The sequence below is a fragment of the Sciurus carolinensis genome, chromosome 15, assembly GCF_902686445.1.
Source record: "Sciurus carolinensis chromosome 15, mSciCar1.2, whole genome shotgun sequence".
NCBI classification, from domain to species: domain Eukaryota; kingdom Metazoa; phylum Chordata; class Mammalia; order Rodentia; family Sciuridae; genus Sciurus; species Sciurus carolinensis.
Genome location: NC_062227.1, coordinates 36,035,053 through 36,275,651, shown reverse-complemented (window position 1 = coordinate 36,275,651; position 240,599 = coordinate 36,035,053). Strand labels below are relative to the sequence as shown.

Here is a 240,599-nt window from a genome sequence, read left to right as displayed (position 1 = left end):
TAGAATCTTCCCCGGCACCAGGAGGAAGCAGGGGCAGGTTGCCAACAGCCTGTCACGTGCGAGGGGCAAACTGCGGCATCCGCGGTCCTCTCCTTGGTATCCGTGTGGGATTGTGATTTCAAGAAGCCTGTACTAGACTTTCCGCCACGGTTTTTAAGGGGAAAACGTAGAGGACTGATTTTGGGAGTGTAATACATTAAGAACTCCGTCGCACTTCTTCAGGGTTTTTCTGCGACTTCACGCAAAAGCGTCGCTAAAATTAACATCACGGTTGACATTGTGAAAAGTAGAACAGTGTATAATTTTATACAAAACGTGCTTATTTTCATATCGTTTTAGTGCTGAACTACCTAAAATCTAAAATGAAAAATTTGTTTCTTCCACCCTGCTGCTTTGTACATGTCTTATCACCCCTAAACTTATTTAAATTGTCTCCTGAGAAACTGTCAGCGTCTTTTGACATACATCCCCAAATTCTAAGATCTTAAGTCCCATCAATTGAATAGTGTTCCTTGAATGAACCAGTACTATGATTCAATATGAAAAAATGTGCCCCTTCATAATGTAGTCAGAGAAGATGCCTTGGTTTCAGACCCTTGTCATAATAGCACATGTTTGTAGGATTTAACGCTATCCTGAAGGAGATTTTGCAAGTAGGCAGGTGTTATGCTGTGAATGCGGTCCCCCAAAATTCGTATGTGAAATCTTAATGATATTAGGATCTGGGGGCCTTTGGGAGACTATTAAATCTTGAATTCCTTATAAGAGAGAACCTACCCACCCACCACAAAAATGTTAAGTATGTGAAGTGACTTAATTAACATGACAATCATCCCATAGCGTGTACATAACTCAGAATATCACATTGCCACCCACAAATGTATAATTATTACTTGTCAGTTAAAAATGAATTAAGCAAATAAAGTTTTTTAAAGAGACCTGTGAGAGATCCTTTGCCCCTTCCACCATGTGAGTAAATTTGCAATGAAAAGACCATAATTTTAGCAAACCCTCCCTCGCCCAATACCAAATTCCCTTTATCTTGTCCTTCCCAGCCTCTACAACTATAAGAATTATAAGAATTTTTTTTTTTTTAAGTATCAGGGATTGAACCCAGGGGTGCTTCACCACTGAGCCACATCCTCAACCCTTTTTGAGACAAGGTCTCATTAGTTGTTCAGGACCTTGCTAAATTACTGAAGCTGGTTTTGAAATTGCAATCCTCTTGCCTCAGTCACCTGAGCTCTTGGGATTATAGATGTGCAGCCGAGGCACCTGGCAAGAAATAAATTTGTTTAGAAGCTACTGGGTTTATAGTATTTTTGTTCCAGCAACCCAAACCACTAAGACAATAGGCAACCTGACATTTACAGCTTGTGTTAGCTTTTCACCTCTGTGACCAACTACCTGAATAAGAACAACTTAGAGGAGGAAATTTTTATTTTGACTCACAGTTTCAGAGGATTCAGTTCATGGTTAGCTGGCTTCAAGGAAGGAACAGCACGGTGAAAGGGCATAGCAAAGGAAAGCTGCCCAACTCTTCGCAGTTCTGAAGCAGAGAAAGAGATATACACGGTGGGAAAAGGATGAACCCTTCCAGAACACACCCCCAATGATCTACTACTTCCAAGTCCCACCTCCCAGTAGTCCACTGAGTTATCATTAAATGTATTAATTCACCTGTGAGACCAGAGTCCTCATGATATAATCATTGCCTGAAGATCCCACTTCTAAACTTGTAGGATTGAGGACCATGCCGCCAACACATGAGCTTTGGGGGGACGTAGCAGATCTAAACCTTAACAGCCTTGTTTGCTCTCTTGCTATAAACCCCTACTCACATGATCTAGAGAAGTCATGGAGAATTCTCTGCCTTTGTCATCTGTCTCCCACATCTCAACCAATCCAAATCAAAACTCATCTCATGACCCAAATCAGTCACAATATCCCCCATTTCATTATAATTTACCTGATCATGTACCTCCTGGCAAACACCTCAAAGGGGAGTTTTGAAGAGGAAAACTAAGTTTACTGAGAACCCCCGGTGTGTTGGTATTTTTTTTTTTAACAATTACTTCATTTTACTGAGTTAAAAACTGCAATTAAAAAGTTAAGAGTGGTCAGGCACGATGGTGCATGCCCATAATCCCAGCAGCTCGGGAAACTGAGGCAGGAGGATTGAGAGTTCAAAGCCAGACTCAGCAAAAAGTGGAGGCGCTAAGCAATTCAGTGAGACCCCATCTCTAAATAAAATAAAACACAAAATAGGACTGGGGATGTGGCTCAGTGGTCAAGTGCCCCTGAGTTCAATCCATGATAACAAAAAAACAAATAAAAACGTTAACAGTGAAGCTGTGCTTGGTGGCCTACTCTTGTAACCCCAGCAACTAGAGAGGCTGAGGTAGGAAGATTGCAATTTCTTCAAATTCTACAGGTGGCACTCACTTGTAATCCCAGCAGTTTGGGAGGCAGGAGGATCACAAATTCAAATCTAGCCTCAGCAACTTAGTGAGGCCCTAAGCAACTTAGCAAGACCTGTCTCTAAATTAAATATAAAAAAGGGCTGGGGATGTGGCTCAGTGGTTAAGTGCCTCTGGGTTCAATCCCTGGTACCAAAAAAAAAAAAAAAAAAAAAAAAAAGCACAAGTTCAAAGACACCCTCAGTAACCTAGCCAGGGCCCTAAGCAACTTAGCAAGATAGTGAGATCCTGTCTCAAAAGAAAAAGTAAAAAGGACTGAGGATGTGGTTCCATGGTTAAGTGCCCCTGGGTTCAATCCCTGGTACCAAAACAAATAAAAACTTAAAAGAGTAATTTACCCAAGAAGCTTGAATTCAAACCAGTCTGTATGATGCCAGAGTACATCTCTTTCTGCTACTACACAAATGTCTGATTCATCACATAACATGCACAGTCTCTGGCAAAATGCCTTGAACATAAGCAGTATATAATAAATATTTGTGCTAAGTGGATGGACTGAATGGAGCCATGCCACATTGTCAGTGAAGCAAAACCCTGTATTGGATTTAAATCTTCGATCTACCCTTCACTAGCTGAGTAAATGGTTTAGCCTCAATTCTTCTCTCTTCAGATAGGACTGTATGGTTCAATAAATACTTGTGGAAGGCTCAGTTTACTTTGAGAACTCCACTTTCCTAAACTTCCATTAGACCCACTCCCAAATCACATACCTTGTTTAGCTACACAATTAGCTTCACTCAAGTTACAAAGAGGTAATATTATATACTTTCTCTTAAAGGTGACCTTGCAAATTTTCTTATACTGGTTCATGTTGCTTTTATAATATGTCTCATGGATGGGAACTTTAATTTTCTTATTCTAAAAAATATACTCCTCTCTCTCCAGCACTGGTAACCACTGTCCTGAATTTGAAATTCAGTGATAATTATGTTTATACTGACTTCCTATTAAACTTAATAAAACAGAATACTTAGGGGCAAAGTAATGCATTTTGTTTCTCCACGTAAGGAAAAAAAAAAAATGATTGGATGCAGTGGCACAAGCCTGCAATCCCAGAAACTGGGGAGGCTGTACAAGAAGATTACAAGTTCAAGGCCAACCTTAGCTAACTTAGTGAGAACCTGGTTCAAAATTTTACAAAGTAAAAAAGGCTGAGGATGTACTACAGTGGTAAAAATGCCCCTGGGTTCAATGCCTAGTACAAAACCAAAAAACAAAAAACAAAAAAACAAACAAAAAAAAAGAATGAAAGGAAGGAAGGAAATAGAAAGCAAAATCTGCATGAGGTTAAAGTGGTCATAACCTCAGCTTCAAAGTAATTTATAAACAGATGCCTTTAAGTTTCCTGCTCTTTAACTTAGTCCACTGTGTGCCTTTACGTCAGAGCATTTAAATGCCTTCTGAAATAAAACACATTCCTACATTCAGATTCACTCAGTCATTCCATTCCTCTTTAAAAAAGTAACTTAAACTCTTAAAAAAGTTTTGACCCCATAAATGTCATCCACATTTTATACCTCTGTGGAAAGTTTAATAAAGTCTGAGGCATTTTTAAAAAATTGTGGTACTGCGGATTGAACCCCGAAAGCACTCTACCACTGAATTACGTCCCCAACTATTTTATTTTTTATGTGAAGATGGGGTATTGCTAAATTGCCAAGGCTAGCCTCAAACTTGCAATCCTCTTGCCTCAGCCTCCCAAACAGTTGAGTTTACAGGTGTGCACCAGCACCACTATACCCAGCAGGAGAATTACTTTTAAATACTAGACAATCAAAAGCATCTCAGAACCTGGCTCAGTGGCACACACCTATAATCCAAGCAACTTCAGAGACTGAGACAGGAGGATGACAAGTTCTAAATCAGCCTCAGCACTTAATGAGGCCCTAAGCAATTTAGCAAAACCCTTTTTCAAAATAAAAAAATCAAAAGGGCTGGGAATGGGCTCAGTTAGGCACCTCTGGGTTCAATTCCTGGTACCAAAAAAAAAAGTGCCTCTGAATCACGTGTGCTGGTACATGCCTGTAAACCCAGTGACTCAAGAGGCTAAAGCACCAGGGTTGCAAGTTCCAGACCACCCTAAGCAACTTATTGAGACCCTAAGTGATTTTGCAAGAGGTTGTTTCAAAGTAAAAAAAATTTAAAAGACTGGGGATGTAGTTCAGTGGTAGAGTATCCCTGGGTTCAATTCCCCAATACTAAAAAGCAGTAAAAATTAATGCACCTAAAAAATTAATATAACTGAAAAAGCCAATCATATGAAATACATTTCCAGTACGAAAAACTAATCAGCCAGTAATATTTACACTTATAAAGATAAATTTATAGAAACAAAATTTTAAAAAGAGTAAGTGTAAAAAAAAAAAGGTAAATTTATTGACATGAGAAAATGATCATGATAAATCATTAAGGAAAAAAGGAGTTTATAAAATATTGTGTAAAGTATTATTCCATTTTTAACTTAATAGACACTTTTAAAACCAATAATATGACAGATCTCTGTTTAGAAAAATAATTAAAAGGTTAGACACCAAAAATTAGTACAGGACATCTATTTGGAGATGATCTAAGTGATAATTTTCTTGTCTCTGTATTTTTTAATTTGGCTATAGTGAATGGGAAATAGTTGCAAAATCAAGAATTAACACAAACTTTTCATTACCTATGTATTTTTGCTAACAATTGAAATTTATGAGTACATTTAAGTACTCTCCATATGCTCCACATAGCACCTAAAAAACTTTAACTGGATTTCATGAGGCTGGGCAAATGTGGTAACCTGCTAAAGCTATCCCAAACAAAAACTCATTGTAAATATTGCCTTAACCTAAAAAGATAAGCTGTTTTGTAACAATGAGATTAACCATTTCCTTTTATATAAAGTGTTGAGAAAGCAATGCATTTGTTTTTCCATTACTATAGCAGAATTCTTGAGGCAGGCAATTTAATAAAGAAGGTTTATGGTGGCTCATAGTTCTAGAGATGCAAAGTCAAGGGACCAATCTGGTAATGGTCACAGAGTCCTGAAGTGCGATAGGGCAGCATGTGGCAAGAGACATGGCTTCCTCACTAAGTTTCATCATTTATTGCTTATAATTTAAAATGAGAAATGTGTAACCCTGCCTTTCACTTGAACACTTAGAGGCAATGGTGTGGTTATCAACTGGCTTAATTTCAATGTTGCCGTGTCTCCGTGAATAGGAAGACCTCCAGAGAGGGAGAAAGATGGGGGAAAGAGCCAATCCATGGTGTTATCAGAACACATACAACATTTACATTCACCATCTTATATGGGCAAAGATTTTGGGGCCCCAAACCCATTATCAAAATAGAAACATCAGCTGGGCAGTGACCCATGTCTATAATCCCAGCTACTCAAGAGGCTAAAGCAGGAGAACTTCCAGATGGAGGCCAGCCAGGCCAGCTTAGCAAGACCCTGTCTCAATATTTAAAAACTAAAAATAAAAGGGCTAGAGATGTAGCTCAGTGTCCAAGATCCTGAGTTCAAACCCCAGTACTATGTTAGTAACATCAAAGATCAATAATTACACATCATAATAGTTAAAATAATAATGAGAAAGTTTGAAATACTGCAAGAATAACCAAAACATGACACAGAGACATACAAAGTGAAAACAAAACATTGGAAAAATGGCACCAACATACTTGATGGATACAGAGGTACCACAGAACTCCAGGATCTGTGAAGCATGATGAAGCCAAGTGCAATAAAATGAGGTATGTCTGTATATATACTTGCCAGCATATAGATGGTAATATGTGTGTGCATGTGTGTGTGTGTATGAATATATGCAATTGTATGTGTGTGAAACTAGGGATTGAACCGAGGGGCATTTTGCCACTACCGTTTTACCACATCCCCATCCCTTTTTTGCTTTCCTGATTTTCAGACACAGTCTCCCTAAGTTGCCCAGACTGGTATCAAACTTGTGAAACTTTTGCCTCAGCCTCCTGAGCTACTGGGATAACAGTGTGTACCACTGCACCTGGCTGTCAGTGGTATCTTTAAAGACATTGGATTCAGTTAGATCAAAGATAAAGAGGGAGTGTATGTGGAGAATCCAAGAGGCAAGAGTCCCGGGTACTCTAATGTTAAAGGTCAGGTTGATAAGGAGAAACCAACAATAAAAGATGGCAAAATAAACTGCATTGGTAAGAGGAAGATGAAGGGAGTGTGGAATCCTGGAAGCCAAGAAATGGCTGAGTTTCACATGAAGAAAGTGATGATTTGTTTCAAATGCAGTTGAAAGGTAAAGTAAAATAGCAGTGAAGAGTGCTCCTCAAGGCCTGGGGTTGTAGCTTGGTGGTAGAGTGCTTGCCTAGATGCACAAGACCCTGGGTTCAATCCCCAGTACCAAAAGAAAAAAAAAAAAAAACAAAGAATGCAGGTTCAGAATGGTCCTTACATACAGCAATACAATGTGGAGTCAACAGAAACCTTAACAAGAAAAGGGCAACAAGGAGGTAAAAACCTGATTAACCTGTAATCCCAGCAGCTCGGGAGACTGAGGCAGGAGGAAATTGAGTTCAAAACCAGCCTCAGCAAAAGTGAGGTGCTAAGCAACTCAGTGAGACCCTGTCTCTAAATAAAACCCCAAAAAAGGCTGGGAATGTGGTTCCAGTGGTCAAGGGCTCCTAAATTCAATCCCTAGTACCAAAAAAAAAAAAACCTGATTAGAGTATGTCTAAGAAAGGAAAAAGGAAACGAGAAGTAAGGATTTGAAGTTAAAGTTTGGTTTTTTGATAATTTTTAGTTGTAGATGGACACAATACTTTTATTTATTTATTTTTTATGTGGTTCTGAGGATGGAGCCTCCCACATGCTAAGCAAGCGCTCTACCACTGAGCTACAATCCCAGCCTGACTGTGAAGTGTTAATGCAAAGTAAAGCAGAGAAATGAGGCAGCAGTAGGACTGGGAGAGGCAGAGAGAGATTTTCTTTAGGATAACAGCATGTTTGTATGCTGATACTGTAGGGAAAGTTGCTGATAAAGGAGTCAAGAAAGGAGATTTGTTGAAACCATGTCCTTGAAGGCAAAGAGAGATGGATTCCCTCCTCCCCCGCCCAGTGCTGGGGTTTGAACTCAGGGCCTATACACATGCCAGGCAAGCACTCTACCACTGAGCCACATCCCCAGCCGTTGACCTCTGGTAAGAATAATAGGCAGCCAGGTGTGACTGGGGACGGGGAGGCAGAAGGATCCAGTTTTGAGACCAGCCTCAGCATCTTAGTGAGGCCCTAAACAACTTAGCAAGATCCTCTCTCAAAATAAAAAATAAAAAGGGCTGAGGATGTGACTCTGTGGTTAAACACCTCTGGGTTCAATCCCCAGTTCCCCTCCCCTGCCAAAAAGAGTAGTAGGTAAATCATCTATGGCAACAGAAGGGAAGGTGTGGTGGGGTGGGGCTGGAGCTGGGGCTCAGTGGTAGAGCGCTTGCCTAGCATATGTGAGGCACTGGGTTTGATTCTCAGCACCACATATAAAAAATTAATAAAATAAAGGTCCATCAATAATTTTTAAAATAATTTTAAAAAATAGAAGGAAAGGCAGAGTTGGAGTTCTTGGTCACAGACACTGGTAGATGGATATCTGTGATGGTGGAAACTTGAATAAATTCTCTTCTAATGGTTCTCCCTCCAATCTAATCCATGTCCCTCACTCTTTTTCAGATGATCTTACTACAATTGCAGGTCTAATTAACTCTTTTACATAGAGCTTTTTAACATCTTCCCAGTACCCACAGGATAATAATTATAAACAGTTAGCATGGCACACAAAGTTCATTATGAACTCACATCTGCTAAATTGTCCAAGAATTTCACTAGGTCATGTTCCCATGAGCACCTTTCATTAGCATCATAGTTAAATATAGGAATTTCCCAAATGTCCCAAGATCTTTCAGTTTCATTTCTTGCATACATGTACACCTCCTTTGAAAATGTTCCCTCATTGGAAACTCATTTTACCTGGCCAATTCCCATTTGGCTTTCAAAAGTCAATAATCAGACAAGTATGGTGGTACAGGCCTATAATTCTAGCTATGCAGGAGGATCACACGTTTGAGACAAGCCTGGGCAACTTAGCAAGACTCTGTCTCCATACAAAATTTAAAACAGGCCTGGGAGTGTAGTTCATGGTGGATCATCGTCTACAATGTACAAGGCCCTGGGATCAATCTCCAGTACCACAAAAAAAAAAAAGTCACTAATCAACCTTGGCCCCTGTGTTAGTCAACTTTGCTTTTCCTAATTCAGCATCTGCAGAGACTTATAGACCAGAGCAACCTTGAATGAGGAGATTCAACTATATATACACTTTTTTTTTTACCAGAACCACTTGAAAGTAAGTCATACACATGCTCCTTTACCCCTAAATACCTGAATATGTATTTCCTAAAAACAAGGACATTCACTGATATAACCACGGCACAATGAACAAAATTAGGAAACTTATAACTGACACAATTATTTAGTCAACAGCTCTTTGATCAACAGATATTATTCAATTTTTGCCAAAGGTCCCAATAATGTCCACATAGAAATTTTTTTTACTCCAGGATCCAACCCAGAATCATGTATTATAGTCTATCTATCTATCTATCTGTCTATCTATCTATCTATCTATCTATCTATCTATCTCTTTAGTCTCCTTTAATATAAAACACTCAGTCTTTGTTTTTCATAATGGTATTTTTTAAAGCGAACAGGTCACTTATTTTGTAGAATGTCCTCAATTTAGGTTTGCCTGTTGTTTCCTCATGATTAGAAACAGATCATGCTTTTTGACAGGAATACAATGTGAGTGGTATTATGAACTCTGTATCATATTAGAAGACACATGGTGCAGTTTATTATTGTTTCCTTATTTACTCATTTATTTACCTATTTGATGGTAGGGATTAAACCCAGGGCCTTGGGCATGCTAAGAACTGTGCTCTTCCCCTTAAACCTCCAGCAGTCCTGTATCCTTCTGATGTATACCCATCCTTTTGTTTTGTTTTGTTTTTGTACCAAGGATTGAACCCCAGGTCACTTAACCACTGAGCCACATTCCCAGCCCTTTTTACCTATTCATTTATTTATTTTTGTGTTTTGAGACAGGTCTTGCTAAGATGCTTAGGGCCTCACTAGGTTGCTGAGGCTGGCTTTGAACTTGTGATCCTTGTGCCTCAGTTTCCCAAGCTGCTGGAATTACAGGCATATGCCACTGCACCTGGCTTCCATAATTTTCTTTCTTTCTTTTTTATTATGGTAATTTGAATTCCTAAAATATCATTCTAATTGTTATGTGGAGAATAGACTTGGGGAAGGCACAAAAGAAAACCAAGAGACTACTTACATGCCTCTTGCAGCAAGTGAGTAGAGACATGAGGGTGGCTTGAACTATGTGGCAGTAAGCAGATACGGAAAAATGTGCACATTTTAAAGGTAAAACCTGTGGACTTTTGTTGCACATTGAATAAAGTAGCTGAGTGAATGACGTGTTGGGAAGGTCTCTCACATTTCTAGCTTAAGAACCTGGGTGGATATGAGTGATTTCGTTTGTGGTGATGGGGAAGATTGGAGAGGAAGTAGCTCTACTGTGAAAGATCAAGAGTTCAAGTTCAGAAAGATCAAATGGAACTCGAAAGTGAAAAGTAGTCTCGGGTTTATGTTACCTTTACACTTGCACTTCCTGGTACAATATAGATTATACTTGAAGTTATGAGACTGGATGTTGTCACTGAGGAAGAAAAGATACTGCAAAGAGAGAAAAACCCCTATCAAACCTCAGCATTTATCAGTAGCATAGAAAAAGGAGCCAACAAAGGAGACTAGAAAAATAGGAGAGGCTGCAGAGAGGCTGCAGAGGTAGATGAAAACAACCAAAAGGGCCAACGTCAGGAAGCCAAGATAAAAGTTACGGAAGAGGGAAAGAAAGAAACAAACACAAAACAGAGTGAAACTGTTGTTATGGTTTCAATGTCCCCACCAAAAACATGTTGAAATATAATCCTCCTTTTTAGGTATTAAGAGTCAAGACAAGGTGGGAAATTTATTATATTTAACTTTATTTCATTCTATTTGGTACCAGGGATCGAACCAAGGGGTGCTTAACCTCTGAACCACACCCCCAACCCTTTTTCATTTCTTGAAATTTTGAGACAGGGTATCAGTTGCTTAGGGCTTCGCTAAATTGCTGAGGCTAGCCTTGAACTTGTGATCCTCCTGTCTCAGCCTCTTGAGTCGCTGGGATTATAGGTGTGTACCACTGCACCCAGCAAGGTGGGAACTTTAAAGGGTGATTGGGTCAGAAGGTTTTAGCCTCATGAACCGATGAATATATTCATGATTAATGTGTTATGAGAGAGTGGTTTTCTTGTTTATTTATTTATGTATTTTTGATGGTACTGGGGATTGAACTCAGGGCCTCACACACTCACGCATGCTCTGGGTCTTTTTTTTTTTTTTTTTTTTTTTTTTTTTTTTTGTGCCAGGGATTGAACACAGGGGTGCTTAACCACTGAGCGCTATTCCCAACCCTTTTAATTTTTTATTTTGAGACAGGGTCTCACTAAGTTGCCCAGGTTGGCCTCAAACTTGTGATCCTCTGGTCTCAGCCTTCAAAGGAATGGTTTCTAGCCAGGTGCAGTGGCATGTACCTGGAATCCCAGCGACGCAGGGTCTGAGGAAGGAGGATTGCATACTGGATATCAACCTCATCGATTTAGTGAGTCCCTCTCTCAAAATAAAAAATAAAATGGGGATGTGGCTCAGTGGTAAAGCATCCTTGGGTTCAATCTTCATTACAAAAAAGAAGAAAGAAAGAAAAGAAAACGGTAGGAGGTGGGGAATGGTTTCTTGCAAAAGTAAGCTATTGTTGGGCGTGGTAGTATGAGCCTATAATCTTAGCCTGCTACACTGGAGGCTGTGGCAGGAGGATTCTAAGTTCCAGGCCAGTCTGGACAAGTTAGCAAGACCCTGTCACAAAATTTAAAAAAAAAAAAAAAAAAAAAAAAAAAAGCAAGAAAAGTTCAGAATGTAGGCCAGTGGTTCAAGAATGTAGGTCCCTGGGTTCAAGCCCTTGTACTGGGAAGGAAGGAAGGAAGGAAGGAAGGAAGGAAGGAAGGAAGGAAGGAAGGAAGGAAGGAAGGAAGGAAGGAAGGAGGGAAGGAGGGAAGGAAGAGAGGAGGGAAGGAAGGAATGACAAGAAAGAAAAAAGAAACCTGCCTCTGGCTAGTTGGTTCTGTCTCTCCATGTGATGACCTGTATCCCCTTGGGACTCTGCAAAGTCTGTATCATCAAAAAGATTCTTGGCAGATGCTCCTTGACCTTCAACTTCCCAGACTCTGGATCCATAAGGAATCCAGTTCTTTCCTGATAAGTTCCCAGTCTGTGGTATACAGTTATAGCAATAGAAAATAGACTAAGACAACCTAACGTAGAATGAAACCCTGTCATGACGTGCCCACTGCCTGGCATCGCTCTGGCTTCCTGCCTTCCCACACTGCTGTCCATGGGACATGGGACCATGTTCCTTTTTGCCAGACAGAGGAAGGAAGAGCTTTCCACAAGAAAGAAGTCATTGACCCTTGCCCTGACAAACACTCTCCCTTATATTTCTGTTCTCCAATTGGTATGTCCATTACTTCTGTCTTCCCAGTAGACTCTATGTTCCTTGACAGGTCTATGTTATCCTCCAGTTTCACTTGCAGCTTCTACACAATTTGGCAAAGATTGGTGTTTTCCCACCTACCATGACCTCTCTTGATTTTCTTTCCCAAGGCTTCCCCAGAGACTCTTGCCTATTTCTTGAGTGTGAATAAATGTTTTCCATCTTCTTTTCCCTCTACTATGAAGTAATTTTAGGGTATGCATTCCATTTTGATTAAATTGGTAGCTGATAAGGTATGAGTTTTTCCTCTTTTTTTAAAAAAACAGTAGCTTTTGAATGAATAAAAGAAAGGCTTCAAGTTTTAAAGTTTAAAAAAAAATCGTTGTGTCTCCTACTTTTTTTTTTTTTTGGTGGTACTGGGGATTGAACCCAGGGCCTTGCAAGGCACACACTCTACCAACTGAGCTATATCCCCAACACTCCTACAATTTCTTTATACACTTATCTGGATTGAAATTCATGTTTACAATGAGCATTCATATATCAAGGACTCTGAGAAGACTCACAGTAAAACAGATGTTCTCAAAATATTTTTTATAGCCAGGCATAGTGGGATTACATGCCTGTAATCCCAGCGACTCTGAAGGTCAAGGAAGGAGGATTGCAATTTCCAGGCCAACCTGGCAACTATGAGACCCTCTCTCAAAATCATAAAAAGGACTAGCGATGTAGTTCAGTGATAAATCACTCCAATGTTCTACTCCCAGTACAAAAGAAAAAAACAAAAAATCTTTTTTATCTCAGGACATTTTATACTTTTAAAGTTAGTGAGGAACTCCCAAATATTCCATTTCTATGAGTTATATCTGTCAATATTTGTCATGTTAGAAATTAAAACTAAGATGGTTATAAATTATAAGATCACTTAAAAATAACAATGCAGATCTCATTACATGCTATAGTAGAAAGAGTCCAGTCAGGAGGCAGATATCATACTACTTATTTGAAGAAGGAAATTTTCATATAGAGAATTATCAACTAGTAGGAAAAAAAAGGTAGAAGAGAACTCCAACGTGTCCAGAAGTAACAGATGCAAAACTCATTGCTATGATTTGTATGCATCCCCCAAAGTTCATATACTGTACTTTAAGTTCATGGCGTCTCCTTTGTCATTAAGTACCATGTGTTGTACAGGCAATCCCTGAGGCACCAGTGTTGAGAGGTGGGGTCATTTATAAGGTTAACACTGTGACCTTGGGGATGGGTCAGTTATCTCAATAATGAAAGGATGAGTTAGGTTTCTCATTCTCTGACTTCCTCTTCCATATGATGCCTTCCACCATGTTATGATTCAGTAGGAAAGCCCTCACCAGATGCAACCCTTCCACCTTGGACTTTCAGCCTTCAAAACTGTGAGCCAAATACATTTCTCTTCCTTATAAATAACAACGTATGGTATTGTTATAGTAGCATAAAAAAGGACTAAGATAACCATCTCCTCCCGATAGACAGAGAATGGACAATAAAAGAACCAAGGACTGGGAGAGGACTACTCCCAGAACTGAGATTCAGATCCTCAATGAGATGCTGATAGTGAAAAGAAACTTGCCAGAAGGGCTGAGCCATGTGGATCTGTAAGCCATTGAAGGTAGAGAAAGCATTGCCTGGGGGTATAACCGGAGTCCACAGCTGTGGATCTACTTGCTGCCATAGATCTGCAGTATCGCTCCAGTGCCCTCTATTGACCAAGTTTAACATTTCGCCATTTGGAAAAGGAGAAAGTTTTTCCTTTCAGGCCCAGCTCCACTATCACAAAGGAGGGCAAAGGAAAGAAGATTTCTAGTCGAGATAAAAGAAATTGATAATTAGCACACAGTACCAATATTTTATAAATATTTTAATCAAGATAATACCCCCCAAATAGTGAGAATAACATGATTTTACATTGTTGCAAATATGTATGGTTTAACTGAAGACAGCTGAATTGCATATCTATTTTTTTAAAGACTGTTGTGGATATTTTTCATTACACTAAAACAGTGAATACAATAAAATAAAGTGTTTTGAGAGAGGAATTATATTTACAGTTTTTGTTACAGCATATTGCTGTAATTGTTCTCTTTTATTGTTATTATTAATCTCTCATTGTGACTAATATAGATTAAATTTTGTAATAGGTATGTATATATAGGAGAAAACCAGCAATATATGGGGCTAGGTACTATCCAAGGTTTCAGGCATCCACTGAGGGTCTTGAAGTGTATCACCTGCATATAAGGGGGTCTTCTGCATTTCTCCATAACATCCATCTTACTGACTTTATGTGTGGGGAAACTGTCAATCTCATAGTAATATATATGTCTTCCAAACCTCTTTTTTCTTTTGTATTGGGAATTGTAGCCAGGGACACTTTACCACTGAGCTACATCCCAGCCCTTTTAATTCTTTATTTTGAAACAGAGTCTCACTAAATTGCTGAGGCTGGCCTTCAATTTACAATCTTCCTGTCTCAGTCTCCCAAATTGCTGAGATTACAGGCATGCACCACCATGCCTGGCCAAGTCTTCCAAAATTCTAATTTCTGCTTGAAATCTTGAACTTTGTCATTGTTAATAAACAATGTCAACAGTTTTCTTGAAGTGACAGGTTTACCATTTTCATTTTTGAAAAAGTGTGTGCCAAATATTTTCTTTCAAGAAATGGTGGTTCATGACGGTTGTGATGACAACTTGCAATCCCAGCAACAAGGCCAGCCTCAACAACTTAGTGAGACTTTGCCTCAAAATTAAAAATAAAGAGGAACTGGATGTGGCGATTTATGCCTATAATCCCAGTGACTCTGGAGGCTGAGATAAGAGGATCATAAGTTTGAGGCCCTATCCAATTTAGTGAGACACTGTCTTAAAATAAAATAAAATAAAATAAAAATAGGAAGGGCTGGAAAAGTGGTTCAGTGGTTAAGTGCCTCTGGGTTCAATTCCTGGTACCATAAATAAATAAACAGGGCTGGGAAGGAAGCTCAGTAGTAGAGCACCTCTGGGTTCAATCCCTAGTACTGAAAAAAGGCAGTTCATTAAAAAGTGGTTAATCTGGGTGGCACTTCAAGAATCATACAAGGTGCTTTTATGTAATTCAACTGTCTTACTGAGATAAATATGCATGTCCCACTTTATTACACAGAATATTTAAAAAGACATCTAATTTTACTGCTTCATCAAGATCACGCTTAAGTAACACTATGTTTAAACTATGTTTAAAAAGAAACTGAATGCAGCTGGGGTGGTAGCTTAGTGGTAGAACGCCTGCCTGGCACATGTGAGGCACTGGCTTCAATCCTCGGCACCACATAAATGTAATAAAATACAATAAAGATATTGTGTCCATCTACTACCAAAATATTCAAAAAAATGAAGTGAATGTGGGACAGTAAAGAATACAACTACTGGGGCTGGGGTGGTAGCTTAGTGGTAGAGCACTTGCCTAGCACACGTGAGGCACTGGGTTTGATCCTCAGCACCATATAAAATGAATAAAATAAAGGTATTGTGTCCATCTACAACTAAAAAAAATTTTTTAAAAAGAATACAACTACCATACATGTACAATTGTTATGGTTTGGATGTGAGGTGTCCCCCACGTGTGAGACAATGTAAGAAGGTTTAGAGGTGAAATGACTGGGTTTTGAGAGTCTTAACCTAATCAGTGAATTAATTCCTGATGGGATTAATTGAGTGGTAATTGGAGGCAGGTAGGGTGTGGCTGGAGGAGGTGAGAACTGAGGCGTGGCATTGGGGTATATATATTTGTATCTGGAGAGTGGAGTCTCTCTCTGCCTCGTGAGCTGCTTCCTTATGCCACACTCTTTGCCCATGGTGTTCTGCCTCACCTTGAGCCTGGAGGAATGGAGGCAGCCTTCTATGGACTAAGACCTCTGAAACTGTAAGCCCTCAAATAAACCTTTCCTCCTCTATAATGGCTCTGGTCATATCATTTAGTCACAGCAGCAAAAAGAAAACTGACTAGAACAACAATATACAATACTGCTGTACAATTTGGTGTCCAGACAGAACCAATAGGACATGTTAAAGAGATAAACATATGAGAGGGGATTTCTTAGGAAAATTGGCTCATATGACAGTGGAGGCTAACAAGTCCATGATAAGCTATCTGCAAGTTAGAAAACCAAGAAAACAATAGTGCAGCTCAGTTCATCTAAAAGCCTTGGAACCAAGCAAGTCCATGGTGTAACTCTCAATCTGAGGCTCTAGGACTGAAAGTCTAGGCAGACAAAAGTCAAAGAACCCACAGTTCTCATGTCCAAGGGAGGAACAGAGCAGGGTTCCAGTCTTGGGAGAGAAAGAGCAAGAGCGAATATGCCTTTCCTCTGATTTTTGTTCTGTCTGGCTTTAGTCAATTGGATGGTGCCTGCCCACATTGGGTAAAGGCAGAGCTTCTTTACTCAGTCCACTGATTCAAATGCCAATCTCTTCTGGAAACTCTTACAGACCCACCCAGAAACAATACTTTACCAGCTACCTGGGTATCACTTAAGTTGACCACCCAAATTAACTTTCACAGTATCACTGTTCCGATTTGTCCTGAAGCCCTATCAAGTATATCCATTCCTGCTTTTGCATTATCAGTGGAACTGTCCAAACACTTTAAAAAGTTAAATAGCATTAAATAAAAATAATTAAAATGCCCCAATACCTCTTGAGATGGTCTCAGATACCAAGTGGTAGACAGACCACATTTCAATAACCACTACAATAAAGAAAACTGCTTTATGTTTTGTGTTTTTCTTTTCTTTTCTTTTTTTGGTACCAGGGGCACTTAGCCACTGAGCCACATGCCCATTTTGAGACAGGGTCTTGCTAAGTTGCTTAGGATCTCACTAAATTGCTGAGGCTGGCCTTGAACTTGTGATCCTCAACCTCAGTCTCCTGAGTCACTGGGATTACTGGCATGTACCACTGCCCAGCTGCTTTACTTTCTTTAAGCCAGTGTTTCACAAACTTCCTCCATCAGGAACATTACACGTGACATTCATTAGCATCCCATGAGGGACACTTTATGGTAGACAAGTTCTGGGAATCTGCTGAGGCTGCTCTTTTGCCTGCTATCTTGCACTTTCCCACAAGGGCCAGTTCTTAAGGAGGGTCACTTCTTTAATGATCTGCACACTTTTCCTATCAGAAAGAAGCATCCTTCTATACTGCCTCTTCTTTTTCAGGAGTGAGAAAGAGTATCGGCTTTGACTCCTACAGTTCAATAGTTAAAGCTTGCTTATTCAGTAATCTTAAGTTGAGGCCCACACTGTAAGGCCACAGACCTGGACCTGAGAGGCTCATATTCCAGGAGGAGACACAAGAGTGAAACAAGTCAGAGCCAAGAGCTGTCTAGACCCAGAGGTCAGGCCTCCCACCACGCTTTTGGATAGGCTTCTGGGAAGCAGACTACAGAGGTGAGTCATGAGATATTTCCAGACTGCTCAGAGAAAAGGAAGAAAGAAAGTCTTCCTGCTGAGAGTTGTGTACTGCATTGCTCGGACATGACTCCCATTCACTCACAGCCCCTTGCAGGAGAACTGCTTTACCTACACTGAGGACATCGACTGGTGAAAACTCTTGACCCCATACCATTGGCCACTGTTGACTAGACAAGCAAAAAAAGTTGGTACAAGGACAGCCCATTCCTTGGCCACAGTGACCCTGATACAATTTAAACAATAAATAAATAAGTAAAAGGTCAACTGGTCCAAGGACATTGCAGAATTGGAATTGAGACCCTTGGAAAGAAAAGGGAAATTAACCAGGGCACCATTCTAGGCATTCGTCATATAAACCCATGAATAAAAAGACATGGTTAGTGTATCTGAGAGCAGCAAAAAGGCCAGTGTGGCTATAGCTGAGGGAGGACAGAAATGGCAGGAGATGAAGTGAAGGTATGTGGGGAGTTGGGGGAAGAACACTAGATTAGTTAGCTTTCTTTCCATTACTACCAGAAAATACCTGAAGCAATTATGAAGTTCTGGTGGTAGCAGCCCAAGATCAGGTGGCTCCATGCCTTTGGGTTTCTGGTGAGGGACAGGCTAGCAATGGCAGGGAGTCCAAGGTGGAGCAAACTGCTTACCTCATGAACCAAGAAAACAAAGGCCCCCTGAGACCGGGGTCCCTCAGTCCTCATTCAGAGCACACCCACAATGATCTTAGGACCTCTAAAGGCTCCACATCTTAAAGGCCCACAGCACTTCCCAATGCTACCATCCTAGGAACCAAGTCTCTAACACATGGACCTTTCAGGAACACACTATTCATATTCAAATCATAGCAATCATCAAACTACTTAGCAAATGAGATCTAACAAGTTTCCACGCAATGTTAGCATAGATTAGGCATCACTTAGGAAACTGACAGAAAAGATTCTTGGGCTATACCCTAGGCCTATAATCAGAGTTTGCATTTTAACAAAATCCCAAGGTCTGTATACACACTATAGCATAACAGGTAATAGATTAGATTACTTTCTTTTATAGAGAAACAAATTACAACTAGCATTTAAAAAATTTTTCATTTTAGGATGGAGTTTTCTATTTCTGCAAAAGGCATTGTTTGGACTCAGTATGACTATAATCCCAATGATTTGGGAGGCTGAGGCAGGAGGATCCCAAGTTCAAAACTTAGTGAGACTGTTGCCAAATAAAAAAATGAAAAGGGATTGGGATGTGCCTCAGCGTTTAAGTGCCTATGGGTTCAATTCACAGTACAAAAAAAAAAAAAATTGGGATTTTGATGGGGACGGTGCTGATTTTGTATATAGCATAGACACAGAATGTCTTTCTCTTTTGTCTCATTTCTCTTTAACAACAGCAACATTTTGTATTTTACAGTATACAAGTCTTTTACTTCACTGGTTTAGTTACTCTTAAGTATTTTATTCTTTGTGATGTTATTATAAATGGAATTGTTTTCTTAATTTCCTTCATGGATCATTTATTGTTAGTTTATAGGCACGAAACCCATTATTTGTGTGTTAATTTGGCATCCTGCAATTAATTGTACTAAAATCATTTATTAAGTGGTAGAACTAATAAACAAATATCTTCTGTCTACAAAAAGAATTTTACTATTTTTTTTTCTAGTTTGGTTTTGTTGTTGTTTGTTTGTTTGTTTTGCCTAATTGTTTTGGTTAGGACTTCCAATGTTATGGTGAATTAAAATGGCAACAGGATGCATCTTTCAGAGGAAAACTTTCAGAATTTAACTATTGAGTTTTGCATGCTTGAAAACTGCCCTTTAGACTGCTGAGGAGCTTCCCTTCTCCCCTTAGGTTACTGAGTATTCTCATCACAATTGATCCTGTAAACGTTTTCTCCATCTGGTGGCTTATCATAGATAGATATGGAAATCTTGGGAGTGTTTGAAAATGGAAGAGCCACAGAATGGTAGAAATTGTGATTCCTAGATTTTTGCATGGAGATTGCTGTCTACAACAGTTGGATTTTTTTTTTTTTTGAGAAATAAACTTCTATTATGTGGATTCACCTATCATCATACTCGCATTACTTTCATAAAAGGAAAGAGGCTAATTTCCCAAAGATACAAAAAGCCTCTTATAAACCAATGAGAAAAAAGACTAAGAACCCATTGGGAAAATTAAGCAGAGGTCATGAACAATTAATGAAAAAATTCAAAAGGCTTTTAAATGAAAAAAAATGTGATATCATAATAAGAGAAAAGCAAATCAAAACAAATTGTATTTAAAAATTTAAAAAGAGACATTGAATCATGAGATTTCCTCTTTTTGGCACACATTAAAAAAAGTTCTGCTGTATCAATTTGGGTTCAATTAGTGAAGCAAAACCACTGTGATCTAGAAAAAGCAATTTCTATGGCAAGTACACCTCACACAATTGAGGGAGTTGACGTGGAATATGCAAGACTGTTGCCCCTGTGTCTGCTGTAGGGACTGAAGGCACAAAGGTCAGCTCTGTCTGTAAATCAGAAAGGAAACTGGATGTGAATTGGGAGGAGAGAATCTACAAGGTCAAACCGATGCCCACATGTATCTTTTTACCATTTGCAGTTGTGATACCAGTGACCTTCAGGAAAAGCTGATGTTCTTTGCATGAAGATACATACATGCCTGGCCCAGCTGCCAGAGAATCTGAGGGAAGAGAATAGCAGGATTTGGAAGAACTAGTAATAGGTATGGGCTTGTGTGTCTCTCCACACCAAGGCGAGCCAGCTAATCAGCATTTGGGAGTGCTACAGAGCCTGACACAACACACCGAGCTGCCTCCCTTCAGCCTTTTGAATCCTGTACAAATGTCCCTTGTGGTCCACCTTAATCTGGAGCTATAGAGGAAAGAGAATTCTAAGAAACAGAGCTCCAGTTTACATGAATTAAACAAAGCCAGCGCATCCACTATGGGAAGATGTGAGAAAGAGGGATTCTCACTGTTAGGAGAAACCTAAACTCATGTAATTGTATAAAATACTTTGATTTTGCAATTCTAGTTCTTATCTTGTAAAAATAGTTTCACATGTGTGACATGCCAAACATAAGTTTATTCACTGCAACATCATATGTGATGACAATATTACCAAAACTAATGCTTATCAATGGAAGATTGGTTAATAAGTTATGTCTATAAAATGGAAGGAGTCTCATGAAAGATCTTCAATCTTCCACTTTAATATTGTAAGACAAGCAAGACATAAACAGTATGTAATATGCTACCATTTGTATAAAAATATTAATATTTGTGTGTACATACATCATATATGTGTGTACATATTATGTAAATGTATGGATATCGATTGAAGAATACTGAAAGTATCAGTGGAAATTTATTGATAGTATGGGTTGCCTCCAAAAGAGTATCTTAGTTCCTAGTGGGACAATGAAATGGAGAAATTTAAAAAAAACTATATGTTATACATAATATATTGTATATAAATATATATTTTGTGTGTGGGAAGGTACCAGGGATTGAACCCACAGGTGTTTAGCCACTGAGCCACATACCCAACCCTTTTATTTTTCAGTTTGAGACAGGGTCTTACCAAGTTACTGAGGCTGGCTTTGAATCTACAATCCTTCTGTCTTGGCCTCCTGAGTTGCTGCACCACTGCACCCGACTATACAGATATATATATTTTTATTATTATTATTATGATTTTTGCTTTTCACAGTATAATTTTTATTAGTCTTAAATGGAGACATAGAAGGTCTAAGATTTTGTTTTGATTTAGATTTTTCTAAAGTAGTAGGTTTTTTTATTAAAATATTTTTTATTTTTACAGATACATTTTGATACATTGTACACAAATGGGATACAATTTTTCATTTCTATGGTTGTACACAATGTATATTCACACCAATCATGTAATCACATGTATAATAGGGTAATATTCTGTTTCATTCTACTGTTTTTTCATCCCCACACCCTCCCACACCTTTTTCCTTTACACCATCCAAAGTTCCTTTATTCTTTTCTTCCCCCCACCACCCGCCATCGTTATATATTGTCATGCACTTATCAGAGAAAACATTTGGCCTTTGGTTTTTTTGGGCTTGGCCTATTTCACATAGCATGATATTTTCCAACTTCATCCATTTACCAACAAAAGACATAATTTTATTCTTCTTTATGGCTAAGTAATATTCCACTGTGTATATATACCACGGTTTCTTTATCCATTCATCAATTGAAGGGCATCTAGGTTGGTTCCACAATCTAGTTATTGTGAATTAGCTGCTATGGACATTGATGTGGCTGCATCACTGTAGTATGCTGATTTTAAGTCCTTTGGGTATAAACCGAGGAGTAGGATAGCTGAGTCAAATGGTGGGTCCATTCCAAGTTTTCTGAGAAATCGCTATACTACTTTCCAGAATGGCTGTTCCAATTTGCAACTCCACCAGCAATGTAGAAGTGTGCCTTTTTCCCCACATCTACACCAACACATATTATTGTTTGTGTTCTTAGTAATAGCCATTCTAATTGGAGTTAGATGAAATCTTAGGGTGCTTTTAATTTGCATTTCTCTGATTACTAGGGATGATGAGCACTTTTTCATATATTTATTGATCACCTGTATATCTTCCTCTGTGAAGTGTCTGCCCAGTTCCTTAGCCCCACTTATTGATTGGATTCTTGGTATCTTGGGTGTAAAGTTTTTTAGTTCTTTATAAACTTTGGAGATGAGTGCTCTGTTTGAAGTGTGTGTGGAAAAGATTTTCTTCACTCTGTAGGCTCACTTTTCACATTTTTTACTGTTTCCTGTGCTGAGAAAAAACTTTGTAGTTTGAATCTATCCCATTTATTGATTCTTGCTTTTATTTCTTGTGCTATGGGGGTCTTGTTAAGGAAGTCTGGTCCTAAGCCAACATGATGGAGATTCGGGCCTACTTTTTCTTCTATTTGGTGAAGGGTTTCAGGTCTAATTCCTAGATCCTTGATCCATTTTGAGTTGAGTTTTGTACAGGGGGAGAGATAGGGGTTTAATTTCATTTTACTGCATATGGATTTCCAGTTTTCCCACCACCATTTGTTGAAGAGGCTATGTCTTCTCCATTGTAAGTTTTTGGCACCCTTGTGTGGTATGAGGTTATTATAGTTATGTGGGTATGTCTCTGTGTTTTCTATCCTGTACCATTGATCTACCTGTTTATTCTGGTGTCAGTAACAAACCGTTTTTGTTACTGTTGCCCTATAGTAGAGTTTAAGGTCTGGTATAATGCTACCTCCTGCATCACTCTTCCTGCCCAGGATTGCTTTGGCTATTCTGGGTCTTTTGTTCTTCAAGAGGAATTTCATGATTGCTTTTTCTGTTTCCATGAGAAATATCATAGGGACTTTAATTGGAATTGTGTTAAATCTGTATAGTGCCTTTGGAAGTATGGCCATTTTGATAATATTAATTCTGCCTATCCAAGAACATGGGAGATCTTTCCATCTTGTAAGGTCTTCCTCAGTTTCTTTCTTCAATGTTTTGTAATTTTCATCATAGAGCTCTTTCACCTCTCTGGTTAGATCAATCCCAAGTATTTTACTGTTTTTGAGGTTATTGTGAATGGAGTTGTTTTCCTCATTTCCCTTTCAGATGTTTCATTGCTTATGTATAAAAATGCTTTAGATTTATACGTGTTGATTTTATAACCTGCTATTTTGCTGAATTCATTTATGAGATCTAGACGTTTTCTAGAGTAGTTTTTTGGAGCCTCTAATAGAGAATCATGTCGTCAGCAAATAGTGACAGCTTAAGTTCCTCTTTTCCTACTCGTATCCTTTTAATTTCTTTAGTAAGTCTAATTGCTCTGGCTAGTATTTCAAGTACGATGTTGAATAGAAGTGGTGAAAGAGGACATCCCTGTCTTGTTCCCATTTTTAAAGGGAATGGTTTCAGTTTTTCCCCATTAAGAATGATGTTGGCCATGGACTTAGCATAAATAGCCTTTACAATGTTCAGGTATGTTCCTACTATCCCTATTTTTTCTAGTGTTTTGAGCACGAAGTGGTGTTGTATTTTGTCAACTGCTTTTTCTGCATCAATTGAAATAGCCATATGATTTTTATCCTTAAGTCTATTGACATGATGGATTATGTTTACTGATTTATGGATGTTGAGCCAACTTTGCATTCCTGGGATGAACCCCACTTGATCATGGTGCACAATATTCTTAATATGTTTTTGGATACGGTTTGCCAGTATTTTGTTAAGGATCTTTGCATCTATATTCATTAAGGATATTGGTCTAAAATTTTCTTTCCTTGATGTGTCTTTTCCTGGTTTGGGTATGAGGGTGATATTAGCTTCATAGAATGAATTTGGTAGGGTTCCCTCCTTTTCTATTTCCTGGAGTACTTTGGGAATTATTGGAATGAGTTCTTCTTTGAAGGTCTTGTAGAACTTGGTTGAGAATCCATCTGGTCCTGGGCTTTTCTTGAATGGTAGGCTTTTGATGGCTTCTTCTATTTCATTGCTTGATATTGATCTGTTTAAATTGTGTATGTCCTCCTGGTTCAGTTTGGGAGGAGCATATGTCTCTAGAAATTTGTCAATGTCTTCGGTAGTTTCTATTTTGTTAGATATAGATTTTCAAAGTAGCTTCTCATTATGTTATGCATTTCAGTGGTGTCTGTAGTGATATTTCCTTTTTCATCACAAATTTTGGTAATTTAAGTTTTCTCTCTCCTCTTTATTTGTGTAGCTAAGGGTTTGTCTATTTTGTTTACTTTTTCAAAGAACCAACTTCTTGTTTTGTCAATTTTTTGAATTGTTTCTTTTGTTTCAATTTCATTGATTTCAGCTCTGATTTTAATTATTTCCTGTCTTCTACTACTTTTGGTGTTGTTCTGTTCTTCTTTTTCTAGGGCTTTGAGCTGTAATGTTAGGTCATTTAGTTGTTGACTTTTCATTCTTTTCTTGAATGCACTCCATGCATCCATACCACTTTCAAAGTGTCCCAGAGATTTTGATATGTTGTATTGTTGTTCTCATTGACCTCTAAGAATTTTTTATCTCCTCCCTGACGTTTTCTGTTATCCATGTTTCATTCATAGCATATTATTTAGTTTCCAGTTGTTGGAGTAATTTCTGTTTTTTATTTTGTCATTGATTTCTACTCTCAGTCCATTATGATCTGATAGAACACAAGGCAGTATCTCTATTTTTTTGCATTTCCTAAGGGCTGCTTTGTGGCATAACATATATTCTATTTTCAAAAGGTTCCATGTGCTGCTGAGAAAAAAGTGAATTTGCTGGATGGAATATACTACATGTGTCTGTTAAGTCTAGGTAATTGATTGTGTTATTGCATTCTGCAGGAAGCAAAAGATCATTTGTTTGATGGTTTAGTTTTTGTTTGGAAGCTCTATCCAGTGGTGACAGCGGTGTGTTAAAATCACCCAGAATTATTGTGTTGTGGTCTATTTGATTCCTGTCATTGAGAAGGATTTGTTTGATGTACAGGGATGCACAATTGTTTGGGGCATAAATATTTACAATCGTTATGTCTTCCTGATTTATGTTTCCCTTAAGCAGTATGAAATGTCCTTCTTTATCCCTTCTGACTAACTTTGGCTTGAAGTCCACTTTATCTGAAATAAGGATGGAAACCCCCCATTTTTTTTCTGTGTGCATGGTAGATTTTATCCCATCCTTTCACCTTTCATCCGTGGATGTCTTTTTCTATGAGATGAGTCTCTTGAAGGAAGCATATTGTTGGGTCTTTCTTTTTAATCCATTCTGAGTCTATGTCTTTTGATTGATGAGTTTAGGCCATTAACCTTCAGGGTTATTATTGAGATATGATTTATATTCCCAGTCATTTGGGTTTATTTTTGGTTTTTACTTGGCTTGGTTTCTCCTTTGAATGAATTTTTCTTTAAGGTAGTTCCTCTCTTTGTTGACCTACATTGTTGTTTTTCATTTTCTCCTCATGGAATATTTTGTTGAGAACATTCTGTAGCACAGGCTTTCTATTTGTAAATTCTTTTAACTTTTGTTTATCATGGAAGGATTTTATTTCATCTTGAAATCTGAAGGTTAGTTTTGCTGGGTATAGTATTCTTGGTTGGCAACCATGTTCTTTCAGAGATTCAAATATGTTGTTCCAGGCCCTTCTAGCTTTTTGAGAAATCTGCTGATATCCCTATTGGTTTCCCCCTTTATGTAATCTGATGCTTTTCTCTCGAGGCCTTCAAAACCCTATCTTTATTTTGTATGTTAGGCATTTTCATTATAATGTGCCTTGGTGTGGATGTGTCATAATTTTGTGCATTTGGTGTTTTGTAAACCTCTTGTATTTAATTTTCCATTTCATTCTTCAGGCTTGGAAAATTTTCTAATATTATTTCATTGACTATGTTGTTCATTCCTTTGTTTTGTATCTCTGTGCCTTCCTCAATCCCGATAATTCTTAAATTAGTTCTTTTCATGATGTTCCATAGTTCTTGGAGATTTTGTTCATTATTTCTTCTATCTTCTCTCTTTGGGCAACTTTATTTTCAAGATTAAATATTCTGACTTCATTGTCTGAGGTTCTGTCTTCCAAGTGGTCTAATCTGTTGTGATGCTTTCCATTGAGTTTTTTATTTGGTTTATTGTTTCCTTCATTTCAAGGATTTCTGTTTGGTTTTTGTTTGTTTGTTTGTTGTTTTGTTTTCTTTTGAGAATCTCTATCTCTTTGTTGAAATGATCTTTTGCTTCTTGCAGTTGCTCTTTCAACTACTTACTGTTATGATCCTTCATTGCCTGCATTTGCTCTCTTATCTCCTCGTTTGCTTCACAAATCATCTTAATCATGTATAATCTGAAGTCTTTTTCTGACATTTCTTCTACCATACTGTCATTGGATTCTATTAACATAGATTCTAGATTTGTTTGGCTAATTTTCTTCCCTGTTTGTTCATGTATCTTCCCCTCTAGCAGTGCAGAGCTGGGGTATTTCAGTTTCCCCCCTACAGGCTTATAGTGATCCTATAGGTTTCCAAAACCTTTTCTTTAAGGGGGAGATCAATATTAGCAGTGCCCTGTTCAGACAGTATGCAACCCAAACTAAATAGCCCCTATGAGGATGTTAACAATATTGTCATAATAAACAGAATCAGTTCTATTATTATCTTCAGTATAACAAACAAATTTACAATAAGGTCTGCAGTTTCTAATGGAGGACAAAGAGGATGCGGAGGGGTGTAGAATGTAGCTGTTAATGGGATAAGAAAAGAATATATAGAAATTGTAGATAATAGAAAGAGTGAAAGTATAATCAAAAGAAGTTGGTTATTAGCATGCAAAAAGGGAGAAAGAGACTCTGAGGGAACAGCTAAAGAAAAGGAAAAGAGAGCAAGAAAAGTAAAGAAATAAAAACAAAAAATTTCAATAAGGAGAAAAAAGAAAATCTACACTATAACAGTCATATAGTATTCAAGCCTCCCAGTCCTCAGTAGTCTGATGTATGAGAGGTACTTGACAATGAGCTTCCAGTGTCTAGCAGGAGTCTCAGAATGAGTTTTGTCCCACCTAAAGATGGAAGATACGGCTTCCAGGATTATCCAAGATGCCCACTCTGGCTTCCAAATGTGTTGGCAAATGGGGAGCTGCAGCTGAGGGTGTGGGCGTGGTCAGCTGGAGGTCCTGGAGGGGTGTGGTTTTTCTGGTTGCAGGATATTGGAGGTGTGGTGCAGTCGGTCTGGGGATCCTGGTGATAGGGTGCAGTCGGTCTGGGGATCATGGTGTCAGGGAGCAGTCAGTCAATGTGAGGGCTCCGGAGGCAGGGAATGATCAGTTGGGCTGAGGGATCCTGGAGACCGGGCTCAGTCAGTCCGGCCAGGGGTCCTATAGTGCCTGGCTGTTGTCTCAAAATGTTGGCAGCCACATGTAACCAAACCTGCAGGTACTGTGACAGTGAACTTCCAGGCAACAGAAGGCAGCTGGTGTTCCATTGGTGCTCTGCAGTCAGTTCGCTGACTGCTGTCAGAGGATCGGGAGGTGAACCTTGGGCGGTGGGTGATGGGTAGGTGATGGGTAGGTGAAAGGTAGGCGATGGACAGGCAAGAGGCAGCAAATGGCGGATGATAGGCACCTGACAGTGAGCAATCTGCACTCAAATAGGTGTCAATAGCTGGCAGATTGTAGGTGATTGCAGTAGACAAATGGGGTAAACTGCAGGGGATGGATAAGCTGCAAAAACTGCCTCACCAAGAAACAGATATTCTCTGCTTGAAACCCGAGTTACAGAGCGACAAGGAATGCAACTGTCCCTCTAGTTCACCATCTTGGATCTCTACAGATATATTTTAAAGTATGCACTATGTGACAATGTTACTTTTTAAAAACAACAGTAATAATATAAGTCAGAAATGGTGGTGAAATCCTGTAACCCCAGAAAATTGGGAGGCTGAGGCAGGAGGATCACAATTTTGTGGCTGGCCTCAGCAATGTAGTGAGACCCTGTCTCAAAAGAAAAAATTAAAAGGGCTGTGATATAGCTCAGTGGTAAAGGAAACTTGGGTTCCATGCCTGGTACGAAGAAATAAAAATTCCTTTCAACTTATTTCTTCAAGTTGTTCCTTTATCTCATTTACGCTTTTCTATATGAAATCAGGATCATAAAAGAAAGTCTAGTCACCTGTTTTCTTTAATATGTAAAATGAAAAGTAAAGCAAAATGTACTTTTATGTACATGTACTAAAACTATAGTGAAAAAACTTCTTGTAGTTAGGTATTTTCATAAACCTCAGTAAACACTGAAAATTTGTGGAGTTATGACAATTGCTTGATTTCTCCCTAAAGGAGTTAGTCTCAGTAGATGTACATAAACAAGCACACAATCAGACACACATATAGAATCTTTCATTAAATTACATAAAGCATAGAAATAACCTTTTGCCTCTAGGAAATATGAAATATATGAATATATTAAATGGTGGAGACCTTTCTGGCAAATTTGGAGAAGTATATATTTCAGTCATACTCTTTTACCAAATATCTAGTAGAAATTTATTAGGTTCTGAATGTCCTTTAAGACTTATTTACAAATCTGTTTCCTAAGAGGGCTAATAATGATTTCATTTCAAATAATGGTGAGATTGTCATTATTTCACCTACGTGTTCATCTCTCTCAATGATCAAGATAAAAAAAGAAATTTAGAAAGTGCTAAACCTTACTAAAAAAAGCAGAGACTTTGACTCTGTTAGACAGTTGTTTGAACATCTGGAATACATATGCAAAATGAGAGAGAGTACTATAGTGGGCACTCTATCCACTATTTAATAAATATGATGTGTTGTGATGTACCATCAAATGAGGTTGGGAAACAAGGGAAAGAATCCATTGCTTTAAAATCAGCCTAATTTGTGTGTGAGAATTTGGTTAAGAGTTACCAGATGTATAAACTTGGGCACATTATTTAACCTCTTTGAAAATCAATTTCCTCATCTCTAAAAGGGGAATGCTGGGCTGGGTTTGTGGCTCAGTAGTAGAGCACTTGTCTAGCATGTATGAGGCACTAGGTTTGATTCTCAGCACTGTATATAAATAACTAAAAAAAAAAAAAATAAAGGTCCATTGACCACTAAAAAAAAAACTTAATAATAAATAAAAGGGGAAGGTTGACATCATCCAAAATGATTTCCATGTGGATTCAATTACAGAAAAAGGATAATCATAGCTATTGTAGATGCTATTATTATTGAAAACTTGGACTATTTTTGGGAGGCAGGTACCAGGGATTGAATTCAGGGACACTTGGCCACTGAAACACATCCCCAGCCCAATTTTTTATTTTATTTAGAGACAGGGTTTCACTGAGTTACTTAGTGCCTTGCTCTTGTTGAACCCATGATCCTCCTGTCTTAGCCACCTGAGCTGCTAGGATTACAGTCGTGTGCCACCACGCCTGGCTGAAAACCTGGACTTCTTTCCCTAGTCTTTTCAGTTTTGTTCTTGCCAGAAGAGAAAATGTAAAAATTCTGAAGCAAAGGAATGCAAATATTCATATCTTCTTTTTCAATGTAAACAATGGTAGAATCAATTATCGATCATGTATTTGAGATGTAAAGGATCCCATTCAGATGCCTGGTAAACCAAGTAGCATTGATATCTTTTAGCTGTTCAAATGGAACATCACAATTGCTATATTTCAATTTCACTGAAAGAAAAAACAAACAAAAATGATGGGTTAAATGCAGTTGGAGCTTTATGTTCTATTCTTTTTGAAGCTGATTTTGCTTTACATTTTTACTACATGTGGATGCATTCAGAGACATCACTTGATCTATTACTGTTATGCATGCTTTTGATTTTTCTGTATGTTTCTTGGTGGCAAAGTATGTTTACATTTTTCCTAAACTCTTTATCTAAATTGAAATGTTTTGGATTTATAACTGTGACATACAGCACAGAGTAAACAGTATAGATAACTGCATGTGCAGTTTAGGGAATAAGGAAGTGAACAGAAACAAAAACCAATACCCAGCGTTAGAAGTGTCACCAGCTCTTGCACATTCCCCTCCACAGCTCTCAATACAAGTTCTCACTCTACTGAATTTTCCAACAATTATTCCCCTTCTTTTTTTCAATTTTATTTCATTTTGTCTTTTAAATACTATATTCAGTTTTGCAGATAGATTTATTTATTTATTGGTACCCAAGGATGGAACTTGAGGGCCCAACACTGAGTCACATCCCCAGTCCTTTTTCTCAGGGGCTCACTAACTTGCTGAGGTTGGCTTGGAACTTGTAATCCTCCTGCTTCAGCCTCCTGAGCTGCTGGGATTACAGGTGTGTGCCAGTGTGTGGACCCAGCCTAAATTTTCTAGAAATGTTATTACATATTTGTTGTAGTTTTTGCTTAATATTATTTTTGAGACTTACGTCAATACACATGGCTGTAGTTCCTTCCTCCTTTTCCCTACAATTTGGTATGCTTCTGTATAAATAAATCATAATGTATTCACTTATTCTGTTGATGAATATTAGGTTATTTCTCTCTTTTTTTTTTCCCCATCAGGATGACTTTGTGATTATCTTATGCACATATGCAAGTTTTGGAAAGTTTATGTACCTGGAAGTAGAATTGCAGGCACATGCCTCTTTGACTACTACATATCACTAACTTGCTGCCCCAAACAGCCATCTCATTTACTGTTCTAATAGCAGTAGATAACGAGTTTTGAGCATTCCATGTGTTCACCAACACTTTATTTTTAATTTTTTTTGGATTGGACCCAGGGGCACTTTAACCCCAGCCCATTTTATTATTATTTTTTAAAATTTTGAGTTAGTGTCTCACTGAGTTGCTTAGAGCCTCACTAAGTTGCTGAGACTGACCTTGAACTCGTGATTCTCCTGCCTCAGCCTCCCAAGTCAATGGGATTACAGATATGTGCCACCATGCCCAACATAACTAACACTTTATACGTATTAAGATTTTTACAGCCTGATGGTTATAAAAGAGTAATTTGCCCTAGTTATAATATGTATTTGTTTATTAATCTGGCAGAGCAGTATTTAATAAGATCCTCACAAAAGAAAATAATGTGGGTTTCCTCGCCCGTAAACTGTTTATACACTCCATTCACTTTTCTGTTGCATTTTATTCCTTTGAATCAATAGTTCTCTGAACTGGATGGGAATATAGCTTAGTGGCAAAGCACCCACCCAACATGCTCAAAGTTCAGGGTTTCATCCCCAGCACTGTACAAAAAGGAGAAAACAACAGTGTTAACACCAACATCAAAAACAGATCAAGAGCGCAGCTCTGTGGTGCATGCCTGTAATCCCAGTGGCTCAGGAGGCTGAGGCAGGAAGATTGCAAATTCAAAGCCAGCCTGAGCAATTTAGTGAGGCCCTAAGCAACTCAGCAAGACCCTGTCTCTAAGTATAAAAAAGGGCCAGGCATGTGGCTCAACAGTTAAGTGCCCCTGAGTACAATCCCCAGTACCTCCACCCCGCCTGCCCCCCCCCAAAACAACAGATCAAGAAATGACATGAAAATTAAATAAAAGCAACAATCTCGACACCATCACTACCAAAGGGGTAAAAGTAATATAGAATAAACTAAAAAGTTAAAAATATATATATAAAATTTTAAAAAGGAAGAAAAATAAAATGAAAAAAATTAGACAAAAAGGGAAAAAATGAGGAAAGCAGGAGAAATGTAAGCAAGTGAAAAAAAGGAAAAAAGAAAAAATTTAAATACTAAAAGAAAAAAATGAAAAACATGCAAACAGCAATAATTTTTTTTTAAAGTGCAAGCTCATTCTCTCTCTCTCCTCTCTCTCTTCTTCCTACTTGTCATAAGAAACTGCTCCTTCTTATTCTCCCAGAAAATAAAAAACAAAGCAAAACAAAAAGTAGTAAGAGAAAATTTTCCTCTATGTTGAGGTGCTCAATAGTGTTTTGCAGAGTGGATGATCACAACCTCTGTTTGTTCATCTGAGCTTCTTTCTATGACTTGTTAGGCTACCTGCCTATTGGCAAGACCAAAGGTTAAGGGTTATTTATCCCTTCTTTCCCTTGTTGTACCCAGATGACCAGTGGGAATTGTTTATGGTCCATAGAATACCTCCTAGCTTCCCTGCAAGCAGAAAAAGTCAGTGCTGAACCAAGCTCTCCAGGCTGATTTTCTCTGGAGTTATTTGGGCTATTTGGAGGGCCAGGCAGGCACCTATGTTGCAGTATGAAAAGGACTCCAGAGCCTTTTGTGCTGTTCACGCAAAGTTCAGGAGAGGATATGGAGTCTGTAATAGTTTGAATATGGAATGTCCTCTCAGGGCTCATGTGTTGAAGGCTTGATCCCCAATGCAACAATGTTTAGAGGTGGGATTTGGGGAAGTGATTGAATCATGAGGGTTCTGATCTCATCATTGGATTAATCCATTGATGGCATTGGGAAATGATAGAAATTCCCAATGCAGGTGGTGGGGCCTATTTGAGGAAGATTACTGGGGGTATCCCCTGGAAGTGTATATTCCTATTGTATTTGATTTTTGAGACAGGGTCTTGCTAAATTGCTCAGGCTGTTCTCCCGCTGCAGCCTTAAATTGCTGGGATTACAGACGTGCCAGTTTTGGGCAGGGGTATATATTTTATCCCTAGTCCCTTCCTTGGTCCTTGGCTTCCTGGCAGCTCTGCTCTTCCACATCCTTTAACTATGGTGTTTCTGTAATGGAGCCATCTGACCATGGACTGAAATCTCTGAAACTGTGAGTCAAAATAAATCTTTCCTCTTCTAAGTTGATTACCTGATATTTGTTAAAGTGACAATAAGCTAACAGTTCAATTCTCTGTGCTGGGTGCAGTGGTGGGCCCTGTGTAAGCCACTGCCTGTTACTCTTATCTTTATTTTTTATTTTTTTGGGGGTACCAGGGATTGAACCCAGGGGCGCTTAACCACTGAGTCCCCTTCCCAGTCCTTTTTTGTTTTATTTGGAGACAGGGGCTCACTGAGTCACTTAGGACCTCACTAAATTGCCGAGGTTGGCTTTGTATTTGCAATTCTCTTGCCTTGGCCTCCTGAGCTGCTGGGATCACAGGTGTGCTCTACTGTGCCCAGCTCTGCTGTGATGTTCTGATAATTCACTCCCTTGCAAAACCACATGTGAATGCTCATTACTCTGGAATCTTGCTTCCAGAACTGCTGGTTTTTAGGGGGAAGCACCCTCCATTCCATGTTACAGTACAGTTTCCCACAACAGAATTCTCAGCAGCTCTGTCTGGGGCCCAACTCTCTAGGCGTCTGCCCGTTGAGTCAGTACAGAAATATTGCCACAGGGACCTGGAGACAGGAAAATGTCTGCTCCTAGAACAGTAAACTCAGGTAAGACCTTCTCAAGATTGCACCCTTAGAACACCATGAGAATACAGTGCAAAGTGAACTTCTCTAGAACCAGTTTGCTATGTGTATCCTTGGGGTATTATGTATTATCTCTTTAGACTATTTCTACAAGGTGCAGACTGCTGAGCTAGTCACTCACTGGGACCCTTTCACTTCCACCCCTTGCCTTCTGCCATGCTGCTGCGTGACATGTACTAGGATGCTCCCTTTCCCAGGATTTCTCCAAGTCTTTGTGTACCCACTACTGAACTTCAGCATTCTCCCAGTTACCCACCTTGATTTGACTTTGTGAGGAGTATGTTGAGTGCTGGGCGTGGTGGTACATGCCTGTAATTCCAGACTCAGGAGAGTGAGGCAGGAGGATCACAAGTTCAACCTCAACAACTGAGACCCTAAGCAATTTTGGAAGATCCAATTAAAAAAAAAAACAAACAGTCTGAGGATGTAGCTTAATGGTAAGGGGTCCCTGGGTTCACTTCGTGGTACCCCCACCAAAAATGTGAGTGTTGGCACCTTTAATCTATCTTTAATTCTCAAGCCTAAGTGACATCTTAAATAATAGCAATAATGTTTTGAGTATTTTTTTGGCTAAAACCTTACATTAAATAAAAAATTGCTTTGTTGGGCTGGGGATGTAGCTCAGTGGAAAGCACTTGCCTAGCACAAGCAATGCCTGGGTTCAACTCCCAGTATTGCATAAACAAAAATTGCTTTGTACAGATCAGTAAAACTTGGCCAAAATAACACTTAGATTCTGATGCCTGAGAATAATTGAGTCACTGGAGAAAAAAACCCAATGAGATAAAAATGCTCTTGCCTCTCATTATTTATCATGTGAGAGTGAGATTGGTGAGAAATTGTTCCCTTTTGATGGACAGCTGTGTTGGCAAAGCACTGTAATCAGCAGCACCAGGGCATAAGTTATAGAACCTGTCTCATGAGTGTCGTTAAGAAATTAAATGAGTTAATATTTATGAAGAATTCAGAACAGTTTCTGGCATGCAGTATTTTATAAATTATTTGTAAGTAAAAATAATGGGTAGAATTACAACCACATCCTGAGATGATGTGTCCCTATTTCTCCCAGACAGAAAATGTGGAAATGCACAGAGCTGAGTTGTGGTTTCTAAAAGAGCCATTAACATTTTATCTATTTACGTCAAATCCATCCAGAGGTGTAGAATGTTCTGTCTTCAGATCTGTAGTGGAAACTGGGACACAGGGAGGTCTCACTCCTTCTTTTGGTTATTATCACACAAAATAATTTTAATTTCCTTTTTTAAAATCTGGTGTTGTTTGCTACACTTATTAGGGAAGATTCAAGTAAGCTGCTCAGGAAACACTAGCAATATACCATACCATATTAAATCCACAGCTTGTGAGGAAACAGACATTTTAGCATTCATATAACTCATAAGAATGGGCTTAACTTCGTCAGGACAAGGACCATATCTAGTACCTGCACCGAGCATGTTCAATCAAGGATGAATAGTAAAGGAATGCCATTTCAAATTACTATACCTTCGGGTTTCCCAGGGACTTCGGGACTTACTCTGTTGCTGTAATACAGTCCTCTCTTCCTGGAAGTACTCCCATTTTTATTTCTAGAGTCCAAATCCACTTTTAAATATGTATTTGACTATGTGGTCTCTTACCATCACTACAATGTTCAACGAGTATCAAAGATATTAGGAAGTTGGCTCCTACATTGAGTAAGTGATAAGACTAGTTGATTAGTCTCCCCTTTCTCTGAAATACCTGATTTTTTTTTAAAGGGACACTTTAGATACTTTATGGCTGCAGGATTTGAGTAAGTTGCTTATGGCTTGCTAAGTTGCCAAGGCTGGCCTTGAATTTGCAATTCTCCTGCCTCAGTCTCCTGAGTTGCTGTGATTACAGGCATGCTTCACCATACCTGGCCCAATATCTGATGTTTTAAAGAAGGCAATCTGCAAGTTAACATTCTTATAAGCATGTATTAAGTCATAACCTCAGGCAAGCTGTGACAACAAAGATGAAAAAGACAGATCTCAGCCCTAATATGCCTATATATCTTCTAGTTTAGAAGGGAAGACAGATGGAAGTATATATTGGAGAAGATAGCCTTTTCAACAAATGGTGCTGGGAAAACTGGATATTCATATGTAGAAGAATGAAACTAGTTCCCTGTCTCTAAACCTGTACCAAAATCCACTCAAAGTGGACCAAACACCTAGGAAACACTGCAACTGCTAGAAAAAAAGAGTCAATGCTCCAACATACTACTGCAGGCACGAACTTCCTTAAGAATACTCCCAGGGCTGGGGATATAGCTCAGTTGGTTGAGTGCTTACCTGGCATGCACAAGGCCCTGGGTTCAATGCCCAGCACCACCACAAAAAAAACAAAAAACAAAAAACAAAAAAACCCCACAAAACTACAACAACAAAAAACAGAAAAAAGAATATTCCTAAAGCTCAAGAACTTAAACCTAGAACAGGAACTATTAAAAAGCTTCTGCACAGCAAAGGAAACAATTAAGAGCATGAAAAGAGAGCCTACAGGGCTCGGGTTGTGACTCAGTGGTAGAGCACTTGCCTAGCACTAGGTTCAATTCTCAGCACAACATATAAATAAATAAAATAAAGGTCCATTGAAAACTACAAAAATATTAAAAAAAAAAAAAAAGAAAAAAGAAAAGAGAACCTACAGAATAGAAGTCTTTGCCAGCGATGATTCCAACAGGGGGGGTTAATATCCAGAATATATAAAGAACTCAAAAACTGTAACATCAAATAACCCAATCAATAAATAGGCAAATGAACAAACAAAATATATAGGCAAATAAACAAAACGGACATTTCTCAAAAGAAATGCAAATGGTCAACAAATATATGAAAAAATGTTCAACATACTTAGCAATCAGGGCAATACAAATCAAAGCTACAGTGAGATTTTATCTCACTCCAATTATAATGGTAATCATTATGAATACAAATATTAAATGCTGGTGAGGATGTGGGAAGAAACATACATTCATGCATTGTTTGGGGGACTATAAGTTAGTACAACCACTCTGTAAAGCAGTATGGAGATTCCTCAAAAGACTAGGAATAGAGCCACCATATGATCTAGCTATCCTACTCCTTGGTAATTATCCAAAAGAACTAAAATTACCATATCACAGTGATATGTATATTTATGGCAGCACAATTCACAATAGCTAAGTTATGGAACCAGCCTAGGTGTCCATCAACAGATGAATGGATAAAGAAAAAGTCTGTATATACACAATGGAGTTTTACTCAACCAAAAAGAAGAATATAATTATGTTATAAGATGGTGAATGGAAGGAATCAGAGAATATTATTGATGTGAAATAAGCCAGACTCAGAGAGTCAAAGGTACAATGTTTTCTCTCATACATAGAAGCTAGAGAAAAATTAGGAATTTTTTAAAAAGGGTATCTCATGAAAATAGGAAGGAGAACAGTGGGGTAGAGGAAGTGAATTGAGGGGGAGGAAGGAGGGATATGAAAGGAGAGTAACTAGGGAATGAAACTGACCAAATTATGCTATTTACATGTATGAATACATGAATTCTATTTTTATGTATAACTATAATGCACCAATTAAAATAAGTAAATAAATTAAAGACCAAAAGAGTGGAGTACAGGGACGGGGGAGGGAGGAGATGAAAGAAGGGGAAGGTACCGGAGATCGAAATGAAGCAAATGAAGTCATATGCACTTATATGTCAAAATGAACCTTACTATTCTGCATAACTATCATGCATTAATACAAATTTTTTTAAAAACCATCATTATAAGGGTACATAGACCAAACGTATTAAATTAGCATTTCTAACGATGTTCTCTGTTACAGGTAGGTTAGATTCTAAGAATGACTGTAGAAGTCATTCTGTTTTCTACTAAAGACTTACAGAACCACTGAAGTTCTGTGGGAGCAAAGGACAGGAAAGGACTATACCAAGGATACTGGTACCCAGAAGTAGTGTGAAGCCCTCAGAAACGTGCCCCTAAGCAGTTAGAAATGCAAAGAACCTCACAGGGAATCTTCCAATCAGCTCCCATGAATACTTTGAATATTATAAACCACCAAAGACTACCTTCGTATGCAGAGAGTCAGAATATGATTTTCCTACTGCCTGGGTAGACAAAGTGAGTGACTGATAGTAATTTTCCAGGAAGCTGCTGTGAACTGAAAGTCTGCCATGTGCCCATGCTGCTGGCTTGCTACATACAGAGAACAATGACCTCATCTTCTGTATCGCCTTCCAAATTTTACATGAGAGTATGTCATAGGTACATTCCAACCTGGAACCATATGTAGAAGGATATTTTGGAAGTACAATTCTTATTTTTATTCCTAGGAAGGGGCGAGAGTGATGCTGAGTTGACATACACAGCTTGCACAGAGGAAACTATTGTTTTTTTCCTCTCCATTGGTTTATCTAATTGTATGAACAGTCCTTCTCATATCTTCTTAAATGAATAAATAGCAGAGAATAAACTAAGAAAAAAATAAATGCAACTCAATATTATATTCAATTTATTATGGAACAGCCAGTTCTGTAACTGAGAGTGAATAGTCAAACTTCACCCAAATTACTCACTTCTTAAAATTAAATTTTTTTCTTAATTAAATCTGTTTATCTAAAGAAAACCTACACATGAAACAAGTTATAGTATATAGTCTCAGGCTTATGTGGAATTACGACTGCTTTCAACAATTACTGGAATCTGCTTTCAAAGAAAACCTTCACATCAATCTATGTAACAGACTGAAGACAGTCACAAATTTGGCATTCTCAAAGTAGCCCATATAAATACTAAAGGTAATGCTGCAAACTAACGTATTTCTTTTAACTCTTTGTTAAGTAATTCCAAGCAGTACAGCAAAACATTAAAAGCTTCCAGTGCTCATCCTAAGAATCAGGCATTCTTCTTTGATTTTTTCTTCTCTGCTTCCTCCTTTTCCTTTTCTATTTCAGTTACTTGTAATTCAATTTCTTTAGCACTAAACATCTGAAAAGAAAAAATTTAGAGCAAATTTCAATTATGCCAATGTCTAAATATTTACACGAAGCAATCCCATCTTTCATAAATTTATATTTTATTAATAATTTTACATTTTATAACAAGTGTACAACAAAATGTTTCAAAAGGTTTAAAAGCAACATACTTGTAATAATTATTGACAAAATCAGATCTCTGACATTTTCACGATCATTGTACTATAAAGTGGGACAAATTACACATACCATATATGAATATAATTTTGAAAACATTTCATTACAAAACTTATTTCTACTCATGAGTAAATAACTCATTATCAAAATCCATCTTATCCTGTATGTTTCTCTGATAGGGTTTAACTATTTTATCAGTTCAGAGAACTTCCAGTTCAGAGGACAGCCATATGGGGTAGGAAAAGATGGTTTATGCTGCTTTATGTCTCCTGTACAAGCAGAGAGCAAAAAGATTATATTTTCTAAAAATATGCAAAGTAATTTTGCTTTTTCTACTGTACTGCTTACAAATAGATCCAAGATTACATGACTGCTGTTGTAAGATTATTTACTTGAAAAAAGAATAAGCAACTTAATGAGAAGGCAGATTTTCAAAGATGTTAGAGAAGGGATTTTAGCAATTAGTTCACCACCAGATTTTACAATATAAGTTTAAATTCATAAAGTTTATCTATCTGGCCAAAAATTGAAGGCTTAAAAATTAGGTCTCTATGACTTTGGTTTCAACTCCAGAATTCTTTTCATTTCACTAATAAGAGATGTGTCAGAAAGTCTGTATTTGTCAATAATCTGTAAAATATATTATATTTTACATATTTTAAATATAATTTTCCATTATTTGAGTGCCTTTGTACACTCAGCTACAGAGTTTGTTGGCAAACTAGACTATACAGTTCCACCTAAGGAACTATATTTCAAATGCTCTTTAGCTAATAAGTCCTCTATGGAAATACTCTGAACAGTTTATTTTGTGGCCCAGTGGTTTTAACCCTAATAGCTGACAAAAGGCATACTGATAATGTTAGATTTGCCACAAAAGATGTACGGAAAGGTTATCATGCTAGGGATTAAAATGTAAGCCTGATAGGAGGTTCAAGGAGCTCCAAGTGAAATGTAGAAAAAATAGATCAAAACCAGCAGACAGAGGCTGGGGACAAAGCTCAGAGGTAGAGCCTGTGTTTAGGGCACACAAGGCTCTGCATTCAATCCCCAGCACTATAATACAACACAACAAAACAAAACCCCAAACTAGCAGACAATCAGAAGAGGGTTGGTGTTTCCTTGATATAAGCAAGGATAACATTATGTTAGAAACCTGGAGTGCCAACAATTACATAAAAGTAGTAGATGAATGACACTGGTACCTTTCAGGAAATCTAAAAGACAAGAAGAGTAACTGCTCTCTCAAGCAATGAATTTACAGAAGGAGTATGCTCACTGACCCAAGGGGACTGGCTCAGTAAGCCTTCCTACTTATAGGAAACACAGTAAATGGTGGGGCTAGTCATAGTAGAGATCTAGTACCTCTAAGTCTTCATAAAGAGCTAGGGACTGGTAACTGTTGGCAATGAATACATATAAGTTAGTGTATTAGCTTAAAGAAGCTAATACTTTATAAAACAAGTCATGGTGTCAATGGGTGTGAAAGGACATATGACACTTATAATGAAGATTCGCAGGTTCAACATTTTAACTTCTCAAACTATACTACTGATAATTTTTTCCTCTTTGGTTAATGACATACCTTCAAAGGTTGATTTCTTCTTATTATAGCCAGTTCAATGTTTTTTCCACCAGACTGGACAACCTGATGTAGAACAAGCACATATCAGAACTATTTCAACTGGTCTGGGGTCTAGTTCAATATATGCCTATCATGGGCAAGGCCCTGGCTTGATTCCCAGCATTAGACACACACACACACACACACACACACACACACACACAATCATTCAGAAAATGTGTTTAGTAAATTAAAATGGATGAGGAAAAAAAGCTTCATTTTTCTGAATGTGCTTTATTAGCTTACTTACTTCTAGCAAAGCTCTTATTGCTAATTTGATAGCTTCATTGTCATTTGCTATAGCATCTTCTGTGTAATTCTTTTCTAGAAATTCTCGAACAGTTTTAGCACTTCGGCCTATTGCATTTGCCTTTAAAAATAAAAAAAAATCATTACAATATGAATGAATTTACAGTTACTAGGATTTTGAAGTTTAGTATTCCTTACTAAAAATTACAAAGTGAAAATTACAGATTTGAAAACTCAGCAAAAATTTCTCAAACTCATTTGGTTATTTTATGAATAATCCCAAATGGTGACATTACTTTTATCTGAAAATATACCAATGCTTTGTCTTGGTCAATACTTTGTATTAGTTCAATGACTCCCAAGTCCTTCATAAAAATCTTTTTGAAAAGACTGAAAAAGTTGAAACTCCAAAAGGTATGGAGAAGAAAGGAGGTGAAACCTTTCAACAGGGTGCAAAAGGAAGAGAGAGAAAAAAGACCTCAATGCCAATGTGGAAAAGAAAATTTTTTACCTGAATAAAAGAAAACATCATTTTCTTAGAATAAAGTGTACTGGTCACTTACTTTTTATTTCTTTGACTCTATAAGTAAGACAGGTTTCTATTCTATTCCCTATTTTCTTGATTCTTAAAAAACTTTCCTCAGATGAAGGAAAAAGGCAAACTGATTTCCCTAGTTGCATGGCTATAGGTAGCAAATAGTGTGTTCTTTTAACTCAGACTAAATATCCAGATCAGTACATATGAGGATGATAATTCTTATTAGTAGAGCACATAACAGCCAGAAATCATGCTGTTTTAAGTGGATTGTCTCAAGTAACCATCATGAAATGAGGATGAACTCCAATTCTTGGGTGACAAAATGAAGGTTTGGAAAGGTTAAAATGGTATTTCTGAGCCTCAGCACTGTCAGACTTTTGGGCCAGAGAATTTGTTGTGGGCTGTCCTGTGAATTGTAAGATATTTAATAGCCTTTACCAATTGGATGCCAGTAGCACTTTGTTATATATCTGCAATTTCCCCCAAAGTATCATGTGTCCCCAATACGGTAACATCCAGAGGTGGGGCTTTTGGGAAGTTACTGGATCACGAGGGCTCTGACCTCATGGTGGATGAATCTATCAATGGTTGGATGGTAGGTGAGACTTAGTTGAAGTAAGCAGGTCATGGCATGGGGGTATGACCTGGAAGGATTATCTTTTCCCAGTTCCTTCCTCTCTGCTTTCTGGCTGCCATGAGTTGAGCAGTGTCTTCTTCCATGATATCCTGTCTTTAGGCCCAGAACAATGCAACTAAGCCAGCCATGGAGCCAAAATAAATAAATAATTCCTCTTCTAGGGTTTTTTTTTTTTTTTTGGTATCAGAGATCCATCCCAGGGGCACTTAACCATTGAGTAAAATCCCAGACCTTAATTTTTTTTTTTTCTTTTGAGACAGGTCTTGCTAAATTACTCAGGCCTCACTAAATTGCTGAGGCTTTGAACTTGTGGTCCTGCTGCCTCAGCCTCCTGAGGTCCTGAGATTATACGCATGCACCAGCTCTTAGTTGTCTTTATCAGGTATTTTGGTCACAGAGATAAAAAGTTGACTCATACACACACCCCCATACAAGCAGTGATAACAAAATGTATCTAGGTATTGTCAAATCTCTTTTTCATTCTGGTACTAGGGATTGAACCAGGGATACTTCACCACTGAACTATATTCCCAGCCCTTTTTTTATTTTGAAAAGGGGTCTTACTAAATTTCTGAGGTCGGCCTCAATCTTATGATCCTCGTGCCTCAGCCTCCTGAGTAGCTGGGATTTTATGTGTATGCCACTTCACCTGACCCAAGTAGCTTTTAAACAGTCCCTGTTTGTTATACTGGCTCCAGTAAATTTGCCCCAAATCACATAGAACTGGGCTTTGAAACCAAGTGATCTAAATCAAGTCAAGCATTTAACTCTATACACTATCTTGCCTCATGCCCCTTTGTGTTATGATCTGTAGAGTGGAACCAGCAGAAAACCCCATCATTTTACTGGTGTTAAATGGGGTAATGTCTCAGTTATAACTCTTATATAACAACTCTCCTGTGATTACAGGAAAGGAATCTCAAAGATTTCATGATGTGGGCATGAAAATACACCTTTTTACTTCAAGAGAGTACACCGCTCTGGCTAGCAGAAGATTCTTCTACCTCACATAACTATGTTACTATATTTTGGAAGGTTAAAATAAGCACCTGTGAAATTTTACATAAAATTTTGCAGCCCTGAAACTTTACTAAGCTCACAGGGAAAGCCTCAGTCTGCCATGACTTAGGATTCTATTTGCTTCTAGGTCTTTTTATTTATTTTTATGATTTGCAGTACTGGGGATTGAACCCAGGGATGCTCGACCACTTAAGATCTACACCCCAGTCCCTTTTATTTTGAGACAGGGTATTCCTAATTTTTGAGGCTGTGATCCTCCTGCCTTGGCCTCTTTAGTAGATGGTATTACAGCTGTGTACTACCATACCAGCTACTTCTAGTTTTGTTTTTTGTTTTTTGTTTTTTTTTGTTTTTTTTTGACAACTGATTGCTGCCCAGCAAAGCACCTTAGTAGTAGTTTATCCAAAAATCTCACTGGGTCCTTACTGTCATCCTGTAAATTCCTGGTGACATTTTTTTGTCTACCTTCTCCAATTGCTGATATCAAAATTCTTTAACTCTTAACAAGGTGCAGAGGCACACACCCATAATCTCAACTACTTAGGAGGCTAAGGCGGGAAGACCGCAAGTTGATGGCCAGCCTGGGTAACTCAGTGAGACCCTGCCTCAAAGTAAAATATAAAAAGTACTAGGGATGTACCTCAGTGGTAGATGCCCCTGGGTTCAATACCTGCTAATACATAACAACAACAACAACAACAACACTTTAACTCAAAACAAACTTCAACTCTTACCCACCAGACTGGTTTCCTAAGATCTAGCCTGTTTCTGACACTCACATCCCTGCCCCCATCACCTACTCCAGCCTACTTCAACACAGACTCTGGTAGTTTTGCAATGTTTTTCCTTCCTGCCTACATAGCTAGTTAAATGATGTTTTTTTTGTGTGTGGCAAACACTAATAGCTGTCAAATTTAATATTCATTTTTCCTTTGTGACAGCTCTCTAGGTAATATGACTGCATAAAAATGTCATTGTCTAGTGTGTGCTAATGAATAGGTAAATACAAGTAGAATGGAGCATCTGGAAATCTTTGCTGCCTGGAATTCAGACAGGTTGACTGGGAGGCCTTGCTGACACGTTGAGGGCATGGGGGAAAGATTATAATAAGAGAAAAATGCCAGCATCTTCAAACTTCTCAATGTGTGAGAAAAATCAATCCTTATGTGTTAAGTGTCGTCGGGTCTTTGTTGTTAGGCACCTAAACAAAAACCTCATTGATACCCCCAAACTCCTTCAGAAATGAAAACTTAATTCTGGCAGCTGCTGAAAATGCTGCAGGCAGACAGCTTACAGCCCTTACCCCTCTTTGGGAGGTTCCTTGATTAACATGAGCTGCCTTGTGTCAGGTTACGGCTCTTCCAGGGGCAGTCCTAACCAATGATGTGATGAAAGACCCTTGACTCCAATTTGGAACAACTCTGAAGAGTCACCACAGATCCAGAGCTTCCCATGGCATGGGTCATCCCAGGTCTGTATAGAGACTATGCCATAGGTGGCCCAATTTCTCATGCCCCTTCAACCAATGCTGATCCCAACAGCACTTCCTAAGAGAGTTCCTAAAAATAATGATCTGTTTTTGGAGCTGGTTTTTAAATGGAACTTAATTTGGAAAAATTTTTCAAAGTCTAGAAATTACTTTTTAGTCCTGCCTTTTACTGCCTGTGTTCTCTGCCCGTGATCATAGTTCTCATGAAACACACATCAAGAAATCAGGCAAGGGGGCTGGGGATATGGCTCAGTTGGTAGAGTGCCTGCCTCGCAAGCACAAGGCCCTGGGTTCAATCCCCAGCACCGCAAAAAAAAAAAAAAAAAAAAAAAAAAGAAATCAGGCAAGGTTTCTGGTCTCCTGGCCAACTTTCCTTGAGGTTGGGTGACTCTAGGAAGACTGAGGCCTCAATTAACAGTCCCACCTGAAGGTTTGCTGACTCCTTCCACTGAATCCTGAATGTGTTCATGAATAAGGAACTTTGCCCATAATAAATCAAGTTAAAATAATTTCCATTATCTTTAAAATATAAATAACAGAAAGCAAAATAGGCTGTTTTCAACACAATAAAATAAATATTAAATTAAATTAAATTTTAATTAAATTAAATATTCTTTAAAGTATTTTCTGCTCTGAGATTCTGTTCTTATGGCAGCATTTTCCAGAGCGGATTTCATAAAATATTGGAGTGGAGAGATAGGAGTTATGATAAAGGATTCTAAATTTAAGGAATTTTAGACACTTCTATTTTACCTGCATTTAAGATTTACAAAAGTCTTTTAGAAGACCTGAAAGTATTTGAATAATGAAAATTATTGAAATTTTTTTAGAGAAACATCTTAAATTATTTAGCTAGAGAGTTTGCTTACTTTACTTAATGCATCAAAAGAAAAGTACTTTGAGCATTGGTGGTTATACTGGTGAGCCCAGCTGCCTCCCAAAAGAATAACATTTTAAGAAACACTGTTCTTAAATAAGCAACATGTTCACTTTATTTACATTGTTAAGAGCTATGGTTTATACCAGAGAACACTAAAACACATGCTTCTACAAATTCCTAATACTTTTAATCACAGTGGATCTTATCTATGGATGTGGGTCTCCTTAAAGTGATATACAATAATCTTGTTTGTTTATTTTTTGGTACAGGGGATTGAACCCAGAGGTACTTTACCACCAAGACACATTCCTAGTCTCCCACGCCCAGTTTTTTGTTTGTTTGTTTGTTTTGTTTTGTGTTTTTGTTTTTTAATTTTGAGACAGGGTTTCACTAAGTTGCTGAGGCTGGCTTTGAACTTGGAATCCTCATGCTTCAGCCTCCCAAGTCACTGGGATTACATGTGTGTGTGCCACTGCGCCCAGCTATGCTAGATTTCAAAACTACTAAGCAAAACCATTTTTGGTTCCCACAATTAAATGTCTATAGCATATTATTTTGAAAAAAGATCAATAAAACAGGATTAGAGAAAAAGGCATTTAGAAGCAGAATTTCATGATCTGAAGGCTGTGTTTTAACCATAAAATGTGACTAGTGTTTACTATAAAACCTTGAATGCTTAAGACCCAAACTTTCCCTCATAAGTTTTTAGTTAATAGAGGTAATAAAACAAGTTTAAAAAGCATTATTTTTATATTAATTACTAATACTTCAAAAGTTCAAAGGGTGAGTCAGGCACAGAGGTGCATGCCTGTAGTCACAGCCACTCAGGAGGGTGAAGCAGGAGGATCACAAATTAGAGACCAGCCTCAGCAACTTAGTAAGGCCCTAAGCAAATTAGAGAGGACCCTGTCTCAGAAAAAAAGAGGGGGAGGGGATGTTGGGGATGTAGCTCAGTGGTTAAGCACCCCTAAGTTCAATCATCAGTACAAAACAAAACAAAACAAAAAATTTGAATGGAGAGAATATTTTCAACTTAGAATCAAGTAAGTAGTGTTAGGCACAAATAAATTGTTAAGTTCATTTCATATATAACGTTCTGTTCTACGCACTGGTGTTTCAAAAGCATAAAAAGTAGATAAAAATCTTTGCATCCACAGAACGGAGCTTAAAGTCTAAAACAGACAAACAATAAAAAAGGAAATACTATATAAAATAAACTGCTATTGGAAAGGAGAAATTCAAACCAGCAAATGGAAGAAAGGTTATTGGGCATGGGCTGCAGGCTGGTCAGGACAATCATCCTCAGAGGGTGAGGATGACATATATATAGATGTCTTCAAAAAGAGAGCTCCTGTCAGAAGAAGAATATGGAAGGACAAAGGAAAAAGCCCTGAGGAACCTGCATGTCTGGTCTTTGAAGAACAGTTAAGATGCCACAGTAGCTGAGCAGGTAAGCAAGGAGAGAGGTGTGGGTGGAGAGCTACTGGGGAGCCACATAAGGTAGACCAGTCTAAGGGCTTTGGTATTTACTGAGTTATTCAGGAGACAAGGTGCCTGGGTTTCAATAGAGGGGTGACTTGATCTGACTTAAACTTCAATAGAATTTCCCTGTTAATAATTAGCCTGGGGGAGCTTCAGTGAGGACCCAGGTCTGCCCTCCCATGCACGCCGTTGTTCGCCTTCTACCAACACACTCAGAAGCCTCTGCAGTCATCTTGGATTATCCCCAAGGTGGAAGCTGCCATCTGTAAGTGGGGCAGCTCCCATCCTAAGATACCTGAGGGAGACTAGAAGCTCAATTCAGGTACCTCTCATGCATCAGGCTACTGAAGACTTGGAGGTTTGAGTAGTATATGACAGTTGTACTATAGATATTTTTAAATTTAAATTTAAAAATTTTTAATTTTTCTCTATTTTCCTCTCATTTACCTGTTTCCTCAGAGTCTCTCCCATCTCTCATGCTAACAACCAACCTCTTTTGATTCTGCTTTCACTCTTCCTATGATCTAGTACCTCTATATATTCACTTCTAATACCAATAACATTGCACCCCTCTCCATCCTCTTTGTCCACTATTAGAAGTTGTAGACCTCATTACAAACCTATTGGTTATACTATAGATAACAATCAAACTCATCCTCTGTTTTTTACAATACTGTTAACATTTGGTTTAAGGTTACATATTGTTTGTATTGGGTGCTGCTAATATTGATCTCCCCATTAAAGATGAGGTATTGGAAACCTGCAGGAACACTATAAACCTATAGGGGGGAAATTGTAATACTTCAGATCTGCATTTAGAGGGGAAGATACACAACATGAAAAAACAAGGGAAGAAAGGGACCCAAACAAACCAAGATGCCATACTAATAGAATCCATTGACAGCAGAGTTAAAGAAATGTCAGAAAAGTAGTTTAAAATGTACATAATTAAAATGATCTGTGAAGTAAAGAATGACATAACAGAGCACATGCAGACAATGAATGATCACTTCAATAAACAAAAGAACAAATGCAGGAAGCAAAAGATCATTTCAATGAAGAGAGATTCTGAAAAAAAACAAAAACAAAAAAAAAACAAACAGAAATCCTTGAAATTAAGGAAAACTCAACAGAAGGTATCACCAACAGACTAGATCACTTGGAAGACAGAACCTCAGACAATGAAGACAAAATATTTAATCTTTAAAACAAAGTTGACCACACAGAGAAGATAGTAAGAAATCATGAACAGAACCTCCAAGAATTATGGGATAACATGAAAAGACCAAATTTAAGAATTAATGGGATTAAGGAAGGCACAGAGATACAAACCAAAGGAATGAACAATCTATTCAATGAAATAATATCAGAACATTGCCCAAACTTGGAGAATGAAATGGAAAATCAAATAAAAGAGGCTTACAGGACACCAAATGTACAAAATTACAACAGATCCATACCAAGGCACATTATAATGAAAATGCCCAACATACAAAATAAAGAATTTTAAAGGCTACAAAAGAAAAGCATAGATTATATATAAGGAGAAATCAATGTAGATATCAGCAGATTTCTCATCCCAGATCCTAAAAGCAAAAAGGATCTGAACAACATATTCAAGCTCCAAAAGACCATGGATGCCAACCAAGAATCTTATACCCAGCAAAACTAACCTTCATATTTGATGATGAAATAAAATTCTTCCATGAGAAACAAAAGTTAAAAGAATTTACAAATAGAAAGTCTGCACTACAGAACATTCTTAGCAAAATATTCCATGAGGAGGAAATGCCAATTAAAGGAGAAACCAAGTCAAGTTAAAAACCAAAAATAAGCCAAAATGACCAGCAATACAAATCATAGCTCCATAATAACCCTGAATGTTAATGGCCTAAACTCATTATCAAAAGACATAGACTAGCAGATTGGATTTAAAATAAATAAATAAATAAGACCCAACAATATGCTGCCTTCAAGAGACTTATCTCATAGAAAAAGACATTCATAGACTAAAGGTGAAAAAATGGGGAAAAACATACCAACCACACAGAATCAATAAAAAAGTGGGGGTTTCCATCTTCATATCAGATAAAGTGAACTTCAAGTCAAAGTTAGAGGGGATAAGGAGGGACATTTCGTACTGCTTAATGGAACCATAAATCAGCAAGACATAAGGATCATAATTATTTTATGCCCCAAATGATGGCACATCCATGTAAGTCAAACAAATCCTTCTTAATTCCAGGAACCAAACAGACCACAACACAATAATACTGGGTGACTTTAACACACCTCTCTCTTCACTGGACAGACCTTCCAAACAAAAACTGAACAAAGAAACCACAGAACTCAATAACACAATCAATAATTTAGACTTAACAAACATATATAGAATATTCCATCCATCAATGAGTGAATACACTTTCTTTTCAGCAGCACATGGATCATTCGCTAAAATAGACCATATGTTATGCCACAAAGCAATTCTTAGTAAATACAAAAAATACAGACACTACCTTGTATTCTATCAGATCATAATGGAATAAAGTTAGAAATCAATGATAAAATAAAAAACAAACTACTCCAACACCAGGAGACTAAATTATATGCTACTGAATAATGCATGAATAACAGAAGAAAGCAGGGAGGAGATAAAAAAAATTCTTAGAGGTAAACGAGAACAATCTCTGGGACACTATGAAAGCAGTACTAAGAAGAAAATTCATTACATGGAATGTATTCAATAAAAGAATAAAAAGTCAACAAATAAATGACCTAACATTCCATCTCAAAGCCTTAGAAAAAGGAGAACAGTGCAACACCAAAAGTAGTAGAAGACAGGAAATAATTAAAATCAGAGATAGAATCAATGAAATTGAAAAAAGAGAAAAGTTAAAAAACTGACAAAATAAAAAGTTGGTTTTTTGAAAAAGTAAACAAAATTGATAAACCCTTAGCCATACTAATGAAGAGGAGAAAGAAAACTCAGATTACTAAAAATCATGAAAAAGGAAATATCACAACAGACATCACTGAAATACAAAACATAATTAGAAGCTATTTTGAAAATCTAGACTTCAACAAAATAGAAAATCTCAAAGACATCAGCAAATTTTTTAGAGACATATGATCTTCCCAGACCGAATCAGGAGGCCATACACAATTTCAACTCATCAATTTCAAGCAATGAAATAGAAGAAATTATCAAAAGCCTACCAAAACCAAGAAAAGCATGGGACCAGATGGATTCTCAGCTGAGTTCTACAAGACCTTCAAAGAAGAACTCATTCCAATACCTCAAAGTATTCCATGAAACAGAAAATGAGGGAACCCTTCCAAACTCATTCTGAATCAAGCATCACCCTGATACCAAAACCAGACAAAGACGCATCAAGGAAAAAAAATGCCAGACCAATATCCCTGATGAACACAGATGCAAAGATCCTTAACAAAATTCTGATAAATCACATATAAAACATTAAAAAGATAGTGCACCATGATCAAGTGATGTTCATCCCAGGGATGCAAGGTTGGTTCCACATCTGGAAACCAATAAATGTAATTCATCACATTAATACATCAATAGACTTAAAGCTAAGAATCATATGATTATTTCAATAGATGCAGAAAAAGCATTTGATAAAATACAGTATCCCTTCATGCTCAAAACACTATAAAAAATAGGGATAGTAGGAACATACCCCAACATTGTAAAGGTTATCTATGCTAAGTCCATGGCCAATATCATTCTAAATGGAGAAAAACTTAAAGCATTCCCTCTCAAAACTAGAACAAGACAGGGATGCCCTCTTTTACCACTTATATTCAATACTGTCCTTGAAATACTAGCCAGAGCAGTTAGACAGACCAAAGATATTAAAAGGATATGAACAGGAAAAGAATAACTCAAGCTACCACTATTTGCTTATGACATGATTCTATATTTACAGGATCCAAAAAACTCTACTAGAAAACTTCCAGAACTAATAAATGAATTCAGCAAAGTAGCAGATATAAAATCAACATGCATAAATCTAATGCATTTCTATTCTTAAGTGATGAATCCTCTGAAAGAGAAATTAGGAAAACTATCCCATTCACAATAGCCTCAAAAAAAAAAAAAAAAAAGAAAGAAAGAAAAAGAAAAGGAAAAACAACTAGGGAATCAATATAACAAAGGTAAAAGACCTCTATAATGAAAACTTCAGAACACTAAAGAAAGAAATTAAAGAAAATCTTAGAAGATGGAAAGATCTCCCATGTTCTTGGATAGGCAGAATTAATAATGTCAAAATGGTCATACAGGCACAATACAGCCTGTCAAAAGGTGCTATACAGATTCAATGAAATTCCAATTAAAATCCCAATGATGTTCCTCATAGAAATAGAAAAGGTAATCATGAAATTCATCTGGAAGAATAAGAGACCCAAAATAGCCAAAGCAATCCTTAGCAGGAAGTGTGAAGCAGGAGGTATTACAATACGAGACCTTAAACTATACTACAGAGCAATAGTAACAAAAACAGCATGATATTTGCACCAAAATAGACAGGCAGACCAAAGGTACAGAATAGAAGACAGAGAAACAAACCCACACAAATACAGTTATCTCATACTAGATAGAGGTGCCAAAAACAAATAATGGAGAAAAGACAGCCTCTTCAACAAATGGTGCTGGCAAAACTGGAAATGCATATGCAGTGAAATGAAATTAAACCCCTATCTCACCCTACACAAATTTCAACTCAAAATGGATCAAGGACCTACTAATTAGACCAGAGACCCCGCACCTAATAGAAGAAAAAGTAGGCCCATATCTTTATCATGTTGGCTTAGCACCAGACTTCCTTAACAAGAATCCCAAAGTGCATAAAATGCACGTAAGAGTCAATAAATGGGCTGGATTCAAACTAAAAAGTTTTTTTCTCAGCAAAGGAAACAAACAATAATGTGAAAACAGAGCATATGGAGTGGGAGAAAATCTTTTCCATATACACCTCAGACAGAGCACTCATCTCCTAAGTTTATAAAGAACTTAAAATACTTTACACCCAAAATACAAAGAACCCAATCAATAAATGGGCTAAGGAACTGGGCAGACACTTCACAGAAGATATACAGGTGATCAACAAATATATGAAAAAGTGCTCACCATCCCTAGTAATTACAGAAATGCAAATTAAAACCACCCTAAGATTTCATCTAACTCCAATTAGAATGGCTATTATCAAGAACACAAGCAATAATAAATGTTGGCGTGGATGTGGGGAGAAAGGCATACTCATACATTGCTGGTGGAGTTGCAAATTGGTGCAGCCATTCTGGAAAGCAGTATGGAGATTCCTCAGAAAGCTTGGAATGGACCCACCATTTGACCCAGCTAACCTACTCCTTGGTTTATACCCAAAGGACTTAAAATCAGCAGTAACACAGTCACATCAGTGTGTATAGCAGCTAATTCACAATAGCTAGATTGTGGAACCAACCTAGTTGCCCTTAAGTAGATAAATGGATAAACTGTGTTATATATACATAATGGAATATTTTCAGCCAAAAAGAATAATAAAATTATGGCACTTGCAGGTAGATGGATGGAGTTGGAGAATATCATGCTAAGTGAAATAGGCAAATCCCAAAAAACCAAAGACTTAAATGTTTTCTCTGATAAGTGGATGATGATAACATAACTGGGGATGGGTGGTAAGAGAATGGAGGAACTCTGGATTTTTTAGAGGGAAATGAAGGGAGGGGAGAGGGGAGGGGAAGGAAAGATAGTGGAATGAGACAAACATCATTGCCCTATGTACATGTATGATTACATGAATGATGTGAATCTACATTGTGCACAACCACAGAAATGAAAATTTGTATCCTATTTGTGTACAATGAGTCAAAATGCAGTCTGTAAAAATAAAAATAAATAAAATTTTAAAAAAAATAGCCTGCATATTCTTGCTAGGTATGCCAAGGATTCAAGGCTCTGACTACTCTTGATGGGGCAGAGGAATACCTCAGGAGCAAATAACCTTGAAAGAGGAGATAAGGTTTCCCTGCAGAAACCTACTACAAAAGTGAGAGTTTATCACTGCATATGGATTTCTAGTTTCCCCAGCACCATTTGTTGAAGAGGCTGTCTTTTTTCCAATGTATGCTTATGGTGCCTTTGTCTAGTATGAGATAACTGAATTTATGTAGGTTTGAATCTCTTTCTTCTATTCCGTACCATTGGTTCATGTCTGTTTTGGTGCCAATATCATGCTTTTTTTGTTACCATAGTTCTGTAGCATAGTTTAAGGTTTGGTATTATGATGCCTCCTGCTTCACTTTTCTCACTAAGGAATGCTTTGGCTATTCTGGGCCTCTTGTTTCATGATTGCCTTTTCTATAAAGAACATCAGTGGAATTTTAATAGGAATTGCATTAAATCTGTATAGTGCTTTTGGTAGTATGGTCATTTTGACAATATTAATTCTGCCTGTCCAAGAACATGGGAGATCCTTTGGTCTTCAAAGGTTTTCTTTAATTTCTTTCTTTACTATTCTGCAGTTTTCATGTAGAGGTCTTTCACCTCCCTTTATAGGTTGATTCTCAAGTAGTTTTAGTTTTAGTTTTGAGGCAATTTTGAAAGTGATAGTTTCCCTAACTTATCTTTCAGTTGATTCATCACTGATGTATAAGAACACAATTGATTTCTGGGTGTTAATTTTATATCCTGCTATGCTGCTGAATTCATTTATGAGTTCTAGTAGTTTTCTGGTGGAGTTTTTTGGATCCTCTAAATATAGAGTCATGTCATTGGCAAATAGTGATAGCTTGAAAAATTTTTTTCCTATTTGTATCTCTTTAATTTCCTCCTTCTGTCTAATTGCTCTGCTTAGAGTTTCCAGGCTACGTTGAATACAAGTGGTGAAAGAGGGCATCCCTGTCTTGTTAGTTTTGAGAGGTAATGCTTCCAATTTTTCTACATTTAGAATGATGTTGGCTTTGAGTTTAGCATACATAGCTTTTAAAATATTGACATATGTTCCTAATGTCCCTAGTTTTCCTAGAGTTTTAAACATAAAGAGGTACTGTATCTTGTCAAAAGCCTTTTCTGTATCAATTGAGATAATCATGTGATTCTTGTGTTTAAGTTGACTGATATGACTAATTACATTTATTAATTTCTGGATGTTGAACCAACCTTGCATTGCTGGGATGAACCCCATTTAAAAAAAAATTTATAGCTTTATTTATTTTTATGTGATGCTGAGGATTAAAACCAGTGCCTCACGTGTGCTAGGCAAGTGCTCTACCACTGAGCCACAACTACAGCCCCAGCCCTGATGAACCCCATTTGATCATGGTGTACCATCTCTTTTTTTTTTGGGGGGGGGTACTAGGGATTGAACGCAGGGGTACTCAACTACTGAGCCACATCCCTAGTCCTATTTTGTATTTTATTTAGAGACAGGATCTCACCAGGTGGCTTAGTACCTCTTTTGCTGAGGCTGGCTTTGAACTTACTATCCTCCTGTCTCAGCCTCCCAAGCTGCTGGGATTATAGGTGTGCACCACCACACCCAGTTGTGTACTATCTTTTAAATGTTTTTGTATACAACTTGCCAGTATTTTATTAAGAATTTTTTGTCCCTATATTCATCAGGGATATTAATCTGAAGTTTTCTTCCCTTGATGTGGCTTTGTCTGGTTTTTGGTATCAGAGTGATACTAGCTTCACAGAATGAGTTTGGAAGGTTTCCTCTTTTTCTATTTCATGGAATAATTAGAGGAGTATTAGTGATAGTTCTTTTTTTGAAGGTCTTATAGAACTTGACTGAGAATCTGTCTAGTCCTGGGCTTTTCTTTCCTGGTAGGCTTTTTTTTTTTTAATACACATATTTTTTAGTGTTGATGAACTTTATTTTCTTTATTTATTTATATGCGGTACTGAGAATCTAACCCAGTGCCTCATAAATGCTAGGCAAGCACTCTACCACTGAGTCAGCATGGTAGGCTTTTTTTGTTGTTGCTGTTCTTATTAGTTATCTTGGTAGGCTTTTGATGGCAACTTCAATTTCATTGCTTAAAATTGACCTATCTAAATTTTATATGCCCTCTTGATTCAATTTGGAGAGATCCTATGTCTCTAGAAATTTGTCACTTTTCAAGGTTTTCTATTTTATTGAAGTATAAATTTTCAAAATAGTTTCTGATTATCATTGTGTATTTAAGTAGTGTCCACTGTGGTATTTCCTTTTTCATCATGAATTTTAGTAATTTAAGGTTTCTCTCTCTCTTCATTAGTTTGGCTAAGGGTGTATCAATTTTATTTTTTCAAAGAACCAAACTTTTGTCAATTTTTGAATTTTTATTTTTGTATCAATTTCATTGATTTCATTTCTGATTTTAATTATTCCTGTCTCCTACTGCTTTTGGTGTTGATTTGTTCTTCATTTTCTAGGGCTTTCAGATGTAAGGTTAGGTTATTTATTTGGTAAATTTATATTCTTTTAATGAATGAGCTCAATGCAATGAACTTTCCTCTTAGCACTGTCTTCATAGTGTCCCGGAGTTCTGAGTATATTTTATCACCATTCTCATTTACCTCTAAGTATCTTTTTATTTCATCTGTGATTTCTTCTGTTATTTATTGGCCAATAGCATATTATTTAGTCTCTTGGTATTAGAGTAGCTTCTATTTTTTATTTTATGATTTCCAATTTCATTTCATTATGATCTGATAAAATTCAAGGTATTATCTCTATGCTTTCGTATTTGCTAAGAGTTGCTTTGTGGCATAAAATATAGTCTATTTTAGAGAAGGATCCATATGCTGCTGAGAACAAAGTGTATTGGTCCTTGATGGATGACATATTCTATACATGTCTGTTAAATCTAAATTATTAACTGCATTTTTTTAGTTCTACAGCTTCTTTTTTAGTTTTTGTTTGGAAGATTTATCCAGTGATGAGAGAGGTGTGTTAAAGTCACCCAGTTTTATTGTGTTGTGGTCTATTTGATTCTTGAAATTGAGAAGGGTTTGTCTGATGTACATAGATGCTCCATTGTTTGGGGCATAAATATTTACAATTCTTATGTCTTCTTGATGTATAATTCCCTTAAGCAGTATGAAATGTCCTTCTTTGTCCCTTCTGATTAACTTTGGCTTGAAGTCTACTTTATCAGATATGAGTGTAGAAACCTGTTTATGAGATCCATGTGAATGGTATTTTTTTTTTCATCCTTTTACCTTCACTCTGTTGATGTCTTTGCCTATTAGGTGAGTCTCTTGGAGATAGCATATTGTTGGGTGTTGCTTTTTTTTTGGGGAGGGTGTTGTTTTTTAATCCAATTTTCTAGTCTATGTCTTTTGATTGATGAGTTTAGGCCATTTACATTCAATGCTATTTAGATTTTTATTCCCTCTCTTGTTATTTCTGATTTTTAATTTTAATTAGTTTCTCCTTTGATTCACTATTCTTTTAGTGTAGTTCCTCCCTTTGCTAGTTTTTACTTTTATTTTTCATTTCTTCTTCACAAAATATTTTATTGAGTGTTTTAATAATGTAGGCTTTCTTGTGAATTCTTTTAACTTTTGCTTATCATGAAAGGTTTTTATTTCCTCATCAATTCTGAAGCTTAATTTTGCTGGGTATACTATTTTTGGCTGGCATCCATTTTCTTTCAGAGCTTGGTATATATTATTCCAAGACCTTCTAGCTTTGAATGTCTGGGTTGAGAAAACAACTAAGATCCTGATTGGTTTTCCTCCAAATATGACCTATATAACCATTTTTCTCCGGCAGCCTTTGAAATTCTATTCTTATTCTGTATGTTAGCACATTTTAAAATAATGTGCCTTGGTGTGGATCTGTTGTAATTTTGTATATTTGGGATCTGTGAGCCTCCTGTATTTGATTTTCCATTTCATTCTTTAGGTTTGGGGAATTTTCTGATATTATTTCTTTGAAAATATTGTGCATTCCTTTGCTTTGTATCTCAGCCTTCATCTGTCCTGATAAATCTTAAATTTGGTCTTTCAGGTTATCCCATATTTCTTGGAAGTTCGGTTCATGGTCTCAGTATCTTTTCCCCAAGGTCAACTTTATTTTTAAGATTGTATATTTTGTCTTTGTTGACCAAAACTCTGTCTTCCAAGTGCTCTAGTCTGTTGGTGATGCTTTCCATTGAATTTTTAATTTGGTTTACTGATTCCTTCATTTTGAGGATTACTGCTTGAAATTTTCAGAATCTCTATTAAAGTGATCTTTCACTTCCTGTATTTTCTCTTTGATATTACTCCTTATATCATCCTTTATCTCACAAATTAGCTTAACTATGTATATTCTAAACTCTTTCTCTGAAATTTCTTCCACTGTGGTGTTGATGGATTCTGTTATTGAAGTATTTTGGTTTGTTTGGGGTGATTTGTTCCTTTGCTTTTTCATGTTGTGTGTCTACCCATATAACAGTATGGATCTGAGGCAGTATAGTTTCTACCCTGTGGACTTATAGTATCCTTGAATGTTTCCAGTACCTCACCATTTGGGGGAAACAATAACAACCAATGCAAACAATATACAGCATTAAACCAAATAGTTCCTGCTATTTGACATCTACAATGTCAATTGTCAAAATAAACAGAAATGATATGATCAGTTATTGCCTACAATAAAAACAGTATGTTTGCAAAAAGGTTTACAATTTTAAATGGTGGACAGGGCGAGAACAGATTTGATGTAGGACATAATTTGATATATGATTTTGGCAGGGGGGGGACAGAAGTAAAAAATTAAAGGAAGAGTCAAAGAAAGAACAACAGAGATTAGCTGTTAGCAGAAGAAAAGAGAGAAAAAGAATCAGTGGAAACAAGTGAGAGAAAAAAATTTTAAAAATTTAAAAATTAAAAACAAAAATACAAGAATCCAGAACAACACTGAAATATACTAATCAAACATCCTATTTCTCAACATATTGTCCACAAAAAATAACTGGCTTTAAAAATGCTAGAAATGAGGGGAAAATATGAACCATTAATGTCACAGTTAAACAGAGAAAAAAGAAATCTTAATGATAAGTTAAACAATTGTTCCCCTTGGAGTTCAAAAGATTCAGTTCCCTTCTCAGCAGTATTAGGTGGGGTCATCTGGATTGTGATGCTTGCTCCACCCTCAGAGTGGGATTGCTGGATTGATGGTGATAATCTCGTAGACGGAATCTCGTAGGGGGGGTTAGGTATGTTCCAGGTTCTTTGCTGAATGCCAACTGGTTTGGAGATTTTAAATCAGTGCACTGTCAGGGCCCAGCAATTGCCAGTCCACACTGAAAGACTGCACCCCAGGAATCTTCCCTGGGTTCCACTTGTGTGGTGGAGGAGCCAGTTCTTATTCTACTATGTTATCTGTGGACCCAATGTTTCCTGGTCTTGGGTTCTGTCTCCAAACTCAATCATCTCTCCTCCCCACAACCCTTTCAAATTTTCAGCGAGGAACATCTCTCCCAACCAGCCCTGCAAGTAGCCAGATTTGAATGGGAGGAGGAGAGCTGGGTGTGTTTCCATGACCAGTAGTCCCTGTGTGAACCTCTTTCCACATGTGATTTTCTCCTGGCTACGTAGGCACACTCTATCTTGTGCAGTGTGGGTTTGCCAGGAATCAGCTCCCCCAGTTGCTGAGCCCTGCATACAGGCTGCAAAATGGTTCCTTCCTGTTCTCAACACACACCTGGGAGAGATACAGCTTCTCTTCCACACAAGGATACTGTGCAGTACACCTTTCAGTTTAGTTGGGCAGTGTCTTTGATCTCTAAACTCTATACCCAGATGTGCCTCAGTCACGCACTAAAATGTGGGTTCCTTTAATTCCCTTATCCCTTGCTTGCAGAAGGACCACTCTGGCTGATGCCTCTGGGGATTTCTTCCTTACTTTTTTATAGCTGACCTCCTGAGTCCTCAATTTCTTTTGAACGTCCAGTATTAAATTCCAATAAAAGCCTCTCCCCCTTTTTTTGTTCACTCACTTTGATGAGAAGTTGTCTGCTTTCTTGGTATTATGCTATGGAGCAGCCAGGAAAGTGACCTTCTCTATTTCACATCTTGAAACCTCTCTAGATTGATATCTTATTAAATAAAAATAGTCTGATTTATGGCTTCCCAATTGATCTATAAGGAAGATTATTTCCATACATACCTTAACTCTATGTTCAGGAACCTTTGTCTCGAAGATCTGTATCAGTTTATTGCAGATTTATAACAGTGCAAAATATAAGGGTCAGAAATTATAGCCTCTGGGTCATTTCCCTGTGTTTATAATGAAGCTTCACTTCATTGTTGTGTGTACACGGCCACACACAACTGTTTACATATTGACAATTTCTGGTTTTATGCTACTACTGCAGAGTTTAGTAGTTACAGCAGAGATTGTATGGCCTAAAAGGCTAAACTATTACCATTTGGCTTTTCAAGAAAGTTTGCTCACTTATTCCTGCTATAAAAATTGGTAGTTTATACTCCAAAATGCTTTTTGTTTATTTTATCTATTGGTATTTATCAAATTATTGTTAAAAGAGATTCTGCTCCTTGGGCCCCAAGCAAGGATCTATTTTTCAGAGTTGTATATGTAGCTGGTAATCTCTATTTTTTTTAAAACAGGAATATACTTACATCCTTTATTTGCTAGACAAAGAGCAGTGTCTAATATAAATTTCCCCAAAACATTTAAGACCTGCAAATTTCTGACCAGTTCACAAAACCACTGACACTTTAGCATGACTGTCAGTATCTGATGATCTTAAGACAAGGTAATGTCTTTTTTGAATAAAGAGCAAGCTAGCTTACTGTTTGGTCTAAATGTAACTGCGTCTCTTTATGCTAAATGTTCCTCAGCTGAGAAGCAAACCAATGTTGTGTGCAGCATTCAACTAGGCCATATGACATCAACTATGTGGGACACGAGGACAAAGGAAATCTATGCAAATATGCTGATACTCATGCCATTTGCTCTGCCATTAGAAATAAAGTCCTTTGTTTCTAACCCAGTGAGTCTTGTACCTTTGGCCCCTTTCCATGAAACGGCAGCAGGCTAATTTATTAGCATGTAAGTATTATAGTGTAATATCAAATCCAGACCCAACTAGAAAATAAAACTGTGAAAATTTTAAAACAATTAATTCACTTAAAAATAATAAATCTATTATATGTTAGATTAACCTCCTTTGTCTCCTGTAACAAAACACTTGGTAGCTTAAACAACAGAAATTTATCTTAAAGTTCTGGAGGCTAAAAGTCTAAGATCATGGCGCTGGCAATTCTGGCTTGTGGTTAAGGGCTCTCTTTGTAGCTTGTAGACAGATACTTTCTTATTGTGTCCTCATATGGCCTTTTTCTCTGTGTGAATGCAAAATGCAAAAGAAATATCTCCTTGGTATCTCTGTCATCCTATAAGAACACCAAAATTAGGACCCAGGCTTTTCAGCCTCATTTAACCTTCATTATCTCCTTAGGGCACTGTCTTCAAATACACTGGTACAACCTATAAATTTTGGGGGACATAGTTTAGTCCACAATACTTGTTAATGTATATAACATGTTTTTTTTTATGAAAATTATATCTCCCAAAACAAAAATGTATAACTTCATGAGGAGTTGGTGCTGTTTTATATTTTTATAAAAAACTACTGCTTGGCTTTATTTTGAAAAGCTGGATACCTCTGTTTTGCATTCAATAATTTGCAATACTATTATTGTGGTTAAAGTACAGTCTTATACAAATGTATAGTTAAGAAAGGAAGGAATATTTTAATACCCTTCTTAGAAAGTGTACCTACTCAGAGCTGGCCACAGTAGTACATGCCTGAAATCCCAGCAACTTGGGAAAACAGGAAGATTGCAAGTTCAAGACCAGTCTCAGCAACTTAGTGAGACCCTGTCTCAAAATTTTAAAATGCTAGAGATGTAGCTCAGTGATAAAGTGCCCCTGGGGTTCAAACCCCAGTACCAAAAGAAAATTGTAGGTATTCTTCTCAGAAGGTGGTTGGTTGGTTTATTTTGGGTACTGGGGATTAAATCCAGGGGCTTGCACCATTGTGGCAGGCTTGCTGCATCTCTGGGCCACAGTTACTGAATCTGTGAGGTGTTTTTCCAAGCCAGCTCTTATCCAGGTTACCAGCAGAAATGGTAATACCTATGCTAGAACCTTCTCACAAAGCTCCCTCTTCCTGCATTTACATCCAGTGAAGTACTGCTTTACTTCCAGCAGGCATTTCCCCTGGCTGGGCCAAACCCACCCGTTTCATGATAAAGAGGTATTGGTGAGATTCACAAAGTGCTGTGAGCTGACCAGCTCTTCCAGTCACTTCAGGGACACCCTTCATCACTTCTCACCCAACCAACAGCTGCTTGTGCAGGGCACAGAAGCTCCCTGGCATCCCCAGTTGTATAGGCCCCTTCCAGAGCAACCCTGTCACATGACTGTGTGTAAATCGGCTGGAAAACATGAGTTCTTTACTAGTTTTCACGGGGAGCTTATTGCCACCTTTCCAGTGCTGACATCTATACATGACTGTGAAGAATGCAGGACTCACTTGGCCATGTGCTGCAGATTTTGTAATCGAGAAACCAGGAGTGAAAGTGACTATAACATGCAACCTCCAGGTTGTTTTCTCGTTGAGTCAAAACCATCAACCCTGTGGGGAGACGAGCTTGTACCTCAGTGGTACAGCCCTTTTCTGATATGTGTGAGGCCCTGAGTTTAATCACTAGGATGTCCCCCTGCACAAAATAAAAGAACTGAGGAATTCAGTTCAATCCTTCTTCCCATTCTGTCATGTGTGAACTCAGCAAGAAAGTGCTCTGACCTTGAACTTGCCAGTCTACAGACCTGGAAGAAGTTAAGTCTTACTAATATATTACCCAGTCTAAGGTATTCTGCTACAGCAGTGTGAAGGAACCAAGTCATTGGGAATGCCTCTATTTCTTCCCCCTTTGGGAAGGACACTGGCTGGTTTCTAGGATTCTTGGCTTCCACATTTTGACTTTTATCATTTTGAATCTATCAACCCATTGTCTTTTGCATTCCAGGGTTTCTAAGAGAAATCTGATGAGGAACCTATGGGGAAATGATGATGATACCTTCTTCCCTCTCAACCCCATAGGTGTTAAGACTGTGCTCTACAGTGTCTTAGGAACAGAGCATTCTGTTGTAGTACCATAAGGTGAATGAGGTGCTACCTTACTTTTGACAGCAATTCTTTGAAGAGAAAGGAACTGAATACCTTGAGTATAGATCTGATAAGGTCTTCCAAAGCCCAAAGTCATTAGAAATTGAGACTTGAAATGAAAGTCCATTGAACTAGTGTACAAATTTTACTTTCTAAACAACTAAATGTCAGTCTTTGTAACCTACTGAAGCCAAAACATATGGATTCCTTTCCTGTTCTTATTCTGAAAATGGAAGAAGTTCTGGAGGCCCCAAAGGAAGATGACCACTAGGAATTATATCCAGGCATGGAGTGGGCCACTTCTTGCTCTGACCTCAAAAGGAGCCATCGTGAGGAAATTTCAAACAACAGGCATAAATAAGAGGGTGGCTGTGGCTGGGGGTTTTGTCCTTAAGTACAGGACTCCCAGAAAGTTGCTGTGTTTGGTGGTTGGTAGTTGTGGTCTTTGGATATTGGTTTTATGATTTGGGTATTTTGTTTTGTCTTGCTTTGTTTTTCTTTATTTTGATTTGTTGTCTTGGTTTGTTATTTTTTTTTTTTTTCAGCTAGCAGAAACATCCATAAACAGCATGCTTCCGAGAAAGTAGAGAACACAGCTAGACACCACCAGTGGATGATCTGTCTCTCCTCTGACACCACCTGCAGAAGACCTGAGACTTTTCTGCCTGGAACACTTCACCCTGCCCTGCCCTGTTCCTCTGTCCTTTACCCCATTCTTCTGACATGTTTCTTAATAATTTGGTTTCAGACAAATTGGAGCATAACATTTTTGTTCCAAGGATTAAAATGTAGGCTGATGAAAAGAAAGGTGGGGCCTCAGGCTGAGGGAAGGTGCCCACCACCCATCCTCTCCAAGCCCTGGATCTCTGTGCCTCCCTCTGCACTATAGACAGAGACTCACTGACCTTGAGTCAGAATAAATGGGACTCATTCGCCTTGAACCAGTATGGAGCATTTACTCACTCTGAGCTAGTACAGACAGCCTCGCTTCCCCTGACCAAGTGTGGAGGGAGCCTCTCCACTTGAGCCAGTATAGACACGACTTTTAGTTGGTGACCTTGGTCAGGACGAATCCCTCCCTGAGGGTTGTGGACAGGTTGTGTGGCAACTGTAGGGAGAAATCACTTCTGAGAAGGCATGAAGCAACCTCAGTGTTCAATGGCATTGTCTTCATGACACTGCTGCAGGGAAGGAAGAACTGGGCCAGTGGGGAGGGCAGGCCTGCCAGAGGGGGGCCTGAGCAGAGGTGAAGGAACTCAGTGCTAGGATGAAGAAGGACCGCATAGAGAGAGAGTTGTGGAAAGCACTACCAATGCTGGGAAGAACAGACACAAGGAATGGTTGTGCACATGGACACGTGTGTGCCCAGCTCCAGCACGGTGAGGTCCTCTTGTCACTGCTCCATTCCGAAGCATTCTTTTTTTTTTTTTTTTTTGAGTAACGAGGATTGAACGCAGGGGTACTAAGCCACATCCCCAGCCCTATTTTGTATCTTATTTAGACACAGGGTCTCACTGAGCTGCTTAGTGCCCCACTTTTGCTGAGGCTGGCTTTGAATTCAAGATCCTCCTGCCTCAGACTTCCAAGCCACTGGGATCAGTCTCATCAAAGATGTTGTTATGTACTAAGAAAGTGCCAAGCTTATTTTGGCTAATGCATGTTTTCCAAACTTTGCTTGAAAACTTGAATTTTAACACTAGCAACAAATACTATCAGTTTTTTTTAAGTAATAGGTAATAGTTTGCTGATTATTGAGAACGTGCCCTGAGATCTCCATATCTCAATAATTATTATTGTTGTTTATTTTCTTACTAAGCAAAAATGAAGTTCAAAAAGAATGCAAAAGGGGTTGGGCTCTTTCATCTTATAATTCAAAACGAACATATAACTGCCTTTCCACAGACCCTGCAGCAGATAGGCCTTCTGTGCATTTCTACGTCATTACACAGAATTTTAAAACTGTGTAAGTGGGTCAAGATTTAATAGAATTAATAACTTTTATTGTTTCACCAAAAACAACTTATGTGAGAGTTGAATATATTCATTTAACACAAATTCATGATGGTAAAGATTAAATGAGTACTAACACAGTTGAGTGCTAAAGTATCAGCAATTTTATTGCTTTTATATCATCAGGCACATGTCTCCACACATAAAAAATGAAAATACCAAAAATGTGGTATATATACACAATGGAATATTAGCCACAAAAAAGAATGAAATTATGGTATTTGCCAGCAAATGTATGGAACTGGAGACTATCATGCTATGTGAAATAAGCCAATCCCCAAAAACCAAAGGCCAAATGTTCTCTCTGGTATGTGAAAGCTAACACACAATAAGGGGAAAGGAGGAAAAAACAGAGATTCACTGGATTAGACAAAGGGGAATGAAAGGAAGGGAGATGGGATGAGAACAGGAAAGGCAGTAGAATGAATCAGATATAACTTTCCTTCATATATAAATACATGACCAAATACATGATCAAATATAACTCCACATCATGTTCAACCAGAAGAATGGGAAGTTATACTCCATGTGTGTATAATATGTCAAAATACACTCTACAGTCATATATATCTACAAAGAACAAATTTTTAAAAAGTGAAATACCACTTTGATATTATTATGAAAATGGGCTTTTTCCTCCCTCATGGGTCACTGAGATGTTTTCTTTTGTGCACAAAACCACTGAGCATCTTCTCTATGGACACCTTGGAAATTACATGGGATATACACCTGGTTTCACACACAAAGTAGTGAGGACAGAAAAAACAAAGTTTTGAGTCAATGTATGATCACAGAGATAGGGTTTCCAGGAGGGTTCCAAGTGGTCAATCTTGGCTTTTATGTAAATTTTTAAGGAAGCAGGGATGGAAAGGGGAGTTAACCACCATAATTCCTGACAAGTACAAGTTGGGGGCCTCAAGTTACCTATGTTGACATCAGGGACAGGATCTAAATAGCCAGCTAGTACCTGGAGGTCATCGTGAGATCACTCCTGGTAAAAGCTGTCTTCGATAGACAATACTGTATATTCCTTGATGAAGGACTTGTATAAGCTGGACGGCTATCAAGTGTGGTATACTTGCTGGTGTCATCAGAAGACTTGAAGTCCAGGTCACACTTCCTACACCTGAAGAACTCATTCTTCTGTTCCATGACACTCACTTTCTTGCTAACCCAGAGCAGGTACAAAAGTTTTACTGATGTACTCAGCAGTTTCAGACACCATTCTCCATAGAACAAGTCTTATCAAGACCCTGGAGCTATGGGGGCTCACAGATACCAGTTGAGACACCATGGGCACGGCAGCTCTAAAAAGACTGTCCTGAGGTGACAAGAAAAACTACAACATGGGATTTTTAAAAATGTTGACGATCTCTCTGGAATGGATCTTGAAAATAGACACAATGAATTTCTGGCCACTAGATCCTGTTGCCCAGGAAAGAATCAGCAGAGGGTGCTGTTCTACAAACACTGAAGTAACCATGAAGCTAGTGAGGTCTCTGGAAATGGTTTTTACTTTGTAGATCAGGGATTTGCAGATGCAATTTTGAGACCTGCCACTTTAGAAGTTTCTTTCTTTTGAGTTCAGAAATGCATTTAAAAACTCATAATGAGATCCGGCATGGTGGCACATGCCTGAAATCTCAGTGGCTTGGGAGGCGGAGACAGGAGGATCACAAGTTCAAGATTAGCCTCAACAATTTAGCAAGACCCTAAGCAACTTAGACCCTGTCTCAAGATAAAAAATAAGAAGGGCTGGGCATGTAGTTCAGTGGTAAAATGCCTCTGGGGGGTTCAATTCCACTACCAAAAACAACAACAATAAAAACCTTATAACATTCTATCCCAGCACTGAAAGTGTTTACAAAAGGACAGTTTTTAGTAAATGTAATTTGCCAAACCCAAGAACCTGTTACTCCAATTTAAAATAATTTTCTTCTAAGAAAACAGAAACATGAATACTGAATGACCTAACTTACATTGAATCTAAAATAACAAAACTCATAGAAACAGTAGTATAGTAGTTACCAGAGGCTGGTGGAAGGAAGGAAATGGGAAGTTTTTGGTTGAAAGGTACAAACTTTCAGTTAGGATAAATAAGTTCTGGAAATCTACTGCAAAGCATGGTGATTATAGTTAATAATAATATACTGGGGACTTGAAAATTGCTTACAGAGAATAGATTCTAAATGTTCTCATTAAAAAAAGGTATGTACGGTGACAGGTGTGTTATTTAGCTTGGTTTAATTATTCCACAATATATGCATACATCAAGACATCACATTTATACCACAAATACACAAAATTTTTCATGTCATTTTTTAAAAAAATTAGGGGGCTTGGAATGTACCTCAGTGGCAGAGTGCTTGCCTAGCACATGGGAGGCCCTGGATTCAAGAAAAAAAAATTTTAAGTTGAACTGCTAACATGGTTAACTGATTTTGCTGGACTCTTCCATCGTGGAAGGGGCAGCAGCATGCCCTCACTGGAAGAGGAACTTACAGTTTGCCCTTAGGTGTCCCAAACACTTTTACTGTTTTTTCCACCTGTGTACTTGCTGAATGCTTTCATATTCCACATCATGGCATCCCACAAACATTACTTCCACCAAAAGAATTAACTGTAAAGAAGTGGGGAAACTGGCATATGCTCAGGGCATTCACTGATTATTATCATGTTCTTTATTACCCTGAAGGAGTCAGTCAGATAGAAATGTGAAGACTCAGTTATAGCAGCAGTTGTATGACAACATCTTCCAAGGCTAGGGTTCTGTTCTATAAGATCTCATCTGTATCCTGAACCATGCATTTAATTTCTCCCCAAACCACAAATACAGAAACCAAAGAATGAATGTGCCTCATTAATATCCCTGATGGCCCACTTAAAAAATTTTTGCTTCCTGTCCCCACTTGGTTCTACTAATTTAAAGAGCCTAGTTCTCAAGGTGGGGAAGGAGTTATATTTCTACCAGGAGACATCACAATTTCAGTGAACTAGGAACTGAAACTGCCTCTGGGCCATTTGGGACTCCTCACAACATTGAACCTATAGAAAGAGTTACTGTTACTGTAAGGAGGCTGTTTTACTCAGCTTTTTTTTGCTGCAATGACCAAAAGACCTGAAAAAAAAAAAAAAAAAACAGTAAGAGGAGGAAAAGGGGGGCTGGGGAGATAGCTCAGTCGGTAGAGTGTTTGCCTTGCAAGCACAAGGCCCTGGGTTCGATCCCCAGCACCCAAAAAAAAAAAAAAAAAAAAGAAGAAGAAAAGTTTTATTTTGGTTTCAGAGGTCTCAGTCCACAGAAGGCCAACTCTATTGCTCTGGGCCCACGGTGAGGTAAAACATCATGGGGGAAGAGTGATGGAGGAAAAAGGCTCAGGACATGACAGTCAGGAAGCAGAGGCAGACTCCCTCACCATGGACAAAATATATATCCCAAATGTATGACCCCCCCCAATGACTCATATTCTCCAGGCACTCCTTTCCTGCCTAGTTACCAGCAGTTAATCCCTATCAGAGGATCACACGCTGATTAGGTTAAGGCCATCATAACCTAATCATTTCACCTCAAAGCTTTCTTGCATTATTGTCTCATACATGAGCTTTTAGAGGATACCTAATATCTAAATCATAACAGACACTATTATTTATTCTGATTATCAAAGGAAATAAAGAGACTACTATACAATGGAACCAGGGAGAAGGTATTAGAATTCAAGAGATTTTCTGAAGATTTCTCTTAGCACTCCCACATAAAGTGAAAAAAGTTAATGGAAGACTCTATAACCCACTAAGGTAAGATCACTAATGGACCAGAATATTCATTATTAAAGTTGTGAGCTGAGTGCAGTGGTGTACACCTGTAATCTGAGCCATTCAGGAGCCTTAGGCAGGACTGCAAGTTCTGAGCCAGTCCCAGCAATTTAATGACACTGACTTAAAAAAAAAAAGGGGGTCCTGGGTTCAAATCCCCAGTAACGGAAAATAAAGGAAGGAAGGAAGGAAAGTTGTGTCATGTTGCAGGTAATGAGCCCACAACAAACCAAAGTGCTGGCATCAGCTACTTTTATTCTCAATTCTATAACAAGTCATGAAGCCAGTTTATATTTGTAACTTCCCATTTCTACCACTTATTCTACATGTTTCTCTTCCTGTACCTTGTAAAACTAAAACCTAGCAGTGCAAAGTGTAGTAATGCCAGTCAGTGCCATGGCTGCTCCCAATAGCCTACTGCACCATTTTGTTAGGCTACCTGGCATAATATGTCAGAATAAAAACAAATAAATGAAACATAGAAAAACAAAACAAAACAAAAAACTTGATCTTAGGTAAAATGTTACACTCTCTCAGAAGTAGAAACCAAATCAGATTTTATTCTACCTTTCAAGAATGAATATCAGAATTTATATAATGTGCACAGAATGTCAACTGACCTAAGGGAGCTAATGTGTTATAGTAGAAAGAATTAAATGTTTCTTTCAATATTGCTTCAGTATTTACTGAGTTTTAATTTCAGTATTGCTATTAAGTAGGGAATGTGAACCTAAAAAAAACTTAATCCTTGAATCTTAGTTACCAAAATCATAAAATAAAGTTCTTCAAATGTTTAGTTATAGATGAGTTTTAAGTTGCATAATACTTCCTTTAACCAAAGTCTCACAAAAAAACATAATACAAGAAATGAGGTTATTTCAATAGTGGCATACTTGTGTGTGCATATGGCCAGAAGACACTACAGCAGAGCGCTGTTCAGAACAATGCAATGATCAATGAAATTTACAATGATTAAAAGAATTCCATCATTTTCCTGAGAGAAATTAAAATACTTCTCTGTAAATTCCCAGAAAGCAATTTAAAATTAAAATTCATGTAAACTTGGAAATTGCTGTTATGATATTGAAATAGATAGTAACAATGTAATGATAAATGCAAACAGAAGATGGCAGGCTTAAAAATATTTAAAGATGGGAATACAATAACTTGTTTTATTCAGGTCATTGATTTGGGAGGCACAAGAAATCTAGTATATGTAAAAAAAATTCTAACTGGCATGAAAATGTTCTGATATTTGCAGCAGATAAATCTATACCTTCTGATTACCAACTAGATTACATAGACAGATTAAAAGATTGCAATGGGCACAAGTATTCTGGTATTTGTTGCAAGATTACAATCCAGTTTTACTAACCAGGTTAACTGGTTTGGTTATTTTATTTTTTCTGGTACCAGGGATTGAAACCAGAGGTACTTTATCACTGAGTTTCACCCTCAGCCTTTTTTATTTTTTATTTTAAGATGAGGTCTCTTTTCTCCCCCACCCCTCCCATCCTCCATTCCTGCCCCCCTCCCTAAACCCAACTCCAACCCCAACACTAACCCCTCCCACCCCCCATTATATGTCATCATTCACTTATTAGCGATATCATTCTTCCTTTGGTTTTTTGAGATTGGCTTATCTCACTTAGCATGATATTCTCCAGTTTCATCCATTTGCCTGCAAATGCCATAATTTTATCGTTCTTTATGGCTGAGTAATATTCCATTGTATATATATACCACATTTTCTTTATCCATTCATCAATTGAAGGACATCTAGGTTGGTTCCACAATCTGGCTATTGTGAACTGAGCAGCTATGAACATTGATGTGGCTGTATCTCTGTAATATGCTGATTTTAAGTCCTTTGGGTATAGGCCAAGGAGTGGGATAGCTGGGTCAAATGGTGGTTCCATTCCAAGTTTTCTAAGGAGTCTCCATACTGCTTTCCAGAGTGGCTGCACTAATATGCAGCCCCACCACCAATGTATGGGGGAAAAAAAATGGCAGAATGAATCAAACAACATTACCCTATGTAAATTTATGATTACACAAATGGTATGCCTTTACGCCATGTACAGGCAGAGAAACAACATGTATCCCATTTGTTTACAAAAAAAAAAAATTTAAATTGTACATTTTAAAAAAAAAAAAAATATGAGGTCTCTCTAAAATGCTTAGGGCCTCGCTAAGTTGCTAAGGCTGGCCTCAAACTTGGAATCCTGCTGCCTTAGCCTTCTGTGCCACTGGGATTACAGATGTGTGCCACTGCACCGAGCTGGTTAACTGGTTTGTAAAATGGTAGTTACACACATGGTTAGATCCAACTAATTTCTTACTTAACACAGGCATAAAGACCATGGCAATATTTCCCAAGTAATTTACCTGGCAATGGTAAACTAAATTCAGCATGAAATTATTTAAAGCCTATGTACTTAAACTTTTGGTAAAGTAAAATTTCTGAACTGTAATCTTATTCTTATCTACGAGAATATGTAAAAACTCATTTCTGACAACTCCCACTAGTTTCCCTGGGCTCTAGACTTTTGTACTGGATTTGAGTGCACCATAAAACAAAGTTAGTAATTTGGCACAAAAATAACAATAACAATTTATCCAGGAAACAAATTCAATTCCACATATTATGTAGAGGTTATTGCTATATACTACCAAATAAGAATATATCACAGTTTGGGGTGCTCTGACTGCCCTAGACTAGAGAACATATTAAGCATTTCAGTACAGGGTTTAAGTGCCCATCTAGTTCTTCATTAAAAGCAAAAAGACTATTTACTCAAAGCAAGCATCTATATGAGACAAAACTAATTTGGAAAAAATTAATGATTGATAGAAACTAGACAATATTTGTTACATCTTTTCAAAAGTAAGGAAAATATTCTGTGATTAATAAATACGAAGATGTTTCATTATCCAAAAATTCTAATTTCTGACCAACTAACTGACTATAAAGGTTTTGCCAGCACAAACATTTTAATATAACATAATTTTGTCATGTCCCTGAAAGCAATAAAGCATTAAAAGTGAAAACATTATTCAACTTCTCAAAAGATATTAACAAATTCATGACTCACTTTCCATGCATGATAAGTACCAGAGGGATCCGTCTGATATAATCTTGGGATACCATCATCATCAAAACCTACGATTAAGGCAGAGATACCAAAAGGTCTTCGTCCATTGCTCTGGGTATATTTCTGAAAAATATAATTTATTTTTAGAATAACAATATTATCAAATAAAAATTCTAACAATCAGTTGAGAATTGCTGTCAAAATGCTCTTCTTTCCTAATTTTTATTCTACACATTTTTAGAATCCTTTCCAAACTGATCTCAATTCATAACAAATTTTTAAAGAAATTATTATATACGATCTGTAAAATAAAACCATAACTTTATTTATATATGTTCTTAAAATGTTTTCCTATTATGTTGTGTACATTTTGGTAACAAACTTGACTGTAATGTCTTTAATAGTGGAGAACTATGTGTGCATGCCATACCCATTCTGGTTCTCAGTAAAACTGATTTCAATGAGCTGTACTTTAGAAGCACATCCTTGGTTTACCTTGAGGAACACTATAATTGCTACTATTATTATCCAGTATTCTTTCTTGATACTATTATTATCAAATACATTCTGTTCACTTATACTAAGTTATCTCTACTTAAAAACCCAACTGAGACACTTCTTTTAATCCCAAGACAAGGGACCCATTGTTTCTCTTGAATAAAAAGCGTGTTGTTTCTTTCCCTCAAAAAGTGGCATTGGAAACCAATTATATTTCTTATTACTTTAATGCCAGGGAACTTTCTGAATTTGTGCTCCAAGAAGTGGAATTCACACTGAGATTGGTGCTCCTACAAGTGACACAAAAAAAGCAGCCTTGATAGATAGCTAAGGACTAAAAATATGGGCAACTTTATATAACTGTATACAATTCTGTGCCTGTATATAATTATATGGCTTGAAATAGTTCTATAGTAGCATTCTTCCTGATCTTGTCTATATACCCTATTTTCTTATTTTTCTATTATGTGAAGTTTTACAAGCCACTTCAAAATTCAAATACAAATGGTTGAACTATGAAATAGTTGTTTAAAAATAAAGCTCAAGTGTTAATTCCTTTGTACTCTCTAATGTGCCTACTTCACCCCTAGGTATAAAGTAGTTGCTCTATAAATATACCTTAGAGGAGAAGCCTTTTTTACTTTTTTTTTTTTTTTGGCTTATCAGTTTTTTTAAATGAAAAATATATGCATAGGGTTAAAATAATTTAAAAATGCAAAAGGTGCTCATGAGATCTACCTTCCATCCTAGAGCCCAAACCTCACCAGTGGCAATCCCGTTGTTACAAATTTATAACTCTTTTCATAAATATTCTATGTATAGCATATGTTGCCTTATGCAAAATGCACATAAAACAAGAGAAAAATAATACTTGTATACATCAGGATTATACTTAACATTATGCCATGTATCTATGCATGGGTTCAGAAGAAGTCATATCTAAACTTGATCATCATCTGTTTAGGTTCATAGGTGAAAATGGGTATTTCTTTGAAAAATATTAAAGAATGTTAGTATCTGTATCTCCAAAAGTGTAAAAATCTCCTTAAAAGATTATAGACTTATGCTCCTTTAAGTTTTCCCAGAATTAAAACTGAATGGGATATCCAGTGATGAAATCAGTCCATTTTGTCTGAATACAAGTGTGACTATGAAGTAACTGTGAGAAAGAATAAAGAATTCAGTAGTTTAATAGATCAAATGCTTGGAGTAACTGTATTATTTATATGACAGGACATAATACAATGGATTATTACTAGATTAGATATTTTAACTGATTTGAAGAAACCTAATAGAATATTAGCTTACCTGCTTTAAAGTTGCTATGAAGCGAGTTATATATTCTACAGTGACTGGGTCTTCAACTGTAAGCTTATGGCTCTGACACTCTACCCGGGCTCTGTTTATTACTACTCTAGCATCAGCAGTCAATCCTAAAAAAAAAAGTCAAAACTTTACCAAAATATGTATTTTTCATAATACATTTTTCCTTCTCAAATCAAATCTTTCTCATAACATCTTTTTTTTCAATACATGCCCTTTATAAAGGAATTATGATATAAGCCATCACACACATTCTGATTTATTTCTTTTTAAAACTTAAATTTGATGCATTATTGTTTGTAAAGAAAATGATTTTAAAGAATAATGGTTAAGGCCCTGGGTTCAATCCCCAGCACCACAAAAAAAAAGAGCTGAGCGTGGTGGCACATGCCTATAAACCCAGTGGCTCTGGAGGCTGAGGCAGGAGGATTGCAAATTCAAAGCCAGACTCAGCAATGGGGAGGTGCTAAGCAACTCAGTGAGACTCTGTCTCTAAATAAAATACAAAATAGGGCTGGGGATGTAGCTCAGGGGTCAAGTGCCTCTGAGTTCAATCCCCGGTACTGCACACCTATCCCCGCAAAAAAAGAGAATGGTTTAAACAATGATAGTAAAGTAGACATAATTTCGTGAAAATAGAGTATTACTTTATTGTGAAACATACATCCACTGAATTAAAAGTGCATTTAAAAAAACTGTGAAATGTTACTTTATTTTGGTCTAAGATGGAGATTTAAAAATCAAGATGTTGAAACAGAAAAAGAAAACTGTTTTTTCAGTGCTGAGGAAAAATACAGGGTCTATCACATACTACGCAGGGATTCTATCATGAGCTACATCCCCAACTCTAAATTTTTTATTTTGAGACAGTCTTGCTCTGTTGGCTCAGCTGGTCTTGAACTTGCAGTCCTCTTGCCTCAGCCTCCAGGGTAGCCGGGATTATAGATGAGCACTATTGCACCCAGCCAGAAAAAAAATATGACCTTATTTTTGCAATACCAGAATGTCTTGTGATTAATTCTCAACACTTCATTTAGGAAACAGATATGTTCTATCAAAGGGATAACAAACTGAGTACAAACTTTAACTGATAAAATGGCCGCAAACATTTGTATTAAAGATTTATTAAAGCATTTGACTTTTGTTTGGCCATTTTCTTTCCCTATTCTCTTAATATTAACTAGATTGCTAAAAAACAGTCTCATAAAATCTTTCTCAGATAACCATTCATCTTTTATTTATTCCCTTCTACAGAGTTTCAAAACCTGTTTCCATAAACCTGAAAGAATCTTGTTCCTGAAGACAGATAATATTAGTCAACAATGAAGAAACTGTCTGAATATACCTGTTTACAATCACCCTAACACTCATGTTGGATATGAATTATAATCAGATATACAATTAAAGAAAAGAAACCAATTCTCTTCTCTTTGCAAAGGTTATCTCAGTAAAGAAACAGCAAAAGATTGATTAGTCTACCCTACAGATGAAAACTGCACTCAGTTTGCTTGGCATGGTGGCACATACCTGTAACCACAGGTACCAGGAAGACTAAGCAGAAGGACTGAAAGTTCAAGGTCAGCCGGAGCAACTCAACAAGGCTCTGTCTTAATTAATTAATTTTTAAAAAATGATGGGGATGTAGTTCAGAGGTAGAACAATTGCCTAGCATATGTGAAACCCTAGATTTAATACTCATTACTGCAAAAAATTAAACAAAAGTCTTCAATTAGAAATATAATCAGATAGGGTATATCAAAGTATTTCCTCTTTACAATGTGAATGTGATCCCAAAACTAGAGAAACATAAAAGTAACTTAAAGAAGTAGTAATATAACTGATTCAAGGAAAAAATAATCATTGATAAATTTGCCAAATTATATGAATAATACAGTTGTGTGTGTCTGTTTTGAATATAAGTAGTAATTATATCCATCATTTGGTTAGGCAAAAGAAAACAAATTCTATTTGGAGAAAGCATTTAAAATTATAATTTCATTTTGTTTAAAAGCAAGCCATATAGAGAATAAATGAGCTCTCAGTGTAATGCTTTAAATTTATACCACATTATCTTGAAAATACTATCATCATGTAAAATTTATACTATTATATGGAACATCACATTACACAATTTTTAAAAATTCTTTCATTTTTCTGAAGGTTTGTTTTCCAAACATTAAAAGCATAATATACCATCAACAAAAAAATGTGATTTTTTTTTCAAAATCAAATTATGTTTTTGTCTGATATGTGCTCACTATAAACTATTTCAACAGAGGAAATAAAAGCTAGTACATAATTTCAAAATTTATAAGTATACATATTCTTTTGTAACCTACTTTTTATATATACATATATATATATTTATTTTACCAGAACCTTTCTTGTTTGTTTGTCTGTTTGTTTTGGTACCAGGGATCAAACTCTAGGTGTTTAACCACTTAGTCATATTCCCATCCCTTTTTGTTTTAACACAGGTCTCAATAAGTTGGTTAGGGCCATGATAAGTTGCTGAGGCTGGCTTTCAACTTACAATCCTCCTGCCTCAGCCTCCCAAGTCATTAGGAATGCCACTGAATCTATACATTGCCTTGGGTAGTATTAGCATGTTCATAATATTAAGTTTTCCAATTCATGAATGAGGGGCATCTACTTCTTTGTATCTTTAATTTCTTTCAGCAACATTTCATATTTTTCAGAAGTCTTTTACCTCCTCAGTTTAATTTATTCCAAATAAGTATCTTATTCTTTTTTATATTACTGTAAATGAATTGTGTATGTGTGTGAATACAGATTGAAACCAGGAATATTCTACCTCTGAGCTCCATTCCCCAGCCCTTTACCAGTCTTTTACTTATTTTGAGACAGTCTCCCTAAATTGTCCAAGCATGCCTTGAACTTGTAATCCTCCTGCCTCAGCTTCCTAAGTAGCTAGGATTACAGGCATGCACCTCTGTGCCTGGCATGACAAATATTTATAAAGTGACTATTCAAATTTCTCAATGTTAGGTTTAGAAATAACAACTGAGTTCTTTGATATCTTCTTCTTTTTTTCTTTTTTTCTTTTGCTGTACTGGGGATTGAACCCATGACTTCAAGCATGCTAGGTTAGTACTCTACCAGAGCTACATATCCAGCATGCACCTGATTTTTTAAATGTTGATTTTATATCCTACAACTTTGTTCAATTCATTCATTATTTAAAACAATGTTTTTGTGTGGAATTGGTAGGGTTTCCTATAAATAAGGTCACGATGTCTAAGAACAAGGTAATTTTACTTCTTCCTTTATAATTTGGATGCCTTTTGTTTCTTTTTCTTGTCTAACTACTCTACATAGGACATTCATTACTATATTGAATAGCAGCCGAAAAGAGGGCACCTTTGTCTTATTCCTGAGTCTAGAAAAAAGCTTTTCAGTGTTTTACCAGTAAGTTAGATGTGGGTTTTTCACATGTGGTCTTAATTATGTTGAGGTAAGTTTCTTTTATTAAATGTTTTTGTGAGGAATATAATGAATTTTATCAAATGCATTTTTCTGTACCAAATGATAAGATCATATATTTTTTTCCTTTAATGTTCCTTTCCTGTTAATGTGATGTATTTCATTGATTAGTTTTCTAATGCCAAACCTTCCTTGCACTCCAAAAATAAATTCTACTTGGTCATAATGTATGATCCTTTTAATATGCTGAATTCAGTTTGTATTTTGTTGATGATGATTTTTTCTATTACTGTTCATCAGGAATACTGTTTCTATAATTTTCTGTTCTTATAGTATCTTTGGTTTTGGGACCTTGATAATACCAGACTCATAAAATAATTTAGAAGTGTTCTCTTTGATTTTTTGGATAACTTTGAAAATGACTTATTAATTCCTCTTTAAAATGTTTGGTAGAATTTACCAGTGAAGTCATTAGATCCTGACAATTCTTTGTTGGGAAGTTTTCGTTACTGAGTCAATGTCTTTATTATGCCTACTGGGATTTTTAGTTTCTTATGAGTAGTGCAGGGGATTTGTGTGTTCAAAGGAATTCTACTGGTGCACAATTGTATATAGTACTCTCTATAAATCCTTCATTTATGTAAAACTGGCAGTAGGGTTCTCTTTTTTTATTTCTTGTTTTGATTGAACAGTCTCTTTTTTTAGTCAAAGTAGCTGAGTTTGTTGATTTTGTTCATCTTTTCAAAGAACTAATTTTGGTGTTATTAATTTTCCATTATTCTTCTATTCTCTTATTTTACTCTGCTGATCTCTATTAGCTTCTTTTTTAGCTCTGGAATTAGTTTGTCTCATCTTGTTTTTAACATATAAAGCAAAGTTGTTAAGTCTTTGTTTTTCTATACAAGTGTTTTCATCTATAAATTTCCTTCTTAGCACTGCTTTAACTCTGTCCCCTAAGTATGGCTGCTATGGGTTCAGTTTTATTTCTCTCAAGGTATTTGCTAATTTCCCTTGTTTTTTTTGTTTTTTTTTTTTATAAATCCATTGATGATTTAGGAGTACTTTGCTTACTTTCCATATATTTGTGGAGTTTTAGGGTTTTCTTCTGTTATTGATTTCTAGTTTCATTCCATTTTGATCAGAAAAGATACTTTGTATGATTTTGATCTTTTATATTAATTAAGACTTGATTCAAAAGGAAATAGGAAAAGAGCTACATTTTGCTGAATAAGATCTTTAAACTTCAATATAAAATTCCAGCTTAAAAAACACTTAGAAAATGAGCAAAACAAAAATAATGAGCAAAACAAAAAAAGATAATGTCTTATCCACCGTATAAAGGGAAATAGCACGTGAGAAATATGTTCAACATCATTAACCATGAAGGAAATATAAATTAAACTCACAATTAAATATCACTACACACTTATAAGACTGTCTAGAATTTAAAAAAAAAAAAACTGGGCTGGGTGTGGTGGCCCATGCGTGTAATCTCAGCAGCTTTGGAGGTCCTAGGCAACACAGCAAGACCCTGTCTCTAAATAAAATATAAAAAGGGTTGGAGATGTGGCTCAGTGGTTAAGTACCCCTGGGTTCAATTCCCAGCATGAAAATTAATTAGTAAATTAATTAATTAAAAAATAGAAATAAAAATAAATTGTAACAACACCAAATGCTACTGAGGATGTAAAGAGAATCAATCACTTATACAATGCTAGTGAGAATTAAAACAGTATACTCTGGAATAAAATTTGGCAGTATTTTATAGAACTAAGCATGCATTATTATACAATCTAGCAATGAAACTCAGGTATTTATCTAAGCAATATGAAAGCCTATATTCACACAAAAGCTGTATACAAATGTTCAAAATACTTTATTTGTAATAGGCAAAAAGTGGAACTACTCGAAATGTGCTTCAGTGGTTGAGTTGTTAAACTGCAGTACATTTATACTATGGGATACTACTCAGAAATAAAAGAGGAAAATATTATTGATATATGCAATAACTTGGATGAATTTCAAGGAAATTATAATGAATGAAAAAAGCCATTGAAAAAGTTAAATACATCATATGATTTTATTCATATGGCATTCTGAAAATGACAAAATCATGGAAAGAGAAAAGAGATTCGTGCTTGCCATAGATCAAAGTTGGGGAGAAGGAATAGCACAGGTAGTCTGATGTAATAGAAGAATTGTATATTTTGTCCATGGTGGTGATTACATGAACCTGCACATGTGGTAAGTATAATATCGCCACAACTATGCAAATAAGCAAGCAAATGAACACATATAAAAGTGGTGAAAGCTGTAAAAGCTCTTTGAATGTACAAATATGAATTTATTGGTTTTGAAGATGTTACCATTGAGAGAAACTGGGTAAAGGTAAAGTAGACTTCCTGAGATTTTTGGCAACTTCTTGGGAATCTGTAAGTATTTCAAAATAAAAGTTTATAGCTAGCCAGGTGCAGTGGCATATATCTGTAATCCCAGGAGCCTGGGAGACTGAGGCAGGAGGATCACAAGTTCAAAGCCAGCCTCAGCAACCTATAGAGGCCCTAAGAAATTTAGAGAGAACCCATCTCAAAATAAAAAATAAAAAGGGCTGGAGATGTGACTCAGGGGTTGAGCACCTCCGGGTTCAATCTCCAATATCAAAAAAAAAAAAAAAAAAGGTTTATAGTAGCTAGGTGTATAGCTCAATGTTAGAGTGCTTATCTGGCACGCATAAGGTCCTGAGTTTAATCCGTAGCAGCACAAAAACAAAAGTAACACACACTTACACCACTTAAAAAGAAAACTGCTCCCTAAAGTTATAAGGTAATATAAAATACATCTAAAATTATTCTTTAATATCAAAGCATTGTGAGAAATTCAGGTCTACAAAGTCATAATTTTCTTTTTCTTTTAAAAATGTTACATTGTTTGTTTTTAATAAGATATGAAGTATAACTATATATGTTGCATACACAGCAATTGCAATAGCAGGGCCAACTCTGTTGGCCTACTGCACTAGAATATGATACATCACTATTGTAGGTCCAGGCATACCTGCAAAAGCCATGCAGACGTGATCATCAAGGGCACAAATTTTCCTCACAGTTCTTTCATCTTGAAGTTTAGCAACAGATTTTTTTTCTACTCCAAGCACAACTATATTGGTGCCTCGAATTCCAACCTGTTGAGTTATTAAAAACACACAATTAATTTTAAACTTAAGACTGACAAGTTATTCTAATAATGACTTAGAGAAATAGGCTTTTCCTTAAGCATTCATTAAAATGAGAAAAGCAGACTTCTAGGAAAATAGCTGCATTGACACTGGTTTATGAGAAGCCCATTTCTTAAACTCAAAGCAAAGAAGACAAATTGCAAAGAAAACACCACCACTGAGAAACTACCTGAGTGCACTTATCACACACAGTACAACTGAAAAAGTACTATCTAATTACAGTACGATTTTTAACTAAAATGAAAGAAGATGCTGGTAAACCATGTGAATTCCTTTTAGAGTAGCAGTACCAGTACTGATAATGGAAATGGTAAAAAAACAAACAAAAAACCCCAAAACTTAAGTAAACAAAATTCCACAAAAGTTCTCCCATATATCTCACAATTTGGAGGGATAGAAACTGGAGGTTGCCGTGGCCTGAAAGTTTATCTTGACTCCAAATACATATGTTAAAACCCTAATCCCCAAAGTGATGGTATTAAGCATTAGGGCCTTTGGGAGATAATTAGTTCAAAAGAGTGGAGTGCTCATGGACTGGAGAGGTCCAAGAAAGCTCATTTGCCTCTTCTACAGATGAGGATAAAGCAAGTAGGTTTTATGATTACACAAATGGTATGCCTTTACGCCATGTACAAACAGAGAAACAACATGTATCCCATTTGTTTACAATAAAAAAAAAAAAAAGCAAGTAGGTACTATCCATGATGTAGAAAATAGGTCCTCATCAGATACCAAATTGGCCTTAATCTTACACTTCTTAGCCTCTAGAACTATGAGAAATAAACCTCTTTGTTTATAAGCTAAGCAGTGTATGGTATTTAGTTACAGCAGCCTTGAAGCCAAGTGTGATGACATTAAAACTGCTTTATATAAAAATGTAAAAAGGTGGGGCTGGGGAGATAGCTCAGTCGGTAGAGTGCTTGCCTTGCAAACACAAAGCCCTGGGTTCGATCCACAGCACCAAAAAAAAAAAAAAAAAAAAAAAAGTAAAAAGGTGTCCTCTGAATCAGCATTTTTGAAGTATAAGTACAGAACAGATAAAATAGAAAGCCAGACTTGAGATTAAATCTTTCAGTTAAGTAAAACAGACAATTTATCAAGGCATTTGCTTTTATTGTTCCCTTTCATTTAAATCTGTCAGTTTATCCAAGAGACCCTCCCTAACAATCCTAAAATGAGCAATCCTCTCTGCACATCCCACCCTCATCAAATGGACAAATGTTTAACTTTATATACTATAAGAACTCTTCTCATTAAGCCACGGGACATTATAACTCAAAAAAAAAAACTCAGTGTATTCCCAAGATCGAAACAAATTAAATTTATTGGTCACAAGTTATTTTTTATAACTCTCATCTAAATAATTTTTATTAAATAAAAATATTATAACTCCCAAGGCAGACTATTTAGAAAATGCTAATAATAAATATATTAATAGTAAAGTCTTTGAGATATGGCCAAAATTATGCTCAGGAGAAAATTTATTAACTTTTTTAATTAAAAGAGAAAAAATTAAAAATAAATAAAGCGTTCAAAAAGTACAAAAAGAAATACAAATATTTAAGCTCAGCCAAAGAGGAAAAATAAAGAAGTAAAAATGAATGTCGAGGGAGAAAACAATAAAATTGATAAATCATACCATAAGTTTTTTAAACAAATAAACCTTTCCATTAATATAACCACAAGTACAGAATAAAAGAAATGTACTTAAATATGAAAAAGTAGCAATTAAAAAATTATAGCCCTAAATTAATAAATTTAAAAATCAGACTGAAAAGGATGAAAGAAAAAGAATTTAAAACTTCCCATATTGACTCAAAAGACAGACAACTTAGTTTTACTTATAGATATGGAATAATTTCAGAAAAAATACTGTTCTTCTATTGTTCTTCAAAAATAAGTATGAGGCTTAAAAGGGTTCGATGGTGAATTCTTTTAATTTTCTGTTCTGAGTAATTCCTAAACTATTTAAATTATTCTGTTACAGTTACTATACATTTAATATATAGTAAAACAATTATATTAAATAGAGAAACAAATGTAAATGATAAAACCTACAAAGATATCTAATAAAATTCAACATCCATACCTAATTTAAAAACAAGAAAAAAGCAGGAAGAAGACTACATTCCACATGGTTAAATTTATCACAAACTAGAAGCCAGAGTCATCTCAGAAACTGAATCTCTTATCTGCTCAACTGTTTAAACCACACGCCCAGTTGCCAAGTGTGGTAGTCAGAAATTCATTTTTCTATTATGTCTTTATGTATTTAAAATAATCCATAATAAAAGTTAAAAATAAACTTCAAAACAAGTAAACATCAGCTTTCTCTATTAGCTCTTCTCACCAACATTTAAACATAATCTAGTCTCTCTTACCTTAAACAAAATATTAAAAATCCACTCCACTTTAATCCCAGCTTTTTCCCCCTCTTAACTCCTCCAAAATCACATGCTGTCATTATCTCTCAGCTCACAGCAACCTGATTTCTAGTCCCTACCTCCTCTGAGAGTTCAGGTCAGGCAGATTATACACACAGGACATTAAGGTCCTTCAAGGCTCAGGCGTCGGCTATCCTCTACACAATCTACATCTGGTCATCTCAAATGAAGATGTGTAGTACTCAAGAATTTTCATTTATTCAAACTTGAACATAAGTGTTAAGAATGGGAGAGAAATTATGCACTTCAAAATTACAATCTCCAGCCAAGATAAATCTCCTGAGTTCTATCTAAACAGGTGTATTTTGCTGCCTCAGTTGTTGTGTGTCAGGAATTTGAACACCTTTTAGCCAGAGGGCACTCACTAGCACTCACAGACTGCAATCAAGATGTGCCCCAGGACTGCATTTATCTCATGGCTCAGTTGCAGGGAGGATCCAATTCCAACTCACACACATTGTTGGCAAGATCTAGTTTCTCCTAGATTGTTGGACTAAGGATCTTGGTACACTGAGTTTTGCGCAGACACTTCTCTCAGGTCCCTTGCCATGTAGTTCCCTTTGTAGGGCAACAAACAACATAAGCAGCTGGGTTCCACTAGAGTGAGCTAGTAAGAGAGCAAGTAGTGGCAAGCACAGGTGAACCATCTGTCTCTTCGTAAACTAATCTCTACCACTTTTGTCTATTTCATTCCTTCAAAGTCACTCATTACGGGGGCTTGGGTTATAGCTTAGTGGCAAAGCACTTGCCTAGAATGTGTGAAGCCCTAGACTCAATCCCAAAACCTCACACACACACACACAAAGAAAGGGCTGGGGGTACAGTGGTAGAGCACTTGCAAGGAGTTTGATGCCCAGTACTGAAAAAAATTAAATCAAAAGGTTCATCCCACACCGAAGGGGAGATTACACAAGGCAGGAACACTAGGAGGTAGGGAGCACTGCAGACCATTTTGGAAGTACTCAGAAGCATCTCAATTTCAGGAAGTACAAAAATATTATATTCCTGCTCAAACTTGGTGCTTCACATTCTCTGAGAGAAAGACAACACTATTTACTTAGTGTCAACCCCCAAAACAAACAGAAGCACCATCTCTGACTCTTCCCTCTCCAATACCTCTTTCTACCCTTTCCCACCACTACCAAACATTATCCAAATAATCATCACATCCAATAAAGCTACCATCACTCTGGAATCTGTTTTATTTCCATTTCTGCATCAATCTTAGCAAAAACTAGTAACACTTTTCATACTATCTCCATAGACTCCTATTTCCCTGTTTCTAGTTATAATTTCATCCAATATACTCATCACAATGTAGTTTGAGAAACCTCTGGAAAATTAAATGATGAAGGAAAGTGTGCATGTGAGCACATGAGAGAGTAAAAAGAAAACCTCAATGTGCTATTCTTCTACTTAAAACTTTACAGGTAGGGACCATTTCTCACTAAGTAAATCAAGACAGGACAGACATGGACAAGAGGATCTGTGCATATTACCCTTTAGCTCTCCTAAACAAGGGGCTTTCTCTCCATAGAAACAAACATGGCCACTAGCACCTTGACCTCACAACCCAAAGCTCTCTCAGAGAATAAAAGTTACCACTACCTCTAGTCAGAAAACTCCCAAGGGTAGACCTAATGATAGCATTGATCATGTGCTCATGACTGTGGCCAGGAGGATAGAAACTATGACGACCCTACCTGGCTTATGTGAGTACTTGAGGTTGGATAAGTGCACTCTCGCTACTAGAAGGACATAATATCAATAATCTAGAAAGTTACAGGAGTCACATCAAACCCTTTCAGGCTTCGTATCCCTCAGGATCAAGTATATTCTACTAAAACAGTTTAAAAATATTCCATGATCTGGTCCTGGTTTCTAACTTCTTGTCTTCATATTTTTTTAACTGCTTAACAATCTTACGTGTCCTCCAGTTCACAGAACACAGCTGTCTTTTGCTACTTGTCCTCCCACATGCTATTTCCTTTGTCTAAAATATTCTTCACTCTGTCCCCCATTTAAATATCACTTTCTCAGCAGGGCTTCCCTTATACCTAGAATTCCCATAATTATATTTAATATATACCCAATATTATATTCTTCATTATTATATTCATTTAGGCCTTGTAAGAACTACTTTCTTAATCATCTAACTTTCCTACTAAATAGCAAACTCTCTGAGGACAGAGATTGACTCTACCTTGTTCATAATAAAATACTGGAGCTTAATACCCAGGTTAGCATGTAGTGTTCAACAAAAATGTCTTGAAGTAATAAAGGAATGTGCTGGAAGAATCATAGACAAAACTGAAGGAAAAAGAGAAAAAAACACAAGAAGAGTAAATAATGGCTTCATTTTATTAAGTACTTTCTGTGAACTAGGTATTATGCAAGATGCTCAACATGAATTATCTCAACTCTCACATCAACCCCAGGAAACAGGCACTATTCTGATGCCTATTTTACTACCAAAAGACACTGAACCTCAGAGAAGTTAATTGCCTTAAGCAACACACTTCTATTTCCATATTAATGACAATGACAGCTAATTTTTAATTTTTTTTGTTGCCGCAGATGGACATAATACCTTGATTTTATTTATTTATGTGTTGCTGAGGATTGAACCCAGTGCCTCACACATGTGAGGCAAGTGCTCTACCACTGAGCTACAATGCCAGTCCAATGACAAATTACTGACATACAAATATTTACTGAAAAAACTGCATGGTATAATGCAAAGACAGACTTTGAAACTAGAAAAATAAGTATGAATATGCATTCCATCACCTTCTGGCTGGGTACCATCAGCAAACTATGAAAGTTTCCAAATCATAGTTCTGACAAATGAAAAAGGGGATTAAATACTGTCCTTAATACCAGATACGGTACATAAAAAGTCTGCTACAAAATATTACTTAAATGTTAGTTCTTTCCTGGCACTAATACTGTATACTGTGCAGCAGAAATACAAAACAGGAATTACACCATTTAGAACCTTAAAGATCTTACTATCCAGTTGATAAGATTGTTTTATTAAATATTCATGAAATTAAATAGACTCTGATGTGAAATAGTAAACACTGAACAATACCCAGCAGTACAGATTATAAAGTCAGAAAAAGAAAATGATCCACAATGACTAGGTCAGGAAACGCTTCATGAAGGAAGAGAAATGTGAGGAGACTCTTAAAGTAAGGGCTAGGGATGTAGTTCAGTAGGAGGATGTGTGCCTAATATGTTCAAGACCCCGGGGTTCAATCCCCAACACCGTAAACAACCACCGTCACAATATTAAAGGGATATGTAAGATTTAGAACAGTAGAGAGGAAGGTGTTCTCCCCTCTTCCTCCTAAAGGGGGAAGAAGCATATATAGTGAAATCAAGAAGTCGCTCTTTAATTAAAGAGGGCATGTAAGAAGCCGGGCATGGTGCCTTTAATTCCAGCTGCTCAGGAGGGTGAAGTGGGAGGATGACAATTTCAAGGTCAGACTAGGCATTTTAGTAAGATCCTGTTTCAAAAAATAAAAAATAAGATGTAGCTCAGTGGTAGAGTACCCCTGGGTTCAATCCCCAACACTAGGAGGAAAACAAAGAAGAGAGAGAAAGAAAGTGGATAAGGATTATGGAAGACTTTGATGGCAGGATTGTGGAGCTGAGATTCATAAAAGAAAGAAATATGGAGCCAATAAGAGTTTGGAGTCAGGGAAAGGACAGACTGAGGAATGATAATAAATCTTAAACATTTTTTTCCACAGGAATATTGTGATTCATTTTTTTCCCTAAGAAGGAAGGCACTACCTCTCCAAAATGTTATTCAAACATATTTTGCATTTATAGAAAAGGAAACTAAAGCAAAAAAAAAAACAGGCTTTCTCATCCCACTTCATGCTGTCAGATAATCATCTAGAAAGGAGAACCCGAGTCCTCTAAGTATTACTAACCATACCACATGCACATAGTGGCCAAAGCCGGCCAATCCTGGTTTATTTGTAAGTCATCATATCAACTGTTGTTTATAGACACACTAACTTACAACCTCTTTAAATAAACAAGTGTCAGTATAAACTTTACCCTATGCAAAAGGTCATAGCACCCTCAAGGAAGCACAATGAATAACTCCATACAAAGATGCAAATTATAACTTCAGAATCCTGAGACAAAAAAGTCTCATCCTTCCAATGTATCTTTAAAAATGCCCACTATAGGTACTTTTATATCCTTACCCTTTTACAGCTCATTACAAAGGAACTATCAATCAGTTCTATAGCATTCTTAAAACATTTTAAATGAGCCAATGTGGTTTCTTATTACACCCCAGTCTTCTCCCATTACGCCCTTTATTTGAGGCTCTAAAACTTGGGCATTATTTTCTAACCATATGCTACATGTCATGCTGGGGATTATATAAGTTTTGTTTTTATCAAAATGGTACCCTTTTGGTTTAAGCTACATCAGGCTTTTCTTAAATTTACAATTCTAAAAAAAAAATTACTTATAAAACAGAAGCTAAACTAGTGGGCCCAATTAAAGAGAAAAATACTTTAAAATGATTTTCTCTCTAGTGTTATTTTTGCCACTTCACATTTGATAGATTTATAATGAAAGTGAATTATTTCCTTCCATTATCAAGTAGGTAGGAAAAGTGAGAGAAAGTAGATACTTGTCCACTGGGAAATGTTGTGTATTCTCATAGCTACTGTCTCAATTTCCAAAACATACAACAAACATGCTCATTAAATTTTAGATATTTTTTAACAAATCAGATCCTTTGAATTCGTAGGCTAGGGCTTGAAAGTTTGGGGGGTAATAGATCTTTGGTCACTAAGGCACTTTTGTCCTTTTTAATTTTTATAAATCACTAAGCTTATTGAATGTAGTTAAAATTTGGCAGCAATATTACAGCTACCCTGAGTATGTGAAAGTTTTTCAGAAATGTGGTACATAAGTCTAACATAAAGTATACTCCACCATGAAACTTTCATTATCAGTTAAAAACAACAATAAAGGTGGCAAAAGCTGAGATTCTTGGGATTTTGAACCTCTAAAAGGCCACCAAATATTGGAGTGGAAATTTTGGGACAATTATTTTTCACGAATGTATTTGGACTACCATTTTTAATTATTTCCTCGCTAATAACAGTTTAATATTATGTAGATTTGGACCACGTATCAGGGGCAATTTTTGAGTGGGGGATGGTACTGTGGATTAAACCCAGAGGTGCTTTATCACTAGACCCAGCTCTTTTTATTTTCAGACAGGGTCTAAGTTGCTTAGGATCTCTCTAAATTGCTGAAGCTGATCTTGAATTTGCAATCCTCCCGCCTCAGCCTCCTGAGTTGCTGGGATTATAAGCGTGCACCACATTTGAAATTTTTATCATAATTATTACTAAACAATGGCTTCCAACATGAAAGAACTGTTAACTTTCCCATGAGTGTGAAATCCTGAGGAAATGGGCCACGCGCATTCAGGTAGGCTGTGCCAGACATATTTTCCTTATGGTCAGACAGCAATAAGATGACGTCGAGTCAAGGCTGTAACACACACCACTAGTCTTTTGTCTGTAACTACCCTTAAATAGAAACCAATGAACTCTACCAAATTATACTCCACCCAAAACTCGGAAGCAGCATCTCCTTCAATAAAAAAGGACTAAGCACTTTCCACAAGAGTGGGACTCTCCCCAACACCGGAGCAGTAGGCTGGGGCAGTGCGGGGAGACCTGACAAGACCCAGGGTGAAGGTGGGGGAGTGGCCGCTCACCGCAGTGGATCCTTTCTTCACTGCTTCCTGGGCATATTCCACTTGGAAAAGGTGTCCGTCTGGGGAGAAGACGGTGATTGCCCGGTCGTACCGAGACGCCATCGCATACGACTAAGATTCCCGCGGAGCCTAAGACGCTACAAGAGCGGAAACTGGCCTGAACGGCTGGCACCACCACGTGCTGGTGCCCGGAAGTGCTCACGCACGCGCCTCGAGCCGCCTCCCAGAAGTCCTAGCGCCCGCCGGTCTTCGTGACCCAGCGTGCTACCTGTAGTTCGTGGCACAAAAATCTCCCAGTTTGCCACCATAGTGATAAATAACCTAGGGGTGGTGTCAGCCCACGGATTTGTAAAAATGATATGCAAGATTAAGGGCTTAAAGATAAGATGTTCAAAGGAAGAGAAGGAGGAGGGGAGGGGAAGGAGGAGGGACAGTAGAATACATTTTGACACAGTATACATAAAAGGAGTATAACTTCTCATTCGTCTGGTTGAACATGATGTAGTGTTACACAGGTTATGTAATCATATATGCACATAGGGTAATAATGTCCTATTCATTCTACTATCATTTTACCCCATGGCCCCTCCCCTCTCTTCACTCCCCTCTGTCTAGTCCAAATATTTCTATTCCAGAAGATTTTTTTGAGAAGTGTTTCATTATTCTTGTTAAATAAACCCTTTTTTCAGGTTTTTGTTTTTTGGTGTTTTTTTGGGGGGGTGGGGAACCCAGGAATTGAACTCGGGGACACTCGACCACTGAACCATATTCTCAGCCCTATTTTGTATTCTATTTAGAGATAGCGTCTCACTGAGTTGCTTAGTGCTTCCCTTTCACTGCAGCTGGCTTTGAACTTTCGATCCTCCTGCCTCAGTAGGTATGACAGGCATGTGCCACCACGACCAACCCTTTTTCTGTTTTATCTTGAAATAATAGAAAAATAATAGAGGTCTCCTATACTCTGTACCTAGTTTGATCCAATGGTAATACCTTACATACCCATAGTATAATAACAAAGCCATGAAATTGACATTGGTACGACCTATAGAGGCTTTTCACATTTCAGCAATTTTACATGTGCTCCTATGTGTGTTTCTGTGTAATTTATCATGTGTTAAAACCACTGCCACATCAAAATATAGAACTCGTTGATGACCACAAAGATCCCTTGTGCTGTCCACTTAGAAAACAAATCTCTCTACCTCTACCACTCCTGACAACCACTAATCTGAAAGTTTTCCTTTATAATGCTGTCATTTCAAAAAATGTATATAAATAGAATTATGCATTATGTAAATGTTTGTTATTTTCAAATGGTACACTCACAAGAAGTTAAGGACATAGTTCAGAGAGTCTTTGTACTATTCGTTTTGTTCTCCCAATTGGTGACATATTATATGCTTATAGTATAATATAAAAATCAGAAAATTCACATTTGTATAGAGGATTTTTATAACTTTGATTAAAAGGAATTTTATGAATGTTATAATGTGTTGTAGCATACATTTTAGAAATATTGACAAGGATTAATTCACACATTCAGGCTTCACATCAAGACTACAGTTTAACAACTTTGTGGTTTTGGATAGTGTTTAAGTCATCTTTTTCATTGCTGCAACCAAAAGACCTGCAAGAACAATTAGAGGAGGAAAAGTTTATTTAGGGGTTCACAGTTTCAGAGGTCTCAGTCCCTAAAAGGCTATTCCTTGGGGCTTGAGGTGAGGCAGAACATTATGGTGGAACAGGTGGAGGGAAGCAGCTCAGGACATCACACCAGGAAGTAGAAAGAAAGTAAGCTCCAGTAAGCTCCATTCTTTTTTTTTTTTTTTTTTTCCTTTTTTTCTTTTTTCTTTTATTTATTTATTTATTTATTTATTTATTTTATTCTAAACAAATGGGATACATGTTGTTTCTCTGTCTGTACATGGCGTAAAGACATACCATTTGTGTAATCATAAATTTACATAGGGTAATGTTGTTTGATTCATTCTGCCATTTTTTCCTTTCTACCCCTCCCCTCCCATCCCTCCCCTCCATCTATACAGTCCTTCCTTCCTCCATTCCTGCCCCCCTCCCTAAACCCAACTCCAACCCCAACACTAACCCTTCCCACCCCCCATTATGTGTCATCATCCACTTATTAGCGAGATCATTCTTCCTTTGGTTTTTTGAGATTGGCTTATCTCACTTAGCATGATATTCTCCAGTTTCATCCATATGCCTGCAAATGCCATAATTTTATCATTCTTTATGGCTGAGTAATATTCCATTGTATATATATACCACATTTTCTTTATCCATTCATCAATTGAAGGACATCTAGGTTGGTTCCACAATCTGGCTATTGTGAACTGAGCAGCTATGAACATTGATGTGGCTGTATCTCTGTAATATGCTGATTTTAAGTCCTTTGGGTATAGGCCAAGGAGTGGGATAGCTGGGTCAAATGGTGGTTCCATTCCAAGTTTTCTAAGGAATCTCCACACTACTTTCCAGAGTGGCTGCACTAATTTGAAGCCCCACCAGCAATGTAAGAATGTACCTTTCTCCCCACATCCTCGCCAACACCTGTTGTTGCTTGTATTCTTGATAATCGCCATTCTAATTGGGGTGAGATGGAATCTTAGGGTGGTTTTGATTTGCATTTCTCTTATTACTAGAGATGTTGAACATTTTTCCATATGTTTGTTGATTGCTTGTAGATCTTCTTCTGTGAAGTGTCTATTCATTTCTTTAGCCCATTTGTCAATTGGATTATTTACATTCTTGGTGTAGAGTTTTTTGAGTTCTTCATAGATTCTGGAGATTAGCGCTCTATCTGAAGTATGATTGGCAAAGATTTTCTCCCACTCTGTAGGCTCTTTCTTCGCATTGCTGATAGTTTCCTTTGCTGAGAGAAAGCTTTTTAGTTTGAATCTATCCCAGTTATTAATTCTTGCTTTTATTTCTTGTGCTATGGGAGTCCTGTTGAGGAAGTCTGGTCCTAAGCCGACATGTTGAAGCTCTGGACCTACTTTTTCTTCTATAAGATGCAAGGTCTCTGGTCTGATTCCGAGATCCTTAATCCATTTTGAGTTTAGTTTCGTGCATGGTGAGAGATATGGGTTTAGTTTCATTCTGTTGCATATGGATATCCAATTCTCCCAGCACCATTTGTTGAAGAGGCTATCTTTTCTCCATTGCATATTTTTGGCCCCTTTGTCTAGTATGAGAAAATTGTATTTATTTGGGTTTGTGTCCGTGTCCTCTATTCTGTACCATTGATCCACCTTTCTATTTTGGTACCAATACCATGCCGTTTTTGTTACTATTGCTTTGTAGTAGAATTGAAGATCTGGTATTGCGATACCCCCTGCTTCACTCTTTCTGCCAAGGATTGCTTTAGCTATTCTGGGTTTTTTATTGTTCCAGATGAATTTCATAATTGCTTGCTCTATTTCTATAAGGTACATCATTGGGATTTTAATTGGAATTGCATTGAATCTGTATAGCACTTTTGGTAGTATGGCCATTTTGACAATATTAATTCTTCCTATCCAAGAACATGGGAGATCTTTCCATCTTCTAAGGTTTTCTTTAATTTCTTTCTTTAGTGTTCTGTAGTTATCATTGTAGAGGTCTTTCACCTCTTTTGTGAGATTTGATTCCCAAATACTTTATTTTTTTCGAAGCTATTGTGAATGGGGTAGTTTTCCTAATTTCTCTTTCTGAAGATTCATCGCTTATGTATAAAAATGCCTTAGATTTATGTGCATTGATCTTATATCCCACTACTTTACTGAATTCACTTATGAGATCTAAAAGTTTTCTGGTGGAATTTCCTGGTTCCTCTAAGTATACCATCATATCATCAGCAAATAGGGATAGTTTGAGTTCTTCTTTTCCTATTCGTATCCCTTTAATTTCTTTGGTCTGTCTAATTGCTCTGGCTAGAGTTTCAAGGATGATATTGAATAGAAGTGGTGAAAGAGGGCATCCCTGCCTTGTTCCAGTTTTTAGAGGGAATGCTTTCAGTTTTTCACCATTTAGAATGATATTAGCCATGGGTTTAGCGTAGATGGCCTTTACAATGTTAAGGAATGTTCCCACTATCCCTATTTTTTCTAGTGTTTTGAGCATGAAGGGGTGCTGTATTTTATCAAATGCTTTTTCTGCATCTATCGAAATAATCATGTGATTCTTGACTTTAAGTCTATTGATATGGTGAATGACATTTATTGATTTCCTGATGTTGAACCAACCTTGCATCCCTGGGATGAAACCCACTTGATCATGGTGCACTATCTTTTTAATATGTTTTTGTATGCGATTTGCTAAAATTTTGTTTAGAATTTTTGCGTCGATGTTCATTAAGGATATTGGTCTGAAATTTTCTTTCCTTGATGTGTCTCTGTCTGGTTTAGGAATCAGGGTAATATTGACTTCATAGAATGGGTTTGGGAGAGTTCCCTCCTCTTCTATTTTCTGGAATACTTTGAGAAGTATTGGAATGAGCTCTTCTTTAAAAGTTTTGTAGAACTCAGCTGAGAACCCATCTGGTCCTGGACTTTTCTTTGTTGGTAGGCTTTTGATGACTTCTTCTATTTCATTACTTGAAATTGGTCTATTTAAATTGTGTATGTCCTCCTCGTTCAGTTTGGGCAATTCATATGTCTCTAGAAACCTGTTGATGTCTTCGAAATTTTCTATTTTGTTGGAGTATAGATTTTCAAAATAGCTTCTAATTATGTTTTGTATTTCAGTCGTGTCTGTTGTGATATTTCCTTGTTCATTCCGAATTTTAGTGATTTGGGTTTTCTCTCGTCTTCTCTTTGTTAGTGTGGCTAAAGGTTTATCAATTTTGTTTATTTTTTCGAAGAACCAACTATTTATTTTGTCAATTTTTTGTATTGTTTCTTTTGTTTCAATTTCATTGATTTCAGCTCTCAGTTTAACTATTTCCTGTCTTCTACTACTTTTGGTGTTGGTCTGTTCTTCTTTTTCTAGGGCTTTGAGCTGTAATGTTAGGTCATTTATTTTTTGAGTTTTACTTCTTTTATTAAATGCACTCCATGAAATAAATCTTCCTTTAAGTACTGCTTTCATAGTGTCCCAGAGATTTTGATATGATGTTTCTTTGTTCTCGTTTACCTCTAAGAATTTTTTAATTTCCTTCCTAATATCTTCTGTTATCCATTCATCATATAGTAGCATATTGTTTAATCTCCAGGTGTTGGAGTAGTTTCTGTTTTTTACTCTTTCATTTATTTCTAACTTCAATCCATTATGATCTGATAGAATACAAGGTAGTGTCTCTATCTTCTTGTATTTGCTGACATTAGCTTTGTGGCATAATATATGGTCTATTTTAGAGAAGGATCCATGTGCTGCTGAGAAGAAAGTGTATTCACTCTTTGTTGGAAGGTATATTCTATAAATGTCTGTTAAGTCTAAATTATTGATTGTGTTATTGAGATCTATGGTTTCTTTGTTCAATTTTTGTTTGGAAGATCTGTCCAGTGGTGAAAGAGGCGTGTTAAAATCACCTAGTATTATTGTGTTATGGTCTATTTGGTTTCTAAAATTGAGAAGGATTTGTTTAACATACATGGATGAGCCACTGTTTGGGGCATAGATGTTTATGATTGTTATATCTTGCTGATTTATGCTTCCCTTAAGCAGTATGAAATGTCCTTCTTTATCCCTTCTGACTAACATTGGCTTGAAGTCCACATTATCTGCAATGAGGATGGATACTCCAGCTTTTTTGCTGAGTCCATGTGCATGGTATGTTTTTCCCCATCCTTTCACCTTTAGTCTATTGGTATCTCTTTCTATGAGGTGAGTCTCTTGCAGGTAACATATTGTTGGATCTTTCTTTTTAATCCAATCTGCCAGTCTATGTCTTTTGATTGATTAATTCAGGCCATTAACATTCAGGGTTATTATTGAGATATGATTTGTATTCCCAGTCATTTGTTTCATATTTAAAATTTTTGACACATCTTGGTTCCTCCTTTATTTGACAGTTCCTTTAGGATAATTCCTCCCTTTGCTGATTTGCTTCTTTGTTTTTTGTCTCTTTCTCATGAAATATTTTGCTGAGAATGTTCTGTAATGCTGGCTTTCTTTTTGTAAATTCTTTTAGTTTTTGTTTATCATGGAATGATTTTATTTCATCGTCAAATTTGAAGGTAAGTTTTGCTGGGTATAAGATTCTTGGTTGGCATCCATTTTCTTTCAGAGCTTGAAAAATGTTGTTCCAGGCCCTTCTAGCTTTTAGGGTCTGGATTGAAAAATCTGCTGATATCCGTATTGGCTTCCCCCTGAATGTAATTTGGTTCTTTTCTCTCACAGCCTTTAAAATTCTGTCTTTATTTTGTATGTTAGGTATTTTCATTATAATGTGCCTTGGTGTGGGTCTGTTGTAATTTTGTGTATTTGGAGTCCTATAAGCCTCTTGGACTTGATTTTCCATTTCATTCTTCAGATTTGGGAAATTTTCTGATATTATTTCTTCAAATAGATTGTTCATTCCTTTGGTTTGTTTCTCTAAGCCTTCCTCAATCCCAATAATTCTCAAATTTGGCCTTTTCATGATATCCCATAGTTCTTGGAGATTCTGTTCATGCTTTCTCACCATCTTCTCTGTTTGTTCAACTTTGTTTTCGAGGTTAAATATTTTGTCTTCAATATCTGAAGTTCTGTCTTCCAGCTGTTCTATCCTATTGGTTATGCTTTCTATGGAGTTCTTAATTTGGTTTATTGTTTCCTTCATTTCAAGGATTTCTGTTTGGTTTTTTTTCAATATCTCTAACTCTTTATTGAAATGATGTTTTGCTTCCTGAATTTGCTCTGTTAACTGTCGATTGGTGCGATCGTTCAATGCCTGCATTTGCTCTTTCATCTCATCATTCAATGCCTGCATTTGCTCTTTCATCTCATCGTTTGCTTCCCTAATCATTTTAATTATGTACATTTTGAACTCCCTTTCTGTCATTTCTTCTGCCATGCTGTCGTTGGATTTTATTGATGTAGCATCTAGATTTGTTTGGGGCATATTGTTTTCTCATTTGATTTGTTTTCTCATATTGTTCAGGAATCAGTGGGTCATTAAGATATTGCAGATTTCCTCTATCAACTTATAATGTCCCTGAAGATTGCTAGTATATCCCCTCTTATCCTTCAGTAGCCTGAAGTCTTGGAGGAGGTTGATAATGCAGAGCTCCACGAAGAAGCTGCCTCTCTAGGGGTGGTGACCCTCAGGTGGCGTATATTCCCTGCTAGTGGGCAGAGGTGCCTCCACTTGTTGACCAATGGTCATCCAATCAGGAACTAGACTGCGGGCTGAACCAAGGCTTGTTTGTGCCTGTGTCTCTGGTTTTACCATCCCTGTGGGAAAACCTCCCCCAGCCGGGAAGACTCACTCGGTGGGGACGTCTCGCTGGTCAGGTGCCCTCCTAGAGGTTCCCGTCAATCTACAACTACCACCTGGGCTGGGCTGTCTTCCTCTGCAACGTTCCCAGGGGCCCGGACCTATGTCCTGGGCCTGGGAGCCTCACCCTTCGCAGGCGAGTCTCCTTAGGCTGACTCTCCCAGAGAATCTGCCCGCCACCCTGGAAACTTCGCTCCGCCCCTAGGTGCGTCTCTGTGGGGCTCCTCCAGCAAGAAGTCACCTAGCTCCTGGGACCCTGCTCTGCACCAATAGCCTGGCTATGCAGCCCCTCCCCTGAGCCACCACCTGGAGCCCCGCACAATAGCTCCGAGACCCAGAGACCCGCCACACACCTCCTCCTCCGGACAGCCGCCCCGTGTCTGACGCAGTCACCAGGAGTCCAAACAACCCACTTCGGGTCTCCTCCTCCCACCAACCACCCGCAGTCCCAGGCAGTCACTCCAAGTCCAAGTGACCCGCCCCGTTCCTCCTCCTCCTTCTCGGGGTAGCCCCCCGGGTGTTCAGGAGCGGTGGCCCCGAGACCAAGCGACTCACCATGCTCCTCCTCCAGGCAGGCCACCGGTGTTCAGGAGCGGTCGCCTCTAGTCCAATCAACTTACCACTCGCCTCCTCCTCTGGCAACCACCATTGGCCCTGATGCAGTCACTCCCAGACCAAGCGTCCCACCGCTCTCCTCCTCCAGGCAGGCCACCAGTGTTCTGGAGCAGTTGTTCTGAGTTCAAACAGCTCGCCACGCAGCTCCTCCTCTGGCAACTGCCTGTGGCTCTGATGCAGTCACTCCTAGACCAAGCGTCCCACCGCGCTCCTCCTCTTCCTCCGGGCAGTCCCCCGGTGTTCAGGAGCGCTCGCTCTGAGTTCAAACAGTTCACCACGCAGCTCCTCCTCTGGCAACCGTCCGCGGCTCTGATGCAGTCACTCCCAGACCAAGCGACCCACCGGGCTTCTCCTCCTCCTCCGGGCAACCCCCCGGTGTTCAGAAGTGGTCGCTCTGGGTCCAAACAGCTCACCACGCAGCCCCTCCTCAGGCAGCCGCCCGGAGCCCCAGTGGTTGCTCGAGTCCAAGCGCTGTGCTGAGCCGCCTCCTCTACGATGATCCCATTTGTCCGTGTTTACCGCTCCAGTGGGGGGAGGGGCGTCTCGCCGAGCAACTCCACTTCACAAATTCCCTGCGTTCCGGGGCTACCGCCCCATCCGGGACGCCTCCCCAACAGGGGAGACTCACCCGGCGGCTTTGAGTTGGTCCCAAGTCTCTCACTATCTCCTCTTTTGAATCTTGCATCCTGGAGCAACGTGAAATGCAGCCACCCTCTAGTCCGCCATCTTGCCCCCCCCTACTTTACATCTTAATTACCGTAAGCTCCATTCTTTAGGGACAAAATATATACCCCAAAGACATGGCCCTAGTGACCCACTTCCTCCAGCCACAGCTTACTTGTCTACACTTACCACCCAATTAACCCCTATCAGGCAATTAATTTGCTGATTGAATTAAGGTTCTCATAACCCAATCATTCTAACTCCAAACCTTCTTTCATTGTCTCATACATGAGCTTTTGAGGGGCACCTAATATCTGACCATAACAGGTTGGTAAAGTAAACTCAGTTTTTGTATCTGTAAAATGATGATAATACCTACTTTACAAGGTGGTTGTGAAGAAAAAAGGAAATAATACATTAATGCCCCCAGGTCTTCTTGAGACAAAGTAAGTAATAAAATGTAAACTATTGTTATTTATCATTGAGTTAACTGAAAAGTTGATTACTCTGTAAAAGAGAAATTTGGAAGTATAAAGCTATAGCATGGATCCATTTATACTTTTTAAAAGAATATATGTGTATACAAGTGTAATGGTCCTAAATATGTAGGGAAAAGAGTGAAAGGACATACACAAAGTTGACAAAAGTGGTTTTCTTTGCAGGAGGCCAGATATTGTAAAGAGAATAGAAAGACATGGTAAACAGAGAGAAGTTACCATTTTAAACTGTTTATGCTTAACTATATTACTTTATTTTTTACAGCAAGCATAGTTTAGACTAACAAAAACAACAATCAGAAACAGTTTAATGCCTAGAGGTTTCCAAGAACAATTAGAAATATAGAACAAAATATGCTTTAAAGTCCATGTTGCTGGCCACAGTGGCACATGCCTGTAATCCCAGCCACTGGAGAGGCTGAGACTGGAGGATCCCAAGTTCAAAGTCAGTGTCAGCAACCTAACTAGGCCCTAAGAAAATTAGCAAGACCCTGTCTCACAGCAAAAAATAAAAAGGGCTGGGGGATGTGGCTCAGTGGTTAAGCACCTCTGGGTTCAATCTCTGGTACCCACACAAAAAGCAAAAGGACAAAACAAGTCTATATGCTGTCCCTAAAGAGCTAACAATGAATGAGAATTTGTGGTGCTTATATTCAAAGGAGAAAGAAAACCCAGAGATATAAACTTATATTTTCTTTGAAGTATTTGCCTGTTCCTGATGCCTAGTTGAGAAGTTAAAGCTGATCTTTTTTTTAAAGTGTCTCTGGATTGAACCCAGGGATGCTTAACCACTGAACCACATCCCCAGTGCTTTTCATTTTTTATTTTGAGACAGGATCTTGCTCAATTGTTGAGGCTGACTTTGAACTTATGATCCTCCTGCCTCAGCCTTCTGAGCTACTGGGATTATAGCCTTGTGCCACTGCACCTGGCTAATGCAGATCTTTCACAGACAAAAGATTGGAGTGTTCAAAGCATGACAAGATGTTATGGTAAACATCTAAGCTTTTTTGTTGGAACCCATAATCCCACAGGCTAGAAGTAAAGGTGAAGTTGAAATAGACCTATTCTACATTCTGCTGTGGCTACTACATAGACCTTCCTTGCTTATGTACCTTGTTCTGCTTCCTCTGCAACCACGTCTGACAAACTTCATATGACTGTGATTGAGAAATTTCGTAAGTCAAAATTGAAAAACAGAAACAAAGGAAGATCCTTCAAAAGAAGCAATGGACCAGGAGAAGCAAGCAGGCAAATTGTAATAGGCCTGTACTGCCAATATGCCCTGTGATGAGCACTGCTTTCTTATTTTACTTCTTTTAACTGTTTAACTTTGTAAGATATAAAGAGATTGGATCAAGTCTGCCCCTTTTCACATCAAAAAAAATCCAGAACTACTGACAAGGAAGACCATGCCTGCTCCTCCCATATGCCTATCTAGCTGGCAGGTAAAGGAAACAACTTGAATGTTGGTGTAGTAACAAATGGGGTGGGATGATATTGAAAGTCAGAATAAAAACCAGACTGGTTCAGGTATTCTGAAGACTGTAAAATGCAGTCTAATCAGAATTCCTTGGGTTTTTTTCTTTTTGGTTATTCAAAGATTTTAATTATTGGAATGTACAATTTTACAATATTCAAATAAAGCTTTAAAGCTTAAAAAATCATTTTCTCACAGAGCCTGATAACTAGGTTTTAAATTCATCTCAATCCCTGATTGGAATAAAGCAGTGTTTGTCACCAACTATAACATAGATCTTTGGAGCAGCACAAAAAACTTTCAAGGGTTTCATAACGTTAATATAATAATAATAATATTAAGAGTGTATTTACAGCCCACCCGATCCCCACACTGAGGTTGGATGCCATCGCTGAGCCTACCCGCCTGCCCCCCTACTACTGAGGGACACTGCACTTGCCTCTGTGCTGACTCAGCGCACCCTCGCTGGGACTCCCCAGCTTCTTTAGAGGTTGATGCAGGCATTTTGAATTATTCCCGAGGGCGTGGTCATCATCATCAGATGGGCGGCTCCCTTCCTGAGACCCCTACAGGAGACTGGAGGCCCTTTGTCAGAACTCAGGATTCAAGAAAAGGAGGTATTGAGACACTCGGGACCAACTTAGAGATGCCAGGTGAGTCTCTCCCAGAACACAGGGAACTTTGTGGAGTAGAGTTGCCCAGGAAGACTCCCCCGCTGGTGCCGTGAACCCAGACAACTGGGAGCATTGTAGAGGAGGACCACCCGGCGAGAGGTGAGTGTCCCAGGCACAAGTGACAGGACCGGACCACAGGCAGCTTCTCAGAGGAGGGCTGCCCAGCGGGACACTTTGGCGCAGCACGAGGTTCCCTACCAGGCAGCAGTTCTGGTCCCCAAGGAATGTTGCCGAGGAGGGCCGCTCAGCGAGAGAGTCCCTCACAGGGCCAGGCTCCCCGGCCTACGAGGTAGGTCTGGATCCCTGTGAACATCGCAGAGGAGGGCTGCCCAGCCCAGGCAGTAGTTCTGGAATGAAGGGAACTTCTTGAAGGAGAGCTGCCCAGCGAGTCTTCCCCACCAGGGTGGTAGAACCAAAGACACAGGCCCAGATCAGCCAAGCCCCAACTCTCAGTCTAGTCCCCCTTTGGTTGACCATTGGTCAACAAGTTGAGGCGCCTCTGCCCACTAGCAGGGAATATACCCCACCTGAACACCACCACCCCTAGAGGGGCAGCTTCCTTGTGTACCACTGCATTATCAAGTTCCTCCAAGACTTCAGGCTACTGAAGGCTAGGAGGTAAGTTATTAGGGACTACAGGGACTCTATAAGTCAATAGAGAAAATCTGCAATATCTCAGAGTTTCACTACTCGAGGGGTAGATACCCGAACAATATGAGAAAACAAGGAAAGAAAATGTCCCAAACAAACCTAGATGCTACATCAATAATATCCAATGACAGCATGGCAGAAGAAATGACAGAAAGGGAGTTCAGAATGTATATAATTAAAATGATCAGAGAAGCAAATGATGAGATGAAAGAACAAATGCAGGCTTTAGATGATCGCACCAATCGACAGTTAAAAGAGCAAATGCAAAAGAAAAAGATCATTTCAATAAAGTTAGAGATACTAAAAAAAAAAAAAAGACAAAAATCCTTGAAATGAAGGAAACAATAAACCAAATTAAAAACTCCGTAGAAAGCATAACCAATAGGATAGAACACCTGGAAGACATTGAAGACAAAATATTTAATCTTAAAATCAAAGTTGACCAAACAGAGAGGATGGTAAGAAATCATAAACAGAATCTACAAGAATTATGGGATATCATGAAAAGGTCAAATTTAATAATTATTGGGATTGAGGAAGGTACAGAGAAACAAACCAAAGGAATGAACCATCTATTCAATGAAATAATATCAGAAAATTTCCCAAATCTAAAGAATGAAATGGAAAATCAAGTACAAGAGGCTTATAGGATTCCAAATATACAAAATTACAACAGACCACACTAAGGCACATTATAATGAAAATACCTAATATACAAAATAAAAACAGAATTTTAAAGGCTGTGAGAGAAAAAAATCAAATTATATTCAGGGGGAAACCAATACAGATATTAGCAGATTTTTCAACCCAGACCCTAAAAGCTAGAAGGGCCTGGAACAACATTTACCAAGCCCTGAAAGAAAACAGATGCCAACCAAGAATCTTATACCCAGCAAAACTTACCTTCAGATTTGACGACGAAATAAAATCCTTCCATGATAAACAAAAGCTAAAAGAATTTACAAAAATAAAGCCGGCACTACAGAACATTCTCAGCAAAATATTCCATGAGGAAGAGATGAAAAACAACGATGTAAATCAGCAAAGGGAGGAACTACCCTAAAGGAATAGCCAAATAAAGGAGAAACCAAGTCATGTGAAAAAAAAAATGAATCAAATGACTGGGAATACAAATCATATCTCAATAATAACCCTGAATGTTAATGGCCTGAACTCATCAATCAAAAGACAAAGACTGACAGATTGGATTAAAAAGAAAAATCCAACAATATGCTGCCTGATAGAGACTCATCTCATAGAGAGAGATACCCACAGACTAAAAGTGAAAGGATGGGGGAAAACATACCATGCACATGGACTCGGCAAAAAAGCCAGAGTATCCATCCGCATATCAGATAATGTGAACTTCAAGCCAAAGTTAGTCAGAAGGGATAAAGAAAGACATTTCATACTGCTTAAGGGAAGCATAAATCAGCAAGACATAACAATCATAAATATCTATGACCCAAACAGTGGCCCATCCATGTACATCAAACAAATCCTTCTCAATTCCAGGAATCAGATAGACCACAACACAATAATACTAGGTGATTTTAACACACCTCTCTCACCACTGGACAGATCTTTCAAATTGAACAAAGAAATCATAGATCTCAACAACAAAATCAATAATTTAGACTTAACGGACATATATAGAATATACCATCCAACAAAGAGCAAATACACTTTCTTCTCAGCAGCACTTGGATCCTTTTCTAAAATAGACCATATATTATGCCACAAAGCTACTGTTAGAAAATACAAGAAGAGAGAGATACTACCTTGTATTCTATCAGATCATAATGGATTGAAATTAGAAATAAATGACAGAATAAAAAACAAACTACTCCAACACCTAGAGATTAAATAATATGCTATTTAATGATGAATGGATAACAGAAGACACCAGGGGGAAATAAAAATATTCTTAGGTAAGCGAGAACAAAGATACATCATATCAAAATCTCTGGGACACTATGAAAGCAGTACTTAAAGGAAAATTTATTTCATGGAACACATTCAATAAAAGAAGAAAATATCAACAAATAAATGACCTAACACCACAACTCAAAGCCCTAGAAAAAGAATAGAGCAACACCAAAAGTAATAGAACACAGGAAATAGTTAAAATCAGAGCTGAAATCAATGAAATTGAAACCAAAACAATTGGAAAAAATCAACAAAATAAATAGTTGGCTCTTTAAAAAATAAACAAAATTGATAAACCCTTAGCCACTCTAACAAAGAGAGAGAAACTCAAATTACTAAAATTCGGAGTGAACAAGGAAATATCACAACAGACATGACTGAAATACAAAACATAAGAGAAGCTATTTTGAAAATCTATACTCCAACAAAATAGAAAATCTCAAAGACATCAACAGGTTTCTAGAGACATATGAATTACCTAAACTTAAACAGGAGGACATACACAATTTAAATATATCGATTTCAAGTAATGAAATAGAAGTCATCAAAAGCCTACCAACAAAGAAAAGTCCGGGACCCGATGGGTTCTCAGGAGAGTTCTACAAAACCTTTAAAGAAGAGCTCATTCCAATACTCCTCAAAGTATTCCATGAAATAGAAGAGGAGGGAACCCTTCCAAGCTCATTCTATGAAGCCAATATCATCCTGATACCTAAACCAGACAGAGACACATTGAGGAAAGAAAATTTCAGACCAAATCCTTAATGAAAATCGAGGGAAAATTCTTAACAAAATTTTAGCAAATCACATACAAAAATATATTAAAAAGATAGTGCACCACGATCAACTGGGTTTTATCCCAGGGGTGCAAGGTTGGTTCAACATCAGGAAATCAATAAATGTCATTCACCATATCAATAGACTTAAAGTCAAGAATCACATGATTATTTTGATAGATGCACAAAAAGTATTTGATAAAATACAGAGTCCCTTCATGCTCAAAACACTAGAAAAAATAGGGATAGTGGGAACATTCCTTAACATTGTAAACGCTATCTATGCTAAGCCCATGGCCAATATCATTCTAAATGGTGAAAAACTGAAAGTATTCCCCCTAAAAACTGGAACAAGTCAGGGATGCCCTCTTTCACCACTTCTATTCAACATTGTCCTTCAAACTCTAGCCAGAGCAATTAGACAGACCAATGAAATTAAAGGGATATGAATAGGGAAAGAAGAAATCAAAATTTCCCTATTTACTGATGACATGATTATATATTTAGAGGAACCGGGAAATTCCACCAGAAAACTTTTAGAACTCATAAGCAAGGGCTAGGGATATAGCTCAGTTGGTAGAGTGCTTGCCTCACAACCACAAGGCCCTGGGTTCAATCCGCAGTACTGCAAACAAACAAACAAACAAAAAAAAGAACTCATAAGAAAATTCAGTAAAGTATAGGATATAAGATCAATGCACATAAATCTAATGCATTTTTATTCATAAGTGATGAATCCTCAGAAAGTGAAGTTAGGAAAACTATCCCACTCGCAATAGCTTCAAAAAAAAAATACTTGGGAATCAATCTAACAAAAGAGGTGAAAGACCTCTACAATGAGAACTACAGAACACTAAAGAAAGAAATTAAAGAAAACCTTAGAAGATGGAAAGATCTCCCATGTTCTTGGATAGAAAGAATTAATATTGTCAAAATGGCCATACTACCAAAAGTGCTATACAGATTCAGTGCAATTCCAATTAAAATCCCAATGACGTATCTCACAGAAATAGAGCAAGCAATCATGAAATTCATCTGGAAGAATAAGAAACCCAGAACAGCTAAAGCAATCCTTAGCAGGAAGAGTGAAGCAGGGGGTATCGCAATACCAGAACTTCAACTATACTACAAAGCAATAGTAACAAAAACGGCATGGTATTGGCACCAAAATAGACAGGTAGATCAATGGTACAGAATAGAGGACACGGACACAAACCCTAATAAATACAGTTTTCTCATACTAGACAAAGTTGCCAAAAACATGCAATGGAGAAAAGATAGCCTCTTCAACAAATGGTGCTGGGAGAATTGGAAATCCATATGCAGCAGAATGAAACTAAACCCCTATCTCTCACCCTGCACAAAAATCAACTCACAAAGGAGCAAGGACCTTGAAATCAGACCAGAAACCCTCCTTCTTATAGAAGAAAAAGTAGGTCCAAATCTTCAACATGTCGGCTTATGATCAGACTTCCTTAACAGGATTCCCATAGCACAAGAAATAAAAGCAAGAATCAATAACTGGGATAGATTCAAATTAAATAGCTTTCTCTCAGCAAAGGAAACTATCAGCAATGCGAAGAGAGAGCCTACAGAGTGGGAGAAAATCTTTGCCACTCATACTTCAGATACAGCACAAATTTCCAGAATATACAAAAACTCAAAAAACTCTACACCAAGAATACAAATAACCCAATCAACAAATGGGCTAAGGAAATGAACAGACACTTCACAGAAGAAGATCTACAAGCAATCAACAGATATATGAAAAAATGTCAACATCTCTAGTGTAATAAGAGAAATACAAATCAAAACTACCCCAAGATTCCATCTCACCCCAATTAGAATGGCGATTATCAAGATTACAAGCAACAATTGGTGTTGGAGAGGATGTGGGAAAAAAGGTACACTCATACATTGCTTGTGGGGCTGCAAATTAGTGCAGCCACTCTGGAAAGCAGTGTGGAGATTCCTTAGAAAACTTGAATGGAACCACCATTTGACCCAGCTATCCCACTCCTTGGCCTATACCCAAAGGACTTAAAATCAGCATTCTACAGAGATACAGCCACATCAATGTTCATAACTGCTCAGTTCACAATAGCCAGACTGTGGAACCAACCTAGATGTCCTTCAATTATGAATGGATCAAGAAACTGTGGTATATATATACAATGGAATATTACTCAGCTATAAAGAATAATAAAATTATGGCATTTGCAGGCAAATGGATGAAATTGGAGAATATCAAGCTAAGTGAGATAAGCCAATCTCAAAAAACCAAAGGACGAAAGATCTCACTGCTAAGCCAATGATGATACATAATTGGGGGTGGGAGGGGGGCAAGAATGGAGGAAGGAGGGACTGTATAGAGGGGAAAAGAGGGGTGGGAGAGATGGGGGGAAGGAAATAAAACAGAAGGAATTAAACACCATTATCCTATGTAAATGTATAATTACACAAATGGTATGCTTCTACTTCATGTACAGAGAAACAAGTTGTAACCCATTTGTTTACAATGAAAAAAAAAGAAAAAAAAGACAGTATTTAACTTTTCATTTCATGAATATTTGTGATGACAGTGTCAAAGCAAAGGTGGATGAAACTACTGGAGCTTTAGCTGAATCAAGGCAGTAGCACCAAACTTATTCTAGTTCTATATTCTTTATACCTAAGTGCTCATGGGCGGGAAATAGCCACTTTCATTTTACAATGTGATTTAAAAAGCGTTAAATAATTATTTTGTTTTTGACTTGAATACCTATCTTCTTACTATTTAGAATGACAGACAGAAGTACACATAAAGCACTTCTGCCTTCAAAGTAAGATGGTTAGCGTGAAACAAAGCACCTGTGTCAATCTTTTAGTTGCCAGCTGAATCAGCCCCCTTTCTCATGGAACATCTTTTATACTTGAAAGAATGACTGACAAACTGTGGTTATTCAGAGTTACATATTTAGGCAGACATTCGAAGATGAACAAAGTGAGCCTGTCTCTTCAAGAAAAACAACAGATCTGTTTATAAAGATAAAAATTCAAGCTTTCAAGCAAAATTGAAATTTTTGAAGACTTTGATCACTATGAATTTAAGTTTCCCTGTGATTAAAGGCTACTGATAAGATTGATGGTGATATTAACAAATGTGATTTTTTTGATGTACTAGATTTGCAAGATATAAGGTATTTATAACTTTGTGAGCCAGTATTTTCCAGAAACTGAAGTATGTGCAGTTATGCCTAAGTAAAAGCAATATTCAAAGGATTTTGTGTGTGTGTGTGTTTGTGTGTTTGTGTGTGGTGGTAGGGATCAAACCCAGGGCCTCAGTGCCTGCTAGGCAAGCGCTCTACCACTGAGCCAGATCCCCAGACCTTAGAACTAATATTCAAATAGACCAATGGATTCTCATGTAAAAGAGTACTGAAAGTTAATTAATAGGATTTTAGATTGCATATTTCAACTAATTTTTTGGAAACTAAATTATTGTATACTTGCTTTGATGTAATCTAAAAAGACTATTTAAATAATTGTCTTTTCTGTTCTAATATATATCTTTGTGATGTTAGATTTTTCTCCCAATATTTCAACCAAAATAACATATTACAGCAGTTTGAATATAGAAGCAGATATGAGAATAAAGCTGTATTTGATTGAGCTAGATATTGAAGAGACTCGCAGGACTGGGGATATAGTGCAGTAGTAGAGAGCTTACCTAGAATATTGCAAGATCCTAGGTTAGTCCCTAACACACACACACACACACACACACACACACACACACTCACAACTTTCAATGTCATTCTTTTTTTTTTTAATTTGGAAAACGTAATTATCACAGAACTGTGTTAACTGTGTGAATATGTAATGAGTTTATTATTTTTCATGAATTAATAAAAGTAAAGCTTCTTTTAATTTCTAATATGGTAAATATCGATAGACATAACCCACATTTAGAAAAGACTCTGGGGTCTTCAGTAATTTTTAAAAAGGCAAAGTGTTGGAAGTACTGGAATAAAGCATTTCTAGTATGCTTAGTGAGTAGGTACCTACCAGCAAGAGAAGTAAATTTTCTGCATAGAAAGAAAATGTCTTGTAGAGCTGCATATAATTGTTGTACTGTTGCATGTTTTATATGCAGTATTCTGTGCTCAATCAAAAATAACCATGCACACTTAAAGAAAAAGTGGACCAAACAAGATAAACAATAGGCAACAGAAACAGACTAATATAAGATCCAGATTACAGTTATCAAATACAGATTTTTTTTTTTTTTGTACCAGAGATTGAACCAAGGGGACTTAACCACTGAGCCACATCCTCATCCCTTTTAATTTTTAATTTTGAGGCAGGGTTTCAAATTGCTGAAGTTGGCTTTGAATTTGTGATCCTCCCAAATCACTGTAATTACAGGCATGAGCTTCTACACCTGGCTCAGATACAGATTTTTAAAACAAATAAGATAATTACAATCAAGAGATGAAAGGCTAGATTGAGGGGTTTGTTCTATGTTTTTGTTTTTGTTTTCTTGGTACTAGGGATCAAACCTAGTGTTGCTCTACCTCTGAGCTAGATTCCCAAACCCTTTTTTAAGTTGTTTTTCATCCCCCATTAGCAGTCTACCACTGAGCTACATCCCTAGCCCTTTTTATTTATTTTTGTTCGTTTTGAGACAGGGTCTTCCTAAATTGACAAGGCTAGCTTCAAAGGCTGCCTCAGCCTCCTGAGAAGCTGGGATTACAGGCTTGTGCCACCAAGACAAATCCTTTTTCAGTCTTTATTTTGATACAGGTTCTTGCTAAATTGCCCAGGGTGCCTCTAACTTGTGATCATTCTGCCTAAGACTCTTGAGTAGTTGGAACTATAGGTGTGTGCCACTATGTCTGACCTGATTGAGATTTTTTTTTTTTTAAGCAGGAACTAGAACTATCAATAAAGTGTCAATTGGAAATTGTAAAAATGAAAACTACATTAACTAAAATTAAGAGCTCAATGAATGAATTTAAAAGTAGACTGGACCTAGTTGAAGAGAGAAGTGTGAATTATAAGAGAGTATAAGAGAAAAATCTGTATTAAAGTACAGATTAAAGGATAGAGAACACTGAAAAAAACATCCTGGATATGTTGAAAAATCTAAGGTACATACAGCTGGGGTGCCAGAAGGATAGGACATAAAGGTCAAGATACTATATAAAGAAGATAAAGGTCAAAATAATATATAAAGATACTTGGTTTGGAATCTTTCAATATTAACAAAAGAAATAAAAGATTTGGGAAAAACGGAACACTGAGAAGGATAAAATTCACACTTAAAAAAACCATAATAAACCTATAAACTAAAAATTTACAGCAAGAAAATTTTAAAGTTATCTAAAGGAGGGAAAATTGACAAATAACTAATGCACAATAATTGATCATCAACTGATTTATTTCTATAATGACATACAGGATTCTACCTTCAAAATGCTAAAGGAAAATAAATGCAAGCTTGTTATTCTTTCTGTATCTAGTGAAAAATACCCTTCAAAATTGAAGGTAAATTAAATTATCTTTCATGTAAAGAAAACATTAGTCAGACCCTGGTTAAAGAAAATACTAGTGTTCTTCAGATAGAAGAAAATGATCAAAGATGGAAGTTTGGAAATGCAGGAGAAAATGAAGATCATTAAGGTTAAGTACATGCCTAAATTAAAAAAAATATTAACTAAAATAATTATAATCCCTTATACATTTATAAAGATAGAGTATTAAAATCAATGAAAAATATAACTTGGGAAAGAGTGTGAATGAAGTTAAATTGTCCTTATTTCCCTTTCATGGTTGCACAGTGTTAAAAGATCAAATTTATAAAATCCCAATGATGTACCTTACAGAAATAGAGCAAGCAATCATGAAATTCATCTGGAAGAACAAGAAACCCAGAACAGCTAAAGCAATCCTTAGCAGGAAGAGTGAAGCAGGGGGTATCGCAATACCAGAACTTCAACTATACTACAAAGCAATAGTAACAAAAACGGCATGGTATTGGCACCAAAATAGACAGGTAGATCAATGGTACAGAATAGAGGACATGGACACAAACACAAATAAATAAAATTTTCTCATACTAGACAAAGTTGCCAAAAACATGCAATGGAGAAAAGATAGCCTCTTCAACAAATGGTGCTGGGAGAATTGGAAATCCATATGCAGCAGAATGAAACTAAACCCCTATCTCTCACCCTGCACAAAAATCAACTCACAAAGGATCAAGGACCTTGAAATCAGACCAGAGACCTTCCATCTTATAGAAGAAAAAGTAGGTCCAAATCTTCAACATGTCGGCTTATGATCAGACTTCCTTAACAGGATTCCCATAGCACAAGAAATAAAAGCAAGAATCAAACTAAATAGCTTTCTCTCAGCAAAGGAAACTATCAGCAATGCGAAGAAAGAGCCTACAGAGTGGGAGAAAATCTTTGCCACTCATACTTCAGATAGAGCACTAATTTCCAGAATAAATAAAGAACTCAAAAAACTCTACACCAAGAATACAAATAACCCAATCAACAAATGGGCTAAGGAAATGAACAGACACTTCACAGAAGAAGATCTACAAGCAATCAACAAACATATGAAAAATGTTCAATATCTTTAGTAATAAGAGAAATGCAAACCAAAACTACACTAAGATTCCATCTCACTCCATTTAGAATGGCGATTATCAAGATTACAAGCAACAATAGGTGTTGGAGAGGATGTGGGGAAAAAGGTACACTCATACATTGCTTGTGGGGCTGCAAATTAGTGCAGCCACTCTGGAAAACAGTGGGGAGATTCCTTAGAAAACTTGAATGGACCCAACATTTGACCTAGCTATCCCACTCCTTGGCCTATACCCAAAGGACTTAAAATCAGCATACTACAGAGATACAGCCACATCAATGTTCATAGCTGCTCAATTCACAATAGCCAGACTGTGGAACCAACCTAGATGTCCTTCAATTGATGAATGGATCAAGAAACTGTGATATATATATATATATATATATATATATATATATATACACACACAATGGAATATTACTCAGCTATAAAGAACAATAAAATTATGGCATTTGCAGGCAAATGGATGAAATTGGAGGATATCAAGCTAAGTGAGATAAGCCAATCTCAAAAAACCAAAGGACGCATGATCTCGCTGATAAGCAGATGATGACACATAATTGGGGGTGGGAGGGGGGCAAGAATGGAGGAAGGAGGGACTATATAGAGGGAAAAGAGGGGTGGGAGGGGTGGGGGGGAAGGAAAAAATAACAGAATGAATCAAACATCATTACCTTGTGTAAATGTATGATTCCTCAATTGTATGCTATTACTTCATGTACAAACAGAAACAACATGTATCCCATTTGTTCACAATAAAAATAAAAAAAAAATCAAATTTATAATCACCTCACTGTACTGGGGATTGAACCCATGGGCACCCTACCACTGAGCTACATCCCCAGCCCATTTTATTTTTTATTTTAAGACAGGGGCTTGGCAGTGCACTTTAACATGCCTATAATCCTGGCAACTCAGGAGACTGAGACAGGAGGATCACAATTTAGAGGCCACCCTGGGCAATTTGGAAAGAACCTGTCTCAAAAAAAAAAAAAGGTCCTAGGTATGTAGTACCAAATTAAAAAAAAAAAAAAAGTATAGCAAGAGATATTGAGGAATATTTAGTAATAATAAAAGGTCTAATCTACCTGGAAGATCTAACAATTCTAAATTTGTACCCAATACTACAAATTATAGTTGGAAATTTCAATAGTTTTCTTGGTAATTGATAAAATAAGACCAAACAAAACAATAAATACTATTCAAACAACATGAGTAATAAATTTGGCATGCTATCTCTGTCAATGTCTTTCCTATCATATTTGTACACACTACATATATTTATTTATAAGGGTATCAAACAACTGCAGGCTTCATTTACATTTTGAACAAACATGAAATATTTACAAAAAATGGCTGTATGATAGGTTATGAGGAAAGTTTGACAAGTCTCAAAAGATTAGAAGCATACAAAGTATTTTCTCTGCCACTACTGAAATTAAGCCAGAAATTAGTAATAACGACATAAGTAGAAAACACCACATTTTGAAAAAAAACTTAAAATTTTTTTTTTAGTTGTTAGTGGACCTTTATTTTATTTATTTGTTTATATGCAGTGCTGAGAATTGAGCCCAGTGTGTCACATGTGCCAGGTAAGCACTCTACCACTGAGCTACAACCCCAGCCCCATGTATTGAAAAATTTTAATATCTTCTTCAAAACCATGAATCTAAGAGAAATTAACAATGGAAATTAGTAAATACTTTTTTAAACTGAATCATAACAAAAACATAATATATTAAAACTTTTGTGTTAGAGCAAAATAATATTGGAGGATGGTGGTGATAGCATTACATTTACACATTAGAAAAGAAGAAAGACTGAAGATCAGTTACTTAAGAATCCGTGTCAAGATGTTATATTTTTTAAAACAGCATATTTAAATCAAAGAAAGTGGAAGGTAAAAATAAGAAAGATAAAAATAGGGGCTGGGGCTATAGCTCAGTGGTAGAGTGCTTGCCTGGCATGTGTGAGGTAGTGGGTTTGATTTCAGCACCACATAAAAATTAATAAATAAAGATATTGTGTCAATCCACAAGTAAATATATTTAAAAAAATAGAAAATAAAGAAAGCTAAAAGTTGGGTTAATGAAAAAGCTAATAAAATTAATAAATACTGGGAAACCAAATCAAGAAAAGAAAGTAGGTATGAATAATAGTAACAAGAAAACCTTTTTGTAACTTAATGACAATAAACTGAAACTTTAGATGAAATGAATAAATTCTTAGAAAAGCATCAAAAAACTGACACAAAGAGAGGGTGGTAAGATATGTCTCTGTCTCAAATCTGTTAAATCCATAAATAAAAATACTACCTTAAAGAAACTCTTGATCCAGGAATATCATCACTTTTGAATCCTATAAAACTTTTAAGAAACAACACCAATCTTATTCAAATTCATCAAGAGAACAGAAAAAGACTTCTTCCATGCTTGTTTTATGAAGCAGTGTAACCTTAACAAACCTGGTATAGGAGAGGAAAATTCCAGACTACTTTCACTCATGAATGCATATAAAAATTCTAAGCAAAATAACAAATAGAAACAAAAAATGTACAAATATATATGTGTATCACAAGTTGAATTTATTCTATGGATTAATCAATGAATGTAACTTACCACAAGTTATATTTTGAATTTGAGGCGTTCCCCCAAAAGTTCATGTGTGAGACAATGCAAGAAGGTTTAGAGGAGAAATGATCAGGTTATGACAGCCTTAATTCAATCTGAATTAATTCTATGCTGGGATTAACTGAGTGGAAACTGAAGGCAGGTAGGGTGTGGCTGGAGGTGGGGCATTGGGGGCGTGGCTTTGGGGTATATATTCTGTATCTGGCAAGAGGAGTCTATGCTGTCTGATCATCATGTGAGCTGCTTCCCTCTGTTTCTCTCCTCCACCATGATGTTCTGCATCACCTCAAGCCCTAAGGAATGGAACAGGCTTCTATAAACTGAGACCTCTGAAATTGTGAGCCCTCAAGTAAACTTTTCCTCCTCTAAAATTGTTCTTGTCAGGTCTTTTAGTCACTGCCACAAAAAAGCTGACTTAAACACCACATTAACAGAATAAAGCAGGAGCTGGCAAAGTACCGCTCAGGGACCAAATCTGGCCCATTGCTTTGCCTGTTCTTGTAAATAATGTTTTATTGGAGCACAGTCATGCCTATTCTTCTTTGAATTGTCTATCATTGCTTTCCTGCTAAAATGGCAAAGCTGCATAATTATAGCAGGGCCTGCATAGCCTACAAAACCTAACATATTTACTATCTAGTTCCTTACAGGAAGTTTTCTGATTCACAGAATAGAGGGGAAATTTTTACCAACAAGTGCAGAAAAGCTTACAATTCACCATCTTGTAGCAATCTCATTGACTCATAACAGTCTAAGAATAGGAAGAAATTTCTTTAATGTTCTATGGTCTCTTACAAGAACCCTTCATGAGGCCCCAAGTTCCATCCCCTGTGGTGGGAGTAGGGGTGAATTAAGCCAGGCACAGTGGTGTATGCTTTTAAGTCGAGTGACTCAGAAGGTTGAATTGGGAGGATTGAAAGTTCCAGACCAGCCTGGACAATTTAGCAAGACTCTGTCTTAAAATTTTAAAATTAAAGGGACTGGAGATGTAGCTCAGTGGTAAAGTGCCTCTGCGTTCAATCCACAGCACCAGAAAAATTTTTAAAAAGAAATCTTAAGTAAACATCATATTTGATAGCGAGGTGTTGGAACTTTTTTCATTTAAGATCAACAATAACCAGGGGATAGTGCACAACTATATCTCAACAGTTTGGGAGACTGAGGAAGGAGGAGCTCAAGTTTGAAGCCAGCCTGGACAATTTAGTGTGAATCTGCCTCAAAATAAAAATAAAAAGGCCTGGATTGGGAAAGTAGTACAGCACCCTTAGGTTCAATCCAAGTACCAAAATTTTTTAAATTGAAAAAATATATTTTAGTTTTTGGTGGTAGGAAGTGTGATTTTAGGGTCTCTGGAGGTTGCTTGTACCTTTTGAAAGGTCCAGGAGGTGGCCAGAGTGGTGGCACATGCCTCTAATCAAAGCAACTTGGAAACTGGGAGGCTGAGGTAGGAAGATCCTCAGTTTCACGTCAGCTTGAACAATTTAGTGAGTACCTGCCTTGAAATTAAAAAATAAACAAACAAAATAAAAAACCATCTGCTCTGACAGCTAATGGAATGTGTCCTTGTGTTGAAAAGTCTCCAAATTTTCATATTTAATCAGGTAAATAATTGGGAGCTGTAACCTACTTAAATAAAGGATCTTTGAGACACACAATATTTTTTAAGGGTGCAAAGGGATTCCGAGGCCATAATGTTTGAGAATCACTACCCTTGGGTTTGCAATATTATGCTTTTTATTATCATAGATTTTATCTTTTTATGCTATAACCCTTCTTCTATCATCTTCTTATTTTCCTCCTTCTTCTTCTTTTTATTCTTTGTAGTGCTGGGAATTGAACCCAGGGCTTTATGCCTGCTAGGGAAGCACTGTACTACTGAGTTACATTCCCCTATTATTTTTCCTTTAAGGAAAAAAATGTGATTGTTGGTTTAGTTTAATATATATTAGGACAGTAGTGTGCAATATATTCAATAACATCAATATTTTACTACATGTTGAATTCACAAAATGATATATTGGAAAACAGTGTATTAGTTTCTTATTGCTTTTCTAACAAGTTATCACAAACTTAGTGACTTAAAATAACGTCTTGGGCTGGGGAGATAGCTCAGTCGGTAGAGTGCTTACCTTGCATGCACAAGGCCCTGGGTTTGATCCCCAGCACCACAAACAAAAAAATGTCTTTACATATTGTTTTACGGTTTGGTAAACCTGATAGCTGGGCTAAAATTCAGGTGTCAGCAAAGCTAGCAGTGTCAGAAAGCTAGCAATGGCCATCTTCCTCAAGATGCCATCTCTCTGATTCTGACTCTTCAGCCTCACTATTCCCTGTTTAAACCCATGAGATTTCATTGGCTTCACCTGGATAATCCAGGTTACTCTTCCCATTTAAAGTCAGTTGGTTAACCACCTTAATTCCAATTTGCTATGTCACATAACATAGTCAACTGTTGTCATTTTTGTGAAATTATTCTATCTGCCACACCCATTCCTAGGGAAGTTAGTTAACAATATATTATAATCTTCTCTACAAATTATGAAGTAGTTAGAGAGCAATTGTATTTTTTTACTAAGGACAGAGAACATACTAAATGGCAGGGGAGAGTACATTTGAACTCTAAATTCTTGCCAGAAAATTTCCTAAGAATAGATTCACTAACATTTCTATTCTTGAAGTGTACATTTTTCTCCTTATTACCTTTTTATTTTTGGTGGTACTGGGAATTGAACCCAGGGCTTTGTACATGCTAGGCAAGTGCTCTACTACTGAATTATATCCTCAGCCCTTTTATTACACTTTTATGTACAAATCTTATTCTTGTAATTTACAATATCTCATATGTTTTTTCATAGTTTATCTGTTAAAATTAAAATAATCTATATTGAAGAATCTAATGTAAGTTAAGGCAATCACTAGCACACTAGCTAGTACATAATAAATGTTAAATAAATAAGCACTGATGGAGGATGTTGCTATATATTTATCATATTGAGTTAAGTTGGATGAAGCTATCCATAGAAACTATGTATTTTTCAAAAAGCAATACATTTTAATGTCATGAAACCTCAAAATATAATTGATTTGATTCATTCTTAATTCACTTAATATTTGATAATGTAAGAAGAGGTAAAAATGTCCCAGATAGGCTATGTTATAATCTATGTCGAATGAAATTTGCTGGAGTATTGAAAATAAGTCTTTTATGGAGAATTGTGAAAAGCAATTTGTTCTGCCTAGAACAATGATTATATAAATATATAGACATATGCTGCTCTCCTTACAGTCTTGAAATCTGTGGAAGCCACAACTCAAATTGACTCATCAAATGCCACAGAGACTGTGAGCAGAAATATTTTGAAAGATATTACCTGAGGGATTTTGCTCTGAGCCCAATTATGGGCAGACAGGCTGGGTCTATGCCTTCCCAGTGTATTCTAAGAATTTATGGCAGCACAGGGGCTTAAAATATCAGCAAATTTGGTAGTACAGATGTTCTATTAATTATAAAACAATAAGTGTTAAAGAAAGTCTTGTATGAAATCAAAGTTATCTCCATTATCTGCACACACATGATTTATTTGGGGAGGGGATTAAGGTTTTTAATCCCATGATTACAATTTCACTGAATATTGGACATTATCCAGGAGTACTTCATCAGTTCATTGAAATATATTTAAGGAATACAAACAACTTCATATAAAACAAATTAAAAACTGAAATGTGAAAAACAAGCAATTTTCTATAGCTATACTGTAAAGTACTATTTCTATTTTCAATTTTTTAATCAGTCTGCTATACATTCATTAACATGAATAACCAAGAATGAATTGTTAATACAGATTACTTATTCTGAGTCACTTTATGCATGCCTCTATTAGGATTATTCAGAAAAAATCTCCCACCTTCAGACATCCTTCAGATGTCTCTTTCCAAGAGTAATCTGATGGGTCTGATTTTTTTGTCTGGGGAGATGGTTAACTTGGGAGCTAATTTTTAAGTCTCCAGAGTCATTTTCCAGATTTAGGCCAACTTTCCATATTTGTTCTCCATTTCTTTCTTAACTAAATGCTGGAGGCTCTTTATTTTCCTTTTCCTTCCAACTCTTCTATCAATCTACCTTGAGATTGCTCTTAAAACTAATGGTGAAGTGAAACAGGATTTACTACATTCCTTAAGAAACCTCTAGCTCAGGCCTCCCCATGATTTCAATCTTCCTTCTCTCTGAATTTTCAATCTTTGCAGGTAAGACTGAGTTTTACCAAGGAAGCCTGAAAGTGAGGCAAAGTTCTTTTAAGTGTCTTCTCTCAGGGAGATCATCTGCATTTCTGACTGGACCTTTTAGCTAGTACCTTCCTAGAGATTTCATGTAATGGGACACATAGAAAATGATAGTATTTTTTCCCCAAGTCAAACTGTACCCAGATTTATTAAAAATACTCTTCATAAACAATCATGGTATTTCATGTAGGCAAATGGGTAGGCAGGTGTTAACACTATACCAGAACTTTCAAACTCCCTTCTTGGAGGGACTGCCAAAATCAGAAAGCCACCATAAAACCCAAAGGAGCCTTCATTTAATGTTCTGAATAGGAAAAGTTTAGATTGAGGGTTGACATTTCACGTTTAACACATTAACAACTTTTTATGAGCTGACCCTGACTTTCAGGAAATGAAATGAAAATGGCAGAATTATCGATCTGCAGATTCACAATCTAGAAAAGGAACTGCTGCACCTTTGAGGGACACCATCTCTATGATGTCACTGGAAAGTCCAGGTTGCCAGACCTTGATAAAATTGGTGATACCAACTTTTGGGAGTCAGATACCAACAGGTTTCTGGGTTAAGTCTATGTCAATGTCAGAGAAGGAGAGAAGAACATAAAGATGAATTTAAGTTAGAAAGTGATTGTATTTTTAAGGCATACATAGAATTACAGAAAAGGCTGTGGTTATTCCTGCATGGGTGCTATGAGTGCCCTAGGCCCTATGCTGCTACTATGAAGGAGTAAATATCTCAGGAGGACCTATAAAACCTATTCTTGGTGGATTTGCCTTTCCCTCTGTTGAGAACTTATAAAGAAAGATGTTACCTATCTCTGGGTGCCTCCCTGGAATGGGAATTCCATTGGGAGATTTTTTTTTTTTTTAAACTGTGATGAAGAAATTTAGACAGCTGTTCTTATGTTGCTTTTTAAGATTTCTAGATTATCTGCCAAGTGGATATAATTGGAACAGTTAGATTAGGATTCATTTTTCAGCCAGGCATGATGGAGCACGCTTGGGATTCCAGTGACTCTGGAGGCTAAGGAAGGAGGATCTCAAGTTTAAAGCTAGCCTCAGCAAATTAGCAAGGTCCAAAGCAGTTTAGTGACACCCTGGCCTCAAAAATCAAAAATAAAAATGACTGGGTGTGTAGCTCAATGGTAAATAGCCCTTGGGGTTCAATCCCTGGTACCAAAAAAGAAGAGAAAGAAAAGGATTAATTTTTCTTGTGGTACTGGAGATTGAACCAAGATGTGCTCTACCACTGAGCTACACCTCCCTACCCTTTTTATTTTTCATTTTTATCAGAGTCTCACTAATTGCCCAGGTAGGCTTTGAACATGTGATCCTCCTGCCTTAGCCTCCTAGTTGCTGGTAATACAGGCATGTACCATCAGGACTCTGGGCTTAAACATTATTCTTAATAAGGTACATTTATGTAAACAAAACATGACCTTGAATACTAGGTGTTAGACTCACAGCGCTAGTGGTAGACATGAATTGATTTCTATTCTGAATTCAATATAAGCTTTTTTTTTTTCCAATTCAGTTCTGATTACATAAAGTAAAAATATACTAGTGTTTTCTTCGAGGCTTAGAATTCTGAAGAACATTTGCCATTCTAAGGGAACTTCCCTTCCTTTATTTTTAGAATGGCTTGAGTTTTTTTCATCCTTTAGGTTTCAGTTTAGAGATGATGGAGGCTAGGTGCAGGGAAGCACACATGTAATCCCAGGACTAGGGAGGCTGAGGCAGAAGGATGACAAGTTCAAGACTAGCCTCAGTAACTTAGCAAAACCCTGCCTGGAAATTAAAAAAATATAAAAGGTCTGGGGAGGTAGTTCAGTGACCAAGTTTGAGTGAAATCCCCAGTGCTCCCTGCCCCCTATATAAAGACTTCCAACATTAACACACATCACTCTCAGTCCCTTGTTTGAAGGTCTTTCTTTGGACTTTACATATATACATATTAACTTTGTTTCTGGTCTGTCAACCCTATTCAAATATAAGATCTTTGAACACAGGTTCCTTGTCCAGCTCTTTCAGTTGTGTCTACTGGTACCTAGCATAAAACCTGGCAAAGACAACACGCTCAACTTTGCTTAAGCTTATGCAAAATCATTTATTCGAAACAAAATTTAAACATGTATTTGTTTTTTTTTCTATTTAACATATAAATAGATATTGAATTTTGAATCTCAATGTTGGGTAACATTTTATATAAACTTTTATTTTGTGTTATATGTTAGTCTAAATTTACAAAATAATTTAAAATCCACAACAACACATTACCTGCATTTGCCTGTGTTCCTTACTCATTTGAAAACTTTTTCACCCTTCACTCTGACTTGAAGCCTAGCAGCTTGGTCGTAATTGACAAACCACTGAGTATATCACTGGAAACCAGAAGAGCAGGCGTGATTTCAAAGCTTGATCCCAAATTACATGAAATCGACCCACTTCTCTGCTAGCCGTGTTGGACGACTGTCCCCGAGTACCGGACACAGCCTTGGTGTCCCGATTTTGGGTCAGCGTTACTTTCCAACTGTTAGACACGACTTGAGTGCGTGCGAGGCTGTGGACTCTGAGGTGCGCTTTTGGGGCGTAACCGAGCCATTTAAACCAGCGAATCCGCGTTCACCGACTTCTTCCACCTCTGGTTCATCTCGGCAGATGCTCCACGGATCTGCACGAACTCCCGAGTCCAGACCTTCCTCCTCCCCTCTCCCGGCTGCCCGGACAACTCAGGGCCGCCGCTTCTTCCCAGGAAGGGTGAGGATGAAGTTGGAAAAACTGAAACTAGGTCTAGAACAGAGCACCGAAACGCAGCCCGGGGGCCGCTTCAGGGAGCTGGGGAGGGCAGCGAGCAACACCCGCGCGAAAGGGGCGGGCCGGCTCGGGCCGCTCGCATTTCCTGTGACAGGGGCTGCCCCAGCCTCTCCCTCTCCCGCGGCGGCGGGACCATTTCCTGAATCGCTGAAGCGGAGGGAGGACTGTGGCGCGGCTCTACCATTAGCTCAAAGGGACGGGGGGTGCATATTAGAAAAGGTCGAGGACGCTTGAGGGCAGTCAAGAATGAAGAAGTTTTTTAGGGACTGTATTTTCTGCAAAGCTGTCAGAAAGAAGATCTCTATGGGCCAGAGTGCCTCTTTGACGACAGACCGGCTGGGTGTTTACTCGGTACTGGAGCATCCCCCCTCCCCGCATTCTCGCGGTGGTTCCGCCCGAGAGGCCGGCGTCTTTCCCCCAGTTTGCCGTTCACCCGGAGCGCTCGGGACTTGCCAATAGTGGTGACGGCGGCAACATGTCTGTGGCGTTCGCAGCCCCGCGGCAGCGAGGCAAGGGGGAGATCACACCCGCCGCGATTCAGAAGGTGAAAGCTGGCGGGGTCGGGGATGCCAGGCCCATCCCGCCTCGGCTAAAGACCCCGGGGGCAGGGCCGGACGGGAGTGGGCCGGGGGCGGTGGCGGAGGCTGTGGCGGGCCTGCTGGGAAGCGGCGATGTGTGGGAACCCGAGCCGCGGGCTGTGCCTGAGTGGGAGGCTGAAGAGGGCGAACCGGTTTTTTTTTTTTTTTTTTTTTTTTTCCACGGAGTCCTTCGCGCTTTTAGGCTCTTAGAGGCACAAAAGCCCAAGCAACCGCCGCCCGATTTCTCTAGGGATGGGGCGGCGTTCGGGCGGCGGGGCGCGTGCGCCCGCGCGGGGAAGGGCAGTGTGTTGGAGCCTGCGGCCCCGCGCGTCGCTCAGAGTTACTTTGGCGTCGCCCCGCCCCGCGCGCGGCGGCTGCCTAGTACAGACCCGTCTTCTGGTCGCTGCGCGCGGAGGTAAAGTCGGAGCCCCGCAAACTTCGACCGACTTGGGGTTCTCAGGAGAACTTAAGAACCTTAATGTAGGGTCTTTGGAGGCAGACGAAGAAGAACTCTAGAGACTTGGGGTTCCCGGGGCCCCTTTCTGCTTTTCTGGATCACCCCTTGTTCGTTTACATCTGCCGCAAATATTTCTGGAGTGCCTATTGCAGGCTTTGGGGTTACTGTGTGAGCCGTGGACTCTGCTTTCCTGGAGCTTGCAGTCCAGTGGTGGAGACACTCATGACCAATTACTTAAGTCGTGATAAAAACACAAGAAGCTGCGTTCTGTTTAGAAAAGCTACCGCAGTCGCTGCGGTGTTACTACCAATTGGGGATACAAAGATTCTTTATTATCTTCCTCCCCCTTGTTGCCTACGGAGCACGACAGCTTTGTAAATTGTAGTGGGCCGGGCTTGGAAAAGTTACTTGCTAATTTTAGTAGTTTATTTAAAAATATTTCCATATTTTTTCCCCTGCACTGGAGCAAGGATGAAAATAGAAGAAAAGTCAACTTTTAGTACCACTCAGGGCACCATTGTGTGCCCATAGAATATGTTAATCGGTTTCTGTTTACTGTCAGATTCTTTGTGGTGTGGCATTTGACATTCGCCCAACTGTTGCTTTATTTCATGAACAAACCGGCTTGTTAGTGTCTGGAAAAGCAGTGCTTTCCTGTAGTGCACTGGACTAAGCCTTTAGCCTGGCAAACTGCGTCAAGTACACATGCACACAAAACACATTTCTGGAGGGGTTCGCTCTTATTTTTGGACTCTGTTTAAATTCTGGAATTTTTCTTTTTTCCTACAAAGTTTTTCTTACACAAGTCTTAAGCTGTTTATCATGGATGATTAATTTAGAGGATGCTGATCTATTATTTTTCATAGTGACATGAGAGGAGAAAAATTGATTCCAAATTCAGTGCCTTATCTTTAGTGTCAAGTTGATATTATGTATGAGACAGATAGTCTAATGTCAAGTTTGTTAGATTGACGAATATACTGGAGAAGATACATTGTGAATTCACTAAATTAGGGATTGGATTAGGATGTTCAGACATTTTAAGGTAAAATCTTTTTTTTTTTTGGCATCCAGAGATTGTATTTATTACAATCTTATTTGATAGGAAGTCCCCCCCCCCCCCCCAGTAAGGGAAGATTGTGATAAAGGTGCTGGAAAAAAAGTCACAGCTAATGTTATTTATTTGCTTATTTATTTTGGTACCAGGGATTAAACCCAGGGGCTCTTAACCACTGAGCCACATCCTCAGCACCTTTTTTATATTTTATTTAGAGACAGGGTCTCCCAGAGTTGTTTAGGGCCTTGTTAAGTTGATGAGGTTGGCTTTGAACTTGAGATCCCTCTGTCTCAGCCTCTCGAGCTGCTCGGATTCCAGGTCTGCTGCACCCAGGACTGCTAATGTTAAATGGTTCTTTTTTTTTTTTTTTTTAATTTATTTTTTCAGTTTTCAATGAACCTTTATTTTATCTATATGCTGTTGGGAGAGTTGAACCTAGTGCCTCATACATGCTAAGCAAGTGTCTACCACTGAGCCACAACCCTAGCCCCCTAAATGGTTTTTTTTTAAATGAAAAAATTTTTTATTATTTAGATAGCGATTATGGCATTGTGCTCTTATTGAATCTTCGAAGACTGGGATAGGTTTGTAAGAAACATCTCTTGATCTTAAAGCTTCTGGAAACTTAAGTGGTTTGTTCAGGACAGCAAAGCTGCCACTAAACCTAACTGACCTTTTAATTGCCACTATCAGTACTCTTTACATGAGAGTGACTTATTTAACCTTCAAAGCCAAGATAGCTTAGAATTGTTATAAGAAGAATAAATTGCTATTTTTATTTGTTTTTAAATTTTGAGACAACTTATATCTGATAAACTTACAGGTCTGTATTAATACACATGCATAGTAATCATTGTAGTTTATTATTATACCTATTTGGAGAATTATAAAACCATACTGGTGTAACACTTGGAAGCTAGCCACTACCTCATCAAACCTCTTGAGCTGAAGTTTTCATGTATTTACTTAATTCTGGATAAGGACAGACTTTCTCCTTACTATTACAAAGATGTAGAATGATGTAAAACAGAATGATGCAAAGCCAACTTGGACTTGGATTAAATTTTAGTTGTAACTGGCTAAAACTACTATTACAAATAGCAAAGGTAATTAAATTTTTGAATATAAAAGAAACTTGAATTTTCCCTTCTGGACTTCAGTTAATACAGTGGGAGATAGATTAGAATAGAGATATTAAAAATTATTGATTAAGTATGATATCATTCCAAAGGTGAAAAATGTAGGTTTTTTTGTGGTGAACTGTAGTATGTGTAGGACAAGACCTAAATGAATTGTTTCTGAATAGATAAAGCATTTCTAGAAATCTGAAGGAAGAAATATACTATTTAACAGATTGTCTATATGAACTATGTATTGCATACTTTTACAGAAGAGATTTCTTTAGTGTGTAATGAAATTTTATATATATGAGAGCTAATTCACTAATCTCCCTTTATAATTTGTTATTAAAATGAATTTTAAAATATATCAGCAGGAAGCAACATTAACAAAGAGTATTTTTAAGAGAATTATGTTTTTTATGTTTTCATGTTTGCTTAAATGATTTTAGAATATATAACAGTTGTTTCAGGATAACAGTATATTGTTAGGGGGTTCACTTTAATGTTCTTTTATAAACAGTATTAATGCCCTCCCTGAAATTTTCTAGTTTTTTATTTTACTTGATAGACTAGGTTTACAATAAACTTTTTCTAATTTTATTTCAGATGTTGGATGAAAATAACCATCTTATTCAGTGTATAATGGACTATCAGAATAAAGGAAAGACTTCAGAGTGTTCTCAGTAAGATTGATAAGAAACATTTTTTTGTATTCATTTTTCTATGTTGGTTTTTTACTTCTTATTTTAAAACAGCTTAAATTAGAATTATTTAAAGTGTAAAGTATAGTGTTTTAAAAAATTTTTGTAGAGTTGTGCAGTGAATTTTAGAACATTTTCAGATCGCAGAAAGAATTCTCATGTTCTCTGGTAGTCATTTCCCACTCTTGTCTCTAATCTTTGAACCCCAGATCTACTTGCTATTTGTATAGATTTTAGATTTGCCTGTTGAATCCAGACAATATGTGGTCTGTTTTGACTTGAGTTTTTTCTCATGGTGTAATGTTTGCAAGGTTCATCCATGTTGAAGCACATTGTACATTATTTGTCAGTGACGGACATTTGGGTTGTTTGTACTTCTTGGTTTATGATACTACTATGAACCTATGTGTACAAGTTTTTATGTCTTTCTTGATATTTTACAAATGAAAAATTCCTTTGTGAGGGAGATGGGTGTCAGTTTACTTACATTTCTTACCCTGTTTCATAAATAATGAATTCAAATTTGTGTATTGACTGATCTGTGGAAAAGTTAGAAATTTATATATGTAGTATGTTTATTTGCTTCTATGTATGTAGATGAGAAAGCAAAGCCTATATTAAATTTAATAAATAATTGGTTACTTTCTTAATTTGAAATGATATGTCTGAAGTAAATGGTACACCCTGATAGAAGCTGATATGGTAGAATAAGTTGAATATTTTATCAAGCATCTCTGGAGTAGCGTTGTCTAGTAGATATGTAAATATGAGCCACATACGTAATTTTTTTTTTTTGGTACCAGGATTGAACTCAGGGGCACTTAATCACTGAACCACATCCCCAGCCCTTTTTTGTATTTTATTTAGAGAAAGGGTTTCACTGAGTTGCTTAGTGCCTTGCTGTTGCTGTGACTGGCTTTGAACTTGTGATCCTCCTACCTCAGCCTCCCAAGCCACCGGGATTTCAGGTGTGCACCACCACACCCGACTCACATATGTCATTTTAAATATTCTAGTAGATGCAGTATGCAAGTAAAAAGAAACAGGTGAAATTTATGTTAATAATATACTTAAACTTGTTTCCAAAATAATGTCATTTTAATATGTAATCAATATAATAGTATTGTTGAAATATTTTACATTTCTTTTTTCATAATCAGTATTCAAAATTTGTTGTGTATATTACTCTTAACACATCTCATTTCGTATTAGCCACATTTCATTTAGTCTAGTACTGCTGTATTGGACAACACAGCTTTAGGATATCTTATTGAGACCATGTTTTGGGATACATCTGTCTTGTCTTAGAGATCTTACTGATCTATTCCCAGGCAGACATTCCCAGCAACCTCTTGCTTTCTTTTCCTTCTGTGCTGGTCTCTTGGTTATCATTTGATTCACTCTGTATTAATTTCAGGTCTTCATTACTTTTTCTTCTTTCTGTAGAACTCTTTTGGAATTAAAAAGTCGTATTTGTTTTTTGTAAAAACAGAGTCAACCATATGTGATGGTGCTTACCTTTAATCCCAGCTACTCAAGAGGCTGAGGCAGGAGGATCACAAGTTCAAGGCCAACTTAGTGAGACCCTATCTTAAAGTAAAATAAAGGCCTGGGGGGTCTGGGGGTACAGCTTAATAGTAGGATGCTTACCTAGCATGTGCAAGACCCTAGGTTCAATCTTCATTACTGTAAAAAAAAAAAAAAAAAAAATTAAAAATCAAAATATAAAAACAGAGAGGATAAAACCTTTTTACTCCCACTGTCTTATTTCCCTCCCTTCCATAGATAATTTTTAATACTTTAGTATATATTCTTCCAAAAACTTTGCTGTGCATTTATACTTATGCATTCATATTTATATAAGCAAACACATATAAATAGTGTTATTCTAACATTTATGTAGATAATAGATTTATTGTTTTTGTGGTGCTGTGGCTTAAACCCAGGACCTTGCATCTGCTAGGCAAGTTCTATACCCTGACCTGCGTCCCTAGCGCTAGGTTACAGTTTTTAAATGGAATTACTGGATCAAAGACTATGCAAAAAGATGGTATTGGTTTGCTTTCTCTAATCAGGTTCTCAAGAGTTCTGGTTTTAAACCACATCTGCCAGCAGTGGGTATTAACCATCTTTTAAAAATTTTCGTTCATTTGATTGGTAAAAGGTGGTATCTTTTTAAAGAAAGTATTATTTTGAAATAACTTTCACACTAATTAAAGGTTCAGAGATAACATAGGAAGCTAGGAGTGGTGGTGCATGCTGGGAATCTCAGCAGCTAGCAAGGCTGAGGCAGGAGGATCACAAGTTCAAAGCCAGCTTCAACAACTTAGCAAAACCCTAAACAACTTAGTGAGATTGTGTCTCATAATTAAAAAATAAAAAGGGGTGGGGATGTGACTCAGTAGTTAAGCGCCCCTGGATTCAATCCTTGGCACACACACAAAAAAAATTTAATTTCTGTGTCATGTTCACTGAAATTCCTCAAATGATAACATTGGCCTACTTTCTCTTTCATTTTTTTCTCATATTTTTCTGGACATTCGAGAATAATTGTAGATATGATTCTTTCTTCTTACTTTAGTAATCTCAGTGTTTCCTGAAAACAAGGACATGTTCTTAAATTGCCAGAATGAAATTGTCAAAATCAAGAATACAATACTATTAGTCAGTCTTAAATCACTTTTTCATATTTTGCCAGTTGTCCCATTAGTGTTTTTCTTCTGGTCCAGGGTCCAATGCAGGATCAGATATTGCATTTATTTTCATGTCTTTATACTTTAATTTGGAACTGTTCCTCTGTCTTGTTATACTTTAATCTAGAACTGCTCCTATCTATAATGAAGTTGATGTTGAAGAATATAGACCAGTTGTTTTGTGAACTGCCTTTCATTTAAAAGATTGTTGTTTCTTCAGGATTAAATTCACACTATGTACTTTTGCTAATAGTACCATAGACATGATATTCTGTCCTTCTTAGTTCATTTTTAGTTTGTCCCAATATTGGTGATAACTTTGACTTAATATAAGTAGTGCCTGCCATTTTCTCTACCATGTAGTTACTGTCTTTTCCTTTGTAATTCATACATATCTTGATGGGAAAATACTTTGAGACACACACATGCTCTTTATTATCATACTTCTACACATTAATTTCATCTTCCAGTGATTTTTAACTGAAGTAGTTGTTGATATAGTCGTTGTCAAATGGTGACTAGACCCATCCTTCCTTCTGTATTTATTTGGAATCCTACTGCAAGAAAGGTATTTTCCTTCCCCTCCCCCAATTCATTATTTCATTCCTTTATTTATATCTGAAAGGACTTGCACATTTTTACTGTTTTCTGTAGGTTGTAATTAATTACTCTAATAGTACTAGTCTTTCTCTCTTTTTTTTGAGGGGCGGGTGGTACTGGGGATTGAACTTAGAGGCACACAACCACTGAGCCACATCCTCAGCCCTATTTTGTATTTTATTTAGAGACAGGGTCTCACTGAGTTGCTTATCACCTTATATTCGCTGAGGCTGGCTTTGAATTCTCCATCCTCCTGCCTCAGCCTCCAGAGCGGCTAGGATTATAGGTGTGTGCCACTGAGCCCAGTGGGACAGGTTTAGTTTCTTTTCTTTTTTTTTTTTGGTACTGGGAATTGAAACCAGGGCTGCTTAAGACTGGGTCACAGTAAATTGCTTAGGGCCTTGCTAAATTGCTGAGTCTGACCTTAAATTTGTGATCCTCCTGCCTCAGCCTCTAAAAACTGGGATTACAGACCTCTGTCACCACTTGAGGCCACCAGATTTAATTTCTTGTTGGACCCAGCAGCACATGTCATGAATAGTAGATGTTCAGAAGAGAAATAACTTTTCTGACTCAAGTCAGCAAAAGTTTATTCTGTTTTATTTTTTATATTTTTAACTTTCTCAGGAGCAAATGATCATTTCCTTCATTCTCTGTATATTGAAATAGACCTCATTTTCTCACATATGTTTGATGCAAATGGGGCTTAAATTGATTTAGGCTGGAATCTTAAATTCTGCCCTTTGATGAATTTTACAACTTCCTTTTTAAGAACTGGGGTCTCCTTGTATTGCATAGGCTGAGTCTGAATTCTTGGGCTCAGTCTTTGTTTCAGCTGCCTAAGAAACTGGGAAACAGGTAAGGGCTACCAGACCTAGTTTTTTATTTTGTTATGTTTTTGGAATTGGGGATTAAGTTGAGGAGGGGTGCTTTACCACTGACCTACATCTTCAGCCTTTTTTATTTTTTTTATTTTGAGATAGGGTCTTGCTAAGTTGCTTAGGGCCTTAAGTTGCTAAGCCTGACCTCAAACTTGTGATCCTCCTGCCTCAGCCTCCAGAGTCTCTGGGATTACAGGTGTGCACCACTGCATCCTGCCTAAACCCACCTTTGATGGATTTAATTTCATTCTTACTATTCTTCAGACATTCTTATTCAAGTTGAAAGGGTTGGTTTGTGAGTAAAGAGAAAAAATTTCCTCCTCCCAACCTTAAAAAATGTTCTCCATTCTCATAATTAGGAAAAGAAAAAGAGAAATAAAGAGATGTATTAAAGAATGACAACCACTTAGGAATCAGTTGACTAATTTTAATTAAATACTTCCTTTAGATGTAATAACTTTGCCTGAAGCAGTATTTTTTTTTTTAAATTAAAAGAACTATTTAGCCAGGTGGGGTGGTGCACGCCTGTAATCCCAGGGGCTCAGGAGGCAGGAGGATCTCCAGTTCAAAGCCAGCCTCAGCAATTTAGCAAGACCCTAAGTAACTCAGTGAGACCCTGTCTTTAAATAAAAATACAAAAGAGGCCTGGGAATGGGGTTTAGTCATTAAGTGCCCCTGGATTCATTCCCTAATATTGAAAAACAAAACAGAACTATTTTAAGTAAAAAGTATATGCCTTGCAAAAAATTAGAAAACATAAATATGTTGAGATAAGTGAATGAATATCCTATTCTTACCACTCAAAGATTTTTCACCGGCAGTGTGTTTGTGTATATTGCTTTCTCTAACTTTTTCTGCAGAAACATACAAATATACTGTATATTTTTTTCTGGCCGGGAGTCAAATACATTGTATGTTACACTGATATAAGTCAGTGGTCTGAATCATTTGTGGACCTGTATGCCCAAGTCTTCTTCCCTTTCCATTCTGGTAACATATATGAGAGTGTATTTTTAAACTGTTGTGGCATTTGGTTTAAGCATTTTCTAAGTCAACCCACTGATAGATTTACTTCAGTCAGTCCTTATTTTTTGCATTATGGGTTGGATCCAATTATTTAAGAGTGTTTATGAGTAATTATGATACAGAAAATTAGTATTTATCATGATTTAAGGTTTTTTGTTTTGTTTTGTTTTTTTGCTGGTGTTAGGAATTGATCCTGGGGCCTTGTACATGCTAGGTAATCGCTGTACCACTGAGCCACATCTGCAGCCCAAGGGAATTTACTTTCAAATTTCTGCTGAGGAAGTTCACTTTTATTATTTAAAATGTATTCCTGTTTTCTAATAAATGTATGTTTTATACCTTCTAGGTAAAGTTTTGTTTTTCTTTTTTTTTTTTTTTTAAAGAAATCTGAGGGCTGGGGTGGTGACCCAGTGGTAATGTGCCCTCCTTGCCCACGTGTGGCACACTGGGTTCGATCCTCAGCACCACGTAAGAATAAATAATAAAATAAAGGCATTGTGTCCATTTACAGTTAAAAAAAAGAAAAAAAAAAGAAATCTGATCTTTTCAGTTTAATTTTTTAATTATATCAATAAAATTAATAGTGGTTATTTTACCTGATGTAAGGTAATTTATGTAGTATGTCAGTAGAATATTTGAGAGATGAATATTCTCTCATTTAATATCTTAATAATTATAGGAATTTGGGAATATCCATCAGTAGATGAAGACAGTATTATCATGAAACATAAAACATTGTGCCAGGTATGGTGGTACACGATTATAATCTTAGCAACTCAGTAGTTTTGAGGCAGGAGACTCACAGGTTTGAGGCCCTAAGGAACTTAGTGAGACCCTGTCTCAAAATAAAAATGAAAAGGTGTTGTGATGTAGCTCAGTGGGTTTAATCCAGTAGCAAAAAATAAACAAAAAACTCTAAAACCTTTAAATGTGGAATATATTTTTATCTACTGCTAACTTATAAAACGGTTACCAGCATCAAATATGAGATTGTTGAGTATGTTTTGTATCTGCCTCTTAGCTTATATATTCAATTTCTTTTATTAACATAATATTTTAGAAATAATGTGTGTACATTAAGAAAGTGCAGTCTGGGTTTGTGGCTCAGTGGTAGAGCGCTTGCCTAGCACATGTGAGGCACTGGGCTTGATTCTCAGCACCACATAAAAATAAATGAATAAAATAAATGTCCATCAACAATTAAAAAATATTGAAAAAAAAGAAAGCGCAGTCAGGTTGCTTAATGATTTAAAAATTAAAAGTTGACATTCTAAGAAATGCATCATTAGTCAATTTCATTGTTGTGCAGCTGCCATAAGGGTATACAGTATACAAAGACAGATGACTGGGATGTCACTACATGAAATAATCTTATGGAATCACCATGATATATAAAGAAATATACAGAACATCATTATGTGGTCATGTTGGTACATGACTAAATTACACCAGTGACAAATGTAATGACATTTATGGAATCTCAGGAAAATATTTAATTTTTTATTATTGTTTTATGTCTCAGCTGAGTTGAGACTCTCCTAGAATTTTTCTTGATTGTGTTTAAGGTGACCTATACACAGACTTACCAAACATACGTACATACTATCTTTGTTAATGCTTGTCTTTGAGCCTTGTTTTATCTTAGAATGTTTATTTAATGAATGCTATAAAAACATGCAGTTTTACCAAAAAGAAAAACCTATTGAAGTTAGAAAAACACAGTTAAAAAATGTTTTTTTTTTCCTACCTTGTGTTAGGGGGAATGACTTTGGAGGTACCAGGACAAATTTGAAAGTGTTCTGTGTGTTAAATGGTAATATTGTTAATGTTAATTTCCTTCTTATAGTGGTTATACTATTCTATAAGGGAAATGTCCTTGTTGTTGGGGAAACTGACACTGAAGTGTTGGGAATAATGGGGTGTTAAATCTGCAGCTGACACAAATGATTTTAGAAAAAATATGTGTGCATACATGTGTGCATTTAGAGATAAATGAGACAAATGATAGGACATGTAGTAAAATACTAACAATTAGGGAATGTAAAAGAAAGATAAATGGAACTTTTTTACTATTCTTGAAACTCATCTGCAATTTTTAATTAATTAAAATATTAAAAGTTGAAAAGATTTGATGATTGGGAGAAGGTTGGGGAAAGTCTTTAAAATTAGTCTACTTCACGAATGATGCTGTATTTATAGTTATGTAAAATTGCAAGGAACTTTTGAGGTCTAATTTTTAAAAAAAAATATTTTTAGTTGTAGATGGACACAATACCTTTATTTTGTTTATTTAGTTTTTTTTTTTTTTTAATGTGGTGCTGGGTGATCAAACCCAGTGCCTCGAGTGCTCTACCACTGAACTACATACAACGTACCCAGCCCTTGAGGTCTACCTTTAACTTCATTTTTAGTTAAGTGAGACATTGAGTGGCAGATTAGATTTAATAGTACTTTAACACTGGCTTAGTAAGTACTAAGCATAACAATTTTTTTATTAAAGAATCATGAATATAATTCTAGAAGTTCCTTTCTGAGGTAAAGTGCTGGTTGCTTGGATCTTTGTGAGTTTCCACCGTGGCTTACTGTGGTAAGGGATAGAAAGTGCAGAAGGTGATGGTGCAGCCCATCAGCCTTACTTCAGATACTTGGAAAACAGAAACTGGATTCAGGATTGGTTCTGAGCAAGTAAATATTACCAATGGAGCGCTGTATTTATTGATTTTGATGAGTATATGAAGCTTGTATTAGATGATGCAGAAGAGATTCATACTAAAACAAAGTAAAGAAAACAACTGGGTGGGATCATGCTAAAAGGAGCTAATATTACTCTGCTATAAAGTGTCTCCTTGTAATCAATGAAGTGAAAAATTACAGAGAAAGCTGCATTTTTTTTTTCTTTTAGACATTCTTTGCTGGGAGTATAGTTCTAAAACATTTGTTTATATTGTTTTGATTACTCTTATGTTATTCCCAGATGATAGTAAATGCTGCAGAACTCTATTTAAAAAAATCATGAATAAACTATGTCTTTTAGTATAGTTTATTTTTCTATTTTTGTCATGGTAGTCAGTGGTCCTCAGAAAATCTCATATCTGAATATATAATACAACCGTAGTAATACTCAGAGAAGAAAAGGAAAACTTGAAGGAAGAGACTTTGAAATGAAATATATGTCTAATAAAAAATGACAGGTTGGCATTATGGAGATAAGTATGGAGGTTCCTCAAAAGACAGGCATGGAACCACTATATGACCCAGCTGTATCACTCCTTGGTTTTTATTCTGAAGAATTAAAGTCATCATACTTCAGTGATACATGCATACCTATGTTTATAGCACAATTCACAATAACCATACCATGGAACTAGCCTAAGTGTCCATCAACAGATGAATGGATAAAGAAATGTATGTATACACAATGGAGCTTTATTCAGCCATAAGAAAAATGAAATTAGAGCTTTTGCAGGAAAATGGGTAGAACTAGAGTCCATTACCTTAAGCAAAATAAGTCAAACTGAGAAGGTTAAGGGTCCTATGTTTTCACTCATGTACAGAAGTTACAGAGGAAAAGGAAAAGATGGAGGCATATCTCATGCAAATCAAAGAGAGATCAGAAGAGGAAGTGAACCAAGGGGTGGTATTGAGAAGGGAGTGGGAAAGTGCTGGGGAGTGATATTGACCAAATTATATTGTAGGCTGTATACGTGCATGAATATATAACAACAAAACCCATCAGTATGTACAACTATAATGCACCAATAAAAATGTGGGAAAAAATGACAGGTAGGTTATCAAAGAATTTTGTATCTTTTCAAAAATTTTTAAATTTTTTGATCTTTTTCTGGTGCTGGAGATAGAATCAAAGGACTTTTGCCTTCTAGGCACACTCTTTACCACTGAGCTACATCTTCAGCCCTTGGAATCCTGTATCTTAAACTCCATTTAAGCTGTCTTTATAATATGAAATAGTTCCAATTACTTGTTGCTATTATTGCTGTTAGAAGAATTTTAAAAACATAACTAATCATTAGTTATTCAGTACAGTGTAATAGTTTTTTTTGGTCCTTAAGTCTCATTTAAAAATGTATCGTGTGATTGGGCACATGTTGAGGAACAGCATTAAAAATATAGATTTGTTAGTGAGTAAACTAAGGTTAGTGAGAATTAACATTTTTTCCCCCAAAAGGAAAAATTGTGAAACCAGTTGTCTGAAATAGGAAAAAAAGTACCAAAGAATTTATTATGATTTCTTTTATGGTCTTTATTTTAGGAAATTATTTCATTTTGGATCTGAATTCCTATACTTTTTCTGATAAAACTTTTGACTTATATTCATTATTTTAGTTATTAATACATGGCAAGATCTCTGTTCATTATTACCTTAAATATGTTATTACTTGGAATTAGTTTGCAGAGGAAATAGGAAAAATTGAAGTGTCATTGATGTTAAGCTAACAAGTCTATTAAACTACAGAAATGATTGGAATGCTGTTTGTATTTAACAGTTAGGAAGAAAATTTTTTTAATATTGGTATTTGTTTTGTTTTAATAGGTATCAGCAGATGTTGCATACAAACTTGGTATACCTTGCTACAATAGCAGATTCTAATCAAAATATGCAGTCTCTTTTACCAGCAGTAAGTACCTTTAAAATAGTGTGAAGTAGATAGTCTTTATAGTTATTATGGTATAACACATTTTTGTTTAGTGATTTTTGAGTTTTGTTTAGTAAATCTTGAATTACTTTGGGAATATGAAAATATTCTATATTATCTAAAAGCTTTATTATTTTGCTCTTATTTAATTTGAATTAATTCACCTAGAATCAGTTCTTATCCTCAGAAAGTTATGTCCACTCACCTGCTCACCCACCTACCCACCTACGTATTTATTTTTTAAGTTTTAATTGCACAAATAATTTGTTAATGTATCAGGAATATTTCACAGCAAATACCAGACATCATATAATTTCCCTAGTAAATGCTTCAATACACATTTCTAGGAGATAAGACCATTATCCTACACAATAAAAGTAACTAATTTTTTAATATCTTGTAATAACCAGTCTGTTTTCAGTTTTCCATCAGTTATCTCATAATATCTAAAAGTTTTAATGTTTGGTTGCCTCAGAATATAAACACGGTCCACATATTGCATTGGTTGGTATATGTATTGTTTCTTTTAATATTTATCATTTTGTCCTTTTTAATTTGTATTTATTTATTGAAGAAATTGAGTCATCTATCATATAGATTTTTTCACATTCTGGATTTGGCTGATTGTATCCTCCTGATCATTGTACATGTTTCCTCAATCTCTTATTTCATGTAAACTGATAACCACGTAGAGAGGCTTAATTATAGTTAAGTTTGGTTTTTGGTTGAGAGTATTTCATTGGCAGTAGGTACTATGTACTTCTTATTGTATCATGTCAGGAAGAACATGTTTGATAACATTTTTAGCAGTGTTAAAATTGATCAGTGAGTAAAGGTAATGCCAATCTCATCAATCCTTTATAAAACTTCCTATGTACCTTTCACTGAAAGTTTTAGTAGTCATTGATGCTCATTGAGGGTCTTTATTTCATTTTGGGATCACAGAATGACAGATTTCTAATTTTACAGTTTTCTTAAAGTTAGTATAAGAAAATCTTCTTTTTATTGAACTGTCAGTTATACTGAAATGTAAAAAACCCCATAAGAAAGTCAGGATAAAGACTTGATTCTATCCCTTTATGAGTTTTCAGAGTAACAAGTTGGTGCTTGCAACCTGCTAACGTGACCAGTGGTTTATGTTTTTATATTTATTTGAATTTACAGATTTAATTTGAAAACTTCAAAAAATTGATTGATTGTACTGGCTTGATTGAATCCAGGGTGCTTTACCACTGAGCTCTGTGCCCATCCCTTTTTACTTTTTATTGTGAGATAGTGTCTCACTGAGGTACACAGGCTTACCTTGAGCTTGAGTACTTCAGCCTCTCAGTGTTGCTGGGTTTTAGAGGCATGTGCTGCCATTTTGAGATGGTGTCAGTTCGTCACCCAGGCTGGTCTTGAACTCAGGCAATCCTCATACCTTATCCTCCTGCAAGTTGGTATTACAGGTGAACAACCCTGTATTCAGCTTCAGTTTTTATATTTTTAATATTTAAATTCATTGCAATCATTCTTTTTTTTTTTTTTTTTTTCCCCTTTTTATTTTGGTGTTAGGGATTGAATCCAGGGGTGTTTTCTCACTGAGCTATATCCACAGTCTTTTTATTTTTATAAGGTTTGCTAAATTGCTGAGGCTGGCCTCAGACTTGGGTTCCTTCTGCCTCTGCCTCCAGAGTCACTGGGATGACAGGGATGTGCTACCATGCCCAATGCAGTCGTTTGTTATGATATTCAAATTATCTTTCTTTGATTAGTGGAAGCCTCTTAATTTGGCTCCTATGTTCTTCTGACATTACTCTGGTATCCTTTTGTAGCTTCTTTGCTTTTGTGATTTAAGAGATCAGATTGATTATATTTTATGCTTCAGACCTGGAATCAATAGTGTTTTCAAGGAGTTTTTTTTTTTTTTTTTTTTTTTTTCCTAATGGCAATTGGTATTTAGAGATCAAAATTTGAATGCTTGGGGCATGCATTATTAATCGAATATTGAGATCTTAGTGATAGTTTTACTTCAGGAAGGGATTTTTATCTAGTTTTGATTTTATGTATTAGTATCTATCTTCTCTCAGTCTAAAAATCTTTGTTCCTTAATGACATTACTATAGTTTCTTACTTGCTTTGTACTACTTTATATAAAGATATTTTAAGTAAAATCATACCAAGATCACCAGTAACAATAAATACTTGTGTGTAAGATAGATCTTATTGGGTTATTTAATCAATAAATTTTGTTTTGAACTCGAAATAGTTCTTTGTGTGAATAGTGCCATAAACTTCATTATCAACTAGGTAACATTTAGTTTTGTGATTAAGAGGAAGAATAAGCTTACTTTCATTTGTTTTCATGTGAATAGCTCTTTGGTCCCAGTGTTATTTAGTGGAAAATAAAACATTTTTTTCCTCTATTTTGTGGTGCCACCTCTGGCATATATCAAGTGTCTGTACATTCGTGTGTCTGTGTCTGATATCTATTCTGTTCCATTGGCATATTTTAATAAATTCTACACTTGTCTTGTCATACTTGATATATATTAAACAAGTTCCTACACTTTTTTCTTTTCCTCAAGAATATCCTATTAGTCACTTGCATTCCCATATATACTTAAACATCAATAAGTCAAATTACTTACATATATAATTATATTAGGGTTTTCATTGAGATTACCTTGACTTTAAATTAATTTGGGAAGAATTGATCTTTATGACATTAAGTCTTACAGATCATGAGCATTGCACATGTTTTCATTTACTTATTTCTTTAATGTCTATCAAGGAAGTTTTATGATATTCCCTCAGGCTTTGAACATCTCTCATTGGACTTATTGCTAGGTATTTTATATTTTTGGAGTTCTTGACTTTTAAGATTTGTTTTCTAATTACAGTTGCTGTTTACATGGAAATGCAATTGATTTGGAGTCTCACAATCTTATTCACCCTTATTTCTAACAGTTTTTCTATAGATACTTTGTTTTCTGTATTCACAATCATATCATTTGTGAATAGGAAATTTTTTTTTTTTCCTTGCTAATCCTTAAACCTTTTCTTTCTTTCTCTTGCCTTACTTCTTTGGCTAGGACCTCCAGTACATTACTGATAGAAGTGGTGCTAGAGGACATCCTTGTCTTGTTCCTGATCTCAAAGGGAAAGTTTTCACTCTTTGACCATTATACTATGATGTTTGTTACAGTATTCTATAGATACCTTTTATCAGAATAAGGAAGTTCCCTTCTGTTTCTGGTGGGCTTAGTAAATTGATATCTTGAATAAAACTTTATCAAATAATTTTATTTTATCTAATGAAATGATCAAAAGCTTTTCCTTCTTTAAACTGTTAATGTGGTAAATTACACTTATTTTTAATTCTTAGTCTCATTCTTTTTCTTTTTTTCTTTTTTTTCTTTTTTGCGGTGCTGGGGATCGAACCCAGGGCTTTGTGCTTGTAAGGCAAGTACTCTACTGACTGAGCTATCTCCCCAGCCCCTTAGTCTCATTCTTGTAATTAACTTCCTTGTTCATGACACACTTGATCACAATATTAAAAAGATTGCTTCATTTAATTCATTAAATTTTGATCAGGATTTTTGCATGTTTGTTCATAAGTGTTATTTTCCTTTCTTATAATGCTATTCTCTGGTTTTTTATTTTGAGATTATACTAGTATCATAAAATGATTTTCCCATTTATCTAGAAGAATGTATAAAATATCGCTCCCATTTCTTTTTTAAATGATTAGTATAGATTTTAGAAAAGCCATGTTGATCTAGATTTTTTGTGAGAAACTGTTATTTACTTAATTTCTTTAATGGTTATAGGACAGCTTATATATACCCATACATATATACTCTTTTTTTCTTTTCTTTTTGGTACCAGGGATTGAACCCAGGGGTGCTTAACCACTGAGCGACTTCCCCAGTCCTTTTTATTTTTTATTTTGAGACATGGTCATGCTGAATTGCCCAGGCTGTCCTTGAATTTGTGATCCTCCTGCCTCAGTCTCTCAGGTTGCTGGGATTGTAGGCTTGTGCCACTGTGCCCAGCTATTTTTGTATTTTTGAAGAGTTATTTTTGGATTTTTTTTAAAGACTGCTTTTTCTTTTTTCTTTTTTAGTTGTAGATAGACATAATATCTTTATTTTATTTATTTTTTATGTGGTGCCGAGGATTGAACCCATTGCTTCACACATACTAGGTAAGCGATCTATCACTGAGCCACAACCCCAACTCTCATTTTTAGCTTTGATCTTTTTCTGTTGTAGCATTTTTCAAACTTTTTGGTCTCAGAACCCCATAGCATTCTTAAAATTTTTTGAGAACTTCAGAGAGCTTTCTCTTTTTATCTTTCATTTCAGATTTTATCATCATAAATTAATATTGAAAAATGAAAAAATTATTCATTCTTTAAAAATAATAAATCCATTGTGTTACTATAAATAGCATTCTTTAAAGGAAAGATAACTATGTCTTTGAAAATAAATGAACAGCATCATTTTTACATTTTTGCAGATTTTTAAAAAAAATTTTTTTAGTTGTCGATGAACCTTTATTTTATTTATTTATATGTGGTGCTGAGATGGAACCCAGGGCCTCACACATGCCAGGCAAGTGCCCTACCACTGAGCCACAACCCCAGCCCTACATTTTTGCGAATTTTTTTTTAATGTCTGACTTAATAGAAGCCACCTGTATTTTTATATCTATTTATGAATTCAGTCTTTTGGATTTTCTTTTTCAGTTGAAGTAAAAGAAAATCCAGTCTTAAGAATATAGTTGGAAAAGGGAAAGCTGTTTAGTAGCCTTTTCAGATTATTATAATTTTGTTTGATGTTACAACAGATCTCAGCAATTTTTTTTTTTTTTTAAGCTTAGTTACAGTGTGGAGTCCTAATTTATATCACTATATGATTTTTACTCTGGTACATTAAATTCTATTGGTTTTAAATTTGAATAGGTCTTTTATTCATGTATAATTTCATAGTATCATGCACTGGTTATTTGGAAAATAGAAGTTTGCTGAATTAGGCAGATTTTCCATATTTTGACATATTTTGTGATGTGGTACTGAAGATGACATTTGATAAAATTACTGCTGGTCTCACCAGGAAATTATTGGAAAGTTATCAAACTCAAGGTAGTAGATATGTTTGTCACATTCACAGTTTTGTTTGAAATTTTAAATTTGATTTTGGCAATAAATGCTTTCATTGGTTTTCCTGGCTCACTGTTATTTGTTTTTGAGAAAATATCTGCCAAATGCCCAAACCTGGGTAAGTATAGTTTACAATTAGTGCTTCAAGTAAAAATGGTGTTCCATGAGTATAATGCCTAATTCAGTTAGCAAATCATAAAGTGCTTTTTTTAAAAAAAAAAAAATCTTTACTTATTATTTTGCCATGTGTTGCAGCGTATTTATTTGAAAAACATGAAAAGTTCCTTCCCAGTGTAGCTACACTAGTAAGACAAGAGGGGATTTATGTCCTTAACCCTGCCTTCTAGGGTCTGACAATGACTTGAGGTTTTATGGAAAGGTGAATGAGGTCAGTGGTGGGGGTTCCATATAGCCAGAGGGATGCATAGCTGCCAAAACAGGTGAGGTCCTTCATCATTATCTTTAGGATTGGCCAGGCTTGTCGGTGATAAGAAAGTTGATGTTGCCTGGGGGGTAGTCAAGATGTTTATGAGATCTGACCTTGTTCCTGGTGACTTGGATCTAAGGAGACAGATGCAAAATGGAATCAGAGTTTCCAAGTCTTTAATCCTACTTTTAGCCACCCATTGGACATTTGCAAGCAAAAGTGAAGAGTCTTAAGTTCTTGTTACAATCCCCCACTGGTTTATCCATTCCTCAGTCTTGAGGGAACTAGGGCAATCTAGCTTAATAGGTCTCTTGACCTCGTGATAACTATTCTTTGAACAATGACTAAAACAAATAAGTGAAAAGGGTCAGATTCTTAAGCCAGGGTCAGATTTTAGGGCCCACAGAGTCCAAGAAGTTTATGTCTGTTTCACCAAATGGTGCTTTAAAAAGCAGCTGATACTGTTCCTAAGTGGAAAGAGAGAGACCCTGAAATGAATGTAATTTTGTCAGCCGCACGGGTCCTTCTTTTTCTGCCCTTTTGGTTTTGGGTTGAGTAATTGTGAGTTGCTAATGACCAAATGGTGTGCTTTGTCCTGGCATGGCTTGTCAAAACTGTTGCCAGAGTTCTAGCTAGATTCCCTACTCTGATGATCCAGTAAATTATGTCCTCCCACTTTCCCCCAAAACCAAACATAAAAGTTGATTGTAAAAAGCATGAAAGGAACTTCAATCAGTGTAGCTATACTGAGAAGACAAGGGGACCCACGTCCTTTATCCTGCTTCCTGTCAGAGAATATTTAAAAGACATGGAGAATTTAATAAATTTAATAATTTTTAGTGCTTAATGAAGGGTACATTTTAAAGTAAAACTGGCTTTTTTATATAGTGATTAATAGTAGAGTTTTGTGCTATTGCTTCAGTTCGTAATAATATTCCAGCATTTATATTTTCTGTTGCTTTTACACTATCATTATAAATACCAATATAACATAAAAGACAAATATCATTTTAGTATTATTTTGGAAATAGTGTTGCCCTTAGGGACTTAAAAGTGTCTGGAGGACTACATTTTGTGAACCATTGCTTTATTTTATGTTTTTGTTTCCTGTCTTTTACTGACTTTTTGGTATATTTTGCTGTTCCGAGTTTTGAGATGAATGATTGCTTCTGTAATATTCATCTTTCCATATTAATACATGTATTTAAGGGCATTTCTTTAGTCATAGTTCTGATATGTGTTATGTATCATATTTATTTAAGGGCATTTCTTTAGTCATAGTTCTGATATGTGTTATGTATCATATTTATTCAGTTCCAAATATTTAACAAATTTTTTTTTTTTTTTTTTATGTAAGAGTTGATGGAATTATATCTTAATTTCCAGACATGGGAATTTTATTATTTTCTTCATTTTTGGCTTCTTTGCATTATGGTTAGATATTTTTTGTATGGCTTAGTGCTTTTTAATTCTTTGAGAGTTATTTTAGGTTGTAGCATGTAACCAATTTTTAAAATATTTTCTGTGTATTTTTAAAGATTGTATATTATTCAGCTATTGAAATATCGAATATGTCTGTTAAGTCACATGTGTTAAAAATGTTTGGATTGTCTGTAGCCGCACTGATTTATTTACTTTTTTTCAGCTTTTCTGATGTTTTGTCTGTTTTATCATGTACTGAGCTGAGGGATGCAAGTTTAAAATGTATAATTTTGGATTAACTGGTTTTCCTTATAGCTCTTCCAGGTTTTTACTTAATATGTTTTTGAAATACTGTTCGCATGTGTACATTTAGATGTACATATTTTTGGTTACAAATATGTTACATATTTTTGGTTCTTTTTATGAAATAACCTTTTGCCTCTAATAATGCATTTTATCTTTAAGTCTGCTTTGTCCAGTGTTAGTATTACCAAATGACATTTCTTTAGTATTTGCATGGTAGATAGCCATCTTTCTTCTTGGTTTTAGAAACGTGTATTATGTACAGTTGTGGGTTTTAAAAAAAATTCAATGTAGATCTTTGTCTTTTAAATGAAATTCATTTCATATCGAACGCAATTATCCATATATCTAAGTTTAAACCTACCATTATACAACGTTTTCCCTTTGTCTCATTTGTTATATATTCCTTTCTCTATTCTTTTTTGCTTTCTTTATAGTTAGTTTTCATTATCTTTTTTCTTTGCAAGGACCATTGGATACTTCAGTGACCTTCTGTTGTTATCATGTATTTTAAATCTGTATGTTTGCTTACAAATGATTTTTGTTTCTTTTTTGAAGTCAACATTCCTTAGACTCATCTGAATAGTTAACCTTTCCTGATGTATTTCAGTTCTCACTTCATTTATAACCTTCTAGTTTAGATCAGTTTCTCTTTTTCCCTTCTAGAAGAACTGCTGTAATATTGCAGAAGCACAGGTTTGCTGGTGACATACCTTCAGGGTTTTTGTTTTTGCCCAGTGGCATGGTGGTTGGGGAAGGTATATTTTTGAAAATTCCTTTATTTCAAACATAATTCTTTTTATTTTTTTATTTTTTCCCCCTTGGTGCTTGGTCAACATCATTCTTAAAACACATTTTTGCCAAGGACAGATTCTGAGTTGGCGTTTGTTTTCTGTCTGCATGTTGATTTCATCCTTCTATTGTTTTCTGACTTTGTATCTATTGAAAGTATAGCTGTCAACCTAATTGTTGCTACTTTTGAAGGTAATCTTTTTTTTTTTTTAATTGCATTTAAGATATTTTGTTTTGTCTTGGGTTTTCTGCAGTTTTACTCTGTAATGTCTAGGAATGGATTTCTTTTTATTTATTCCGTTTAATATTTGTTGGAAATTTGGAAGTCTGTAGGTTGATGTCTTTAACAGTTTTGTGAAATTTTCAGTCATTTCCTTTCCATGCAGATCTGTTCTGTAAAAATCCAATTAATGTTAGACATTATAACTGAATTCTTATGTCTCGTGATATCTCCAGATTTTTCCAACCTTCTGTTGTTCTTGGTATATATTTTTTTCTGACTAGTTTCCAGTCCACTATCACTGGACATGATCTGATACTTACACTTATTTATCTATTGAATTCTTAACATCTATTCATATATATTTTTTAGTTCTAGAATTTCTAGTTTTCATATCTGCTCTGCCATTTTAAAAGTATTTTCTACTCTCTGCTGAAATTTTGAGGATTCTCAAAAGTTTTTTTCCAGTATTGGGAAAATTTTAAACATTTTAGAGATAAGTCACATAGCCCCAACAAGTATTCTACAGTTAACATTTTAGTATATTTGCTTTATCGTACATGTACATATACACACATGCACATGTGCGTGCATGCTTCCTCATCCTTCTATTAATCTGTTTTTCATTTTTTGGAATGACATTATTATTAATGTCTGTCTAAAAATTCTGTTGTTTGAGATTCTTGTGGGTCTGTTTTGTCTCCTCTCTCTGCTGGTTGTCATTCACGTTATGCTGCCTTTTCATGTATATTTAGTTTTCTTGATTGTGAAGCAGGAATTTTTAGGATAGTCATTGTGGAAATAATTGGCTGAGTAGGGCGATACTATCTTCCTCTAAGCAGCATTGTCATTTTCTTTTGCCAAGTATCTGGGGACATAAGCTGTCTAGGATCACTTTAATTGCATTTCAGAGATTGAGTCTTGTAGGTGTGTCTAGATGAATTGAATGGGAAATACAGACCAAGCAGTTTTTATTTTTTTTTAATTATTTTTTATTTATTTATTTTTTAAGTTCTTGATGGTCTTTTATTTATTTTTTATGTGGTGCTGAAAATCAAACCCGTGAGTGCCTCACACATGTTAGGAAAGCGCTGTACCACTGAGCGATGACCCCAACCCAGGAAAAGTTTTTTATACATCTGTTTGGGCCCACCTCGCTGAATTATTTTTCCTTTTCCAAGATCTTGGATTGTTCATTTTTCACTACTTGGCCTGTGCTTTCATATCTGTGAGAAATTTTAAAAATATTTTGTCCATCTTTTTTTCCCTTTGTCCTTGGTGGATGGTTGTTTGAATGACCTGATTTGCCTTTGCCATAGGTAATTCTTTTAAGTATTAGAATTGAATTCCATTTCCTGTGTATAGAATATTAGTTACTTTTTGACTTCCTAAATACGATGATTTCTTTGGAGCAAGAACTAACACTTGAAGAATGAAATATGTATTAAGTCATTCAAATATTTTATTTCATCCTCATAACCCTGTAAGACATTAGACCCATTCTATGGTTGAGGAAACTGAGTCTTGAGGTTAATTAACTTGAATAGGAACTTGTAGTTGATAAGTTGGTAGCACTGAGATTTGAACACAGGACTTACTGAAAGCAGAGTTTGTGCTTTATGTTGTATTGCTACTAGGATGAAATGGAAATAAAAACCTGACCCATTTACTCTTAAAATTGTGCATCATTATAGGGCTTGGCTAGATCTTCACAGAGTTTGAAATGAAACATTATAGGTGGTAGTGTCTTGGTTTTCCTGTTGTATTGTTATGGAAATGAATGCTTTACTTACTGTTGTTTCCTTGAAGTCTGGCATTATGTACTCTGTTATATTAAAGAAAAAAAATAGAATGCTTCTGCTTATAGTTGGGGATGATAGGTTTAAGTGGCAGATTAAGAAGTTAGCATAAAATTGCTATGGTGACCTGTACCTCAGTGATTTTTTAGCCATTTTTTCCTATTCTAACATGTCTGAAAAATACGAAGGATGTTCTCATCAGTTCAAGTAATTCCCTATGACAAGGACTGTCACATCAAGGTGTTGGGTGGAGAAGGGAATGTTTCTTTCTCTCTAGATACTCTTATCAGAATCTGTAGGTGGTTGGAGAAGGGGTGTAGTTTGCTATATATCCTCAAGTGATTCTGACATTCTCTCTCTGTAATCTTTCTCCTGCCAATGAGTTGAGATTCTCTGTGTAACTTATGACTTGGGGTAATTCTGGGTTTTGTCTACTTGTTTTGATTTTAAATATTATTCCCATAAAATGTGGAAGTGTCTTAAAGTCCTAAGCAGTATAGCTTTTCCAATATGTCCCACATTTTCTTTTACTTTTATATAAAACAAGCAGATTGAGATTTAAATACTCATCTGTCTTGTACTTCCTCAGGAAGGTAATAATTCTTCAGAAGCCAGTGTGGTAATATTGATCTTAGTATAGAAATTGATTCTGGTGCATCAAATCTCTTAATTCAGAATCTCACCTGTTGCTGAATTGTAAGCCCTTGCCGGGTGCAGTGGCACTTGCCTGTAATCCCAGTGGCTCTTGAGTCTGAGGTGGGAGAATTGTGAATTCCAAACCAGCCTCAGCAATTTAGCAAGGCCCTTGCAACTTAGTGAGACCCTGTCTCAAAATGAAATATAAAAAGGACTGGGAATATGGGTCAGTGGTTAAGCACCCCTGGGTTTAATCCCTGGTAACAACAACAACAAAACACTTTATAGGACCTTATAGGCATTTTTCTTTTATGGAATTTATATTTTTCCTTACAGTGCTTATGGTACAGTAAAAAATATATAACCACCTATATGCAAGCAATGTATTATTTCACCATCACATGGTTAAAAATCATAAATTTCATTTTACACCAACCATTATGTCAGATTCTTTTAACATGAATTCACCATTTTACATCATATTTTACTAATCAATATAAATACTACCATTTGATATATTGCAAAGTAAAATTTTTGCCTCTGTATAGATCTAAATTTATGATGTAAAATTTTTATTAAAAATATGAGGAGACTGATTTAACAGAGGAGGTGGGGTTTGGGGAAGAACAGAAATAAATATGTCCTCTTAGAATAGCTTCAGCCAATAAAGAAAAGTGGGATAAAGAGGAAATAAAAATCAACTAGAAGGTAAAACAGTTCAATTAGCATTGATAGGAGGAAAGATGAATTTGAGAAAGCTGTAGTCTTTCTGTTATAGTAGTTCATTTGAATGTATAGAGTCTGGAAATATTTCTGTAATTAAAAGTTTTAGAGTTGGGAAGGACCTAGTTAATTACATAGTCTAGTATTTTTCACTTTGGTCGCCTATTAGATTCATCTGGACAGTTTAAACTACTAATAACTAAATTATATGGGGGTTATCTCTTACAGTGTTTTAAAAGTGTCTCAGGTGATTCTACTATGAAGTAAGGGATTGACAACCTTAAATTACTACCTTTTTCAAATGGGGTATCTAGTGATGTTCTGAGAATACACAAGACTTAAGAAAAGTATAATTCATAACTCCTGTGGTATCACCTTCATTTGTGGCATAATATGAATCACCTATACAACATTAGAAAGATAATGCTTATTACATAATGTTATAAGGATTAGTAAAAATAACCTGTGGTGTCCAAGCATGTAGGAGTTATTCAGTAGATCTTGATGGTGGTGATAATGGAAATGAAGGCAGTGCACAGTTCGAGGGTATAAATGAAAACAGGCATTGAATTCCAGTCTGTTTGAAGTAGGACAAGCAGGACTTGGTTAAGGGGGAGAGTATTTGGAGGTAAGACTGATTATGTGATTTGCTAAGATGGTGCACACAAAAGCATGTCTTGATCAGAAGACTGAAAACTGATTGGAATTGTTTATTTACCTTTTTATTTAATTCATTATGAGCTCTAAATTTAAAATATCCCCAGTTTAACTAATTACATTCCTTGAAATTTAAATTTATAAAGATACTTATAATATTTTCAATAAGTGTTCAATACAGAGGACAAAACTCAGATAAAACCTACTTTTATCTTCTACCTGCTTTCAATGCAAATAAAAGCCAATATAAATACTTGCACTCCTTTTTTCCTCCCCTTCCTGTTGTTCTTCCTCTTGCCAGTACTAGGGATTGGACCCAGGTGTGCTTTACCACTGAACTTTATCCCTAGCCCTTTTTAGTTTGAGACAGAGTCATGAGGAGTTGCCAAGCTTGGCCTTAAATGTTGACTCCTCCTGCCTTAGCCTGACAAGTGACTGGAGTTACAGGCTTTCCCCTTCTTTTTAAAATAGAAGTAGAAGCTTCCTATGCACACTGATCTGTACCTTTTTTTTTTTTTTTTTTTTAACTATATATACGTGTTTCCATTTTATTTTATTTTTTAATTTATTCTAATTAGTTAGACATGACAGTAGAATGCATTTTGACACATTGTACACAGATGGAGTACAACTTCTTCCTGTGGCAGTACATGGTGCAGTCATACTGGTACTGTAATCATATATGTTTATAAGGTAATAATGTACGTCTCATTCCACTGTCGTTCCCATTCCCACATGCCTTCCCCTCCCCTCCGTCTCCTCTGCACCATCCAAACTTGCTCATTCTTCCCTCCCCTCCCCACCACCCCCATCATGGATTAGAATCTGCTTATCATAGAAAACATTAGACCTTGGTTCTCAAGCACCATCCATTTACCTGCAAATGCCATAATTTCATTCTTCTTTTGGACTGAGTGATATTCCATTGTGTATATATCTCACCATTTTCTATATTCATTCATCTGTTGAAGGGCATCTAGGTTGGTTCCATAGTTTAGCTATTGTGAATTGAGCTTCTATAAACATTGGTGTGACTGTGTCACTATAGTATGCTGATTTTAAGTTCTTTGGGTATAAACTGAGGAGTGGGATAACTGAGTCAAATGGTGGGTCCCATTCCAAGCATTCTGAGGAATTGCCATACTGTTTTCCAGAGTGGCTGCACCAATTTGCAACTCCACCAGTAATTTATGAGTATGCCTTTTCCCCCACATCCACGCCAACACTTATTATTGCTTGTGTTCTTGATAATAGCCATTCTAATTGAAGTTAGATGAAATCTTAGGGTGGTTTTAATTTGCATTTCTGTAATTACTAGGGATGATGAGCACTTTTTCATGTATTTGTTGATCACCTGTATATCTTCTGTGAAGTGTCTGCCCAGTTCCTTATCCCACTTATTGATTGGGTTCTTTGTATTTTGGGTGTAAAGTATTTTAAGTTCTTTATAAATTTTGGAGATGAGTGCTCTGTCTGAAGTGTGTGTGGAAAAGATTTTCTCCCACTCTATAGGCTGTCTTTTCACATTATTGATTGTTCCTTTGCTGAGAAAAAACTTTGTAGTTTGAATCTATCCCATTTATTGATTCTTGCTTTTATTTCTTGCGCTATGGGAGTCTTGTTAAGAAAGTCTGGTCCTAAGCCAACATGATGGAGATTCAGGCCTACTTTTTCTTCTATTTGGTGAAGGGTCTCAGGTCTATTTCCTAGATCCTTGATCCATTTTGAGTTGAGTTTTGTGCAGGGTGAGAGATAGAGGTTTAATTTCATTTTACTGCATATGGATCTCCAGTGTTCCCACCACCATTTGTTGAAGAGGCTATCTCTTCTCCATTGTAAGTTTTTGACACCTTTGTCTAGTATGAGATAACTGTACTTATGTGGGTATGTCTCCATGTCTTCTATCCTATACCATTGGTCAGCCTATCTATTTTGATGCCAATACCATGCCATCTTTGTTACTATTGCTCTATAGTAGAGTTTAAGGTCTGGTATAGTGATACTTCCTGCTTCACTCTTCTGCTCAGGATTACTTTGGCTATTCTGCGTCTATTGTTCTTCCAGGTGAATTTCATAATTGCCTTTTCTGTTTCTATGAGAAATGTAATAGGGATTTTAATTGGACTTGCATTAAATCTGTATAGTGCCTTTGGAAGTATGGCCATTTTGATAATATTAATTCTGCCTATCCAAGAACATGGGAGATCTTTCCATCTTCTAAGTTGTTCAGTTTTTTTCTTTAATGTTTTGTAGATTTCATTGTAGAGATCTTTCACCTCTCTGGTTAGATTGATTCCCAAGTATTTTATTTTTTTTGAGGCTATTGCAAATGGAGTTGTTTTCCTCATTTCTTTCAGATATTTCATTGCTTATGTATAAAAATGCTTTAGATTTATGTGTGTTGATTTTATATACTGCTATTTTGCTGAATTCATATATGAGGTCTAGACGTTTTCTGGATCCTCTACATAGAGAATCATGTCATCAGCAAATAGTGACGGTTTGAGTTCCTCTTTTCCTTTTTATATCCCTTTAATTTCTTTAGTCTGTCTAATTGCTCTGGCTAGTTCTTCAAGTACAATGTTGAATAGAAGTGGTGAAAGTGGACATCCCTGTCTTGTTCCCTGTTTTAAAGGAAATGCTTTCAGTTTTTCTCCATTAAGAATGATGTTGGCTGTGGGCTTGGCATGAATAGCCTTTACAATGTTGAGCTATGTTCCTACTATCCCTATTTAGAAGTGTTTTGAGCACAAAGTGGTGTATTTTGTCAAAGGCTTTATCTGCGTCAATTTAAATAACCATGATTCTTATCCTTAAGTCTATTGACATGATGAATTACACTTATTGATTTACGGATTTTGAACCAACGTTGCATTCCTGGGAAGAACCCCACATGATTGTGGTGTACTATCTTCTTCATTTGATTTTGGATACAGTTTGCCAGTATTTTGTTAAGGATCTTTGCATCTATATTCATCAAGGATATTGGTCTAAAATTTTCTTTCCTTGATGTGTCTTTGCTTGGTTTGGGTATGAGGGTGATATTAGCTTCATAAAATGAGTTTGGTAGGGTTCCCTCCTTTCCTATTTCCTGTAATTCTTTGAGAAGTATTGGAATGAGTTCTCTTTTGACAGTCTTGTAGCACTCGGCTGAGAATCCATCTGGTCCTGGGCTTTTCTTGGATGGTAGGCTTTTGATGGCTTTTTCTATTTCATTGCTTGATATTGATCTGTTTAAATTGTGTATGTCCTCCTGGTTCAATTTGGGAGGATCATATGTCTCTAGAAATTTGTCCTTGTCTTTGGTATTTTCTGTTTGTTGGAGTATAGGTTTTCAAAATAGCTTCTCATTATGTTATGTATTTCAGTGGTATCTGTTGTGATATTTCCTTGTTCATTCTGAATTTTAGTAATTTTGAGTTTTCTCTCCTCTTTGTTAGTGTGGCTAAGGGTTTGTCTATTTTATTTCTTTTTCAAAGAACCAACTTTTTGTTTTGTCAATTTTTTGAATTGTTTCTTTTGTTTCAATTTCATTGATTTCAGCTCTGATTTTAATTATTTCCTGTCTTCTACTGCTTTTGCTGTTATTCTGTTCTTCTTTTTCTAGGACTTCTAGCTGTAATGTTAGGTCATTTAGTTGTTGACTTTTCATTCTTTTCTTGAATGCACTCCATGCAATGAATTTTCCTCTTAGTACCGCTTTCATAGTGTCCCAGAGATTTTGATATGTTGTATCGTTGTTCTCATTGACCTCTAAGAATTTTTTATCTTCTCCCTGATGTTTTCTGTTATCCATGTTTCATTCATAGCATATTATTTAGTCTCCAGATGTTGGAGTAATTCCTGTTTTTTATTTTGTGATTGATTTCTACTCTCAGTCCATTATGATCTGATAGAACACAAGGCAGTATCTCTATTTTTTTGCATTTCCTAAGGGCTGCTTTGTGGTATAACATATGGTCTATTTTCGAGAAGGTTCCATGGGCTGCTGAGAAGAAAGTGAATCCGCTCATTGATGGATGGAATATTCTATGTATGTCTATTAAGTCTAGGTTATTGATTGTGTTATTGAGTTCTATGGTTTCTTTGTTTGGTTTTTGTGTGGAAGATCTATCTAGTGGTGACAGCGGTGTGTTAAAGTCACCCAGAATCACTATATTGTGGTCTATGTGATTCCTGAATTTGAGAAGGATTTGTTTGCTGTACATGGATGCACCGTTGTTTGGGGCACAGATATTTACAATCATTATGTCTTCCTGATTTATGGTTCCCTCTAGCAGTATGACATGTCCTTCTTTATCCCTTCTGACTAACTTTGGCTTGAAGTTCACTTAATGTGAAATAAGGATGGAAACCCCTGCTTTTTTACTGAGATCATGTGCATGGTAGGTTTTTTCTCATTCTTTTACCTTTAGTCTGTGCATGTCCTTATCTCTGAGATGTGTCTTTGAAGGCAGCATATTGTTGGATCTTTCTTTTTAATCTAATCTGCCAGTCTGTGTCTTTTGATTGATGAGTTTAGGCCATTAACATTCAGGGTTATTATTGAGATATGATTTGTATTCCCAGTCCTTTGGGCTTATTTTTGGTTTTTAACTTGACTTGGTTTCTCCATTGATTGGTTTTTCCTTTAAGGTAGTTTCTCCCTTTGCTGACGTGCATTGTTGTTTTTCATTTCTTCCTCATGGAATATTTTGCTGAGAATGTTTTGTAGTGTAGGCTTTCTATCTGTAAAATTTTTAAACTTTTTAAAATTTCATCTTGAAATCTGAAGGTTAGTTTTGGTGGTATGGGATTCTTGGTTGGCAACCATGTTCTTTCAGAGCTTGAAATATGTTGTTCCAGGCCCTTCTAGCTTTTAGATTCTGGACTGAGAAATCTGCTGATATCCGTATTGGTTTTCCCCTATATGTAATCTGATACTTATCTCTCGCAGCCTTCAAAATCCTATCGTTAATTTGTATGTTAGGCATTTTCATTATAACGTGCCTTGGTGTGGATGTGTTGTGATTTTGTGCATTGGTGTTCTGTAAGTCTCCTATATTTGATTTTCCATTTCATTCTTAAGGTTTGGGAAATTTTCTGATACTATTTCATTGAATAGGTTGTTCGTTCCTTTGGTTTGTATCTCTGTGCCTTCCTCAATCCCAATAATTCTTAAATTTGGTCCTTTCATGATGTCCCATAGTTCTTGGAGATTCTGTTCATGATTTCTTACCATCTTCTCTGTTTGGGCAACTTTATTTTCAAGATTAAATATTTTGTCTTCAGTCTGAGGTTTTGTCTTCTAAGTCATCTAGTCTGTTGGTGATGCTTTCCATTGAGTTTTTTATTTGGTGTATTGTTTCCTTCATTTCAAGGATTTTCTTTTTTTTTTTTTTTAATGAGAATCTCTATCTCTTTGTTAAAATGATCTTTTGCTTCCTGTAGTTGTTCTTTCAGCTGCTTATTGTTGTGATCCTTCATTACCTGCATTTGCTCTCTTTTCTCATCCTTTGTTTCATGGGAATCATTTTAATAATTTATATTCTGAACTCCTTTTCTGACATTTCTTCTAACATACTGTCACTGGATTCTATCAGTATAGAATCTAGATTTCTTTGGATCATTTTCTTGTTTTTTCTCGTTGTTCAGGTATCTTCCCCTCTAGCAGTGCAGATCTTGGGGTATTGCAGTTTCCCCCCTTTAGGCTTACAGTGACCCTATAGGTTTCTAAATCCTTTTCTTTAAGGGGGAGATCAATATTAGCCTTGCCCAGTACATACAATATGCAGCCCTAAACTAAATAGCCCCTATGAGGATGTTAACAATATTGTCATAATAAACAGAATAAGTTCGATTATTATCTTCAGTATAAGAAACAGATTTGCAATAAGGTCTGCAGTTTCTAATGGAGGACAAAGTGAATGGGAAGGTGTATAGTATGTAGGTGTTAATAGGATAAGAAGAGAACATATAGAAGTTCTAGATCATAGAAAGAGTTAAAGTATAATCAAAAGATGTTGATTGTTAGCACGTGTAAAGGGAGAAAGAGACTGAGGGAACAGGTAAACAGAAGGAAAGTAGAGCGAGAAAAGTAAAGAAATAAAAACTTAAAATTTTCCTATAAGGAGAAAAAAATAATCTACACTATAACAGTGATATAGTATTCAAACCTCCCAGTGTTCAGTAGCCTGATGTATGAGAGGTACCTGACAGTGAACTTCCAGTGTCCAGCAGGTGACTCAGGATGATATTTGCCCCATCTCAAAATGGGAGGAGATATATAGTTTCCAGGGTTATTCAAGATGTCTGCTCTGGCTTCCAAATTGTTTTGGAAAATGGGGAGCTGCAGCTCGGGGTGTGGTCAGTCTGGTTGCAAGATCCTGGAGGTGGGGCGCAGTCAGTCGGTGTGGGTGTCCTGGTGGTGGGGAGCAGTCAGTCGGTCTGAGGGCCCTGGAGGCAGGGCTTTCATGATAGTTCTCTGTTTTCCTCTCTAACTGTTCAGCTTATTAACATGCTCATCAAGTGTTGATGTTTCATTCTTGAACATTTTCTCACTGTACATACTCTTCCTGGGAGATTTCATCTATTGATACATAGATGTTGATACATAGATGGTTCTCAAAGATGGATTATTTTTGCTTGAGTGTGAGACATGAATCCAGCTTCCATTAGATATATGCATTTGGATATTCCACTGACAAAACTCGTTTCTGCTTAGTCCACTCTTTTTTCTCCTATAAAAAGTTCACAGCCTGCATTTTCATATTTCATATTACAAGTGAGCATATTAAAAACATGGTCATTGTCTCAGTCCTCTCCTATTTCTTTCGCCTGCCCACAACTTGGTCTCCAGGTCTTTATCTTGTACTTGGCATACAGCTGCAAAATAAAAGGTATCCAATTGCAACATTTGATACTAAAAACAGGAAAAAGGTCTACAGGTGAAATGTCTTTGAAGTGCTTATGAGATTCAATGCAAAATAAGGAACAATATTTACCTAATTTTGAGATAAGAACACAAGTAAAGGAGAAAACTATAAAAAATCTTGGTTTGATTCCTTTAAAAATGCAAGAAAACTTTTTTACATGCCAAAACATTTTATAAGTAAAAGACAGCAAATAGTTATTCTACCCTGTAATATATGCTATTTTATAAATACTGTGTATTTAAAATGTATTTGAAATAGTAGAAGAAATTATAAGTTCTCTGATGAGGTGCTACTGAGGATTATGGAAAGGTCCACAGAAGTGTAACACTGTATTTTGTAGAGAATTATAGGAAGTATTTTACCAACATCATTGGTTATCTTTCAGATAGCCTAAAAAAAGATCATGTTAATTATTTGCTGAGTAGTACTTGTAAAATTCAGAAGGTTATCTAATTGAACCTGGGTACGTAAAGATGTTGATAGATCTTACTGTGTAGACTAGAAATGTTTGTGTGTGAAAATTTTTTCTAGAACTGTATTAAAATCAATGAGAGTAGTTTCTAAATGTACTAGGAAAACTAACATTATCCCTTTGACATTAATTGAAAATAATAAATCTAGTTCATTGCTATAGGGATGTATAGCTGAGAAAGAAAAACTAGATATGAGAAATTATGTAATGCCCTATTATTTGCACAAGTATTTGCACAGCAGATGTGGTAGCCTATACCTATAATCCTATTGACTAGGGAGGCTGATACAGGAGGATTGCAATTTTGAGGCCTGCCTCAGCAATTAAGCAAGGCTGTAAGCAATTTAGGGAGACCCTGTGTTAAAATTAAAAGGACTGGAGATGTGGTTCAGTGGTTAAGTGCTCCTGGGTTCAATCCCCAGCACTCCCCCCGCCCAGTAAAAAAATAGTTCTAAAAAAATTGTTTATTGAAATGTTGTTTTTATTAGCAAAACCAAACTGAAACAGGTGTCAGTATTGAGGATGAGTTAAAAACTGATAACAACTATTTAAATTCTACACTTTTTTAATAGGGGAGTACTAGGGATCAAACTTAGGGATACTTGACCACTGAGCCACATTCGCAGCCCTGTTTTTTTGTATTTTCTTTAGAGATAGGGTCTCACTGAGTTGCTTAGCACCTTGCTGTTGCTGAGGCTGGCTTTGAACTCGCCATTCTCCTGTCTCAGCCTCCCAAGCTGCTGGGATTACAGGCTTGTTCCACCACGCCCAGCAAATTCTACACTTTCGAATGAGGTCAGTGTATACTGGTGAAAAGTAATGTCTACATTAGAATAAAGTCACAAAATATTGTTACCCTATTTTCAAAAAGTAACTATGTCTGATTTTTAAAAAGTTTCTTGAAATACTCATATCAAGTGTTGAATGGTTTCCATTTGTATTATTCTGCCTTTAATAATGATCATATATTTTGTAATTTAAGCAAATTGGCGTAGATGTAAGAATAATACAAAAAATGAAAGATTAAGCAAGTATATCTGTCTGTTTCTTGTTTTGTTTGTTTTTGGTACCAGAGATTGAATCTGGGGGCACTTAGCCATGGAACCACATCCCCAGCCCCGCTTTTTTAAATTTTTTATTTTGAGATTGAGTCTCACTAAATTGCTTAGGGCCTTGCTAAATTTCTGAGGGTGACTTTCAATTTGCCTTCCTCCGGCCTCAACTTCCAGAGTTGCTGGGATTACAGGCTGTTTCTTTCTTTCTTTTTTTTTTTTTAATTATTTATTTATTTTTAAATTTTTTACAGACAGCATTTTGGTTCATTGTACACAAATGGGGTACATCATTTTGTTTCTGTGGTTGTCCATGATGTAGATTCATACCATTCATATAATCATACATGTCTGTCTCATTCCACCATTTTTTATTACCCCCCCCCATTTCCTTCTACATAATCTAAAGTTCCCCCATTCTGTTTCTTAATGTGTGGTATTTTTGCAGCTTTAAGAAAAGCTTAGTCACCTGGTACTACCTGTGGTGCAAGCTTGCAGTCATAGGGAGTCTGGAGGCTGAGGGAGGAGGATCATAGGTTGGGGCCAGCCTCAGCAACTTAGGCCCTAAACGATTTAGTGAAACCCTGTCTCAAAAAATATAAAGGACTGATAACTTAGTGGTTAAGTGCCCCAGTTCAATCTCCAGTACCAAAAAACGAAAAGCTAGATTTCCGTCTTGACATAGTTTAGGAGTGGATTCTTTTTGTTTTTATTTTTATTTTATTTATTTTTTGTGGTTCTAGAAACATAACCAAAGATCTCTTCATGCTATGCACATGTTCTCCACTAAGGTACATCCTCAGTCCTTTATTTTTGTTTCCAAGTATATTCTAGACAATTTTTCAGTTCTGGGAAGGGTAGGATTTTTACTTTTTGTTATTTAAGATTAAATGAATTTAGAGTGACTGTTTAGTAATTAACATCCTCGGGGTTGGGTAGACTTTGGTTTTCAGAGCTGAGATAAAATCTAATGCTGGATTTGATGTGTTGGGAATGTTTTCTGTTTCATAAAAAAGAGAAAGATCTAATTTAGTGGAAACCTGGTATTAAAATTGGAGAAAGTATAGTTGGTAAGTGAATCAATTTCTGGGACCTGAGCCCTCAGGAAATTTATATAATCATCATTTTTTAAAAATAAGTGGGAAATATTATTAATTGTGCAAATTCATCTGGTAAGATTTTATGATTTGCCTAAGTTCTCCATTAGCTACCCTTTTTTGGAGGACAAGATGACATAGCAACAGTTGGCGAGATTATTAAATGAAGGAACTGAATTCATTAAGTCCAAAAAGCCTACTTAGAATCAGGGTTACCTGTGATGACATCCTGAAATATCTTGTGAGAATGAGTCAGAATTAAATGGGACCTTCCTTAACTGTTTCAGGTATGTGTAGAGTTTTTAGGAGACTTATTTAGGACCAAGATGTAAGATAAGTATGGTACTGATTGGGTTTGGGGAGCCTTGGTTGGCACCATCATTTATGTGTCTAGAAGTTATCAAATATAGAAAGATTTTTATTGTATTTCCTATTTTGAATAATTTATTTTTCAATCTTCTATTTATTTCTGTGTCATTTTAGTGCCTCCTTGTGGAGAACTATATTCATGACAATTATATTAAAGAAACAAATGAAACATTGTTAAACTAAAAATTATGTTGTTCAGTGATATATTCATATTCATTGAAGGTAATTTTATAGTTGAAATCATTTGTAGTATTATGGTAAATCTTTTAAATTTGAGAACTCATTATTTACTAAATATTAAGCGTTGAGTTGTGTCTATTGATAGTCATTAGGTACTTTTGAAACATTAGTGAACAAATCAGTATTTCTATCTTGGGTTTTATATTCTATCAAGCAATGCAATCATCATAATAAATTAGGTCATTAGCATGTTGGAAGATAAGAGCTATGGAAAGGGAAAAATAGAACAGGAAAGGCAAAAATAGAACAGGAAAGGCGTATTAGGAACACTGCGAGTGGGGGATGGGATTTGCAATATGAAACAGAGTGGTCAGGTTAGATCTCATTGAGAAGGTGACATCTGAATAAAGACTTCAGGAAGAGTGTTAGGCAGAGAAAACAAGTAGAAAGAATGGTTCTGAGGTAAAGCTGTCTTTGTCTTGTTAAAGGAACAGCATGAAAGTTTCTGTGACTGGAATGGAATAAATAAGTCAAGGAGGTGTGGACAGATGATAAAGAGTTTTGTAGGCTGTCATGAGGACTTTGGCATTTACTCTGAAATTGGAAGCTATTGGAGATTTTGAGAAGAATGAATTGATATGTTTTAGCAAGCTCGACTATTGTGTGGAAAATTCAATATAGAAGAGCATACATTGAGGCAGGTAGTTCAATTAGGAGATTATAGTAATCAACATAAGAGATGTGATGGTGGCTGCACAGGGTGTTGGTATAGGACGTGGTGGTAGAAGTGGTCAAATTTATGTCTTAAAGGTAGATGTCAAAGGACATGCTGAGAATTTAATGTGGGGCCGGGTTGAGAAAGAAAGGAATTATGGATGACTCCATGGTTTTCATCTGAGCGACTGTAAGGATGAAATTGCTGTCACTGAATCTAGGGATAAGACAGTATGCAGGTGTAGTATTATAAGGATTAATGTCTGATAGGCTTCCAAAGAGAGATGTGAAGATGGAATGGGCAATTTTGACAATTAAAAGCAATGTAAGGGGCTGTGGCTCTGGTTCAGTGGTAGAGTGCTCGCCTAGCAAAAGTTGAGGCCCTGGGTTTGACCCTCAGCACCACATAAAAATAAAATAAAGGTATTGTGTCCACCTGCAACTGAAAAAAAAAATATATATATATATATATATATATACACACACATATATATATATATATACACACACATATATTTTATGTGTATACATACATAAAATGTTTTAAAAAAATAATAAAAGCAATGTAAGTTGCTAGAAAGATACTGGCCCCTTATGTGATTTTGAAATGTTTATATTTCAAATCATTTTTTGATTTTGAACTTGACTCATAGGGAAGATAATCACACAGACATATTTGAAATTAACAGCTATAGTAAATTCTGTGAAGAAAGAGCACCTGGGACATAGGGGGGAGACAGTGGAGGTCTGATTATTCTGTTGGTATGACAAGAAGATTCTCTGGTGGAAGGCAGGAAGTAACATTTATAATTCACATAAAATTAGATCTATTCATTTAAAGTGTATAGATACATGAGTTTCCACAAATCCATGTAACTATCATTATAATCAAGTTATGGAACAATGTCATGCCAAAAAAGTTTTCTAATGTCCCTTTCTTTCTGTTCTTTTAATTGGACTTTTAAAAACATTGATTTGTAGAAGTTTTGTATATATTCTAGAATAAGTCTTTGTTGGCTATATGTATTTCACTTAAGTTTTTCTACTTTGGAAATTATGTTTTATATTTCTAATGGTGTCTAACAGTTTCTAGTTAAAATGAAGTTTAATTCATCACTTGTTTTTATGTATAATTTCTGTATCCTATTTAAGGAATATTTTCCTCTATCAAGGTCATGATGATACGCCTATTCCTAAAGTTGATCCATATTCCATTGCAAATTAAATTTGTGTATGAGCTGAGCCAGGAATTAAGGTTTTTTTATTTTTTATTTATTTATTTATTTTTTTTTTAGTTTTTGGACCTATTTATTTACATGCAGTGCTGAGAATCAAACCCAGTGCCTCACATATACCTGGCTAGCATTCTACCACTGAGCCACAATCCTAGCCCACTTATTCATTTTTATTCCTATTATCTTCAGTCAGTCTAACACCATTTATAGTAAAGATAATTTTTTCACCATTGAATGTAAGTTGTTTGTTATTGTATATGTGGGCTGTTCTCAACCATTCCTTTGGTCTATTTATTCTTGCACTGACTGTATGTCTCAGTTATTGTAGCTTATAATATGTCTGCATGTATGGTAGTGTTATTCTTTCTTAAGACTGTTCTGCCTATTCTGTGTCATTTGAATCTCCATATACATTTTAAAGTCAGCTTGCGAATTTCTGGGGAAAGTCTGCTGCGATTTTGATAGGGGTTGTGGCAAAGAATCTGTAGGTCAACATCAAGGAAGCTGATATCTTCATAATATTGAATCTTTCAACAGTGTTTCAGTGTGGAGGTATTGCCTATCTCTTTTAGGTTTAATCCTAGTGATTAAAAAAATTTAAATAAAAAAGGTTTTATTTTGTTTTTAAATATATGCACCTTAGAGTGACCCTTGTATGCTTTTCAAATTTTTTATTTGTTCTTTTTAGATATACCTGACAGTAGAATGTATTTCGACATATCATACATGGAGTATAACTTAGTCTAATTAGGATTCCATTCTTGTGTTTGTATATGATGCGGAGTTAAAGTGGTCGTGTATTCATATATGAACATAGGAAAGTTATATCCAATTCATTCTACTGTCTTTCCTATTCCCATCCTCCCTCCCTGCCCTTCATTCCCCTTTGTCTAGTCCCCTGTCTATCCCCCCTCCTCCACTCTGTGTTGGCATCCACATATCAGAGAGAATATTCAGCCTTTGGTTTTTTGGGATTGGCTTATTTCACTTAACCATGGTAGTCTCCAGTTCCATTCATTTACCAGCAAATGCCATAATTTCATCTGTGTTTGTGGCTGAGTAATATTCCATTGTGTATGTATAGCACATTTTATCCATTAATCTGTTGAAGAGCACCTAGGTTGGTTCCATAGCTTAGCTATTGTGGATTGAGCTGTTATAAACATTGATGTGGTTGCGTCACTGTGGTATGCTTATTTTAAATGCTTTGGGTATATGGGTATATGTCGAGGAGTGGTATAACTGGGTCAAATGGTTCCATTTCAAGTTTTCTGAGGCCTAGTGATTCAAAGTTTTGGATGATGTTATATATGATGTCACTTTTCAAATATAATTTTTCCATTGTTAGAAATATATATTTCTTTTTTCCCCATTTTTAAAATTGGTGCATTAGTTGTACATAATGGTGTGATTTGTTGTTAAATATTTATACATGCACACAATGTAACAATATAATTTCGCCTGTATCATTCCCCAGAATTTCCTTATTCCCTCTTCTCTTACCTCCCCCTGGTCCCTTTTCTGTACTCTGTAGAACTTTCAGTTTTCATAGGATACCCCCACCACCTTTCTTTTAGTTTTTCTTGTTTTGCTTCCGCATATCAGAGAAAATATAGGATCTTGACTTTCTGAGTTTAGCTCATTTTGCTTAATATACGTTCTTAAGTTCTGTTCTGCAGCTGACACAAGTTCATTCTTGTTCATGACTATATAAAACTCCATGTTGTATATATATATACCACATTTCGTTTAGCCGTTCATCAGTTGGACGACATTTGGTTTTTTTTTTTCCATTTTTTGACTCGTATAAATAATGCTTTGTGAACATTTGTATACAACTTTTGCCTGAATGTGTTTTATTTCTTTTGAGTATATACTAGGAATGGAATTGTTTGATGATATGGTAGACATACGTTAACTTTTTGAGGAACTGGCAAACTGTTTCCACAGTGACTATACCTTTTTATAGTTTTCCTGGCATATGTGAGAATTCCTGTTTCTCCACATTTTTGCCAACACCTATTATATTTGGTAGTTTTAAAAATTTTATTTTTATAGCCATCCTATTGGGTGTTAGCCATTTTTGTTTGTTTTTTAGGACACCTTGTAATTTACGACAAAACATCAAACATTGTGGTTAGATGGGATCCATATCTTGGGAGGCTATTGCAGGAGGATTGCAAGTTTGAGGCCAGCCTACGCAATTTACTGAGATTGTGTTTCAGAATAATTTTTTAACAAAAAGGGTTTGGGATGTATGTAGCTCAGTCGTAGAGTACCCCCAGGGGGATCCATTCCAGTATTTAAAAAAAAAAGAAAAACAATGGCAGACATTGTGGATGAACAATTCTAGAAAGTCAAGATTGTGTCCTTTTCTTCTAACGATAATTGTTTTCCTTTGGTATGAGAAGTACTAGGAGATCACTTGAGTATTGAGGGTTCATTAAAAGATTTGTTGGGCTAATCCATTTCAGTTTTGACCATAATCTGAGGAGAGGCTCTTCTGAAGTCTGGAGCGCTATAGTTGTTTATGAATGCCCCTCTAACTGGGTGGGTTTGTACTCTAATCTTTTATCTCCCTAGCAATGGGCAGTAGCTGGAATCTGCTTGGCTCTTTGGCCTCCTAACTGCTATTTTCTAGTAGTTATCTTGAGTTTTCCCCCTCTTTGTAGTTTTTCCTTTGGGGGACTTTATTTAATTTTCTACTGATTGTAAAAAAACTGAGGGTTGCTCAGTCAAGAGGATTGCTGCTTTGTGTCTTGGCTCTTTTACCCTATACACTGTACACTCACAGAAAAAGCAAAAGAAATTGTGGAGCTGGTCTGAACATTCTTCCCTTCTATCAAGAGGTATAGCTTCTGTTGTTTTTTGATTATATTGTACATTAGTACTTTTAGACAGTTTTTTGCATTTTGTCAGGATTTTATGACTTTATTAGCAGAAGGGTTAGTTATTACTCTTGTGATGGTAAATAGCAATTAGTGATGCTTTATGAGTTGAAATACAAAAAATTAACCAGGTTTGAAGCATGATAAATAAAGGATAATTAAAAATAAGATATGTGATAGATTTGATGTTTATTTTTTTTTTTTGTGAAAACTGAACAAGATTATAAGTGTTTTAAGACACAAGTTGGATAAAAAATTTAAGATGAAAGTTGAAAAGAAAATACTTATAAAGACCAATTATCTGGATTTATAGTAGTGAAGAAATCAAACTTCTGACTTTTGTAGGTGCTATTTAGCACTTATTTCTTTTAAAAAAAATTTTGTATTTGTAGATGAACAGCATGCCTTTATTTTATTTATTTTTATGTGGTGCTAAGGATCAAACCCAGTGTCTCACACATACTAGGCTAGCGCTCTGCCACTGAGATACAGACCCATCCTAGCACTTGATATTTCTACACTTTGAGCTATTCATTAAATGATTGGAGGTTTGAGTGCATGTGTTGGCTAAAGAATAACGTGTATCTGTTAAGTGTTTCAGAGACAACTTTGCTGACAAAATCTGGAAAGATAATAGTAACTAACTGTTATCAAATACTGTGGAAGAAAATTTTTAAATATTAAGCAAGAATAAAAAATGTGGGATGCAGTTACTGGATTGGACATTATGTTCTGATCATGGAGAAAAAAGGCAGAAAGTAGATCTGTAAAGAATAAGTTCTTCTAACCTGCAGGGTTAAAAGTGGATATTTGGAAAGAAACCAAACATTTGCTTTCTCCACCAAAATGTTCCCAAGATGGGAACCTGGTGTTGCACACTGTCTTATATCTATGTTTTTCCTTTTGCCCTTTTGTGAACTCTCAAGGTTAGTCAATGGTTTTCTTGAAAATTTCATTAGGAAATTTGCCAAAGGCATCCTTTTGAGGCAGCTGTCTCTGTACCCCTGGAGGCCATCAGTAATGTTTCCAATCTATAGTAGTAGTCGGCACAAAAATGTTGAACTGAGCTATTATCTTTGTGTTTTAAAACATTATTCCATTGCTAACAGTATAAAATATGTCACATTTTGGGACCCCTGGTACTAATTATTTTTATTCTACCTTTTCAAGTAAAATCAATCATTAGTAAATATATTCAAATATGTAATGAAAGGAGACTTAATTTTTAATGTGATTTAAATAATAACTACATTAGAAATTCTTAGTAAATAAATAAATGAGAATTCTGTTTGTGTAGAATGTTAACATTTTTACCATTGAGATTTTATAAATTAAAATATAATTTAATTGTGGTCTAATTTTGTCCTAAGGTGCTCAGATGCTGTGCATCTTCTAAAGTTTTGGGGATATTAAATATGATATTAATAAGTCCATGATTAAAATGCATTAGAAGAAATTAAAATGCATTTGTTGTTTTGTTTCTGTCCAATTTAATAACATAGTCAACTGTTATTCCATATGCATCTTTATTCCATTAAGTATAACTATTTCTCTTGTTTTGCTAAACTGTCTTCTTTCAGCCACCCACACAGAATATGCCTATGGGTCCTGGAGTGATGAATCAGAGCGGCCCTCCCCCACCTCCACGCTCTCACAACATGCCTTCAGATGGAATGGTAGGTGGGGGTCCTCCTGCACCACACATGCAGAACCAGATGAACGGCCAGATGCCTGGTAAGTTTTTCTCCTCTAAGACATTAACACCAGAGTTGCTTAGCAACTGAAACGACATGGGGGCTCAAGGGATACTAGATTGTTGATGACAAAACTGCTTTGAATGCCCCCGAGTACAAGCTCTCTTAGAGTTTGTTAGCTACAGAGCTACGTGACCTGTATTCAGTGTTTATCAGTCTGCCCTTGGGCTTTGATGTAGCTGACACACAGCATTCCTCTGATGAACAGAACTGGCTAAATTTAGTCTGTCTGAAACTATGCAACATAGTTGGCTTTAGAAGCTTTTTGGGGAAAAAAGTCATTGTGCCATGGCTTAAGAATTAAAATCTGTTTACAAAAAGGTATTCTAACATCCCTGAGTTTTTATTTACTTAAAAATTTATTGATCTTTTAAACAGTATCACTGAGAAAAACACAGGGGAAAAAGAAACAAAAACAAACTCTAAAGTGCTGGTGTATTTGTGTATTTAGTATTTCTTCATAGCTGTCACTGATGCTGAATTGGGATTTTTATGAATACATATGTTTTTAGCATAACAAATATGGAAATTGATTTTGAAGCAAAATTAAAGTGCTAAGAAATAGTGTAAGCTTTCTCATATTTAGCCATTCTTTTTCTCTTTATCAATTTTAACTTTAGAGTCGCTAGAATGGTATCTTTTAGGCCATTGGGTGTGTATTTAGTTATCTTTTGCTAAAAATATCTTCAGTTTGTTTTTGTAACAACACTAATGACCCGTAGCTGTCGTTTTTTGCATGGTATTCTCTACCTTTAATACGAGAATATTTTTATTTTCTAAAAACAAAGGTTGTTTTCATTAGCAACAAACAAACATGACTAGCAATAAGGGTAGTAAATTGAAATCATAAAACAGTTTATTAAAATTATCCTTAGGATAGTATCTTCTCTAGCTAATTGTATTGTTGGTAGCGTTGTTTCCAAGGACGACAGGTATAGTAAAAGAAACAAAGGGGGAGCACAGAGCAAAAGAGGCAAGGTAGCCTAGTTTAGAAGATTGATGTGACATTAATCATGTAGGAGGTAAATCTATTTCAGTGACTCTCTTATTTCCTGCTAAGACTCTCAGCATTGATGTCCCCCACACAGTATGGAAGTAGGAATAAAGACAGAACTACTACTTAGTTTGCAGTTAGGTTGTAGTCAGGAGAAATCTGCTTGCCAAGTCTACATTTAGTTTACTTGGACTCACTGTTTTTAGAACTACAAGGACAGTGCTAGTATAGGTTAGTTAGGAATTCTGTGACCTTTGATGGTAGTGCCTTCGATCAGGTATATAACATATAGGTATATATAATTATATTAGATTTATAACTTATCTCCACATAACATTGAAGCCTTAGACCAAGGAATCATTTGAGAAGTGCACAATTAATATTAACCTCACAGTTTTGTTTTTGTGTAAGGCCATCTGAAATAGTTACATTCTTTTTATAAACCAGAGATTATCAACCATTTAAGACCTCTATTGTCCAGAATACAGTAGAGTATCTAAAATAATAGTAAGGAGACTCTCCTAGTAATTGCAGGGAGTTATAGTTAGGTATAAGAAATCGGAGGGTTAGCAACTTATATTTTCTTTATTTCTTCATAGCATCTAGTCACCCGTTTTAATGAACACTAATAATCTTGGTTCTTAATTTCCTATTTTAGTTTTAGTAAGTTATTTGATAATTTAAGTTTCAGAGATACTTATGCCATTTGATCTTGGCCAGATAACCTCTCAGTTTCAGTTCCTTTTTTAAGGAGGAGGATCAAAAATTCAAAGCCAAACCTCAGCAATTTAGTGAAACCCTAAGCAAATTAAGGAGACCCTGTCTCAAAATTTAAAAGAAAGGGCTGGGGATGAGCACCTCTGGGTTTAATTCCTGTTACCAAAAAAAAAAAAAAAAAAAAAGATAATACATGACTATGCAGCCAAAATAAAAAAGTACCAATTTATAAAGCCTTTACCTCTCCAAGAGTTCTAGAAAGGCATTGATTATCCTTCAAGAGTTTTTTCTCTCTCCGTTGCTACCAAAAGAATGTATATTTCTTTTTTGGTACTATTCTTTTTAAAAAAAAAAAAAAAAACAAATGATAGCACATATTGAATAGTCTTATATGTCTTCTTTCCCTCTTAAAGATTTATCTCGGAGACCATTACTGTATTCATTGTATAGAGTTGCCTCATTCTTTTTGGTGACTGCATGATATTCTTTTTTATGGATATACCCTGACTTACCTGAACTGTTTCCTTATAATAGAAATAAACGTTATTTCTTGTATGTTAATAGGTTGTGCTGCCGTGAATATATTTATAAAACATACACACAGTTTTTGCATACATGTGCAAAATCTTTATAAATTCCTAGAACTGAAATTAATGGGTTCAAAGTATGTACATTTTAAAATTTGATACTTACTATCAAGTTGTTCCATAAAAAAGAATACCTCTTTCCATTTATTTTCTTAGCAGTATCTGAAAGTGCTTCATTCTTTAAAATATAGTTGTATCAAACTTGATTTTTGAGAATTTAAAACATGAAAATTGTATCTTAGAGTTTTAATTTGCTTTTTATTAAGTAAAGCAATCAATCTTTCTTTGCTTATGAAACTATTTTTAGATTTTTTTTTTTTTTTTAGCTTTCATTCATGTCCTTCCCCATTTTTTTCAAACTGATGGTCTTTTACTTATTATGTCAGGTAATTAATTTAATGTATAACATGTCTTCTGAGTAATTTTTTTCAGTTTATCTTTTGATGATTTTTTTGTCGTGTTCTTTTTTTTTTTTTGGTACTGTGGATTGAACCAGAGACACTTAACCACTGAGCCACATCCCCATTACCAACTCTTTTTATTTTTTTATTTTTAGACAGGGTCTTGCTAAGTTGCTTAGGGCTTTGCTAACTTGGTGAGGCTTGCTTTTAACTTGTGGGTCCTTCTTCCTCTGCCTCCTCAGCCCCTGGGATTACAAGTATGCACCACTGTTTAACCAATTAGGTTTTTTAAAACTTTGGAATTTCCAGCAAGAACTTTCCTCCCAAGATTATTTTATAATTTCTCCTTTTTGAAATTCTTTAATATGGTTTCTTTTCTTTCTTCTTCGTCTTTTTTAGGTTTTTTTTTAGTTGTCAGTGGGCCTTTATTTATTTATATGCAGTACTGACACTTGCTAGTCATGCTCTCCACCACTGAGCTTCACACATGGTAGGCATGCTCTCTACCATTGAGCCACAAACCCAGCCCTCCTTCTTCTTTGTTTTTTTGGTGGTGAGGGCGAACCCAGGGCCTTGTGCGTGTGAGGCAAGCACTCTACCAGCTGAGCTATACCCCCAGCCCTCTCTTTCTTCTTTTTTAATGTTTAAATTTTTTATACATATTAGATTAGTTTTATGGGGAGGAATGAGGTGATACAGCCAGTTTTTTGTCCATTGTCACAATACCATTTACTGAATTACTTATTGTTGCCCTGAATTACCTAATTTAATATCACTACTATTATCATTTACTGAACTGTGTATTTGGGTATATTTTTAGACCCTATTCTGGTTAATTGATCTGTTAATCCATTCATATTGTTAGTACTATATAATTTTACTCCAGCTTTATGTTTTGCTGTCTTACAAAACTAGTTTTCCCTTATTGCTCTCTTTTATCAGAGTATTCTTGGCTTTCCAAAAATCAGTTTCTTAATCTCTAAAGTGGGAATAGTAACAACATTCACCTCACAGTATTTTCTATTATTCATATAAACCATTTATTTGCTATTAAATATTCAAATCATTGTTTAGTGTTCTGACTACCACAATGAAAAAAACTCTACAAATAGCTCTTTTAGGTACTTTTGTAAAAACCATCTCTTTAACTTTCTATATTCTGGTTCTGATTATTTTTCTTCAAAGGGCCTAACCATATGCCTATGCAGGGACCTGGACCCAATCAACTCAATATGACAAACAGTTCCATGAATATGCCTTCAAGTAGCCATGGTTCCATGGGAGGTTACAACCATTCTGTGCCATCATCACAGAGCATGCCAGTACAGAATCAGATGACAATGAGTCAAGGGCAACCAATGGGAAACTACGGCCCCCGACCAAATATGAATATGCAACCAAACCAAGGTAACTATTCTATACTAGAGTGCTATTTTAGCCTTTTAAAGTAAATAATTATATCAGGTTGTTAGCTGATTCATAAAAATTTAAGTATTAAGTAAGCAACAGTCATGCTCATAAAAAGGGAATGTTGAGATTGTAGCTAGTTTAAATCTTTTTTTTTTACATTTAGAAATTAAATTGCTCAAGTTATCTTTTGTTAAGTTTTAAAAAATTGGTCATTTGAACATTTTATTAGGGGATTTTCTATTGTTGAATTGTTTTTTTAAAACTAATTCATTGAGAAAATATAATTTTGTCTTTGCCAGGTATATCCTCTTAAAGAACATCTGCTCTAAGGTTCACTTTACTTTTTAAGGATGTATCAGTTTGTATTACTTTCTCTTGACTTAGTGTTTGATGCTGTGTTTCAGCATTGTAAGGTAATTCTAAAATGATATGGTATTAGAATGTTCAGTGGAAGTGCTGCTCTACTTTTAGAGTGATCCGAGTCCATTAAAGTTTATTACCAATCTCAGAGAGTGAAATTGTTATCATGTTTCTCTTTTAAGTATCCTGTGAATAAAAACTAAAAGCCAGTAAGTGGTGCTCTGTTCTTCTAATTGCCTGTTAAAACATTTGGCATATTGCCAGCTTAGAGCTACTTCACTTACAAAATGTGGTGAGGCTAAGAATATAAGAAAATTAAATATATTTGAAATATACTTTCTTAGATCTGATTATAAAAAATAGATCATTAAAATATACTGAAATAAAGTTAATGTTCTACTGAAATTTTTATGATGAAATAATATTGAACTTTTAAATATTAGCACAGATAAAAGTATAACTTTGATGAGATATACTGAAAACACAGAGAGGTAATAGGCTAAACTGTTGGTACAGTTTCACAAAACAAGCTTGCTCCATCCCCCCCCACAAAGTTATTTAATGCCTGTGTGAAATATTTTTTCTTTCTTTGTTTTTTAATTTTTTTATTTAGTTCACTTAAAGGTTTAAAACTATAGCAAGATCCAGTCAGTGCTAGATCAGAAGGAAAGTCATTCAGATAAATCTGAGATAGAAAATTGATGATGATTTTGATAGCAACTATAGTGATTTTGATAGCACACTTCTTAAAAGCCTATAGTTATGAAAAGATAGGGTGTACATAGGAATGGATGCTTCTGTAGTATGGTTTGATAGAGTATGATGTGATTTGAAGAAAAGAAAGCATGAAGTGTACAGGTAGAAATTAGTTACTGTTTTTGGAGAAGAGTCGTCAAGATATTCATAGGAATTAAAAATGTCACATTTTATATGAATGTATCATATTTATTTTTACTATAGTACTTATGTTACTTTTTGCTTAGTTCTCATCATTTATGAGTTTCTGGATAGAAAACAGATTATACAAAAAATAACTAATGTAGAGGTGTGACTTAAAAAAATAAATACTTTTCAAAGGAGAAAATATGATGGAAATAATTGAGGAAATTTTGTTTTTAAATGTCTGCAGTACAAATAAAAATTTGTCATTTAAATTTTAGTATCTCAAAATTAAAAACCATCAAAGAAAATTGTGATTTTCAAAGCAAAAAATTTTTTAGAAGAGTTATGGAGTATTCTGGTACCATCCACTTTCTTTTTTGTTGTTGTTGTTTTGGTACCAGGGATTGAACCAGGGGTACTTTACTACTGAGCCTATCCCCAACCCTTTTTATTTATTTATTTTGAGACAGGATCTTGCTGAGTTGCTTAAGATCTCATTAAGTTGCTGTGGCTGCCTTTGAATTTGAGATCTTCCTGCCTCAGCCTCCCAAGCCCCTCTAATTACAGGCGTGCACTACTGCACCCAGCCATTTTCTTAATCATAAGAATTCTTAAAAAAAGAAAAGAAAAGAAAAATTGTATGGAACCTACTGTATCAAGTTGTTTAGCACGATGAAAGTTTTAGTAATGAAGTTTACTACTCATTTCTGTATGAAACATTTTCTCAGGTACTTTTTACAGAATATAAAATACATATTTTACATTAAGCATGTTTTCGTTTAGAGCCATGCATGGTGACATATACCTGTAATTCCAGCTACTTGGAGGCTGAGGCAGGAGGATTCTTAAGTTCATGGCTTGCCTGAGTGATTAAGCCAGACCCTGTCTCAAAATAAAATATAATTGAAGGTTTGGGGATGTTAACTCAGTGGTAGAGTACTTTCCTAGCATAAATGAGAACCTGGGTTTAGTGACCAGTGCTGAAAAAAAAAAATTTTGTTTTTGTTTTTTGTTTAGACCTAACCAGATGGGGAAAAAAACTCTGTTAAAGGAAACATATTTGTCTTGTAATAGTTTCTCACATTTATTGAAATATTGTGTTCTTTCAGTTAAAATGTCAAAAATCTTCCAGTAGCCCCTTACTTCAACACATTTACCTCTGTATCAGGAAATGTTACAAAACTGTTAGGAGTATTTTAACCATTTTTTATTAGTGGGGTTTTGAGTCATGGAAAAGAAATATTTGTGAAATTTCTTAGATTACATTTACCAGGCTGTGGATGTAGCTCAGGCATAGAGTGTGTGGTTTACATGCATATAGGTTCGATCCCCAGCACAGAAAACAAAACAAAACCCAGAAACCTATGTAAGTGACAAAGCAAATGGAAAAAAGGAATAATCGAAGAATTATGTTTTTAAAAAGAGCTGTTTAAGTGGTAATTACTTAGTGTATTAAATTAATAGTATTATTAATTATTAATTGAGTAATATTTTGATAACTTTATCCAATTATGTGGATTATATGGTAGTAGTTTTCTATTTTCTTTCTTTTTTTTAATTTTGCTAAGGATTCATTTCAGGGTTTACTTATGTAGACAAGGAATCTACCACTGAATTATAACATCCCCAGACCCCAGTATTAATCTTGTAAGCAAACCATTGCAAGTATGGATGCATTCATCATAGTAGTTTTTAAGTAATTTTTAAAAACCATACTTAGCTTGCACATTGGTCTAAGAATTGAAAAATTTTCCCTAAATTTTCTCTCTTGCCTCCCCCTATTTCTTTCTCTTTCAATTTCAAAAAAGTGAAATTAAGGAGAAAAAAGCAAACTCTAAACATTTTCTCATTATAATTTAGGAGTATATTGAAATCAGTCCAAAGGAGAGAGATTTTATACAAGAGAAATAATCTGCTAATTTACCCTAGTAGCTCTAATAAGATATTCTAAGTATTAGTGTTATAGTAATGGTATTATTTCCAGTAATAGAATTATGGAATTTCTTTGTGCTTCATTAATTTTTTATAAGCTGTTTTGAGCTTTTTAATGTTCACTGGATTTTTTTTTTTTTCTCTTGTCATGGTGTTGGGGATTTAACCTGTGACCTCAAACATTCTAGGCAGGTGCTTTACCACTGAACTACATTCAGCCCTTTGAGGGGAAAATCAGTACAAGGGCTAATAAACAGCAACATGAAAACCTATCATACAAAATGTCATTTTATTTTATTTTATTTTATTTTTTATTTTTTGGTGCTGGGGATCGAACCCAGGGCCCTGTGCTTGTAAGGCAAGCACTTTACCAACTGAGCTATATCCCCAGCCCCAAAATGTCATTTTAAAACGCTGCACAAAGCTGGGTGTGCTGTTTTGCCTGTACTCCTGGCTTCAGGGAAGGTTGAGGCAAGAAGGAACACTTGAACCCAGGAGTCCAGGGCCATCCTGGGCAACATAATGAGACCTCATCTCTTTAAAACACATAAACAAACATAGAAAGTTGACCCCATTAAGTTTACTTATTTATTGTATTTGTAGTTGTTAAGGAAAGAATATCAACAGTTATTGTTTTTTGAACTTTTTGAAAAATGAGCTTGTATGCATTATAATTGTCTTTTAGTTTATTTGTAGTGACTTACATGTGCTTAGAAATCTAGAAAACTGAATTTTTTAAAAATTCAGCAATGAAGCTAGTATTTTAGCAGAATATTTTCCTTTATGTACTTAGTCATTTTTGCTTCCACATGAAAAATTTGGCAATTTTTAAATGATTCTTTTCTTAAACTTACTGTAAAAGTTTCCTGCAATACAATAGGCAATCAAACCTATAATTTCCCATGTTATTTTCACTATTAGCTAGGTAGTTCATTGACCATCATTTTGAACCTTAAGAGAACCAGGGTTCCTATATAGGAAACAGAGTTCCTTTGTAGGGCGTAAACTCCACCAGAATTAAAAAAACTCTTTAAAGGTTGGAAATGTACATTTTGTTCACTGCTGTTTCCCTAAGTGCAAAGAATAATGACTGAGGTTAGATATACATCTATTCCATGAATAGAAGTTGGAACAAGATGTCATGTCATAACCTGTAAAGACAGAGTCGGTGCCTTAAAGATGTTAATAAAGCAACAGATACATTCATTGGAGTATGACAAGTTAAATTAGAACAGAAACACCTTCTGAAGATGACCAACAGTTATACTTGAAAGAATCAGTTTATTTTTCATTCCCAGGCATTAGTAATTGTAGCTTTCCTCATTTCCAGAATTTTATTAATTACATATTTAAAAGGAAAGAGATTTCACAAATTGTTATAATTGTGTTTTACAAGTTCCATGTGGACAATTCTTCAGACTTGGACTCAAATCTTGGCAGGATTCTTGGACTAAAGTGATTACTTTCTTTAAGTAAGATTAAATAAAGTGATGCATTTAAACTGATTGTTTACTTAATTTCTATAAAATCAGTTAGAATAATCAAGTTTTTTCTTTTTAAATGAACCCATAAATTTGAGATTGTTTTATCAACTGTCATTTTATTCATAACGGCTAGTTTATTTCGGGTTTTAGTTTTATTTTGAATAGTATTAAGAAAAAGTCTTGATTCATTTAGCTGGTAAGTTCCAAATGATATTGGTTTTTAAATACCATTAGTGTACTCTTTGGTTAGACTGATTCAGAGGCTTGACATTAAAGTAGTAGAACAGTTTAGCATTTAGTTCTGCATACCTATTGCAATAGTATGTTTCCTTGTACCTTTTTGCTATTAGTGGTCTACCTCATTTCTAAAATGGCATTATTCTTTGTATGCATCCAGAATATATTTTAGCAACTGTATCTACTTTTGAAACGTTTCTGGTCTTTTATTATTACAAATAATTGTGAAAGAAACATTTTGTTTGAGTACTTATATAAGATTTTTGTAAGATAAATTCTAGAAATAGAATTGTCAGGATAAAAAATACATGAGTACTTGAAATATTTGAGAGAAGTTATTTTCAGTAAAGGATGTATGAGGTCACATCATGTATACAGAAGTGCTTATTCATTACATACCAATGGTATTAATCTTAATCTTTGCTGGACATATAGGAAAAATTATAATTTTCTTTCTTTTTTTTTTTTTTGGTACTAAGGATTAAGCCCAAGAGCTCAAGTAGAATCTACTTCTGAACCACATCCCCAGTCATTTACATTTTATTTTGAAACAGGTCTGGCTAAGTTGCTGAGTACACACTGAATCCAACTGTCCTCTTAACTTTTATTTCTTTGATTATTAGAGAAGATTCTGAACTTCGTATGTTTATTTGGCATTTGTAGGTTTTCTATGAATTGCCTGTTCATGTTGTATATTCTATGGTTTATTTGTTCATTTTTAATTTGAAAGAGTTCTTTATAGATGAAAACTGTTGAATTTATATGAATTTCACATAAGTAAAAACATTTTGTTGATTTATAAGTGATGGGAATTTAGCTTTTTATTTATTCCCGTGGTAGGATTCTGAAAATGGTATTACTACTTTCATGGAAAAAATAGTTATTTCTTAATTATAGGAGAATGTTGATCTATAACTTGCAAAATTATTGCCCAGATTTTAGTAATTATTGGTAAACTATGAAATATTCAGCATGTTATTAGCATATTAACAGATCTGAGAAGTCCTACTGGAAAGAAACCAATTTGATTTTGGTTACCCTGAGTATATTAACCATGAAACTTTTTATTTTTTAGTATTATTACTTAAAAAAAGTAAGTGTTGACTTAAGGGAGAGGTCAGGGTATTAAAAGCTATGGTATTAGAAGACAGATTGTTTAAGATGTTGCTAATAGGAAGGAAAAAATCTGAGGATTTTAACATTTCAGTATTGAAGCTTAGACTACACAGGACTAGCTGGTAAGTTGGGAAGGAAGCCAAGAGATTATATTTTCTTAGAAGCTAAGATACTGTTTTTAAAATGAGAGAATTCTGTGAATAGGTGAGGTGAGGATTGAAAAATAACTTGGATTTTATGACCAAGATGGACAGTTTGATATAGGAATGGGGGCAAAAACCTGACTGACATGTTCATGAGAAAATTGAAAGAAAAAAAAAAGTGGTAACAGCAAATAAAGACAATTCTTTCCAGTTATTTTTTGATACAGGAGGAGAGAAAAAGATTAATAGCCAGAAGAAGATATGTAAGAAATATTTTTTAAAATGTGGGAAGATATTGTCGTGTTTAATATGATAGGAATGATGCATTAGAGGGGAAATTGATGATGCAAGAGAGAAAGATGAGGGACAGTTGCAAGAGCCATTCATTTGAGTTGTGAGTAGTTAGATGGCACAGTCCCCAAGACTACCCTTATCTCTGACACTAATTGTGAAATTATAGGGGATGGCCCCCTAGACTGGCCTTTTTTTCTTACACCTATTGCAAGTTCAAGGGTTCCCTAAACCCATCCTCCAGTTCAATAATTTTTTTGGAAGAACTCACAGAATTCTCTGAATGCTGTTATACTCATAGATAGGATTTATTGAGAAAGAATACAGATTTACATTAGCCCAAGGAAGAAGTGCAAAGTGCAGACCCCAGAAGTGGTACCAGTTGCAGCGTTCACATTATTTTCTCCTGAAGCAATCAGGATGCATTCTTTCCTGGCATGGATATGTGATGATACACAGAGTATTGCTTACCAGTGGGGTTCATCTGAGCCTTGATATTAAAAGATTTTTTTATTAATGCTCCATTATGTAGATTTAATTGATTGCCCATGTGGTTGATATCAGTCTCTAGTCTTTATCCCTGGCCCATGAACCCATACCCTAATCCAGACTCAGGAGCTATAAGAATCCCCAACTTAGTAAATCTCTTACGTGTGTGTTGAATATATGTATGTGTGTGTTGTGTATATATGTGTACATATACCTTATTATTTAATATAGTAATAAGTATTATGATGTTATATAACATATAAAATAATTATTTAATTTTCCCTAGACTCTAAATTCTTGAAAGTTAGGAACTATTTTGTTTACTACTTTGTCTTATTTGTTAACTGACTGATTAGTTAGATATGTATTCTCCTGCCATAACAAATTAGAAAACAACATTCTTCTCTCTGGTCTTATCTATCAGCTGTCATTCAAGGAAGGACTTGTCAGTTAACAGTCAGGTAAAATGGATAATTGTCAGCGATTCTAAAATCTTCTGGGTCTGGGAAACAATCCAGATGAGTTTGACTTAAAATAGTAACTGAGCAGAATTCAGGTTCATTATTTTAAAACAAGAAGTTTTCGAATGTGTTCACAGGAAGTTGCAAAGATAGAAATGTTCTGTGTACCTTGGCCCCACATAGCTCCAAATGCTGGAAGCCCCTATTACTCTTTCCTCCATTTTATTTTGTCATTTTGAGAACATTGAATAAATGGAAACATACAGTGGCGACCTTTTCAGATTGAGTTTTTTCACTCAGCATAATTAATACCTTTTGGTTTTATCCAAATTGTTGCATGTAGCAGAAGTTTCTTTTTATTGCTGAGTAATATCCCATGGTATGGATGTACTACTGTTTGACCTTTCATCTATTGAGGAACATTTTAGTTGTTTATAGTTTTGAGGTTTTTAAAAATAAAGATGCTATGGGTAATCATATACATGTCTATATTTTTGGTTTGGACATTAATTTTTATTTTGCTGGGATACATACCCAGGAGTGCAGTTAGCTTGTTGTATGTTAAGTGTATGTTTTACAAAAAACATTTTAACAAATATCGAAAGTCTTGCTTATTTACAGTTCATTCCCTCAGAATTTTTCTGGTTAGAATAATCTCTTCTCTGCCAGATGGTTCATAATTATGTGCTTTCATGCTCAGTAACAAAGCTAGGTGTGCTAATGTACTCTACCTCCATGGCTATCTGCTTGGGTAACTTAGGGTCTTCACAACAGAATTACATGTGCCACATAAATGTAGACCTTAGAATTCATTGCAGTGAACAACGGATGTTTACCAGTGACTTTTTTTTGAATTATTATTGCATAATATAGTTGAAACTATTTAAAAGGAATCCTTTAAGAAATTGTCTGAATAGTGCAACCTTTTATTTTGCTGGATTTATTAATTCACAACACATCCTTTCCCATTTCTCAATCACGAGGAAGCTAAATAGCCTAGTTCCCAGCCCAGTTTGTAAAGATGCCTGTGAATTAAAATTATGCCCTTGAGAAAATCAGGATTTCTTAACTCGGCTTTATTGATATTTTGAGGTGGATAATTCTTTGTTGGAGGAGCCTTTCCAGTGCATTATGGAATGTTTATCAGTATTTCTTTACTCTACACACTAGATGGCAATTGTGCCCCAACCCTGCCAGTTGTGACAACTAAAAATTTCTCCAGATTTTGTTAAATGTCCTATGGAGAACAGTCATTTAAGACTGAGAATCACAGCTTTAAGGAAGGGTAATGTGAATAACTGCATCTAAAGATGATCTGTGTCACTGAAAAAACAAATTATAATAACAAAACTTATTGATGATTTGTTCTTTACTTTTAATACTTCTGAGAATTTCTGTAAAAATTTCATGTTATTAAAAAGTTTGTCTCTACCCCCTCCTCCACATAGGTTGAACCCAGGGGAATTTTACAACTGAGCTACATCCATCCCTACTCCTTTTTATTTTTTATTTTGAGACAAATTATGGCTAAGTTGCAGAGACTGTTCTCAAATTTACAACCTCCTGCTTCAGCCTCCCAAATAGCTGGGATTGCATGCCCCACTGCACCCAGCCACAAAAGTTTGTATTGCTTAATGAGCTGTTCTTTTTACTAGCTAAAGTCTATCATGGTTTCATTTTTTTCATTGGTTATTTAGGTAACTCAGCTAAGTTTGTGCCTAACTACTAAGTTTCTGGGATGATTCTACATTTTCTTACTCAGCTTTTGTTCTTTTATCCTTGATATTGTGTCTGAACATCTGACTATGAACTATTTATAATTCTTGATGTGGACAGATGTACAATTTAGTTATGTAAAGAATCTTTTTTATTTTAAATGACTCATTAAACATGTAGTAGGGTAGCTAATTGAGCTTGCTAGAATACAGGAATTTTTCTCTTGCAAACTATTAGTATTATATTTGAGAGCTATAAATGGTTTATTTCGAGAATATGTGGTTAAGGAACAAGTAGTAAAATGTGAATAATAAATGATAAAATATGGACATGAAAATAGTGATTGTCAACACAGTTTCATTGCAGAATCAATGCTGATTCTTATAGTTATTGGTCATTTGAAGAAATTTCTTTTAGGAAAATTAAGTTGATAATAGTACTGTCAACTTGTTTTCATAAGGTTTTGGGAGGATAATAATACATATAAAACTTTTAGCTTAGTTCTTGGCTCATAATAAGTGCTCATTAAATGTTAGTTATCTTTTTTAACCATATTGTTGAAATAATCCTTAGAAACAGTTTTTAGAAGTTTAGTGTATTGGTATACATCTACAGATATGAATATGTGAATATGTACACAGAATATTTTTAAAAATTATTCAAAACTCTTCACAGATTAATTAAAACAATATTTGTAAAGACTCTTTTCTTTTTGGTCTGTATAATTGTAAGTCACTGAGACTGATAATTCCTGTCATGTCCTGTACCACTTGGCTTTGGGCCCATGGTCTGTACAAGAAGTACTCAAATTTGATCCTCAACTTACTCTTTTGTAAAAAATTCTAAGATAAAACTAAGTGTTAACCATTTCATTGGAATAAAGAATTCCTGTAATATAAAGTACAGTAATTTGGGGAATATTTAATATGTGTTTAAGATAATAGGTTATTATCTCTGTAGAATATCTAGAAGGCTGTAAAACTCAAAATGGAAGTTGGTAGCATGGTAATGATGAGTATTTATTTTATGTCCTTGCAAAAAAGTATATCCTAAGTAATTGAGATATTAGTAGAGTCTTCATATATGTATTATATTTCGTAGTGCATCCTAACATCAAAATGGCTTACGTAAAATACAAGGGATATCCCTTAAGCCTATAATAATGTATAATGCTATTGTAGCAGAAAATGGTTATTTTGAATACTCATTTTGTAGTTTTATTTTACTCTATAGTGTATATTTTTGAAACTTATTTTGGGGTAGTCTTTTAAAATTTAGATCTTACTTTCATTAGTGTCTCAGGAGATGATACACATTACCAGTGTAGCATATTTCTTTATTGTAAGGAAAATATTTCCTAAACAATCAGAATTGAAGTTATAAAATCATAATTTCTTATCTTTAGTGGGTAAGTCTTCAAGGAAACGATGAAAAGTACCTTGTTATAGTAGAGCAAGCCCATTCATTCTCTCTCTGGTTTTAGGCTTGATCCTGAGTGATGTTAGGATCCTCAGAGAGAGGAAAGTGACAGAGAATAAAGGAACAGTGATAATTGAGCTCTTTGGGATTGGAACTGCTGACAGTCCCAAAAGATAAAGCAGGATGGATCTTTGCTGTCTAGGGCTTAAGCTAGAATTACTTTTCTGCTTTAGAGCAAAGCTTAGAATTTTATTATGTATCTTTTTGGTCCCTCCCCCCCCCCACCATCCCGGCTATTATGGTTTTTCTTTCTTTTTTGGTTCCATTGCATAGAATATGTATTGTTATGTTTTATTTGTATAGAATATTGTATTGTTACTTTCAGTTAAGGCAAGAGGTCTTCAGACAGTGTTGGAGAAGAAAGACACAGCAAAACCTTCATTTCCTGAAAATGAATTACACAAACACCCAGTCAGGTTGCCTGTGTCTATTTGTGTTCATCTCTTAATTATATACAAAATATACTTTGAATTGTATCCTCAATTAAGTTCATTAGTGTTTTAGAACTTTTTTATGGCAAAACTTGTTTTGAACTGCAAACTTTGTTATAGCTTATTTTGAATAGAGCCAATGAAAAATAGTGGAACAGGCCTATGCTTTGAAATCAGATTTGAGATTTGTCTTAGACCCAACTAATATCTGTTAGTTGTATAATCTTCATCCTTGGATTTCTTGGTTAAAAACTTGAAAGTTGGGATTGTTTTTTGGTACTTTTTAGGAGCTTATAGGAAATGAATGTGAAAGCATGTAACTGGCAGTGTAGCTCTGCATTCAATGTTAAGTTCTCTTCCTCTTTACTCTCACTGAGCCACCTGGTCCCTACTATTAAGAGTTTTTAACCTTGTTGAAAGAAAGGTCCCAGAGTAACTTTTGAAAAGACTTATCTTACAGTAGTAAAATTAGAAGGAAAAAAAGAATTTAAAAAAATGTAGAACAGAAGATGAATAGGAGAAAAAAGTTAATTCTGATAGAACATTCCTTTTTCACATTAGAAAGGAGGTGAAGTATTTCTGCTTACTTTGTTATTCCTGTGATAGGTCAGAAATACATTTAAAAAGGTGAGCTTGCTTTGCATTGTTTTTAGTTTTTTGTTTAAATAATGAAATGATGAGCTCTTGGCTCTTCTAGGCAGGTTTTCCTGTAAAACTGTTACACGCTCTTTAATCTTTCTTTGCCTTTTATACTTTCTTCTTACATTGTTGTCCCCAAGACAGTCAAGGGGGAGTATATGTAGCTGTATAAACAGTAGACTGGTAGCAACTCAGGAGGCTGAAGCAGGAGGATTGTGCAAATTCAAGGGCAGCCTCAGCAACTTAGCAAGGCCCTGTCTCAAAATCAAAAGAACTGGGATGTGACTCAGTGGTAGAGTACCCCTAGGTTCACTCCCCATTCCTTACCATAAATTGTCCTAAAATTAAATTTGTGAAATTCTACTAATGTATTTGTAAATGTTTGTATAATTTCCCTTTCTATCATTATTAAGTGGTTACTGAAAATAAAACAAAATAGAACTCTAGGAATTTGGCTTCTTCCCTTGGTTTGACTACTGACTTGTGTATATTTTTCTTCAAAGATGGTATAGATACCGTATTGTACATGGAAAATATATACATTCAAGATATTTTATCCATTTTGTCTTTATTTATTTATTTATTTTTTGAATGACTACAGTTCTCTTTCAGGGGTTGACTACTATAGACTGGTTGTTTTTCCTTATTTGTGTTTTTAAAAATTTTTTATGTGTGGGAGCTTTAATTCAAAGACTTACTTTTATTTTAGATCAATTTTATTACATTTATTATATATTTTGTATTATATTGTAAAAGAATCTTTTAATTCTCTTAGGATGCTAACATTATATGCAGAAAACTATATGCAGTGGACCAAGGTGGTGGCTCAGTGGTAGATCACTTGCCTAGCATGTGTGAGGCACTGGGTTTGATTCTCAGCACCGCATATAAATAAAGAATAAAATAAAGGTCTATCAACATCTAAAAACTTTTTTAAAAAAATTATGTGCATAATGTTTGATTTATTTTCAGGACCAATGATGCATCAGCAGCCCCCTTCTCAGCAATACAATATGCCACAGGGAGGTGGGCAGCATTACCAAGGACAGCAGCCACCTATGGGAATGATGGGTCAAGTTAACCAGGGCAATCATATGATGGGTCAGAGACAGATTCCTCCCTATAGACCACCTCAGCAGGGTAAGATTCCATTTGGAGAATTTCCTATTTGATGTTAATAACAGTAGTTGAAAGGCTTTGAATTTAGTGAACTTTTTGTCTAGGCAAAGTCAGGGTTTTTTGTTGTTATTCCCCCACCTCCAAAGACAGAGGATATAGTAGGTACAAAGGGTCCCGAGAGTCTTGAAGTGAAAAGGAACTTCCTGGTATACAGCTTTTCACTTACTGTTTTCTGTGGAAAAAATTACATCATAAAATTTTATATCAGAAGCTCACTGATTTGCAGCAGGAAATACTCTTTTTTAGAAATTTAGAATATATGGCCAGGAACAAGCCCAATTTTGTTTTGATGTGCTCTGATATCAAAATAAAAAAGAAATTAATTTCCTACCAAGTTGAACCTCTTTTTAAGAAGTCAGTATTTGTTTTTCCTAGTATCGTTGGATATTACATGTATGGTCTTAACTTTAATTTTAGTAAATGTGGTATGTGGAATTGCTGTGTTTCTATGTATGTGTGTATATATGAATAATTAAAAGTACCAGAAATGCCAGAGTATTGGAGGGGAATCTACATCTGAGTAATAATTGCTCATTACATCAGTTAGAAAGCCTTTGATGACATAGAGAACAAATTATTTACATCTTGACTGGTTGTGGTTTTTCAGGCCCACCACAGCAGTACTCAGGCCAGGAAGACTATTATGGGGACCAATACAGTCATGGTGGACAAGGTCCTCCAGAAGGCATGAACCAGCAATATTACCCTGATGGTAATCTCTCCTAACATTAACCTTCCCGTTTTCTATCCCTGCCCAATATTAATGTAGACAGTGAAGATGAAGAAACTATCAATTTGTTTCTTCTGAATTTAGAAACACTGCAGTAATTTAAGTAACAGCATTAGTTTATAATCTAATTCAAAGTATATTTTGAGTAGCTATTCCATTGGTACCATCAGGAATCACATTCTGTTATTGGAATTATTTTGAATATAAAAGAGGATCCTTTTATATCCATGATTGCTCATTTGAACTGAAGCAAATATTATTGATTGACTTTTTTTAAAATAACAACTTTATCAAGATACAATTCATACTATAAAGTTCAGCTATTGGTTTACTTTTTTATGCATGGTATAAATACATAGAAAATATACTTCTTGAATATTAGTTAACATTGCATACTTCTCAAAGAGCAATGATCTATATATATATGTTAGTGTTGGATTTCAGAAGAACTTGGGGGACTAAACTATCACAGGATATATAGGTATTTATAGATTTAGTATACGTGTATATGGAGAGAGAGATTTAGTAGAGTAAGCAAGATATTTAGAAACCAGATTTTTAGTTATTCAGCTTAGTGGGTTTGTTTTTGTTTAAAGGGAAGGTGAATTGTGAAAAAATGATTAGTAAAGAAGATTGTAGTTTAAGAAAATCTAATTAGTATTAATCAAAGGATCCAAGTGGATCTTCACTGTGCAGCTCTTTCAGTATTTCTTTGTTTAAAATTTTTATCATGTAATTTTGAAGAAAAAATAATCCAAATCTGTAGAGGTGATAAGTTAGGATATAGTTATATTATAAAGTGATTTTATTATGAAGTGATTTGCCAGAAGATTCATTTATAATAAACTCCTTTGGCATATTTAAGTTACTTAGCAGAGAAACTAAGAATTTTAAGACTAAAGTGTTAGGAGCTATTGACTAGATACTAATGTAAACTAGCAAGAAGATATAATTTGGTATATTTGAAAAATTATTTCACCTGTAAAATAATTATGAAGTGGTTTGGGAGTATCCAAATGTTAGAGCACTGAGTATAATTAACTATATTCTTCCTTCTGTATTAGGCATTGTAAAATTTAGTTCAGATTTTAGCAACTTGAAATGTTATTTCCTACAGTTAGTGAAACTTGTATGAATATAAAGAAAGGTACATTGGTACATTAAAGACATTGATTTTTACTGCAGAAGCTCTGACTGTACAGGAAGAGCAAATACCTATTAAATTTTAAATCATTAAGTGTTTATTAGTGATAATGACATATATGGATTATTCCTGGTTACAGAATGATGTATTTTTTGATCTCAGATTTTCTTGCCATGAATTATTTAGAATGTTGACTTTTTTCCTTTTTCATTTCATATGTACACATGGTGTTAAGTTTTTTTAAAAAAATTTTAGTAAGTTTATTATAGACTATAGGTATTTTAAGGAGTTGAAATTACTTTGTTATATTTATTAAGAAATCTGTTGAAATAAATGATTATTTTACTTGTTTTATTTTTAAATAATTTAGTTGAGCTTATTTTTTTGGATCCTAAATATTTCCTGAAATGTGAAATTTGCCTTGTTATAAATATGACCTGCCTATTCAAAATAGGTATGTTTTTGTAAATATCAAAACCTTAAGGTTATTGTACTTTGTTTTATTATATTAGTGGATTTTTTATTTGCACAGTATCATTTTTACAATAATGTATATAAACATGTCTTGATATGTACATAAATATTCCACTTATAGCAACAGTTATTTTCTTAAATAGCACTAGATATTTTTTTTCCCCATGTCCAGATACTTATGTAGATGAGGAGTTGGCAAGCTTTTTCTATACAAGGACCAGATAGTAATTTTTTTTAGTGTTTTTAGGATATATGGTCTTGGTCTCAACCTCTGTATTCTTACTGTAACATAAAAACAGTTTGACATAATATTAAATGAATGGACGTGACTATATTAAAATAAAACTTTTTTACAAAAACAGGCCACTGGATATACAAAGCCTATAGGACAGTTTGCCATATATTTATGTATTGGCTTGGGAATATTCAAATGTTAGCGCACCTAGTATAATATTTATTCATTAACTATATTCTTCCTTTTGTAATTAGGCGTTCTTGTAAAATTTAGTTCATATTTTAGCAACTTGAAAGGTTTTTTCCTGTAATCAGTGAAATTTATTTAAAAGGATAAAATAGAATCCAGTTATTTTCATAAAACCAAAGGTGTACTCTAGCATTTAACACTATTAATTTTAAGAAGGTATATGTTTATGATACTCCAGAAATATTTTCTAAAGACTTCTAAAGTGGCAGCATTATTAAATATATTTTTGTACCTGAAAACACTTTGAGATTATGTGAGAAAATGTTAAGATTGTGAAAAATTGTTTTAGTTTCTTTCAGGGGAAAAAAGTTATGGAGCTCTTTTATATTTTGCATTGTTTTTAGCATATGCTGTGGAATTGGAGACCAGCAGAACAGGTGTTTGACAAAATATGATAATTGCTTCTTTTGTTCATTCTAATTTAATTCAAGTTATTTACATGTGAAAGGCCTAAATGCTTTCATTCTCTCTCTTTTTTTTAAAAGAAGATAAAGTTTTTCCTTCCTCAATGAGGAATGTCAGAGTCAAGTCTATATATAAGTGTAATGTTTCTAGAACTACTGCTTTTTGCTTTAAAAAAGTTGCACGTTATCTCAATATGAAAACAGTCACATTGGTAAATATTTGGCTAATGCAATTGAAATTATTTTTTATGTATTTCCATTTCTTTTTCTTTTTTTCAATTTTATCTGAAAGTTTAAATATTTTTAGGGTTTTCACTCAGTGGCCATTAACGTTTCTTCCTGTCTCTTGTCGAATTGATGTAGGTCATAATGATTACGGTTATCAGCAACCGTCGTATCCTGAACAAGGCTACGATAGGCCTTATGAGGATTCCTCACAACATTACTACGAAGGAGGTATCTATATACCTTCACACACATACATATATATCCCCTTCTACAGGAATGAAAATTCTTGCATAAGACAACTTCTACCCATGCAAAGCTCTTGTAGAATACTAGTTGCTGGCTGTCTTAAAAGTTACAGGGAGCCCAAAACAATCAAAATAATTTCCTTACAAATATTTAAAATGTATAACCATGACTTGCCATTTCTAACAACAATAAAAAGACTAAAACATTTAAAAATAATTTTTTCCTCAGTGGAAATTTTCTATTTGAACATAAATCCATCAGTCCAATTTTTTTTCCTCGTGTGTGTTTACATATGTATAATTTTACATATAAGTATAGTGCCTTTAGGAAACAGCTTGCTGATTTTGTGTAGCTAGTGTGTGCTCTTGTAGCTGTCTTTAATTTTGTCTTTTTTATTTTATTTAGCATAGTCATGATCTTATGACTGTGATGTTCCAGTAAATGTAATGCTCGTATGGCAGAGACGCTGAAAATGCTGCAGTTCAACCTTGCAAAATTGGCTTTAACTGCAGTTTGTTTGGCCGAAATCCTTCTGTTTGGTTTGAGTTTTTTCTTTGTTTTGTTAACTTTTAAAAATCAATATGGCATTTTATTTTGTTCTTGTGTTGTTGGCTATGCATCTTAGAGGGAAGAAGTTAAGTAAGCAAACTTCTCAGTGTTTTTTTTCCTCTTCAATTATCCTATAGGAAATTCACAATATGGCCAACAACAGGATGCTTACCAGGGACCCCCTCCACAACAAGGATATCCCCCTCAGCAGCAGCAGTACCCAGGGCAGCAGGGCTATCCAGGACAGCAGCAGGGCTATGGTAATAACTTCTATCAATTTTATTCCTCTCCTGCCCCAAAATGTGATGATTAATGTTTTGAAATATGAAAGTGGATATTTAACATTTAGTTTTATAAGAATTATTTTTTAAAATTCATAGGTTTACATTGAGTTGGGCGTGGTAGCACATGCCTGTAATCCTAGCAGCTTGGTGGGTGAGGCAGAAGGATAGAGAATTCTTGCTAAGCCTCAACAGCTTAGCAAGACCCTGTCTCAAAATAATATAGGTAAAAAGGGGACTGGGAATGTGACTTTGAAGTTGTTAAGCTTCTCTGAGTTCAATTCTTTGTACCAAAAATAAATAAATAAGTACCATTAAATGATGAGCACTTGCTGTCTCAGTTTTTCATTTCAGGCTACTTTACTCATGTTGGAAAATAAATTAATGACATGGTAGTAGCTGCTTATTAATACTGCTACCACCTCTTGCTAACTTGATCTCTTTTTTCACATCAGTAATAACTTACTGTTTGTAGTAATTGATTTAAACTCTGCTTTTCTGTGGGCATCTTTGTCTGCCTATTATAAAAAAAATCTAAAAATTCAAGGTCAGGATGAAATTCTCTTGCCTCTTCAACATAAACATTAGAACTGATACTGGGAATCAGATATATTCCCAAAGAAGAGAAGTCATGATTCCTTGATTCTAGATATGTCTTTAGAAATAGCCCATGGCTTTATTCTTTTTATTAACAAAGCAGCTGCATAGGATGACTCAAACCTATAATTCCAGCAACTCAGGAGGCTAAAGCAGGAGGATTGTAAGTTCAAGACCAACCTCAGCAACTTAGCAAGACCCTGTCTCAAAATAAAAAATAAAAAGGACTGGGATGTAGCTCAGTAGTAAAGACACCCTGGGTTCAGTCCCCAATACAAAACAAACAAAATGACAACAAACAAACAAAGGAACTTGCTTACCCATCCCCTTCATAACTATTTAGTGTTTGTATTTGAGTAAATAGAATATTCTGATTTTATTGCTTTTGCAGAAGAACAAATGTGATGCGGCTAAGTCAGGTGAATTCATTGACGTAAGAAAAACAATTGCTTAGAGAGGGTTAAAGAAACATTAATTTAATAGAAAATTTAGTTTTAATAAATGACTATATTGTAAATAAATAATAGATGATGGAATTCTATAGTCATTGTTTTTATGACTGGTTTTGAATGACTGGCAGGAAACATTTAAGTGTCAAAGCTTATGCTTTATAAAGTATTCTTTACAGTAGATAATAGTAGAATTTCTAAAATAGACATATTTGTTTAGCACACCAAATCAATCCCTTGCCATCTCTGGAACTTGAAATAATTTTTCTTGGGTTAAGTGTTAAAGGTGATTGATTCTTAGAGTAAGCTTTTTTTTTTTTTAATTAGGGCATTAATATTATGCATAATATTTAGGTTCATTTTGACAAGATAAGACATGCAAGGATTTTTATTTCATTCTCCATTTCTTTCCTTTCCATTTCCCTCCCCCTATTCTCTCTTTCCTCTGTTGTTCTTCCTTTCACTACTTTATTTATGTATTTTTGATTGATATTTTCTACATATATACACAGGCAAAATTTTTTTTGGTGCATTTATACATGTACGTAACAGGCTATTGTTAAATTCATTCCATATTTCTATCCCTTTCCCTTCTTTTCTCCCTCCCTCTTGTTTCCCTTCTACTCTACTGATCTACCATATATCTTTCTGATACCCAATTTCCTTCTCTGCCACCTTCTTTCCCTTATTTTACCCTAGCTTTCACATATGAGAGAAAATATTTGGCTTTTGATTTTCTGAATCTGGCTTATTTCTGAATCTAGCATGGTTTCCTCCATTTCCATTCATTTACTAGCAAATACCATTATTTCATTCTTCTTTATGGCTGAGTAGAACTCCATTGTGTATATATACTAGTTCTGAATCAGATTTTCATATGCAACCTGTTGCTTTTCAGATCTTTAGTTTTTATTTTAAAATACTGTCATAATAAATTTATTAATATAGAGTATAGCCATAGGATTCCTTTGGTGATTGCAAATGTTAATCTGGAGTCTTACAGTTATAAATATCATCAGTGATCAGTCTGTATTCAGAAATTATTTCATCATTTTTCCTTGAATCTACATCTTTTTCTTTTGTTTCTTGCTTGTATCAGTTAAATTTCCAGCCACAAATTATAAATTTCCAGTGTGCAAATTAATTTTGTTATTATACTTTATAATTCCCTGAGTCTTCCCCATTGTAATTTATACATTTAGTAATATCTAGGACATAACACAATAGTTTCACTGAAACAGCATTAGAATATTTTCACTCTTTCAACCATTGAAATTTATTTCACAAGACATTTTGGAAAATTATGGTACCAAATTGTCCTTTGTAGCTTAAATTATAAAAATATAGTAACATCTAATTTTAAACCCTTCTCATGTTCTAGGAACTTACTGTATTTTTACTTGGACTTTTCTTTGTTAATTATTTTGTAGGTCCTTCACAGGGTGGTCCAGGTCCTCAGTATCCTAACTATCCACAGGGACAAGGTCAGCAGTATGGGGGATATAGACCAACACAGCCTGGACCACCCCAACCACCCCAGCAGAGGCCTTATGGATATGACCAGGTAAGTATTGGGCCAGCTGTGGAATAGTCACCTTGTTTGTTCATTGTTGATTGAGTTAAATATTTTTCGCTTGAAAGTTCATATTTCCGTCCCTCATTACTTTTAAGTCTTTTTATAGAATGCTAGCATAGTTTATCAGTTACTCTAATACGTAAAACACATCTTGAAATATGGCAATGGAATATTCTCATTTTCTCTCTTTCTCTCTTTTTTACTCTCAGGCACACTTAGCAGAGGTATTTCTCCCTCATGTTTATTGCTCAAAAATTTGCCTTGACCTAGTAAGATTTGGAATCCATCTGTGTCATTGCTTTTATTAGCTCCCCACTTGCTTCTCTTAATGCTTCTTGGTGTTGTATATTTTTAGATTTTACCTTTAAGTCTATGATCCAATTTGAGTTAATTTATTGATATGATAACAGAATATTAATTGAAGTTTGCATGTTTTCTGCATAGCTAATGTTCTCAGCTGTTGAAGACTCTTTACTGAGTTATCCTTTTGCTGAAAATCAATTATCCATAAACATATGTCTATTTCTGGACTGTATTCTGTTTTCTTGATCTATTTTCATTTCAGTGCCATACTGTCTTCATTGTCACAGTTTTGTGATAAGTCTTGAAATCAGGTAGTGCTAGTTTTCAGACTTTGTTCTTTTATCAAAGTTGTTTCATCACTGTAGATTCTTTGTATTTCCATAAGAATTTTATAATCAATTTATTAATTCTACATAAAAGCCTGCTTGCATTTTGATTGGAATGGCCTTGAATCTGTATATAGTTTGGGGAAAATTTACATGATATCAGTGAGTCTTTCAACCTATGAAAATAGCATATATTCCTTAAAAAAGTAGTTTTTCAGTGAACTATGTTTTCAGGGTATAGATCTTAACATAGCTTTTGTCAGATTTATCCCATAAATATTTATATTTTTGATGCTATTGTAAATTTTTAAAAAACTTCAATTTCTAGTAGGTTGCTAGTATATACAAACATAATTTATTTTGTATATTGATATTTTATCCAAACTGTAACCTTATTAGTGTCATTTATTATATCTAGTTGTTTTTGGTAGATTATATCACATTTTCTACATAGAAATCATATTGTCTTCAAATTAAGACCATCTTACTTTTTTCTTTCCAATCTGATTGCTGCCCCTCCCAGCCCTCCCATATTCCCTGCCTCAACTACAATCTTCAGTACAATGTTAAATAAAGATATTTAGAGTGGACATTTTTTGTCTTGTTTTTGATCTCAGTGGGGAGGTGATCAGTTCTTTCATTCTTCATTCTTCTTCATTCTATATAAGGCTTTTTTTTTTTTTTTTTTTTAGTAGATATCTTTTGTCAGGTATTTGTCATGTCCTGAACATTTTTATCAGGAATGAATGCTTGAGTTTTGTCAAATGATTTTTCCTTACCTATTGAGGGGATTTTGTGTTTTCTTTTTTTTAATTTGTTAATACATTGCATAACATCGTTTGATCTTTAAATTTTAAATTAACTTTCCTATTTGGGATATACTCCTATTTAGTCGTCATCCTTATTTAGTATTATCCTTTTATATATTGGATTTGATTAGCTAAAATTTGGTATATAATTTTTCTGTTTTCATGAGGAATACTAAAGTTTTCTTTCTAATGTCTTAGTCTAGTTTTGTGATCAAGGTCTACTATTAGCCTCATAGAGTGATTTGGGAAAAATTTTCCCTTCATTTTTCTTACAGAATTGGCATAAAATTAGTTATATTTTTTTAGAATATTTAGGACAATTCACCCATGATTTGGACTTGGAGTTTCTTTGTTAAAGAGTTTTAAATTACAAATTGAATTTCTTTATTAATTATAGGAGTGTTTAGGTTTTCTATTTTTCCTTAGGTAACTTTCTTCTAGAAATTTGTTCATTTATCTCTACTGTTGAATAATTTCTTTGTATAACTTTAGAATCTGTAGTGATATTACATCTCTATTTCTGATATTGATAATTTTTATCTTTTCTTTTTACCTCATCTGGGTGATTTTAACTACATCATTGATTTTTCTCTTTTAAGAGTTAGCTATTGGTTTTATTTTCTTTTGCCCACTTACTCTTCTGTTTTCTATTTCTTTCTGCTAGATATTTTATTATTTCTTCTACTTAACTTTGATTTCATTTGCTTTTCTTTTCCTACTTTCTTAAGATGGGAGTTTCAACTTCATTGATTTAGGACCTTTCTAATCTAGGTGTTTATTTCTACATAAGTGCTCTCAATTTGCATTCTACAGTTTTTATATGATCCATTCTCATTTTCAGTAAGTTTAAACTATCTGATTTCACTTTTTATTTCTTTTTTGATCTGAGTTATTTAGAAGTGTATGACCTCATTTTCAAATATTTGGAGATTTTCCAGATTTTTTTTTATTATTGATTTCTAATTTAATTTTGTCATTATAATAGAACATACTTGTTATGGCTTGAATTCTTTTGTGTTTATTGAGATCTGTTTTATGGTCCAGAATATGGTCTACAAGGATATTCTATAAATGTCTGAGGTTGGTTGATGATATTGTTCGTTTCATTTTGTTTTGGTACTGGGGATTGAACACAGGGTACTCTACCACTGAGCAGCATCCCTGCTCTCAACTCCCACTTTTTTTTTTGAAACAGGGTCAAATTTGTGATCTTTCTGCCTCAGTGTCCCATAGCTAGGATTATAGGCATGCACCACCACACCTGGCTGTAGTATTGTTTAAGTCTTACAGATCTTAGCTAATTTTTTTACATATTATATTAATTATTGAGAAAGGATTATTAAATATTTTCTATAGTGATACATTTTTCTATTTCTCCTTTAGTGTTGTCCATTTTTGCTTCATGAATTTTGGCACTACATTTTTAAGGCTCATAAATTTTTAGTTTTCCTGATGAATTTATTTAACATCGTGGGTATGACTAAGTATCTTGTTTTTCCCTATTTGTCACATCTGATTTTTATTTTATTTTTCTGTATTATTTTGATTTTTTTTCCCTGTTTTTAAAGAATAAACTTTACTTAGATATATTTACATATCATACAATTCACCATTTTAAAGTGTACTATTCCATGTTTTATCATATATCCACAAAGGTGTACAGCCATCACCACTATTTTCAGTTTAGACATTTTGCCACCTAAGAAAGAAACTGTACTTATTAGGAGCCACTCATTTCCCTCTAAACACTCACCCTCAGGCAATAGCTACTTTACTTTCTTTCTTTTTGGATTTGCTTATTCTATACCTTTTAGATAAAAGGAATCATTCAATATGTGATATTTTGTACTAGTTTTTTTTATTTTTAGCATACGATTTTCAGTGTTTGTCCAGGCAGTCACTTGAAGTGAAATTAAACCATTTTATTTATGATATAAGAGCCTTAGATTAGCTTACTTTTTTTTTCTTTTTTCTCATCCTTCATGTTAGTGTTACACATTTTACTTATACAAATATTATATACCCTACACTATATGGGATTTACTTTAAAAACTCATCCTTTAAAGTTATTTAAAGAATAAAAGAAAAAATCGTATATCTACATCTTACCTACATAGTTCCTGTTTCTGGTGTTTTTTCCCTCCTGTGTGTACATCCATATTTCTACCATTTTTCTTTTGCCTGAAGAACTGCCTTTACCATTTCATGATGTAGACATCATCTGGTGATAAATTCTTGCAGCTTTTGTAGTTTTAAAAAAGTATTTATTTTACCTTCATTTTTGAAAGATATCATCTGTGGGTATAGAATTCTAGGTTGACAGGTTTTTTTTTTTTTCTTTTAGTACTTTAAAAATGTTTCTCTACTGTCATCTTCTTTACATTGTTTCCAAGGATGCATTTGCTATCATTCTTTGTTTTACTGTGTCTTTTTCCTCCAGCTGCTTATAAGGTTTTTTCCTTTATGAAATTGTGTGAAAAATGTTTCTCTTCTGCACATTGTAACTGGAGAATTCCTTGTATAGATTTCTTCATGTTTCTAAAGCTTAGGATTTGTTGAACTTCTTGGGCGTATAGCTTTTCGATTTCTACCAAACATGAAAAATTTTTGGTGAAATATTTTTCCTATCTCTGCCCTATACTCCTTTCTCACTATAACACCATATATATATATATAGCTGTCTGAAGTTGTCCCAAAGGTCACTGATCCTCTGTTTTTGATTTTTTTTCTTTCTGTTTTATTTTGGGTTTTGCTATATCTTAAGGTTTTCTGATCTTTTCTTTATTGTCTCTTCCATTTTTAATTTTTCCCAAGATTTTTTTTCATCTGTCATAATAATTTGCACCTCTTGAAGTTTGATTGGTTCTTTTTATATCTTTCATGTCTCCTTAAAATTTTTGAACATATTAAAGAAAAATGTATCTGTTTTAATATCTTTTCTGTTAATTCTTGTCATTTCTGGGTCAGTTTCGATGAATTGATTTTGTTTCCTCTTCATTATGGGTCACATTTTCTTCCTTTATATGTTTTATACTATTTGATTAAATTCTGTACATTATGACTATTACATTGTTGGGGGATAGATATATTTGTATTGCTAGAAATATTCTTGAACTTTGTTTGAGATTTGGTTTAAGAAGTTAGAAGTTCTTTGGTCTTTTCAGGTTTCCTTTAAAAATTTTTTTAGGCAGGACCAGTGCACTATCCAGTCTTAGTCTAAATGTTTCCAACTTTTAAAGGTAAAAGCCTTTTGAGTATTCTACCTAGTGACCTTGGAATGAAGACTTTTTCACTCTGACTGGCAAAAGAGAATAAGTCCCATTTCTGTCCCTATGTGAATACCAGATATTGTTTCTTATAATTCTTTTGTGTGTTTCTTTCCTTACTTAACCCTGGGTATTTTTCTTACTCATTTGTGTATCAGTGCTCTGCTGCGTGCTCAAGGATTCTTTCCATAGCTCTTTCTATGCAGATCTTTCTCCTCTAGTACTGTTCTCTTAACTCTAGTTACCTGTTTTTTCTCCAGACTTTAAGCTTTATCTCCTTAATTCAGAGCATCTGGCAGACTCAGCCTCAGTTTCCATCCATCCACTACAGCCTGGACATTCTCAAGACAATAAGCTGTGGTACAGAGGGCTTATCTTATTTGTTTTCTACATCTCAGGATTGTTGTTCTTTGTTGCCTCTGTCCAGTGTTCTGAATATAGTTGTTTCATATTTTTATATATTTGTTGTTGTTGTTGCTTTAGGCTAGAAGATAAATCCATCTTGACCAGAAAAAAACACTTTTAATTTTTCAGTGTAACATTTGTCTCCAGTTGATGGATTATTTAGTTTTTGTTTATTGTCACATTTAACTTCCCATAATGTAAGTTCTTTAAAGACATCAATGTGTTTGTATTATTGTTGAGTCTTCATTACCTAGTAGACAGAACACAGTCAATAAATATTAGTGAATAAAGTATAAGTAAATGCATTAAGGTCATTACTTTCTAGATTTGAATGGCAATCACAAGAATAGAGAGGAGTCCTCTAAAAATTATTGTGAAGAACTGTTGGACTTTTAAGTGATTAGGTAAGTTAAATGAAGGAAATTAAAGATGGTTGTTCAGTTTTCTAGCTCAGGAACTTTTCTTATTGCCTCTCACTAAGCAATCTTTTTTTTTTTTTTTCACATTTAATTTCAATTTATTATGCAATTAACTCCCCAATCTCTATTTCTAGTCTGAATTACTCTTTTGAAAATCTGATGCCTACTGAACATCTCCACTTAGGTGTATCATATGTCTATTAATTCAGTATAACCAAAACAAACTCACTAGTTTTTTCCACCCAGACTTATTCCTTCTTTCAGTATTCTTTTCAGAGAGGGGTACTGTCACCAAGCTAGAATGCCAAGTATTGTATTTAATATTTAAGTCTCCCTTCCTTCCCTCCCCACATCTGATAAGTGACCAAATTTTCCTGATTCTCCTTTCTGAAAAGTTCTTGAATTCATCCACTTCTAATCTTCTGCTTTATCTTTGTTTAGACCTTTATCATCTTACCTTCATTCATCATGGCAGGCTCTTTCATACTATATTTTTGTTTTCTTTCTCATTAATTTTTGACATGCTAGTTAATGGAATTTTGAAAATATTGAAGAAAGCAAGAGAAACTGAGACTTGGAGAATTTGATTGATTTACTCGAGATAACAGAGCTAAGAAGTGATGAGGCTGGATGACAACTTCTGAGCGACAAAAACTCATGCTCAGTTTACTATACTGTGGTCCTCCTGCACTGGCCTTGATTTCTTCGGTTTCAGTTATCGGCTGTTAGCCACAGTCTTAAAATATTATGTCTTACCTTTTTTGAGAGAGAGAGATCATATTCACATAACTTTTATTACAGTATGTTATTATTGTTATATTGTTATTAATCTCTTGCTCTGCATAATAAATTAAGCTTTTCCATAGGTATGTCTGTGTAAGAAGAAAATAGTATATGTAGGGTTTGGTACTATCTCCAGTTTTAGGCATCCATTGAGGGTCTTGCAATGTATCCTCTGTGCACAAGGGGGGACTCTACCACTGTTGCCACTAATATTAGTACTTGAGTAGTTTGCAAAACATTTTCATGGGATTTTCTTATTGGATAACTTTTGAAGTAGGGATTATAATCACCTTGTCACATAAAAAAATTGTGACTCAAGGGAATTTAGATAATTTCTTGTCCAAGGTTCAAGAACTGTTAAGTGGTGAAGTTTATTACTAGAAATTGACTTCTGTCTCTAAAACCTGTTTTTACAACCCATTATACTGCCTAGAATTTGCTACTGGTGTCAGATACATAGTTCTACTTTTTTAGGCTTGATTGTGATTTGGTTGGCACTAGCAATATGGTTGAGTGTGGTAAAGTTATTTAAACTTTGAGTACCTCGATTTTTTCATCTATAATATGGAGATAATATTTGCTGTGAAGGTGTTAGGTAGCCACAAAGGACTTACTACACGTCTGACACATAGTAAGGTCTTGGTTATTCAGGTTCTTTAAGGGTTAACTTGATGTTCTCAGCTGTCTTACAAAATAATCATTAGTTGCTGTTGCTTATTATTGCATTCTTTCTTCCTACTTCCCTAAGCACAGTATATATTTTTTTCCTCCCTGACTTTGTGTTAGCTATTCCTTCTATTAGAATTGCTCCCTGTTCTCTACTCTCCAAATCTTAGTGTTTTTGTAAGGCTCCCACATTCTCTGAAATATTTTTCTAATTGTTTTAGTCTATGCTAATTTTTTTCCTATCTGAACTTTTATAAATTAATCTTCTGTTCTATAATTATACTTCAGTTATTCATTTCAGAGTCCTCTTTCTCCATTTTTAACTTTATTATGGTGATGAACAATGTGTTCTGTAAATGTTTATAATTACTTAGATATAATTTATTTGGCGTATATTACTGAAAATGTCTTACTTGTGAGGGACGCTTTAATACTTGGGGCATGAAGGTGGATAAGATAAGCTCCCTGTCCTCAAGTAGCTCATAATGTAGTAGATAAGTCATAGCTCATATTTCTGTAGTATAGCAGTTCTTAGCCTCTCTTCCACTTTCATGTCATTAATTTGGGTAACTAACTTTCATCATTAAATCTCATTTCACACATTCACTAAGGAAGCATTTCCTCCAGCATTGAAACTCACTGTTTTATAATTTTTTTTTTCCTCTTTGAGACGGGGGTTTCATCCTGTTACCCAGATTGTCCTTGAACTCCTGGGCTCAAGTAATCCTCCTGACTCAGCCATTCAAGTAACTGGGACTACAGGCAAGGGTCACATTATCCTGCTGATTTATAATTCTAAAAGCCCTTTCTCATGTCCTTTCTTATTTTTGTATCATAACAGACAAATCAGGTAGGAATTAATGTAGCCCATAACACAAAGGAAATTGTGATCTAAAGAGGTAGATGATACTCTCCCATCTCTTGGGGTGAATAAACAATTTCAGAGTTGTTTTAGACTCAAATATAAAGTTAGCAACAGAGTTAGAACTTTTCAGCTTTAATATTTAGGTAATGTGACAATGGATTAATAAGCTACAGTGTGCTAAGAATTAACCCTTTTTAAAAGTCATTTTTAGTTGTAGATGGACACAATGCCTTTATTTTATTTACTTTTTTATGTGGTATTGAGGATCAAACCCAGGGCCTTACACTGCTAGGCAAGCGCTCTACCACTGAGACACAACCCTAACCCCTTAAGCTTTATTTTATTTTTTAATTTTTCTTTTTTAGTTGTCAGTGAACTTTTATTTTATTTATTTATATGTGGTGCTGAGAATCAAACCCAGTGCCTACACATGCTAGGCAAGTGCTCTACCACTGAGCCACAACCCCGACCCCTTAACCTTTATTTTCTTATTTTAAACTTTTTAATATAGAAATCTTAAATTTAAAATGAGTAGTATAATAAATGGCCATATATAAAACTATTATGCAACTTCAGCAGTTATTAACATTTGCCAGTGCTATTCTGTCTTACTTCCCACATCATTTTTTTTCTTTTCGGAGTAAAGAAATCCAAAATATAATTTTGCCTATAAGCAATTCAGTATGAACAGTAACTTTAAATTTGACTGAATATAATTATGTAGAGTACATAGTATTTAGAGTAAGTAGTCCATTTTATATGTGGTGACATTTAACAGTTATCAAGTATTTATATATATGCTTCTGTGGAAGTACAAATTTTCAGGGTGCTGTTATCGTACAGAAATATTTCATCACTTGCATATTTTCTTGAGTCACAACTGTGTGACTTATAGGAAGAAGTTTAGCCAAGGGAAGTAATGCAGACTTCCAGTGAGTACTGTTTTTGGAAAATAGATGCTTTTTATGAATATTTATTTTAAACACATTTAAGAATATCTTTAATAAAATATGTATTTTCTAGTATGTCCTGTTTTTTTTAAAAAAATTTTTAGATGTTGATAGACCTTTATTTTATTCATTTATTTATATGTGGTTGAACCCAGTACCTCATGCATGCTAAGTAAGCACTCTACCACTGAGCCACAATCCCAGCCCCTGTCCTGTTTTTTGGGAGAAAAAGGTATTCCTTCTCAAACTAACCTTAACAGGTATCTAGTGGATATTTTTACCTTACTTGCAGAATTTTGCTACTTCATCATATCCTTTTCCATGTGTATTCCTTTTCTCTGCCATCCTGCCACCCTCCAGGTATACAAGTCTACCTTATTAAAAATTACAAAAACTAGGTGGCATAACTACAATTCCAGTGACTTGGGAGACTGAGACTGAGGCTGAGGGATCACAGGTTCAAAGCCAGCCTAAACAACTTAGCTGAGACCCTGTCTCAAAAAAAACACACAAGTGCTGGGGCTGTAGCTCAGTGGTACAGTGTTTGCCCCTCACATGTGAGGCACTGGATTTGATCCTCAGCACCACATAAAAACAAATAAAAAATGAAGATATTGTGTCCATCTATAACTAAAAAAAAAAAAAAAAAAGTAGGGGGGCTGCTGGGGCATATGGTTCAGTGTTGTTAGGCACCCCTGGGTTCAACCCCAAAACAAAAACTAAACAACAACTACATAAACAAAACAAAATTGTCCTTGATTTTTATTTCGCAGCTGCCTATCTGAATACCTCTGCTGACCCTTTGTTGGCCTTGGGGAAAGGACCTAAATTCTTTAGTTTGATAGAAGGTTCTTTACCTTTTATCTCTCAGATAACTTTCCCTTCTTACTTGCCATTTACCTCAAATACTCTTGGTGTTGATTTGTATTAGTGGTTATAACAAGCTGTACACTCACAAGGTTGTCATATTAGTGTATTATTTATACACTAATATTTGCCACATCAGTATAGAACTAGAACTTTTCATGTATCACTATTCAGTTCAATTAAACAAAATTTGCTAAACATTTAAACTCCCACTATGTTACAGCTACTATTCTGGTCTTATTTGCTAATCCCTTGGGTATTTTGGACTGTGAAATTCCTTTGCTATTGAATATAATATCAGGAGAAATTAGAGGGATACTATGTACCTAATATATAACTATTTTGTTTGTTGGCAGTACTCTGACAACATAAAAATTGTCTGTCTGTAATTACCTGTGCTAAATGAATTTAGGTCAAACTATTATCTAATTATTTTGTTTTTAATTTATCTTTTAGGGACAGTATGGAAATTACCAGCAGTGAAAAAGTACTTACATTCCAATAGCCAGTATCTATTAGCAGCCATATTGTCACCTCAGCACTGTGGACACCTACCTGTGAAGAGTTCCTTCCATTCCATCTAGTTTTTGGAAAAACCTTATGAATAAGTGACTGTTTCATCATTAAGCAGCCTTTGTGGTTTAGTTGTAAAAGGCTTTAGTAGCTCAAAAATATTCAATTTCACGTTTCTACTCTAGATGGCAACATTGGACAGAAAATGCAATGACATAACCAATTTGCAGTGATTTCCAAACTGTTTCAAATGGACTGTTACAGACTGAAAGGTGTGAACAGCTTTGTATGTTTATGAAGGTTAAGGGAATTTAATACTTTTCCACAGATTTTTTTTGTAAGGGGAAGAGGGAAATGTACACTTTTTACAGCAGCAATATTTTGTATATTATGTTTATTTCATGTGGTGAATATGCAAGGCGGTACACTACGCACTGGACAGAATACAGAAATCCTCTGTTAATGTGGACTAGAGTGGTAGATGCTTGACTGTGCTGGTCTCAAAATGGTGTACTACGAAGATAGAGGTGAGGGAAAAGACAAAGCACACCATATGTCCACTGTTAATGTTCTTATAGAGGAAATTCAAATCCCTTTTATCTGTCAGATAATCAAGGGCACTGTGATACAGTTTTGAGTAAAGAGACATTTTTTAAAAAGCCTTCCAGTTTTGTGAATTAAAACCTTTTTTATAAAGATCATTTATAATACTGTTTTAAAATATGAGGCAATAAGAGTCACTTTGTGTTGAATCTGAAGAGTCTTTGGTAATAGTTTCAAGTTAATGAAGTGGTAATCCTCTCCTAAAATAGCAATAACAAAGTTTTAATTTTACCTTGTTTGAGTAATCAGGGAACTTAGAAAGTAATATCAAAACATTTTATAAATGATATCAAAGAAGTCAGCATTGATCCAGTAACTTTATTTTTAAACATTAGAAAGACAATTGGTTTATATAACAAAATAGTTCAGAACACTTTCCAAATCTTTATTTTAACTTTCATAACTGGAAATACTACCATTTATAAAGGGACATTTCCCCTCATTTTTATGTTGGCTAATATAATACAGAGATATTTAGGAAAATGTTCATTGATGAGGTTTTTCTGATCTGTATTAAAAGCATAGAGGTTGCATTTTAGATCTCTGTAAGCTTGGCATATTTAATCATTATTTGAGATTGTCCTGTGCCTGATTATTTTAGCTAAATTCAAGGGTATTGCATTGGGCTGGAAAGCATGCATTAAGAAATTTCTAACCACAGTTATTTAAGCATAATCTGAAAACATCTAGCCCAAAGGTAAGTTGCTATTTTCATCACAGTTGCCTGTGCCCAGGGAATTAGATGTATTCTTTATAATTGAATTGGTTTTTCCCACTTCTAACTGGAAACAAAACAGAAGGGGTGCCATAAATTTGAATAAGTGGAATATACTGTTCTCAACATACTGTAATCAAAAGGAGGAATTTCTGTGTGTGTGTGTGTGTGTGTGTGTGTGTGTGTGTGTGTATGAGAGAGAGAGCGAGAATATGAATGTGTGTGTTTTAAGGTAAGAATAGGTTTTTTCCAACTTTGTCAGTAGAAAATGGACATCAAGTTTGAGCAGATAAAGCATGGACAGCCTTATTGTGATTGAAATGCTTATAGGTTCTGTGCCAATTTTCCACCACTGTGTACTTTGTTGCTATTTAAAACTGTATCAACTCTAACAGAAGAATAAATTATTTGTGATTTTAATTTTCTCATTTGTTTCTTTAAATTAGATCTCTTTGACTCTCTTGTTTTGTCTGGAGACTGTGCTGTGGGTTTTTATATAAGTTAGTCCAGTATAAGCAGACTATATTTGTATTCTAAGACTTTATCAAAATTCTCTTGCCATGCCCAAGTTAATTAGAATTAACTGTTCAGTAATCAGTATGTTGTGTAGGCTGTTTGTTACAGAATTCTTTCTCTGAAAATGAAGTCCATGAGGCTATAATCAAGATGACTGAATTAGATAAATGAGTTGAAGAGACAAAATTGTACTGAACCCAACCTGGTGTAGATACGTTATCTCATTTGAAATAAGCTCAACTGACATTAAGAAATAATTTGTCTTGCCAACCCATCTTCTGTTGTCTTATTCTCCTTTTAATGGAAACTAAAATTGCAATTTTAATAAGCAGAATTTCCTCCAGGACTTTCTTCCTGGAGACTGGTGCATTTGCAAGGTTTAATTGTTTTATAACAGTCCTATTTCGTAAAAGTTTTTAATTGGTGGTGACAAAAATTGCCTTACTCCTTTGATACCTAGTAGAAAGAATAACTTTACCAGTGGCTTTCTACCAAATTATAACATTTCCATACAGACTACATAGTCTAAAACTTTCATTTTATCAAAATTTATTATAATGAATAAATATCATAGCATCCCATCAATTTGTAGAAGCAAAATGTTACTCAGAAAAGATCGGGGTGATTATTGATAAACCATTTCAACTATTGTGTTCTAATTCAGTTAAGACTGTGTTAGTATCTGTAGCTTTATTCAGGTATCACACCTTGGCTTTAAATCTTTTTTCATATAGAATGCTTCATGAATTTGCATCTCATCCTTGCACAGGTGTCTCAATGATCTCTGTATTATTCTAGTATTAATAGATGTGCTACCAAAGCAAGCACTAATTTTAAGTTTTTAAATGGAGTTTTCAAACACACTGAAGTGGTATAATGAACCCCCAAATTCCAGTAACTCAACTTATTAGCAACTCATTGCCAATCTTCTGTTGTCTACAAAAGATCCTACAAATTGAAGCAAATACTCTATTATTTAATCCCTAAATATTTCAGTAAGGATCTCTAAAAGATAAATACTTTAAAAAACAAACAAGCAGAAAACCTCCTTGGACCATAAGGACTCTTTATTCTGAAATTCTGCATTTTCCATGCTAACATTTGATTTAGAAACCCATCTTAAGAATCCATACTTATAAACCACTGCCTTTCATTTTAAAAAAGTAATTCATATTAAATTAGATTAATAGAAAAGTATAAAAAGTGAACATTTTCCATAATGACATCCCTTAAAGGTTACATTTATTAAAGATTTGGTACATTTTTTTCCAACTTTATTTTAAGCACTTAAGCCAACATATATTGTTTTTTTTTACCATTTTGTAACTCACATTTTTTTCTTTCTTCCTTTCTTTTTCTTTCTTTCCTTCCCCCTTACTCCCCTCCCCCCCTCCCCACTCTCTTCTCTTTCTCTCTCCCCCTCTCTTTTGTTCTTTCTTTCCTAGAAATATCTTATTTCTGTATTGCTTCTATTTTTTTTTTTTCTTTTGTTTTCTGTTTTTTTACACAGGGTCTTACTGTGTGTTGCCCAGGCTGACCTCAGATTTGTTATCTTCCCATCTCAACCTCCTGAGTAGCTTGGATTACAGGCATGTGCCACTGCACTGGACTTGCCTCACATTTTTCAGTACTCCAAAAACAAAGTTTTCATAAACTGTCTATCATGGGTTTTTGGAATGCTTTTAGAATATTTCTATACAGTTCATTTCTAACATGCTAGGTGCAATGCTATGCACAGTTTAAGAAGTGTCAGCCTAAAAGTACATCCTTACTGTTTAGTATATATAATTCTAGTAGATTTTTTAAAAATGTTCTCTGAACATAATTACATTTGATTTATTTGGGAGTTGAGCATTGTTTCAAATGCTTAATGTCACTTTTTGTTCTGCATGGCCTTTTAAAGTCTATTAGCTATTTCTCTATTATGATGAGAAAAAGTAAATTTTGTACACACATGCACATTCATTATGAAACTATTCAAGGCTCAGTATGCTCACATTAATCCTTTGTCTCTTTTGTCTGTTTATTATTTTTAAAACTGATTATCACTTCTTTTACTATATCAAAGTTTTAAGATTTTATATAGTAAAAAATATTATTTACAATCTCCCTAACTTTCAAATTTATAAAAATATTTCTCATATTTGCTTCCATTTTTGTAAAAATTTAAGTACGTGGTATATTTAGAGCATTAATTGTTTTCCTATCTGCATAACTAGTTGTTTAAACATCATTTGTTGAAAAAACCATATTTCTTACAGGGATTCAAGGTGCTTTTATATATAAAAAAAAAAATTAAGGCATGTTTCATTTATTTCATTTCATTTCAAAGACCAGTTAAGTTCATTTAAGCATAACTACTTAATTGCCATAAAGTTGTGAGTTGCCCCCCACAAGGTGTTTTGTTTTTTTAAACAGTAACTTCCTTCTTAATAGTAAGAATTATTAAAATGTGTTTTATATAGAATGACCAGAACCTTTTAGAGATTTTTGCCTGAAATTTAGAAGTTCTTTAATTTTTTTGTACCCTGCTAATTAATTATCTGTAGGTGCCCAAAAGTATCTCTATTGGGTGACTAAAGGGAAAAGAATCAATAGAAAATCTTGTTTTGTAGTTTACAAATTCAAGTCTCTGAAACAGACAATACAATTTTCATTAATTGAATAAAAACCTATAAATAGGGTGTCCATGTAATTTATTGCTTAATCTGGAGGACTTTTGAAAACAAAAGGGGGAGTGTTTCATACATACATAAACCTGTGTATGTATGAACACAAACACACATACTTAGGTGTGGATATATTATGACATAGATGTATACACATTACATATATGGATAAGTGTGTGTACTTTAAAAATTTTCGTTGTTTTCCTGAGAGAGATCCATAGTTTAAAAACTTAAGATATGTGAGTAATACATTTATGTTCAGGTCATAATCTCTAACTGTGTTCTGAGAGGTTTTTCAGTACATTTTAAAAAATAATGCTAAAATAGGTGAATAAAAAATTCTGAATATTCTGAGAGGGTTTTGTTTTTTTTTTTTTAATCTTGTCTCTGTTAGGGAATACTAATCCCCCATATTATTCTTTCTTCTTTTAAAAATAACCCTATGTCTGTTTTGGGTAGGTACGTGACTATCTACCTCAAGACACTTCACATCCTCTTTAGCAGCTTTATAAGCTGAAGTTATGTGTATAGCCTCTAGATCTTGTTCTTAAAAGTGTGATCCATTTGCTGTATTTCATTTCCTATGGACTGGAACTTGGCATGTTGTTGGAAACTTTGGCCTTACAGATTAGACATACTCTAGAAAATGGCATTGCTTGTAGATAGAGCCGAAAGTCCCCAGAATGGTCTCGTAAAGACCAGTCTTCTGCTTATCAGGTTGGACTTTAATATGGGAGAGAGAACACTTGTATCTTAGTAAGTAATTTGTTATAGCAGCAGAGCCTGTACCTCTAGTCATGAAGTGGATGACCTGTTCACACTATCCTATGACATGCTCTGTATGGAATCATATTTTTCATAAGTAGCAAGTGTATTATGTGTGTTGTATACTTTATAATGATTCATATTTTTGACTAATGAAGTAAACACATTTTTAAAAAATATGTTTTTAGTTGTAGATGGACGTTTATTTATTTGCAGTGCTGAGAATTGAACACAGTGCCTCACACATGCTAGGTAAGTGCTTTACCACTGAGCTATAACCCTAGCCTGTAAACAAAATTTTTTAATATTTTAAGATCATCCCATGCTTTACATCATTTGAATGTTTTGGATGCCACGTTTAATAACTAGATTTTGCTAAGTATTGGTAAAATACACCTAATATTTATAATCTTACTGGCACCTATCTAATTATAAATTTTGTAAATGACATGTTTTTTGTTTGTTTTATAGAAAATTGTATAGAACTTCATAAAATCTTTTAGGTTTTTCACTCTATTTTCTATCACTTTAGTCTGTTCCTTGGGTGTTTTTTGTTTTTGTTTTTCCTGAGTGTTTCTTGCTGTTTGCTTAATTTTCTGGCTTTTGTTATTGACATGTACTTTGCTTCTATATTATGTGCCAACTTTTCTTTAGGGAAAAAAAAATATAGCAAAAACATTTTGATTTTATACCTACAGTGACTAATTATTTAGCTTGGGTCAGATGTAAAGAACTTGATGTCTATAGGTGTAGCAGTATTATCAATGGAAGGATATTCTGGAATAGTGTCATTTTATATTATTCTGTTCACATGATCAAGTTTTGTATTTTTAGGAGTCTGATATCAGTGGACCAAAATATTATTCATAGCTATCACAAATTTTAACTTTCTGTCAATACACGTATACTAGGGAATTACGTCTGTTAATACTTAGTATAAGGGAATGTGGTTGTGACTTTCTTTTCAGAACTAATATTCTACCCAAAGAAATCCGATTTCCTGTTCATTAATTTCAGTATTCCTTTCTTTCCCAAGATCTCACTTCACAGCAAGCTTTCATACTTGAAGCTCTACATGTTAGTTCTCAGTCCTCATTCCCACATAAACACAACCATTTTGAAAACATGAACTGATATTAATTACCCCCTTGGCACCAAAAAGTCAGGATTTCCTGATGCGGCACGCTAATGTAAAATGCATTAGTGCAAACGCTGGCTCCAAGGGGTAATACTCTCTAAATAAACACAGCAATGTTTTTCTTTATTCACGACTCTCAGGCTATTCTGAAAGTCATTCATCCTCCACACCCCCCCAAAAAGTGATTTGAGTTTTAATAAGTTATAACTGGATTTTCATAAGGAGGAATTGAGTTCCAAGCTGCAAATCATTGGCACTTAACTCTTTTTGGTTTAGTGAAACAAAATCTACCTAAATGTTCCACTGATTAAATGGCTTTGAACTATAATTTGCAGTAGTCCATTGGAAGATAATAAGTTTATGTTTAATCATTAGTATCACTAAAGATGTGTTTTACATTTTGACTTAATTTATTTTTTTGGAATTAGAATAAGAAAGCCAGCCACTGAAGACCAGAAAGTGTGTGCATGGGTGTTTTGATTGGTTTTGGGGTATGTGTATGTCTATTTAATAGTTCATGTAGACTTTTTGACTAAGAAGACTTTATTTCATGCTTGGATGTACCCTCTCCAAATATAACTGTTGCTGCTACCACTACTAGTAATAGAAAAACTAAAAACAGAGAATCAAGCTAGAGACAACCAGGCTTAAAAGCTAAGCATCTCTGTGGACCAAAAATGTAATAAAAATATATATTTGTGAGTAAATCTGAAGCCATGGGTTTCTTGGGTTCTAGTTTAGAATCTAGTGGTGGCACTTCGGAAACTGGCTTCCATGGAATAATAGAGAATAAAAATATTTCACAAAGTCAGATACTGGAGCAAAGTCTGTTTCAAGCAGGAGCTAAAATGCGACTCCCACTTTTCCCCTTCTTAACAGGAAGCATTCAAAAAAGAAAAAAAAGCTATTTTTTTGGCCTTGTTTTTAGCGTGCTGAGCATAGTGTTGCTAGAAGATACATTTAGTCTCGATCTAGAACTGAATCAAGCCATTCTGAAGTGTGGTATTAGGTATAATTAGAATAACAGGAAGTTCTTAAAATCATTAGAGGAATAGGAAGATTTGGTTATACACTTGGTTTAGGATCTGGAAGTACAGAAAGAGGAAGACTAGAAAGGGGCAGGTGGACAACAAATAACAACCTTGAAGCCCATGAGCTAGATTTTCAAAATTATGCCAGTAAACTCATTTACTAGAACATGCATTCACGCCATGTGAAATCCATTCATTCACATAGATCTTCTAATAGATATGAAGTCAGAAAGCTAATGAAATAACAGGTACATATAAAGTCCACTTAGAAATCTATTAAGTGAAAAATAGAACCATTAAAATATGCTCAGTTGGTGTAATTAGATTGGACACAGTTGAAGAGAAAATTTGTGAATTAGATAATAGTATGAGAAACTTTCCCATACTAGAGCACCAAGAAACATTAAATTTATGTGTAGGAACAATAAGGAGATATGAAAGTGAGTGCAGAATTTTAATGTGGGGTCTTCAGAAAAAAATGGAGAGATTGGTAGAAAAGCAAAATATTAACCTGACAATTTCCCACAACTAAAGTACCAATGCACAGATTTTAGTTCACAATCAGTACAAATACATACATGAGTACAATTCATCCCCAGGCATATTAGTGTTCAGGGAAAAAAAATCTAAAAACCTACCTGAAAGGTAACTCAAATTTCCTGTAAAGAAAGAAAATTTAGACAAATGAATTCTCTGCATCAAAAGACGTGATAGGAAAAAATAAAAGATATGATAGTTAAATACTGAGAGAAAAATAAGTCAGTTTAAATGTGAAACCCAACTAAAGTGTAATTTTAAAGTGAGGGCAAAATAAAATGTTTTCAGGTTTACAAATATCAAGAGAATTTATCATCCACAAAAGACATTTAAGGCAGGTGGGAATCCAGAAGGGAGGTGTAGGATATAAAACGGAATATAAATTATATAAAATTCGTCCAATATAATTAAGAAGAAACATCTCTTTTAGTTAGGAGAAAAGGTAAAGTTAAATGTGATCGTTTTGATTGCATTAATGATCTCAATTTTTTTATCTCTGAAATCCACACCTGATTGTCGTAAGATTTTGTAGTTCCCACTCACTGAAGGAAGATTCCCTTGATTCTGCCATTGGCCATGTGACTTGGTGTGGCCAATGGGATGGTAGCAGATGTGACTGACTGAAAATTGTGAAAGTACTCAGGCAGTTCTGCTCACTCTTGTTCCTCACCTTTGTTCTGGTAATCTGCTCAGGCTAACCTGCTGGAGTAATGTGAGAAATATATAGGGCAAAACTGAGTTGACACACCAGCACTAGCTAACCCCTAACCAAAATCAGCAGAGCCACCAGCCAACCATCCAGATGATTACAGATGAATAAGCAAGCCTTGCTCAGGTCAGCCGGAATCTGCAGACTCTTAAACTAAATAAATGTTTATTGTTGTACAAGCCCTCGCTGTGTGTGTTTCTTTGTTAAGCAGTGCTATTACAGTAATAAAGAGCTGGTCCATTAATAAGATGGTATAACAAGATAGGAAGTAAGATAAATGAATAGGTTGTAATGTTCTAATGTTTTTTTATGGTAAGGAAATGGAAGTCAAAAAACTTCTTGGAAAATTTTCAGGTAAAATAACAAGGGTAATGTTAAAGTTATTAATGTAAAAATGTAGAAGTCATTAAAAGTATACAAATATAACTCAGAAATGTGTAATCAGAAAAGGGGGTGGTGGGTGGGGTTGACCCATGCCTGTAATCCCAGCAACTCTGGAGGTTGAGGAAGAGGAAAGAGCATCGGAAGTTCAAGGCCACTCTCAGCAGCTTGGTGAGACTGTCTCAAAAACAAACAAACAAAAAACCAATAAAACAAATAGTAAATGTTTGAAGAGATTAATATGTTTAACCTGATTTAATCATTATTCGTATACATGTATCAAACATTACATGGTACCCCATTGATATGTACAACTTCCATTTTTATGTATCAGTTAAAAATAAAATTTAAAAACAATACAAAGCAAAAAAGGTCTGGGAAAATAGCTCAGTGATAGAGTACCTCTTGTTTTAATCCCCTAGTACTGGAAAAAAAAAAAAAATCCAATGAAAGGAATGATTAAAGGAAAAGGAAAGCGGGGGAACAAAGGTGGTTAAAAAATACAAAAAATGATAGGTTACATTTAAATACATCAAGTAGTCACAGACTGGTTAAACTTACTTATTGAAAGACTTTATTGGGGTAACAACTTGCTTATTAAGAAGTATTTATAAAACAAAAATAGAAAAACATACAGGTATATTAATTTTAAAAGTATACTTTAAAAACATTAAAACAGAAGAATCTAAATAGTACTACATGAAAAATCATTTAAGATACAACTTTGGTTATACAAAGCAAAAACAATTGCCAGCAAAAATTTAAAACTGGAGTCATAGTGATTAATGTATAGCAGAAATGGTTAAAACAGTCAAATAGTAATGATATGGAACAATGCTATATCACTTATATATTATAGAAATTATATTTGAAATTATAGAGATACTATATTCATCTCATGGAATTTTTAAATTTTCTAGTAACTACTTTTAAATATGCAGGAACAGGGACATTTTATTTTAATGTATTTTATTTAACCCAACATATCCAAAATGCTATTTCAATATGTAAATTTGAAACATTTTACTTTTTTTCATAGGGATCTTAGAAATCTGGTTTGTATTTTATGCTTATGGCATATCACTAGCAACATCTCAGGTGCTTGGTAGCGGTGGCCAGTGGAGGGGGCATATTGGCTGTCACTGGTGCAGAAAATCAAATAAATGCAGAAACCTATACCTGACAGTATACAGTCTTTTTCAAGTACATGTGATATTTTAAAAAATTGACTTCGTACTTATTTACAAAAGAAGCCTAATCAAAATTCAAAGAATATTATACAAATCACTTTCTCTGACAGTAGCATATGTGCTAGGAACTTCCAGATTTTATTAAACAACTTGTGGTTAAAGGAAAAATCACAGCAGGATTTTATAAAATTTAGAAATGAGCTACAATAGAAATTCTCTATCACAACTTGTACCTATAGTCAACAATAACAGTGCACACTTAATATTTTAAGAAGGAGGGAAATGAGATGCAGATACTGTAGTTCTTAGGGGTAAATTGATGACTTGAAATGCCTTTATTGGAAGAAAAAAATGTCAACTCGGGAATGTAGATAAGCTAAAGTTAAATGTAGATAAAACTAAAATATTAGAAAATTGTTTTGAAGAAAACACTGGGGACTTAGAAACAATGAATTTATTTCTCACAATTCAGGAGGCAGGAAAGACCCAGATATGGTGCATGCAGGTTTGGTGTCTGGTGAAGGCCCCTGTCCAGGTTCATAGATGGTGCTTCTCCTGTGTCACAGCATGTGTATGATGGAAGGGAAAAGCGAGCTCTCTGGGATCTCTTTTATAAAAACTGTTCAGTCCCATTCTTGAGAAAGCCTTTAGGACCTCATCATCTCCCAGAGGCTGCCTTCTAACACCATCATCCTAGTGATTACAGTTCAACATGTGAATGGGGTGGCAGGGGGAGGGACATTCAGAGGATAGCATTACATTCCCCAGCCCCATTCAAAACTCTTGTCCTCATTTGCAAAATACTCTCACTCTATCTCAACAGTCCTGAACATCTTAACCTAGCATCAGCTTTAAAATCTAAATCCAAAAGATCATTTAAATATCTAAATCACACGTGGGTGAAACCCGAGCTGTAATCATTCTGATACAAATTACTGTGAGTCTGTGAAATGAACAAGATATAGCTTCCAAAATATAATGTTAGGGCAGATATAAGGTAGATATTCACATTCCAAAGGGGAGAAATGGGGGGGGAAAGGGGACAAAAGATCTCAAAAGCAAGTTTAAAGCCTAACGGGAAATAACATTAAATTTTAAATTCCCAGAATAATCTTTGAATCAAAAGTCTGACCTTCTGGATACCCAGGACAAGGGCTGGCACCTCAAGTTTCCTGGCTGCCCTGCCCTCATAAGTATACTGAAGGCAGCCACCTGCAGCTCTTCTGGGTTTTAGCTGGCTGTAGTTGGATTCCTGTGGCTCTCCAGGGCTGAAATAGCGATGCTGATGGCTGTACCACTCTGGGATTGCAGGTGTGGCCACTAAAATAAGCAGTTTTAGGGAGGGAAAAGAGAGTGTGTCTATATGTGTGCTGTTTTATTCAGTTTTTGTCCTTTTTTTTTTTTTTTTTTTTTTTTTTTTTTTTTAACTGATGTGACTAAAAGACCTGACGAACAATTTTAGAGGAGGAAATATTTATTTAGGGGGCTTGGGGTTTAAGAGGTCTCAGTGCAAAGATGGAAGACTCCATTCCTAGTGACCTGAGATGAGGCAGAACATCATGGCAGAAGAGTGTGGTGGAGGAATACAGCTCAGGACACAACAAGTAGGAAGCAGAGACTCCCTCACCACAGATAAAATATATACCCCAAACGTATACCCCCAGGGACCCATGTCCCCCAGCTACACCCTACTTGCCTATAGTTAACCACCCAGTCAATCCCATCAGGGGATTAATTCACTGATTAGGTTAAGATGCTCATAACCCATTCATTTCACCTTCCTGCATTGACTCACCCATGAACTTTTGGGTGACACCTCACATCTAAAAAATAACATGTGCTATATATTCTAAATATTTGCTAAAGATGTCCATAAATGAACTATATGACAAGTACAGTCATGACCTTCTAATATTTGCTGTTAATATTTTAAGATATGAATAGTTGTGATGTACCCTGTGGTCTCTGGTTCTTTTAGAAGTCATAACTAGATTATGAATCAACACTGAATTCTTTGATCATCTACAGTTCTTTTATGAATTTCCTCCATGCCTAAAGGGAGTCAGTGTCAGCTCCCTGAAGTCAGGGACTTTTGTGTACGGCTGGTCACACTGCTGAGAGTGATGCCCAGTATGTAATGGGAGTTCCATAAATTCTGGTTGAAAAATGTTGGGAATGTTGGTTATTAATTAGGTTGGATACAGAAATTTAAGATTCTTGTATTAAGAATTAAGTAGTAAAATAGATAGGCTACAGGTAAAAAGTTAGGACTTTAACCCAGATACACTGTGCTTGATCCACAATTGCAAAATCCCAACCTGCTCTGAGATGATTTTGCTACAAAACCTGGCCTGACCCTTCGTGAGGCTATTTTATAACCTGTCTTTATCTAGCTCAGATTCTCCTGGAGGTTTCATGCGATAGACTATATCTCACATATCCTGATTCTGGAGATTTGCATAAGGAATTGTGAACTTGTGTAAATGTCTATACTGAAGCTCTATAATAGAAGGATATATTTCTTTTGGAGTAGGCCAGAAATAGTGACCTGGTCATAGCAACAATTCACTAACGAATTATAGCCTTGCAACAATGTCAAGGTTATACCATGAAAAGCGTAGCTAACTCCCCTTGTTAATAAAAAAGCCTCCTTGGCAGACGATATCATTGTGGGAATGAAGATGGAAGATGATGACTTTGATGACAATCTTTCCTTGGTCTCTAATCCTCTAGTCTGTGGCCAGAGGTAAATAATTAGAATCCTACTTGCTAAGAAAGCATGTGCTACTTTGCTCTTTCACCAACAGAGCCAACTACATGATATATATAATGATCTCACCGCCGTCATGAACTTTCTTCTGTCTCGCTGCATCTCATGACTTTCATAGCCTTGGCTACGGGCCAGTTCTGCCTTAACAAAGCTTCTTCTATTTCCCAGTGTCCCTACTTCCCTCTATATAATCCTCCCCAATCGTTCTGTTACATTCCTGATGGCTTTCTTTACTGCATAATATTCACTCAACCATGTTCAATCAAGCCACCTGTTAAACATGTTTCCTTTTTAACCTTTTATGGCTTCTAAGAATTTCCAGGTTCCTCTGGTAGTTCCCTTACATTTGGGATGATGGGCTTCTGGTCTGGGGTGTGTGATTATTAGCAGTAATTTCTCCTATTGTGTGCAAAATAGATGGCAAGAGCTCCTTGGTAAGCAGGTGAGAGATCTGTATATTCATCTGGGGTAAAGGAATCAACAGGACACCAAAGTGGGAAAAGGATGATTAATGAAAATTCAGGCTGAAAGGATAGGCCACTAACTCTATCACTTCATATTTGGAAATTTAGTTAAATTATTTTCAGAAAGAAATACAATCAAGCCCCCTAATTTGAACTAATATACTATATTTCATGTAATCTAAGATCTACTTTAGTTCACATTTTAATATATCTGAAATTGGGAGTTTTTTCCTTTCTTTATAACACTAAAAGTAGTAATTTACTTACAATCAATAGTGCCTTAGACTAGATGAATTACAATATAAATGTTTAGAAAAGTATACCATAATTATTTTCACTTTCTTTTTTTTTTTTTTGGCGGTACTGGGGATCAAACTCAGGGCCTTGTGCTTGTGAGGCAAGCACTCTACCAGCTGAGCTATCTCCCCAGTCCTCACATTCTTAATAGACTAATATTTCTTAGATTATTTATTTATTTTTGTTTTTAAAAAATTTGCCCTTTTTAGTTATACATGACAGTGGAATATATTTCAACATACAATTCATGGAGTATAACTTCCCATTCTTGTGGTTGTACATGATGTGGAGTTACACTGGTCATATATTCATATATGAACATAGGAAAGTGATGTCTCATTCATTTTACTGTCTTCCCATTCCCATCCCCTCTTATTCCCCCATCCCCCTGTTTCTAACCCGGTGAACCTCCACCCTCCCCCTATTGTGAGTCAACATTCACGTATCAGAGAATATTTGGCCTTTGGTTTTTTGGGATTGGCTTATTTCACTTAGCATGATAGTCTCTCGTTCCATCTGTTTACTAGCAAATGCCATAATTTCATTCTCCTTTATGGCTGGGTAATATTTCACTGTGTATATATACCACAATTTCTTTATCCATTTATCTATTGAAGGGCATCTAAGTAAGTTCTATAGCTTAGCTAGTGTAAATTGAGCTGCCGTGAACATTGATGTGGCTGAGTCACTATAGTATGTTGATTTTAAGTCATTTTGGTATATGCGGAGGAGTGGGATAACTGGGTCAAATGGTGGTTCTGTTCCAGGTTTTTTGAGGAATCTCCATACTGCTTTCCAGTGTGGTTAAACTGATTTGCAGTCCCACCAGCAATGTATGAGTGTATCTTTTCCCCCACATCTTCGCCAACATTTATGGTTGCCATTGTGACTGGATGAGATGAAATCTCAGTGTAGTTTTGATTTGCATTTCTCTAATTGCTAGTGGTGTTGAACATTTTTAAAATATATTTGTTGACTGATCATATTTCTTTTTCTGTGAAGTGTCAGTTCAGTTCCTTAGCCCGTTTATTGATTGGGTTATTTTGTTTGTTTGTTTTTGTTTTTTGTTTTCCATGTTTTTTGAATTTCTTACATATCCTAGAGATCAATGCACTGAGGTGCAGGTGGCAAAGATTTTCTCCCATTCTTTAGTTTCTCTCTTCATGCTCTTAATTGTTTCCTTTGTTGTCAAGAAGAATTTTAGTTTCATACCATCCCATTTATTGATTCTTGGTTTTACTTGTGCTTCAGGAGTCTTGTTGAGGAATTTGATTCTTAAGCCAACATGATGGAGAATTGGGCCTACTTTTTCTTCTAGTAGGCCCAGGTTCTAATGTCTAATGTCTAGATCCTTGATCCACTTAGAGTTGAGTTTTGTGCAGGGTAAGAGATAGGGGTCTAATTTCATTTCATTACATATTGATTTCCTATTTTCCTAGCACCATTTGTTGAAGATGCTATCTTTTCTCCAATGTATGTTTATGGCACCTTTATCTAGTATGAGATAACTGTATTTATGTGGGTTCGTCTCTGTGTCTTCTATTCTGTACCATTGGTCTTCATGTCTGTTTTGGTGTCAATGCCATGCTGTTTTGTTACTATAGCTCTGTAGTATAATTTAGGGTTGGAATTGTGATGCCCTCTGCTTCACTTTTATTGCTAAGGATTGCTTTGGCTATTGTGGGTCTCTTATTTTTCCAAATGATTTTAATGTGTTTTTTCTATTACTATGAAGAATATCACCAGAACCTGAATAGGAATTGCATTAAATCTATATAGTACTTTTGATAGTATGGCCATTTTGACAATATTAATTCTGCCTATCCAAGAACATCAGAGATCTTTCCATGTTCTAAGGTCTTCTTCAGTTTCTTTCTTTAGTGTTCTGTAGTTTTCACTGTAGACATATTTCACCTCTTTTGTTGGATTGATTCCCAAATAGTTTATTTTTTTTTAGGCTATTGTGAATGGGGTAGTTTCCCTAATTTCTCTTGCAGTGGATTCATCACTGATGTATGGAAATGCATTTGATTTATGGGTATTGATTTTATATCCTGCTGCTTTGGTGAATTCATTTATTCTACAGGTTTTCTGGTGGAGTTTTTTGAATCTTCTAAATATAGGATCATGTCTTCAGCAAATGCAGATAGCTTGAGTTCTTCTTTTCCTGTTCATATCCCTTTAGTTTCTTTTGTTCATCTGATTACTCTGGCTAGAGTTTCAAGGACTATGTTGAATAGAGCTAATGAAATAGGGCATCCCTGTCTTGTTCCAGTTTTTAGGAGAAATGCTTCCAAATTTTCTCCCTTTAGAATGATGTTGGCCATGGGCTTAGCATAGATAACTTTTACAATGTTGAGGTATGTTCCAACTATTCCTAGTTTTTCTAGTATTTTGAACATGAATGGATGATATATTTTGTCAAATGCTTTCTCTGCATCTATTGAGATAATCATGTGATTCTTGTCTTTAAATCTATTGATGGGATGAATTATATTTACTAATTCCTGTATGTTGAACCAACCTTGCATACCTGGGATGAACCCCACTTGATCATAATGCATTATCTTTTTACTATGTTATTGTATGTGATTTTCCAGTATTTTATTAAGAGTTTTTGTATCTATATTTATCAGGGATATTGGTCTCAAGTTTTCTTTCCTTTATGTGTCTTTGTCAGGTTTTGGTATCAGAGTGATATTAGCTTCATAGAATGTGTTTGAAAGGAGGAAGGGTTCCCTCCTTTTCTATTTTATGGACTAACTTGAGGATTGGTGTTAGTCTTCTTTGAAGGTCTGGTAGAACTCAGCTAAGAATCCATCTGGTCCTGGGATTCTCTTTCTTGGTAGGTTTTTGATGGTTTCTTCAATTTCATTGCTTGAAATTGATTTGTTTAAATTTTTGATGTCTTCCTGATTCAATTTAGGTAGATCATATGCCTCTAGAAATTTGTTGATGTCTTCAAGACTCTATTTTATTAGAGTATGAATTTTCAAAATAACTTCTGATTATCATCTGCATGTCAGTAATGTCTTTTGTGAGAGTTCCTTTTTCATTGTGAATTTTAGTAATTTGAGTTTTCGCTCTCTTTCTCCTTGTTATCTTGGCTAAGGGTTTGTCAATTTTATTTATTTTTTCAAAGAACCAGTCTTTTGTTTTGTCGATTTTTTTGGTATCATTTCTTTTGTTTCAATTTCATTGATTATAGCTCATTTTAATTATTTCCTGTTTTCTACTTTTGGTATTGATTTGTTCTTTGTCTAGGGCTTTTAGATGTAATATTAGGTTATTTATTTGTTGACTTTCTATTTTTTTAATGAATGAGCTCAATGCAATGAACTTTCCTCTTAGCACTGCCTTCATAGTATTCCAGAGATTTTGATATGTTCTATCTCTATTCTCATTTACCTCTAAGTATTTTTAATTTCATTCCTGATTTATTCTGCTATGTATTTATTGTTCTTTAGTGTATTATTTAGTCTCCAGGTGTTAGAGTAGCTTCCATTATTTATTTTATCATTGATTTCTAATTTCATTCCACTATAATCTGATAGGATGTAATGTATTATCTCTGTTTTTTTATTTGCTAATATTTGCTTTTTGACCTAAGATATGATCTATTTTAGAGAAGGATCTGTGTGCTGCTGAGAAGAAACTGTATTCAGTCATTGATAGATAAAATATTTTATATCTATATATATATCTATATCTATATATATATATATATATGTTAAGTCTAAATTATTATGATTTTTAGTTATACAGTTTCTTAATCTAGTTTTTCTCTGGAGGATCTATACAGTGGTAAGAATGGTATATTAAAGTCACCCAATATTATTGTGTTGTGGTCTATTTGATTCTTGAAATTGAGAAGGGTTTGTTTGATGTAAATAGGTGCCCCATTATTAGGGGCATAAATATTTATGATTTTTATGTCTTGTTGATGTATAATTCTATTTAGCAGTATGAAATATCCTTCTTTATCCCTTCCGATTAACTTTGGTTTGAAGTCCACTCTATCTGATATGAGGATAGAAATCCTGCTTGTTTATGAGTTCCATATGAATGATATGTTTTTTCCCATCCTTTTACCTTCAGTCTGTGAATGTCTTTACTTATGAGGTAAGTTTCTTGGAGACAGCATATTTTTAATGCAATCTCTTAGTCTATGTCTTTTGATTGATGAGTTTAGGCCATTCACATTCAATGTTATTATTAAGATATGATTTTTATTCCATGTCATTTTAATTTATTTCTGGTTTTTAATTTGAATTAGTTTCTTCATAGATTCACTGTTCTTTTAATGTAGTTCCTTCATTTGCTGGTTTTCACTTTTATTTTTCATTTTTTCTTAAGGAAACATTTTATTGAGCATGTTTTATATTGTGAATTCTTTTAACCTTTGTTTATTATGGAAGATTTTTATTTCATCATCAATTCTGAAGCTTAGTTTTGCTGGGTATAGTATTCTTGCTGGCATCCATTTTCTTTCAAAACTTGGTATATATTATTCCAAGGCCTCCTAACTTTGAGGGTCTGCTTGAGAGATCGGCTGAGATCTGGATTGGTTTCCTTCTAAATGTTACCTGTTGTTTTTCTCTGGCAGCCTTTAAATTTTATCCTTATTCTGTATGTTAGGCATTTTCATAATAATGTGCCTTTGTGTGAGTCTGTTGTAATTTTGTATATTTGGGATCCTGTAAGCCTCCTGTATTTGAATTTTCATTTCATTCTTTAGGTTTGGGAAATTTTCCAGTTTCATTAAAAGGATTGTGCATTCCTTTGGTTTGTATCTCAGCCTTCATCTATCCCAATAATTCTTAAATTTGGTCTTTTCAGGTGTCCCATATTTCTTGCAAGTTCTGTTCATGGTCTCTTAACATCTTTTCTCTGTGGTCAGAATTATTTTCAAGATCATATATTTTGTCTTCATTGCTTGAAACTGTCTTCCAAGTGATCTAGTCTGTTGGTGATGCTTTCCATTGAATTTTTAATTTGATTTATTGATTCCTTTATTTGGAGGACTTCCATTTGATTCGTTTTTAGAATCTCTATCCCTTTATTGAAGTGATCTTTCAATTTCTCTATTTTCTCTTTGATTTCACTCCTTAAAACTCCTTTACTTCATTGATCAGTTTAACTATGTATGTTCCAAACTCCTCTGACATTTCTTCCACTGTGATGTCAGTGGATTTTGTTATTGGAGTATCTTGGTTTGATTGGGGTGTTTTGTTTCCTTGATTTTTCATGTTGTTTGTGTGTCTACCCATATAACAGTATGGATGTGAGGCAGTAGAGTTTCTACCCTGTGAACTTACCCTGAAGGTTTCCAGTACCTCACTGTTTAAGGGGAGACAAATAATAACAACAGCTAATGCAAATATATATTGCATATATATGCATTCTACCAAATTGTTCCTACTATGAGGTCTACAACGTTAATTATCACAATAAACTGAAATGATGTGATCATTTGTTGCCTATAATAAAAACAATAAGTTTTCAAAAAAGCTTACAATTTCAAATGGTGGCAAGGAGAGAACAATGTGATGTAGTATGTAATGATTATGGAAGGGGGAGAGAAGATAGAAGTGAAAAATTAAAGGAAGAGTGAAAGAGAATAGTAGAGATTGACTGTTAGCAGAAGAAAGAGAACAAATATCAAGGGAAATAGATAAATGAGATTAAAAAATATATATATATGTAAAGTAAAAATTTTAAAAATTAAAATACAAAATGAAAGAATCCAAAGCAAAACTGAAATATACTAATCAAACACCTTAGTCCTCTACATGCTGATCCATGAAAAATAACTGACTTCAAAAAGGCTAGAAATGGGGCTGGGGAGATAGCTCAGCTGGTAGAGCGCTTGCCTTGCAAGCGCAAGGCCCTGAGTTTGATCCTCAGTACCCCCCCCCAAAAAAAAAGAAAAGAAAAAGAAAAAAAAGGCTAGAAATGAGGAAAAAAACAAATATAAATGTTTATAAATATCCATGAACCATTAAGATCACAGCTAAACAGAGAAAAGACAAGAAATAAGAAATCTTGATGAAAAATTAAAGAATTATTTCAGTTGGAGTTTGAAAGATTCTCAGTTTTCCTTCTCAGCAGTGTTAGGTGGGGTCATCTGGATTGTGATACTTGTTCCACCTTGGGGTGGAATTGCTGGTGTAAGTGTGGTAATCCCGTAGGTAGAACTCCTTGAGAAGGATTTAGGTTTAGGTATGCTCCAGGTTCTTCACTGAATGCCAATTGGTCTGGAGATTTTAATTCAGGGTCCAATAATTGCCAGTTCATGCTGGCATACCCTGGGGATCTCCCCTAAATTCCACTTGTGTGGTGGAGGAACCAATTCTTAGTCCCCTAAGTCACCTGTGGACCCTATGTTTCCTGGTCTTGGGTTCAGTCTCCAAACTCAATCTCTCCCCCCTTGCCCTTCCAATTTCCCTTCCAGACTCATCTCTCCCAGCTGGTCCTGCAAGCAGCTGGATTGGAGGGTGAGGGATAGAGCTGGGTGCGTTTCCATGACCAGTTGTCCCCTACGTAAACCTCTCTCCATGGTTGCTTTTTTTCCTGGTCAATTAGGCACACTCTATGTTGTACAATGTATTTACTGGGCCTGTATTTTTGGCCAAACAGGTTTGCCAGGAATTGGTTCCCTCAATTGCTGGCCCCCATGCCATGGCTTCAAAATGGTTCCTTTTGTCCTCTGCATGCTGCCTGGAGAGGGTGGCTTCTTCCCTGCACAAAGATACTGTGTAGTGTGCCTTTCAGTTGGGCACTATCCTTGATCTCCAAATGCTCAGTACACAGACATGCCTCAGGCTTCCTAAAAATGTGGTTTCCTTTAATTTCCTTATCCCTCCACTTTGCTCATGGAGGGACTGCTCTGACTGTTGCTTCTATGGGCTACAGAAGGGGCTGTGGCACTGGGGGTTTCTTCCTTATTTAATTATATACAGTCTCCTGAGTCCCTGATCTGCTTTGAATGTCCAGTTTTAAATTCCAGTAAAGTCACTCCTTTTTTTTGGTTCACCTACCTTGCTGAGAAGCTAACTGTCTGCTTTTTTGGTTTCATGCCATGGAGCAGTCAAAAAAGTGACCTCTATTCCACCATCTTAAAATGATTCCTCTTAGATTCTATAATAACCTAAATAATAAAAAGCCTACAATTGAAAACCCCACATTTAAAAAGTCTATCTATCTATCTATCTATCTATCTATCTTTTTGCTTAATCAATTCTGCCATTGTAGGATATTTGGCTTTTCTTATGGAAATTCTTAGTATGGCAGAGGTGAACTTCTTTATAGATGTGCTTATTCTATACAGAGGTAGTGTTGAGGGGTTAAATACAGAATTTGGAGTTAGACTGCCTGGGTTTGAATCTCGTTTCCTTCCATATTTACTTTTTATGAAATGTGTTTAGCTTGGTTTTGTTGTAAGGATTAAAAACGTTAATGTACATAATTACTCCATCTTCCTAATGTTATTGCAGGCTAATGCCTTAGCTTTAGTAGTGCCAGGTACACAGTAAGGGCTACATAAGTGCATAAGTGTGAAGTTACTATTTGGGCTTTTTTTTTTTTCTAGCATAGATTCTTAGAAGTGGGATTAACTTGACAAAGAATATAAGCACTTCCTAAGATTCTGCTTAAATACTGCCACATTTCTTTCCAGTGAGATTATATTAATTTATACTCCTAGAATAGTCCGAGTATGTATTATCTCAGCCTTGCCAATTTTTGGCATCTAAAAAAATAAATCCTTATTAATCTCATAGATAAAAATGGCATTTTATTCTAATACTTATTTCTTTAGTTATAGGATTTTAATGGGATATTTTCTGTATGCTAGCCATTGTTATTTCCTTATTTATCCATGTCTGTCATTTTATCTATTGTCTAATAGTCTTACAGGGTTCTTATAGATTTGGATAAATTCAATGGGTAAAATACTTTTATAATATAATTATTTGGAAAAATTAATTCTGTAGTCAGTTACACTTAAAAAGCAAGAATTTTTTCCATTTTGGCCTTTAAATGTATAAGTTTGATTATTTAATATAGTCAAATATATCTACTTTATTACTTAAAAGCTTGGACAATCCCTTAACATTCACCCATATTTTCCTTTTTTACCACCTATATCGTTTTACTTTTGCAATGTTTAGCTTTTTTAACATATAGCTTTAATTAATCTTTAATTTAAAAATAGAATATATTTTTTAAAACATTTTAACCAACACATTTATTGATTCATTCATTCCTCTTGAAAATGTTTTAAAGTATTAAATGCTAATTTTAGGAAAATTAGAAAATATGAAAACATATAAAAAAGAAAATTAAAATTGTCCACTATCTAATGATAACCATTATTAATATTTTAATGTTTTTCCTTTTTTAAAAAAAAATTCTTTTACATGATGTTGTTCTGTTTTTGTTTTTTTGTTGCCTCCTTCGTCACATATTAGAATCTTTCCCTGGGCTATTTGTCTTGGGTCACTATTCTATCCTTACCCTAAACCACACCACTTTGTTTAGGATTGAAGTGGGTTTTAATGCAAGGAGGTCATATGTGTCTCCTCATTCTTCTTGAAGATGCCAATCATACTTCCCTTTTAGGGACTTTGCTTAGTCTTTTCCTATAGACATCCACATGGCTCACTCTACTCTCAACTGCTCTGATCTCTACACCTTATTATGGTTTTCCCTGTCCACTCATTTTAAAATGGTAACACCTCTTTCCCCTGGGTAGTCTCTCTTCCCCTTTCCTAATTTCTTCTAAGTTCTTATCATCAACTCACATAGTATATTTTTTTCTTGTGACACATACATATAAACATGCTCATATCTTAGGGTTTTTTTATTGCCTGTTTCTCCCACTAGAGGGTAAGCTTCATGAAGACAGGGATTTTGTTTTCTTTATACAGAGTTACAGTCATTGTACTCAGAACGGTGCCTGGCACATACCAGTATACTCAATAAATATGTACTGATTGCATGAATGAGTATCTAGAAAGGAAAACTCTTCTTTCCCATTCCTTTTATTTTGACTTCACATGCTTATTTTGTTTGATCATATGTATCAGCTTTTGGTTTTTCAAGAAAGTTTTTGTAACTAAATGCAGAAATATTCCTTTCTACTACTTCTTTTCTTGTGGTACCAGAACAGTCTCTACTTCTATGCATGTTCATTTTATAGTGCTCTATGATTTTTAAAGAGTACCTAGCTGAGTTTTTTTTTTTTTAATAATTCAGTCTAGTTTTTAAGTTGATCTTATTACTCTGACACTATGTGTACTATCTAATGCTACTTGGTAGATCTGAATCTCTTGATGTCCTTTTGTTTTAATCTTTAGTTTCTTCTGTTATTTAAAAAAATAAATTCCTAAGCAGTATGTTTTAAAACACTTTTAAAGATGTATAAAGAATATAATTTCTTCTTCTGTAATCCCATGAGATAACCAATAGTAATGGAATTTTTAATTTCAAGATGGTCTTGCTAAATTGCTTTGGGCTTTGCTAAGTTGCTGAGGCTGGTCTTGAACTTGCAATCTTTCTGCCTCATTCTCCCAAATTGTTGCACAATTTTCTCTGGACTCATACAGATATACAAATATCATATTTTTTTCTTTTTTTAAAAAATTTGTGTATTTGTTCTAAATAGTTATACATGACAGTAGAATGCATTTTGATACATATATATGGTACTGGGTCTGTGTTCATTTTTTAAATGATTGAGTAATACTATGTGTGTTACATATTACTGTGTGGCTTCTTTTTAAAATATCTTTATTGATGTATTGATGGGGATTTGTCACTCTGTGCATCACCTCTTGCTATTTCTTTTCTCAAACCAGTTTTCTCTGTGTGGTCCTTTGACCACCCTCTCTCTGGACCCCATTTCTACCTCTCCCTCTGTTATTTGTCATCTCCTCCCTTTGTGCTCTTTTTACTGCCTGCCCTTTAAAGGTTGGTATCCTCCAGGGTCTCATCCTCAGTTACCTTCTCTTACCTTCTTACTAAATATGTTCTCCCTGGAGGAATTTCCTACATATTACTAGTTTGACTACTATCTCTACACTTGATGTCCCAGCCCAGATCTCTCCTAGACTTCTTAAACCACTGACATGTTGCATGGTCTCATGAGGAACAATTATTACATTTTCAGGAATTTTGTGTGTCAGTTGCTAAATCTGGCCTTTCTCAAAAATCATATAAACTTATGATTAAATTGTATTTTAAGAAGGTAATAAGTACTTAACAGCATTATTTCCTATTTTGCTACCTTTCCTTATTGTCAGTGCTCTTAAGGTTATATATGTCTATTATTATATCTGGATGGTGGAAATTACTGATGGAATGCTATTGCCATCTTGTCCAACTGTGTGTTCAATGATATTATGTTGGCAACTTAAAAACTGTCACAGTGAAAATATTTACTCCATGAAACTTGAGAAATGCTATATGTCAGTACTTAATTTATTATTTTATTGACTTTCTAGACTTATAGTGATCTGAAAAATGTTGCTAACATAGATTAAGCTGAATAGTGTGTGGTATCTATAAATGTTACATTGTGACTAACATGAAAAATGAAGGAAATATTCTTCAAATATTAAAAAATTACTATTCACTTCAGCAAATAACATGCTAATATCATTGATGAACCAGAGGAATCCTGACCCACATCTTCATTGTTTCACTTTCTCTTACTCCTTAACATAAATATCAACCAATGTTCAAGTGGTAATTGTACTCATTCATCAGTTTTGAATGTGGATACAAGAGTTTGGTAAAAGTGAACCAAAACATTCTGTGGGACCTGATTGATGGAACAGTATTTATAATAAAGAATATTGTATATTTTATTATTGTTGTGAATTATATCCTTCATATCAGTAAAATATATCGAAACTTATGTATATGTATACATCCCCCCACCCCTGGAGAGCCAGTTAAATATTTACCAGCAAATCACTTGTTGAGACCCTCATTATCTACTGCCTAGCAGACATTTTAAATTTAAAATGATAGGCATCTCAGACTTATTCAAAAACTGAATTTATTTCTCTCCCCAAATCTTTTTCTCTTCTGGTATACCGTATCTTGAAGAATTAACTACCCTAAGGAGGTAAAAAAGGGAAAACAATAGCTATCAATTGCTTTTTCAGTATGTCCTATCCGTGAAGGCTGGAGAGAAGATTTGTGGGACTTTTTGTTTGGCTAGCTTTAAGAAAGGGGATCCTGCATACAGTCATTTGGGACAGAGACTATGGGAAGAGGTTAGTTGGAAGCTGCAGGAAGAGAGGGGGAATAGATGATAGAACCAGGTCTGATAAATCAGAAGAGGTAGGATCCTGAGCATCTAGGTCTTGGGTAAGAGGAGTCATCTTCTCCATACTGACAGGAGGTAAGGAAATAGGGTGAGGGTGTGTTCCAGGATGGGTTTTGTAGGAGCAGAGACTAGGATAGTGATTCTTGTTCAGGTGGTACTTGGGGAAGTAAGACAAATGGGAGAAGAAATCCAAACCTAAGAGTGAACTTCACTGGACACTAACTTCAGCCTCATTCTGGAGGGAAGTGCTGCATCAGGAACTGCACCACTAGGGTATCCCCAATGTGAGGCAGGAGACAGGTCATTCACCCTATGCTGGTCAGGCATTTGCCTGCCCTACAGGGGAGTGGGGCATGGCCTTAGGTGGAGCCTGTCCTGCTGAGGGCAATGCTCCAGGGAAGTAAGGAGCTGTGATTTTAAACAACCAGCAATCAGAACAGCTGAGGGACAAGAGCACCTACCAGCAAAGGGGTCTGAGCGGAGCACTAGCACCCACAGGAGTGTGGATGCAGACATAATTATATGTGAGGGGTGGGAAGAAATGGGAGAAGGAATTAAGACGGTTCCATATGAGTGTTCTCCCTTTTTAAAAATAGCTATTTATTTATTTATTGGTACCAGGGATTGAACCCAGGAGCACTTAACCACTGAACCACATCCCCAGCCCTTTTTACTTTTTATTTTGAGACAGTCTTGCTAAATTGATAGGGTGTCACTAAGTTGCTGAGGCTGGTCTTGAACTTCCTGCTGCAGTCTCCTAAGTCTGGGATTATACGTGTGTGTCCCGGTGCCAGGCTGGTCTCTTTTTTTCAAAGAATAATCCAAATTAACTGCTGAGGGTGGGGAAGAACAAAGAAGGGCAGTGAACATGACTAGGGTGGGAAGGTATGGAGCAGCTGCTATAAGTAGGTAATGGGAGAGGGGCTGCCCTGGGCAGTATTTACCATGGAGCGGATAATGACAGCAGTTTGCATTGTTATTTAACTACTCTTCAGCAGTCTCAGTGTAGGAGAAAAAGGTAGTTGGAAGGTTTGATCTAGTGTTAAGATTTTGCTAGGTAAGCAGTGCAAACACAATTAAACCACGTTTCCATATGGCACCTGACCCATAACTACTTGTGAGTATGTGAGGAATACTTCTTGGAGAAGTTCATCTCTCCATGTTGTAGAACCATCATAAAATTCTTTAGGTTAACCTTTTCTTCAGAGTTGAGCCAAATCAAGCCTTCTCTAGTCATTCTGGTACTCATTTTATTTTGTTAGACAAGATACTAGTAGAGACTACTACTGTTATTCACCAGCTTTAACTCCTCTCTTCTCAACTCCCCTTTTATAAGATCAAACAGTAGTATACTGAGTATTCATGCATCTTTTATTTTACATACAAATTTAATTATATTCCTTCATAAGCATGGATGTTGAATAAAAATACTGTTTAATAAAAAAAGTTCTTTAGGTTGGAAAAGAAAAATGCCTTAGTTTAAAATTTTTTTTTTCTGTTAAGGCAGTTTATTTATAGTGCAGGTTTCTGAGGGTTTTAAAATATATTTTATAGACATATAGCAATTATACATATTTATGTGGAACAGTGTGACATTTCAGTACATGAAAATAATGGTAATGTTCAGATCAGGGTTCAATGTATTTTTTTATCAGAGAATATGTTAGTGCCAGCCATTAGCACTACATTTATATGTGCATCTGAAAACATATACTTAGATGGAAAGGAAATTGGAAATATCACCATTATAACAAATACTTCTTTCAAAGAAGAAGTCTCTGTCTCAGGAATATCTTGATCTCTGTCTCCGGGTGGTTTTCTCATGACTTTTTTGAAACATAACTTTGAAACAAGATGTCATTGATTCTTGGGCTCAGGTCTTCTTCTTTCCTACATTCACTTCCTTACTGGATCCTCCTGGCCTGGATGGAGTGTACTTTCCTGCTCATGATTGTAGGTTTGGCCACATTCCTTGCTTTAGCTTAACAGAATTGAGTGGACATTCTAGTTTTGAGGCTAGGCTCAGGAGGTGAGCATGTTCTGGCTAGTCCTCTGATCCAAGGAGGACGGAGATAGGTGGGACAGATCCAGAGTCAACTGTGGAGTAGAACCGTAAAATCTCATTCACAGAACCATGGAAACAGTGCTTATTGATGTCTGCCACTGTTTTTTGTGACTGATACCCAGTGTGGCTTTGGCAATAGCTAAGTGATGCATAATTTCTTTTTTCTAAAGTTCTCTGTGCTTCTATAAAATTTAAAATTGAGCATACCTACTTCTGTTTTGCATTTAATGCTATGGTCTTTATTTTGTACTGGGATTTCTCAGTCTGATCACAATCCAAGAAAAAATTCACCCAATTTTGTTCTTAGATTCTTATAAAAATGAGAAAGCAAATTGGATTTTATTTTCCTCAAATCATGTTTAATTGTAAATAAACTTTGCCTGTCTTTTTAAATCTTTTGCTAAGGTCATGCAATGAGAAGTGAATACTAGAGTTCTTACCATGTTTTCTTTTTGCATTCAGTTTTCAGAATTCTCTTTATGTTATGTAGGTCTGAAAGGTTAAAAATAACTGTCTCTTCAGAGACTTCTTCTTGGACTATATTGTTCCTTGGGATTCTCTAAGTTTTTCCTACCCAAACTTGGTCATCAACCTTGCCTAATTTTAAAATCTCCAAGACCCAGTGTTCTACAAAAATCACTGAGATCTTTCCCACCAGATAATCCCAGCAGCCGCACATTATATTCTCTGGTCTGATTCTGCATGAATTTGATTTTATATACTCTATTGTAATAATTTATTAACTTGATAAAATCTGCTGACTCCTCATGGAAAATATTGTTTATATTTTATATTTCCTGCAGCTTTTTTTCCATAGCCTTTATTATTGAGTATTTACATGAGAATAGGGCCTTTGTTTTTTAAGAGTTCATCTGTGCCTGTGGTTTATTGTCTCCCCCGAAGTCACAGCCCTCTGTTTGTGACATACATCGTGCTTTTCATATTGAAAGCACTCACTGAACTCTGAATAATTAATCTTCCCGTCCTGTTTGTGTTATCAGGGTGAATTGAATTAGCCCCGTTTTCCGGCACGGCAACCTAGAGAGAGAGGAGTTGTTCTCCTGGGGATATCGAGGTCCCATTATAAAGCCCATATGCCTCTCACTCTAGGGAAAGCCTTGGTCCTTGGTTAGTTCTGCTGGGTTATGTTTATACTTGCTTTTCCTCTGTAACATTTCTGAAGGAAGATATCCATGTAACAGGAAAGATGTACCTTGGATAAGGAAATTTTCCAAATAAAGTCACTACTGAATACTTCTCAGTGAGTGGATGTGATAACCTGTTGGTAAAGTCAGGGCAGTGTCCTTACATAACAGCATGTTTGCACAGACTGAGGCTTGGAGCTCTCCCTACACCTTGTCTATTCCTGGATCACAACCTTGGGATCAACTGGCAAGTAACCAATTGAATTATTAAAAGAAGATCCAGTGTATTGACAGTAGCCATTAAACTACCTTGATCTATGCAGGTTTTTTTTTTTTTTTTAATGGTGTACTCATGGATTTCAGATGTGGCTTTCTAATTGGGGTTCAATAGCAGTATGATTAAAAGACAAACAAAATTTTAAAAATCTATGGAACCCTTTTAATATTCAATTTGGTTTTGCAAAAAGAAAGGAGAAGCCATGCAGTTTTTACAGTACAATAATTGGATGAGCGTCCTGTGTATTCTTGCCCTCTGGGATGTCTTCCACAACTTTCTATTTCTCACTCCCCTAGATTCCTGCTAAAATTCTTCAAGGCCCTTCTCAATTGCAGCAACCTCTATTTCTCAACCCATCTTTTTCTTTTGAATCCACATTACATTTTGTTTGAAGCTCTCTTATGTAAGTTATTACAGCCTACTGTTTTTATCCTCCTGCTCGATTATAAACTTCTTGGGGGCAAGGTCTATAATTAATTCATCTTTATATTCTCTGAAGGCCTAGGATCCTTCTCTTCTTTTATTTGAATAATGTTCAATTCAATGTTAAAGTAACTAATGAAATGTAATACATATATACCCTTCCCCCAGTTGGGTTAGACTTGGACGGGGAATTTCAGGCTAAACCTCTGAGGAAAACCACATGTTAGCAAAATTGGGATAGTTATAGTGTTAGGAACTTATCCAAACCAAATCCAGAATCACAGTTTTAGTGAATTTCACAAATTTTTGCAGTGTTCGGGCAATAGAGACTCCAAACCTTTTGGCTCCAATTTTCAAAAGGACCACATTGCCCTAGTTAGAGAGCAGGGTCTGTGAGCAGAAGCTCTCCTTGCCAGTCATCTATACGAAAGAACACAATGGAGAGAAATGGGAGAAAGCCTGTTCTCCTATGTACTCAAAAATTAATTCCACTGCTATTCACCAATCTTTAGGAATCTGGAAATAATATGCCCGTTGGCTATTTGTGTTAGAACAGATGTAAAATTAATCGGTCTAGCTAACACCACTAGGTCTGCCTTGGCCAGTGAAAGATGTTAAAATAGTTCTCCCAAGCAGGAATCATAACAAAGCTCTCCAAATCTCAATATTAGTAGGCCCACATACTGTCACATGTTATAGGTATTCATGTTTCCCCTCTGATGAGCCATTTTTACCTTCTCTCAAGAAGCACAGGATCATTTTCCCTGTATGACTCGTCTTTCTTGCAAAGCAGTTCACTCGCCCATGGTGTCAGTGCCTTCCTGCAGTGGGCTGACCCAAGAGGGTAGGTCTGAAGCTCTTCAAGGACTGATTGGCAGCCCCTATCCCTGGCAAATCTAGGCAGCAGGGTGGCCCTATTGGACTGCAGAGAACATAAGGTGCCCTTTGTTAGCCATGGTATTTGCAGCAATATGCCCCCTAATTCTCTTCTGCTGCCTCCCCTCCCTTTTGCTGTTAATTTATTTCAGAGATGACTTATTTCAGTAAATATTCCATTTCTATATTGATTCCTCATCCTCTTCCAAGTTTGAGATACACAAGAAAGTCATTAATTAAGCTCTTAAATAAGAATGGTGTTTATAATTCATGAAAGTGGATTCAGGAAACCAAGAGGTTTCTACATTAAGCAAACAAACAAATAAACAACATAAACAGCATTTGACTTTGAGAGAGAGGACCTCACTGTGAGTCCTGCCTTCAACATATTCAGGTCAATCCCACCCCATGGGTGGGATTTTTATTTAAACATAAATCTTGGACATATAAACATTTCTGTTGCTTGATAGCAGTTATCCAGAAACTTCCTTGCTGATACCCACTTGTACCCAAGCATCCTGTTCCTCTTTTAACTCCCAGAATTCTTCAGGACCTGCATTGGCTCTTACTTCACTGCCATTCAAACTCTCCTCTCTCCACCTGTTTTAGCAACACTATCCAACCCTAGCACCAACCCTTGGTGACCCAAAGTATGCTCTGGTTGGTCCAAAATCCTGTGAGGATGGGAGTTCCATATAACTTCTCAGAACCTCAGGTTTCTTCATCTGTAGAAGAAACTGTCTCATACAGTTCTGTGAAATTAAACCACCATGGTACTTCAAATTTATTCATTGAACTTATCCAGCACTGCAATAGGCTCTCGAGTCCATGGCGGAGTAAGTTGTGATTTTCTGGTGAAGACAGACAAGAGGTCAAGATATGTGGAGGGGTATGTAGAAAGTCATGGGAGCAAAGATGTTTCTTTATTAGTTTAGAAAGGAGAGAAGGTACGCGGATAAAGGCTTACAATGGGAAGTCACACTTGAGAAGAATTTTGAAGAACATTTTGAAGGTAGCTGAGATAGGATGAAACCTTAAAAGGAACAGAAAAGTGTCAAGAAGTCATGAACTAGCCTCTGTGGTCCAAGGCAAGTATTTTAACCTCTGTGAGCTTAAGTTGTCAAACTAAGAAAAAGTGGAGGAAGAGTGAGGGAGCAATATTTGTGATTTTCATTTCTTTTTTCTTTTTTTTTCTTTTTGATATTTACAAAGTGATATTTTACTATCTCTACATTTAACATACATCAGGCACTTCTAAACATCTAGCCAGACTAGATGTTTCAAGTAAGGACTCAGTTTGTCTACTATGTACATGACAGTCTTGAATAAACTGCACACATGTAACAATAGTTCTAATTTTAAAATGTCTTCAAAATACGAGCATTCTGGCCTGTCACCGACCCAGTGGGCTATAATGCTCAAAATTTTCGGAAGACAATCCTTCCTGGGAATTTTAACACAAAACATACAAAATTTATTTACTAATTCTACTTTTGTCATACACTGGCAACCTCTTTAACATCTAGATAGACAAGATGCAGATTAGGATTCATTTGTCCTTTATATACACTATATACACAGCAAAGTAAAACAAAACCCTTAGACATAAGGTACAAGTCTTAGCTCACGGTAGGCACACCCAAGGACCAGCACACAACTCTGTACGACTCAAAAGGGGGTTTGGCTACTGCCCCCCCAAAAAAAATTTCATAAGAATTTTAACAAAAAGAAATGTACAAAACGTGTTGTATGTTACCACTTCTACTTTTAACATATATCAGGCACTTTAGAACATTTAGAAAGCCTAGATATTTCCAAAAAAGTACTTAGCATTTTCAACTAAGTAATTAGTAAGTAATTAGTAAGTAACTAAGTAATTACTAAGTAAGTAATCTATACAGTAATGAGGAATAAAATGCACACACAAAACAATGGTTACAATAGGAAAATGTCTTTTACATAAAACCAGTCTGCACAGGACCTCCTCCTCCTCACGGTCAAAGTCTTCTCCACGTCCTCCAACCCCCTTAACAAAAGTGGACACGAGCAGCTCCAGAGATGGGCTAAGGAATCCGTTCCAAAGCCACTTGCAAAAGACATTTCCGATTTTTAAAAACAAAAGGTCATTTACAAGACGTTATTTCCTAACTATCAGACCTCGGCAACCTCTTCACATTGAGAATGTCCAGACGCAGCACACGTTTTAACAGGTTGGGGGCAAGTTGAGAGCAGCTTTTTCATATTATATACACAGGCCTTCTACACACGGCCAGGAAATCTTCCCAGGGTGGCGGCCACGGCATGTGAGTTCCGCTTCTCTCCGGGAGAACGCACACCAACCGCCGAGGCCGCTAACCGTTCCCCGTCGTCGTCTTGGGGGCTTCGCTCACCTTCCAGGACGGTTAAGGCCTTTGTTCGCCTGTCCCGACCAGGCGCGGTCTCCAGGAGCCGCACCGCGCGGTCACCGAGGTCCCTAGTCTGTGCGGCTCCTCTGTCCAACTCGTGGCCGAGCTTTCGGGCGTCCACTCTCCTCCGAGGGCCTTCGAAGCCCCTGCGGGCCTCCTCGGCATCCAGGCGGCCGCCATTCTTCTCGCCCCGCCACGCCCGCCGCCACCCAAAGGCGCCACGAGCTCTGCGGCGGCTTCGGCTGGGACGAACAGGACTGGGCCCCGAGACCCGGCCGCCCGCGGGGTCTGGGGACCTGGATCCGACAGGTCGCCGCCGCCATCAGGTCATCCAGCCAGGGGAAGAGGCTCGCAGGTCCTTCACAGGCAGGGCCAGCCAGTGGGCAGTCGCAGCGGGAGCTCCGGAAGTCTGCAGGGAAGAGGCCGCGGCCTGTCCCTGGGTCCCTCAGCTCACCCGCCGGCCTGAGGCCGGAGGGCCCCGGAGGGCCCGGAGAGCAGGCCGCACTCCGTTTCTCACCTTGCTCTCGGCCGGAACTGCTTTTCATGTCTTATAGTAGGCATTATTATTGTTAGATATTATTTACCCTCCTTTCCTTGTTCTAACTGTATACTGATTGTGCTTTGGGAAAACCACCCATCTCTCACCTGTGGTGAGCCTCATGGGCCAGAGTTCCTGCTCAACTTTGGGGAAGGCGTACAACTTGGGCCTGGGCCAGTCAATGTCTTGCTTTTCCTAATGGCAATGACTGGTTCAGGAACGGGCCCCTGCAGTTCAGCAAATCCTAGTTTTGAGATTTGTTTGCTTTGTTTTAATTCTTTTTTTGAGTTCTCTCTTTTGTCTGGAAAACATTGAGCCTAGAAATTACATTGAGCTAGAACTTCTTCAGTTATCTGAGTTTCATAGAAATATCTATGGGAATTTGGAGCCAACATAAGAAAACCAGGGTTCAGAAGTGAGAAAAAGAAAAGCAGGTAGTGAGGTCCCTACTGCTACCCCAGGGAGGGCAAGGCTGAAATCAGTTTTGCTCCTGGACTCTTCAGTTATTAATCAATAAATCTCCATTATGCAATAAATAGTTTCTGTCCCTTGCCATTAAAAACAAAAGTTCTGACTGAAATAAATTATTGTGAGAACCAAATGAAATAAAATATTAAAAGTGCATGTTTCTATAGTTGATTCATTGTAGGTCTTAAGAAATGGTAGCTGCTGTCTGAGCAAAGACCCAGAGAACTGAGAACCAGCAATGCAATTCAGGAATTGCTGAGAAGTTGCTAGGGTGGGGACCAATTGTGCACACAGGGAAGTAGCAGTCATGAATTGGACCCTTTAGCAGTAAAGGTTATCTGTTATACCTGGATAAAGAATTTGAACTTCTTCCCTTCAGCACTTTTTTTTGGGGCGGGTAGAGGCAGGATTCTGGGGAGTGAATCCAGGGGTGCTTAACCACTGAGCTGAATCCCAAACCCTTTTTGTTTTTATTTAGAGACAAGTTCTCACTGAGTTACTTAGGGTCTCGATAAGTTGCTGAGGCTGGCTTTGAACTCGTGATCCTCTGGCCTCAGCCTCCCGAGGTGCTGGGATTACAGGCGTGGGCCAGCACGCCCAACTGCCTTCAGCACTTTCAAGAGTGATGAGGACCATACTGAAGAAAGGCAGCACATTATGCGGACATCTGTCCTGGGCACCTGACCTGGTCTGTAAGGTGAGATGACACTCTCCTCAGCATGTAGCATTATGGTTGAGGTCCCAAGACTAAGAAGAGAAGGAAACATAGTTCGGACATCACTGTGGAAATCCCAGTGAAGTAAGACCACTAGATTGTGACTTCATGAGGTTGTGGATTTGTTTATTTATTTGTTTGTTTGTTTATTTATTTATTGTTCATTGCTCTATCGTCAGCTTCCAGAATAGTACTTTGCCCAAAGTGAGTGTTGAAATATTTGTTGAATGAATGCTTTATGAATGGTGGTAGAGAAACCTTTAGAAAGTGAGATAGTTCAACAAATAATTCAGGTAAGAATTATAAAGAATCTAAACTGAGGTATGCATTTCATAGGTATCGATGAGGTCAATTTACTAGATTTGATGACTGGAATAATAATCAAAACAGCCTTAATTTATTGAGCAACTAATCTATTTGGGGCTCTGTTCAATTAAGGAGAAGATGCTTTATGTTGTTAGCTCATGGTGTTCCAGAGGAAGGAAGGGAGAAATTGTGCATTTGGATTTGTGCATTTGGATGTGAAGATTTCAGTGGTGCTGTGTGGGATGGTGAGGACAGGATCCAGACGACAGGAGCTGAAGGAGACCGTTGAGTAAAGAAAGGTAGAGCGTAGTCCTTGAAGGAGCCTGACTAATCACTTCCAGTGGTGCGTAGAGTTCAGGAAATGCATTTTCTCACACCTCAAGCTTTCCTCTAGAGATAAAGTAGATTAAAGGAATGGAAAATATGAGCTCTGCTCTCAAGGGCAGAGCAGAGGGCAAAGGGGAATCTGGGAGAGTGGCCTTTGCGTTGATGATGTATGGCTGCAAGGGTGTGTTTATACATGTGTTGTTTATGGGTTTGTGTTCGTTCATTTATTCCACAAATGTTTATGGTCTGTCCTGTGCTAGGCGCTATTCTAGGAACTGGAGAGACAGTGAACAACAACAAAGACAAACATCCCTTCCCTCATGGTTACATCCCAGTGGTGTGTGTGTCTGTGTGTGTGTGCATGCACATGCATAGTGGCCTGGGGAGAAATGAATCAGAAGGAGGATTTGGGGACAGAGGTGTGTGCAGTTTTAAATAGGTGGCCAGGAGGAGTTCCCTGAGAAGGAGGTAATGGAGCGACCTGAAAAAGGCAAGGGAGAGTCACCATGACATCTGTTGGGAGGGTATTTGAAGCAGTAGAGACATACTCATGTGAACAGCTCAGAATTTTTCAGTGTTAGGAGTGAGGCGCTTCCTCTCTGCCTGAGTCACTTTGTAGAAACAATGCAGTTCAGTATGAAGCACTCTGAAAAGAAACAATTCTACTGAAGGGAACTTGTCACTGGGGCCACTTAGTCATCGCTTCCTCTAGCCAAGTAAACTGGCTCTGTGGGGGTCTGGGCTGATCAAAAGAGAGAGGCCTAGTCACCCTGAAGATGTTAGGATAGCAGCTGTAAAGACTGGTGAAATTTAAAATCTCAATTTTCCCTGCAATGTTTATGTATAAATTTACAATTATGTTTCACTAAGTATAAATGAGTTCATTTTGCCTTTGCTCAGAACCAGTTTATGAGAGAAATGTTACAAATCATCCTTTTGTATTTGCTAAATCTGGACCTAATTCCATTTTTCAAGAAATCGTGTTTGCAGAAATAAGGCCACATGGAAATGAACAAATAATGAAAAATTGAATATAACAAACCCCTGAGGTCCTAGAGAATTAAAACTCTGCCAGAATTATTTATAAAATGTGTGCTAGTATCCAAAAGTATTTACAATTTGCTCCATGCCTTGTAAAATCTGGTGCAATCCAAACATACTTGGTAGTTCCATGAGACTCAAAACATGCTTCTGAAATCCTGTGCCCAACTCCAGTGCAAAGCAAAGAGGCCCATATGGTGGGCCCATAATCCTGACATGCAAAATTCTTTGTATCTAGAGACCTTCAGGACCATTCAGAATAGAAGTAGATTTCTGCATGGAACTCTGGGCTATTCTCTAATAAAACTGTAATCATATAGGAGCATCCAAATATCCTATTACTCAGTGAAGTTGGCGTGAAGTGGGAGGCCAAGAACTCTAAATTTGGGATGAGTGAAGTGAGAGAGACAGGATTGCATAGAAATTAGAATGTGGGAAGAAAAGTGAATGGAGGGACGACCATAAGGCCTCTAATACACAGAGGTATCTCCACACGGAACCATCAAGTGATTTATTAATGTTCGAGCAGTGTAGACTCAGATCAAGCTTTAAAAGTTCCCCAGGATATAGCAATGTTGGGAGGGACACAGCAGAGGGATTTTGGTGTCCCCCTCCACTTCACTGGACCACATGTCCCTTGCTCCTGTGACCCATTCAGATGGTAAAAACACAAAGCCATCCATCTGCACCTCTTTGAAACAAGAATCTCACATTCCAGCGTCCCTTTTAAATGGTGGATACAAGAGCCAACTCTTGCTGCTCGCACAAGGTCTCACAAGGCTGTTAATCATCAAGTACTGATAGCTACTGTTCAGTGTTGGATGAATACCAATTAGAGAGATGGGGCGACCTGAGGAATGGAGAGGAGAGAGCAGTGGGGGACTGGCTTTGTTGTTTTGGGGAGGGGTTGCCAAAAAAATATTACCTGGGGCGCCAGCACTCTTCTCGCCAACCCTGAGGGGCGGCTGATGAGAATGGCAGACTAATTTACAAAGTATAAAGTAGGGAATGTATCAGAAGCATCATATTATTATTAATAAGGTTTGTTTTTCAAGATAGCAATGGCTGAATTGGACTTGTTTTTAGTGTTAGAACCAGGCAGCATTTGTCTGAACTTTATAATTCTGTTTGCACATTCTCTCATGGTATCTCCTTTAGAAAAGAGGTTGTGTGAAGCTTCAGGCAAGCTCAGAATGGAAGGCTCTAGAAACAAAACAAACAACAACTTACCATCCACACAAAGAAGAATTGGCCAGGGAGCATTTAGGAAAATAGAATGAAAACTCCTTTCAAGTTAAAGAACATCTCATTTGGGCACATGGTCCAAATTGGAGCAGGTAGCTTAAATGGACAGATCTTCCAGCAATGTGAGAGTTTATTTGCTCATGGGCATCTCTCTACTCAGTCAATGACGTGCGTATCTAGCATTGGGCAAGGAGACTGGCTCTCTTGTGTGTCCTCCTTTGTCTCTTGCAGATCCCCATCTGGTACCAGAAGTCTCTCAGTATCTTTGGATGCATCTTGGGGGCAGTGATTCTCAATATGATGATAAGGTTTTATGACTGGCCACTGTAGCAGAAGCAAATTTGTTGAGAGCCAACTACAGGCTTGGGAATAAGGAAGGAAAAACATATTTTCCCCCAGTTCATTTTAGAGCTGTCTTCCACTGCCCCAGAGTGCTGAGAGCACAGCGTGGAGCTGCTCAGAAAACCTGATTAGGTCCCACAGTACTCAGCACATGGAGTTTCAAGAGGCTGGGAAATTGTTCATGCCATTGGAAGTTGTATGAAAAATGGTCCATGTGGAGGCAGGACAAAAATTAAACTGAGATGACTAAGAAACATATTAACTAAAATTATGTTTGATTTGCCATCAAGAGCTCTACTCTTTTAGATGGTTGGGAGAGTGCCTCCATGGGGAGCTCAAAAGCTGTGTTCAAGGCCTCTTCTGAATTGATAGTGTTCGGAGGGCTGATGTGAGCAGTTCCGGGGTGGGGCGGGGGAGCCACAGAGACCTTCCAGCTGATGGGAGGCCCTCGCGATGGACTTGAGAAGAAAAGACTTGAAGAAATAAGAGAGAGAAAAAAAAACAATTTAGTTTAAAGAAGAAAAGACTTGAAGAAATAAGAGAGAGAGAAAAAATGACTTTAGCTTAAAGAGATGTCCCTTTGCTTTTGAGTTCCTTGCATGTGGTAGGCACTCAATACAGAGTGATGGAATACAGGAATGTTTATTCTAACAGCGTAAAAGAGTCTGCAATCTGAAACCAAGCAGTGGATCTCTCCAGATGTTATTTCTCAGATCATGATCCCATGATGAGAAACACCTCACTCTGTGGCAAGAGAGTCCAATGATGGCATCGTAGAAACTTCCCCTGGAGTGGAGATTTTGGGCTTATTCTTTTCTCAAGTGATTCATGATCTTGAGACCACGGAAGTCATAGCTATGCTAAAACAGCCACGTAGAAATCAAAATGAGGGGCTGGGGAAATAGCTCAGTCGGTAGAGTGCTTGCCTTGTAAGCACAAGGCCCTGGGTTCGATCCCCAGCACCCAAAAAAAAAAAAAAAATGAAATCAAAATGAACCCTGAGTCTAGTAAAGTCTTGTATTGAACATAATCATGGTGGCAAGTGACAAGTGAGTATATTGGGGGCAGGAGGAGTAGAAGGAGTACAAAACCCACTTTGACCTTTGGTTGGTAGACTAGTCACCTTAATGGCTGACTGAACTTCGCCATCATTGAATCTTTTTGTATTGTTATGAACATAATGTTGTGGACCTCACATTGCTAGGTTTGTGCTTGTGTTTCCCTTTTTTCTTAAAGATCTTGAAAGGGGATATTCTCTGAGGTATTTATAGTCTGGTAAGTCTTCCAACAAAACCACAGAAGATGGGCACCATGCTTCTATCTCCGTTATTAGGGGAGAGTTGAAAAAGAAGGGTATGGAAGAAGACATTTGGAATTTGGGAAGGCACATTCTTTTTTCTATCTTTCTTTCTTTCTTTCTTTTTTTTTTTTTTTTTTGGTGCTGGGGATTGAACCCAAGGTCTTGTGTTTCCAAGGCAAGCACTCTACCAACTGAGCTAAATCCCTAGCCTGGGAAGGCACATTCTTGACTGACCACATTTATAAAGTGACCACATTTACAAATTTATAACATTTGAGAGATATTACTTCACAAAGAGTTTCCTTCTGCATAAAGACTATCAGATCAAAATGGATTAACTCAGACTAATGAAGAAGACAGAGGAGAAAAGCTGAAAGAAGAACAGGAAACTTCACAGACTTGAACTGCCAAATGGCAGCCTACTATGAGATCAGGGAGACAAGTGTCAGATACACAGAGAAAAGCAATTTGTCCTAACAACATTTCAGGTGCAAACAGATCAGTCTGAGAACTAAATTGAAAATACCTTGTCAACTTTTCTCCAAGAAGCTCTGTGAAAGCAGTTATTGTGAAAAGAAGAGAGGATATTCAATCCCCTGGAACAGAGGGATGTTTGGGAAACATTCTAGAAAGTGCCAGAGTGGTGTGACTTTAGGGAAACCAGCTATATCATGAAAATCAAGGAAGAGAGGTCAAGTGGGGAGGTAGAGAAAGGATACAATGGAGATATCGCCGTCCAGGGACCCACAGGTTTTGTGAATTTAGGCCAACCTATGTACCTGGAAGCAGGTAGGAAGCCAAGGGTGTAGTCAGTGCTTTTCAAACTATAGGAATAAACCAAAGGGTGATTCTTTTTCTGCCTATCATAATGGGTTATAGCTAACACTCCTCCTATACAAATGACAGGTCAACAAGAGAAAAGCATAACGAATTAATTTGATCACAGTTTTAGGTATCACATGAGTCTTCAGATTGATGATCCACAGACCTGGACGAGCTATCCATTTTTAGGCTTAGGTTCAGTGAAGCATGGACAGCCAGGTAGAGCAATGATTGGACAAAAAGAGGACGATCTAATGGTCATAGGTTGAGGGAGAACCCAGCAAGGCCTGTCTGTTCAGATTCTCCTTGGACTATTGGGTGTATCCTCTCTTCCTCCCAGTTTTGAGGCAGACCGTTTCTGGAAGGAGGGTCTTAATTTCTTTATAGCTCGTGAGGGAAAGTTAGAGTAGGCTTTAGAGACAAGGGATACTGGTTGCTCTGACCTGCCTTGGGGAAGGGGAATTCCAGTTCCTGTTGTTCCTGTAGGAGGAGGAGGCATGAGGGGATGGCAGAAAAAAAATCCAGTGCTTGCTTCAGGGACTTCACTTTGAAATATTGTTTTTCTGAGCACCAATGAAACTTAAATATGCACACAAATCACCTGGGGACCATGTTAAAATTTAGGTTTTAGTGAGGCCTTGGGTGGGGTCTAAGATTCTGCATTTGCAGTAAGCTCTCAGATGCTCTTCCAAAGCCTGAATTTGAGTAGTAATGGCTAGATAGCCAGCATGTCTCAGTTTGGTTCACTGAAATTGTCTTTATTTTTTCTTTACATTTTTTTTTATTGGTGCATTGTAGCTGTACATAGTGATGGGATTTGGTTTGTTATTGCATATCTATACACAATATAATAATATAATTTGACCAATATTTAAATTGTCTTTGAAGAAAAGAGTTTAGTGTTGCGGCGTATTCAAGAATGTGTGTTAGTTTTACTAGGTAATCTGCTAACGTGTTAATTGTTAATATTCTGAGATGTCAGATTGTAGGTTGCTTAAACTGCCTTTGCTAACAACTATAGTATTGATGTCTTGTTCAGATTACTGACAATTTGTGTTTTTGGTTGTTGGGATTTGACCAATCTCTCTCCAGAGAAAGGGTCAGCAGAAAACACAGAAAATTTTGAGAAGTGACAGTACCTTTATTCAGTTCTAATTGTAACAAGATGTACGATGGATGAGGACTCTCTTTTTTTTCCCCTCTTTTTTTTTTTCCTCTTTTTCTTCATTTCTTTCTTCCTTTTTTTTTTTAAACCATTACTGAGTCCATGGAATTCAGCCAGATTCCTGGAAATAATCCAGACCTACACATTTCTCCTGCCCATTACAGCTGAAACAGTAGCAGCAAAACAGAAATAGCTCTACTTATAAAAACATTTTCCCCCTACAATTTAAGATTACAACTGGCATGCCAAATCAATATTAGGGACATGTTTAATACACTTATGTATTTTGGGGGTGGGGAATAGAAATAACACCTTTTATTTCAGAATCAATTTGAAGGGAACTGACTTCATACACTGAATAGAGATCTCAGCCCATAATCTTGGGTTCCTGAGCACACAGCACCAGTTAGGCTTCTAATTTACTCTCGGGTGACTTAATGGTATTGCTTAATTATAACAGTTGCAAATTCCATCCTCCAAAATATATCACAGGCAGCCAAACATCTGCAGGGTTTTGTAGTAGGGAGTGTGCCAAAATGAAATGCTCATTTTTTGTATTATTTTGCTTTTATTAGTTTTTAATACATATATGTAATAAACAAGATGAGCAAGACAACACTTAAATATGCACCAATGGTAATCAAATGTAAGATATTAAGTTGCAAAAATGCCCATTCTATGGAAAGGAATATGCTCCTCGGGAGAATCTAGGCTGTGACAGGGGACATTTTAAAATAACATTAACTTTTCAGTGATAGAATACAAGTAGGAAGAGTTTTCAACATGGGAAGTGTAGATCAGAGCCAGAGAAAGCTGTGCGGATTGTACTGAACCCAGCAAAAAAAAAAAAAAAAGCTTTCCTGTGAGGAGGACAGCTAACTGATGACTAGTTGAAACACCTCCACTTCTCAATACTGAATCTTCCAGAAAGGTAAGAAAGGCAGAATCATGGTAACAAAGTTAAAAATGATGCTAGCTCTAGTTTGCCCTAAGCTGGTGACTGATGAATACTAATGAAAATAATGTGTTATTTTCAATGAAAGATGTTTCCATGATGAGCATAAAATATATAACATTCATTTTCAAACTTTAAACTTATCCTTTATGTGGTAAAGGATTAAAAGTTACCATGTTACAAGTACAACAGGGCTCGGGAAACTATTTTGGAGCTGGCTTTTCTTTACTTCGTCACACAGAGGTATCTGCCCTCATTAAAAAATATTTTTTTCATGAATTGCATATATATATATATATATATATTTTTTTTTTTTTTTTTTAAAGAGTATTTTTTGCCCTCATGCCTTAAAAACATCCTGGCAAACAAAACTTTAAATCTTGCCAGTGACTCATCTCCCTTGTGCAATAGTATTTGTGCAAATTAAAAAAAAAAAAAAGAGGCAGAAAGAAAAGAAGAAAGAAATGTACAAAATATAAAAAAATAGTCAATTAAAAAAATTGCTTCTGTATATGCTCAGCAGGGATCTGGTAAAAATTAAGCTGGGGCTAATGAAGCTCTAAGCCCCCACATACCGCCACAGAGGGAGGAAGACTGAATATTGCCTGCCATGAGGCAAACTGCTTAGGAGCTTGTGAAAGTCTCACTGAAACCAACTTAGCAAACGCTTCTGTCCCACAGTCTTTATGAAGATCATCTCCAATTGGATAATATCACTGCTACTGTGGAGCTAGGTGTGACTCTGATGCATGCTTACAGCTTAGTCACCTCAGTGAGGTGCTAGCTTGGAAGACAAGGGAGCCTGGGAAGAGGATCTTATTAAACAATCCAGCCTCTAGGCTCCTATATGTTCCTAGGCATATAGATGGTTCATTATAAGACTCACCTATTCCCTTTGCTGGATGTCTGCGTATATTTTCCAAACCCTGGCATCTGCCAGCCAGAGATTTTGGTATCCTGCTTCTTCTGAGTCTCGTGACCACATTCAGGCCTTTTGTAGAGGAAATCCCAGAGCCTCTCACCAGGAGAGCCCCCCAAGACCTAGCCTGTCTGAGCCTGAGGTGCATGCTGAAACCTCACTGCTCCCACATTTTGGCCTCCTGTTCTTGTGAAATCTTTTCTGAAGTCTTGTTTGCTAATTTCAGATAGACTCAATAGTCCCTGGGCCCAGTAGCCTCTCACCTGAGAGCTTGTTAGAAATGCAGAGACCTACCCACACTTCAAATGGAACCCCAAATTGCTTTTTAGCAAGATCCCAAGGTAAAGGCTCTGCACAGTCAATTTTGTAAAGCATTGTTCTAATTCATTTTGGAGGTTTGACTGAATGGGTTGGTCTACCTAGGAGCACGTGCATCAGACAAAGGGACTTCTGGCCACACAGAATTTTATACTGAAAGAACAAAAGCTTGTGATGGGAATCTCTATAAAAAGAGCTGGAGAAATGGAGTTCTTCTACACTCCTGTCCAAGCTCTGTCACCCAGAGGAACCTCTATCTCATCTCATCCTAGTCTTGGGAAAAGGGCAGCCAAGCACGACCCACCAGAAATGGAATATATTTCCCTCTAAGTGTTGCACCTATCTTCTCAGGAAGGGGATTGAGAAATTATTCAGGAAATATTTATTCAACTGAGGGTCATAAGAACTATAAGCAGTGTGGCAATGGCAGTGATGACACTGGCCTGAGAATCTGGAGAGCTGGGTCCTCGGCCAGCCTGGCCACTAACCTGCTGGGTTGTCTTGGGCAAGGGGCTTAATTAATTTGACACACATTTATGGAATTCTTATCTCAGGTCAAGGCAATGAGGGCAATAAGGACGTGAAGATCATCTAGTGGCTTTTTTAAAAATTGTGTTGCTTCTGGTCAAATTTTTGTTTCTCAGAGGAATCCCTTTTTCAGAAAATGAAAGATTTATACTACTAAAAGGCAAAATGACAATGAATCTAGTTTTCCAGCTTTAATTGACTTTATTTGAAATAGTAGAACTGGGCAGCAATTTGGACCTAAAATGGTTCAGAATGCTCCACCTCCCCACATGAGCAGGTTATAGTTATAGCCAGAGAAAAGGAAGTGACTCTGGAGAGAAAAGAAGTGGGGTAGAGATGGCCCAATTAGTTCCAGAAGACATCTGTCTTATTTAAACATGGTTTAACAGTTAAGAATCTTGCAATGAGGAGTTGAGATAATCTTGAACATAGTCATAAGTGTCTTTATGAGAAGGAAGAAGAAGGGGATTTCATACAGAGCAGGAGATGGCAACATGACCTCAGAGGCAAAGACTGGTATGATGTAGCCACAAGCCAAGGAGTGTCAATAGCTAACAGAAGGTGGAAGAAGCAAGAACAGGTTCTCCCTTAGATCCTCTGGAGGGAGAGCAGAGCTACCAACACTGTGATTTGGCCAGTGATATTAATTTTGAGTTTGTAGTCTCCATTACTGAAAGAGGATAAATTTGTTTTAAGCCACTAAGTTTGTTATAATTTTTATAGTAGCCACAGGAAAATTATAGAGGCAGTTTGGAACAAATTATTCTTAAGGTCTGTTTTGTTCTAAAAAGTACTGGAATCATATAATTGGCTTTGCAAAATGGAGGGAAAATAAGAGATAAATATTTCCTTGCAAGCGTTTGAGTAGATGCCAAGTATGGTGGCGCGTACTTGTAATCCCAGTGCCTCGGGAGGCTGAGGCAAGAGGATTGCAAGTTCAAAGCCAGCCTCAGCAACTTAGTGAAACCCTGTCTCAGATAAATGAATAAAATAAACAAAAAGTGCTGGGGATGTGACTCAGTGGTTAAGCATCCCTGGTTTCAATCCCTGGTTAAAAACAAAACAAAACAAAACAAACAAAACAAAACAGAACATCTATGGAATGGAGATATAGTTTCATATTAACTTATTTTATGGATGACCAAATTTATTATAATTAATCTTAGGGCCAGTTTAGTCACAGTTACTTGTAGATCCCATTTAGCTACTTCTAGACAAGAGACAGATAAGAAGAGATATAAAAAGTATAGTGATTTTCAGAGGCCTATACTGAGTCTCCAAATCTCTGGTGGCAAGGAAAATTTTCATTTAGTACCATTTTGGGTCCCATGAATTCTTCTGAAATGGTCCTGTGGTGCTCTGTGGAGGGTTGGGAGCACACTTGTTTAATTTGATGAGCACAACTGAAGATGAAAATCATATACCTACGTATGCCACTTTAAATAGCATGGCTAGAATTTTGTTTTGAGGGAACTCTCAGAAACAATGTTGATGTGCAAACTATATATGTTATATAGTTCATATATATATATATATAGTTTTCCTATATATATGTATATATATATATATACACATATAGAGAGAGTTTTCCTTCTTTTAGATTTATTTATTTATTCATGCAATAGTGCGTCTAAAAATATTATATTAAAATAGTATAAACTGAATACTTAGAACCACTTTCCAACACTCATTTTGCTACATTTCAATTTAAAAATATTTTTTTTGATTGTAGAAGGACACATACCTTTATTTTATTTATTTATCTTTATGTGGTGCTAGGGATTGAACCCAATGCCTTACACATGCTAAGCAAGTGCTCCACCACTGAGCCAAAACCCAGCCCTCCAATATGTTTTTTTAATTATTTCAATGGGTATTGCAAAAGTATTAAAGAGCTCTGTCCCAAGTCACACAATAGTAGATGCTGACTACTCCCAAGTTCTAGACCATCAGGACAGTGATTTTGAGGGGGTCATCTGAGAACTGGCTTTGTAATTCTT

The 240,599-nt window shown here is 36.0% G+C and overlaps 2 protein-coding genes, 1 non-coding gene and 1 pseudogene across 5 annotated transcripts; 2 read left to right on the top strand and 2 right to left on the bottom strand.

The window, feature by feature from the left end:
* Positions 1-38,020: 38,020 nt before the first annotated feature.
* On the bottom strand, positions 38,021-118,488 carry Psma8 (proteasome 20S subunit alpha 8). Its single transcript, XM_047526744.1, has 7 exons — positions 117,909-118,488; positions 78,991-79,117; positions 72,478-72,602; positions 70,672-70,794; positions 40,514-40,633; positions 40,225-40,287; positions 38,021-38,475 (listed from the first exon to the last, which is right to left on the bottom strand). The coding sequence occupies exons 1-7, from the start codon at positions 117,933-117,935 to the stop codon at positions 38,383-38,385; spliced, it is 678 nt and encodes a 225-aa protein (XP_047382700.1). The 5' UTR covers positions 117,936-118,488; the 3' UTR covers positions 38,021-38,382.
* Positions 118,489-118,835: 347 nt separating this feature from the next.
* Positions 118,836-197,048, top strand: Ss18 (SS18 subunit of BAF chromatin remodeling complex). Of its 3 annotated transcripts, XM_047526611.1 has the most exons (11): positions 118,836-118,989; positions 122,265-122,341; positions 132,112-132,196; positions 160,841-160,994; positions 164,899-165,120; positions 177,756-177,923; positions 178,570-178,674; positions 181,562-181,654; positions 182,359-182,481; positions 184,979-185,112; positions 195,240-197,048. In XM_047526611.1, the coding sequence occupies exons 1-11, from the start codon at positions 118,921-118,923 to the stop codon at positions 195,264-195,266; spliced, it is 1,257 nt and encodes a 418-aa protein (XP_047382567.1). In that variant the 5' UTR covers positions 118,836-118,920; the 3' UTR covers positions 195,267-197,048. The 3 variants fall into 3 exon arrangements, with proteins under 3 accessions (XP_047382567.1, XP_047382568.1, XP_047382569.1); XM_047526612.1 differs by lacking the exon at positions 181,562-181,654; XM_047526613.1 differs by lacking the exons at positions 178,570-178,674; positions 181,562-181,654.
* Positions 127,632-130,411, top strand: LOC124965720 (small nuclear ribonucleoprotein E-like; annotated as a pseudogene).
* Positions 197,049-197,854: 806 nt separating the features above from the next.
* Positions 197,855-197,958, bottom strand: LOC124965909 (U6 spliceosomal RNA). The gene has a single exon (XR_007105288.1). It is a non-coding gene; the product is annotated as a U6 spliceosomal RNA (small nuclear RNA).
* Positions 197,959-240,599: the final 42,641 nt, after the last annotated feature.

Coding starts and splice junctions, on each gene's coding strand:
- Psma8 (XM_047526744.1), bottom strand. CDS start 117,935: ATGAGTAAGGAACACAGGCAAATGCAG. Junction 79,118..117,908: donor AGGAACACAGGCAAATGCAG/GTAATGTGTTGT, acceptor ATAACTCAACAG/GTTGGAATTCGAGGCACCAA. Junction 38,476..40,224: donor GAAGAAATCAACCTTTGAAG/GTATGTCATTAA, acceptor TTTTCTTTTCAG/ATGTTTAGTGCTAAAGAAAT.
- Ss18 (XM_047526611.1), top strand. CDS start 118,921: ATGTCTGTGGCGTTCGCAGCCCCGCGGCAGCGAGGCAAGGGGGAGATC. Junction 160,995..164,898: donor GATGAACGGCCAGATGCCTG/GTAAGTTTTTCT, acceptor TTTTCTTCAAAG/GGCCTAACCATATGCCTATG. Junction 185,113..195,239: donor GGCCTTATGGATATGACCAG/GTAAGTATTGGG, acceptor TTTATCTTTTAG/GGACAGTATGGAAATTACCA.